The following is a 288358-nucleotide window of genomic DNA, read 5'->3' as shown; positions in this document are numbered from 1 at the left end:
TCCTGTTTTGAAATTCCTTTCCCCTTGAGAATCTACTTCTTCAGGACCATGCTATTACTCCTTGCCCACACCCTTTGCCCACGAACTTCAAGCACCAACGCCGCTTTCCACTCGTTGCACTCATAAAGGCAACACATAGAGGCGGAGCCTTCCCACTTCTCGAGAAATCTGCCACCCCCGCTCAAGAAAGGCAACGAGGGCACTATTTTCCAACTTCTGTCTTGCAGGCAGGAGCTTTGCTCTCCCGCGCAGAGCGGCCACCACGCGAGGGCACGAGGCTCGAGGGCGAGTTCGGCAATAACCGCCCGCTCCCGCGTGCCAGGTCTCTCGCCCGCGAGCAGTGACGTCTGGGTCTCAGATGTCACCCCGACCCCGCCTCCCCTTCCCGGCCTCGGTATGACACCTGTACAATGGGGACAGCAACAGCACCTACCTGCTCGGCGGCGGTGAGGACGAGGCACGGAAAAGTAAGACCAGCGCCGCGACCGTGTCAGCTCCTGGCGGATGGCGACTTTTGTCAGGGTCTCAGGTGACAGTGTGCTTCCCTGCTCTTCGTCGCGGTCCAGGACGACACTCGCAAGAACAGCTTGAAGACTAAGTCATCCCTGCGAAGTCCCAGCGACTACTAACGGTACCCTCCTAGGAATGTCTCAGGCTCATCTCTGGGCGCCACGGGTAAAACGGCCTCCAATCCGCGCAGGCGCACCGGGAGGGAACACTGCGCATGCTCCCTCGCTTCATTGCAGACACTGGGTCCCTGAACCCCACTCTGGTCCTCTGCCCTCTGCGCCTGGGCAGGCTTGCTGACCAGGTGTCTTGGTGGATGGCTTTTACTTTAAGAAAGAAACCGCAATCTTATTTCGGAAATGAACCATCCACATGAAAGTCTCTCTCTTGAGAAGGTCAAGAACCTTCATGCCTCTTTTTTCATAAGGAAATGTTTTATCTTTAACAAGGGGTAATCTCCTATGATATTTGTCTTATCATGACTTTTGGAAAAGCAAAGACGTTTGATAGCCTTCTCTGCTTGTTCTTTTAAGTTAACTATTTGCAAGTTACAGGATGCAGTCTAGAAGAGTTGGCACTCCATCAATATCTTAATATTAAATTGGAAAAACCTATCTTGAATCTATCATTTTTCCCAATTGAGTCATACATTCCTGTGTGTTTCAGTTTATGGCCTGATTTTCTTTGGTTCAAGTAAAATGATTTATTTGATTCGTATAAAATTAATATCTTTGCATTTATCCTTTGCCACTCTTGCCTATCGTTTTGGCCAGGTGATTGTTCAGGAATTTGGATAACTGCTTTTCTGAGAACTCTGTATAAAGTTCTGACATCTTCTACTCTCAGACTGTGAAGTAAATAAATTATGTTTTTAGATTTGGAACACGCCAATTTCCTTATGACAAATTCATATTTTTGTAGAAACCTTATTAGTTGAGCAAATAGGTTTTATCTTTTCTTTCTATTCTGGTAGCAGAGTCAACTGTAGTGTCGGGGTTGACTAAAGACTTGCACCTTTTAAGTGCCTGAGGGGAAAGTAGGACAGAGATTTGGTGTGTTGTATTTTTGTGTTTGTTATGGCTTGAATATGGACTGTCCCCCAAAAGTTCGTGAGATCAAGTAACAATGTTCACAGGTGAAAGGATTACATTGTGAGAGCTGCAGTCTAATCAGTGGATTAACTAACTTGATGGATTAATAATTTGAAAGGACTACTATACTGGGTGTTAAGTGTAGGTAGATGAGGTGTGACTGGAGAAAATAGGTCCCTGGGGATGATGTGCCTTTGGGTTGTATATTTTGTCCCTGTCGTTTTAGCCACTCTCTCTGCTTCCTGGCTGCCATGAACTGAGCAGCAGGCGCTACCTTCACAGTGTCTCACTTGGGCCCACAGTAATGGTTTGGGGAGACCATGAACTGAGATCTTTGAAATTGTGAACCCCAAATAAAGTTTTCCACCTATGAATTGTGCTTGTCAGGGATTATGTAACACCAATGAAAGGCTGATTAACAGGATTATAAAAAGTATCCTTGTTTTGTCATTTGAAAGGATTAATGTTATGTTGCAACTTGCTTTTAAATTGCAGGTATAAAAGCAGGCATTGCTTCAAATCTGCAGGAGAAACACCTGATGAACCTACACCAAGATCACACATGGCAGTCACGCAAGATCATGCACACCTATATGCCGGGTGACTAGGGTGCCTGAAGCAGAATTGAAGTTGGAGGCCAGTCTCAGCACTTTAGTGGGACCCTGTCTCAAAACAAAAACTTTAAAAAGGGAATGGGGATATAGCTTGGTGGCAAAGAAGGGATTCGATCCCCAATGCTGGAAGAAGAAAAGATAAAAAATAGTCCATACTATAAAAATGTTTACCCAAACAGATGGGGGAACCCATCCTAGATAGAGTTCAGGTTCCCTGGAAATGCCACCTCTGACTGATAGAGGGAAAAAACACAGAAACACTCTTCTTGAAGTCCCAATCAATTTGGGGCCATTTGCGAAGGCACCTAAGAGTCAATTCCTACTTATTTATGCCTCTCTAACCAGGATTCTGAGCAGAACTGACCAATGTCATCAACTGGGCAGGAGAGGCTCCTCGCAGGACCAGTTACAAGCCATCTTTCAGGGGTGCTGTCTCTAATGAAAAGAGAGATAAGGGGGTTTGGAGGCAACTAAGATGTGTCAAGCTTAGTTTCACCAAAAGAGGCACTTTTAAACTTCACAGAAATCCTAGGGAAGTAGTTTTTTCCATAAATCAGGGAAAGGAAGCTCATATTAGAGTCCTTGTCCAGGGAGCCGCAAGTGGAGTGACACAAGTCTGATCCCAAAGCTCATACTTTTCTTATTTAGGGTTTCCATAAGTCACTATGATTTCTATTAAAACTATTTCTCTACCTGCTCTTCTGGCCAGAGTGTGAAGCAAACAGAAAACTTGATTCAAGCACTCTGACTGACCTGGACAGGAATGGATTGGTGTCTGTGAGTTTTTATAGTTATCACTTCACACACACGTGGTCTGGGAGTGTAGCTCAGTGGTACAGCACCTGCTTAACATGGGACAAGGCCCTGGGTTCCATCTCCAGCACTATAAAAAAAGAAAGGAAGAAATAAAAAAAGAAAGAGAAAAAGAAAACACACACACACAGAACATCTCAATGAAAAATATTAATTACCTGATAAGAACTTCAAAGAACTGAAAGTAAGAAGTGCGACCCTCTCTCTAAATAAAATACAAAATAAGTCTGGGGATGTGGCTCAGTGGTCAAGTGACCCTGAGTTCAATCCCCAATACCCACCCTCAAAAAAATAGAAGTGAATGTAACTGACACAGTGCTTCATAAGGCTTGTAACAGAAGGCAAGGCTTTTGTTTTTAACACAGGTGGACATGGCCCAGTCTTGCACTCCAGCTCAGACACCCTCCTTATTATCATCCTGGTTCACCATCAAATGGGGGTGACATCTTAGCCAATTTTACTTTTACTTGGGAATAAGGACCTCAGGAGGCTTTGACATGCTGAGGTTCCAGATCTTGTTCTGTGCATGGTGCTCTGCAGTGAGTGACCCCAGCTTGTCTGATTTACATGTGCAAAGACAGGTATGAGCCTCATGCACCCCACCCCACCCCAACCTCAGTCCAGGCTGCAAGTGTTCTGCTGGATCTACTGCCACTGGATTTCCCACCCTTCCTCCACAGAATTATCTGTGGAAAACAGACCACAACCACTAAACCAAGACAAGAATACTGGGAAGGTAGGTAGTCTGCTACACAAAGCAAAACCATGAAGCATGAGGGGAAAATAAAATGAGGGCCATAAAAAAGGTTAAACTCTGCAATTATACTGCCAATTTAGAAAGATGTTATGACCCCCACTAAATAAACATACACCTCATCCAGAGCCCTTCCTTGAGACGTTTTAATGCAGGAAGCAAAAATACTATATTCTCCTTGTGGTAAGGACTGTTAATATTCAATACTTTCATATTGATGGTGAATCTCATAAAAATATATACTTTTGCATAAATGAAAACAATATCACACAAATCAATACAATGGCTAAATCAGGAGGAATTATAGTTTTTTCCACAGAAAGTTTCATAGATTCTCAAGTGAAATGTTGGAAGCCCTATAGTGTTTACTGCCAAATGAAAAACAAATCATCCTAACATGGAATGTTCAGAAGGCTTATTCATAAAAAAGATAATCTATTCAGTTTAATAAAATATTTAGGATGGCAACACGACTCATGATGTAAGAGCTCAGGTGTACTTCCATGCTAGTGCCCGTGCACCTGAGGAACAGTAAGGGCCCTCAGGAATTGCCTGCATGCAGATCCCCTCAAGAGAAGCAGAGACAGGCAGGAACCACTTGCTCCCATTCCCCACAGGAGCCACAGGGCCTGAACTGTGCAGCCCTGGGAGGGACATGTCGTGGGTTTGCTTACTAGGGTGAGCAAGGCTTGGGTGCACGAACCACTTGGCAGGACATTATCATGAGAGGCAAGGGAGGGTTTAGTGGTTTGAGGAGAGATGCATTGGTTGGGTTGTCAACTGGGCAAGCAGCACGGCCTTCTCTGTGGGAAGATCTGAAAGTGATACTGGTCTTGAAAATTAGGATTGGGTCCTTGGGTCCTCGTTCTCCTGGTGTTGCAGATTAAACACCCAAGAAATGCTGAGGCAGAGTAAAGAGTAAATTTTATTTAAGAATGAGAAGAGGGAGGGCTAGAGAGACTCCTCTGGAGGGGAGAGGGTTCGGAGCTGGTGCCTGAGGGAGTGGGGGTGTCTTACCCCTTTATGGATTTTAGGTTTCTCATGTCTACCTGACCAAATGCAGGAGGGGAGTCACAGGTTTTGGTTGAGAAGTGAGATCCTCCCCTTCTCCAGAGGCTGTCAGCAACCTGGTAGTGGGAACTGCTATCTACCCATTTCCTTTGATAATCAGCTACCCGAACAAGCACTGAAGGAGACATGCTCTTAAGATAGGAAAAATCAAACCCCACATAGTGAAGCACATTTTTGCTAGAGAATGCCTGTTTGGTGTTGGGCAAGTCAGGGAGCCTTTCTGCACTTTGCTTTCCTTGTTTGGCTTCAGATACCCACAGTTATAGGTCCTAAATTGTTTATATTTGTCAACCTCTCCAGACTCAGCACCTGTCACTGCACACCTGAATGGGTGGGTCAAACCTTTGATACCATTGCAATACTTCCTTGAGCCAACCGCACTCATCACGTTACAGGTGTGTCAGATGCTGTGGAATAAAAGGTCTTTGTCTCAGAGCTGGAATAGGAATTGACATGGAATGAATCAACTAGGAACAAAGATGGGGTGACAGATCAGGGTGAGGAATGGGAAAGAAAACCAGCTCTGCAATGCAGGTTTCCAGATGTGTGCCCTCGTGGGAGTGGACAGGGCCCAACTTGGGAGGAAACTGCACAGCAGGTGAATTTAGGGCCCCAACAGCAGACCCATGCTTCAGCTCCAGTTGTCCACTTATTGTTGTATGATTGGGGCAAATTTCTGAGTGCAGTTTCTTTATCTAATAAAAGGGGGACTAAGTTTGAAATCAAGTTCCATATCTCTCCCAGAATCCCCTCCTGACAAAGTTGAACAGAGTTAGGATGACAGAGGAGAAAGAGAATTATGAGGACCACCTCCATTATCACAGAGCAAGCAAAGATGTGGAATTTGCATCTGAGAGGCAATAAATTCAAAATGTCTATAGATTTACATCTATTCATCAGCACATCCAGCACTTTATTCCTTATTATATTGGTAATATTCCTTCATATGGATAAAACACATTTTGTTTACACATTCATCCACTAATAGACAATGGTGTGGTTTCCCCTTTGGCTGTGGTGAATCATGCAGCTGTGAACTTGACTGTACAGATCCTTGTTGAAGTACCAGCTTTTAGTTCTTTGGTATATACCACTGAAGTCAAATTGTTGGCTCACAGTGGGGTCTGTTTAGCTGGACAAGGAGCCAGTAAACGGTTTTCCAACATTTTACATTCTCATGAGTGACGTTAACAGACTTCCAGGTTCTCCACATCCTTGCCAACATTTGGCAACATCCCTTTTTTCTTTGCCATCATAGATATGATGTTCTTTCTCAAGGTGATTTTGGTTTGTATCCTGCATCAATTTTGCAGGAGGAGTCCTTGCAAAGAAGTTGTCCACTCTAAGATACCAAATCAATTTATGATTGTTTTTATATTAATTTTGATTAACTTTTCACTTTTCAACATGTAATACATTGTCCAAACAAGTTGGTAAATAGTCCCTTTTATTCACAGGCTTGAACTGTATCTTGTAACATACTGTACACCCCTATGCACAGTTCCATTGGTAAGACATGAATGGACTGGCACTTACATTTATGGTTCTTCATGGCACTTAGTTTGATTTATTTATTTTACCTACAATTGTCACATTGTGTCTATTCATGCCTCTACATTTTGCGTATTCATATTTCAGATGATTTTTTTATACACTTTGACAAATTCCCTCCAAAGGAAGGCACTGATAAGATCATATGCTGCACTCTGTATCTCTTGAACAAAACTAGTAATTGTCTATCTGATCTCACATAGATTCCTAAAACGGATCCAAGTTTCTCAGCTTCTGTTATCCAGCTTCCTAAGCCTGGATTTGAAACTTGATCGGACTTGCCTCATGGGGGAAAAGGACAAATTTTTGTTAGGTTTAAGTAAAAATCAAACACTGGAGAATTAGATTGGTTAGACACTATTATCTCTGCAGAATGCTGTCTCAATGCCATGTAGTCATCTGCTTTTCCTAACTATAGCACCCTTACCACTTTCCAAAGAGGAGCAGCAAATGAAGTCCACCACTCCATCCGTATGCTTTGTAAAGCAGAATCCAAGAGAAATAACGTGTCACTTAGTAGACTAAAAAGTATTTCCAAACATGGGAAAACATCCTGAATGAGAGAGACAGCACACATGCACAGTTACAGACATGAAGTCCTAGGAGCTCACCCCACTAAGAATACAGAGTGAAAGTAGGGCCACTGCTAACATACCTCTTTTCAGCCACTTCTGTTATAAAATACTGTTTTGTGTATTTGCCCATGAGAAGATATATCTGTTAGCCAATCTCAGTAAGGTAGTTTTGGTTGATTCAGAGGCAACACAAAAATTTCAGTAATTCTAAATGTAAAAATTTTTCATTGCTTTCCAGTAAGTGATTAAAATCAGAATGCACTAGGTACTGTGTTCCCTAAGGACCATACATTGAAGAATCTGTCACAAGCTTGTAGTGCTATTAGGAGGTGGGGGAAAATTTAAAAGGTGGGATCTAGCATTAGGAAGTCATTAAGTCAATTAGGGTGTGTCTTGAGGAGATATTGGAATATGGGCCCCTTCCTGTTTCTCTTCTATCTTCTTGACTACTATGAGATGAACGGATCTCCAATGCTATGTGCTCCAATCACCATATTCTGGGCACGCACAGGCCCTAAGCAATAGTTCAAGCAACCATGGACTGTAACCTCTGAGATCATGAGCCAAAATAAGCCTTTCCTCCTTTTAAGTAGCTTATTCAGGTATTTTGTCACAGAAGACTGACCAGTACATTAGATTATGCCATGGAAGCATCTCAGACATATCAGTGTCTTCAAATGAGAAAGGTATTGTCCTTGGGCACAATGTGTGTCCTCAGTGGATATTCAGGCAGCATGTCATTGAGTCCTTGAGGAACATAGGCTGGTAGAATGGCTGCCATCTCCAACCTAGGTGGTTGCTGCACAGAGAAAGAAAAGGGCTTTCTGCATATTTCATGTTTGAAATAATCTGCACTAAAGCTAACAAAGGAGATACTGACTCTACAGCTGGGAAATATAGACTGTTAAAGCACACAGAGGGATGGAGAATACTTGGGTGGAGCATTTGGGGGATTTCCCCTCCTATGCTAGCCCATGACTTTATGTATACAATAAAGTCAGTCCACGGATTCCCCATTACTTTCCCATGGTCTGAAACATTAAGAAAGCCTTGAATTAAACACTCAGCCTTTTGCAGATATCCACATCCATCACCAAGTCATGTAGTATGACACACTGTGTCCTGCCATCTAAATATTACTTACCTAGTAGTAAGTGGTGGTTCATTCCAATGAGTGGGCATGTAACTCATCAGTGTTCCCAGCTCATCTGTGACATTCACCTCATCCATCAAAAATGGGACCATATCTAGCATTGCTACCTGGAAGTGTTTGGGTGGCCAGCAGCATTGTGGCCAGCCTTGCTAAAGTTGAGCATGGCCTGGGTCCAAACCCTTTCTGATGGAGTAAAAGTGACAATGGTGACAGAGAGAGCACATGTGCAACTTCCAGGGGACACCTCTTTGTGTGCTTCTCTACATCAGGTAGAGAACAAAAGCCATGCTTGGATGTGTAGAAGGCAAATAAGGAGTGGAAAGCCAGCATTACATGGGATCAGCTCTCACATCAAATTCAGACCCAGAATGGGAGCCTCTGCATCTCACCTCTCTCAGGTTCTCTGCACTATGACTTCCAGCTACTATGTCTCCTTAGATATCCAACACTGTCTTTTCTACTCAAGAACATATCTAGCTCCCCCATGTCCCAAACCTGAGATAAATGAAAACACACATCTATACAAACACTCTGTGCAAATGTTCATAGTGGCATTATTAGTAATAGTTCAAAAGAAAAACTCAAATGTTCACCAATTGGTGAGTAAGTAAATGGGGTCTGTTCCTTCAATGTAACCTTATTCAGTCATAAGAAGGGACGAAGTACTGAATAACATGCATGAACCTTGAAAACATTATGCTAAGAAGCCAGACCAAAAGGCCACATAGTGCATAAGAACACTTCTGTGATGCCCAGAACAGGCAAATGTAGGTAGTCAGAGTGCAGATGAGGGGATGCCTAGGGCTGGGAGACTGGGAGGGGTGAGGAGTGACTGCTAAGGGGTACAGACAGGATTTCTTTTGGAGGCAATGAAATGTTCTGATGTCAATTTTGGTGATGGTTGCACAACTCTGACATGTACTAAAACCTCTGAGTTGTATACTATAAAAGGGTGGATCACATGGTATGCAAATTACATCTCAATAAGGCTAAAGGAATGGGTGTCATAGAGAAAAGACTGCTCTTTACCATTCGTGCTGACACACATCCTGACTGACAGAGGACCTATAAACAACTTCCAGGAGGACCCTGAGGAGGCTCAAGTAACTGTGAGCCAGACTCCACCTGCACAGCCTAACTTCCCTCTGTGCATGACATTCAAAACCTGAATGCCATTCCACCTGTCCAGGATCAGGGAGGGTCAGAAATGGAATCCAAAGAGGTGCTTTGTAAAACATGATACAAAGAAGTAAAGGGAGTTAATATTTTCCAAAACAAGTAAGGCTGACTCTGGAATATAATTTTAATCAATAAAGATTTACTAAGTCAATGAAAGAGTACAGCTTTCTTCTTTTTCACTTTTCATGCTTCTACCATTGTTCTTATTCTATGCCTGATATATTCCATTTAAATGCATTTGAAGTCATAAGCAAATACAATGCAAACCATCATGACTCAGAAATGCACAAACAGTAAAACAACAAACTACATGTCTGCTGAGTTACTAATAAGAGAATCTGTACAATGTGAATTAACAAGATCAACACTCACTGAATCTGAACCAAGAGTGAAGGAACTGAACAGAGATGGGTGGTGCTCCTGCTCTGCAGAACCGATGTCTGGCCTCACATGTGTCCCTGGACACCACCTCCCCCTCCTGGCCTCGCTTTTATGTCTGCAAAATGGGGACAGCCACAGCACCTACCTGCTCCATGGCGGGGAGGATTATGTGAAAGAATGCAAGGCCAGTGCCGTGATGGCATCAGCACCTGGCAGACTGGAGACTCTTGTCAGGATCTCAGGTGACAGCTCGCCTCTCTTCTCCTTGTCTTGGTGCAGGACAGCACTCTCAGGAACAGCTTGAAGAACCCAGGGAAGACCAGGTCATAGCAGGCCAGAGAGGACCAACTGGAATGCCTCAGACCTTCCTGCATGTCTGGAATCTCATAGACCTCTGGACTCCACAGGAATATAGCCTGAGTTTCTTGACATGTGTACAGGGTGGGGCACTGCCTGTGCTTGCTAAGGCGTGTGGCGGTTAAGATGTGGGGCATATGTGTCTAGACCTGAGGATCATTCTGGCACTGGTGCATGTGACCTGAGAAACCCAGCACCTGGTGTCTGAAGTGTGAGCAGTCTAGTGAGGCCTGTGGGCTCAAATAGTAGCATTTCACCTCAATGCAGGTGATCAGCATCAGAATTGCTTTAACTCAGTGCCTTTCTCTCTCTCTCTCTCTTTCTCTCCCTCTTTTTTGGTAGTTGTTGTTTGTTCATACTGGAGATTGAACCCAGGGGTGCTCTATCACTGAATCATTCCCACTTCTTTATGTTTTTATGTTGAGACACCATCTCACTAAGTTGCTAAGGCTGTCCTTGAACTTATGAGCCTCCTGCCTCAGCCTCCCATGCCACTGTGATAACAGGTATTAGCGATCATGCCCCAAAGCAGTGCCCCTTTTAAAAAAAATTTTTCATCTGTTATTTTAAAAAGTTTGTTTATTATTATTTCTATTGGTACCAGAGATTGAACTCAGGGGTACTTGACCACTGAGCCACACCCCAGCCCTATTTCATTAATTTTATTTAGAAATAGGATCTCACTCAACTGCTTAGCACCTCACTTTTGCTGAGCATGGCTTTGAGCTCATCATCCTCCTGCCTCACCTCCCAGGCTGCTGGCATTACAGGCGTGCAATCTGCATCCAGCAACAGTGCCGAATTTCAGTGGCTTCTCCATTCATAGAACTTTTCCCTCTTCAGTTGTTCCACTCACTCAACCACTATCCCTCTCTTAATGTATTCATCTACTAGTAGGATCATTTCAAATGATGACTCTAGCCACAGAGTGTACTTAAAGAAGCTAAGATGCTTCCTACATCACTAGGCAATACTATTGTGTAGGACCACCATCATATATAGGAATCATTATTGACTGACACATTATCATGTGGCATGTGAGTGTACTAATAATCTGTCCACTACAAGGGAGAGGGTGAACTTTTGCTTTGCTATGGGAGGACCCAAGCCACTCTGATGCTTAAAGCCATCATGAATGGTCACAGAAGAAGCAGAGAATCCAGGCAATTGGCCTTCCCCAGCAATGGTAACTGATTCCTGACAGGAAGGGACAATCCTATCAGGGAGACACTCAGAAGGCAGCCCAGACTGGGAGGGAAATGCCTAGGAATGGAAGGTTGCTGGGTCCTCATTCTAATTTGAACAACCATTGCTGACAAACAAGGTGGACACTCACTCTCAGCAGATAACATGCATCCACCTGTGTTACTTCTCATTGGCATGGGATCATCAGATTCATGTAAGATACTAAAATGCAAAATAAAACCTCAAGCACAGCATGAATAACAAGTGTGCATATTATCAATAAGGTCCAATAGTGGCAAATAAAAAGACCTGGAGCTTAAATGTGGAATCAACCCAATGCCCAAAAAGGAATAAACAAATGTACAAAAAATGTAGACTTCCCTTCTGTTATTCAGTCTTAGAGATAGGAAAATTTTGACCCATCTTCATCATGTAGGATCTTGAGAACAGTGCACAAAGAGGAACAAGGCAGGCACACTGGGACAAATACTATATAAGTTCATGGTCTGTAAAACAGATGAGGTTATTGAGGTTACCAATTTCATAGAGACAGAAAGTAGAATGGTGGTCAGTAGAAGCTCTAGAAGGAGAAGTGAAAGTTAGTGTTTCATGGGAGAAGAGCAACTGTTTATGGTGAGGAAAAAGCGCTGGAGATGGATGATGGAGGTGGTTAAACAAAAGAAATTTATTGTCATGCCCCACATGGTGGCATTATGGCCAGTGATGGAACAATGCCCCACAGACATGAATTTGTTCCACAATACGACCTAGAGACTAGAGCCATCTCAGTCAGTGTGAGAGCACTCTAGGGTGTTTGCCGAAAGATCAATCATCCTATAACACATTTACTGGATATTCTCTCCACTATTAAGTGATACTCACTTCTACACATTATAATAGTTCAACATAATATTTCTATATTTTGAACCACATTGTGTGGACAAAGAGAAAAAACATGGTTTGAAAGCCCAGTTGGAAAGCAGAAGGCTGAGTTTGGAGGTTTAGGAGCAGATCCCCATTTCCACTGGGTGCTGTGTCACATCCCATGCACTCCCATATTCTCAGCAAACACTATATTCTGACTTGAATGGGAAAAATTTCCATATGCTTCTTTTTCTACATGTGATTTTCCATCTAGTACATGGGTCATAGTGAAATATCCAGGTCAAGAGCAATATCTGTACTCCCAAGTATGCTACATAAAATGGAGAGTGATTGGAATTGAGAGGCTATCTCGAGGTGATCCATAGACAACAGAAAGTATAGACAGACACTCTGTGAAGAGTGTGAGCAAGTACAGAATTTTCTATGATTTTATGTCAAGGATGCTTAACTGCAGACTGTGTGTACTCTGGACAGATTTCTGAATACAGGGGCATAGAGGAGAAACGATTTGCTATATTGAGTGTTTTCATATAACTTGTTGAACTGATAACTCAGTGTATTTGGGTTCTTTTGTACATATGTTGCTCCCCCTAGGGACATCAGGCCAATTCTGCTCTCCCTCATCTTCCTCTCCTTCCTCTACTACCATACTAAACTCTGAGATGGGACTGCCCTGAAATAGGGTATCTAACATGTTCTGTGTAGAGAATGGAGACAGAAATTTATGTTTTGGAGAGAAGTGAAAGAGGGTGTCAGAGATAGTTGGCATGGTGGACAGATTTTGGGTCAGTAGAGGGGAGAACAACTCCTCTAGAACCCTAGGACACATGCACAGACCAGTGTGGCAATTACATGTGTTTTCATTCAAACTGGTTGCCAGGTTGGAATGGGCGATGACATCAGAGGCTTCCACCCTTCCTGATTGGAAGGGCCAGACTCTGTGGGTCACTGGCAGTCCAGTGGGCAACAGTTTGTCTTCAGGGTAGTTCTTCACCTGATTTCAGCCTGTTGGGAGGAGAGAGATCCGACTCCTATTCAACCAAATTCTTTTTTTTTTTATTGTAAACAACTGGGATACATGATGTTTCTCTGTACATGGCGTAAAGGCATACCATTTGTGTAATCATAAATTTACATAGGGTAATGTTGTTTGATACATTCTGTTATTTTTTTCCCTTCCCCCCCACCCCTCCCACCCCTCTTTTCCCTCTATACAGTCCTTCCTTCCTTCATTCTTGCCCTCCTCCCTAACCCTAACTCTAACCCTAACACTAACCCCTCCCACCCCCCATTATGTGTCATCATCCACTTATTAGCGATATCATTCGTCCTTTGATTTTTTGAGATTGGCTTATCTCACTTAGCATGATATTCTCCAGTTTCATCCATTTGCCTGCAAATGCCATAATTTTATCATTCTTTATGGCTGAGTAATATTCCATTGTATATATATACCACTCTTTCTTTTATTGAAGGACATCTAGGTTGGTTCCACAATCTGGCTATTGTGAACTGAGCAGCTATGAACATTGATGTGGCTGTAACTCTGTAATATGCTGATTTTAAGTCCTTTGGGTATAGGCCAAGGAGTGGGATAGCTGGGTCAAATGGTGGTTCCATTCCAAGTTTTCCAAGGAGTCTCCACACTGCTTTCCAGAGTGGCTGCACTAATTTGCAGCCCCACCAGCAATGTATGAGTGTACCTTTCTCCCCACATCCTCGCCAACACCTGTTGTTGCTTGTATTCTTGCTAATTGCCATTCTAATTGGGGTGAGATGGAATCTTAGGGTGGTTTTGATTTGCATTTCTCTTATTACTAGAGATGTTGAACATTTTTCCATATGTTTGTTGATTGCTTGTAGATCTTCTTCTGTGAAGTGTCTATTCATTTCCTTGGCCCATTTATCGATTGGATTATTTGCATTCTTGGTGTAGAGTTTTTTGAGTTCTTTATAGATTCTGGAAATTAGCGCTCTATCTGAAGTATGATTGGCAAAGATTTTCTCCCACTCTGTAGGCTCTTTCTTTGCATTGCTGATAGTTTCCTTTGCTCAGAGAAAGCTTTTTAGTTTGAATCTATCCCAGTTATTGATTCTTGCTTTTATTTCTTGTGCTATGGGAGTCCTGTTGAGGAAGTCTGGTCCTAAGCCGACATGTTGAAGCTCTGGACCTACTTTTTCTTCTATAAGATGCAAGGTCTCTGGTCTGATTCCGAGATCCTTAATCCATTTTGAGTTTAGTTTCGTGCATGGTGAGAGATATGGGTTTAGTTTCATTCTGTTGCATATGGATTTCCAATTCTCCCAGCACCATTTGTTGAAGAGGCTATCTTTTCTCCATTGCATATTTTTGGCCCCTTTGTCTAGTATGAGAAAATTGTATTTATTTGGGTTTGTGTCCGTGTCATCTATTCTGTACCATTGATCCACCTTTCTATTTTGGTACCAATACCATGCCGTTTTTGTTACTATTGCTTTGTAGTAGAGTTGAAGATCTGGTATTGCGATACCCCCTGCTTCGTTCTTTCTACTGAGGATTGCTTTAGCTATTCTGGGTTTTTTATTCTTCCAGATGAATTTCATAATTTCTTGTTCTATTTCTGTAAGGTACATCATTGGGATTTTAATTGGAATTGCATTGAATCTGTATAGCACTTTTGATAGTATGGCCATTTTGACAATATTACTTCTGCCTATCCAAGAACATGGGAGATCTTTCCATCTTCTAAGGTTTTCTTTAATTTCTTTCTTTAGTGTTCTGTAGTTCTCATTGTAGAGGTCTTTCACCTCTTTTGTGAGATTGATTCCCAAGTATTTTATTTTTTTCAAAGCTATTGTGAATGGGGTAGTTTTCCTGATTTCTCTTTCTGAAGATTCATCGCTTATGTATAAAAATGCCTTAGATTTATGTGCATTGATCTTATATGCCGCTATTTTACTGAATTCACTTATGAGATCTAAGAGTTTTCTGGTGGAATTTCCTGGTTCCTCTAAGTATACAATCATATCATCAGCAAATAGGGATAGTTTGAGTTCTTCTTTTCCTATTTGTATCCCTTTAATTTCTTTGGTCTGTCTAATTGTTCTGGCTAGAGTTTCAAGGACGATATTGAATAGAAGAGGTGAAAGAGGGCATCCCTGCCTTGTTCAGTTTTTAGAGGGAATGCTTTCAGTTTTTCACCATTTAGAATGATATTAGCCATGGGCTTAGCGTAGATGGCCTTTACAATGTTAAGGAATGTTCCCACTATCCCTATTTTTCTAGTGTTTTGAGCATGAAGGGGTGCTCTATTTTTATCAAATGCTTTTTCTGCATCTATTGAAGTAATCATGTGATTCTTGACTTTAAGTCTGTTGATATGGTGAATGACATTTATTGATTTCCTGATGTTGAACCAACCTTGCATCCCTGGGATGAAACCCACTTGATCATGGTGCACTATCTTTTTAATATGTTTTTGTATGCGATTTGCTAAAATTTTGTTGAGAATTTTTGCGTCAATGTTCATTAAGGATATTGGTCTGAAATTTTCTTTCCTCGATGTGTCTCTGTCTGGTTTAGGTATCAGGGTAATATTGGCTTCATAGAATGAGTTTGGGAGGGTTCCCTCCTCTTCTATTTTATGGAATACTTTGAGAAGTATTGGAATGAGCTCTTCTTTAAAGATTTTGTAGAACTCGGCTGAGAACCCATCTGGTCCTGGACTTTTCTTTGTTGGTAGGCTATTGATGACTTCTTCTATTTCATTACTTGAAATTGGTCTATTTAAATTGTGTATGTCCTCCTGGTTCAGTTTAGGCAATTCATGTGTCTCTAGAAACCTGTTGATGTCTTCGAAATTTTCTATTTTGTTGGAGTATAGATTTTCAAAATAGCTTCTAATTATGTTTTGTATTTCAGTCGTGTCTGTTGTGATATTTCCTTGTTCATTCCGAACTTTAGTGATTTGGGTTTTCTCTCGTCTTCTCTTTGTTAGTGTGGCTAAAGGTTTATCAATTTTGTTTATTTTTTCGAAGAACCAACTATTTATTTTGTCAATTTTTTGTATTGTTTCTTTTGTTTCAATTTTGTTGATTTCAGCTCTGAGTTTAACTATTTCCTGTCTTCTACTACTTTTGGTGTTGGTCTGTTCTTCTTTTTCTAGGACTTTGAGCTGTAGTGTTAGGTCGTTTATTTGTTGAGTTTTACTTCTTTTATTAAATGCGCTCCTCTAAGTACTGCTTTCATAGTGTCCCAGAGATTTTGATATGATGTTTCTTTGTTCTCATTGACCTCTAAGAATTTTTTAATTTCCTTCCTAATATCTTCTGTTATCCATTCATCATATAATAGCATATTGTTTAATCTCCAGGTGTTGGAGTAGTTTCTCTTTTTTACCCTTTCATTTATTTCTAACTTCAATCCATTATGATCTGATAGAATACAAGGTAGTGTCTCTATCTTCTTGTATTTGCTGACATTAGCTTTGTGGCATAATATACGGTCTATTTTAGAGAAGGATCCATGTGCTGCTGAGAAGAAAGTGTATTCGCTCTTGGTTGGATGGTATATTCTATAAATGTCTGTTAAGTCTAAATTATTGATTGTGTTATTGAGATCTATGGTTTCTTTGTTCAATTTTTGTTTGGGAGATCTGTCCAGTGGTGAGAGAGGCGTGTTAAAATCACCTAGTATTATTGTGTTATGGTCTATTTGGTTTCTAAAATTGAGAAGGATTTGTTTAACATACATGGATGAGCCACTGTTTGGGGCATTGATGTTTATGATTGTTATATCTTGCTGATTTATGCTTCCCTTAAGCAGTATGAAATGTCCTTCTTTATCCCTTCTGACTAACATTGGCTTGAAGTCCACATTATTTGAAATGAGGACGGATACTCCAGCTTTTTTGCTGAGTCCATGTGCATGGTATGTTTTTCCCCATCCTTTAACCTTTAGTCTATGGGTATCTCTTTCTATGAGGTGAGTCTCTTGCAGGCAACATATTGTTGGATCTTTCTTTTCAATCCAATCTGCCAGTCTATGTCTTTTGATTGATGAATTCAGGCCATTAACATTCAGGGTTATTATTGAGATATGATTTGTATTCCCAGTCATTTGGCTCATATTTAAAATTTTATTTATTTATTTATTTATTTTTTGACACATCTTGGTTCCTCATTTATTTGACAGTTCCTTTAGGGTAATTCCTCCCTTTGCTGATATGCTTCTTTGTTTTTTATCTATTCCTCATGAAATATTTTGCTGAGAATGTTCTGTAATGCTGGCTTTCTTTTTGTAAATTCTTTTAGCTTTTGTTTATCATGGAATGATTTTGTTTCATCATCAAATTTGAAGGTAAGTTTTGCTGGGTATAAGATTCTTGGTTGGCATCCATTTTCTTTCAGACCTTGAAAAATGTTGTTCCAGGCCCTTCTAGCTTTTAGGGTCTGGATTGAAAAATCTGCTGATATCCGTATTGGTTTCCCCCTGAATGTAATTTGGTTCTTTTCTCTCACAGCCTTTAAAATTCTGTCTTTATTTTGTATGTTAGGTATTTTCATTATAATGTGCCTTGGTGTGGGTCTGTTGTAATTTTGTGTATTTGGAGTACTATAAGCCTCTTGGGCTTGATTTTCCATTTCATTCTTCAGATTTGGGAAATTTTCTGATATTATTTCATTGAATAGATTATTCATTCCTTTGGTTTGTTTCTCTAAGCTTTCCTCAATCCCAATAATTCTCAAATTTGGCCTTTTCATGATATCCCATAGTTCTTGCAGAATCTGTTCATGATTTCTTACCATCTTCTCTGTTTGTTCAACTTTGCTTTCGAGGTTAAATATTTTGTCTTCAATATCTGAAGTTCTGTCTTCCAGGTGTTGTATCCTATTGGTTATGCTTTCTATGGAGTTCTTAATTTGGTTTATTGTTTCCTTCATTTCAAGGATTTCTGTTTGTTTTTTTTCAATATCTCTAACTCTTTATTGAAATGATCTTTTGCTTCCTGAATTTGCTGTGTTAACTGTCGATTGGTGCGATCATTCAATGCCTGCATTTGCTCTTTCATCTCATCGTTTGCTTCCCTGATCATTTTAATTATGTACATTCTGAACTCCCTTTCTGTCATTTCTTCTGCCATGCTGTCATTGGATTTTATTGATGTAACATCTAGATTTGTTTGGGGCATTTTCTTCCCTTGTTTTCTCATATTGTTCAGGAATCAGTGGGTCATTAAGATATTGCAGATTTCCTCTATCGACTTATAATGTTCCTGAAGATTGCTAGTATATCCCCTCTTATCCTTCAGTAGCCTGAAGTCTTGGAGGAAGTTGTTAATGCGGAGCTCCACGAAGAAGCTGCCTCTCTAGGGGTGGTGACCCTCAGGTGGGGTATATTCCCTGCTAGTGGGCAGAGGTGCCTCCACTTGTTGACCAATGGTCATCCAACAGGGAACTAGGCTGCGGGCTGAGGCAAGTCCTGTTTGTGCCTGTGTCTCTGGTTTTACCATCCCTGTGGGAAAACCTCACCCGGCAGGGAAGACTCACTTGGTGGGGACGTCTCGCTGGTCAGTTCCCCTCCTAGAGGTTCCCCTCAATCTACAACTACCGCCTGGGCTGGGCTGTCTTCCTCTGCAACGTTCCCAGGGGCCCGGACCTACCTCCTGGGACTGGGAGCCTCACCCTTCGCAGGCGAGTCTCCTTAGGCTGCCTCTCCCAAAGAATCTGCCCGCAGTCTTGGAAACTTCGCTCCGCCCCTAGGCGTGTCTCTGTGCGGCTCTTCCAGTAAGAAGCCACCTAGCTCCTGGGACCCTGCTCTGCACCTAATCGCCTGGCTATGCGGCCCCTCCTCTGAGCCGCCACCTGGAGCCCCGTACAATAGCTCCAATACCCAGAGATCCGCCACACACCTCCTCCTCCGGACAGTGGCTGGGTTTCCGACGCAGTCACTAGGAGTCCAAGCAATTCACTTCATGTCTCCTCCTCCCGCCAACCGCCCGTAGCCCTAGGCAGTCACTCCAAGTCCAAGTGACCCGCCCTGTTCCTCCTCCTCATCCTCGGGGTAGCCCCCCAGGTGTTCAGGAGTGGTGGCTCTGAGACCAAGTGACCCACCGTGCTCCTCCTCCAGGCAGGCCACCGGTGTTCAGGAGCGGTCGCTTTTAGTCCAATCAACTCACCACTTGCCTCCTCCTCTGGTAACCCCCCTGTGGCTCTGATGCAGTCACTCCTAGACCAAGCGACCCGCCGCACTCCTCCTCTTCCTCCGGGCAACCCCCCGGTGTTCAGAAGCGGTCGTTCTGGGTCTAAACAGCTCGCCACGCAGCTCCTCCTCAGGCAGCCGCCCGGAGCCCCAGTGGTTGCTCTGAGTCCAAGCGCTGTGCTGAGCCGCCGCCTCTACGATGATCCCAGTTGTCCGTGTTTACCGCTCCAGCGGGGGGAGGGGCGTCTCGCCAAATAACTCTACTTCACAAAGTTCCCTGCGTTCTGGGGCTATTGCCCCTTCCGGGACGCCTCCCAAACGGAGAGACTCACCCGGCGGCTTTGAGTTGGTCCCAAGTCTCTCACTATCTCCTCTTTTGAATCCTGCATCCTGGAGCAACGTGAAATGCAGCCGCCCCCTAGTCCGCCATCTTGAAACTCCTCTCAACCAAATTCTTGATGAGTCTTTGCCATAATTAGAAACTAGATTTTTTTAATTAATTAATTTTTTTCTTTTTTTAAATTTATTTTTATTGTAAACAAATGGGATACATGTTGTTTCTGTTTGTACATGGAGCAACCGCATACCATTTGCGCAATCATACATTCACATAGGGTAATGATGTTTGATTCACTCTGTTATTTTTTCCTCCCCCCCACCGCTCCCACCCCTCTTTTCCCTCTATTCAGTCTCCTTCCTCCGTTCTTGCCCCCTCCCACCCCCCATTATGTGTCATCATCCGCTTATCAGTGAGATCATTCGTCTTTCGGATTTTTGAGATTGGCTTATCTCACTTAGCATGATATTCTCCAATTTCATCCATTTGCCTGCAAATGCCATAATTTTATTATTCCTTGTAGCTGAGTAATATTCCATTGTATATATATACCACAGTTTCTTTGTCCATTCATCAATTGAAGGACATCTAGTTTGGTTCCACAATCTGGCTATTGTGAACTGAGCAGCTATGAACATTGATGTGGCTGTATCTCTGTAGTATGCTGATTTTAAGTCCTTTGGGTATAGGCCGAGGAGTGGGATAGCTGGGTCAAATGGTGGTTCCATTCCAAGTTTTCCAAGGAGTCTCCACACTGCTTTCCAGAGTGGCTGCACTAATTCGCAGCCCCACCAGCAATGTATGAGTGTACCTTTTTCCCCACATTCTCTCCAACACCTATTGTTGCTTGTGTTCTTGATAATTGCTATTCTAATTGGGGTGAGATGGAATCTTAGAGTAGTTTTGATTTGCATTTCTCTTATTACTAAAGATGGTGAACATTTTTTCATATGTTTGTTGATTGCTTGTAGATCTTCTTCTGTGAAGTGTCTGTTCATATCCTTAGCCCATTTGTTGATTGAGTTATTTGTATTCTTGGTGTAGAGTTTTTGAGTTCTTTATATGTTCTGGAGATTAGTGCTCTATCTGAAGTATGAGTGGCAAAGATATTCTCCCACTCTGTAGGCTCTCTCCTTACATTGCTGATAGTTTCCTTTGCTGAGAGAAAGCTTTTTAGTTTGAATCTATCCCAGTTGTTGATTCTTGCTTTTATTTCTTGTGCTATGGGAGTCCTGTTAAGGAAGTCTGATCCTAAGCCAACAAGTTGAAGATCTGGACCTACTTTTTCTTCTATATATGCAAGGTCTCTGGTCTGATTCCAAGGTCCTTGATCCATTTTGAGTTGAGTTTTGTGCAGGGTGAGAGATAGGGGTTTAATTTCATTCTGTTGCATGTGGATTTCCAGTTTTCCCAGCACACCATTTGTTGAAGAGGCTATCTTTTCTCCATTGCATATTTTTGGCCCCTTTGTCTAGTATGAGAAAATTGTATTTATTTGGGTTTGTGTCATGTCCTCTATTCTGTACCATTGATCTACCTGTCTCATTTGGTGCCAATACCATGCCATTTTTGTTACTATTGCTTTGTAGTAGAGTTGAAGTTTTGGTATTGCGATACCCCCTGCTTTGTTCTTTCTGCTAAGGATTGCTTTATCTATTATGGTTTCTTATTCTTCCAGACGAATTTCATGATTGCTTGCTCTATTTCTGTAAGGTACATCATTGGGATTTTAATTGGAATTGCATTGAATCCGTATAGCACTTTTGGTAGTATGGTCATTTTGACAATATTAATTCTGCCTATCCAAGAACATGGGAGATCTTTCCATCTTCTAAGGTCTTCCTCAATTTCTTTCTTCAGTGTTTTGTAGTTTTCATTGTAGAGGTCTTTTACCTCTTTGGTTAGATTGATTCCCAAGTATTTTATCTTTTTTGAGGCTATTTCAAATGGAGTTGATTTCCTCATTTCCCTTTCAACTGTTTCATCACTTGTGTATAAAAATGCTTTAGATTTATGCATGTTGATTTTATAGCCTGCTATTTTGCTGAATTCATTGATGAGGTCTAGAAGTTTTCTGGAGGAGGTTCTTGGATCCTCTAAATATACAATCATGTCCTCAGCGAAAAGTGACAGCTTAAGTTCCTCTTTTCCTATTCGTATCCCTTTAATTTCTTTGGTCTGCCTAATTGCTCTGGCTAGAGTTTCGAGGATAATGTTGAATAGAAGTGGTGAAAGAGGACATCGCTGTCTTGTTCCCATTTTTAAAGGGAATGGTTTCACTTTTTCTCCATTAAGAATGATTGGCCATGGGCTTAGCATAAATAGCCTTCACAATGTTCAGGTATGTTCCTACTATCCCTATTTTTTCTAGTGTTTTGAGCATGAAGGGGTGTTGTATTTTGTCGAACGCTTTTTCTGTGTCAATTGAATTAACCATATGATTCTTATCCTTAAGTCTATTGACATGATGGATTATGTTTATAATTTACAGATATTAAGCCATTCTTGCATTCCAGGGATGAACCCCACTTGATCATGGTGCATGATTTTCTTAGTATGTTTTTGGATATGGTTTGCCAATATTTTGTTAAGGATCTTTGCATCTATATTCATCAAGGATATTGGTCTAAAACTTTCTTTCCTTGATGTGTCTGTGCCTGGTTTGGGTATGAGGGTGATATTAGCTTCATAGAATGAGTTTTGTAGGGTACCATCCTTTTCTACTTCCTGGAATACTTTAGAAGTATTGGAATGAGATCTTCTTTGAAGGTCTTGTAGAACTGGCTGAGAATCCATCTGGTCCTGGGCTTTTCTTGGATGGTAGGTTTTTAATGGCTTCTTCTATTTCATTGCTTGATATTGATCTGTTTAAATTGTGTATGTCCTCCTGGTTCAGTTTGGGAGGAGCATATGTCTCTAGGAATTTGTCAACGTCTTCAGTAGTTTCTATTTTGTTGGAATACAGACTTTCAAAGTAGCTTCTCATTATGTTCTGTATCTCAGTGGTGTCTGTCATGATATTTCCTTTTTCATCACAAATTTTAGTAATTTGAGTCTTCTCTCTCCTCTTTGTTAGTGTGGCTAAGGGTTTGTCTATTTTGTTTACTTTCACAAAGAACCAACTTTTAGTTTTGTCAATTTTTTGAATTGTTTCTTTTGTTTCAATTTCATTGATTTCAGCTCTGATTTTAATTATTTCCTGTCTCCTACTATTTTGCTGTTATTCTGTTCTTCTTTTTCTAGGACTTTGAGCTGTAATGTTATGTCATTTAGTTGTTGACTTTTCATCTTTTTGGGAATGCACTCCATGCAATGAATTTTCCTCTTAGTACCGCTTTCATAGTATCCCAGAGATTTTGATATGTTTTATCGTCTTTCTCATTGACCTCTAAGAAATTTTTTTATCTCCTCCCTGGTGTCTTTTGTTATCCATGTTTCATTCAATAGCATATTATTTAGTCTCCAGGTGTTGGAGTAATTTCTCTTTTTTATTTTGTCATTGATTTCTACTCTCAGTCCATTATGATCTGATAGAACACAAGGTGGTATCTCTATTTTTTTGCATTTCCTAAGGGCTGCTTTGTGGCATAACATATGGTCTATTTTCAAGAAGGTTCCATGTGCTGCTGAGAAGAAAGTGAATCTGCTTGTTGATGGATGGAATATTCTATATATGTCTATTAAGTCTAGGTTATTGATTGTGTTATTGAGTTCTATGGTTTCTTTGGTTGGTTTTTGTTTGGAAGATCTATCTAGTGGTGACAGCGGTGCGTTGAAGTCACCCAGAATTATTGTGTTGTGGTCTATGTGATTCCTGAAATTGAGAAGGATTTGTTTGATGTACAGGGATGCACCATTGTTTGGGGCATAAATATTTACTATCATTATATCTTCCTGTTTTATGGTTCCCTTAAGCAGTATGAAATGTCCTTCTTTATCCCTTCTGACTAACTTTGGTTTGAAGTCCACTTTATCTGACATAAGGATGGAAACCCCCGCTTTTTTACTGAGTCCATGTGCATGGTAGGTTTTTTCCCATCCTTTCACCTTTAGTCTGTGAATGTCTTTTTCTATGAGATGAGTCTCTTGCAGGCAGCATATTGTTGGGTCTTTCTTTTTAATCCATTCTGCCAGTCTCTGTCTTTTGATTGATGAGTTTAGTCCATTAACATTCAGGGTTATTATTGAGATATGATTTGTATTCCCAGTCATTTGGCTTATTTTTGGTTTTTAAGTTGGCTTGGTTTCTCTTTTGAGTGGTTTTTCTCTAAGGTAGTTCCTCCCTTTGCTGTCCTCCATTGTTGTTTTTCATTTCCTTCTCATGGAATATTTTGTTGAGAACATTCTGTAGTGCAGGCTTTCTATTTGTAAATTCTTTTAACTTTTGTTTATCATGGAAGAATTTTATTTCATCTTCAAATCTGAAGGTTAGTTTGCTGGGTATAGGATTCTTGGTTGGCAACCATGTTCTTTCAGAGCTTGAAATATGTTGTTCCAGGCCCTTCTAGGTTTTAGAGTCTGGGTTGAGAAGTCAGCTGCTATCTGTATTGGTCTCCCCCTATATGTAATCTGATGCTTTTCTCTCGCAGCCTTCAAAATCCTATCTTTATTTTGAATGTTAGGCATTTTCATTATAATGTGCCTTGGTGTGGATCTGTTGTGATTTTGTGCATTTGGTGTTCTGTAAGCCTGTTGCATTTGATTTTCCATTTCATTCTTCAGGTTTGGGAAATTTTCTGATATTATTTCATTGAATAGGTTGTTCATTCCTTTGGTTTGTATCTCTGTGCCTTCCTCAATCCCAATTATTCTTAAATTTGGTCTTTTCATGATGTCCCATAGTTTTTGGAGATTATGTTCATGATTTCTCACCATCTTCTCTGTTTGGGCAACTTTATTTTCAAGATTAAATATTTTGTCTTCATTGTCTGAGGTTCTGTCTTCCAAGTGGTCTAGTCTTTTGGTGATGCTTTCCATTGAGTTTTTTATTGGGTTTATTGTTTCCTTCATTTCAAGGATTTCCATTTTCTTTTTTTTTTTGAGAATCTCTATCTCTTTGTTGAAATGATCTTTTGCTTCCTGCAGGTGCTCTTTCAGCTTATTGGTATTATCATTCATTGCCTGCATTTGCTCTCTTATCTCATCCTTTGCTTCAAATGCCATCTTAATCATCTTAATCATGTATAATCTGAAGTCCTTTTCTGACATTTCTTCTAACATAGTGTCATTGGATTCTATTAATATAGAATCTAGATTAGTTTGGATCATTTTCTTCCCTTGTTTTTTCACGTTGTTCATGTATCTTCCCCTCTAGCAGTGCAGATCTGGGGTATTGCAGATTTCCCCTTATAGGCTTATAGTGGCCCTATAGGTTTCCAAAACTCTTTCATTAAGGGGAGATCAATATTAGCAGTGCCCAATTCAGACACTATGCAATCCTAGACCAAATAGCCCCTATGAGGACAATAACAAAATTGTCATAATAAACAGAATGAGTTCAAATATTATCTTCAGTAAAACAAACAGATTTGCAATAAGGTCTGCAGTTTCTAATGGAGGACAAAGAGGATGCAGAGGAATCTAGAACGTGGCTGTTAATGGGATAAGAAAAGAATATACAGAAGTTCTAGATAATAGAAAGGGTGAGAGTGTAATCAAAAGAAATTGGATGTTAGCATGCAAAAAAGGGAGAAAAAGACTTTGAGGGAACAGGTAAACAAAAGGAAAAGAGAGCAAGAAAAATAAAGAAATAAAAACTTAATTTTTTTCAATAAGGAGAGAAAAGAAAATCTACAGTATAACAGTCATATAATAATGAAATCTCCCAGTGTTCAGTAGCCTGATGCATGAGAGGTACCTGAAAATGAGCTTCAAGCCTCCAGCAGGCATCTCAGGATGGGTTTTGCCTCTCCTAAAGATTAGAGCTATGGCTTCCAGGATTATCCAGGATGGTCACTCTGGCTTTGAAATGTGTTGGCAAATGGGGAACTGCAGCTCAGGGTGTGGCTGTGGTCAGCAGAAGGTCCTGGGGGCAGGATGCGGTAGGTCAGGCAGGGGTCCTGGAGGTCGGTGTGTTTGGTGTGTTTGTGGGATCCAGGAGGCCAGATGCAATCAGTCTGTCTGGGGTCCCGGTGTTAGGGCACAGTCAGTTGGTCTGGAGGTCCTGGCGGCAGGGAGCAGTCAGTAAATGTGAGGACTCGAGAAGCAGGGAGTAATAGGTCGGGCTGAGTGATCCTGGAGATGGGGCTTAGTCAGTCTGGCCAGGGGTCCTACGGGGCCTGACTGTTGTCTCAAAATGGCGGCAGCCACATGTAATCAAACCTGCAGGTACTGTAACAGTGAAGTTCCAGGCAACAGCAGGCAGCTGGTGCTCCACTGGCGGTTAGCGATCAGTTTGTTGACTCTTGTCAGACGATCGGAAGGTGAATCTCGTGTGTTGGGTGATGGATAGGTGTAAGGCAGGCGATTGACAGGCGAGAGGCAGGCAAATAGCTTTATTTTTATTGTAAACAAAAGGGATACATGTTGTTTCTGTTTGTACATGGATTAAAGGATTACCATTTGTGTGATAATTCATTACATAGGGTAATGATGTTTGATTCATTCTGTTATTTTTTCCTCCCCCACCCCTCCCACTCTTCTTTCCTTCTATACAGTCACTCCATCCTCCTTTCTTGCTCCCGTCCCACCACCTATTATGTGTCATAATCGCTTATCAGGGAGATCATTTGTCCTTTAGTTTTTAAAGATTGGCTTATCTCACATAGTATGGTATTCTCCAATTTCATCCATTTGCCTGCAAATGCCATAATTGTATTAGTCTTTGTGGCTGTATATATATACCACAGTTTCTTTATCCATTCATCAATTGAAGGGACATCTAGGTTGGTTCCACAATCTGGCTATTGTGAATTGAGCAGCTATGAACATTGATGTGGCTGAATCTCTATAGTATGCTGATTTTAAGTCCTTGGGTATAGGCCAAGGAGTGGGATAGCTGGGTCAAATGATGGTTCCATTCCAGGTTTTCTGAGGTATCTCCATACTGCTTTCCAGAGTGGTTGCACTATTTTGCAGCCCCACCAGCAAAATGAGTGTACCTTTCTCCCCACATCCTCGCCAACACCTATTGTTGCTTGTGTTCTTGATAATCGCCATTCTAATTGGGATGTGATAGAATCTTAGGGTAGTTTTGATTTGCATTTCTCTTATTACTAGAGATGTTGAACATTTTTCATATGTTTGTTGATTGCTTGTAGATCTTCTTCTGTGAAGTGTTTGTTCATTTCCTTAGCCCATTTGTTGATTGGTTATTTGTATTTTTGGTGTAGAGTTCTTTGAATTCTTTATATATTCTGGAAATTAGTGCTCTATCTGAAGTATGATTGGCAAAGATATTCTCCCACTCTGTAGGCTCTCTCCTTACATTGCTGATAGTTTCCTTTGCTGAGAGAAAGCTATTTAGTTTGAATCTATCCCAATTATTGATTCTTGCTTTTATTTCTTGTGCTATGGGAGTCCTGTTAAGGAAGTCTGATCCTAAGCCAACAAGTTGAAGATTTGGACCTGCTTTTTCTTCTATAGATGCAGGGTCTCTGGTCTGATTCCAAGGTCCTTGATCCATTTTGAGTTGAGTTTTGTGCAGGGTGAGAGATAGGGGTTTAATTTCATTCTGTTGCATGTGGATTTCCAGTTTTCCCAGCACACCATTTGTTGAAGAGGCTATCTTTTCTCCATTGCATATTTTTGGCCCCTTTGTCTAGTATGAGAAAATTGTATTTATTTGGGTTTGTGTCATGTCCTCTATTCTGCACCATTGATCAACCTGTCAATTTTGGTACCAATACCATGCCATTTTTGTTACTATTGCTTTGCAGTAGAGTTGAAGATCTGGTATTGCGATACCCCCCCCACTTCACCCTACCTGCTAAGGATTGCTTTATCTATTATGGTTTCTTATTCTTCCAGACGAATTTCATAATTGCTTGCTCTATTTTTGTAAGGTACATCATTGGGATTTTAATTGGAATTGCATTGAATCTGTATAGCACTTTTGATAGTATGGCCATTTTGACAATATTACTTCTGCCTATCCAAGAACATGGGAGATCTTTTCATCTTCTAAGGTTTTCTTTAATTTTTTTCTTTAGTGTTCTGTAGTTCTCATTGTAGAGGTCTTTCACCTCTTTTGTGAGATTGATTCCCAAGTATTTTATTTTTTTCGAGACTATTGTGAATAGGGTAGTTTTCCTAACTTCTCTTTCTGAAGATTCATCACTTATGTATAAAAATGCATTAGATTTATGAGCATTGATCTTGTAACCTCCTACTTTATTGAATACACTTATGAGTTCTAAAAGTTTTCTGGTGGAATTTCCAGGTTTCTCTAAATATATAATCATGTCATCAGTGAACAGGGATAGTTTGAGTTCTTTTCCAATTCGTATCCCTTTAATTTCTTTGGTTTGTCTAATTGCTCTGGCTAGAGTCTCAAGGACGATGATGAATAGAAGTGGTAAAAGAGGGCATCCCTGCCTTGTTCCAGTTTTCAGGGGGAATGCTTTCAGTTTTTCACCATTTAGAATGAAACTGGCCATGGACTTAGTGTAGATGGTCTTTACAAAGTTAAGGAATGTTCCCACTATCACTATTTTTTCTAGTGTTTTGAGCATGAAGGGATGCTGTATTTTATCGAATGCTTTCTCTGCATCTATCAAAATAATCATGTGATTCTTAACTTTAAGTCTGTTGATATGGTGAATGACATTTATTGATTTCCAGATGTTGAACCAACCTTGCATCCCTGGGATAAAACCCACTTGATTGTGGTGCACTATCTTTTTAATATATTTTTGAATGCGATTTGCTAAAATTTTGTTGAGAATTTTTGCATTGATGTTCATTAAGGATATTGGTCTGAAATTTTCTTTCCTTGATGTGTGTCTGTCTGGTTTAGGTATTAGGGTGGTATTGACTTCATAGAATGAGTTTGGGAGGGTTCCCTCCTCTTCTATTTCATGGAATACTTTGAGGAGTATTGGAATGAGCTCTTCTTTAAAGGTTTTGTAGAACTCAGCTGAGAACCCATCTGGTCCTGGACTTTTCTTTGTAGGTAGGCTTTTGATGACCTCTTCTATTTCATTGCTTGAAATTGATTTATTTAAGTTGTGTATGTCCTCCTGGTTCAGTTTAGGTAATTCATATGTCTCTAGAAACCTGTTGATGTCTTCGAGGTTTTCTGTTTTGTTGGAGTATAGATTTTCAAAATAGCTTCTAATTATGTTTTGTATTTCACTCGTCTCTGTAGTGATATTTCCTTGTTCATTCCGAATTTTAGTAATTTGAGTTTCTGTCTCTTTCTCTTTGTTAGTATGGCTAAGGGTTTATCAATTTTGTTTATTTTTTCAAAGAACCAACTATTTATTTTGTTAATTTTTTCAATTGCTTCTTTTGTTTCAATTTTGTTGATTTCGGCTCTGATTTTACTATTTCCTGTCTTCTACTACTTTCGGCGTTGGCCCGCCTCTTCTTTTTCTAGGGCTTTGAGCTGTAGTGTTAAGTCGTTTATTTGTTAATTTTTATTCTTTTGTTGTTATTCCATGAGATAAATAATGTTATTCCATGAAATAAATAAATGTTATTCCATGAAATAAATCTTCCTCTAAGTACTGCTTTCATAGTGTCCCAGAGATTTTGATATGATGTGTCTTTGTTCTGGTTTACTTCTAAGAATTTTTTATTTCCCTCCTGATGTCTTTTGTTATGCATTCATCATATAATAGCATATTATTTAATCTCCAGGTATTGGAGAAGTTTCTGTTTTTTATTCTGTCATTTATTTCTAATTTCTATCCATTATGATGTGATAGAATACAAGGTAGTATCTCTATCTTCTTGTATTTGCTAACAGTAGCTTTGTGGCATAAAATATGGTCTATTTTAGAGAAGAATCCATGTTCTGCTGAGAAGAAAGTGCATTTGCTCTTTGTTGGATGGTATATTCCATATATGTCGGTTAAGTCTAAATTGTTGATTGTGTTATTGAGATCTATGGTTTCTTTATTCAATTTTTGTTTGGAAGATCTATCCAGTGGTGAGAGAGGTGTGTTAAAATCGCCTAGTATTATTGTGTTGTGGTCTATTTGATTTCTGGAATTGAGAAGGATTTTTTTGACATACATGGATGAGCCAATGTTCGGGGCATAGATATTTATGATTGTTATGTCTTGCTGATTTATGCTTCCCTTAAGCAGTATGTAATGTCCTTCTTTATCCCTTCTGACTAGTCTTGGCTTGAAGTCCACATTATTTGAAATGAGGATGGATACTGAGCTTTTTTGCTGTGTCCATGTGCGTGGTATGTTTTTTCCCATCCTTTCACCTTTAGTCTGTGAGTATCTCTTTCTATTAGATGAGTCTCTTGCAGGCAGCACATTATTGGATTTTTCTTTTTAATCTAATCTGCCAGTCTATGTCTTTTGATTGATGAGTTCAGAGTTATTATTGTGATATGATTTGTATTCCCAGTCAATTGACTCATTTTTGTTTTTTGACATGATTTGGTTTCTCCTTTATTTGGCTATTCCTTTAGGCTAGTTCCTCCCGTTGCTGATTTGCCTCGTTGTTTTTCATCTCTTCCTCATGGAATATTTTGCTGAGAATGTTCTGTAATGTCGGTTTTCTTTTTGTAAATTCTTTTAGTTTTTGTTTATCATGGAAGGATTTTATTTTGTTGTCAAATCTGAAAGTAAGTTTTGCTGGGTATAAGATTCTTGATTGGCATCCATTTTATTTTAGGACTTGGTAAATGTTGTTCCAGGCCCTTCTAGCTTTTAGGGTCTGGATTGAAAAATCTGCTGATATTCTTATTGGTTTCTCCCTGAATGTAATTTGACTCTTTTCTCTCACAGCCTTTAATATTCTGTCTTTATTTTGTATGTTAGGTATTTTCATAATAATGTGCCTTGGTGTGGGTCTGTTGTAATTTTGTATATTTGGAGTCCTATAAGCCTCTTGTGCCTGGTTTTCCATTTCATTCTTCAGATCTGGGAAATTTTCTGATATTATTTCATTGAAGAGATTGTTCATTCCTTTGGTTTGTTTCTCTAAGCCTTCCTCAATCCCAATAATTCTTAAATTTGGCCTTTTCATAATATCCCATAATTCTTGTAGATTCTTTTCATGATTTATTACCATCTTCTGTGTTTGGTCAACTTTGTTTTCAAGATTAAATATTTTTTCTTCAATGTCTGAGGTTCTGTCTTCCAGGTGTTCTATCCTATTGGTTATGCTTTCTATGGAGTTTTTAACTTGGTTTATTGTTTCCTTCATTTCAAGGATTTCTGTTTTTTTTTTTTTTTCAGTATCTCTCACTCTTTATTGAAATGATCTGTTTCTTCCCATATTTGCTCTTTTAACTGTTGATTGGTGTGATCATTTAATGCCTGCATTTGCTCTTTCATCTCCTCCTTCAAAGCCTGCATTTGCTCTTTCATCTCGTTTGCTTCCCTGATTGTTTTAATTATGTACATTCTGAACTCCCTTTCTGACATTTCTTCTGCTGTGCTGTCATTGGGTTTTATTGATATAGTATCTAGGTTTGGTTGGGACATTTTCTTCCCTTGTTTTCTCATATTGGTCAGATGTCAGTGGGACCCTGAGATATTGCAGGTTTCCTCTATTGGCTTATAGTATCCCTGTAGATTTCCAGCATATCACATCCCAGCCTTCAGTAGTCTGAAGTCTTGGAGGAACTTGATAATGCAGTGCTTCCAAAGAAGCTGCCCCTAGCCCCCTACTGTGTCCAGGGCTGGGGGCTGGTTCTGTGTGGAAATCCTCTCACTGGGTGGTCCTGCTCCTAGAAGCTGGCTATAGACAGGGCCTGCCCATGTCTGAGGAAGCCAGGCTGCTTGGGGAAAGCCTCTCCCCGTCCTGCCTTGGTCCCAGAAGCCCCCTGTGGGACGGGGCCCACCGCTGGGTTCAGGGCTTGGGGTTGGCTCTGTGCGGAAAAGCTCTCACTGTGCGGGCCTGCTCCAAGAAGGTGGCTGTGGACCACGCCTGCTGCTGGAGAGAGCAGGACTGCTTGGGGATGACTCTCGCTGCCCTGCCCTGCTTTATAGTTGGGGTGCCATATGATTAGTTTAGGCAAAAGACACATGAGAGCAAGGAATCTGAGTAATCACAGGAGAGAAACTGAGTGCGTGGGATTAGCTGAGGTGACAGGTGTCCTTGGGTGGCCTGCTGGACTCTCTTGTGTCACTCCCATTGCATCTTTCTGATCTCTAAACGTTTTTCATCATAAAGCTGCTTCCAGTTGTTTTCTTCCTTCCTCTTAAATGATCCAGATCCCTTCATGTTTCCCTCAGTAAAGGCCCGTCGGTTATAGCCACAACTGTGTACGTAGCTGGGATCCTACTTGTCTTCTGATGCCAGTAGCATCATTTTTCATTTTTTCCTCCAACTTGTGGTTGCCTATTATTCTATGCTGTCATTTCAATGTTCTCATCTGATCCACTCTGCATTAGTTATCATCACATCAAACCCTGATTCCTTTGCCCTCCTGCTGTTCTGCTGTAATCACTCTGAACACTTTTGGATTCTCCCCCTTCTCCTTCCCTAAGCAAGCCAGCTGCTCCTCCAGTTGACCTGCAACTACAGCTTCGCTGCTGTCACCCCTCAGCTCTGCTCAGCCTCCACATGCAGCTCTGCATGTTCTTTGGTTCCAGAAGCCTGGATGCTCCCACTCTGCCATATTCTTGTCCCGATTGCTCCTGACGTCCCCTCTTGAGAGTGACAGTGCTTCTGTCATCACAATGCATTTCCTAAGCGACTCCCTTGATTTGTCCCTTCTCAGCTTTCCGTGGCCTCCAGCCCCTCTCACCTTCTCAGCTGGTCCACTCTCCTCATCCTGGGAGTCGTGTGGGCTTCCCCTTCTCAGTGACCTTCCCGCATCTTCAGCTGGATTCACTGCAGGCTTCTCTCTACCTCTGGGCGTATAAACAACCACAGCCTTCTGCTCCGGGATTTCCCACCTGACCTGTGTAGGCTGGCCACCTGACGTTCTTGCCTGATCTGTGACTCATAGATGCTTCACATACACTTTTGGTTTCCTGGGTTACACTTTTTTCATTCAGCTCTTCTCTCGGGTGCTCATATGTCCTCTTCTGCCCGTATCTGCCATTCTGTGAGCACCCAGAGCTCCTTCAGCACCCTTGATTCCTATGTGTCTCAGAAACAGGATCTACTTTCAAGCTGTCCTCATCAGACCATTTATCCTCTTCATTTTCTAGCTATTTCAGTGTCTGCAGAGCCTGCCCTCCATGCTGTTCTTCAGTGATTGCCTTTCTCCTGTTTCTGACGGCTGCCCATCTCCTGGAGCTCTGGCTTAGTCCATGATGTGTTAAAATAAAGTAATACATGAGGTTTGATATTTTATTTAGTATAGCCATTTATGTACTTACTGTTGAAATGCCACAGATTGAATCAGGGCTGCATGACTGCTAGCAAGTTTTGTACTACTGAGGTGCACCCTAGTCTCCATAAAGAAGAACATTGAGCTCATAGTCCTGGAAGTGCAAGAGCACGGAGCTGGAACAGTGGCAGGCCCCCACTCTGCAGATACATCACAGTGTGGTCCAGAGGTAGAAAGGGAGCAGGCCAAGTGTAAAAGGGGCCAAACACATGGGGCAGATTCCCTAAATAACAACCTGTTCTCATAACTCAGTGTGTGAGACCAGCACTAATACCTCTGAGAAAATGTCTCCATGATCTAATTACCTTCCATTTGGTGCCACATATTAAAGGTTCTACCACCTCAGTGCTGCCACACTGGGAACCACTCTTCAGGCACTTGAACCCTTGGGAGGCACATATCCAGCCACAGTAAGCTGTCTTCCTCTGACTGTTCTCCTCCCTGTGACTCCTCCACTTAGCAAAGCCATTAGGCTTTGCTATCTGCATTACCCAGTATTTGAAATCTTCTGTGTGACAGGTGAGTCTATTACTCACAGTGGGTCTGTGGGGCAAACACTGAGTTTATGCTAACAAGGTGCTGCTGGAGACAGTCAGCTACACTAGAAATGTCATCACACATTGGAGGGTGGTGAAACTTTGAGCTATGTATCAGCCAGTGCTCCAGGATGTAGAGGAAGGCTAGAGATGGGATCCACAGCAAGACAACTGAAACAATCATGCTGCCCTGATGAATTCCAATACAATTTCAGGACACTGAAGCCAAGGTGAGCTCCCCTGGTTGGGAAGCACATCTGACACACATCAAAGTTCTAGAAAGATAAAGCATCCTGAGGACACAAATGCTTTCATTTGGCTCCTCCCAGACCTCATGCCATGTCTACTGCTCCCAACTTGTGTCCTAATCTTGGGGTCCTCATGAATAGGGTGCTTCCAAGGAAAGTCCACCCACCTCTTCCCTTTCAGGATCTCCACACCTTGCTGAGTCTGCTCTTCTCAACTTCCTTTGTCTTATGGTGAGTCAAGGTCTCTGGACCTCTAAGAGTTTTTCCCCTCTGTCACCTATGCAACTAGTGAAATGCTTAGGAAACCCAGAATGAGTGTCAGTGGTGGACTTTGTCCAACATGGATTCAAGAGTCCAATTGACTGTCCCAGCTGCAACAAATTTAAAAGGAGAGCCAAATATATGGAATGTCAGTCATTAGGAATTAAGATTCCTGAGACAGAAGCCAATCAAGAGAGAAGCCAGTTCCCTGGCCAGATAGGTAGTGTCCAATTCAAAAAGCAAGAAGGAATATGGGTTCAGTAGTATCCGTGAGCAGAAAAGACAGAGTATCTAAGGAAACATGGCAACTAGATGTCACAGTGCAGAGAACTAGAGAGGCAAGTTTCAGAAGGGAAGGGGCTCAGCAGCACTCCCCACCAGAACTCTCACAGGCCAAGAAGAGATCCGGTAGGGTTGCTGCTTGAGTGTGCTAGTCTAGGGGCTTCAGCAGCACTTGGTCAACACCACTGGGTCAAATTTATGCAAAACAGTTTTGGTAAAGTACTAAAGTTCTTGGTTAAGCCTTGAGACTGAACTTCCATTCAGTCTGCCCTACTTCTATTTTCTCATTGTTGGCCTGCAATCCCAGCTTCCCAGGAGTTTGTAGTTACCAGATCCTGGATATTCAGGTTTTCAGAGCTGAGCACTGTGTGAAAGGGTATGTGTACTGGGCCACGGACAGGCTGCAGTGGGGTCACAGGTTGGCATGTTCTGGCCTTACCTCAGTCCGTGCTGACATGGGAGGTCCTGGAGACCTGTGGTCTGTGTGGGTGCACAGTCTCTGGGACATCTGCCTGCACTTGGCTAGGGGCAGCACTAGGTGGTTGGCAATGTGGCTGGGCCCTGGTGCATTCAAGCCCACCCTGGACACTGCTCTTTTGTTCTGGGACAAGTATGCTGTGGCACCTGTACCTCTGCTAGGTCATGTGGCTTGAGTGACACAGGCAGAGCAGCAGGGAGTGGTAGACCTTGGTACAGAACAGCTGCTGTTGTTAAGATAATTAACAGGGGAGAACCCAGATCGTAGCTAGGTTCTTGTTTTTATGTTTTTTTCTTTCTGAGCCATGACCATGGACTAGATGACGGGTTTGCAGGTGACAGAGAGAAGTGGACAGTTCCCTCCTCATTGGCACCCCTGGCTGCTAGAGCACAGTTTCACCTTCAGCTCTGGGCTTTATGTAAGAAGTGGGTCTTGTGCAGAAATGATCTGGCAGGACAGGACTTAGGTGGAGGCTGAGGGTGGGGTAAGAGGCTTTCCCTAATGACACAGGAAGATGAATGTGGCCAAACAGGGTTCTTGAGAGGAGTCACTGTCTGGTCAGACATCTGTGAACTGATCCTAGAAAGGAAGGCTAATGAAAGATCATCCTGGGCAGTGACTTTTCAAAGATCACTTCCTCTGTGTGCTGGTAAAGTAAGCATCAGTCCATATCACAGATGAGGAATGGAGGCTGGGAGAAGTCATGTGACCTGTCCAGGTGTCATAGCTGGGCACGGGTAGAGGCAGAAATTGAGTGCAGGGTTACCTGGCCTGATGCTGTATTGCAAGACATTGGATTGGATATGGGGTGGCAGGATGTGGGGACCTGCAGCATGGCTGCTGTCTTCCAGGGCTCTTAATTTGTCAGACATTCGGGACACATGGCCATTCGAGGAACACAAGAATGACCTAGCCAGGAAATGAGGAGGATCAGCAGTGGGCTGGCCAGTGTGCTTTCAGCATTCCATGGCAGGTGCCCAGCCTGGCATAAGTGTGCTGGGCTTTGGAGAGGAATGCCAGGCTTCTGTCTGAGACACTGGGCGACCTGCCCTTTCACAAGGCTGGAATTTGGGCAGCAAGGCAGAGGAGGTTTGGGCTTTGACTGGCCTTGTCCCAAGCAGGCTGGTTAGCACCCCTGGGGTCCCCCAGCCCCTCCCAGTTGCCTAGGACCAAAGTACTGCAGACATCACGGGTCCTGCTCCACATCACCTCACACCTGAGGCTCTGCTTCAAATCCTGTGGGGTCAGCCCCTCTTCATTTGTCCTGCACATAGCTTCAGGAGCGCTCCTCCCTGACATGCGGACACGCAGCATCCTACTGGGATGGGCAGGATGTCAGGGGTGGGCCTGTTACCCGCGATTCTCACTCCAAGGTAAGGCTGAGGATGTTGTTCTGGGGAACTTGCAATCACTCCCAGAGCCTCCATCCTTGGTCTGTGTTCATCTATCCTCCTAGGATGCCATCTGCTCATCTCCCATCCTCCATGACCCCTCCCGGCCCGACCATGAACCTCTCCACAGCATGAGCCTACACTACACCCTGGCTGAGCCAGGCTGATTTTTTGCAGCAGAGAAATATACTTGCCACACTTGCCAGTGAAGCTCTCTGAGTTTCACATGTGACAGCAATTCCTGTCCTTTGTTTTTGATTCCTATCTTTCCTTTCCCCACCTTTTTTTTAGGGGGTAGAATTGTACCCAGAGTTGCTCTTCCACTGAGTTACAACCTCAGCATTTTCATTTTTAATTTTGAGACAGGGTCTGATAAGTTGCCCAGGCTGGGCTGGAACTTCTTTTTTTTTTTTTTTTTTTTTTTTTTTTTTTTTTTTTTTGTAGAACTGCATCATTTTTCTTTTTATTATTTTTTCTTTTTATTTTTTTTATTGTAAACAAATGTTTCTCTGTACATGGAGTCAAGGCATACCATTTGTGTAATCATAAATTTACATAGGGGAATGTTGTTTGATTCATTCTGTTATTTTTTTCCCTTCCCCCACCCCTCCCACCCCTCTTTTCCCTCTATACAGTCCTTCCTTCCTCCATTCTTGCTCCCCTCCCTAACCCTAACTCTAACCCTACACTAACCCCTCCTATCCCCCATTATGTGTCATCATCCACTTATTAGCAATATCATTCGTCCTTTGATTTTTTGAGATTGGCTTATCTCACTTAGCATGATATTCTCCAATTTCATCCATTTGCCTGCAAATGCCATAATTTTATCATTCTTTATGGCTGAGTAATATTCCATTGTATATATATACCACAGTTTCTTTGTCCATTCATCAATTGAAGGACATCTAGGTTGGTTCCACAATCTGGCTATTGTGAATTGAGCAGCTATGAACATTGATGTGGCTGTAACTCTGTAATATGCTGATTTTAAGTCCTTTGGGTATAGGCCAAGGAGTGGGATAGCTGGGTCCATTCCAAGTTTTCTAAGGAATCTCCACACTGCTTTCCAGAGTGGCTGCACTAATTTGCAGCCCCACCAGCAATGTATGAGTGTACCTTTCTCCCCACATCCTCGCCAACACCTGTTGTTGCTTGTATTCTTGATAATCACCATTCTAAGTGGGGTGGGATGGAATCTTAGGGTGGTTTTGATTTGCATTTCTCTTACTACTAGAGATGTTGAACATTTTTCCATATGTTTGTTGATTGCTTGTAGATCTTCTTCTGTGAAGTGTCTATTCATTTCTTTAGCCCATTTGTTGATTGGATTATTTGCCTTCTTGGTGTAGAGTTTTTTGAGTTCTTTATAGATTCTGGAGATTAGTGCTCTATCTGAAGTATGATTGGCAAAGGTTTTCTCCCACTCTGTAGGCTCTTTCTTCGCATTGCTGATAGTTTCCTTTGCTGAGAGAAAGCTTTTTAGTTTGAATCTATCCCAGTTATTGATTCTTGCTTTTATTTCTTGTGCTATGGGAGTCCTGTTGAGGAAGTCTGGTCCTAGGCCAACATGTTGAAGATCTGGACCTACTTTTTCTTCTATAATCTACAGGGTCTCTGGTCTGATTCCGAGGTCCTTAATCCATTTTGAGTTTAGTTTCATGCATGGTGAGTGATATGGGTTTAGTTTCATTCTGTTGCATATGGATTTCCAATTCTCCTATGGGCTGGAACTTCTGATCCTCCTTCCTCAGCTTCCCAAGTAGGTGGGATCACAGGAGTGTGCCACCACACCAGCTTAGATCAGTCTTTAAAGTATCTATGCCCTCAGATGATAGTTTTCTGCAGACAGAATTTTCATTTCCCTCTGCCAGGTCCAAATGTGACAAAGATGTGACACTTCTCTGGGCAGTTCTAGGACCCTCAGAGGTGCAGTCTTCATCCTTCCCAGAGTGAGGCACTTCAACCTGACAGCCAGGGTCACTAGATCACACTGGCTCCCCATCTCAGGAACAGCCCAACTCTGTTGTACCAAGTTCCAGTCTCTCCTTGTGCCTGTATCCTCAGTAGGTCTCTGATGAACGTAAAGTTTACTGGGGTACAGTTGAGACAGTGATTAGTGTATCAGCTGAGTCTGCAGGAGTGTGTCTTGCACAGCAATCACTGGTCACAGCAGGATCAGCTGGGCCCCTGCTTGCTCAGTGTCCCTGCAGGTAGCTCCCCCTCTGGATGTCTTGGATAGGGAATTTCATCTCACTCAGCTTCTTTGAATCTGTTAAAGGGTGGGTTGGTTTAACTCCATAGGACAGGAGCAGGGTGCTGTCCCCTGGTGGCAGACTCCTTCCATGTCCTAGTCTTCTTGTTTGGTCACTCTGAGCACCATCCCATTCATCACTCACAGTGAGACCCCTCCTGGTTTTCCTGACCACTCTTTCTCCCTCACTTGGGCTCCACATTGGCTGTGTCCTGGTTCCCTCAGCTCTGTCCATGCCCACACTCTGGGGGAGTGTCAATGTTATCATAGCTGTAATGGGTGACCATACATCTGGTCATATAGTGCTGTGGGACAGGAGTCTCCCCGGGCTGAGGTTGAGGTGTAGGTGGGCTGCAATCTTCCTGCTGCTTGTGCAGAGAATATCTCTCCTGCCTTCTTCAGCTTTTGAGGGACCCTGCATTCATTGATATTGGACCCTTCCTCTCTTCTCCAAGACAGCAATCAGTCCAAGTCTTTCACTCTATCCTCTGGATAATGCAGAATAATCTCCCCAAGTCAACATCTGCAATTGCCCATGCAGAATCTCTTTCCCACATGTGGTGCTACGTTCACAGGACCTTGGAACATTTTGGACCTGTTTCAGTTGCCTATCTTCCTGAGGCTATGATGGCACTTCCCTGACACCCATTGTATTAGCCCAGCAGCATTTTCAGTGACCCTGCTTAACTATGAATAGGTCTCAGTTCTACTGACCATATCAGTTCTGAAGACCCTAGAAGAAACAGAGAGCTGAGAAGTTGTTTTCCCAGTGCTGCACACTACCCTGACTCATCGGCTCAGCCACATCCCTCTGACCATGTCATGTGGCTGTTTTGATTTCTTAGCCTCACACCAGATGTTGCTAGCTCACAACTGGCTTTGGAAAGGGGCTGGTTTCAGGCAGGAGAAGACAGTGTTGGCCTGTCCTCAGTTGGGCCTGGAGATGGATCTCAGCCACATCCTAATCCTCAGCCCTACCTCCCCAGATGGCATTCTGTACTTCTTAAATAACAAGTTGAGTGACACACTGTGTGAGCCCCCTCCACATCAAGAGATACACCAGGTTTCTCCCAGGGCACAGTGATGCAGTAGAGTTCTGGGTGCTTAAATATGATGTATAATATGAACTCTCTCTATTTGGGAAAAACTTCCTTTTACCCACTAATGTAAGTTAAATAAAAATACCATATGATTAAAACAAAATTAAAAACAGAGAAAAAAAATTTAAGATCTAAATAATGCCATGTTAAAGAATGAGAGTCTAAATTCCAAGCATGATCCTCTGTTAGAATAAGTTCCCTAGTCTTATTGTAAAATATTAGGCAATCTGCATCCTCATTTTTGGCTCAAAATGAAGTTTTATACAGTCATTAATTGTAATAGTACTCCCTCTCTCTCTCTCTCTCTGAGGGACAGAAAAATGGTGCAGATCTGTAAAAACATCCCACATAGTCTGTCATCCAAGAGAAACGGGAAGCAGTACCCCCACACTGCCTTCTGGAAAGCCGGGATCCTCAACAAGAACAGATCCTAACACCATCCATCGTAATACTGAAGCAGCTGAGCTTGATACATGCACAGTGACGACTGCTACAGATGCTGGATTACTAAAATACACACATAGGCAAAAAATGAAGTGAAGTGCTTCAGATCAAGGTTCCAGAAAAGTGAGATACTGAAGAAAGTCTCCTTCCCCAGTTCTGCATGCCTGGAAAATCATCTTCATTGACACATTCCCCTTCCTCTGGAGATAAAGAAGCTGGAATGGACGGGGCCCTGCAGTAGGTGCCCTGACTTGAGGACCCCACTCCCAAGGAGCACAGCTGTGGTGCAACGTCCTCACTATCTCCTCCAGTGACCTATGGTCCTGCATCACGCACAGCCACCAACAGCACAGCAACAAAGAGACCTGTGTCACAGAATCATGGAGGCTTCTGTTGACTGCAGCCATCTTCTGTGGTTGGAGATAAGCAGGAGCTCCTGTGGCTCAAAGGCAGAGGAAAATATCCCATCCCCAAATCCAAATGTGGCCAATGGCAGCTCTCAGCTCTCAAGGGCCTTCTCTATCAAAACATGGTAGCAATAAGAGTTGACTATTCCCAGTTAAACCTCATACACAGTGATAACTACAGAATTTCATCTGGGAGGTTCTCAAATCAAAAAAGAGCCAGGCAGAGTGGCACATGCCTGTAATCACAGTGACCTGAGAGTTGAGGCAGAGAACTGCAGGTTCAAGGCCAGCATTAGTATCTTATCCTGAGAACCTCATGCACAGGAACACACACAAGCACTCAAAATAATAAATAAGAAATGACTACAATATTATCAAGAGTGTTCCCAGCAAACACTTGCTTATATATACTTATAACCAATAAAAGCATCAGTCTTTTGAATAGTTGACAGATTTATATTTGTTTCAAATGCATCCTCTACAACTTGTGACACTTTGTTTATAGAGGAATATTAATGCAAAGTTAATTATACTATCTTTAATATCAAATGATGGATGAGTTATTAAGATGTGACCAGTGAAACAAATGGGCAATGGAAGTTGTACATAGTCCAAGAATAAGATTTTCCAGTGTGTTAATTGTTTGAAAAGTAGGCTTGAGATTAAAGTTGTGGAAAAAAACTGTAACTGATTCAGTGCAGGTAATGCAAGTCAAAGTTAAAAAGTGCAAATCAGTCAAGTAGTTAAAAACTCAATTTGAGGACTAAGGTGGAGCTCAGTGGTAGAACATTTGCCTAGCATGAAAAATGCCCTGGGTTCCATCTAAAGTACCACACAACAACGCTGAGGGTAATGATAATAATAAATTAAATTATAGGACATCCTTCCTCCCCTGAACCCCTGGTCCTCAGTTACCTTTGCTAGAAGTAAATGATTTGCTGGGTCTCCTCCCAGGGAGAGTCTGTACACAAGCAATACATATTATATTCTGGGTAAAGAGCAGCAAAATGACATACAATGTCTGTGCCTTAGCGCACAGGAAACCACCCATTTCTGTTCTCAACTTATTTTCTCTCTCTCTCTCTCTCTTTTCCCAACTACTGTGCAACCTGCCTCACGGTCAGCAGACTAAGGCCAGAGGTCAGCAATGGTCCTAGGTCAGTTTTCTCTGGCCTGGGCACTATCAGAGGCCCAGTGGGATAAATCTGCCACAAATCTATATCTAGGATTCCCTTTCTCATGTAAATGTGCACAGTAGGCCATGACCTGGATACAGCACAGTGTACCAAATTAGTGACCTTTGGACACACATAGTTTTCTGATGTTTTATTTCCAGGAACAGCATCATGATGAAGATCCCTACAACTGCTCCTTTGCACAAGTTAAATATATAGGGAAAGAAGGGTATATACAATCCCAAGGGTTCAATTAATTTGCTTTCTCACCATCAAAATGAGGGGCTTGAGGGCTGGGGATGTGTTCATGGCAGAGGGCTTTCCTGCACCCTGAGGCTCTGGGTTCCATCCCTGGCACTGAAAATAAAATTTCAATCCACAGAACCAAAAATAAAATAAAGGGGGTAGCACAGAATTGGTATAACTCTATCCCATTAATAAAAGGATAAATAAACATGTTTATACTTTCAAAGAAGTAGATAGTTCTCTGAATCTGAAATAAAAATGTCCAATGATGTGTGACTGGGGATATAGCTCAATTGGGACAGTGCTTGCCTTACAAGTACAAGACCCTAGGTTCAATCCCATGCACTGCAAAAAAAAAAAAAAAAAAAGGCCAATTAGCACATGAAAGGATGGTCAACACCATTAGCCATCAAAGAAATGCAAATCAAAACCATGAGATACCACTTCTTGCTCACTAAGATGCTTATAATCAGAAAGTCTGAGAATAATGTGTTGGTGAGGAAAAGAAATTAGAACCCTTCTACACTGCTGGTAGGAAAGTGAATGGTGCAGCTGCTCAGAAGTCTGGTGGTTCCTTAAAAGGTTAAATGTACAGTTACCACATGACCCTGCAACTCTACTCCCAGATGCATACCTGGAGAAATGAAAACACATGTCCATAAAAACACTTGTGTGCAAATGTTCATAGTGACATTATTGGTAATAGTTCAAAAGGAAAACTCAAATGTCACCAATTGGTGGGTAAGTGAATGGGGTCTGTTCCTTCAATGTAACCTCATTCAGTCATAAGAAGGGATGAAGTACTGAATAACACAGATGTACCTTGAAAACATTATGCTAAGAAGTCAGGCCAAAAGCCCACATAGTGCATAAGAACACTTCTGTGATGCCCAGAACAGGCAAATCTAGGGAGGCAGAGTGCAGATGAGGGGATGCCTAGGGATGGGTGACTGGGAGGGGTGAGGAGTGACTGCTAATGTGTATAGACAGGGTTTCTTTTGGAGGTGATGAAATTTTTGAAGTCGATTGTAGTTAGTTGCAAAACTATGACATATGACTACAAACCCCTGAATTGTGCACTTGAAATGTGTGAATCACATGGCATGCAAATTATATCGCAATAAGGCTACTAAACTAAAGAGTAAGAAGTGCCAAATAGAAAAGGCTGCTCTTTAACTTTCATGCTCACATACACCAGGACCAACATAGCACCTATACAAAACTGCCAGGAGGACTCTGAGGAGGCTCAAGTAACTGCTGAGTCAGACTCCACCAGTACAGCCTAACTTCCCTCCTTGTATGACATTCAAAATCAGACTACCAGTCCACCTGCGCAGGAACAGGGAGGGTCAGAAATGGAATCCAAGGAGCTGCTTTTTAAAACATGATACAAAGAAGTAAAGGGAGTTAATATTTTCCCTAACAAGTAAGTCTGACTCTGGAATATAATTTTAATCACTAGAAGATCTACTAAATCAATGAAAGAGTATGGCTTTCTCTTTTTTATCTTTTTATGCTTCTACCATTGTTCTTATTGTATGCATGATATATTCCATTTAAATGCATTTCAAGCCATAAGCAAATATAATGCAAACCATCATGACTCAGAAATACGCAACCAGTAAAACAACAAACTATGTGACTGCTAAATTACTAATAAAAGAATTTGTACAATGTGGATTAACAAGATCAACACTCACTGAATCTGAACCAAGAGCAAAGGAACTGAACAGAGATGGGTGGTGCTCCTGCCCTGCAGTGCTGATGTCTGGGCCTCAATATGACCCTGGTCACCACCTCCCCTCTCCTGGACTCACTTTTATGTCTGTAAAATGGGGACAGCAACAGCACCTACCTGCTCCGTGGTTGGGAGGACTAGGTGAAGAAATGCAAGGCCAGTGCTGTGATGGCATCAGCACCTGGCAGACTGGCGACTCTTGTCAGGATCTCAGGTGACAGGTCACCTCTATGCTACTTGTCTCAGTGTAGGACAGCACTCTCAGGAACACCTTGAAGAACCCAGGGAAGACCAGGTCATAGCGAGCTTGTGCTGGCCAAAGAGCACCAACCCCGCATGCCTCAGACTTCACTGCATGTCTGGCAATTCGGAGACCTCTGGACTCCACAGGCAAATGGGCTGGGACTCCTTACAGGTGCACAGGGAGGGCGCTGGGCAAGCTGGCTCAGGCATGTGGAGGTTAAGATCTGGGACATATGTGTCTAGATGTGAGGATCATTCTGGCACTGGTGTGAGTGTCCTGGAAAACCTAGAAGTTGCACCTGGTGTCTGAAGTGTGGGCAGTGTAGTGAGGCCTGTGACCTCAAATGGTAGCTTTTCACCTCAACGTAGGTGATCAGCATTAGAATTGCTTTCACACAGTGCTCCCCCCGCATCCCTCTTTTATGGTAGTTGTTGTTGTTTGTTCATCCTGGAGATTGAACCCAAGGGTGCTCTGTCACTGAACCATATCCCCACTCCTTTATATTTTTATTTTGAGACAGTGTCTCACTAAGTTACAGAGGCTGTCCTTGAACTTATAATCCTCCTGCCTCAGCCTCCCAAGCCACTGGGATAACAGGTGTGAGCCACCATGTCCCAAAGCAGTGCCCCTTTTTAAAAATAATTTTGATATGGTAAAATGTTTTTTATTTTAATTTCTATTGGTACCAGAGATTGAACTCAGGAGTACTTGACCACTCAGACACACCCAACCCAATTTCATTAATTTTATTTAGAGACAGGGTCTCACTGAACTGCTTAGCACCTCACTTTTACTGAGGATAACTTTGAACTCACCAATCTTCCCGCCTCAACTCTCAGGCTGCTGGCATTTCAGGCATGCAATCTGCACCCTGCAACAGTGCCGAATTTCAGTGGCTTCTTCATTCATGGAACTTTTCCCTCTTCAGTTGTTCTGATCACTCAACCACTATCCCTCTTTTAACATATCCATCTATTAGTAGGTTCATTTCAGATGATGACTCTAGCCACAGAGTATACTTAAAGAAGCTAAGATGCTTTCTACATCACTAGGCAATGTTATCATGTAAGACCACCCTGATATATGGGAATAATTATTGACTGACACATTATCATGTGGCATGTGAGTGTACTAATAAGCTGTCCACTACAAGGGAGATGGTGAACTTTTGCTTTGCTATGGGAGGATCAAAGCAGCTCTGATGCTTAAAGCCATCATGAATGGTCAGAGGAGAAGGAGAAAATCCAGGTAATTCATCTTGCACAGCATCAATACCTGATTCCTGACATGAAGGGACTTTCCCATCAGGAAGACACTCAGAAGGCAGCCCAGACTGGGAGGGAAATGCCTAGGAATGGAAGGTTGCTAGGTCCTCATTCCAATCTGAACAACCATTGCTAACAAACCAGGTGGACACTCACTCTCAGCAGATAACATGTATCTACCTGTGTTTACTTCTGATTGGCATACTTCAGATTCATGTAAGATATTAAAATGCAAAATAAAACCTCAAGCACAGAATGAATAACAAGTGTGCATATTATCAATAAGGTCTAATAGTGGCAAATAAAAAGACTTGGAGTTTAAACGTGGAATCAACTCAATGTCCACCAAGGAATAAATAAATGTGCAAAAGATGTAGACTTCCCTTCTGTTATTCAGCCTTAGAGATAGGAAAATTTTGACCCATTTTCCAGCAATGTAGGATCTTGAGAACAGTGCACAAAGTGGAACAAGGCAGACTCACTGGGACAAATAGTATATAAGTTCATAGTCTGCATACAGGTGAGGTATTGAGGTTATCAATTTCATAGAGACAGAGTAGAATGGTGGTCAAAGGAGCTGTAGATGAAGAAGTGGGAGTTAGTGTTTCATCTGAGAAGAACATCTGTTTATGGTGAGGAAAAAGCACTGGAGATGGATGATGGACATGGTTGAACGAAAGAAATTTATATTCATGCCCCATATGATGGCATTATGGCCAATGATGGAACAATGCCCCACAGACATGAATTTGTTCCACAATACAACCTAGCATAGTGAGACTGGAGTCATCTTTGTTGGTATAAGGGCACTCTAGGATGTTTGTCCAGTGATGAATCATCGTGTAACACATTTACTGGATATTCTCTCCACTATTAAGTGATATGTCTATATAACTGACACCACTCACCTCTACACATTACAATGGCTCAATGGTAAGCTTTCTATATATTGAACCACATTTCGTGGACAGAGAGAAAAATCATGGATTGAAAGCCCAGCTGGAAAGCAGAAGGCTGAGTTAGGAGGTTTGGAAGCAGCTTCCCATTTCCACTGGGTGCTGTGTCACATCCCATGCACTCCCATCTTCTCAGCAAACACTATATTCTGGCTTGAATTGGAAATGTTTCCATATGCTTCTTTTTCTACATGTGAGATTTTCCATCTGGTACATGGGTCACAATAAAATGTCCAGGTCAAGAGCAATATCTGTGCTCCTATATATGCTATGTAAAATAGAGTGATTGGAATTGAGAGGTTATCTCTAGATGATCCATAGACTCCCAGAAAGTATAGACAGACACTCTGGGAAGAGTGTGAGCATGCACAGAATTTTCTATGATTTTATGTCAAGGATGCCAACTGCAGACTGTGTATCCTCTGGAGAGATTTCTGAATACAGTGGCACATACTAGAATAGATTTACTACATTGAGTGTTTCCATATATGTATTTCAACTGATAACTCAGAGATTTGTGTTCTTTTGTACATATGTTGCTCACCCATGGGATGTCATGCCATTTCTGCCCTCATCTTCATCTCCTTCCTTTACTACCACACTGAATTCTGAAATGAGACTTCCCAGAGATAGGGTATCTAACATGTTTTGTGTAGAGAATGGAGACAGAAATTCATGTTTTAGAGAGAAGTAAAAGAGGGAGTCAGAGACCTTTGGATTGTTTGGCATGGTGGACAGAGTTTGGGTAAGTAGAAGGAGAGACAAACTCCTCTAGAACTCTAGGGCTAATGCACACACCACTGTGGCAGTTACATGTGTTTTCCTTCAAACTGGTTGCCAGGTTGGAATGGGCAATGACATCACGGCCCTCCAAACTTTCTGATTGGAAGGCCAGACTCTGGTGGGTCACGGGCAACAGTTTGTCCTCAGGACTAATCCTCACCTGATTTCTCCATTTGGCAAAGAGAGAACAGACTCCCATTCAACCAAATTTTCAATGAGCATTTGCCAGAATAAGAAACTAGTTTTTGCAGAAGGGAAGAAAGGGTATTGGAGAAGTTATGAGGGATCATGAAAACTCCCAGTCTGAACAAACTTACCTTCCCTGCCAAGCACCTCAGGCCACCTGCAGGTCATGGTAGATGATGAGGTCTCAGGCCCATCAGGTGAGGAATCTAGAGAAAGAATGGAGTTGATAGGATCACTGGTAAGGAGGAAGGGATAGAGCAGCCAGAAAAGGTGGACCAGGGAGCCCAGTTTGGAAGGAGAGAATAGGTCATGTGAGAAGATGTCCGCATGGATGGAAAATCTGGAGAGAAAAGAACTGAGCTAGAAGATATAATCCAAGTGTACTAAAGGGGGTAGAAGGGATGAAAAAGGGTCACTCCATCCTGGGAGAAAGTGTCCATAATGGACTAGAGCTTTGAGGAAAAGGGAGATGGGACAATGCTGAGGAGAATCAGGGGAAGATGGTTATCAGCAAAGGGGAAACATGGTACAATAGCTCAGAAGGCAGCAAGAGTTGAAGATCTCGCATGTGATAGGGGTACTCGGATCCAGTGATAAAAGGCTGATTTCCAAATACAGGAGCTTCACTCAGTTTTCTATACTCAGCACCATGGGTCGAACCCTGCCTCCCATATCAGGTCTCAATGAAGAGAGAGTGGACCTTCAAATCAGAGGATGATGTGCAAGATGATCTTCCAGGGGTTTTAGGTTCAGTATCCAGTACAGTATCTGGTCTTTTGACTGAGACCACTGGCAAAAAGAGAAAGAGGGAATCCTCCACTGAGTTTGTGAAGGAACTGGAGGAGCTGGATAGTGAGCTGAATCATCCCTGAGACCCTGATTCACTGTGTGACCTTAAAATGAAATTCAAAAGACTGTGAATAAACTTGGTGCAACCAGAACATCATGACATTTTAAAGAAGCTACTAGGTAGGGAGCACCCAGGTAGCACCCTCCAATCCTCTCTCCAAACAAAGATGAGCCTTATAGCCACTGCCCTTTTCCAGAGTGCCTTGTCACCTCTCAGTACCCCATGCCTGGAAGACTCAGGACCCATCTCCCCTCAGAGACTCTTAGATTCTGGATGCTTACCCTACACTAGAAAAAGGTCCCTGCTTAGGATCACAGAGCTTGATTCCAACAGTCCTCTCTGACTGCGGACACTCTGGCTCTAATATACATTCTACTCTCTGGGGTTGGGTAATGGGGTCATGTTCATGCTGATGTGACTGTCAAATGAGAAAATGACCTAGGAACCCTCTAATTCTGACATGGGGCATTCCTGGGTGATGATGGGCCCTCATAGTTTACACAAAGTTCTTGATCATACACATATCTAGCTCTTACCCAAACCCTCACTTGGTTGCTTTTCTGGGGGACTCTCAGGTCAAAGAAATTTGCCCCAAGTATGTTACTGTCCTCTTCCTATCCACCTCTGCTGGGTTCCAATCCCACACCTTCTCCAAGGGAGTTCTTGTTCTCTTCTCTGCTCTCTCTCTTCCATTGAAGCCCCTTCTGGTTCCCAAACTAATACCAGTGCTCTGTTCACAGAGGATCCTGTTGTCAAAAAATTCCTGGCCTGGGACAAGAACCTGAGGGTGTCTGACAAGGTGAGGTTGATCTCTACTGGGCAGGGGTCCTGATCCAGCACAGCCTGGATGGGGAGGGCTTTCTAATGCCATGGTCCTTCTCTCTGCTTCCACGTAGAGCCCCCAAGATGTGCCAGGTCCTGGCCAGTTTGTGACTTTTCAACATCTCTCTCAGGTCTAGCAACTTCTTGCAGAGAGGAGAGGTGGACCTTGTTTCTGCTTTGGGTGCTCTGAGCTCCAAACCCAAGAATGCAGTCTAGCATGGATATCTCCTCATTTCTTGTTGTCACTTGAGGTTTGGGGCTATTCTGCTTTCTACTCTCCCTGGGACCACCTGTTCTCCAGCCTATCAAAGACCCTCCTCACCCAGCTGACTTATATATTCTCTCTCAAAAGGTCCCCTCAGAGCTGGCCCTCCAGTGCACATCTAGGTCTCCTCTCACCTTGACTGTTCCCATTGACCTTGATCCCTCATGTCCTTCCCTAACTACATCATCCACTTCTGTCTGCCTCCCACCCACAGCCACCCTCTGTGGTTGGTGAGACAGCCTGCATCTCCCAGTCAACCTCACAGCCTCCAAATCCCAACCACACAGGTGACCTCCCAGAGATGTGCTGGTGCTCCAAGGCTATTCAGCCAGACCAGAGAGAAAGTTTGTCACACAGGATGAGCTAGAAATCCTTCACCCAGAGCAACTGGGCCCAGTGTCAGCAGTGATGAAAGGTTGCTGCCTATCTAAAGTGAATATCCTTTAGCTACGAATCTCTCTCTCCCCCTGTAAATTGCCTTTTGACCCTCTCCTTTTAATTCATCTGGGGCCATGCATCCCTTAAGGATATGAAGCATGTAGATGATTTATAGAATTGTCATAGTTTTAGTACATATAAAATATTATTTATTTTGAAATATATTTATTTTAAATAGTTTTGAGGTATATGTTGTTTGGAAAATTGCTGTTCCTTACTAGTTTTTGATGAGGATTACAACACTTTGTGTATATATTCCTCTTAGGGTTTTAATCTTTTTATCTATTTTTCCTATTACATTTATACCTCTGTGGTATTATCTCATAGTCTTATAAATACAAATTTTCATTTGATGTTCAATCATTATTGTGAATATCAAACTGCTGTCATTTAACTTGCTTTGGCATGTTTTTCTGTCATTGTAATGTATGTATTGTAAGAGAGCACAGGTACTATGTGGTTTTGAGGAGCATAGCACAGCACATTTGTGGGGAAAGTGAATAAAGTTGAAAATCTTACCTAAATGATGCATATGACCATATCATTGTGGATTGTTTGTTTCCTGTCAAATTATATTGTTATTTAACAAATTGTTGTTACTTGACCAAATTTTTTACCTGTGGCGGGTGCGGGGGGGCACCTCAATTATTTTTCATGTAGGAAAACAACAGAGAATGTTACCAAACTGAAACTAGAGACTAGAAGCAGGAAACACACGAGAGTGAAAGAAAAATTGAGGTGAGCTGTATAACAATCTTAAATCCAAAATCAAGGAGAGGCATCTCAACAGGAGATGCCTCCCTGCTAATTGTCCAAGGATAGGGACACACATGGAATGGCAGACTTTGCTACTTGAGCCACAATGGGAGTCTTTTCCACAACCTCTGATTCATGAAGGGAAATGAAAGTACTAGAGCAGATTGAGAGGAGGATAAGATGACAGGAAGAGCCAAATTTGGTAAACAGACAGTCACAGAGAGGAAAGAGCTAAAAGTATGGGCAGTGAGTGACTGCAGACAAGCATCTTGGAAGAAGGGAGTGGCAGAGCATATGTGAGCACTGTGGAAAGGAGCAGGTGAAGAGAAGCATAGCCAGAAATCAAAGAAAACTAAGTGATGAGGTGTGATGTTGGGTTAGAGAGACAAGTGGAAATGATGCTAATGGCCTGGAGAGGACCAACATGGAATGAGCTTAAGGTTGGGTGGATGTGTTAATATGGATGGATGGTGGTTGGGTGAGTAGAGCAACTGAAGTGGTAAAAGTTCCATGAAGGGAGAACTCATTAAAGATGGGCACTGTGCAATGCAATTCTGATGCTGATCAACTGCATGGAGGTCACAGGCTACAGGTTGCAGCCATAGGCCCCCTCTGCTCTGTCCTATTTTCAGAAATCAACTGTAAGCTCTGGGTTTCCCAGGGCACTCCCACTTCTCACCAGTGGCTGCAAATTCAGGGATTCCCATTATACCACTGTATAGTTCTCTATAACTTCTCACTGAGGTTGGGAGAGCATAAATCCTATAATGAATGTTTTGTCATGTGAAAAAGGACACAGATTGGGACCAGCTAAAAGATGAGGCACATGGTTGGAGCAGATGAAAGCTGTCATGTCCTCAGGATGCAACATCTTTAGAGGATGGATGTACAGGACCAACCAGGGACGCTCACTTGGTGTTAGCGTCCTGAGTTTTACTGGAATTTTACTAAGCATTTGGTTGGTGTGGGATGAGTAGAGCAATAAACCATGCTTGGTTCCTGCTCTCTGGGTCCTGACCTTGAGTGAGGGAGACAGGTGTGTGTCCAGGAAAGAAGACAAGGGAAGGGGTTGTGGACAGAGACAGGGCATCACGTCAAGTACACAGTGTGATGCTGGCACTAGGCAGTGTCATGTCTCCAGACTGGTTCTGTCCTCCTGATCACTGTGTGAGAGGCTCCCTTCAGTAGTCCCTGACCAGCAAAGCCCTCTTGAGGGAAGTCCTGTCCTGGGTAATGCTGGGCAGGTTAGCACCCAACTCCGACTTCCTAAGCCTACCTAAGTGGGCCTTCCTATTCCCATCAGAAGACCTAGTTCCTGGCCACACCAGAAGTCTGAAAGTCCTGGTGCAGAGCTCCCCAGAAACTGTGATCCTGGGCCCTCAGCAAGCCCCAGTGCTGGGACTCTATTTCCCAATAGTCTGTCCACCCCCCGTTAGGGACCGTCTGAAACGTGTCTGCCTCGTCTGACAGCTCAGAGGAGACATGCCGTGAGTATTGGTTGTCTACAGCCCTCCCGTCCTTCATCATGGTTTCTCCTTAGTTCAAGGGAGTTTTTAATGGAATATCCAGAATGCATTTTCTTCACCTGGCCTTTTTCCTGATTGACCATTGATTCAGTGATGCGTACATCAATCTATAGATGTGGTAACATGGTAAAGACCTGTAGACTCCTGGCATAGATGACAATTCCCTAATGTAAATATTATCCTAGAGTCTTGTGGTGCGTCAGCAGAGGTGGATATTGGATGAGCGGTACACTAAACCTGTGTGTGTCATCTTCACAAGTTTCTTTGAATCTGTATTTTGAAATAAAAGCAAAAAAATCCAACCAAGCATTTTTTGTTGACTGAAAAATTTAAAGGTTGGACAGTATCTTTTAATTCTCATTTCATAAAACTTTGGGAAATACTGGTCTAATGTATAGCAGATTGGTGGACTCCTCGAGGTAGGGGTTGGGTTGGTGTTTTTGGAAAAAGCACAGCAATATCTCTGTCATTATTTTGGTGAAAGTTAAATTATCAATTAATTTTCCCCCAAATTATCAAAGCAGTCACATAAAATGAATGCTCTAATTATAAATATTAAAGGTGACAAGTTGACTTTGAAAACAACACAAAAATTATATTTCCTGATTTTGAACGTTTATACAGAGCTTGGCAGGTAGCAGTGGCTGGTAAGCTCTCTCTTATTCATTCCCCCTTCTCCCTTTTGGTTCTACCACACTATTTTATTTTTTCAGCTTTGTAGTTCAGGTGCCATATGTTAGTTTAGGCACAAACTAAGAGCAAAGAATCTGAGTAATCGTAGGAGAGAAACAGGGTGTGGGATTAGCTGAGGTGACAGGTGTCCTTGGGTGGCCTGCTAGACTCTCTTGTGTCACTCCCATTGCATCTTTCTGGATCTCTAAACATTTTGTCATGATAAAGCTGCTTCTACTTGTTTTCACCCTTCCTCTTAAATGATCCCAGACCCCCTTTCCTCCTTCCTGCTTCCCTCAGTAAAGGCCCATCAGTTATAGCCACAACTGTGTACATAGCAGGTTCCTGCTTGTCTTCTGATGCCCTGTAGCATCATTTTTTCCTCATATATAATTATTTTTACATAAACTGTGCTGGTGCTCTGTACACTCTGTGCTATGTGGTCTAGGCCAAGAGATGGATTGGCCTGGGCACAGCACGGTCAGCATCTGTCCTCCCTACACACTCCCTCTCTTTGCCTGAGTTTGTCACTGTTCCTGGGCCTCCACTTCCCCAGCCCTCACTCTTCCCCATGTGTCATGGCCTTGTCTGTGGAATGGCTTAGTTCTAGGGGACCCGGTGTCCTCAAGTGGGCCATGTCCAAAGGTTCTTCCACACCCCATCCTGGGGGTTGCCTGGAGTTACCCTAGAAGGGTGGCCTTTTAGAGGAAGGCCAGGGAGGGACACAGGGACCACCTGGGGAGGTAGGTGTAGTACATATCCAAACACAGCAGCCTCATGCCTTCCCTTCTGGTGGGAATGGAACTGCAGTGGGTCTCAGGCTCTGCACTGGTGGCCTCTGATGTGTTTTCGCCCTTCAGCTGTCTGCCTCTGAGACCAACCTCTGCCCAGGGAAGCAGCACATTAGTTAAATACCAACAACCTCCCCTCCCCATTTATCAATCTGAGCTCATAGCACAGCCCTGGAATCCAGCAAGGCGGCTCCCAGGACTCCAGACTCCACAACCACACTGAGGTTTGGTGTGCCGTTTCTGCTGGTGGGCCCTGGGAGGGGACTGGTGAATTGCTGCCAGAATGCTGCCCAGGCCCCTGTAGGGGGGCTCCCTGGGCCATCCTTGGCAGGAATGGGGACTGATGTGGCCTCAAAACAGACTATAGCTGCCCCACATCCCTCCTCCCCAGTATGGCAGAATGAGTGGATGCTGCTGGCTCCCCAATCTTGCAGTCCCCTCAGAGTTGTGCAACTATCACTATTTTCAATTTCAGAATATTTTCATCACCTCTGGAAGAAATCCTGTCTGTACCCATTAGCCATTCCCCATTTCCCCCCAGTTCACCCAGCCCTAGGCTTCCCCTCATCTGCATTCTGTCCCATAGATCTGCCTATTCTGGGCATCATAGAAGTGTTCCTATCCACCATGTGGCCTTTTGGTCTGGTTCCTCAGCATAATGTTATCAAGATTCATCCATGTGGTACATGCTCAGTGCTTCCTTCCTTCTTATGGCTGAATAAGGTTACAATGAAGGGACGGGCCCCATTTGACTCACTCATCAGTTGGGGAACATTGGGTTATTTCCCTTTTTGAACTGCTACCAATAATGCTGCTATGAACATTTCCATACGGGCTTTTGTATAGACAGGACTTTTTATTTCCCTCAGGTCTGTACCTGAGAGTGGAGTTTGTTGGGTCATGTGGTAACTTGACATTTAACCTTTTGAGTAACTTCTGGACTTCTAAGCAGCTGCACCATTTACTTTCTCACCAGCAATGTAGAAGTGCTCTAATTTTTCATCCTCTCCTACACATTATTTTTGGACATTCTGACTATAGTCATCCTAGTAAGCAGGAAGTGGTATCTCATGGTTTTGATTTGCATTTCTTTGCATTGATCATCCTTTCATCTGATTATTGGCCATTTTTTATGCCAGTATAAACAAATTTTTTGTCCTTTTGTTAATTAGTTATACTTATTCTGCACGACTCCCCCTGTTTCCTTTCTGATGGTGGGGATCAAACCCGGGGCCTTGCACAGGCTAAACACAGTCTATCAGTGAGTTATAACTTCAGTCCCTCCACCTATTCTCAATGATATATTTCTTATATATTAGAGTTTTCTGTGATCTTTCCTTTGAAAATATCTCCGGAAATGTTGGAATCTTCCCCTCTGATTGCTGTGGTTCACGTTGAGCTGAGCATCTGTGGCTAATAAAAAAGTGCATAGGAAAATTTAAAAATTGATTAGGCAGAAGGTCTGTATGACACATCACCCTCCAAAGTGCACTGGGGTTTTATCACTGAGTCAGGATAGAGGAAGATGTTTATCCAATGTGGATGGCAAACTGGAAGTGTAGTGACACAGTGGGTGACAGTGCAGGTCCTAACAGTTTGGGTTGATGGACTGAAACATGATGTCTGCACAATCTCACCTCTGGTCACATTCCAGGAGTCCTCTGCAGGTCAAGCTGGTGTCATGGGTTGCCTGTCCCATGGCCTCCTCCAAGGAGAGCCTGGCTTTGTTTAGTCCCTCCCCACCCCTCACACACCAGGAATGTCAGAGAAGTTGGCATGATCCCAGCTCAGGATGGTCTTCGTGGGTGAGTTCTTGATTCGGCAAGGGATGTGGAACCCAGTGAGGTTCACTGAAAGCTAGCAGTGCTTGCTGGAAGGTTCTGGGGAAGTTCTTCCTTACCTTTGTAGGAGAGCTTAAGGATGGCTGTCCTGGGTATGCTGCTTCATCCACTCACCCACAGAGGAGGCAGTGCTGTGAGAAGCCTGATGGCCACCCACCTCTCACCACAAGTCCTTGTATGGTTCCTTCCTACCTTTAACCCAGGGTGAGTTGGATTTTCTGTTTCTTGTGGCTGAAGTTATCCCACATGAGTTAAAAACAATATTTTGTAAAATATTGTCCATTTAATTACCAATTTGTTACAAATAATTTAGTATCAAATGTCTTGCCAAATTATTATGTAAATTTCCATGAAGAATGCCATAAAAAGGTAAAAAGCAAACAAAAAACAAACAAACCAGAAAAAGCATTTGTAATACCAGAAGTGAAGCAGCAGTCTCCTCAGTATACAAGGGTTTCGTCAGTGACTAGGAAGAGAACCCACAGGCAGACAAGATGAGCAGTAAGAAAGCAAATGTGTGAAATGCTCAGCCTCAATCACAAAATAAAATCTCTTAGGACATTGTGTTGATGAGGGTGGGTAGAAATAGGCAGCCTAAGGTCCTGGGTTCCAGGGTGCCAGAAGAGCACTCTGCCATGAGCCACGTCCCCAGCCCTCAGGCAGCTCATTTTGTTGATGAGGAAGTAAATTAGTTGAATGATTTGGGAGGCAAATATGGCGATAAGAGTGTATGTGCCTGTTTTTTCCTATATATTTGACTTGTGCAAAGGAACCCTTGCAGGGATCTTCATCAGGGTGCTGATCCTAGAAGTAAAACATCAGAAAGCACTGTGTGTGTCCAGAGGTCACTGATTAGGTGGACTGTGCTTCATCCATGTCACGGCTACTGTGCACCTTTACATGAGAAAGTGATTCCTGGATATGGATTGGAGGCAGACCCATCAACCTGGGCCTCTGATAGTGCCCAGGCCAGAGAACACTGGCTCAGAACCCTTGCTGACCTCTGCCCTTAGGCTGCTGGCACTGAAGCAGGTTGCACAGTGGTGGGGAAAAAGAGAGAGAAAATAAGTTGTGAACAGTAAAGGGTGGTTTCCTATGCGATAAGGTGCAGACACTGTATGTCGTTTGCTGATCTTTTCCCTAGAATATAATATGTGTTGTTTATGTGCAGACTCTCCCTGGGAGGAGACAGGACTAGGGGCTGAGGGGTGGGAGGAAGGCTTAAAATTTACTTTTTTAAGTAAAGCAAGACTTTCTAAGAACAGGACAGGTGCCCACTGTCAGGAGGGCTTCCTAACAGAGGTAGAATTAGATTGAGTGATTCATAAAGACTTTGAGACACTGATTTGTAAATGAGAAATAATTCCTCTTTCATTGTGCATTTGTTAATATTTTTTTTCCTACTGGTTCTCATTTTTCTGCATCCCTCTCTTCTAAGAAAGAAGAATAGAGATGAACAAAGCAAAGTCAATTCAGTTTCCTAAGATGAACATATTAAATATACAGCAGACTTAATTTAAATGGCATTGCTAAACCTAAATTAAATGAATTTTTAGGAAGATTTGGGAATGTTTATGTTCAGGAAGTGAGAAACAAGAGTTATCTGTAGTACAGAAACAAAAAGACAAAGAAATTTCTTCTAGAAGAGAAACTGGATAAGATTTTCCATTGGAGCCTGGCAGTAGGGTTTCTGATCTTTCCTCCTCAGATTGACAAATTTCCATTTATTTTGAAAGGAGGCATTTGATCCTTTCACTTTGTTTCACAGTAAATATATAACTGTAAATTAAACTTGCTTCTGGTTTTGGTTAACCTTCTTGCAAAGTCAGCATAACTTTTCCCTGCACCCTTTCCTTTTGACATATTTTTGTTCTTATTTTTTCCTGAGTGTCTTCCTCATCCTGTATTCTACAGAACTACTTCCCTTGTAAGCAAGACAATCTTGCCTGCCTGGAAGCCACCAAGGGGATTGGGGAACATGATTTCATTATTTTAAAAATCCATTTTAAGATGGTGGATGTGGGTGGTTAGTGGTCTCAGTGTTTCTGTTTCTAGTGCTTTGATGAGATCACATTAATCCTGTTCATGGTGTCCTCTAGCAAATATAATCAGGTCTTCGTGGAGGACAATCACACCAAACAGCAGGAGAATTGATGACCATCTTTGAGTTCATCATCAACAACAATCACTTCTTCAATGTCTCTGTAATCCTCTTCCTCAAGAAGATGAAACTCTTGATGGAGAAAGTGATATCCATTAGCATCAAGAAGCACTTCCTGGATTTCAAGGGCAACCTTCACCAACTGGAGGTCATCCAGTGCTACCTGGTCCAGTGTTTTGACCGAAAGATGAAACCACAGCAAGTCACTGTTCCACCACTTCACCACTGCCATAGACTCTGAGAACATTCACTTTATGTCCTATGCCATGAAGGACATGATCCTGCAGGAGAACCTAAAGACATCATGCTGTAGTGACAGAGGAAGCCCCCTCACACCTTTCAGAGGTAGCTTGTGTGGCCATTGGTGCTTGGGCCTGTGTGGTCCTGCTGGGCTTCTCAGACCCATGCCATTAAATACCTGACTCAAGGACACTGGACTCCAGCACCGCCATGAGCTCTAGGCAAGAGGACATAGGAACTCAATGATAACTACCGATTCTGAGGACTGGTGAGACTACTGAAAATCCCAATGCTCACTTTGAAGTTAATCTGAAACACCTAAATAACACAGCCTTCATTTTACGGAAACTGTATTCCTTTCCTGAAGAGTTGTAATTGGAGAAGGTGGTAACTATTTTAAAAGCTAAACAGAAATCATTTACAACTTTTCTGTACACATTGTTGTCATTTTTATCTCCAAAACCTTATGCTTTTGTACTTTTTTTTTTATTATAAAATTGTAAACAAATGGGATACATGTTGTTTCTCTGTCTGTACATGGCGTAAAGGCATACCATTTGTGTAATCATAAATCTACATAGGGTAATGTTGTTTGATTCATTCTGCCATTTTTTTCCCCTTCCCCCCCTCCCCTCCCACCCTTCCCCTCCATCTATACAGTCCTTCCTTCCTCCATTCCTGCCCCCCTCCCTAAACCCAACTCCAACCCCAACACTAACACTTCCCACCCCCCATTATGTGTCATCATCCACTTATTAGCGATATCATTCTTCCTTTGGTTTTTTGAGATTGGCTTATCTCACTTAGCATGATATTCTCCAGTTTCATCCATTTGCCTGCAAATGCCATAATTTTATCGTTCTTTATGGCTGAGTAATATTCCATTGTATATATATACCACATTTTCTTTATCCATTCATCAATTGAAGGACATCTAGGTTGGTTCCACAATCTGGCTATTGTGAACTGAGCAGCTATGAACATTGATGTGGCTGTATCTCTGTAATATGCTGATTTTAAGTCCTTTGGGTATAGGCCGAGGAGTGGGATAGCTGGGTCAAATGGTGTTTCCATTCCAAGTTTTCTAAGGAATCTCCACACTGCTTTCCAGAGTGGCTGCACTAATTTGCAGCCCCACCAGCAATGTAAGAGTGTACCTTTCTCCCCACATCCTCGCCAACACCTGTTGTTGCTTGTATTCTTGATAATTGCCATTCTAATTGGGGTGAGATGGAATCTTAGGGTGGTTTTGATTTGCATTTCTCTTACTACTAGAGATGTTGAACATTTTTCCATATGTTTGTTGATTGCTTGTATATCTTCTTCTGTGAAGTGTCTATTCATTTCGTTAGCCCATTTGTCGATTGGATTATTTACATTCTTGGTGTAGAGTTTTTTGAGTTCTTTATAGATTCTGGAGATTAGCGCTCTATCTGAAGTATGATTGGCAAAGATTTTCTCCCACTCTGTAGGCTCTTTCTTTGCATTGCTGATAGTTTCCTTTGCTGAGAGAAAGCTTTTTAGTTTGAATCTATCCCAGTTATTAATTCTTGCTTTTATTTCTTGTGCTATGGGAGTCCTGTTGAGGAAGTCTGGTCCTAAGCCGACATGTTGAAGCTCTGGACCTACTTTTTCTTCTATAAGATGCAAGGTCTCTGGTCTGATTCCGAGATCCTTAATCCATTTTGAGTTTAGTTTCGTGCATGGTGAGAGATATGGGTTTAGTTTCATTCTGTTGCATATGGATTTCCAATTCTCCCAGCACCATTTGTTGAAGAGGCTATCTTTTCTCCATTGCATATTTTTGGCCCCTTTGTCTAGTATGAGAAAATTGTATTTATTTGGGTTTGTGTCCGTGTCCTCTATTCTGTACCATTGATCCACCTTTCTATTTTGGTACCAATACCATGCCGTTTTTGTTACTATTGCTTTGTAGTAGAGTTGAAGATCTGGTATTGCGATACCCCCTGCTTCACTCTTTCTGCCAAGGATTGCTTTAGCTATTCTGGGTTTTTTATTCTTCCAGATGAATTTCATAATTGCTTGCTCTATTTCTGTAAGGTACATCATTGGGATTTTAATTGGAATTGCATTGAATCTGTATAGCACTTTTGGTAGTATGGCCATTTTGACAATATTAATTCTTCCTATCCAAGAACATGGGGGATCTTTCCATCTTCTAAGGTTTTCTTGAATTTCTTTCTTTAGTGTTCTGTAGTTCTCATTGTAGTGGTCTTTCACCTCTTTTGTGAGATTGATTCCCAAATACTTTTATTTTTTTCGAAGCTATTGTGAATGGGGTAGTTTTCCTAATTTCTCTTTCTGAAGATTCATCGCTTATATATAAAAATGCCTTCGATTTATGTGCATTGATCTTATATCCCGCTACTTTACTGAATTCACTTATGAGATCTAAAAGTTTTCTGGTGGAATTTCCTGGTTCCTCTAAGTATACCATCATATCATCAGCAAATAGGGATAGTTTGAGTTCTTCTTTTCCTATTCGTATCCCTTTAATTTCTTTGGTCTGTCTAATTGCTCTGGCTAGAGTTTCAAGGACGATATTGAATAGAAGTGGTGAAAGAGGGCATCCCTGCCTTGTTCCAGTTTTTAGAGGGAATGCTTTCAGTTTTTCACCATTTAGAATGATATTAGCAATGGGTTTAGCGTAGATGGCCTTTACAATGTTAAGGAATGTTCCCACTATCCCTATTTTTTCTAGTGTTTTGAGCATGAAGGGGTGCTGTATTTTATCAAATGCTTTTTCTGCATCTATCGAAATAATCATGTGATTCTTGACTTTAAGTCTATTGATATGGTGAATGACATTTATTGATTTTCTGATGTTGAACCAACCTTGCATCCCTGGGATGAAACCCACTTGATCATGGTGCACTATCTTTTTAATATGTTTTTGTATGCGATTTGCTAAAATTTTGTTGAGAATTTTTGCGTCGATGTTCATTAAGGATATTGGTCTGAAATTTTCTTTCCTCGATGTGTCTCTGTCTGGTTTAGGAATCAGGGTAATATTGGCTTCATAGAATGAGTTTGGGAGAGTTCCCTTCTCTTCTATTTTCTGGAATACTTTGAGAAGTATTGGAATGAGTTCTTCTTTAAAAGTTTTGTAGAACTCGGCTGAGAACCCATCTGGTCCTGGACTTTTCTTTGTTGGTAGGCTTTTGATGACTTCTTCTATTTCATTACTTGAAATTGGTCTATTTAAATTGTGTATGTCCTCCTCGTTCAGTTTAGGCAATTCATATGTCTCTAGAAACCTGTTGATGTCTTCGAAATTTTCTATTTTGTTGGAGTCTAGGTTTTCAAAATAGCTTCTAATTATGTTTTGTATTTCGGTCGTGTCTGTTTTGATATTTCCTTGTTCATTCCGAATTTTAGTGATTTGGGTTTTCTCTCGTCTTCTCTTTGTTAGTGTGGCTAAAGGTTTATCAATTTTGTTTATTTTTTCGAAGAACCAACTATTTATTTTGTCAATTTTTTGTATTGTTTCTTTCGTTTCAATTTCGTTGATTTCAGCTCTCAGTTTGACTATTTCCTGTCTTCTACTACTTTTGGTGTTGGTCTGTTCTTCTTTTTCTAGGGCTTTGAGCTGTAGTGTTAGGTCATTTATTTTTTGAGTTTTACTTCTTTTATTAAATGCGCTCCATGAAATAAATCTTCCTCTAAGTACCGCTTTCATAGTGTCCCAGAGATTTTGATATGTTGTTTCTTTGTTCTCGTTTACCTCTAAGAATTTTTTAATTTCCTTCCTAATATCTTCTGTTATCCATTCATCATATAGTAGCATATTGTTTAATCTCCAGGTGTTGGAGTAGTTTCTGTTTTTTACTCTTTCATTAATTTGTAACTTCAATCCATTATGATCTGATAGAATACAAGGTAGTGTCTCTATCTTCTTGTATTTGCTGACATTAGCTTTGTGGCATAATATATGGTCTATTTTAGAGAAGGATCCATGTGCTGCTGAGAAGAAAGTGTATTCGCTCTTGGTTGGATGGTATATTCTATAAATGTCTGTTAAGTCTAAATTATTGATTGTGTTATTTAGATCTATGGTTTCTTTGTTCAATTTTTGTTTGGAAGATCTGTCCAGTGGTGAAAGAGGCGTGTTAAAATCACCTAGTATTATTGTGTTATGGTCTATTTGGTTTCTAAAATTGAGAAGGATTTGTTTAACATACATGGATGAGCCACTGTTTGGGGCATAGATGTTTATGATTGTTATATCTTGCTGATTTATGCTTCCCTTAAGCAGTATGAAATGTCCTTCTTTATCCCTTCTAACTAACATTGGCTTGAAGTCCACATTATCTGAAATGAGGATGGATACTCCAGCTTTTTTGCTGAGCCCATGTGCATGGTATGTTTTTCCCCATCCTTTCACCTTTAGTCTATGGGTATCTCTTTCTATGAGGTGAGTCTCTTGCAGGCAACATATTGTTGGATCTTTCTTTTTAATCCAATCTGCCAGTCTATGTCTTTTGATTGATGAATTCAGGCCATTAACATTCAGGGTTATTATTGAGATATGATTTGTATTCCCGGTCATTTGGTTCATATTTAAAATTTTTGACACATCTTGGTTCCTCCTTTATTTGACAGTTCCTTTAGGATAATTCCTCCCTTTGCTGATTTGCTTCTTTGTTTTTTATCTCTTCCTCATGAAATATTTTGCTGAGAATGTTCTGTAATGCTGGCTTTCTTTTTGTAAATTCTTTTAGCTTTTGTTTATCGTGGAATGATCTTATTTCATCGTCAAATTTGAAGGTAAGTTTTGCTGGGTATAAGATTCTTGGTTGGCATCCATTTTCTTTCAGAGCTTGAAAAATGTTGTTCCAGGTCCTTCTAGCTTTTAGGGTCTGGATTGAAAAATCTGCTGATATCTGTATTGGCTTCCCCCTGAATGTAATTTGGTTCTTTTCTCTCACAGCCTTTAAAATTCTGTCTTTATTTTGTATGTTAGGTATTTTCATTATAATGTGCCTTGGTGTGGGTCTGTTGTAATTTTGTGTATTTGGAGTCCTATAAGCCTCTTGGACTTGATTTTCCATTTCATTCTTCAGATTTGGGAAATTTTCTGATATTATTTCTTCAAATAGATTGTTCATTCCTTTGGTTTGTTTCTCTAAACCTTCCTCAATCCCAATAATTCTCAAATTTGGCCTTTTCATGATATCCCATAGTTCTTGGAGATTCTGTTCATGATTTCTTACCATCTTCTCTGTTTGTTCAACTTTGTTTTTGAGGTTAAATATTTTGTCTTCAATATCTGAAGTTCTGTCTTCCAGCTGTTCTATCCTATTGGTTATGCTTTCTATGGAGTTCTTAATTTGGTTTATTGTTTCCTTCATTTCAAGGATTTCTGTTTGGTTTTTTTTCAATATCTCTAACTCTTTATTGAAATGATCTTTTGCTTCCTGAATTTGCTGTGTTAACTGTCGATTGGTGCGATCATTCAATGCCTGCATTTGCTCTTTCATCTCATCGTTTGCTTCCCTAATCATTTTAATTATGTACATTCTGAACTCCCTTTCTGTCATTTCTTCTGCCATGCTGTCGTTGGATTTTATTGATGTAACATCTAGATTTGTTTGGGGCATTTTCTTCCCTTGTTTTCTCATATTGTTCAGGGATCAGTGGGTCATTAAGATATTGCAGATTTCCTCTATCAACTTATAATGTCCCTGAAGATTGCTAGTATATCCCCTCTTATCCTTCAGTAGCCTGAAGTCTTGGAGGAGGTTGATAATGCAGAGCTCCATGAAGAAGCTGCCTCTCTAGGTGTGGTAACCCTCAGGTGGCGTATATTCCCTGCTAGTGGGCGGAGGTGCCTCCACTTGTTGACCAATGGTCATCCAATGGGGAAGTAGACTGTGGGCTGAGGCAAGGCCTGTTTGTGCCTATGTCTCTGGCTTTACCGTCCCTGTGGGAAAACCTCCCCCGGCCGGGAAGAGTCACTCGGTGGGGACGTCTCGCTGGTCAGTTCCCCTCCTAGAGGTTCCCCTCAATCTACAACTACCTCCTGGGCTGGGCTGTCTTCTTCTGCAACGATCCCAGGGGCCCGGACCTACGTCCTGGGCCTGGGAGCCTCACCCTTCGCAGGCGAGTCTCCTTAGGCTGCCTCTCCCAGAGAATCTGCCCGCAGCCCTGGAAACTTCGCTCCGCCCCTAGGCGTGTCTCTGTGCGGCTCTTCCAGCAAGAAGCCACCTAGCTCCTGGGACCCTGCTCTGCACCAATCTCCTGGCTATGCAGCCCCTCCCCTGAGCCACCACCTGGAGCCCCGTACAATAGCTCGGAGACACAGAGACCCGCCACACACCTCCTCCTCCGGACAGCCGCCCAGTTTCCGACGCAGTCACTAGGAATCCAAACAAATCACTTCGGGTCTCCTCCTCCGGCCAACCACCCATAGCCCTAGGCAATCACTCCAAGTCCAAGTGACCCGCCCTGTTCCTCCTCCTCCTCCTTGGGGTAGCCCCCCAGGTGTTCAGGAACGGTGGCTCCGAGACCAGGTGACTCACCACGCTCCTCCTCCAGGCAGGCCACTGGTGTTCAGGAGCAGTTGATTTTAGTCCAATCAGCTCACCACTCGCCTCCTCCTCTGGCAACCGCCTGTGGTTCTGATGCAGTCACTCCCAGGCTAAGCGTCCCACCGCTCTCCTCCTCCAGGCAGGCCACCAGTGTTCTGGAGCAGCTGCTCCGAGTTCAAACAGCTCGTCACGCAGCTCCTCCTTTGGCAACCGCCCGCAGCTCTGATGCAGCCACTCCCAGGTCAAGCAACATGCTGCGCTCCTCCTCCTCCTCCGGGCAACCTCCCGGCACTCAGGAGCGCTCGCTCTGGGTTCAAACAGTTTACCACGCAGCTCCTCTTCTGGCAACCGCCTGTGGTTCTGATGCAGTCACTCCCAGACCAAGCGTCCCGCCGCGCTCCTCCTCTTCCTCCGGGCAGTCCCCCGGCACTCAGGAGCGCCCACTCTGAGTTCAAACAGCTCACCACGCAGCTCCTCCTCTGGCAACCGCCCGTGGCTCTGATGCAGTCACTCCTAGACCCAAGCGACCCGCCGGGCCTCTCCTCCTCCTCCGGGGAATCCCCCGGTGTTCGGAAGCGGTCACTCTGGGTCCAAACAGCTCGCCACGCAGCTCCTCCCCAGGCAGCCACCCGGAGCCCCAGCGGCTGCTCGAGTCCTGCTTTTGTACTTTTTAATTTTAATTTCACCATTACCTTAACTATTGCCTTTTTAAATGAGAAGCAGGAGGTACTGTTGCCTCCTCTATTATTGCAAAAATATAACAATAAACTTCCCCAAAATAAGACATATTCCTCATATTTATGCTATTTACACAAAAAGCACGTGTCAGTTTTTAACTGACATAATATTTTAACTTTTTCATTTGTAGAGAAATTGTTTCAAAGATTTTGAGTCACAGTGAAATGGCAACTTCTTCCTAAGATGCTTCTTTCTATCTTTGTTAATGGCTGCAACCTGCTAGTTTCTACTTCTGTAATTATGCTTGCTTAGCAACTAAGGCAGGAACCAGAGCTGCCTGGAAAAAGGGGGAGACATCAAGTTTACTTTCATGGGAAGATCATAGAACCCACAGGTTTGTACAGTATAAAAGATAGTGAGATCAAAGGACTCGTTATGGTTTAGATGTGGCATCCCCCAAAAGCTCATGTGTGAGACAAGGCAAGAAGGTTCAGAGGAGAAGTGATTGGGTTGTAGCCTTAACCTAATCACTGAATTGATCCCTGATGGGATTAACTCAGTGGTAACTGGAGGCAGGTGGGGTGTGGCTGGAGGAAGTGGCTCAATGGGGGCGTGGCTATGGGGTATATTTTGTACCTGGAGAGTACCTCTCCCTCTCCCCTCCCCCTCCCCCCTTCCTCTCTCCTTCCTGATCATCATGTGAGCTGGTTCCTTCTGCCGTACTCTTTTGCCATGATGGAGCTGGCTGTATATGGAATGAGACCTCTGAAACCATGAGCCCTTAAATAAAGTTTTCCTCCTCTACAATTGTTCTGGTTGGGTCCTTTAGTCACAGCAGTGAAAAAACTGACTAAAAAAGGGCTGTACTCAGCCTTCGGAAAAGAGTCTGCTCTGCCTCCCCTGGCACTGAATAACCCTTGTTCTTCTACATCTCCAGGTGCTGCTTGTCCCTTTCCAGTGCCATAATTTCCCATATTTTGCTGCACTTTCCATAACATATTTTTGGTACATTGGGTGGGAAACCAACAACCAATCGGCCCTTTGTGCCACCGCTGTAGGGGAACTGGAGAAAGCCAGGACTGCTGGCCTGGTGACAAATAGGCACCGCCATGCCACTTGCTGGATCCCTACTCTCACTTGAGCCGTGCTGGCCCCAGCTCTCATTAATTCCCAAATGGACTCAGAAGAAGGAAAGCAGGTTTCAGGACAGGACATCAAACTGGTAAGTCCTTGGTGACATCTGCCCAAGTCAGGTCCTGTCCAATAGCAGAAGGTGAAAGTGATCACTTCCCAAAGACTGGAGTGTCACTCAGGAAGGGTTTGTTTACTCAGGAGGTCTGCCTGTCAATTCTGGGGTGTGTGTATGTATGTGAGTGTGTGTGTGTGTGTGTGAGTGTGTGTGTGTGTGTGTGTGTGTGCGCGCGTGTCTGGAGTAAACGAGAGTCCATGCTTCACTGTCTTTGGACTACGGAACCTGAATGAGCCCTAACTTGTGGTTCCATGGTGACCTCATAAGACTTAAGGCAGTGACAATACCTGGGGGATCTAAAGTCCCTCCCGGGTGGGGATAGAGCTCAGTTGGTAGAGTGCTTGCCTTGCATGCATAAGGCCCTGGGTTCAGCCCCAGCACCACCACCAAAAGTATGTCCCTCCCTCTGGGGTTGGTCCAGATCAGAGGCTTATTCTGATCTGCCATGGCTACTAAGAGGCACCTAAATCCCTGCAAAGAGAGTGGCCAGGTGGACAAAGGTATGCATTGTCCCCTCATTGTGGGACACCTTCTCAGGGTGGGAACTTTCACATAATGGGCAGCTCAATTTCAAAACCCCAAGGGTTTTTCTAAAGAAAGAGGATGCCAACAGGGAAAAAGACACCAAAATTCCCCAGATAGCCCTCTGGGTCTTATGTTAAAATATTTTTTAAAAGTCCTGGAATAAAAGGAGAAAAAGAACACAGTAGATGATAAGATGCTATTGTTTTATTTGGACTCACCAAACTATCTGTAAACCGTCAGTGTTTTAACTCAAACTTTAGACCTCTTCAAGGTCATTATTCTGTAACTTCTGCATCCAGGAATGATGCCACCAATTAAAAAAAAAAAACCTAAGCAAACTACAGTGACTTGCCTCCTCCCCTGGCCCTGTATCCTTCACTATCCAAACTAAGAAGAAATTAGAGTAATGCCAAAAGGATATTCAGATTTTATTTTGGGGGGAAAAAACAAGGAATAATCTAAAGGACAACAATACCAGATTAAAAGCAATTATGGCCATGTCATTTAAAATTCAAAACCCATCTTTTTTAAGCTCATAGTTTCTATGATAAATTCACATTTGGTCCTGCATGCCTAAATTAATATATTTTGTTCCAATTAGTCTTCCTTGTCCAGCTGGGGTTTTTAGTCCTCTGTTTTTTTCTGCTTGTTAGGTCAGAATCTGGGCGACTGTAGGAGGGAGAGCACAGCAACTGAGACAAAGGGCAGCGCGCCAAACGGTGATCAATCAAACGGACAAGAAAACCCCACTGACCCTTAACTCCACCTGCTGACCCTTAACTCCACCTGTCACTCAGCAGGACCCCTGCCCATTCCGGCCTATATAGACCATGGGCAGCCGGGCCATGTGTGATTTTCTTCGGTTCCCTACCTGACCTGTACCCCGGAGGGCTGGGAATTTCGCTTGAGAGCCAAATTCCAATAAAGCTTGCTTCAGTCACTTTCTGTCCAATTTTATTTGGCCGCTAACTGTGCCCCCGAGCTTACACTGCTGTCTTTGTTCAGAGATCAGTTATTCAAGAGAAAGATACAAAATCTTTGTTTCCTGATGTTTTTTATACATTTGTGTACATCTGTGTATTTTATATTGTGTCTACCTATATATCATTTACATGGAGTAAAAATTGACTTAAGGTAAATACTCATAAACTTAATAAATGGATCCAAACGTTTTTAATTCACATAAATATTTTTAAAAGGTCTTTCAACTTAAGTTGGTAAAACAGATAAAAATAAAAATGTATTTAAAATTACTAACCCAGATATTTTTCTAAGTGGTCAATCAATAAAATGTTAGTCTCTATAAAATGTTTAAAATGTAATATCCCCTGCTTCTAGGATTTTTCTTTAGTAAGAACAGATGGCTTGTACTGTTAACTACACTTGTCTGATTATCTAGATTTTTATGGGTAACCTAAAGTTAACAAAATTAAGCAAATTAGATCATACATAAATAGAATTAATTTTCATAAATGTGTTAAAGGAGATTTTGGGTACAATTGGCAGTTGGGAGCTCACTAAAAGTTGATAACATTATGATAATGATAAGGGAGACAGGTCAGGCTCAAAAATATCCTGTGTTCCATTCCCCCGAGTACAATCTGAGAAAAAAAGTTTAAGACACAGTTTTTATATATGCTAGATTGTCTCTTCTCTCTCCTGGGATAAAAATTTGTTGTGTAGATTAAATACCTAGAAAAAATTCATAAGGATTGTTTCAAAATATAAATTTTAGAAAGGGTCTAAAGCTAAAAAAGATCAAGGAAAGTTATAGGTATAAAAATATATTTCTAAAAAATATATTTCTGGCACAAAAACTAGAAGATAAAAAAAGATGATTCTTGATCAAAGGATGTGTTGTCTGGTAAAATAATATTATTGTGCTAAGGTTCAAAATAAAAGAGAGGGAAAAAACTAAAGATGTAAACAAGTTATAAAACATATAAGTAAGTTACACAAAGTTTATGGGGGGTAAATCTGAAAGAGTTTATGTGTGATTAAATTGATTATAATTCACACAGTTAAGGTTATTTAAGGTTTTTTAGGGTCAAATATTAATTTACTAATAGAAACCAAAATTTAATTCTCTATGTGTTAAAGTAACAAGAATTTCTTAAAGCATCGCTCTGCACTTATTTATCAAGATAATTTCTTGTGTCTCTTTGGTTTTATTATTTCGGGAAACTAATCTTAAAAGGATTGTTGTTTGTACAACTCTGATTAAACAAACTACTGTGATTTTAGATTATTACACTAAACTACAGATTCTAATTTTTTTGTAAAAGTTAGTTTTTTTCTTAAAAGTAATTGTGATGCTTTTATTGGCTTCTTTGTACATTAGATATATTCATGTCCTCTAAAGACACAAGTCTTTAAAATATTGCTAAGCTGCTGGTCTCCAAACTAAAGTTTATGTACCAGTTGTCTCCTACAAACATTTATAAAAATAACAAATTTAGTTGTAAATTTCTTATTTAATATTTTGAAATTAGATAAAAACCACCTGTCATGAGTTATAAAATTTCGTGTTACTCTTTACACTGGGATGGGAACTTAAATACATTTTTAAAAAGGTAATAAGGAAAACATGGTTTATTTAAATGCTAACAAAATGGGATGTGAAAACATTTTGTCAGTTTCCCATAAAAGGGGTTAAAAAGATTGTTTGATTCACATTTCAGATGTAATATTGTATTGCGTTAACTAACATTCATATAGACTCATATAGAAAACAGTACATAAAACTTTGTAAAATGATATTTTAAAACAGACAAAGATCAGCTTCAAAAATAAAACATTTTACATAAGATTTATCAAGAAACTTACCTCATGCAAGATGAAACTCTGCCTCTCACTTTACTCCATGTTAGGATAATTTCAAAATAGGCTTATTTAAAGTTATATTCAAAGGATAAATTTTTATTATAAAGATTACTATATTCTCAAAATAGCCAAGGGATAGAAAACAAAACTAAGTAAAGGTTTGGGTAAATTATAAAAGACATACAACATAAAAATTTTTTAAAGTAGAATTTATAAAGGGTCTTGTGTAGTTGATAAATATATGGATCTTTGTGAAGACAAAATAGATACCAAAGATATATTAGTAGTATTATAAAAATTTTCTTTCTTAGTTCAAAGCTATTCTACAAACCAAAGGTTTTGGTTTTATTAATTTCATTTTATATTTTCCTTACAGAACTTTATAACTTTTTCCTGTTAGTGTTTTAAAAAGTATTCCATCTAATAGGACAATCCAGTTTAATTTTAAAATAAGCCATTACCTATGGGACACTCCCACTTTCAGACTGATAAAACTGGCCCACTAAATGTTTAATACCAAAAACATGGAAACTGAAGTCAAGAAAGTAAAAGGGCCAAGGAAAAAAAGCTAATATTTGGCTCTTGCACTCGAAGGTTAACTTGAACCCAGGGAACAATGGTACTTCTCTAAGGGCTTAAAACTCTGGACCACATGACCTCCCAATCAGGGGATCAATGGGACCCTAGAAAACAGGAAGCCAACCAGTGCACATTTCCTACAAAGAGGAGAGTTATTAGAGAAAAAAGTGTCCCTAATGCTTCCAAGGGAAGCCACATATGGTCGACAAGACCCTGACCTATCTGGGTAAATGACTCTAGAGAAGCTAAGAAGCATTTTCCATGTTCCCAAAAAGTGACCCCCTGAGGAATCTCAGTTGACTCTTTTTAAAAATTGTTTGTTCTGTTTAATTATACACATTTAATTATACAGCAGAATGCATTTGATTCATTGTACACAAATGGAGTACAACTTTCTTTTCTCTGGTGTACATGATATAGAGTTGCACCATTCATGTAATCATACATGTACATAGGGCAATGATGTTTGTCTCATTCCACCATCTTTCTTTCCCCTGCGCCCTCCCCTCCCCTCATTTCCTTCTACACAAAGTTCTTGCATTCTTCCCTTACTCTCCCCTGCCCTCCCCCGCATTATGTATCAACATCTGCTTATCAGAGAAAACATTTGACCTTTGGTTGTTTGGGATTAGCTTATCTCACTTAGCATGACAGTCTCCAACTCCATTAATTTACTTGAAAATGTCATAATTTTATTCTTTATGGCTGAGTAATATTCCATTGTGTATATATAACACAGTTTCATCTATTGAAGAGCATCCAGTTTGGTTCCACAATCTAGCTATTGTGAATTAAACTGATATACACATTGATGTGGTTGCATCACTGTAGTATGATATTTTAAGTCCTTTGGTATAGACCAAGGAGTGGGATAGCTGGGTCAAATAGTGGTTCCATTCCAAGTTTTCTGAGGAATCTCCACATTGCTTTCCAGGGTGGTTGCACCAATTTGCAATCCCACCAGCAATGTATGAGTGTACCATTTTCCCCACATCCTTGCCAACACCTATTGTTGCTTGTATTCTTTTTTTTTATTGTATACAAATGGGATACATGTTGTTTCTCTATTTGTACATGGAGTCAAGGCATACCATTTGTGTAATCATACATTTACATAGGGCAATGATGTTTGATTCATTATTTTTTTTCCCTTCCCCCCCACCCCTCCCACCCCTCTTTTCCCTCTATACAGTCCTTCTTTCCTTCATTCTTACCACACTCCTTATCCCTAACCCTAAATCTAACCCTAAAACTAATGCTAACCCCTCCCACCCCCCATTATATGTCCTCATCCGCTTATCAGCGAGATCATTCATCCTTTAGTTTTTTGAGATTGGCTTATCTCACGTAGCATGATAGTCTCCAATTTCATCCATTTGCCTGCAAATGCCATAATTTTGTCATTCTTCATTGCGGAGTAATATTCCATTGTATATATATGCCACAGTTTCTTTATCCATTCATCAATTGAAGGACATCTAGGTTGGTTCCACAATCTGGCTATGGTGAATTGAGCAGCAATGAACATTGATGTGGCTGTATCTCTGTAGTATGCTGATTTTAAGTCCTTTGGGTATAGGCCAAGGAGTGGGATAGCTGGGTCAAATGGTGTTTCCATTCCAAGCTTTCTGAGGAATCTCCACACTGCTTTCCAGAGTGGCTGCACTAATTTGCAACCCCACCAGCAATGTATGAGTGTTCCTTTTTCACCACATCCTCGCCAACACCTATTGTTGCTTGTGTTCTTGATAATCGCCATTCTAATTGGGGTGAGATGAAATCTTAGGGTAGTTTTGATTTGCATTTCCCTTATTACTAGGGATGTTGAACATTTTTTCATATATCTGTTGATTGCTTGTACATCTTCTTCTGTGAAGTGTCTGTTCATTTCCTTGGCCCATTTGTTGATTGGATTATTTGTATTCTTGGTGTAGAGTTTTTTTGAGTTCTTTATAGATTCTGGAAATTAGCGCTCTATCTGAAGTATGAGTGGCAAAGATATTCTCCCACTCTGTAGGCTCTCTCTTCACATTGCTGATAGTTTCCTTTGCTGAGAGAAAGCTTTTTAGTTTGAATCTATCCCAGTTGTTGATTCTTGCTTTTATTTCTTGTGCTATGGGAGTCCTGTTAAGGAAGTCTGATCCTAAGCCAACAAGTTGAAGATTTGGACCTACTTTTTCTTCTATAAAATGCAGGGTCTCTGGTCTGATTCCGAGGTCCTTGATCCATTTTGAGTTGAGTTTTGTGTAGGGTGAGAGAGAGATAGGGGCTTAATTTCATTCTGTTGCATATGGATTTCCAGTTTTCCCAGCACCATTTGTTGAAGAGGTTATCTTTTCTCCATTGCATATTTTTGGCCCCTTTGTCTAGTATGAGAAATTTGTATTTATTTGGGTTTGTGTCCATGTCCTCTATTCTGTACCATTGGCTTATATTCTTTTTATAAAATTTTAAATTTTATTTGTTCTAATTAGTTTCATATGATGATAGTATGCATTATGCATTTTGATAGGCCATATATAAATGAAGTGTAATCTCTCATTTTTCTGGTTATTGTAATAGCCATTCTAATTGGAGTGAGATGAAATCTTAGGATAGTTTTGATTTGCATTTTCTAATCACTAGACATGTTGAGCATTTTTTCATATATTTATTGATCAGGTGTGTATCTTCTGTGAAGTGTCTGTTCAGTTCCTTAGTCCATTTATTGATTGGGATATTTGTATTTTTGGTGTGAAGTTTTTTGAGTTCTTCATATATTCTGGAGATTAGTACTCTACCTGATTGTGTGTGCTAAATACTTTCTCCCACTCTATAGGCTCTCTCTTAATATTATTGGTTGTTTCCTTTGCTGAGAAAAAGTTTTTTAGTTTGAATTCATCCCCTTTATTGATTCTTGTTATAATTTCTTGCACTTTTGGAGTCTTTTTAAGAAAGTCAGGTCCTAAGCTGACATGATGAAGATTTGGACCTACTTTTTTTCTACTAGGTACAGGATCTCTGGTCTAATTCCTAGGTCCTTGATCCACTTTGAATTGGGTTTTGTGCAGGGTGAGAGATAGGGTTTAATTTAATTTTGCTCCTTATGGATTTCCAGTTTTGTCAGCACCATTTTTTGAAGAGGCTATCTTTTCTCCATTGCATATTTTTGGCACCTTTGTCTAGTATGAGAAAACTGTATTTATATGGGTTTGGCTTTGTGTCTTCTGACATTCTTTTTGATAGTTATCAGGCACTTCTAAGAATCCTTTTCTATAGTCTCTAGTTTTACTTACTATTTGTGGGGCTGAAACAAGTGTACATCTTAAGTTTCATTAAAAGAACTATTATTGCTGGGAAAACTGGAAATTCAAACAGATGGAGTTGGAAAATATCATGTTAAGTGAAATAAGCCAATCCCCAAAAACCAAGGTCGAATGTTTTCTCTGATAAGTAGATGATGATACATAATGGGGGGATGGGTAAGGGATGAATGGAGGAACACTGGATTGTGTAGAGGTAAATGAGGGGAGGGGGCAGGAGGAAGTAAATATGGTGGAATGGGACAAACATCATTACCCTACATACATGTATGATTACACAAATGGTGTGACTCTACGTTGTGTAAAACCAGAGAAATGAAAAGCTGTACTCCATTTGTGTACAATGAATTGAAATGCATTCTACTGTCATGTATAACTAGATAGAACAATTTTTAAAAAGTGCAAATTTTTAAAAATTATTTTAAATTATATTAATTTTTTAAAATTATTGTTTTAAATTATTTTTCTTTGGCAGGAATAACTGGCTCAAAATGTTAACTAGACTTCTCTGATATCTTGAGGATGTAATGCTGACTTCTAATACTGAAAGTCAAAACCCATTACTCCCACTTTAAGACTAGTGAAAGTACCTGTTATATGTGTAAAATCAAACTTGGAGACAAAAGTCAAGGGAGTAAAAGGGCTAAGAAAAAAACAGACAGTCAGTATTTTGCCCCTTGCCCTATTGGGTCAACCAAAACTCAGGGAACATTGGGACTTTGCTCAACTTCCTCATCAAGGGGATCATGAGGACCCCAGAGAACAGGAAACTACCCAGTGCACATTATGCATAAAAGAGCGGGAAATGCACATTATGCATTGGAGCGGGAAATGTCCCTGCTGCTCCCAAAGGAAGCCACATATGGTCATCAAGACCTTGACCATTTCTAGCAGAGAGTATGACTGGTAGAGGAAAGCTAAGGGAGCCAAGAGACTTCTCACAATTTCCCAGTGACTCCTGACAAATCTCCAGATGACTCCTAACCCCATGCAGAATGAGATGTACAGGATTTGAGACTTTGCATGGTCAGGTTTCCATGTTTTGTGAGGAACCACCAAAGTTGGAATCACAGAAGTAAAGGCCTCTGTGTAGATCCCCACTTCCTCACTTGGAAGTCCCAAATTCCACTCTGACATTTTTCTTCTGAGCATGGAAGGTCCCATGTGGCTGGGCTTCAGAGGCTGACTGTTGGTAAAGTTTGACATCTCTCTGTGCCCTCCCCACCTGCTTTTCTGATTGAAATGCTGTCCTCCCTTCCCTGAGGTGTAACATTCCAATCCCTTCTCCATCAGCTACCTGGCGGTTTCTGCAGTCCACTTTGCAACACAAAGTTTGGCAGGGGCTGAGGGAACTCATCACTGCACACAAGAGAGTCTCTGTGAGCTTCTGGGGTACATTTCATACCACCTGACTTCCCACTGCCAGGAAATACCTTCTTTCCAGCCCCTTGCCCTGAACTCTCCCCTGGCCTTCGAGCTCCCAGCAGAAGTCAATAGCACCCAGTCACCCTGGCCTAGGACACTACTTGTGGGGAGTGGGCTCTGTACCCCTTCCCTTGCTGAGATGCCCCTTTGGAACCCTGCCAGGACTGTCCAGACCAGGTGCCAGAGTAACTCTGCCTTTAACCCTGCCTTGGCATGCCAGGTTCACAGGGCTTGGGGGCAACAACTCATGCTCCAGCTGGCTGGTTGCACTCTAGTCCCACATTCTTCAGATGCACCCAAGGACAGTGTAGGTAGTTGGAGTGGCTCACCAACACAGAATAGGTTTCTGCTTGACATCAGCACTTGAGACTTTGAACAACAAAGTTAAATGTTCTTATTTTTTATTTTTTGGTACCAGGAATTGAACCCAGGGGTACTATACCACTGAACCACATACCCAGCCCTTTTTGTATTTTATTCAGAGACATGGTCTTGCTGAGTTACTTAGGACCTCCCTAAAATGCTGAGGCTGACTTTGAACTCATGGTGCTCCAGCCTCAGGCTCCTGAGTCATTGGGATTACAAGTGTGTGTGCCACTGCACCCAGCCAAAGGCATAGTCTTTGTTTAAAGAAAAAATTAGTTGTAGATGGACACAATACCTGTATTTTATTTATTTATGTTTATGTGGTGTTGAAGATCCAACCCAGTGCCCCACATGTGCCAGGGAAGCACTCTACCACTGAACTGCACCCGCAGCCCCAAAGGTATAACCTTGAACACACTGTGTGTCTTCAGTGGATATGCAGACTGCCTGTCACAGGGTCCTTGAAAAATACATGTTGACAAAGTGACTTTCTCACTGGTGGCAGCTGTGCCAAAGGAGGGATTTCTCCAATTCTTGTTCTGGAGATACATTACTCTGCCCTAAGATCTAAACTTGTGATTTGCATTACCAATAAAATGGCAGGAATGAGTTGCTTAGCTTCATCCAGCAACAAGAGATTCATGAAATGAAGCCCTTCCCAAGGAAGTGAATTAAACATTTTGGCAAAACTCACCACAAAAAAAAAAAAAAAAAGGATCAACAGGGACCATATCTTCTCTAGGTAGTCTTCTTATGCTTTAAATGCAGTAACCCACTTGCTCCTCATAGAGATTCTTGAAGTAGAACATGAAGTCATCCCATTTTAAAAAAGAAAGAACAAAATCTGAAAACAAAAATTTTGACCAGGAAAACATGAGATGTAAATAGTGAATCTTTCAAAAAAGACCAAGGCATATTTGGCAGCTCAGTGTAATTTCACCTCTCCCTTCTCTGCTCCAGTTTTGTCTCAATCAAACAGACATGTTGAGAACCCCTCTCCTGAAGTAAGCAACATTTTATATTCAAAATCTGGGCAAAGTATCCCATATTCATACATGTGATCTCACTTAACATGGAGTTTTCCTTTCTTGGTCAAATTTCTGCAGAATCTATATATAGATGCACTGGAAAACATTTTTTAATTTCTGAGTTAATAAATATGTCAGTAATCTTTCTATTGAATAAAATACCTTCAGTAATTGACCTAAACAGAGGACAGGTTTTCTGACCTGATGGCACACACCTGTAAATTTGAGACACTACAACTGAGGAGTCTGAGGCAGGAGGTACCCATTTTTGAGGCCAACCTGGGCAACTTAGAGAAAACTTTACAATAATAATAATAATAATAATAATAATAATAATAATAATAATAACAACAACTCAATAAATGGGTTAAGGAACCGAACATACACTTCACAGAAGAATAAATACAATTGATCAACAAATATATGAAAAAAATGTTTAATATCTCTAGAAATCAGATAAATGCAATCAAAACTATCCTAAGATTTCATCTCACTCTAGTCAGAATGGCATTATCAAGAATACAAGCAAAAATTAATATTGGTGAGGATGTGGGGAGAAGGTCCACTCATACATTGCTGGTGGGACTGCAAATTGGTGCAACCACTATGAAAAGGAGTATGGAGATTCCTCTGAAAACTTGGAATGGAATCACCATGTGACCCAGTTAACCCATTCCTCGGTTTATATCCAAAGTTTACTACAGTGACACAGTCATAACAATGTTTAAAGCAGCTCAGTTCACAATAATCAAACTGTGGAAACAACCTAGATGCCCCTCAACAGATGAATGAATAAAGAAAAGGTGGTATATGTACACAATGGAATATTACTCAACCTTAAAGAAGAATGAAATTATGGCATTTGCAGGTAAATGTATGGAGCTGGAGAATATCATGCTAAGTGAAATAAGTCAATGTTTTCTCTGTTGATAAGAGGGGGCTAGGGAAAAAAAGAGGTACTTTGGTTTAGGTAGAGGGGACTGAAGGGAGGGGAGGGGATATGGGGGTAGGAATGTAAGAGAATGAATCAGACATTATTACCCTATATGCATATATGATTACACAACTGGTGTGATTCTACATCATGTACAGCAAGAAGAATGAGAAGTTATACTCATTTATGTATGATGTGCCAAAATGCATTCTACTGTCGTGTGTAACTAATTAGAACAAATTTCAAAGTTGTATCAATGAACCTATTAGATCCCAGTTCTACCCTAGTTTTTGTTATTTCCCTTCTCTGTGTCTATAAACAATGTTTCTCACTCAATAACAAAAAAAAATAAAAATAAAAAATAGCTGGGGATATAGCTCAGTGGTAAAGCATTCCAGGATTCAGTAACAGACATCAAAAAAAAAAAAAAAAAAAAAAAGGACAAGTTGCACAATCGATTTTGGGAATGCTGAGAAGAGTCCAGTGGCCCCGGTATATGAAGGAGCAAAACTTCTTACCTCAAGGCAGCTAGTAAGCAAGAGAGGAAGAGGCAATGAATGTGCCTCAGTGCTACAGTGCTTGACTGCCATGCATGAGGCCCAGGCTTCAGTCCCCGGAACATCAAGGAAAAAAAGAGAAATGAGAGACTGGGATTATAAACCCACTTCTAGATCAATGAACAACTTCCTCCAACTAGCCCCCCTCCTGCCGAGGGCCCATTGCTCTCTTCATTCACTGAAGCACCAGGCTGCCAACCAACCCTTTCAGATTCAAACTATTATCAATGAAGGTCTGAATGTCTCCAGGGCCTTCCAAGGGTAAACATTCTCTTTCTAGAATAATTGATACTTAGCTCCTCCTCTATAATCCATGCTGGGATCCTGAAGGTTACATTTTGTAAATGGTACAGGGTAGACAAGAGTTCAGGGCAGATACATCTCAGAAATGCATATATGAAAACTGACAGTAAGGCCAACTCCCAATCAGAAAAATAAGGGGCCAGAGGCCAATGTATCTGGCTTGCAGTAGCCAATAAATGTATGTGTTTTCTGGGTGCAAAAGATTCTTTGACATTCTCAACACATCCCTTTTGATTACTGTGATAACCCTGGTTGTTAATAAATGGACCAAATTGTGTACAGATTCTCACCAAGTTTCTGCTCCATGGAGTGTGACTTTGGTTGTCAACTTGTTTTTGTCTATACCTGGAAAATGTATTATTATAGTACTCAGAGTTGTAGAGCATGCTTGGGTTCAGAATTTAGGGATTTTCCACCATATGCTATTCCCAGGTCTTATAGGAATGCTACCAGGTTTTCCCATAATTTTTAACAAAGTGTTGGATTAAATGGCCATTTCTTTTCAGGTAACCATTAAACCATGCACTCTGCTACTCTATACCATGCCATCTAAATCCCACTACCTCAATAGTAAGTACTGGCTCATCCCAATGAGTGGGTGCATAACCCATTTTGATATCTTGGCACCCTCAGCTCATATGTGTTATTCAACTCATCCTCTGTCCAGTGCTGCTACCTGGGGCCACATGAGGGACTGGGAAACTCCCAGCCAGCCTTTGTTGTTATTGAGCATGGCCTGGGTCCAAGTCCTTGTTGGGGGAGTAAAAGTGACAATGGTGACAAGGAGACCACATGTCCAAACTCCAGGGACATTTCTCTGTGTGCATTTCTACATCAGGTGGGGACAGAGCCATGCTTGGATGTCTAGGAAGCCACATGTTGAAAAGGGGTAAAGCCTGAGTCTGCCTGAATCCAATTCTTGACTCTCACTGTGCTCCTGTCTCACACAGTCCAAGACTGGAAGCCTCTGAACATTTCTCCTCTCTAGTTAACTTCACTGTGACCTCTACCTGCCATGTCTTCCTATTTATCCTGTCCTTTCTGCTCAGAGACACTGCTGGCTCCATGTCCCCTCCTGCTCTGTGAACTAGAAACTCCCTATCTTGTCTGTGAGCTGAAATCCCTCTGGGCTGTCCTCTCTCTCAGGGATCTAAATTTCTAAAGAATTCCATTCCATGTATTTTGCCCACTTTTTAAATTTCCATCAGTTTGCACAGTAAACTGGACCCTTGAATTCATGTTGGGCAGAAGCAACAAAAGTCCACCTTTGACACTCCTTTTGTTTTTCTCAAGGATTTTACTGGTTCCATGGGTCACAGAGGGGAACTCCTCTTCGAGGTCCACATACCTTAACTCACCAAGGACAGAGGAAGTTGAGAAGAGCAGACTCAGCAAGGTGTGGAGACCTTATTGCGGAAGAGGTGGGGGGAGGTTCCTTGGACTTATTCTATTCACATGGACCCCAAGGTTAGGCTACAAAATTGTAACAGCCAAAAGAAGAGACACATGGCTTGAGGTCTGAGAGGGTCCCAGTGAAAGCTTCCGTGGCCCCAGGATGCATCCTCCTCTCAGGACATTGATGGGTATCACCAACCAGGGAAGCTCAGCTTGATTTCAGTGTTCTGGGATTTTATTAGCATTCATTAGGGAGGCATTACTGTTTAAATTGATGTGCTTGGAACCCAAACCCTCTCTTTCCTGAAGCACTGGCTGATGCATAGCTCAAAGTTATTTCTAGTGTGGCTAGCTGTCCCCCACTGGACTCATCTTATCATAAACTCAGTGTTCACAAGCAATAATAAGTGTTGGCATGAATGTGGGGGGAAAGGCATGCTCATACATTGCTGGTGGAGTTGCAAATTGGTGCAGTCACTCTGGAAAGCAATGTGAAGATTCCTCAGATAACGTGGAATGGACCCACCATTTGACCCAGCTATCCCACTCCTTGGCTTATCCCCAAAGGACTTAAAATCAGCATACTACAGAGATACAGCCACATTAATGTTCATAGCAGCTCAATTCACAATTGTGGAACCAACCTAGATGTCCTTCAATTGATGAATGGATAAGAAAGAAACTGTGGTAATATACACAATGGAATATTACTCAGCCATAAAGAAGAATAAAACTATGGCATTTTCTGGGAAATGGATGAAGTTGGAAAATATCAGGCTAAGTAAAATAGGCCAAGTCCAAAAAACCAAAGGCCAAATGTTTTCTTTGATAAGTGGATGACGACACATAACAAGGGGGAGTAGCAGCGGGGAAGAGAAGAATGAAGGAAACTTTGGATGGTGTAGAGGAAAATTGGGTATGAGGGGGTAGGGAAAGGAAAGATAGTAGAATTAGACAGACAGTATTACCCTATGTATATGTATGATTACATGAATGGTGTGAATTTACATTGTGTACAACCATAGAAATGAAAAGTTGTAACTGAATTGTGTACAATTAATCAAAATGCAGTCTTTAAAAATAAAAAAAAATTAAATAAAAAATAAACTCAGTGTTCATCCCAGAGGACCACTGTGAGGAATACACTTGCCTGTCACACAAAATTTCAAATACTGGGTAATGCAGATAGCAAAGCCATCAAAGCAAGGAGTCACAGGGAGCAGAGCAGTCAAGTGAAGACAGCTTGCTGTGACTGAATATGTGCCTCCAAAGGGTTCTAGTGCTTGAAGCTTGGTCCCCAGCGTGGCAGTGTTGAGATGGCACAACCTTTAATGGAAAGTAATTATAGCATTGAGACACTTACTTCAGAAAGCATTAATGCTGGTCTCACACATTGAATTATGAGAGCAGGTTCTTATTTAGAAAGTCTACCCCATGTATTTGGCCCCTTTTACAATTAGCCTACTCCATTTCTACTTCTGTACCACATTGTGATATAAACAGGGAGTGAGAGGGCTGCCAGTATTCCAGCAGCATGCTCTTGAATTTCCAGAACTATCCGTTCAATAAACTTCTTTTTGGGTACTGAAGTATAGACAGTAGTACAAGACTTGCTACCATGCATGCGGCCCTGGGTTCAATCCCTGGCACTTCAACATTAAGTAAATAAATGGCTTTTCTAAATAAAATTTCAAACCTCATGTAATAACTTTATTTCAACACATAATGTTGTAAGACCAAGCTCCAGGAGATGGGCAGCCATCAGAAGCAGGAGGAAGGTGATCACTGAAGAGCAGCATGGAGGGCAGGCTCTGCAGACACTGAAATAGCTAGAAATTGAAGAGGATAAATGGTCTGATGAGGGCAGCTTGGAAGCAGATCTTCTTTGTGAGACACGTAGGAATCAAGGTACTGACGGAGCTCTAGGTCCACACAGGGTGGCAGAGGTGGGCAGATGAGGACATATGAGCAGCTCAGAGCAGAGCTGAATGAATAAAGAGCAACCCAGGAAGGAAACCTGGTGTATGTGAACCACCTATGAGTCACAGATCAGGCAAGAACGTCAGGTGGCCAGTCTACACAGGTCAGGTGGGAAATCCCGGAGCAGAAGCCTGTGGTTATTTATACGCCCAGAGGTAGAGAGAAGCCTGCAGTGAATCCAGCTGAAGATACAGGATGGTCACTGAGAAAGGGAAGCCCACACGACTCCCAGGATGAGGAGAGTGGACCAGCTGAGAAGGTGAGAGGGGCTGGAGGCCACGGAAAGCTGAGAAGGGACAAATCAAGGGAGTCGCTTAGGAAATGCATTGTGATGACAGAAGCACTGTCACTCTCAAGAGGGGATGTCAGGAGCAATCGGGACAAGAATATGGCTGAGTGGGAGCATCCAGGCTTCTGGAACCAAAGAACATGCAGAGCTGCATGTGGCGGCTGAGCAGAGCTGAGGGGTGACAGCAGCAAAGTTGTAGTTGCAGGTCAGAGGAGCAGCTGGCTTGCTTAGGGAAGGAGAAGCGGGAGAATCCAAAAGTGTTCAGAGTGATTACAGCAGAACAGCAGGAGGGTAAAGGAATCGGAGTTTGATGTGATGATAACTTATGCAGAGTGGATCAGATGGGATAAAGGAAACAGCAGCACAGAATTAGGCGACCACAATTTTATATGAGGAGAAAATGAGGCTACAAGACTTCAGAAGACAAGGAAGACACCAGGTATTTGAGGCTCTAGAGACAGTCGTAACAGAGGAGATGTAGTGAGGGATGGAGAGCTAGCGGAGTTTAAGAGTGAGGAAGAAAACAAGAGGAAGCAGATTTGTGATGAATAAATGTTAAGATATCTAGAGAGTAGAGAGAAGTACTGGGAGGGGCACAAGAGGGTCCAGAGCGACCAAAAGACACCTGTTACTTCAACTAATCCCATACACTCAGTTTCTCTCCTCTGACTACTCAGATCCTGTTTGGTCATGTATTTATTTCATGAACTAATCATATTCCACAGCATAAAGTTGAAAAAATTAAATGAGGCTCGTATTACGAAAAGGGAGGGGGAGAGAAAATAAAAGACAGCTCACCAGTCATCACTATCTTCCAAGTTCTCTATGAATGTTCAAAATTTAAAAATACAGTTTTGTTTTGTTTTAAAAATAAGCTTTCTGGGAATCAATCTAACTAAAGAGGTGAAAGACCTCCACAATGAAAACTACAGAACACTAAAGGAAGAAATTAAAGAAGACTTTAGAAGATGGGAAGATCTCCCTTGTTCTTGGATAGGCAGAATTAATATTGTCAAAATGGCCATCCTAACAAAAGCGTTATATAGAGTCAATGCAATTTCAATTAAAATCCCAATGGTGTACCTCACAGGAATAGAGAAAGCACTCATGAAATTCATTTGGAAAAATAAGAGACCCAGAATAACCATAGGAATCCTTAGCAGGAAGAGTGAAGCAGAAGGCATTACAATACCAGAACTTAAACTATACTACAGAGCAATAGTAACAAAAACAGCATGGTATTAGCACCAAAATAGGCAGGTAGACCAATGGTGCAGAATAGAAGACACAGAGACAAACCCAAATAAATAGTTTTCTCATACTAGACAAAGGTGCCAAAAACATACAATGGAGAAAAGATACTCTCTTCAACAAATGGTGCTGGGAAAACTGGAAATCCATGTGCAGCAAAATGAATTAAACCTCTATCTCTCACCCTGCATGAAACTCAATTCAAAATGGATCAAGTTCCTAAAAATTAGACCAGAGACTCTGCACCAAATAGAAGAAAATGTAGGCCTAAATCTTAATCATGTCAGCTTAGGACCAAATGTCCTTAACCAGACTTCCAAAGCACAAGAAATTAAAACAAGAATCAATAAATCAGATGGATTCAAACTAAGAAGCTGTTTCTCAGCAAAGGATACAATAAATAATGTGAAGAGAGAGCCTACAGAGTGGGGGGAAATCTTTACCACACACATCACATAGAGCACTAATCTCCAGAATACATAAAGAACTCAAAAAGCTTAACACCAAAAATAAAAATAACCCAATCAATAAATGGGCTAAGGAACTGAGAAGACACTTCACAGAAGAAGATATATATTTGATCAACAAATAAATAAAAAATGTTTAACATCTCTAGTAATTAGACAAATGGAAATCAAAACTACCCTAAGATTTCATCTTACTCCAATTAGAATGGCTATGATCAAGAATACAAGCAACAATTAATGCTGATGAGGATGTGAAGGTAGAGATACATTCATACATTGCTGGTGGGATTGCAAATTGGTGCAGCCACTCTGGAAAGCAATATGGAGATTCCTCGGAAAACCTGGAATGGACCCACCATTTGACCCAGCTAAACCACTCCTTGGTTTATACCCAAAGGACTTTAAATCAGCATACTACAGTGATGCAACCACATTAATGTTTATAGCAGCTCAAGTTACAATAGCTAGATTATGGAACCAATTGAGATGCCCTTCAATAGAAGAATGGATAAAGAAACTATGTTATATATACACAATGGAATATTATTTAGTCATAAAGATGAATAAAATTATAGTATTTGCAGGTAAATGGATGAAGCTGGAGAAAACCATGCTAAGTGAGATAAGCGAATCCCAAAAAGAAAAATTGTCAAATGTTTTCCCTGATAAGTGCATGCTGATACATAACAGGCGCAAGCAGGAAAGAAAAGAATGCAAGAATTTTGGATTGTGTAGAGGGAAATGAGGGAAGGGGAGGTGTACTCCATTTGTGTACAATGAATTGAAATGCATTCTGCTGTCATGTATAATGAAATAGAACAATTAAATATTCAACTTGTTTTATTATATGTATATGTGTGTATACATATAATATATATATTTATTATATATATTTATTTATATATATATTTATTATATATATATAATAAAAGCATTCATTTTATGAGGATGTTTGGATAATAATGGGAAGATTTAACTGACCATTTAATTATCACCCAAATAATAACAGAGATATTCTTGTGATTTTTTTCCAATCAGCCCAAAACTTTTTACAAATAGAAAAATGGGTCAGTCTTTCTAAAACATTCATAAAATTAGATGTAGACAATGCTTTCCAGGATCTGGAATTTTCAGTTAACATAAATGCCTGGTTGGATTTATTGCTTTTATATATAAAAATATTTACAAATTCAAGGAAAATTGATGGTACAGGTTCAACGTACCATTCCTCCAACATTCACTGCTGACACACCACAAGACTATACGTTAGTATTTACATTAGGGAATTGCCGTCTATGCCAGGAGTCTGCAGGTCTTTACCATTTTACCACATGTATAGATTTTTGTAACCATCACTGAATCAAGGGACAATCAGGAAAAAGGCCAGGTGAAGGAAATGAATTCTGGACATTAAAGATGGCCTTGAACTAAGGAGAAACCGCTCTGGAGGTGGGAGGGCTGTGGGCAGCCAATGCTCCCAGCATGTCTCCTCTGAGCTGTCAGACGAGGCAGGCACGTTTCAGACGGTCCCTAACGGGGCAAACAGACTCTTGGGAAATAGAGTCCCAGTACTGGGGCCTGCTGAGGCCCGGGATCACGGTTTCTGGGGAGCTCAGCATGTGGACTTCTGGTGCAGCAAGAAACTTGGTCCTGAGGTGGGAATAGGAAGGCCCACCACCCAGGAAGTCGGAGTTGGGTGCCTAGATGCCCAGCATTACCCAGGACAGGCCCTCCCTCAAGAGAGCTTTGCTGGTCAGGGAGTTCTAAAGGGCAGGCACCTCTCACACAGTGGTCAGGAAGACAGAACCAGTCTGGAGACCTGGCACAGCCTGGTGCCACCCCCACGCTGTGTAGTTGACATCGTGATGTCCCGTCCCTGTCCACACCCCCTTCCCTTGTCTTTTTTCTGGACACACTCCTGTATCCTGGGCTCTATGGTAAGTACCCAGAAGGCAGGACCCGAGCCTGGTTTATTGCTCTACTCATCCCACTCCTACCAAATGCTTAGGGAAATCCCAGTAAAACTCAGGACAATGACACCAGGCGAGCTTCCCTGGTTGGTCCTGTACCTCCATGTCCTCTTAAGATCTTGCATCCTGAGGACATGACAGCTTTCATCCGTTCCTCTTAGACCTCCAGCCATGTGCCTCTTCTTTAGCTGCTCCCAATTTGTATCATTTGAGATGATGAAACAGTCATTATAGGATTTATAACTCAATGAGATGTTATAGAGAATTATACAATAGGATCGTGGGAATCCCCAAATTTGCATCCACTGGTGAGAAGTGGGAGTACCCTGGGAAACCCAGAGCTTACAGCTGATTTCTGAAAGTAGGGCAGTGCAGGGGGGCCTGTGGCCTCAACCTGTAGCCTGTGATCTCCATGCAGTTGATCAGCATCAGAATTACATTGCACAGTGCCCCTATTAATGACTTCTCCCTTCTTGGAACTTTTACCTCTTCAGTTGCTTCTCTCACTCAGCCACCATTCCTGTTTTAACACATCCACCCAACCTTAAGCTCATTCCATGTTGGTCCTTTTCGAACCCTTCACATTGTTCTCACTTCTGTAATACCGTTCACATTTCATGGCTGGCTCTGTTGCCACCTCTCTTTAGCTTGTTTTGCTCCTGGCTGATATTTTGCTTCACCCATTTCTTACCGCAGTTGCTCCCATTTTCTCAGATCTTCCATCTTCCAACATGCTTTTCTGCATTCATTCACACTATTAACTCTTTCTTCTTTGTGCCTATTTATCAGCTTGAGTTCCTTCTTTCAGCTCATTCTTCTTAAAACCTGCTCTATTACCTTTATTTCCCTTCACAAATTTTCATTTCATCAAAACCCTTTGGATTTTCTTCTGTTATATAAAACTGAGTTAGAGGTTATAGAAAAGTCTCCCAAAATGACTCAGGTAGCAAAGTCTACCATTCCCTGTGTGTCCCCACCCATGAATCATTACCGTGAAGGCATTTGCTGTTGAGATACCTCTCCCTGATTTTGGATTTAAGATTGTTAAACAGCTTCCCTAGCATTTTCTTTCTTTCTGTCTTACTGTGTTGTCTGTCTCAGTGTCCTCCCTGAGTTTCCTGCTTCCAGTCCCTACTTTTGAATCTGCCACTGTCTCTGTTGTCTTCTTCTTTTTTTTTTTTATTGTAAACAAATGGGATTCATGGTTTTTCTCTGTTTGTACATGGAATCAAGACATACCATATGTGTAATCATAAATTTACATAGGGTAATGTTGTTTGGTTCATTCTGTTATTTTTTTTCCTTCCCCCCACCCCTCCCACCCCTCCTTTCCCTCTATACAGTCCTTCCTTCCTCCATTCTTGCCCCCCTCCTTAACCCTAACCCTAAACCTAACCCGAACCCTAATGCTAACCCCTCCCACCCCCCATCTGTTGTTTTCTTGTATGAAAAGTAATTGAGGTTTCCCCCCACCCCCCACAGTTATAAAATTTGGTCAATTAATGACAACCCCGTTAAACGACACTATCATTTGACAGCAAACAGTCCAGAATTACATGATCGTATGAATCATTAAGATAAGAATATTGTCATCTTTATTGTTTTCCCATAAATGTGTTGTGCTGTGCTATTCAAAACTACACAGCACATGTGCTCTCTTAAAATACACCCATACACACATATTCACAATTATAATAAATAAGCATCAAATGAAAATTTTATATTTACAAAAGGTAGGGGTGATACCACTGAGCTATACATGTATTAGATAAAATAGATAAAAAGACTAAAATCCTCCCTTAAAAAATATTTATGTCCCTAGTCCACCTATAACAGTTATCAGAAAACTAGGAACAAAACAACAACTATCTTGAAATTATTTAAAATAAATAATAATTCTATGGCTGACATGTTCAAAATAAAACAATAACATTTATGATATGTAGTAAAACTCTCTGTGACAATTATATGGTTCTAATTTCAGGTTTAAAAGTAATGCCCTCCCAGTCAGAGCCCCTACATTCAACTTTCAAATGTCCTAGACTGTGGCAACTAAATAGGCAAAACAGAGAACTTTGATCTTCTATCAAAGATTTTAATTAAGTGCTATAAAATTGAAGGGTGACAGAAGGAAAAATGGAACCAGAAACAATCCAGGACTTTCATCATCCCCATTTAGATAGCACATCCACCCGCAGCTTGCAGGAGTACAATGTGCTAACTATGTAGCTCCTTCAAAAAGAATTTGGGTCTTCTGGAGTATGTGTACAAGAGGCTCTTCTCTTCCTTTCTCATGACTTCTTGTGTCCCCAAAGATGTCCTGCAGAAAATGTGTCTCTCTCAGTGAACTGGAAGGAAGTAGAGAGATTGTTAGACTCCACTGACACATTTCTCCAGATGTAAAGATGAGTCAGTCTTCACTAGAGCTGAGACCAACTTAAAAACCCAGACTCAACTGTGATCCTTCGTTCTTGACACCAACCCCAAACCATCATTTTCAAATTTCCTGTCGGGGTCAGGCCCAGAGATATGCTTTATACCAAGGACTCGAGGTGATTCTGCTGATAGCATAGAACACACCTAGAGAATGGGGCCTTGGACTTAACTTCACATCTGAACTAACTTTGTGACAGATGTCACTAACATATCAACAACCTGAATCGGGAGACCAGGTGTCTGATCCCTGCCCTATCCCCTAATTTGTCCCCATTATGCCTGTTCCTAATGTGACTGATTGCACATAGTTTGAACCAAACCTTTGCTTCATCCTCTGCCCAAGTCCATAAATCTAACGTGTGCTGTGTACAAAGATGCCCTGAAGCTACTATTTCTTAACCTGCTATGGTTCTGACAAAATTCCTTGACTGTTGAACTCGAGGGAGAAAAGTGTGATTGAACAAGAAGAGGTCTTCATCCTCAGGTAGTGAGTCAATGGACAAGACTTTCCAAAGTGAGTTCTGGTCATAAACCATTTGAAGAAAAAAAAAGCGATGAAAATTGTTGAATTGTGTAGAGTCGCATGGAATATCCTATTATACACATTCACTTTATTATAAATAGATCTCCATGATCGCTATCCTTAAGGGATGCATGGCCCAAGAAGAATTAAAAGGAGAGGATGAAAAGACAATTTATAAAAGGAGAGATATTCATGGCTATGTGATATTCACGGCTATGTGATATTCACTTTGGGCAGAGAGCAACCATTCACCAAAGCTGATATTTGGGCCCAATTGCTCTAGGTTAAGGATTTCTAGCACATCCATGACAAATTGTTCTCTCTGCAGTCTAGCTGAGCAACCTCATAGCCTCCAGTATATCTGTAGGAAATGATGTGTGTAGTTGTGTTTTTGAGACTGTGAAGTTAACTGGGAGATTCATGCTGTGTGTGCATGGTGGTGCTGTTTCAGGTTATACAGAGGGTGGCTGTGGGTGGGAGGTAGATGAGAGTTAATCCAGTAGTTAGGTCCTTGGGTCTCCTAAATAGACAATAAGTGACCCTGTCATCAGGAATACAGAATTTTGTACCTCCACTCAGGCCATTGACCTCAGGCTTCCATGTTTCAAAGACTTCTAGGGATGAGGGTGCCGATCTTGGCCGCAGACCCAGAGCTCCAGATCATAAACTTGAATCTACAAAGGAAAAGAGCCCCACAAAAGCTGATGGATTTACAGGATATTGAGTGGTTTGGAATAGTGGTTAATTTATTTTCCCATTCCTTAAAGTCACTTCACCTTGATTTGGACTTTCTAGTCACAATGATTCAACTGTCTCCAAAAATTGTAAAAATAAAATGTTGAGAGACTTGATTCTATTAGCTAAGTTCTTTGGCTACAATAGGGGTGACACATCATGGTGTAATTATTAGATTTATTTAGCCTGGTGACAAATGAAGTAACTACATGTAGATGTCACCACAACATTTCACCCGTTATTAACATGGACAACATTTATTCAGAGCAATATATATATTTTTTGTATATATATAAAACATTGAGGACATCATGTCTTCAGCTTTATTTTAAATAAAAGTTGAGTATATTTTCCTATTTTATATCAGGTAACTAAATTATGCTAACTATGTGGAAATTTTTGTAAAGGTGCTTTAGCAGATACAGTCCTTTTGGTGTCCCATCTAATCAAATTTGAAAAGTTGATTTTATCAAGGCACAAACTTCATCATTATCTCTGATTTCAGTAGAATAATGGTTTAAGTTTAGTGATGCTTCTGCTTGGGTACATGAAAAAAGTTACATTTACATGACTAGATGCATCTTTTATCATTATAATTTCTACATAAGTATAAGCCTGGTGAATAGTTTTGTATTAATTTTTTATGAAAACTAAAGAGAATATCTCAGTGTTCTAGACAAATAATTAAACTGCAATTCTAGTTAGGTTCAAAGTAGAAATTAATTATGCAAGTATTCTATGAATGAAAAAGTATTTCAAGCATAAAATTTTCTGCTTTGTGAATAATTTTAGTATAGTATAAAGATTCCTTTCATCTCATTTATCCCATTCCTTTAAAATGAAACATAGTTCACAATTGGTAGATCTATATATATATATATATATATATATATATATATATATATATATATAAAAGAGCAAAGATATATATCTAAAAATGTTACCTGAGTCTGCTCCATTAGACTATAGTCCACTTAATACATAGAAATTCGACTTGGCACTTTTACTCATCCTCAAAATATGACCTTATTTTCTTGAAATTGGAGTTTCTTTTATTACTTAAATCACTTATGTATATCTGGCAAATTAACATGAAATTTTTTGTTAGATTGCATATATAAAATGAGATATACATTTGATAACTCTAACAAAAAAAGCAACAAACTGATGACTCTTCAGAAGAACCTTCCCTACCTGCAACAGCTTCCAGAGCTTTCTCTTTCCCATATACAACTTGCAACATTTCACCTTCCTTTTTCTCTTCAATCAGTCCATCCCTCTTCCTCCACAAACACACTCCTCCCTGGAAACCCGTGTTTCAACCCTTAAAATGGATTAATTTATTTATAGTGCACTTTGTGGAACAAGGGATGCTGTGTATACCTCTTTCCCATAGAGAAAACTAAACATGTCTTCTTTAGGAATGTGGTTGTCCTTTTCCATGTCATTGGCTAGGTACCTGGGGAAAGAAATCAGAGTGCTCCTCAGGGGCACAACCAGGAAGGACTTCCCCTGGGAGTCAGCCACCCAAAAAGGAGGCCAAGCGGACAATCTTCAAGCAGGACGGTACCAGCCCTATTGAGTGTTATGCAAGACTGTCCCTTGGTCTGGAGGCCTCTATCAGACAGACAGTTTCTGAAGGAATCCAGCCTTTGTCTAGAAAGTGATAACCAACAAAATTGAGGAGGCCTAAGTCATGGTTTGACCTGTCTTGGAAGGATTTTCAGGGGGTATGTAGAAAGCCACAGACTTGGGGAAACACCTGTAGGAAGGACAAGCAGGGAATACTTTACACTGGACCTGTACTGTGTAGTGAACTGGGCCTCTATCTTGGAAATATAGAGGCAGAGGACAAAACAATGTTGGTGTGGATACAGGAAGAGAGAGCAATCAGATGCAGCTGCACCTCCAGTCTCTGTGCCAAACTTTCCTCCACTCAAGTGGGCTTTAAATTTTCTTTGGTTTTCTTTAATTTTTTAAAACTGGTCTTTAGGGAACTTGTGTGTTTGGTTTGACTAGGACAAACTTTTTAAAAAACTATACTACAATGCTCGAATTTCTTCTACACAGAACAAACAGGACAAAGAGGTAAAAAGGCAGAGGACAGATTAGTGCCCCTCTACTCCCCTCCTAACCTCCAGGTAGTGAATCCTGATTGATGAAGGAGGCCAAATACTCATAGGGTCAGAAAGAAGCGGATTTGTCGGTATTGCCAGGAGTAGAGGCCAGCCTGGCTCAAATAAGCTATGACCGTAGACAGGAGGTACTGGTGGAGAGAGAGGAAAAATAGAGAGAGATGTCACATCCTGGAAGAGAAAGAAAGAGGGGACAGAGGAATGGGAGTCTGGATTATAGAGTGCCACTAAGAGGAGGTAGCCAAGTAAGGAGACCTGCTTCTTTAGGGGAGGACAAGAGGGACCAAGGTCAGTGGGAGCAGACAAGGGTAGAGGAGGCCTAGATGTGCACTGGAGGGCCAGCTCTGAGGGGACCTTTTGAGGGAGGGCATATAGGTCAGCTGGTTGAGGAGGGTCTTTGGCAAGCTGGAGAATAGAGGGGTCCCAGGGAGAGCAGAAAGGAGAGGATCTCAGAACCTCAGGTGGCAACAAGCAAGGAGGGCATAGCCATGCAAGACTGTGTTCTTGGGCTTGGAGCCCAAAGTACCCCAAGCACAAGCAAGGCCCTCCTGTTCTTTCTGCAAGAGCTTTTAGGCCCTGAATGGAAATGTTGACAAGTCATAATGGGGCCAGGACCTTGGCACATCTCATTGAATCTATATGAAAACACAGAGGGGTTAGAAACCCCTCCCGACTCCGGGCCCAGTGGAGAACAACCTCATCTTGTCAGACATCCTCAGGTTCTTGTCTCAAGGCAGGAAACTTTTGAGAGCAGGATCCTCTGTGACAAGAACACTGGTGTCAGCTTGGGAACCAGAGGAGGCTTCAATGGAGATAGAGATCAGAGAGGAGAGTAAGACCTCCCTTGGAGAAGGTGTGGGGTTGGAGCAGAGCACAGACTGATTAAAATAGGACAGGAACATTCCTCAGGCAAGTGGCTTGGACCTTAGAATCTCCAGAGAAGCAAATTAATAAAGGATTGGATAGCAGTCAGATATCTGTGTGATTAAGAATTTTGAATAAACCATGAGGGCCCATGATTCCCCATGAATGCACAACCCCAGAATCAGAGAGTTGCTCAGGTCATTTTCTCATTTGATAGTCACATCAGAGTGTGAACATGACCCCGTAAATCACCTCTCAAGAAAGAGGATATGTATTAGAGTTAGAGTGTCTGCAATCCGTGTGGATTGTTGGAATCGAACTCTGTGATCCCAAGGAACTTTTTCAAGTCTAACATAAGCATTTGTCATCTAAGAGTCTCTGAGGGGAGATGGATTCTGAGTCCTCCAGGCATGGGGAGCCCAGGGAGAGCAGGGTATTTTTGAAAAGCAAAGTGGCTGGGGGTTTCTTTTTTGTGTAAAGAGCAGGATTGGAGTGCACTACCAGGGATGTCTTCCTACCTAACAGCCTGACAAAGACCTCCTGGTGCTCTGGTCGCACCAATTATATGTGCAAATTTTTCAGTTTCACCTTGAGACCACAAAGTGGCTCCACATCCTGAGGGTGATTAGGCTCAGAATTCAGATCTTCCAGTTTCTCTTCAGAATCAATGGAGGACTCCCTCTTTCCCTGTTGGCCAGAGGTCTTAATCATGAGACCAGATTCTACCCAGGACACTGAATCAAAAACAAACAAACAAAAAAAAAAAAAACCAGCAGATTGTTGTGCTCCTCATATTCTGAGGATCACTTTATTCCTATTCTGCCTGGAGGACTATGGTGGGAGGCTGAGTTCTACCCATGGAACTGAGTAAAGAAATCTGAGTAGGGCTGGGGTTGTGGCTCAGTGGTAGAGCACTTGCTTACTAGCATGTGTAGGTTCAATTCTCAGCACCACATATAAATAAATAAATAAAATAAAGGTCCATCAACAACCAAAAACAAAATTTTAAGTATCCTTTGAAAAAAGAAAGAAAACCCGAGTAAAGCTTCAGACTTTGGAACTCAGCCTTTCATCATCTGACACCAATCCATCTTCCACAACTCAAACCTTCAACTCTTGCCTTCCTGAGCTATTGTTCCATCTCTCCCCTTTGCTGATAACCATCTGCCCCTGATTCTCCTTGCCATTGTCCCATCTCCCTCTTCCTCAAAACTCTTCCTCATTATGGACACTTTCTCCCATGAGCAGGAGACCTTTTTTTACATCCCCTCTACTCCTTCCTAAGCTTGGATCTCATCTTCTAACCCAATTCTTTTCTCTGCAGCTTTTCCATCCATGTGAACTTCCTTGTCCCATGTCCTATTCTCAACTTCAAAAGCAGTCTTCCTGAGTCCATCCATTCTGGCTTCTCTTCCTCTTCCTCCTTACCAGTAATCATGTCAAATCTGTTCTCACTCTGGATCCCTCACCTGATGGTCCTGGGACTTCATCACCCATCACCACCTCCAGGAAGTACTCTGAGATGCTCAGCTGGGAAAGCTGTTATTCAAACAGGGAGGAGGATTGGCAATCCACCATAAGTTCTCCCAAATTCTTTCTTCCCTTATACAAATCCTAGATTCTGATCTGGGCAAAACTTTATTCTGAAAGATGGTCAAATAGGATCATGTCAGCTCTTCTCCAAACAGGGGAGAAATCAGCAGTGAAGAACAGCCCTGAGGACAAACTGTTGCCACTGCACTACCAATCACACATGGAGTCTGGCCCCTCCAATCAGGAAGGGTGGAAGCCTCTAATGTCATCGCCCATTCCAACCTGGCAACCAGTTTGAAGGAAAACATGTGTAACTGCCAGACTGGTGTGTGCACTTGTCCTAGAGTTCTAGAGGATTTGGTCTCTACTGCTACTAATGCAAACTCTGTCCACCATGCCAAACTATCCAACAGGCCTCTGACTGCCTCTACCACTTCTCTCCAGAACATGGGTTCTTCTCTCCATTCTCATCTCTAAACATGTTGGATTCTCCTACTGCTGGTATTCCCATTTCAGAGCTCAGTGTGGTGGAAGAGAAAGGTGAATGGCAAGGAAGATTAGGGAGAGCAGATATGACAAGACCACCAAAGAGTGAGCAAAAAATGTACAAAAGATCCCACATATGGTGAATTATCAGTTGAAAAAGTTAAATGGAAACACTCACTTTAGCAAATCAATTCTGCTAAATGTCACTGGCCTTCACTGTTTTCAGAAATCTGTCCTGGGGACACATCATCTGTCCTTAGGTATCCTTGAGAACTGGAGTCCCTTTGAGGACTTAAAATCCTAGAAAACCCTACAGATGTTCACACTCTTCACAGAGTATCTACACTTTCTGGGAGTTTTTGGATCCCCTCATGTCAACCTCTCAATTCCAGTTAATCTCTCTTCAGATTACATAGCAAAGTTGTGAGCACAGATATTGCTCTTGACCTGGATATTTCATTATCACTCATGCACACTAAGGAAAATGTTGCATGCAGAAAAAGAAATTAATGTAAACATTTCCCATTCAAGCCAGAATATAGTGTTTGCTGAGAAGATTGGAGGTGCATGGGATGTGACACAGGACCCAGTGGAACTGGGAAGCTGCTTCCAAACTAGCTGGGCATCCAATTCATCAATCCATGTTTTTTCCTTTCTGTCCACAAAAATGTGCATATATATATATATATATATATATATATATATATATATATATAACTATTTTATCCATTTTAAAGTGTAGAAGCTAGTGACATCAATTATGCTCCTGTATCATAACATTAATATTAATATTAATAATGGAGATATATTCCTGAAAATGTGTTATAGAATGATTTCATCATTGCAAAAACATTGTACAGTGCTCTTATACCAACTGATATGGCCATACTCTCACTATACTATATCATATTATGAAAAAAATTCAGGTATATGGTGCATGGGTCCTTCATTGGCCACAGTGTCATCATGTGGTGCATGATTGTAACTTTCTCTTGTGCGAAGAACTCCATCATCCATCTCCAGCACTTTTTCATCACCATAGAGAGACTCTTCACCCATGAAACATTAACTTCCACTTCTCCTTTAACAGATCCTACTGATCACAATTCTACTTTCTGTCTCTATGAAATTGATAACCTCAGTACTTCATCTGTGTTGTAGATTGTGAACTCATACAGTATTTGTCACCATATGTCTGGCTTATTTCACTTTGTGCACTGTTCTCAAGAGCCGACATTGTGGATCTGGAGGATCAGAATTTCCCTCTTTCTTAAGGCTAAATAACAGAATGATAGACTACATCATTTGTCTATCTGTTCATTACTCTGTGGGCATTGTGTTGTTTCCACATTTAAGCTCAAAGTCTTTCTTTTGACATTGTTGGACCTTAATGACAAGAAGTGAATTTGTTATTCATGCTGTTCCTAAGGTTTTATTTTGTATTTCAGTGTCTTACATTATTCCGATTATCCCATGCCAATTAGGAGGAAGTGCAGGTCTATTCATGTAATGTGCTGAGAGTGAGTGCCTATCTTGGAGGCAGTCATGGATATTCAGAGTTGAATGAGGACCCAGCAACTTTCCAAGTGACCATAAGTTCCTCAACAAATCCCTCATAGGCCCGGGCTGCCCTCTGAATGTCTCCCTGGTGGGAAAGTCCCTGACTATCAGGAAGCAGGTCCTCTTGCTGTGGAAGAACAATTTCCTGGATGCTGCACTTATCTTGTGTCCATTCATGATGCCTTTAAGCATCTGAGTTGCTTCGGTCTTCCCATAGCAATTCAGAAGTTCATCCTCTCCCTTGTAGTAAAGAGCTTTTTAGTACACTCACATGCCACATGATAATGTTTCAGTCCACATATATAAGGTAGTCCCACATGATGGTATAGCCTAGTGACTTAGGAACCATCTTAGCTTCTGTAAGTACACTCTATGACTTCCCACAATGACAAATTGCCTATTAGCACATATTTCAGTCCTCCTCCTGCTCATTAAATGATACATGATACATATTAGTTTTCCAACTAAACTTCTCTTCCAGACCATGAAAAGTCCCAAATTTTTGGCCCAAATTCAAGTCCTAGTTTGCAAATTCCAATCTATGCTGGCCACCTAGACATGCTTAATGGTCTAGACATGCTTAATACACATGGGTACCTTGTCCAAAAATGGAGTGACAACTCAGATTTTGTCTTATATTTACCTTCACCTCTCCACTTCTCTTCTCCTCCTATGAATGCGTCTCATGCAGCAATGATGACAGTTATACTGGGGAGATAACAGAGTGAAGAGATGTGCTTTGCAAATACCATCCTTTTAGCATAAGGTCACATGTAGGAACACTACAGTGCAGTTTCTTGACTCTTGCCTCATAGATTCTAATTGGAAATGAAAATATTCTAAATCTTTGTTTGGAGAAGGTAGAAGGAATCCTAAAGAAATTAAAATTAGTCAAGGTGTGGGGGCACATGCCTGTAATCCCAGCAGCTCTGGAGGCGTAGGCAGGATGATCTCAAGTTGAAAACCAGCCACAGCAACTTAATTATGGCCTATGCAATTCAGTGAGACCCTGTCTCTAATTAAAATATAAAAAAAGGACTGGGGAGGTGGCTCAGTGGTTGAGTGCATCTGGGTTCAGTCCTGGTACCAAAAAGAGAAGAAGAAAAGAAATTGAAATCACTTTAGAAGTAAATAAAGAGGAAATATTTTTGGAGAAAGGAAGATACAATGAGAGCCTGACAGGACAGGACTGTGCTAGGCCTCAAATCCTCTACTGATGGGAACCCTATGAAGCATCATATACTACTTCTGGTGGAGGTCAGCCTCTCACTGAGTCTTGGAATCCACATGAATAGGAGCCTTTAAAAGGAAGCTCCTTCCATATACTCCAATGCCTAGTCTTTACCTTGCCTTGTCTTTTCCTCTCAACTTCCCTTGTCTTCTATGGAATCAAGGTCTCTGGACCTTGAAGATAAATACCTGCTCTGTGACTGATAGAACCAGTAGAGCTTTGGGAAAACAGAATGACTGCCAAAGGTGGACTTTTTCCACTTCTAACCAACATGAATTCATAGGATCAAGACTTACTGTCCCAGATGAAACAGGTTTAAAAAGAGGGCAAAATATACGGAATATCAGTCTTTAGCAATTTAGATCCCTGAGAAAGGTCAGCCCCACTCACTGCCCAATTGGGGAATTTCAAGACAGAGCCAGAGGGGACGTGGGGGAGCTGGCTATGTCCTTGAGTAGAAAGGACAGAGTTGGATATCTAAGAAGACATAGTAGCTGGAGGTCATAGTGCAGAGAACCTGAGAGAGGTGAGATACAGAGGCTCCCATTCTGGGTCTGGATTTGTTGAGTGCACAGTGTGGGGTGAGAGCTGATGCCCCTGCAAATGCTGGCTTTTCACTCCTTATTTGCCTTCTACACATCCAAGCATGGCTTTGTTCTCTACCTGATGTAGAGAAGCACACAAAGAGGTGTCCCCTGGAAGTTGCACATGTGCTCTCTCTGTCACCATTGTCACTTTTACTCCATCAGAAAGGGTTTGGACCCAGGCCATGCTCAACTTTAGCAAGGCTGGCCACGATGCTGCTGGCCACCCAAACACTTCCAGGTAGCAATGCTAGATATGGTCCCATTTTGATGGATGAGGTGAATGTCACAGATGAGCTGGGAACACTGATGAGTTACATGCCCACTCATTGGAATGAACCACCACTTACTACTAGGTAAGTAATATTTAGATGGCAGGACACAGTGTGTCATACTACATGACTTGATATGGATGTGGATATCTGCAAAAGGCTGAGTGTTAAATTCAAGGCTTTCTTAATGTTTCAGACCATGGGAAAGTCATGGGGAATCCGTGGACTGACTTTATTGTATACATAAAGTCATGGACTAACATAGGAGGGGAAGTCCCCCAAATGCTCCACCCAGTATGCTCCACCCCTCTGTGTGCTTTAACAGTCTATATTTCCCAGCTGTAGAGTCAGTATCTCCTTTGTTAGCTTTAGTGCAGATTATTTCTAACGTGAAATATGCAGAAAGCCCTTTTCTCTCTCTGGTGCAGCAACCACCTAGGTTGGAGATGGCAGCCGTTCTACCAGCCTATGTTCCTCAAGGACTCAATGACACGCTGCCTGAATATCCACTGAGGACACACATTGTGCCCAAGGACATTTTCTCATTTGAAAATGCTGATATGTCCGAGATGATTCCATGGCATAATCTGATGTATTGGTCAGGTTTCTGTGACAAAATACCTGAATAAGCTACTTAAAGGAGGAAAGGCTTATTTTGGCTCATGATCTCAGACATTTCAGTCCATGGTTACTTGTCCTGTTGCTTAGGGTCTGTGGGTGCCCAGATTATCATGGTTGGAGCACGTAGCATAGAAGATCTGTTCATCTAATGACACTTAAGAAGGTAAGAGAGAAACAGGAAGGGGCCTATGTTCCAATATCTCAAGACACACCCTAATTGACTTGATGACTTCCTAATGCTAGATCCCTCCTTTTAAATTTTCCCCCACCTCCTAATAGCACTACAAGCTGGTGACAAATCCTTCAATGTATGGTCCTTAGGGAACACATTACCTAGTGCATTCTGATTTTAATCACTTACTTGGAAAACAATGAAAAATTTTTACATTTAGAATTACTGAAATTTTTGTGTTGCCTGTGAATCAACCAAAACTACCTTACTGAGATGGGCTAAAAGGTATATCTTCTCATGGGCTGTCGGGGTTTCCAGGACCCCCAGCCTTGGGCACGGTCAAGATGGCGCCTGACGCTGAGCCAAAAGCGGCCAGCTATACAGTAAACAACCAGCGAATTCCAATGATTGGCTAGTTAACGATGTGATTAGAGCATGCCCCCCTCGTGTACCTATTCTATGCCTGCAGCTGTCCGCGGTTTACCTCGAGTGCCCCACCCCCGATTGGTTAAAGTGTATATAAGCCTGGTGGGTGGGAGAGTAAGGGGGCTGCGGAAGAAGCAGGGGGCAGAAGAAGCTGAGGGCGGAAGAAGCTGGGAGTGCACAGAAGCTGAGAGAAGAAGCTGAGAGCAGAAGCTGAGAGAAGAAGCTGAGAGAAGAAGCTGAGAGAAGAGAAGCTGGGAGTGCGCGGAAGCTGGGAGTAAGAGAAGTGTAGGAGAGGGACTGTGCATAATAAACTTCCAAAGCTTCAGACGTTTGTCGTGTCTCTCTCTGCAGCCAGAGGGAACGCGATAACTGGTGCCGAAACCCGGGAAGATGAAACCTTATAAAGAAAACAAGGTAAGATATCTAAAAAAATTTTTTTTTATATACAAGTTAAATCGGTTATAAAAAAGTTAAAAGGTATCGGGATACGCCATCAGCGGTCCTGACGCGTGGAACGTGGGTTAAAAGGTATCGGGATACGCCATCAGCGGTCCTGACGCGTGGAACGCGGGTTAAAAGGTATCGGGATACGCCATCAGCGGTCCTGACGCGTGGAACGCGGTCCAATTAAAGTGAAAGTAGAAACACGTTTGAAGCGGTCCAATTAGGGTGTAGGTAGTACGTGAAAAGCCGCTATAAAAATTCTAATGCACACTTGATAGTTTTCCTTCAGTAATCTCATTGCTCCTGGCAGCTAGGCCACTGTTTGTTATTGTAACTGCCATAACTGAAGCTATTCAAATTAGTAACAATGGGGTCTGAAACATCTAAATTCAGAATGCAGCAACCCCTCAGGGAGCTATTAAAAAACCATGGAACGCCATTAAAGGAAAAAACAGCTAAAGTAAGAAAAGCTGCTCAGTGTGCCACAAGGGGGATCTTCATGAACAGGATCTAATAGCAACAGAAAAGAACGCTTAAAGAGAATAAAGTGAGGAAAAATTGAGTGGTGGTGACCTAGAAAATAATTGCTCAAAAAATCTAAGAACAAGGGAAAAAAGGGAACTAAGTCTAACACAAAGAACCCCCAAAAGGAATAACCAAGTGGTAGTGAAAACTTAAGAACAAGGGGAAAAGGTAGGAGAAACCTAAGCCTAATAGAAAGAGCTTCAAAATTTGTAGAACCTGCCCGTATTTGAGGAGCAAATGGAGATAAAGAGGCAGTTAAGACTATTTGGAAACAGGTATGCAGAGCAGTGTTATCTGGAGGACAATGTCTAATTGGAGAACTCAGTGGCAAGAAATAGCTGTTGAAACTGTTTGCAGAAACATAGTGGCAAGGTTTCCCGATAGAAATGTTGAGATGTTAATAGGAGAAGGCCAATATGCTTCAATAGATGCACAAAATCAGCAGCAAGGAGATAATGCCCTAACAAAAGATAAGAGATAACTATAGTAAAATCTGTTACACCTTATGCCCCAGGACTTTGCCCAAGGCGCAGAAGGGAAACACGTTGGGCTTAATGAGTGCAAATTGGTTACTGTTGAGGAAAGCAGCATGCAAGTGATGCTGCTCCTCCTCGCAATGGCGAGTCTGAGCCTTCCTCCAATAACAAAAACTCAGACGGAAAGGCAAACCCGGAACCTATGGGCCATTGTTAGCCTGGCCATATTTTTCATTTCTAACTAACACATTTTTTATCCTTTCTTTCTTGTTTTTCACCAATTCCTCTACAAGCCTGTCAATTCTACTGATGATTTTTCAGGTCGTGCTGTTTTGGTGACAAGGATATCTCTAGTCTTTCTTTGCTTTAACAGGAGGAATTTTTGCACTTTGCCGTTGGAATCATACTACAAATCAGACCCAGAGTAGAGCAACTCGTTCTGCTGACCCTAACTGTAATATTGCTTTTCCTCCCACATCAGCTTGTGTATTTCCTCTCTTTTATGTTTCTACCAACTAACATTTCTAATAACACCTCTTAACTGTTCACTAACCGTGTGCTATCTCTCACAATGCTGGAATGGTTCTTTTGCCACCCGTGCAATTTGCACATTTCTATCTTCCTACCAGTCCTAGTTTCTGTTGCAGATGTAGAATTGCCAGTGCTATTGTCGAGAAGCAGGAGAGGCTTTGACATTGCAACAACCGTGATCATTGTCATCACAGTCCTTGCAGTAGCAGCATTGACACAACCATAACAATGATCATTTGGCCGAGAATGCAGCTGCAGCCTTGCAGACCTTAGAGACTCTATCAGAGAGTGGACTCATTATAAGAACAAGTGGATACCTTGCAAGAACTTTTGGGACTGGGATGCGTTTGTTCCATGAGAGCTGTTTTGTGTTGCCCGTATTGTAACACTACTGGGATGTATATTGTTTCTGTATTTAATATGGCTATATGGTTTTTCTTCTATTTATAGATTTGTCAAACAGCGGGCAGGCTTAGGAGCTATGGTGGTACTCCTCTGCCTTGGCCTCCTTCTCTTCATTCGTTTTGGCATGCATCTACGAGCTAGCCAATAGAGAGATCAATTATTTTTCATCAGGCCATGACCGCCCTAAAGGGCCGACAGCCCCCCATTAGTATGGCTCTTGATGCTGGACCAGTAGTCAAAGATGGGTAATGAAGGAGGTGGCTGTGTACCAACCTAAGACAGGAGCTGCAGCATGCTCTGCAGGCTCTGATGACTGGTAAGGACATATGCTGACCACTCAACCTAAGACAGACACGGTCCCGAGCCTTAGTTTAATAATAAAGAAGGGGGATCTGTCGGGGTTTCCAGGACCCCCAGCCTTGGGCACGGTCAAGATGGCGCCTGACGCTGAGCCAAAAGCGGCCAGCTATACAGTAAACAACCAGCGAATTCCAATGATTGGCTAGTTAACGATGTGATTAGAGCATGCCCCCCCTCGTGTACTAGTTCATATGCCTGCAGCTATCCGCGGTTTACCTCGTGTGCCCCCCCCCGATTGGTTAAAGTGTATATAAGCCTGGTGGATGGGAGAGTAAGAGGGCGGAAGAAGCTGAGGGCGGAAGAAGCTGAGGGCGGAAGAAGCTGGGAGTGCGCAGAAGCTGAGAGAAGAAGCTGAGAGAAGAAGCTGAGAGAAGAGAAGCTGGGAGTGCGCGGAAGCTGGGAGTAAGAGAAGTGTAGGAGAGGGACTGTGCATAATAAACTTCCAAAGCTTCAGACGTTTGTCGTGTCTCTCTCTGCGGCCAGAGGGAACGCGATAATGGGCAAATACACAAAACAGTATTTTATAACAGAAGTGTCCGAAAAGAGGTATGTTAGCAGTGGCCCTACTTTCACTCTGTATTCTTAGTGGGGTGAGCTCCTAGGACTTCATGTCTGTAACTGTGAATGTGTGCTGTCTCTCTCATTCAGGATGTTTTTTCATGTTTGGAAATACTTTTTAGACTACTAAGTGACATGCTATTTCTCTTGGTTTCTGCTTTACAAAGCATACGAATGGAGTGGTGGACTTCATTTGCTGCTCCTCTTTGGGAAAGTGGTAAGGGTGCTATAGTTAGGAAAAGCAGATGACTACATGACATTGATAGAGCATTCTGCAGAGATAATAGTGTCTAACCAATCTAATTCTCCAGTGTTTGATTTTTACTTAAGCCTAACAAAAATTTGTCCTTTTCCCCATGAGGCAAGTCCGATCAAGTTCAAATCCAGGCTTAGGAGACTGGATGACAGAAGCTTAGAACCTGGATCCATTTTAGGAATGTATGTGAGATCAATTGTTACATTTGTCAAGAGATACAGACTACAGCATATGATCTCATCAGTGCATTCTTTTGGAGGGATTTGGCAAAGTATATAAAAAATCATCTAAAATATGAAAACACAAAATGTAGAGGCATCATATCTGACATTTGGCTCTAGACTTCACTCTCCTGCTTAAGAGCCCCAGGTTGCTCTGCTCTGCAGGGGCTGAAGAACTCTAGGGAGAAGGGAGAAGGACTGGCTCCTGAACACCCAGGAATGGTTCAAAAAACTGGAGAGACACTGCCCTGAATTAAAGCAGGGAGCTTTAAGCAGAAAGTTTCCAGAGGAGCTGTTGACATTCAGGGATGTGGTCATTGATTTCACTGAAGAGGAGTGGAAATGCCTTCAGCCAGCTCAACAAAACTTATATAGTATGTGATGTTAGAGAATTACAGAAACTTGTCTTCCTGAGTATGCATAACTTCTCTTCACAATTTTTATTAATTATTATTATTATTTCTTCCCTTGATGAATATCTTCTGGAAACTTCTCTATAAGAATGTTTTTCAGGGACTGTTCCTGGCAGCAGCGGTGTTACAGAACCTGTGCAGGGGCGGGCGCTTTTTGTTTTCAGTGCGGGCCTCGGTCACTAGTGGCTAGGGTGGCGTGCCTAGGGTTTGTCCCCGACAACTTCCCAGGCCTTTTGCAGGCTTGGGTCACCGCGGGTCAGCCCCGCACCTCTCCTGCCCGTCCTAGGTCGTTCCTGCCCAATCAGGTGCCTGCAGCGCTCGGTTCTCCTTGCCCGGCCGCCCCCGACCTGTGGGTACCGGGTGGCTACCGGGAATATTGCGGCGACCCAGGTGGCCAACCCCCTAGGCCCCCGTAGGCGCCAGAGAACCTGGGCCCCAGCAGGAAGCGGCAGGCGGCAATGTTCGGCCCAGGCGATAGGAATGGTGGGCGCTGCTAGAGCTCCAGCCGTATCAGTTCTGGTCGCTGGTGCAAGACAATGAGAAAGAATGTGTTATTGTTTGGGAAAATAAGCCAACAGTTGAAAAGAAAGCAAAAGCAGATTCATTAAAGCTCCCACCTACATTTTTGTGGGAGTCTGCAGTGATACTGATGAGGACAATAGAAATGGGGAAGACTTTCAGTCAGAGCTTCAAAAAGTTCAGGAAGCTCAGAAATCCCAGAGTGAGGAAGTAACTAGCACAACTGACAATGTGTATACAGGTGTGACTGAGCTGATTGCAGCATTTTTCTGTAAATCTGAAGAACCTGATTCTATTACCAAACCTATGAGTTCATCATCTGTTTCCTCTGGAACTGTGGACAAACCTGTAGTTTTGTCTACTAGAAAGGAAACTGATACAGAATCTACAAGCCAAGTAGAGAGTAAAACAGTTTCATTTGGATTTGGAAGTGGTAGAGGAATGTCATTTGCAGATTTGGCTTCAAGTAATTCTGGGGACTTTGCCTTTGGTCATAAAGGTTGAAGTAAAATCTGGAGAAGAGGATGAAGAAATTTTGATTAAAGAGAGAGCCATACTTTATAGGTGGGATAGAGATGTCGGTGGAAAGGAGCACAGTGTTGGAGATGTGAGGATTCTTTGGCATAAATTAAGAATTACTATGGGATCCTAATGAGAAGAGACCAGGTGTGTACAAACCATGTTGTCACAAAAACAATGGGATTAAAACCCCTAAATGTTTCAAATAATGCTTTAGTTTGGAGTGCTTCAGAGTGTGCTGATGGAAAAGCAAAAGTGGAACAACTTGCGGTGAGATTTAAAACAAAAGAAATGGTTGAGTCTTTTAAGAAAAAATTTGAAGAATGTCAACAAAATTCATTGAAACTCCAGAAAGAAGAGGTGTATCTCTGGCAGCAGAGTTATCAAAGGAGACAAATCCTGTGGTATTTTTTGATATTTGTGCAGATGGTGAATGTTTGAATTATTTTCAAATGTTGTTCCTTGAACTGCTGAGAACTTCAGAGCACTGTGTACTGGAAAGAAGGACTTTGGTTTTAAGAACTCCATTTTTCACAGAGTAATTCCAGATTTCATTTGCCAAGGGGGAGATATCACGAAATGATGGAACAGGAGGACAGTCCATTTATGGAGATAAATTTGAAGATGAGAACTTTGATGTGAAACATACTGATCCTGGTTTACTCTCTATGGCCAATCGAGGCCTGAATACTAATAATTCTCAATTTTTTATAACATTGAACAAAGCAGAACATTTGGAGTTTATGCATGTAGCATTTGGGTTTGTTAGGGACGGCATGGATACTGTGAGAAAGAGTGAATCATTTGGTTCTCCCAAAGGATCTGTTATTCAATAATTAGCATCATAGAATGTGGCCAGATACAAAATCATTGTTTTTCATAGTAAATTTTATCTGTATAAGCAGTTGAATTGAATTGAAGCTTAGCTGTTACAGACAATATGACAATTATGTTCAGTTTTTGAAAATGAATGTTTCCAATGTATAAATGTAAAATTGCAGCTTATAGCTGTTGTCACTTTTTAATGTGTTATAATTGACCTTGTATGGTGTGAAATAAAAGTTTAAACACTGGTGTTAAAAAAAAAAAAGAATGTTTTTCAGATTTGTGCTTTCAAGAAAAACAGGGCAATTTTGGTATAAATAAAATGCTAATGACATTCCTTTTAGTTTTTAATCTCTCCCTTTCTTGGTATGTTATATGTCCTTCACTTTAGAAAAAGGATACTGAGAGTAATTCAGTGATATAAAATATTCTGGCCTACACCTATAAGAAGACACAGTTGAGAGGCTCAAAATTCAAGGGAGAAGCCAAACTTCAAAATGTTGATGAAGAAGTTACCTAGCAGAAAAGATTTTTCAGAAACTTAGGTTTATTTCTCCTGTTATTATTGAATATGTACTGCCCTATGTTTATCATGTTTTAAAATTCTTTAAATCTTCTGTGTGTCTACAGTGATGTCCCAGTTCATTTTAAATTAACCACCCAAACTCTCCTTTGCTAGTGAGTGTCAGCATGATCTAAAAGGTTTTCTGTTATTTGTAGGTATCCAGGTGATAATATGCACATTTTTGGAGAATTCTAGGTCAAGCCATTTAATAAATTAATATCCTAAATCAGTTTACTATTATTCATATATTTATTCATTAAAATTCACTTACATGTGTTCTTTATAATAAATACTTATTATGGATTTTCTGTGAAATGAAAGTCAAGATTCACAATAAATGCTCTTTTGTGGTATGTAATGATAGTTGCAAATTGTAGTTATATGAAAGCATTTGTAAATAATATATCTATGGTTGGTTAAATTTTCCTTTCCTTTATTTTTTCATTTTATAGCCTACATTTCATTTTGTAGAAGAGGTTTCCTCACTTCACATAACACTGTTTTATATTTATCTATATTTTATGAATATATGCAATTTCTATTACTTCACAAATTAGGATATTGTTTAAATTAATATATGCATGATTCTTGTTCCTATTGCCAATAAAATTTTATATGCTCTTACTTGTTTTTATAAATAGTATACCTTTTTAAATGAATTTTTTATTTTATCCAGATTGAGTTCTTATCCTGTATATGTACATAGTAATGTATTTTTTTAATATGTTAATGTAATAGGGATAGAATCTAGGGGTACTATAATAATGGGATACATCCCAGCCCCTTTATATTTGTATTTGGAGAGAGGTTCTCACAAAGTTATTGAGGATGGCATTGAAATTATTATCTCCCTGCCTCAGAATTACAATAGTAATTCTAGATTATATGCTAGAATTACATGCTCTCTCTCTATATATATATATTCATTAATTTTTCTTATTTATAGGATAAAGACCATAGCATTTTAAAGGTACCTTTAAAACATTTTACAATCTTTTGAGTTTTATGTGTTGTTTGTAATTTAATTGTGATCAAAACCACAAACCAATATTTGCTCTCCCACCATATCATGAATACTGTTCAGCAATATTAATTCAAATTGTCACATAATATATCTGTAGAATTCTTACATCTCAAAAATTAATAAATATATTTCCATGTAAACAAATGCTCATTTCCATCTTCTCCTATCACTAATGTCATTCTCATTTCTGTTCAGAAAGTTCTTTTTGCATGTTTGTTTGTTTGTTTATTTTTAGTTGTCTTATATAAGTAGAGTTCTCCCATATTTTTCTTTGTGGCAGTGACATATTTCAGTTAACATAATGTACTGAAGATTTATCCTAATTATAGAGCTTGCAAAAATTTATTACTTTTCAACATGAAAAATATTCTGTAGTTTCTATATTCCAAATTGCTCTATCCACTCATTTCAAGTGTTATTTGATTTGCTTCCTCATAGTAGCTCTGTTGATTAATGCTGTTATAAACATTTTTGTTCAAATGTCCTAAAAAAAATGTAGAGGCATGAATAGACACAATGTGACAACTGTAGGTAAAATAAATAAATCAAACTAAGTGTCATGAAGAACCACAAAAGTAAGTGCCAGTCTTCATATCTTACCAAGAGAACTGTGCATAGGGATGAACAGTATATTACAAGATACAGTTCAAGTCTGTGAATAAAAGGGACTATTTACCAACTTGTTTGGACAATGTATTATATGTTAAAAAATGAAAAGTTAATCAAAGTTAATGTAAAAACAATCCTAATGCTAGAATTGATTTGGTGTCTTAGAGTGGACAACTTTTGCAAGGAGGAGACAAAATTGATGCAGGATACAAACCAAAACCACCTTGAGAAAGCCCATCTATGATGGCAAAGAAAAAGGGATGTTGCCAAATGTTGGCAAGGATGTGGAGAACCTGGAAGTCTGTTAACATCACTCATGAGAATGTAAAATGTTGGAAAATCGTTTACTGGCTCCTTGTCCAGCTAACCACAGACCCCACTGTGAGCCAACAATTTCACTTCAGTGATATATACCCAAAGAACTAAAAGTTGGTACTTCAACAAGGATCTGTACACACATGTTCACAGCTGCATGATTCACCACAGCCAAAGAGGGGAAACCACACCATTGTCTATTAATGGATGAATGTGTAAACAAAATGTGTTTTATCTATATGAAGGAATATTATCAGTCTGAAGAAGGAATTAAGTGCTGGATGTGCTGATGAATAGATGTAAATGTATAGCCATTATGAATTTATTGCCTCTCAGATGCAAATTCCACATCTTTGCTTACTCTGTGATAATGGAGGTGGTCCTCATAATTCTCTTTCTCCTCTGTTATCCTAACTCTGTTCAACTTTGTCAGGAGGGGATTCTGGGAGAGATATGGAACTTGATTTCCAACTTAGTCCCCCTTTTATTAGACAAAGAAACTGCACTCGGAAATTTGCCCCAATCACACAACAATAAGTGGACAACTGGAGCTGAAGCATGGGTCTGCTGCTGGGGCCCTAAATTCACCTGCTGTGCAGTTTCCTCCCAAGTTGGGCCCTGTCCACTCCCATGAGGGCACACATCTGGAAACCTGCATTGCAGAGCTGATTTTCTTTCCCATTCCTCACCCTGATCTGTCACCCCATCTTTGTTCCTAGTTGATTCATGTCAGTTCCTATTCCAGCTCTGGGACAAAGACCTGTTATTCCACAGTGTCTGACACACCTGCATCATGTGATGAGTGCAGTTGACTCAAGGACATATTGAGTGGTATCAAAAGTTTGACCCACCCATTCAGGTGTGCAGTGACCCGTGCTGAGTCTGGAGAGGTTGACAAATATCAATAACTTAGGACCTATAACTGTGGGTATCTAAAGTCAAACAAGGAAAGCAAAGTGCATAAAGGCTCCCTGACTTGCCCAACACCAAACAGGCATTCTCTAACAAAAATGTGCTGCACTATGTGGGGTTTTGACTTTTTCCAATCTTAAGAGCATGTCCTTTCAGTGCTTGTTCATATTATTTTACTTTTTAATTTTCTTCTAAAACACCTTCTGGAGTAGAAGAAGTTATTCTATTAATGGTTTTTAATATTTAGGTATTTTTGTGCATGTATGTCCATGTTAAAATACAGAGTGGTATTATCCTATGTGCATTATTATTTACTAGCACATTTACCTGACAATTTTCATGGATGCTGTTAGCTTCATTGTATTGATTTTTAAACATGCTTGGGCTGGAGATGTGCTCAGTGTAGAGTGCTGATCTAACTGGGTTCCATTTGAAGCATGGCACATAGGAAATTTATAAATACGTAATGAGAAGAAAGTTAAGTTTAGCATGTTGCCAAGAGGTGGAGGAGAACTTCTGCCAATTTTGTACAGCATTTCCTTGAGCAAACCAGTGATGGAAGTATTTCTTCAATCCCTGAAAAGGGAAATAAGTATCTTGCTTGCATTCCAGCTGGTAATGTTCTTCTGAAAGCCCTGGGGATCATGTCTCTGAAATGGGTTGTCTCCCTTAAGGTCCTCCCTGTTTCCTGATTCTAGTCTCCAGCTTAAGGTCTGTCACTTTTCTGATATTTTCTACATGAGAAGCAATATAAGAATTGGATTAACTGACCAGAACCCTGTTAAACTCAGTGGCATTATACAACAAAGAAGCAGTGTCCACACTGATATAATCATGTGCATCACAAAGATGAGATGTATATATTTCCCTTGTGCTGCATGCTCTTCAAAAGCAGGTAGTACATGTATTTTCTTAAAATATACACCCACTTTAAAAAGACAAACATGTCGAGGCACATTAAAGAACAGCTCAAAGAATAAAACTAAACATCAAATGAGAATTTCATATCAAGTTTTGGACATTACCACTGAGCTATAAAAGTAATAGTTACATAAGTAAAATAGATAAAACGATAAAAACCTCTCTTAAACTGGAAATATACATGCACATAAATCATAACATAAATCAGTTAAAACACCCATTAGGAACAGCAAGTTTGCAAAACAATAACTATCTCAAAATCATTTAAAATAAATACGGTAATAATTCTATGGCCAAAACATTCAAAGTAAACCAGCAAAATTTATTATATGTAGTAAAATTCTCTATGACAATCCTATGGTTCTAATTTCATATTTGAAAGTAATTCTGTGCGAGATGCCCTACCTACAACCTTCAAATGGCACTACACTGTGGCAACTAAATATATAAAATACAGAACTTCAGTAATTTACCTCAGAGATGATTTTCAATCAACACTCTAAAATTTAGGGGGTTCCGCAACCCCCTAATGAGTTATATCTACACCTCATTGCCAAGAGTACACTGGGGTAAATATAGAGATCCTTCTAGAAGACTTTGGGTTCTTCTGAATTATCTGTACAAGAGTATCCTCTCTCCCTTCCTCAGGACTTCCTGTGTCTCCATAGACATCCTGCTGAAAATGTGCCTCTCCATTGATCTGTAAGAAAGAAGAGAGGTTGTAAGACTTCATGGACACACCTCTTTAGACAAGAAGATGAGTTCTATCCTGAGACAGTCCTCATTAGAGCTAAGACCATGGGGATCCAAGATGGCGGAGTAGAGGGAGGCTGCGTTCCTTGTCGCTCTGTAACTCCGATTTCAAGCAGAGGATATCTGTTTCTTGGTGAGGTAGTTTTTGCTGCTTATCGATCCCCTGGTGTTTATACTGTTGAGAGCAGGGTGGTATCCGTGCTGCTAACTGTCTCAAGGACAAACAGGACTGCTGGGCCCCTGTGCTTACCAAGGTTGTTAAGAGATATTTGTCCGAGGAATGTGCGGTTGCCTGGAGACCTTATCCGTCAAGGACGGGAGCGGGCCTTAGCCCCGACTCATCTCCTGCATAGTTCACCCCTTCCCTCCTCCCTTCTTCCACTAGGACCCAATGAGAATCAAATAGATTGACCGGACCCAACCAGAGGAGGACTAATGTTTAGCTGTTCAAATGTTAACCAATTAAAAGAACACTGTAAAACTGCTTGCCTTTCATTATAAAAACCCTGCTAACGAGGGCTCGGGGCCTCTCTTAGCGTCACTGGTTAAGGACGCAGAGGACCAGGTTCGAACTTGCTAATAAATGACTCTTTGCTGCTTGCATTGATTGTGGTCTCTGGTGGTCCTTGTGGGGTCTCGAGCCTTTGGGCACAACAATCCAATGTGTCTGCTGTGATGACCTGCAGTCTGCCAGCATATCAATGCCTTTTTTGAGTGCAGATCGCTCACTGTCAGGTGTCTATCATCCACTATTTGCCTGCCTCTGGCCAGTCCATAGCCTGCCTTACACCTATCCATCACCCAACACACGAGATTCACCTCCCCAATCGTCCAACAACAGTCAGCAAACTGATCCCCGATCGCCAGTGGAGCACCAGCTGCCTGCTGTTGCCTTGAAATTCTCTGTCACAGTACCTGCAGGTTTGATTGCATGTGGCTGCCGCCATTTTGAGACAACAGCCAGGCCCCGTAGGACCCCTGGCCAAACTGACTGAGCACTGTCTCCAGGATCCCTCAGCCCGACCGATCACTCCCTGCCTCTGGGGCCCTCACATCGACTGACTGCTCCCTGCCGCCAGGACCCCCAGACCAACTGACTGTGCCCTATCACCAGGACCCCAGACCAACTGATTGCACCCAGTCTCCAGGATCCTGCAACCACACCAAACACACCCAACCTCCAGGACCCCTGCCTGACCAACCACATCCCACCTCCAGGACCTCCAGCTGACCACGTCCACACCCTGAGCTGCAGTTCCCATTTGCCAACACATTTCAAAGCCAGAGCGGAAGCCTTAGCTCCGATCTTTAGGTGGGGCAAATCCCATCCTGAGACTCCTGCTGGAGGCTTGAAGCTCATTTTCAGGTACCTCTCATGCAACGGGCTACTGAACACGGGGAGGTTTCATTACTATATGAAAGTTTTTATTTCTTTACTTTTCTTGCTCGCTTTTCCTTTTGTTTATCTGTTCCCTCAGAGTCTCTTTCTCCCTTTTTTGCATGCTAACGTCCAATTTCTTTTGATTACACTCTCACCCTTTCTATTATCTAGAACTTCTGTATATTCTTTTCTTATCCCATTAACAGCCACGTTCTAGATTCCTCTGCATCCTCTTTGTCCTCCATTAGAAACTGCAGACCTTATTGCAAATCTGTTTGTTTTACTGAAGATAATATTTGAACTCATTCTGTTTATTATGACAATTTTGTTATTGTCCTCATAGGGGCCGTTTGGTCTAGGATTGCATAGTGTCTGAATTGGGCACTGCTAATATTGATCTCCCCTTAAAGAAAGGGTTTTGGAAACCTATAGGGCCACTATAAGCCTATAAGGGGAAATCTGCAATACCCCAGATCTGCACTGCTAGAGGGGAAGATACATGAACAATGTGAAAAAACAAGAGAAGAAAATGATCCAAACAAATCTAGATTCTATATTAATAGAATCCAATGACAGTATGTTAGAAGAAATGTCAGAAAAGGACTTCAGATTATACATGATTAAGATGATTCGCGAAGCAAAGGATGAGATAAGAGAGCAATGCAGGCAATAAATGATAATACCAATAAGCTGAAAGAGCACCTGCAGGAAGCAAAAGATCATTTCAACAAAGAGATAGAGATTCTCAAAAAAAAAAAAAAAAAAAAAAACGGAAATCCTTGAAAGGATTGAAGGAAACAATAAACCCAATAAAAAACTCAATGGAAAGCATCACCAAAAGACTAGATCACTTGGAAGACAGAACCTCAGACAATGAAGACAAAATATTTAATATTGAAAATAAAGTTGCCCAAACAGAGAAGATGGTGAGAAATCATGAACAGAATCTCCAAGAACTATGGGACATCATGAAAAGACCAAATTTAAGAATTATTGGGATTGAGGAAGGCACAGAGATACAAACCAAAGGAATGAACAACCTATTCAAGGAAATAATATCCAGAAAATTTCCCAAACCTGAAGAATGAAATGGAAAATCAAATACAAGAGGCTTACAGAACACCAAATGTACAAAATTAGAGCTTAGACCAACTTACAAACCTAGTCTTATCTCTGATCCTTCATTCTTGACACCAACCCTGAACCATCATTTTCGGTTTTGATACTCATACTTTACTAACCCTGATTTCAAAAATCATTTCATATTGCAGGTTTGGGCCTAGAGATCTGCTTAATACCAAAGACTTGAGGTAATTCTGCCAATAGCATAGAGCACACCTGGAGAATGGGAACTTGGACTTAACTCACACCATGGTCCTTGCCAGCTTCACATTTGAACTTTGTGACAAACATCACTAACATATCAACACTATGAACCAGGATATCAGGTATCTGATCCCTTTCCTATTCCCTGATTGGTCCCCACAATGCCTGCTTCTAACATGGCTGCTTCTAACATTCTTTAAACAAAACCTTTGCCTCATCTTCTGAACAAGTCCATAACTCTAATGTGTTCTATGTAAGAAACTGCAATAAAGCTAGTATTTCTTAACCTGTTGTGGTTCTGACAAACTTTTTTGACCGCGGAATTGAGAAGGGAAAGAGTGATTGTACAGGAAGCTTCATCCAGATGTAAGTCAGTGGACAGCAAATAGAAGTGAGTTCTGGCCTTAAGCCATTTGACTGAGAGCAAACTGGGATGAAAATAGAGTTAATGAGAATTATCTGCATTGTGGAATATGTGAACAGTTGGAATATCCCATTGTGACACAGTCACATTGTTATAAATAAATCTCCATATTTGGTGCCCTTAAGGAATGAATGGCCCAAAATAAATTAAAAGGAGAGAGTAAAAATGGCAATTAATTTATAGGGGGAGAGGGAAATTCATGGCTAAGGGATACTTAATTTGGAAAGAGTGTAAGATTTCATTACTGCTGACATTTGGGCCCAATTCCTCTGGCTTAAGGATTTCTAAAACACCCTCTGTTACAAACTGTTCTGTCTTGGGTCTTGCTGAGCAGCCTCATAGCATCCAATACATCTGTAGGAGGTTATCTGTGTGGTTGTGGTTTTGAGGCTGTGAAGCTGACTGGGAGATTCATGCTGTGTGTGCCTGGCTGTGCTGCTGCATGGTGTGCAGAGGGTGGCTGTGGGTGGGAGGTGACAGGAGTGGGTCCAGCTGTTGGGTCCTTTGGATCTCCTAAATAGACAATAAATGATCCCGTCATCAGGCCAGAAACCCAGAATTTTGTACCTTCCCTCAGGCTAATGTCCTCAGGCCTCCATGGTTCCAGGACTTCTAGAACATTCGGTCAGTTCCCCACACCCTTAGCTCTGGATCATAACTTTGAATCTGGATAGAAAGGAGCCACCACAAACAGAGATGGCTGCCCAGGAAGACCCTCCTTCCCTGTGCAGCCTCCAGAGCTTTCTCTTCCCCAGATCCCACCTGAAAACCACCACTTTCTCATGTCTCTCCTATCCAAACCATCCCTCTCACTTCACAAGCAGCCCCGTTCACCTCCTCACACTCTTTTCCGGAAATCCACGTGTTCCAGTCCATGGAACAGATGAATTGGTAGAGCAGTCTGTGGAATATGGGATGCTGGGTGTAACTCTTTTCATAAAGGAAACTAAATATGTCTTGCCTAAAGAGCCTCATTGACCTCTTCCGTGTCATTGGCCAAGTAGCTGGGGAAAGAAATCAGGATGCTCCTCAGGGACAAAACCAGGAAGGACCTCCCCCTGGTGTCAGATTCCCAAAAAAGAGATCAGGCTGACCATCTTTAGACAGGACTATACCATCCCTATTAAGAGTTACTCCTCGATCCAGAGGCCTCTGATGGACAGACATCTGAAGGGTGCCTCTCACACCCTGATGTTAAAGACAAACCCTCTGGAGCACCTGAGGCTGCTTCCCACCACCCTCATCCAGTGAAGTTGATATCAGTTTACCCATCTCCATCCACACCCCTTTCCCTTAAGCTTTTTCATGTGCTCAAACCTGTGTCCCCACCCAGGGTCAGGATCTGACCCCGGTTTATTTCTCTAGTCATCCCTTCCCACATATTTGCTAATACAGGGCTTGGTTCACATTGTATACTAATTCAAGAAGCTATTCTTAGAACTCTTTCCCAAGATTCCTATTCCCTGATACTGAGGATACATTTCATAAGGCTTTGTTGAAGAAATGAATGAATGAATGAATGAGTGAAGCTTTATTTATAGCCCAATGCCATCATGACCACACCATAGACTCAATACTATATCATAAACACTCACAAGATGAAAATAATTCAGCTGAGTTATTATAAGAATGTATGGATGTTTGGATAAGACCCTGCCTTCCTAAGGTGTTCAGTCCATTGGGATTAGGACAGGAGGCAGGCGAGATGAGAAAGTTTAATTCAATATGCCATCTTATTATGGTCCTCAAGCACTGTCAGGATGCAGAGGCTGGCTGACCTAGGAACACAGCACAGACTGTGGTGTTTATTTCATTTTGTTTTACAGACAGGGTTGTGCTCTGCTGCACAACCTGGTATCCTGCTCCTGGGCTCCAGCAATCCTGCTGTCAGAACCTCCTGAGTAGCTGGGAGCACAGGTGTGTGCCTCCCTGCCCAGGTAGGTTTCATATTTTTAGCTGACTTTAAGGATAGGTAATTTTTTTCAGATACAAATGTATGAAAACAGCTTTACAGGAAACACAAGGTAAAGAGGGAAAGGAGGGTATGTGGAAGCAAAAGGGAAAGGAAGACAAATGATTGATGGTAAAGGAATTTAAGGGTGGAAAGATTCCACATGAGGCTCCAGTTTTGGTCTAGAAAGTAATGAGCAAAATAGTTGCTAAGGAGGGCTGAGAGGTGGTTGGAGCCCATTTTGGAAGGATTTTAGGGAACACATAGAGAGCCTCTGGCCTAAGGAGACACTTGGTAAGAAAGACCAGAAGTGGACATGTCTGTGTAAACAGACCTGAATTGGGCATCTCTCTTGGGAATCCAGAGGCAGAAGAAAATACGACACTGGTGTAGGTAGAGGAAGAAAGAGGCAAAGCCGTCAGATGCAGCTGCAGCTCCAGTCTCGTAACTGGTCCTGGCAGGAGCCTCTCCTGTCCAGTTGATGACATTGGTCAGTTCTGCTCAGAATTGAAATTGAAATAGGTCAGTTGTGCTCAGAATCCTGGTTAGAGAGGCATAAATAAGCAGGAAGTGATTCTTAGGTGCCTTCCCAAATGGCCCCTCGGGTTAAATGGTGATTGGATTGGGACTTCAAGAAGAGTGTTTCTGTGTTTTTTCCCTCTATCAGTCAGAGGTGGCATTTCCAGGGAACCTGAACTCTATCTAGGATGGGTTCCCCCATCTGTTTGGGTAAACGTTTTTATAGTATGGACTATTTTTTATCTTTTCTTCTTCCAGCATTGGGGATTGAATCCCTGCTTTGCCACCGAGCTATATCCCCATTCCCTTTTTAAAGTTTTTGTTTTGAGACAGGGTCCCACTAAGGTGCTGAGGCTGACCTCCAACTTGAATTCTGCTTCAGGCACCCTAGTCACCAGGCATATAGGTGTGCATGACCTTGTGTAATCTTGGTGTAGGTTCATCAGGTGTTTCTCCTGCAGGTATGAAGCAATGCCTGCTTTTATACTTGCAATTTAAAAGCAAGTTGTAACATAACATTAATCCTTTCAAATGACAAAACAAGGATACTTTTTATAATCCTGTTAATCAGCCTTTCATTGGTGTTACCCAAATCCCTGAGAAGCACAATTCAGAGGTGGAAAACTTTATTTGGGGTTCACGATTTCAAAGATCTCAGTTCATGGTCTCCCCAAACCATTACTCTGGGCCCAAGTGAGACATTGTGGAGGTAGCGCCTGCTGCTCAGTTCATGGCAGCCAGGAGGCAGAGAGAGTGGCTAAAACGCCAGGGACAAAATATACAACCCAAAGGCACATCATCCCCAGGGACCTATTTTCTCCAGTCACACCTCATCTACCTACACTTAACACCCAGTATAGTAGTCCTTTCAAATTATTAATCCATCAAGTTAGTTAATCCACTGATTAGACCGCAGCTCTCACAATGTAATTCTTTCACCTGTGAACATCGTTACTTGTTCTCACGAACTTTTGGGGGACACTCCATATTCAAACCATAACAAACACAAAAATTGAACACTCCAAATCTCTGTCCTACATTCACCTCAGGCACTTAAAAGGTGCAAGTCTTTAGTCAACTCCAACACTACACTTGATTCTGCTACCAGAATACAAAGAAAAGACAAACCTATTTGCTAAACTAATAAGGTTTCTACAAAAATATGGGTTTGTCATAATGAAATTGGTGTGTTCCAAATCTAAAAAAGTAATTTATTTACTTCACAGTTCGAGAATAGAAGACCTCAGAACTTTCTAACAGTTATCCAAATTCCTGAACAATCACCTGGCCAAAATGATAGGCAAGAGTGGCAAAGGATAAAGGCAAAGATATTAATTTTATGCGAATCAAATAAATCATTTTACTTGAACCAAAGAAAAGCAGGTCGTAAACTGAGACACACAGGAAGGTATGACTCAATTGGGAAAAATGATAGATTCAAGATACGTTTTTCCAAGATATTGATGGAGTGCCAACTCTTTTAGACTGCATCCTGTAACTTGCAAATAGTTAACTTAAAAGAATAAGCGGAGAAGGCTATCAAATGTCTTTGCTTTTCCAAAAGTCATGATAAGACAAATATAGGAGATTACCCCTTGTTAAAAATAAAACATTTCCTTATGAAAAAAGAGGCATAAAGGTTCTTGACCTTTTCAAGAGAGAGACTTTCATGAGCATGGTTCATTTTGGAAATAAGATTTCGGTTTCTTTCTTAAAGTAAAAGCCATCCACCAAGACACCTGGTCAGCAAGCCTGCCCAGGCGCAGAGGGCAGAGGACCAGAGTGGGGTTCAGGGACCCAGTGTCTGCACTGAAGCGAGGGAGCATGCGCAGTGTTCCCTCCCGGTGCGCCTGCGCGGAGTGGAGGCCGTTTTTACCCGTGGTGCCCAGAGACAAGCCTGAGACGCTCCTGGAAGGGTGTCGTTTGGCTACGCTGGGACTTCGCAGGGATGACTTGGTCTTCAAGCTGTTCTTGCGAGTGTCGTCCTGGACCGCGACGAAGAGCAGGGAAGCACACTGTCACCTGAGACCCTGACAAAAGTCGCCATCCGCCGGGAGCTGACGCGGTCGCGGCGCTGGTCTTACTTTTCCTTCCCTCGTCCTCACCGCCGCCGAGCAGGTAGGTGCTGTTGCTGTCCCCATTGTACAGGTGTCATACCGAGGCCGGGAAGGGGAGGCGGGGTCGGGGTGACATCTGAGACCCAGACGTCACTGCTCGCGGGCAGGGGCCGCGCCCGCGGAGCAGCGGAGAGACCTGGCACGCGGGAGCGGGCGGTTATTGCCGAACTCGCCCTCGAGCCTCGTGCCCTCGCGTGGTGGCCGCTCTGCGCGGGAGAGCAAAGCTCCTGCCTGCAAGACTGAAGTTGGAAAATAGTGCCCTCGTTGCCTTTCTTGAGCGGGGGTGGCAGATTTCTCGAGAAGTGGGAAGGCTCCGCCTCTATGTGTTGCCTTTATGAGTGCAACGAGTGGAAAGCGGCGTTGGTGCTTGAAGTCCGTGGGCAAAGGGTGTGGGCAAGGAGTAATAGCATGGTCCTGAAGAAGTAGATTCTCAAGGGGAAAGGAATTTCAAAACAGGAAGCGTTCGCAGCTGCTTTCCAGGAACTTTCTAGTTTTTAGGGCCAGGAGATCTTTTTCCTCTTCTTTTGTGTGTAGACGTGGATATCACGAAACTGATGAAAAACACAAGCCCTCAGCCACTGCACTAAATTCAAGGTCCCCCAGTTCCACTGCTTACAGGTTCTGGGCTTGAATCTTTAATAGGGCAGTCCTGCCAAGTGGTGCACTGCCTTCTGTAAAATACCTCTAGGGATGGGTCAGGGTCATTATCACTTCCTGTTGTTCAGTGCTGTCTTTCATTGTTCTGTTGTGGATTACAGAATTTTAGTTACAAGACCACAGGATTTCTCCTTTGCAGTTTTATCATTGCTCACCATGAACATCATTGCATCTGTGTTCATTTCCTTCCCTCTTGGTTCAAATTCAGTGAGTGTTGATCTTGTTAATCCACATTGTACAAATTCTCTTCTTAGTAACTTAGCAGACATGTAGTTTGTTGTTTTACTGGTTGCATATTTCTGAGTCATGATGGTTCACATTATATTTGCTTATGACTTGAAATGCACATAAACGGAATATAGCAGGCATAGAATAAGAACAATGGTACAAGCATAAAAAGTTAAAAAGAAAGCCATACTCTTTCATTGATTTAGTAGATCTTCTAGTGATTAAAATTATATTCCAGAGTCAGCCTCACTTGTTTGGGAAAATATTAACTCCCTTTACTTCTTTGTATCATGGTGTACAAAGCACCTCTTTGGATTCCATTTCTGACCCTCCCTGTTCTTGGACAGGTGAATTCCCAGTCTGATTTGAATGTCATGCACAGAGGGAAGTTAGGCTGTGCAGTTGGAATCTGGTTGAGTGTCCTCAGGTTCGTCCTGGCAGTTGTTTATAGGTTCTGTGTCAGTCGTGGTGTGTGTCAGCACGAAAGGTAAAGAGTAGCCTTTTCTATTTGACACCTATTCCTTTTTAGTTAAATAACCTTATTGAGATGTAATTTGCATGCCATGTGATCCACCCATTTAAAGTATACAACTAAGGGGTTTTAGTGCATGTCAGAGTTATGTAACTATCACCAAAATCGACATCAGAACAGTTCATCACCTCCAAAAGAAATCCTGTCTGTACTCATTAGCAGTCACTCCTCACCCCTCCCAGTCACCCAGCCCTAAGCATCCCCTTATCTGCACTCTGCCTCCATAGATTTACCTAATCTGGGCATCACAGAGGTGTTCTTATGCACTATGTGGCCTTTTGGTCTGGCTTCTTAGCATAATGTTTCAAGGTTCATCCATGTTACTCTGTACTTATGAATGAATAAGGTTACATTGAAGAAACAGACCCCATTTACTTACTCACCAATTGGTGAATATTTGAGTTTTCCTTTTGAACTATTACTAATAATGCTGCTAAGAACATTTGCATACAAGTGTTTGTATAAATGTGTGTTTTCATTTCTCCAGGTATGCATCTGGGAGTAGAGTTGCAGGGTCATGTGGTAACTGTACATTTAACCTTTTAAGGAACCACCAGACTTCTGAGCAGCTGCACCTTTTACTTTCCTACCAGCCGTGTAGAAGTGTTCTAATTTCCATTGTCACCAGCACATTATTCTCAGACTTTGTGATTATAGGCATCCTAGTGAGCAGGAAGTGGTATCTCATGGTTTTGATTTGTATTTCTTTGATGACTAATGGTGTTGACCATCCTTTCTTGTGCTGATTGCCTATTTTTATATCAGTTTCAGAGAATTGTCTACTTCATTAGAAGTATAAACAAGTTTATTTGTCCTTTTATTAATGAGTTAGAACTATGCCAGTTGTGTGCTACCCCCTTTATTTTCCTTTTTGGTTCTGGAGATTCAACTTTTTTTTCAGTGCCAGGGATGGAAACCAGGTTGCCAGGTAAGTATCTGCCATGAGCACGTTCCCAGCCCTCAAGCAGCTCATTTTGTTGGTGATAAAGTAAATTAATTGAGCCCTTGGAATTATATGTACCCTTTTTTTCCCTGTACATCTAACTTCTGCAAAGGAGCAGTTGTAAGGATCTTTGTGATGGTGCTGTTCCTAGACATGAAACCTCAAAAAACACTATGCGTGTCCAGAGGTCACTGATGAGGTGAACTGTACTTCATTTCATGCCTACTGTTCACCTTTACATGAGAGAGTGATTCCTGGAGTTGATTTGTGGCAGGTTCATCCCCCTGGGCCTCTGATAGTGCCCAGGACAGAGAAAACTGGCCCAGACCCCTTGCCTGACCTCTGCCCTTAGACTGCTGGCTGTGAAGTAGATTGTGCAGTGGTGGGAAAAAAGAGAGAGAGGGAAAATAAGTTGTGAACAGTAAAGGGTGGTTTCCTGTGTGCTGAAGTGCAGGACATTGTATGGCATTTGCTGACCTTTTCCCCAAAATATAATGTGTTGTTTATGTACAGACTCTCCCTGGAAGGAGACACGGCTATGGGTTTACTACTAGCAAAGGTAACTGAGGACTAGGGGTTCAGGGGAGGGAGGAAGTCCTAAAATTTAATTTATTCTTATCATTATCATCGCATTGTTCTGTGGTAATTTAGATGGAACCCAGGGCATTTTTCATGCTAGGCAAGTGTTCTACCACTGAGCTCCACCTCAGCCCTCAAAGTGGGTTTTTACCTACTTGACCTATTTGCACTTTTTAACGTTGACTGGCATTACCTGCACTGAATCAGTGAGGATTTTTCCACAAATTTTAATCCGAGGCCTACTTTTTAAATAATTAACACATTGGTAAGTCTTATTCTTGGACCATGTAAACTTCCATTGCCCATTTATTTCATTGTTCACGTCTAAATAATTCATTCATCATTTGAGAAAAAAGACAGTGTAATTAGCTGGGCACTGATATTCCTCTGTAAACCAGGTGTCAACAAGTCATAGAGGATGTATTTGGAACAAAAATAAATCTGTCAACTGTATTCAAAAGACTGATGCTCTTTTTATTCCTTGTATGTATATGAGCAAGTATTTGTTGGGAACACTCTTGATATTATTGTAGTCATTTCTTTTTTATTATTTTGAGTGCTTATTTTTATTATTTTGAGTGTACCTGTGTGTGGTTCTCAGGATGGAACCCAGGGGCACTCTATCACTGAGTCATATACCTGACCCTTTCATTTTTATTTTGAGACAGATCTCTCTAAGATGCTGAGGCTGACCTTGAAGCTGCAATTCTTCTGCCTCAGCTTCTCATGTCACTGGGATTACAGGCATGTGCCACTCTGCATGGATTTTTTTTGATTTGAGAACCTCCCAGATGAAATTCTGTAGTTGTCACTGTGTGTGAGGTTTAACTGGGGACAGTCCACTCTCATTGCTACCATGTTTAGACGGAGAAGGTCCTTGAGAGCTGAAGGCTGCCATTGGCCATATTTGATGTTAGTGATGAAATGTCTCCTTCTTCTCCTATGTCTTTAGCCTCATGAGCTCTTGCTTATCTCCAGCCACAGAAGATGGCTGCAGTCAACAGAAGCCTCCATGATTCTGTGACACAGGTCTCTTTGTTGCTCTGCTATTGGTGGGTGTGCCTGATGCAGGGCCATAAGTCACTGGAGGAAGACAGTGAGGACGTTGCACCACAGCTGTGCTCCTTGGGAGTGGGGTCATTGTGTCAGGGCACCTACTGCAGGGCCAGGTCCACTCCAGCTTCTTTATCTCCAGAGGAAGAGGAATGTGTCAATGAAGATGCCTTTCCAGGCATGCAGAACTGGGGAAGGAGATTTACTTTAGTATCTCACATCTTTTCTGGAACCTTGAAGGACTGCACTTTATTTTTTGTCTATGTGTGTATTTTATTAATGCAGCATCCATAGCAGTCCTAACTGTGGGTATTTCAAGCCCAGGTGCTTCAGATGGTGTTAGGATGGACGGTGTTAGGATATGTTCTTGTTGAGGGTCCCGGCTTTCCAGGAGGCAGTGTGCGGATATTGGTTCCTGTTTTTTCTTGCAGGACCAGTTATGTGGGATGTTTTCACAGATCTGCACCATTTCTCTGTCCCTCACAGAGAGAGAGAGAGAGAGAGAGAGAGAATATTATGATTAATTACTGTATAAAACTCATTTTTGAGCGAAAAATGAGGCAACAGATTGCCGAATATTTTTACACTGAGACTAGAGAACTAATTCTAACAGGGGATAATTTGGAATTTAAAGGCTATTTCTTTACAGTGTCATTTTTTAGATCTTAGATTTTTTTCTGTGTTTTTGATTTTGTTTTCACCACATGCCATTTTTATTAAACTTACATTAGTAAGTAAAAATAAGATTTTTCCAAATGGAGTTGATAGTATCCATCATATATAAGTACCAGACCTCTACTGTCTCACTGTGCCCTGGTAGGAACCTGGGAAAGTGAATCTTTGGGTTCAAGGGGCATAGGTGAGACAGCATGAGGCCCAGCACACACAGTGTGTCACCCAGCTTATTGTTCAAGAAAGACAGGATGGCTTCTGGGGAGATAGGACTGAGGATCAGGAGGTAGATGGGACCCATCTCCAGCTCCAGCTCAGGGCATGCAAACACTGTCCTCTCCTGCCTGGGACCAGCACACCCCAAAGCCAGTTGTGAGCTTGCAACATCTGGTGTGAGGCTGAGAACTCAAAACAGCCACAGGACATGGTCAGAGGGCTGTGGATGACTCCTGTGTGTCAGGATAGTGTGCACCCCCGGACACTAACTTCTAAGGTCTCTGTTTCTTCTAGGATCATCAGAACTGATATGGTCAGCAGAACTGAGACCTGTCCATAGCTAAGCATGGACACTGACAAGGCTAATATAATGGGTGTTGGGGAAGTGCCATGATAGCCTCAGGATGGGATAGGCAGCTGAAATAGGTCCCAAATGTTCCAGGGTCCTGTGAACATAGGACCTCATGTGGGAAAGAGATTCTGCATGGGCAATTGCAGATGTTGAGATGGGGAGATTATTCTGCATTGTCCAGAGGGTAGAGTGAAGGACTTGAGCTTATTGCTGTCTTGGAGGACAGAGGAAGGGCCCAAAGCCAAAGAATGCAGGTCCCTCCAAAAGCAGGAGAAGGAAGGAGAGAAATTCTCTGCAGAAGCTGCAGGAAGAATGCAGCCCACCTACACGTCAGCCTCAGTCCAGAGAGACACCTGTCCCACAGAACTGTAGGACTAGATGTGTGGTCACCTATTACAGCTGCTGTAACAGGGACCCTCCTCCAGAGTGTGGACATGGACAGAACTGAGGAAACCATGACATAGCCAATGTGGAGCCCATGTGAGGGAGAAAGAGTGGCCAGGAAAGCCAGGAGGGGTCTTACTGTGATGAATGGGACGGTGCTCAAATGCCCAAACAGGAAGACTAGGACATGGAAGGAATCTGCCACCAGGGGACAGCACCCTGCTCCTGACCTAGGAAAGTTAGTCAGTCCTTCCCTTAGCAGATACAAAGAAGCTGAGTGAGATGAAAGTCACTATCCAAGACATTTAGAGGGAGAGCTTCCTGCAGGACCAGTGAGCAAGCAGTGGCCTGGCTGCTCCTGCTGTGACCAGTGATGGCTGTGCCAGACACACTCCCGCAGACTCAGATATTATGATAATGATGAAAGACTCCCTGTGTCAACTCTACCCCAGTAAACTTCACATCCATGTGACCTACTGAGGAAACAGGCACAGGGGAGGCCTGGAGCTGGATGCAGCAGAGCTGTGCTGCTCCTAAGACGGGGAGCCAGTTTGATCTAGTGACCTGGCTGCCACCCTGAAGTGCCACACTTGGAGGAATGAAGACTGCGCCTCCGAGGGTCCTAGAACTGCCCAGAGAAGGGTCAGATCCCTGTCACAGATGGGTTTGGCAAAGCAAAAAGAAATCCCTGTCTACAGAAAACTACCATCTGAGGGCATATATACTTGTAAAGACTGATCTAAGCTGGTGTGGTGGCACACTCCTGTAGTCCACTTGGGAAGCTGAGGAAGGAGGATCAGAAGTTCAAACTCAGCCTGGGCAATTTACCAGACCCTGTTTCAAAATTAAAAATAAAATTGCTGGGGAAGTAGCTCAGTGGTAGAGCACCTCTGGGTACAATCCTCAGTACAAAATAAAAAACAAAATAACAAACAAAAAATGAAACAAAATGAAAGGAAAGAAAAGAAACAAAAACAAAGCACAGGAATCACTGTCACACGTGAAACACAGAGAACAGAGAATTCAGCAGTGACCAGTCATGGCCCACTGGCATGGGTGGCAGGAACAAGCGTGTTTCTCTGCTGCAAAAAGTCAGCCTGGCTGAACTAGGGGTTTAGGCTCATGCTGTGGAGAGGGGCTTGGTAGGGCAGGGAGGGGTCCTGGAAGATGGAAGGTGACCAAATGGCATCCTAAGAGGACAGATGGACACAGACCAACCATGGAGGCTGTGGGGGTGGTTTCCAGTTCCCAAGACCAACAACCTCGGCCTTACCCTGGAGTGTAAGAAACCCAGGTCCCAGGCCCACCCTAGACATCCTGCCCAGCTCAGCAAGATGCTGTGTTTCCACATTTCAGGGAGACGGGCTCCTGAAGCTATAACAGGACAAAGGAAGAGGGGCTGACCCCACAGGATTCTAAGCACAGCCTAGGTATGAGCTTTTCCTAGGTGTGTGCATTCTTGGGCACTTGATTACCTATCATCTGACTAGACAGATGCTCAGCATTTAGGCAAGAAATCAGAATAAGATCCTTGTCATTCTGAATACACATTGCAGAACACCCAGCAGCTGCATCCCACTGTTTGTTAGCCCAAACCTTCAAGACATTTGGCACAGCCCTATGCAAGATGAGATGCACAGGGTGGGGGGCTTTGCACTGCTCTGGTTTCCATGGGTTGGGAGGGAAACTCAGGGCTCAGACCACGGGAGCAAAGGCCTCTCCCCACTTCCTTTGAATCTCTGTTCACCTGTGAGTCCCCAATTCCACTCTGACAGTTTCCTTCTCCAACAGGGAGGGGTTCACATGACTAGGTCTCAGATTATGAATGTTGGTAAAATTTGGCATCTGTATGGGATGGGGTTGCGGCTCAGTGGGGGAGCGCTCACCTAGCATGTGTGAGGCACTGGGTTCGATTCTCAGCAACATATAAAAATAAATAAAATAAAATTCCATTACAACTAAAAAATATTTTTTAAAAATTTGGCATCTGTAGACCACCCCCCACTATTTTCTGATTGAGAGGCTGCCCTCCCTTCCCTGAGGTGTAACATCTAATTTCTTCTCCTTCACTAACCCGGAGACTCTGAAGTTCCCTTTGTAATACAGAACCTGGCTGGGCATAGGACGGAACCCAAGGCGGAGATTCTCTGCTGGCCTCCAGGGAATGTCTCACTCCACCTGACTCATCACAGCCAGGAAATGCCTTTTATTGGGCCCCTGCTCAAAACTCTCCTGCTGCCTATGTGCTCTGGGTGGAAGTCAATAGCACAGAGTCACCCCAGCCCATGACTGTGCTGGTGGGAGTTATGCTATGCCCCTTCCCTTCTGAAACCTTCTTCTCTGGTTCTCTGAACTGTGACATCTAGTTGCCATGTCTCCTTAGATACTCTGTTCTTTCACTCAGGGACACTGACCCCATTTCCCCCCTGTTCTGTGGATTGTACACTCCCTATCAGTCCAGGGAGTTGGCCTCTCTCTGAGTTGGCCTCTGTCTCAGGAATCTAAATTCCTAATGGCTGACATGCCATATAGTTTACCCAGCATTACCCAGGATAGGCCTTCCCTCAAGAGGGCTTTTCTGGTCAGGGAGTTCCAAAGGGGTCTCCTACACAGTGATCAAGAAGACAGAATGAGTTGGAGACCTGAGGCTGCCTGGTGCCACCCTCATGCTATGTAGTTGATGTCATGATGTCCCGTCCTGTACATCCATGTCCTCTGAAGATGTTGGGTCACGAGGACTTGACAGATTTCCTTTGCTGCAGCCATGTCCCTCATCTTTTAGCGGTCCCAATCTATTTGCTTTCTAACATGACCAAATAGTCATTTTTGGATTTATGCTCTCCCAACCTCATTGAGAAGTTATAGAGAATTATGCAGTAGTAGTATGGGAATCTCTGAAAGTGCAGCCACTGGTGAGAAGTGGGAGTGCCCTGGGAAACCCAGAGCTTGCAGCTGATGTCTGAAAATAGGGCAGTGCAGAGGGGGCCCATGGCCTCAGCCCATAACCTGGGACCTCCATGCAGTTGATCAGCATCAGAATTGCATTGCACAGTGCCCGTATTAATGACTTCTCCTTAGTGACTTCTGTCTTCATGAAACTTTGACCTCTTCAGTTTCTCCACTCACCCAACGACCATCCCTCTTCTAAACCTTCCACCCAACCTTAAGCTCATTCCATGCTGGTCCTTTCTAGCACCTTCACCTCCTCTCCACTTGCCTCTCTAACCACATATCGCATCTCATCACTGGCTGTTCCACCTTTCTTAGCTTTGTCTTACATCTGGCTAATAATTTGACTCAACTGCTCCATTCCACTAGTGCCCCCCTATTCGCTGCTGCTCCCTTGTCCCAAGATGCTTGTCTGCAGTCACTCAGTGCCCACACTATTAGCTCCTCCTCTCTGTTCCTGTCTGTTTACCAGCTTCAGCTCTTCCTCTCACCTAATTCTTCTCAGAACCTGCTCTAGTACCTTCATGTCCCTTCATGATTTTCTGTTTCAATGAGACCCTTTGGATTTCCTTCTGTTATGTAAAATTAGAAACAGAGTTGTGGAAAAGACTGCCATTGTGACTCAAGTATCAAAGTCTACCATTCCATGTGTGTCCCCATCCTTGGACCATCACCAGGAAGGCATCTCCTGTTGAGACGCCTCTCCTGGATTTTGAATTTATGGTTGTTAGAAGCTGCCCTGAATTTTCTTTGACTTTTCCTGTGTTATGTCTCTCAATATCCTCCCTGTGTTTCCTGCTTCCAGTCTCTTGTTTCAGTTCTACAACTTTCTCTGTTTTTTCCTACATGAAAAATAATTGAAGTATTTCCCTCCACAGGTAAGAAATTTGGTCAAGTAACAACAAACTGTTAAAGAACACCATGATTTGACAGCAGACAACCCAAAAGGATACAATCATATGCACCATCAAGGTAAGAAGATTTTCAACTTTATTCACTTTCCACACAAATGTGCTGTGCTGTGTTCCTCAAAAGCACACAGCACCAGTGCTCTCTTACAATACATAGTTTACAATGACAGAAAAAAATGGCAAGGCAAGTTAAATTAGAGCCACTCCATATTCACTTTAATGATTGAACATGAAATGAAAATTTTGTACTTATAAGACTATGTGGTACTACCACTGAGGTATAAAAGTAACAGAAAAATACATAAAATTTTAAAAACTTAGGAGAACTATTTATGTACCAAAACTTATTATAACCCTCATCAAAAAACTAACAAGGAAGAGCAATTATCCAAACAAAATATATCTCTAAACTATTTAACATAAATATACTTCAATATAAATAACATTTATTTTTATCTACTAAAAGCGACAATTCTGTAAATAAGTCATCTCCATGCTTGGTATCCTTAAGGGATGCCTGGCCCCAGATGAGTTAAAAGGAGAGGGTCAAAAGACAGTTTCCAGGGGGAGAGAGAGATGCACGGCTCCAGGATATTCACCTCAGATAGACAGCAGCCTTTCATCACTGCTGACACTGGGCCAGTTGCTCTGGGTGAAGGATTTCTAGCTCATCCTGTGTGACAAACTGTTCTCTCTCAGGTCTGGCTGAGCAGCCTTGGAGCACCAGCACATCTCTGGGAGGTCACCTGTGTGGTTGTGGTTTTGAGGCTGTGAGGCTGACTAGGGGATTCAGCCTGTCTCACCATTCACAGAGGGTGGCTGTGGGTGGGAGGCAGACAGGAGTGGATGACGTAGTTAGGTCCTTGGACATCCTAAACGGACAGTAGATGACCCTGTCGTCAGGCACGGGATACAGAATATGGTCCCTCCCCTCAGGCCTCCATGGTTCCAGGACTTCTAGGGAATGAGGGTGCGATCTCGGCCCCACACCCAGAGGTCCGGATCATAAGCTTGAATCTGGAAAGAGAAAGAGCCCCAACAAAAGCTGATGACTTGACAGGATATTGAGGTTTTGAAATAATGTTGAATTTATTTCCCCATTCCTTAAATTACCTCACTTTGATGTGGACATTCTAGTCACCATGATTCAACGGTCTACAAATGCCTTACAAATAAAATGTTGAGAGGCTTGATTCTGTTAACTAAGTTCTGTTGACTACAAAGGAGGTGACATATCAAGGTGTATTTATGAGATTTATTTTGCCTGGTGACAAACGAAGTAGCTATATGTGGATATCACAACATTATTTCACCTATTACTGACATCCATGTTATATAAGGTGTGGGACATTGTAGTTTCAGCTTTCTTTTAAATAGAAATGGAGTCTATTTTCCTATTTTATATCAGATAACTACAGTATGCTAGCTGTGTAGAAAATTTTGTAAAGATGCTTTGACACATACAATCCTTTTGTGTCCCATCTAATCAAGTTTGAGGAGTTGATTTTATCAAGAGTCAAACTTTATCCTTGTCTCTGATTTGAGTAGAATAATGGTTTAGTGTTTGTGATGTTTGTGCTTGGGTACATCAAAAAGCAAGGTTAAAGATATCTGTAATCATTGAAACCCTATTAAAGTTTGTACATAATTATACCCCTGCCAGATGAATAGTTTTTGATATGATTTTTATTTATAACTAATATCTGAGTGCTCTAGACAAATAATTTAACTGTAATTCTAGTTAGGTCTAATGTAGAATTTACCTGTGCAAATATTCTCTGAATGAAAAGCTATTTTCCCATAACGTGTTCTGTGTTGTCAATAATTTTAGTACAATACAAAGGTTCCTTTCATTTCATTTATCTACTTCCTTTAAAATAAACCATTTTTTACAATTGGTAGATCTATACATAAATACAAAAGACCAAATATATATCTCTGAAGAAAATGACTTAAATCTGCTTTATTAAATGTAATTCCATTATAGCATAGAAACTGAGCTTGGCTTTATATTTTTAATGTACTTTTCCTCAAGTTAGGAACTGAAACTTCATTTTCTTGAAATAGAACTTTCTTTTATTACTTGAATCACTTATGTGTACCTGGTAAATTTCCAACAACTTTTTATTAGATTGCATAGAGTACATTGAGATACACATTTGGTTCACTAACAAAAAATCACCAAAAAAAAACCAAACCTGAAGACTGCCAAGGAAGTCCTTCCCTCCATGCAGCCTCCAGGACTTTCTCCTCCCCACATCCCACCTGCAACCACCCACCTTCCTGAGTCTCCAGTCAGCCCCTCCCTCTCCCTCCACAAGACACACAGCACCACCCACCTCCTCACACTCCTCCAAGGAAACCCGAGTGTTCCAGCCCATGGAGCAGATGAATTGATAGCGCAGTTTGTGGAACAAGGGACGCAGGGCATAGCTCTGCCCATAGAGGAAATAAAAGATGTCTTGTTTAGGAGCCTGGTTGTCCTCCTCCATGTCATTGGCCAGGTATCTGGGGAAAGAAACCAGGTTGCTCCTCAGGGACAGAACCTGGAAGGACCTCCCCTTGGGGTCAGCTTCCCAGAAAACAAGCCAGGAGGACAATCATCAGATAGGACTGCACTAGCCCTATTCAGCAATTATGGGGGACCATCCATTGGCCTTCCCAGTCACTTTCAGAAGTACCCCAGCATTTGTCAATAAAGCAAAGAGAAAACACTTGAGATGGAGGCATAAGGGATGTTTGTACCCATGTTGGAAGGATTTTCAGTGACTGTGTAGAAAGCCAGATGAGAGAAGACATCTGTATGAAGGAGCAGAAGGGAGCACCTTATGCTGGACCTATGTGGATGGGAATGGGCATCTGTCCTGGAAATCCAGAGGCAGAAGTGAAAACAGTGTTGGGTAAATACAGGAAGAAATAGAGCAGTTAGATGTGGATGCATATGCAGTCCCTCTGCCAGGGACAGCAAGTGGCCATGCTTTCCTCCACTCTTCTCAGGTGGTCTTTATGTTTCCTTTGGTGTTCCTTAATTTTTTAAAACTGGCCTTACGGGAGATTTTGTCTTGACTTTGACAAGAGAAGTTTGAAAGAAAACCTATACATTAATGTTTTAATATCTTTTACCAAGAGCAAACAGTGCAAACAGGTTAAAAGGCAGAATACAGGTTAGTGCCCTCTCCCCTCCTGATCACCCAGATTGTGAATTCATATTGATGAAGGAGGCCAAATACTCACAGGGCCAGAAAGAAATGGATTCGTTGGTACTGCCAGGAGAAGAAGCCAGCCCGGCTAAAATAAGCTATCACCATAGACAGGAGGTACTGGTGGAGAGAGAGGAAAAATAGAGAGAGGTCACATCCTGGATGAGTAGAAAGGAGGGGACGAGGACTGGGAGTCTGGGGTAGAGAGTGTCACTAAGAGAAGGTAGCCAACTAAGGAGACCTGCTGTTTGGGGGAAGGATATGAGGGATCATGGTCAATGGGAAGAGTCAAGGTGAGAGGAGACGTAGATGTGCATTGGAGGGCAAGGTCTGAGGGGACCTTTGGAGGGAGGGCATATATGTCAACTGGCTGAGGAGGGTCTTTGATAAACTGGAGAACAGTGGCTCAGGGAGAGCAGAGAGGAGAATATCCCGAAACTTCAACTGACAAGAAAAGTGTGTTTATCCATGTCAGAATGCATTCTTGGGTTTGGAGCTCAGAGCACCCAAGCAGAAGCAATGTCTACCTGTCCTCTCTGCAAGAAGCTGCTAGACCTGAGAGAGATGTTTACAAGTCACAAATGGGCCAAGACCTGGCACATATTTGTGGCTCTATGTGGAGGCAGAAAGAAGGACATTAGAAAGCCCTCCCCATCCAGGCTGTGCTGGATCAGGACCCCTGCCCAGTGGAGAGTAACCTCACCTTGTCAGACACCCTCAGGTTCTTGTCCCAGGCCAGGAATTCTTTGACAACAGGATCCTCTGTGAACAGAACACTGGTGTTAGTTTGGAAACAAGAAGGGGCTGCAATGGGAGAGAGAGAGCAGAGAAGAGAACAAGAACTCCCTTGGAGAAGGTGCAGGATTGGAGCCCAGCAGAGGTGGATAGGAAGAGGACAGTAACATACCTTGGAGAAGTTGTATGTACTGAGACTCCCCAGAAAAGCAACCAAGTGAGGGTTTGGGTAAGAGCTAGATACGTGTATGATCAAGAACTTTGTGTAAACTCTGAGGGCCCATCATCACCCAGGAGTGCCCCATGTCAGAATTAGTGGGTTCCTAGGTCATTTTCTCATTTGGCAGTCACATCAGCATGAACATGACCCCATTACCACCCCTCAGAATGTAGGACATCTATTAGAGCCAGAGAGTCTCCGATCAGAGAGGACTGTTGGAATCAAGCTCTGTGGTCCCAAGCAGGGACCTTTTTCAAGTATAGGGTAAGCATCCAGAATCTAAGAGTCTCTGAGGGGAGATGGGTCCTGAGTCTTCCAGGCATGGGGTACTCAGAGGTAACAAGGCACTCTGGAAAAGGGCAGTGGCTATAAGGTTCATCTTTGTATGGAGAGAGGATTGAGGGCATGTCCCGGAGTGTCTCCCTACCTAGTAGCTTCTTAAAAACTTCATGGTGTTCTGGTTGCACCAAGTTTATTCGCAGTCTTTTGAATTTCATTTTAAGGCCATACAGTGAATCAGCATCCCAGGCATGATTTGGCTCACTGTCCAGCTCCTGCAGCTCCTCGACAGCCTCAGAGGAGGATTCCCTCTTTCTCTTTTTGCCAGTGGTCTCAGTCATAAGGCCAGATTCTGCCCTGGGTACTGAATCAGTAACCCCTGGATGATTATCATCTGCATCATCCTGTGATTCGGGGGTCCGCTCTCTCTTCCTTGAGACCCGACATGGGTGGCAGTGTTCTACCCACGGGGCTGAGTAAAGAAAGCTGAGTAAAGCTCCTGTATTTGGTATTCAGCCTTTTATCATCCCATTCTAGTACCCCACTCACATGTGAGACCTTAAGCTCTTGCTGCCTTCTTAGCTATTGTACCATGTTTCCCCTTTGCTGATAACCATCTGCCCCTGATTCTCCTCAGCATTGTCCCATCTCCCTTTTCCTCAAAGCTCTAGTCCATTATGGACAACTTTCTCCCAGGGTCGAGTGACCCTTTTTCATACCTTCTAACCCCTTACTACCCTTGGATCTCGTCTTCTAGCTCAGTTCCTTTCCCTTCATATTTTCCATCCATGTGGACTTCTTGTCCCCTGACCTGTTCTCTCCTTCCAAATTGGGCTCCCTGCTCCACCGTTTCTGGCTTCTCTACCCTTCCTCCTTACCACTCATCATGTCAACTCGGTTCTGTCTTTAGCTCCCTCACCTGATGGACCTGAGACCTCATCATCTACCACCAACTGCATGAGGTGGCATGAGTTGCTCGGCTGGGAAGGCGGTTGCTCAGACTGGGAGATTTTGCGATCCCACAACATAACTTCTGCAATTCTCTTCCTTCCCTTCTATGAAAACTAGTTTCTTTTTATGGCAAAGCCTGGTTGAGAATTTGGTTGAATAGGAGTCTGTTCTCTCTTCGCCAAGGAGGGAGAAATCAGGTGAAGAACAGCCCTGAGGACAAACTGTTGCCCACTGGACTGCCAGTGACCCACAGAGTCTGGCCCTTCCAATCAGGAAGGGTGGAAGCCTCTGATGTCATCGCCCATTCCAACCTGGCAACCAGTTTGAAGGAAAACACATGTAACTGCCACACTGGTCTGTGCATGTGTCCTAGGGTTCTAGAGGAGTTGGTCTCTCCTGCTACTGATCCAAACTCTGTCCACCATGCCAAACTATCAAAAGGTCTCTGACTCCATCTTTCACTTCTCTCCAAAAATGAATTTGTGTCTCCATTCCCTACACAAAACATGTTAGATACCCTATCTCAGAGCAGTCCCATTTCAGTTTAGTATGTTAGTAGAGGAAGGAGAGGAAGAAGAGGGAGAGCAGAATTGGCCTGATGTCCCTAGGGGGAGCAACATATGTACAAAAGAACCCAAATACACTGAGTTATCAGTTCAACAACTTATATGAAAACACTCAATATAGCAAATCGTTTCTCCTCTATGCCCCTGTATTCAGAAATCTGTCCAGAGGACACGCAGTCTGCAGTTAGGCATCCTTGACATAAAATCATAGAAAATTCTGTACTTGCTCACACTCTTCACAGAGTGTCTGTCTATACTCTCTGGGAATCTATGAATCACCTCGAGATAGCCTCTCAATTCCAATCACTGTCTCTATTTTACATAGCATATTTGGGAGCACAGATATTGCTCTTGACCTGGATATTTTATTGTGACCCATGTACCAGATGGAAAATCTCACATGTAGAAAAAGAAGCATATGGAAACATTTCCCAATCAAGCCAGAATATAATGTTTGCTGAGAAGATGGGAGTGCATGGGATGTGACACAGCACCCAGTGGAACTGGGGAGCTGCTTCCAAACCTCCCAACTCAGCCTTCTGCTTTCCAGCTGGACTTTCAATCCATTATTTTTCTCTCTGTCCACAAAATGTGGTTTAATATTTAGAAAGCTTACCATTGAGCCATTGTAATGTGTAGAGGTGAGTGGTGTCAGTTATATTCATATATCAGTTAATAGTGGAGGTAATCTCCTGTAAATGTGTTACAGGTGATTCATCATAGGAGGACCATCCTAGAGTGCTCTTACACCAACTGAGATGGCTCCAGTCTCACTATGCTAGGTCATATTGTGGATAAATTCATGTGTGTGGGGCTTTGTTCCATCACTGGCCCTAATGCCACCATGTGGGGCATAACTGTAAATTTGTGCTACCACCTCCATCATCCATCTCCAGCACTTTTTCTTCACCATAAACAGTTGCTCTTCTCCCATGAAACACTAACTCCATCTTCTCCTACAGGTCCTACTGACCACCATTCTACTTTCTGTCTCAATGAAATTGACAAGCTCAATACCTCATCTGTGTTGCAGACTATGACCTTATGCAGCATTTGTCCCTGTGTGTCTGCCTTGTTCCACTTTGTGAACTTTTCTGGAGATCCTATATTGTTGGAGAATGGGTCAGAATTTCCCTCTATCTAATGAAATGGACGAGTGTATCTTATGTTCATCTTTTATCCTTTGTTGGGCATTGTGTTGATTCCACATGTAAGGTCCAGGCCTTTTTATTTTCCACAATTGGAGCTTATTGACAAGATGCACACTTGTTATTCATGCTGTGCTTGAGGTTTGATCCCATGCCAATGAGATGTAAACACATGTGGATTCAGGTTCTCTGCTGAGAGTGAGTGTCCACCTTGTTTGGCAGCCATGGATGTTCAGATTGGAATGAGGATCCAGAAACCTTCTATTTCTTGGCATTTCCCTCACAGCCTTGACTGACCTCCAAGTGTCTCCCTGATGGGAAAGTCCCTTCCTGTCAGGAATCAGGTACTGATGCTGTGGAAGACTAATTTCCTGGATTCTCTGCTTCTCCTCTGTTGCCTTTAAGCATCAGAGCTGCTTGGGTCCTCCCATGGCAAAGCAGATGTTCACCCTCTCCCTTGTAGTGGACAGCTTATTAGTACACTCACATGCCACATGATAGTGTGTCAGTCAATAATGATTCCTATGTATGATGGTGGTCCTACAGGATAGTATTGCCTAGTGATGAACCATCTTAGGTTCTGTAAGTACACTCTGTGAGTAGAGTCATCACCTGGAATGAGTCTACTTCCAGATGGATACGCGAAGAGAGGGACGTGGTTGAGTGAGTGGGACAACTAAAGAGGGAAAAGTTCCATGAATGGAGAAGCCACCGAAATTCAGCACAGTTGCAGGGTGCAGATTGCATGCCTGTAATGCCAGCAGCCTGGGAGGTGAGGCAGGAGGATGTGAGTTCAAAGCCATGCTCAGCAAAAGTGAGGTGCTAAGCAGTTCAGTGAGACTCTGTCTCTAAATAAAATTAATGAAATAGGGCTGGGGTGTGGCTCAGTGGCCAAGTACCACTGAGTTCAAACTCTGATACCAATAGAAATAATAATAAAAAAACTTTTTAAAATACCAGATGAAAATATTTTTTTAAAAACGGGATACTGTTGTTGGGCATGGTGGCTTATACCTGTTATCACAGTGGCTTGGGAGACTGAGGCAGGAGGATCATAATTTCAAGCATAGCCTCAGCAACTTAGTGAGACCGTGTCTAAAAAATATAAAGAAGTGGGTATGGTCAGTGATAGAGCACCCCTGGGTTCAATATGCAGTATCAACAAACAACAACAACTACCAAGAAAGAGGGAGGGAGAGAGGGAGAGAGAGGGAGAGAGAGAGAGAGAGAAACACACTGTGTAAAGGCAATTATAATGAGGTGAAATGAAATGAAATGCTACCATTTGAGGGCACAGGCCTCACTACACTGCTCACCCTTCAGACACCAGGTGCCACCTCTGGGTTTCCCAGGCCACTCACACCAGTCTCAGAACAATCCTCATGTCTAGACACATATGTTCCAGATCTTAACCTCCACATGCCTGAGCCAGCACATGCAGTGCCACACCCCATGCACCTGTCAGTCAATTTGGCTGTGGAGTCCAGAGGTCTCTGAGTTTCCAGACATGCAGCGAGGTCCGAGACTTACAAGGTTGGTTGTCTTGGCCAGCCAGAGCCCGCTATGACCTGGTCTTCCCTGCTTTCTTCAAGCTGTTCCTGAGAGTGCTGTCCTCCACCGGAACAAGGAGCAGAGAGGCAAGCTGTCACCTGAGATCCTGACAAGAGTCGCCAATCTGCCAGATGCTGATGCCATCACGGCACTGGCCTTGCATTTTCTTACCTCGTCCTCCCCACCACGAGCAGGTAGGTGCTGTGGCTGTCCCCATTTTACAGACATAAAAGCGAGGCCAGGAGAGGGGAGGTGGTGTCCAGGGTCACATCTGAGGCCCAGACATTGGCACTGCAGGGCAGGCACACCACCCATCTCTGTTCAGTTCCTTTGCTCTTGGTTCAGATTCAGTGAGTGTTGATCTTGTTAATCCACATTGTACAAATTCTCTTATTAGTAACTTAGCAGACATGTAGTTTATTTTACTGGTTGCATATTTCTGAGTCACGATGGTTCGCATTATATTTGCTTATGGCTTGAAATGCTTTTAAGTGGAATATAGCAGGTATAGAATAGAGAACACAGTAGAAGCATAAAAAGTGACAAGAAAGAAAGGCATTCTCTTTCACTGACTTAGTAAATCTTTAGTGATTAAAATTATATTCCAGGGTCAGCCTCACTTGTTTTGGAAAATATTAACTCCCTTTACTTCTTTGTATCATGTTTTACAAAGCAGCTCCTTGGTTTCTATTTCTGACCGTCCCTGTTCCTGGACAGGTGGATTGGCATTTGATTTTGAATGTCATGCACAGAGGGAAGTTAGGCTGGGCTATGCAGGTGGAGTCTGGCTCAGCAGTTACTTGAGCGTCTCCAGGGTTATAGGTCCTGTGTCAGTCATGGTGTGTGTCAGCACGAGAGATAAACAGTAGCCTTTTCTATCTGGCACCTATTCCTTTTTAGTTTAATAGCCTTATTGAGATGTAATTTGCTTGCCATGCAATCCACCCATTTCAAGTGCACAATTCAGAGGTTTGTTGTCATATGTCAAAGTTTTGCAACTAACTACAATCGACTTCAGAACAGTTCATCACCTCCAAAAGAAATCCTGTCTGTTCCCATTAGCAGTCACTCCTCACTCCTCCCATTCACCCAGCCCTAAGCATCCCCTCATCTGCACTCTGCCTCCCTAGATTTGCCTATTCTGGGCATCACAGAGGTGTTCTTATGCACTATGTGGCCTTTTGGTCTGGCTTCTTAGCATGTTTCAAGGTTCATCCATGTTACTCAGTTCTTCATCCCTTCTTTTTTTTTTTTTTTTTTTTTTTTTTTTTTTTTTTTGGGTGATGAGGATCAAACCCAGGGCCTTATGCTTACAAGGCAAGACTCTACTGACTGAGCTATCTCCCCAGCCCCTTCATCCCTTCTTATGACTGATTAAGGTTACATTGAAGGAACAGACCACATTTACTTACTCACCAATTGGTGAACATTAGAATTTTTCTTTTGAACTATTACTAATAATGCTGCTATGAACATTTTTACACAGTGTTTGTATAGATGTTGTTTTCATTTTTCTCAGGTATGCATCTGGGAGTGGAGTTGCTGGGTCATGTGGTAACTGTACATTTAAACTCCTAAGTAACCACCAGACTTCTGAGCAGCTGCACCTTTTACTTTCCTTCCAGCAATGTAGAAGTGTTCTAATTTCTCATTGTCACCAACACATTATTCTCACACTTGGTGATTATAGGCATCCTAGTGAGCAGGAAGTGGTATCTCATGGTTTTGATTTGTATTTCTTTGATGACTAATGGTGTTGTCCATCCTTTCTTGTGCTGATTGACTATTTTTATATCAGTTTCAGAGAATTGTCTACTTCATTAGAAGTATAAACAAGTTTATTTGTCCTTTTATTAATGAGTTAGAACTATGCCAGTTGTGTGCTACCCCCTTTATTTTCCTTTTTGGTTCTGGAGATTCAACTTTTTTTTCAGTGCCAGGGATGGAAACCAGGTTGCCAGGAAAGCATCTGCCATGAGCACATTCCCAGCCCTCAAGCAGCTCATTTGTTGGTGAAAAAGTAAATCAATTGAGCCCTTGGAATTATATGTACCCTTTTTTCCCTGTGCATCTTTGTGATGGTGCTGTTCCTAGACATGAAACCTCAGAAAACACTATGCGTGTCCAGAGGTCACTGATGAGGTGAACTGTACTTCATTTCATGCCTACTGTTCACCTTTACATGAGAGAGTGATTCCTGGAGTTGATTTATGGCAGGCTGATCTCCCTGGGCCTCTGATAGTGCCCAGGCCAGAGAAAACTGGCCCAGACCCCTTCCTTACCTCTGCCCTTAGACTGCTGACTGTGAAGTAGATTGTGCAGTGGTGGGAAAAAAGAGAGAAAGGGAAAATAAGTTGTGAGCAATAAAGGGTGGTTTCCTGTGTGCTAAGGTGAGGACATTGTATGGCATTTGCTGATCTTTTCCCCAGAATATAATGTGTTGTTTATGTATAGACTCTCCCTGGAAGGAGACTCAACTACTGGTTTACTTGTACCAAAGGCATGGCGGACTAGAGGGAGGCTGTGTTCCTTGTTACTCCGTAACTCCGGTTTCAAAGCAGAGGATATCTATTTCTTGGTGAGGCAGTTTTTGCTGCTTATCAATCCCCTGCTGATTACCCCATTTGTCTGCTGTGATCACCTGCAGTCTGCCAGCATATTGATGCCTTTATTGAGTGCAGATTGCTCACTGTCAGGCGCCTATCATCCGCCATTTGCCTGCCTCTCGCCTGTCCATTGCTGGCCTTACACCTATCCATCACCCAACGCACGAGGTTCACCTCCCGATCGTCCAACAACACTCAGCAAACTGATCGCCGACCGCCAGTGGAGCACCAGCTGCCTGCTGTTGCCTGGAAATTCACTGTTACAGTACCTGCAGTTTTGATTACACGTGGCTGCTTTGAGACAACAGCCACGCCCCGTAGGACCCCTGGACGGACTGACTGAGCCCCATCTCCAGAATCCCTCAGCCCGACCCTGCCTCTGGTGCCCTCACATTGACTGACTGCTCCCTGCTGCCAGGACCCCCAGACCAACTGACTGCGCCCTATCACCAGGACCCCAGACCGACTGATTGCACTCAGCCTCCAGGATCCAGCAACCACACCAAACACACCGGACTTCCAGGACCCCGGCCTGACCAACCACATCCCGCCTCCAGGACCTCCAGCTGACCACGTCCACACCCTGAGCTGCAGTTCCCATTTGCCAACACATTTCAAAGCCAGAGCGGAAGCCTTAGCTCCGATCTTTAGGTGGGGCAAATCCCATCCTGAGACACCTGCTGGAGGCTTGAAGCTCATTTTCACGTACCTCTCATGCATCAGACTACTGAACACTGGGAGGTTTCATTACTGGGAGGTTATACTGTAGATTTTCTTTTTTCTCCTTTTTGAAAAACTTTAAGTTTTTATTTCTTTACTTTTCTTGCTCTGTTTTCTTTTTGTTTACCTGTTCCCTCAGAGTCTCTTTCTCTCTTTTTTGCATGCTAACGTCCAATTTCTTTTGATTACACTCTCAACCTTTCTATTATCTAGAACTTCTGTATATTCTTTTCTTATCCCATTAACAGCCACGTTCTAGATTCCTCTGCATCCTCTTTGTCCTCCATTAGAAACTGCAGACCTTATTGCAAATCTGTTTGTTTTACTGAAGATAATATTTGAACTCATTCTGTTTATTATGACAATTTTGTTATTGTCCTCATAGGGGCCGTTTGGTCTAGGATTGCATAGTGTCTGAATTGGGCACTGCTAATATTGATCTCCCCTTAAAGAAAGGGTTTTGGAAACCTATAGGGCCACTATAAGCCTATAGGGGGAAATCTGCAATACCCCAGATCTGTACTGCTAGAGGGGAAGATACATGAACAACATGAAAAAACAAGGGAAGAAAATGATCCAAACAAATCTAGATTCTATATTAATAGAATCCAATGACACTATGTTAGAAGAAATGTCAGAAAAGGACTTCAGATTATACATGATTAAGATGATTCACGAAGCAAAGGATGAGATAAGAGAGCAAATGCAGGCAATGAATGATAATACCAATAAGCTAAAAGAGCACCTGCGGGAAGCAAAAGATCATTTCAACAAAGAGATAGAAATTCTAAAAAAAAAACAAACAGAAATCCTTGAAATGAAGGAAACAACAAACCAAATAAACTCAATGGAAAGCATCACCAAAAGACTAGACCACTTGGAAGACAGAACCTCAGACAATGAAGACAAAATATTTAATCTTGAAAATAAAGTTGCCCAAAGAGAGAAGATGGTGAGAAATCATGAACAGAATCTCCAAGAACTATGGGACATCATGAAAAGACCAAATTTAAGAATTATTGGGGGCTGGGGATATAGCTCAGTTGGTAGAGTGCTTGCCTTGCAAGCACGAGGCCCTAGGTTCAATCCCCAGCACTGCAAAAAAAAAAAAAAAAAAAAAAAAAAAGAATTATTGGGATTGAGGAAGGCACAGAGATACTTCTAGCAAAGGTAACTGGGGACTAAGGGTTCAGGGGAGGGAGGAAGTCCTAAAATTTAATTTATTCTTATCATTATCATCAGCGTTGTTTTGTGGTACTTTAGATGGAACCCAGGGCATTTTTCATGCTAAGCAAGTGTTCTACCACTGAGCTCCACCTCAGCCCTCAGAGTGGGTTTTTACCTACTTGACCTATTTGCACTTTTTAACTTTGACTTGCATTACCTGCACTGAATCAGTGATGGTTTTTCCACAGCTTTAATTTCACACCTACTTTTTAAATAATTAACACATTGGTCAATCTTATTCTTGGGCCATGTACAACTTCCATTGCCCATTTGTTTCATTGGACACATCTCAATAATTCATCCTTTGAGATTAAAGACAATGTAATTAACTTTGTATTGATATTCCTCTATAAACAAAGTGTCACAAATTGTAGAGGATGTATTTGGAACAAATATAAATCTGTCAACTGTATTCAAAAGAGTGATACTCTTTTTATTGGTTATAAGTATATATGAGCAAGTGTTTGTTGGGAACACCTTTGATAGTATTATAGTCACTTTTTTTATTATTTTGAGTGCTTGTGTGTGTGCCTGTGCATGAAGCTTTCAGGAAGGAACCCAGGAGTGCTCTATCACTGAGTCATATGCCCAATGATTTTATTTTTATTTTGAGATAGGTCTCTCTTAAGATACTGAGACTGGCCTTGAACCTGCACTTACAGGCAAGTGCCACTTTGCCTGGCTCTTTGTAATTTGAGAACCTCACAGAAGAAATCCTATAGTTGTCACTGTGTGAGAGGTTTAACTGGGGACAGTCCACTCTCATTACTGCCATGTTTTGACAGAGAAGGCCCTTGAGAGCTGAGGTCTGCCACTGGCCATGTTTGGCTTTGGTGATGAGATGACTCCTTCTTCTCCTCTGCCTTTGAGCCTCAGGAGCTCTTGCTTTTCTCCAGCCACAGATGATGGCTGCAATCAGCAGAAGCCTCCATGATTCTGTGACACAGGTCTCTTTGTTGCTGTACTCTTTGTGGCTATGCCTGATGCAGGGCCATAGGTCACTGGAGGAAGACAGTGAGGATGTTGCACCACAGCTGTGCTCCTTGGGAATGGGGTCATTGTGTCAGGGCACCTACTGCAGGGCCAGGTCCACTCCAGCTTCTTTATCTCCAGAGGAAGGGGAATGTGTCAATGAAGATGCCTTTCCAGGCACGCAGAACTGGGGAAGTAGAATTTCTTCAGTATCTCACGTCTTTTCTGGAACCTTGATCTGAAGCAGGCCACTTTTATTTTTTGTCTATGTGTGTATTTTATTAATGCAGCATTCGTAGCAGTCGTCACTGTGGGTGTTTCAAGCCCAGGTGCTTCAGATGGTGTTAGGATGGACGGTGTTAGTACATGTTCTTGTTGAGGGTCCCAGCTTTCCAGGAGGCAGTGTGGGGGTACTGGTTTCTGTTTCTCTTGGAGGACAGGCTATGTGGGTTATTTTTACAGATCTGCACCATTTCTCTGTCCGAGAGAGAGAGAGAGAGAGAGAGAGAGAGAGAGAGAATATCACTACAATTAATTCCTTTTTAATACTCATATTTGAGCCAAAAATGAGGCCACAGATTTCCTAATATTTTACAACGAGAGTCTAGGGAACTACTTCTAACAGAGGATAATGCTTGGAATTTAAAGACTCTCATTCTTTACCATGTCATTCTTTATATCGTAGATTTTTTTCTCTGCTTTTGATTTTGTTTTAATCATATAGCATTTTTATTTAACTTATATTAGTAAGTAAAAAGAAGTTTTTTTCCAAATGGAGAGAGTTGTGTTATCCATCATATTTAAGCACCCAGACCTCATCTGCCTCACTGTGTCTTGGTAGGAACCAGGGAAGGTGAATCTGTGGGTGTCGAGGGGGCACTGGTGAGGCAGCATAAGGCCCAGCACACACAGTGTGTCACTTAACTTGTTCAAGAAGGACAGGATGCCATCTGGGGAGATAGGGCTGAGGATCAGGTGTGGCTGAGACCTATCTGCAGCACCAGCTCAGGGCATGTGAACTCTGCCCTCTCCTGCCATGAACCAGCACACCCCAAAGCCAGTTGTGAGCTAGCAACATCTGGTGTGAGGCTGAGAACTCAAAACAGCCACATGACATGGTCAGAGGGCTGTGACTGAGCCTATGAGTCAGGGTAGTGTGCACCCATGGGACAATAACTTCTCAGTTCTCTCTTTCTACTAGGGTCATCAGAACTTATATGGTCAGCAGAACTGAGACCTGTCCATAGCTAAGCAGGGACACTGAAAAGGCTGCTGGGCTAATAAAATGGGTGTTGGGAAAGTGCCATGATAGCCTCAGGAAGGTAGGCAACTGAAACAGGTCCAAAATGTTCCAAGGTCCTGTGAACATAGCACCTCATGTAGGGAAGAGACTCTGCATGAGCAATTGCAGAAGTTGAGATGAGATTATTCTGCATTATCCAGAGGGTAGAGTGAAAGACTTGAGCTGATTTCCATCTTGGAGAAGAGAGGAAGGATCCACAAGCCAGTGAGTGCAGGGTCCCTCAAAAGATGGAGAAGGCAGGAGAGATATTCTCTGCAGAAGCTGCAGGAAGAACACAGCCAACCCACATCTCAACCTCAGCTCAGGGACACTCCTGTCCCACAGAACTGTCGGATCAGTTGTATGGTCACCCATTACAATTGCAATGACACTGACACTCCCCAAGAGTAGGCAGGGACCGAGCTGAGGAAACCAGGACACAGCCAATGTGGAGCCCAAGTGAGAGAGAAAGAGTGGCCAGGAAAGCCAGGAGGGGTCTCACTGTGACTGATGAATGGGATGGTGCTCAGAGTGACCAAACAAGAAGACTGGGACATGGAAGGCGTCTGCCACCAGGGGACAGCACCCTGCTCCTGACCTAGGGAGTTAAGCCAACCCTCCCCTCAGCAGATACAAAGAAGCTGAGTGAGATGAAAGTGACTATGGGAGACATCCAGAGGGGAGCTGCCTGCAGGGCCACTGAGCAAACCGGGCTGGGCTGCTCCTGCTGTGACCACTGATGACTGTGCCAGACACACTCCTGCAGATTCAGATGATACACTAATGAGGAAGGACTCCCTGTCTCAACTGTACCCCAGTAAACTTTACATCCATGAGACCTACTGAGCAAACAGGCACAGGGGAGGACTAGGGACCCTGAATGTCACCCTAAAGTGCCACACTCGGAGGGATGAAGGCTGCACCTCTGAGGGTCCTAGAACTGCCCAGAGAAGTGTCACATCTGTCACAGAAGGGTTTGGCCAAGGGAAAAGAAATTCCAGTCTGCAGAAAACTATCATTTGAGTGCATAGATACTGTAAAGACTGAGCTAAGCTGGTGTGGTGGCACACTCCTGTAATCCCACCTACTTGGGAAGCTGAGGAAGGAGGATCAGAAGTTCTAGCCCAGCCAGGGCAATTTATCAGACCCTGTCTCAATATTAAAAATGAAAATGCTGAGGATGTAGCTCAGTGGTAGAGCAACTCTGGATACAATTCCCAAAACACACACAAAAAAGGACAGAAATCGCTGTCACATGTGAAACTCAGCAGAGAATTCTGCAGAAAATTCTCCACTGGCAAGGGTGAAGAGCATGTTTCTCTGCTGCAAAAAGTCAGCCTGACTGAGCCAGGGTATAGGCTCATGCTGTGGAGAGGGGCTTGGTAGGGCAGGGAGGGATCCTGGAGGATGGGAGATGACCAGATGGCATCCTAGGAGGACTGATGGACATAGAATAAGGATGGAGGCTGTGGGTGTGGTCGCAAGTTAGCCAAACCAACTGCCTCGGCCTTACCAGGGAGTGTGACAAACGCAGGTCCCAGGCCCACCTAGACGTCCTGTCCAGCAAGATGCTGTGTGTCCACAGGTCAGGGAGGAGCACTCCTGAAGCTATCACAGGATAAATGAAGAGGGGCTGACCCCAGAGGATTCCAATCTGAGCCTCAGGTGTGAGGTGATGTGGAGCAGGATCCGTGATGCCTGCAGTACTTTGGTCCTGAGCAGCAGGGAGGGGCTGTGGGACCGCAGGGGTGCTAACCAGCCTGCTGGTGGGTGGGCCTTGGAATGCTGAAAGCACACTGGCCAGCCCACTGCTGATCCTCCTCATTACCTGGCTAAGTCATTTTTGTGTTCCTCACATGGCCACGTGTCCCTGAATGTCTGGCAAATGAAGAGCCCTGGAGGACAGCAGCCATGCTGGAGGTCCCCACATCCTGCCCACCCCCATATCCAATCCAGTGTCTTGCAGTAGAGCATCAGGGTAGGTAACCCTGCACTCAATTTCTGCCTCTACCAGTGCTCAGGTGTGACACCTGGGCAGTCCAAGTGACTTCTCCCAGCCTCCATTCCTCATCTGTGAATGGATTGATACTAACCTCACCATTCCACAGAGAAAGTGATCTTTGAGAAGCTCACTGCCCAGGAGGACATCATTAGCCTTCCTTTCTAGGATCAGTTCACAGATGACTGACCAGACAGTGAATCCTCTAAGAATGCTGTGTCCACATTCATCTTCCTGTGTCATTAGGGGATTCCTAAAACCCCACCCTCAGCCTCCACCTAAGTCCTTCTATCCTGCCAGATCATTTCTGCACAAGACTCACTTCTTACATAGAGCCCAGAGCTGAAGGTGAAGCTGTGCCCTAGCAGCCAGGGGTGCCAATGAGGAGGGAACTGTCCACTTCTCTCTGCCACCTACAAACCCATCATCTTGGCCATGGTCATGGCTCAGAAAGAAAATACTTCAAAACAGAACCTAGCTATGATCTGGGTTCTCCCCTGTTAATTATCTTAGCAACAGCAGCTGTTCTGTACCAAGGTCTACCACTCCCTGCCGCTCTGCCTGTGTCACTCAAGCCACATGACCTAGCAGAGGTACAGGTGCCACAGCATACTTGTCCCAGAACAAAAGAGCAGTGTCCAGGGTGGGCTTGAATGCACCAGGACCCAGCCACATTGCCAATCATCTAGTGCTGCCCCTAGCCAAGTGCAGGCAGATGTCCCAGAGACTGTGCACCCACACAGACCACAGGTCTCCACGACCTCCCATGTCAGCACAGCCTGAGGCATAGAGAGGCAACACTGAGGCAAGCCAGAACATGCCATCCTGTCACCCACTGCAACCTGGCCCTGGCCCAGTACAGGTACCCTCTCACACAGTGCTGCAGCTCTGAACACCTGAGCATGCAGGATCTGCTAACTTCAACCTCCTGGGAAGCTGGGATTGAGGCCAACATGAGAAAATAGAAGTAGGGCAGACCTGAATGGAAGTTCAATCCCTAGGCTTAACCAATAGCATTAGGATTTTACCAATCCTGATTTGCATAAAATTGACCCCGTGGTGTTGACCAAGAGCTACTGAAGCCCCTAGACTAGCACACTCAAGCAGCAACCCTACCGGATCTCTTCTTGGCCTGTGAGAGTTCTGGTGGGGAGTGCTGCTGAGCCCCTTCCCTTCTGAAACTTGCCTCTCTGGTTCTTTGCACTGTGACATCTAGTTGCCATGTCTCCTTAGATACTCTGTTTTTCTGCTCAGGACACTGCTGATGCCATGTCCCCCCTTGCTGTATAAATTGGACACTCCCTATCTGGCCAGGGAACTGGGTTCTCTCTGGGTTCCTGGCTTCTGTCTCAGGAATCTTAATTCCTAATGACTGACATTCCATATATTTGGCTCTTCTTTTAAATTTGTTGCAGCTGGGACAGTCAATTGGACTCTTGAATCCATGTTGGGCAAAGTCCACCACTGACACTCATTCTGGGTTTCCTAAGCATTTCACTAGTTGCATAGGTGACAGAGGGGAAAAACTCTTAGAGGTCTAGAGACCTTGACTCACCATAAGACAAAGGAAGTTGAGAAGAGCAGACTCAGCAAGGTGTGGAGATCCTGACAGGGAAGAGGTGGGTGGGCTTTCCTTGGAAGCACTCTATTCACGTGGACACCAAGGTTAGGACACAAGTTGGGAGCGGCCCAAAAAAGAGACACATGGCATGAGGTCTGGGAGGGGCTCAATGAAAGCATTTGTGTCCTCAGGATGCTTCATCTTTCCAGGACTTGATGTGCATCAGAACCTCACCAACCAGGGAATCTCACCTTGGCTTCAGTGTCCTGAAATTGTATTGGAATTCATTAGGGAGGCATGATTGTTTCAGTTGTCTTGCTGTGGATCCCATCTCTAGCCTTCCTCTACATCCTGGAGCATTGGCTGATATGTAGCTCAATGTTTCTCACACACACACACACACACACACACACACACACCCGCAATGGGTGGTGACATTTCCAGTGTGGCTGGCTGTCCCAGGCTGTACCTTGTAATGCAGATAGCAAAGCCATCAAAGTCAAGGAGTCACAGGGAGTAGAACAGTCATGTTAGACAACTGGTTGAGACTGGATATGTGCCTCCCAAGGCTTCAAGTACCCAAAGCTTGGTTAGCAGTGTGGCAGCATTGAGGTGGTAGAACCTTTAATATGTGGGACCAAATTGAAGGTAATTAGATCATGGGGACATTTTCCTCAGAGGTATTAGTGTTGGTCTCACACACTGAGTTATGAGAACAGGTTGTTATTTAGGGTATCTGCCCCATGTGTTTGGCCCCTTTTGCACTTGTCCTATTCCCTTAATACCTCTGCACCACAGTGGGATGAATCTGCAGAGTGGCGGGCCTGCCACTGTTCCAACTCCGTGCTCTTGCACTTCAGGACTATGAGCTCAGTGTTCTTCTTTATGGAGACCAGGCTGCACCTCAGTAGTACAAAACTTGCTAGCAGTCATGCAGCCCTGATTCAAACCCTGGCTCTTCAACAGTAAGTAAATAATACTGAATAAAATATCAAACCTCATGTATTTCATTATTACACCACATAATGAACTCAGACAGAGCTCCAGGAAATGGGCAGCCATCAGAAGCAGGATGAAGGTGATCATTGAAAAACAGCATGAAGTATAGGCTCTGCAGACACTGAAATATCTAGAAAATGAAGAGGATAAATGGTCTGATGAGGACAGCTTGGAAGCAGATCTTCTTTCTGAGACACATAGGAGTCAAGGTACTGAAGGAGCTCTGGGTGCTCACAGAATGGCACACATGGGCAGAAGAGGGTATGAGCACCTGAAAAAATAGCCTAGTGAAAAAGTGTAACCCAGGAAACCAATAGTGTAGGTGAAGCATCTATGAGTCACAGATCAGGCAAGAACGTCAGGTGGCCAGCCTACACAGCTCAGGTGGGAAATCCCGGAGCAGAAGCCTATGATTGTTTATATGCCCTGAGGTAGAGAGAAGCCTGCAGTGAATCCAGCTGAAGATATGGGAAGGTCACTGAGAAGGGAAAGCCCACACGACTCCCAGGATGAGGAGAGTGGACCAGCTGAGAAGGTGAGAGGGGCTGGAGGCCACGGAAAGCTGAGAAGGGACAAATCAAGGGAGTCGCTTAGGAAATGCATTGTGATGACAGAAGCACTGTCACTCTCAAGAGGGGACGTCAGGAGCAATCGGGACAAGAATATGGCAGAGTGGGAGCATCCAGGCTTCTGGAACCAAAGAACATGCAGAGCTGCATGTGGAGGCTGAGCAGAGCTGAGGGGTGACAGCAGCGAAGCTGTAGTTGCAGGTCAGAGGAGCAGCTGGCTTGCTTAGGGAAGGAGAAGGGGGAGAATCCAAAAGTTCAGAGTGATTACAGCAGAACAGCAGGAGGGCAAAGGAATCAGGGTTTGATGTGATGATAACTTATGCAGAGTGGATCAGATGAGAAAAAGGAAACAACAGCATAGAATAATAGGTGACCACAAGTTGGAGGAAAAAATGACGCTACAGGACATCAGAAGACAAGTAGGATCCTGCTACGTACACAGTTGTGACTATAACCGACAGGCCTTTATTGAGGGAAGCAGGAAGGAGGAAAGGGGGTCTGGGATCATTTAAGAGGAAGGATGAAAACAAGTAGAAGCAGCTTTATCACAACAAAATGTTTAGAGAGCCAGAAAGATGCAATGGGAGTGACACAAGAGAGTCCAGCAGGCCACCCAAGGACACCTGTCACCTCAGCTAATCCCATACCCTCAGTATCTCTCCTATGATTATTCACATTCTTTCCTTTCATGTAACTTTTGCCTAAACTAGTCATATGGCACCTGAACTACAAAGCTGAAAAAATAAAATAATGTGGTAGAACCAAAAGGGAGAAGAGGGAATGAATAAGAGAGAGCTTACCAGCCACTGCTACCTGCCAAGCTCTGTATAAACATTCAAAATTGGGCTGGGGAGATAGCTCAGTTGGTAGAGTGCTTGCCATGCAAGCCTAAGGCCCTGTGTTTGATCCCCAGCACTGAAAAAAAAAAAAACTTCAAAATCAGGAAATGTAATATTTGTCTTGTTTTCAAATCAACTTGTCACCTTTGATCTTTATAATCATAGCATTCATTTTATGTGAATATTTTGATAATTTGGGGTAAATTTAATGGACCAACATATGCAATGGGAATTAATTATCACCAAAATAATGACAGATATTGCTGTGACTTTTTCCAAAAGGACAAATCTGGCCCCTACCTCTAGGAATCCAACATTCTGCTATAGATTAGACCAGTCTTTCCCAAAGTTTCATGAAATTAGAATTATACAATGCTCTCCAGGCTGTGGAATTTTCAGTCAATGTGAGTGCTTGGTAGGAATTTTTTGTTTTAATTTCCAAATACAGATTCAAAGAAACTTGTGAAGTCGGCACAAAACAAGTTCAATGTACCACTCATCCAATATCCACCTCTGCTGACACACCACAAGACTCTAGGATGATATTTACATTCGGGAAATGTCCTCTGTGCCAGGAGTCTACAGGTCTCTACCATTTTACCACATGTATAGATTTTTGTAACCATGACTGAATCAAGAGGCAATCCGAGAAAAGACCAGGTGAAAGAAATGCATTCTGGACATTCCCTTAAAGACTCCCTTGAACTAAGGAGAAACCGCTCTGGAGGGTGGGAGGGCTGTGGGCAGCCAATGCTCACAGCCTGTCTCCTCTGAGCTGTCAGGGAAGGCAGGCATGTTTCACAGACTCTTGGGAAATGGAGTCCCAGTACTGGGTCCTGCGTGGATTTCCAATGAGCTTTGCATGTGGACTTCCAGACTTCCGGTGTGGCCAGGAATTAGGTCTTGTAATGGGATAGGAAGGCTAACTTCGTAGGCCCAGAAAAACACATCTCCTGTGGGCCCAGCCATCAGAGATCGGTGTCTTTCTGCCCACCATTGCCCAGGGCAGGCCCTCCCTCAAGAGGGCTTTGCTGGTCAGGGAATTCTGAAAGGCACCTTGGCACAGTGATCAGGAAGACAGAACCAGTCCGGAGACCTGACGAAGCCTGGTGCCACCCAACACTGTGTTGTCGACGTCATGATGTCCCAACCCTGTCCAAACCCCCTTTCTTTTTCTTCTTCCCTGGACACACAGCTGTCTCCTGCACTCTATGGTAAGGACCCAGAGGGCAGCACATGAGCCTGCTGTGTTGCTCTACTTATCCCACTCCTACAAATGCTTTGTGAAATTCCAGTAAAACTCAGGAGGCTGACACCAAGGTGAGCTTCCCTGGTTGGTCCTGTACATCCATGTCCTCTGAAGATGTTGCATCCTGACAGCTTTCATTGGGACATTCCTAGACCTTCAGCCATGTTCCTCCTCTTTTAGGCCAAACTTGACAAAACTTTCATTATAGGATTTATGGTCTTCTAACCTCAGTGACAAGTTATAAAGAATTATACAACATGATAATAGGAATCCCCAAATTTGAAGCCACTGGTGAGAAGTGGGAGTGCCCTGGGAAACGTGGAGTTTACAGCTGATGTCTGAAAATAGGGCAGTGCAGAGGGGGCCTGTGGCCTCAACCTGTAACCTGTGGCCTCCATGCAGTTGATCAGCATCAGAAATTGGGTTGCACAGAACCCGAATTAATGACTTCCCCTTAATGACTTCTGCCTTCATGAAACTTTGACCTCTTCAGTTGTTCCGCTCACCCAACCACCATCTCTCTTCTAAACCTTCCACCCAACCTTAAGCTCATTCCATGCTGGTCCTTTTTAGCACCTTCACCTCCTCTCCACTTGCCTCTCTAACCACATATCGCATCTCATCGCTGGCTGTTCCACCTCTCTTAGCTTTGTCTTACATCTGACTAATAATTTGACTCAACTGCTCCATTCCACTAGTGCCCCCCTATTCGCTGCTGCTCCCTTGTCCCAAGATGCTTGTCTGCAGTCACTCAGTGCCCACACTATTAGCTCCTCCTCTCTGTTCCTGTCTGTTTACCAGCTTCAGCTCTTCCTCTTACCTAATCCTTCTCAGAACCTGCTCTAGTACCTTCATGTCCCTTCATGATTTTCTGTTTCAATGAGACCCTTTGGATTTCCTTCTGTTATGTAAAATTAGAAACAGAGTTGTGGAAAAGACTGCCATTGTGACTCAAGTATCAAAGTCTACCATTCCATGTGTGTCCCCATCCTTGGACCATCACCAGGAAGGCATCTCCTATTGAGAAGCCTCTCCTGGATTTTGCATTTACAATTGTTGTACACCTACCCCAAATTTTCTTTCACTCTTCCTGTGTCATGTCTCTCAATATCCTCCCTGTGTTTCCTACTTCCAGTCTGTAGTTTCGGTTCTACAACCTTCTCTGTTGTTTTCTTAAATGAAAAGTAATTGAAGAGTTTTCCCTCCACAGGTAAGAAATTCGGTCAGTTAACAACAGTCTGTTAAACTGCAGCATGATTTGACAGAATACAACCAAAAAGGACATGATCACATGCATCATTAAGGTAAGAAGATTTTCAACTTTATTCACTTTTCCCACAAATGTGCTGTGCTGTGCTCTTCAAAAGCACACAGCACCCGTGCTGTCTTTCAATAAATACTTCAAAGTGACAGAAAATCAAGACAAGGCAAGTTAAATGACAGCTACTCCATATTCGCTTTAATGATTGAACATCAAATAAAAAACTAATAAGGAAGAGCAGTTTACAAAACAACATATATCTCGATTAAACTATTTAACATAAATATAATTCAAAATAAATAGCATTTATTTTTATCTACTAAAACTGACAATTCTATAAATAAATCATCTCCATGCTTGGTATCCTTAAGGGATGCCTGGCCCCAGATGAGTTAAAAGGAGAGGGTCAAAAGACAGTTTCCAGGGGGAGAGAGAGATGCGCGGCTCCAGGATATTAACCTCAGATAGACAGCAGCCTTTCATCACTGCTGACACTGGGCCAGTTGCTCTGGGTGAAGGATTTCTAGCTCATCCTGTGTGACAAACTGTTCTCTCTCAGGTCTGGCTGAGCAGCCTTGGAGCACCAGCACATCTCTGGGAGGTCACCTGTGTGGTTGTGGTTTTGAGGCTGTGAGGCTGACTGGGAGATTCAGGCTGTCTCACCATTCACAGAGGGTGGCTGTGGGTAGGAGGCAGACAGGAGTGTATCAAGTAGTTAGGTCCTTGGACATCCTAAACAGACAGTAGATGACCCTGTCGTCAGGCCAGGGACACAGAACTTGGTACCTCCCCTCAGACCTCCATGGTACCAGGACTTCTAGGGAATGAGGGTGCGATCTCGGCCCCACACCCAGAGCTTCGGATCATAAGCTTGAATCTGGAAAGAGAAAGAGCCCCACAAAAGCTGATGACTTGACAGGATATAGAGGTTTGGAAGTTATGTTGAATTTATTTCCTTATTCCTTAAAATTACCTCACTTTGATCTGGACTTTCTACTTACCATGATACAACAATCTACAAATATCTTACAAGTAAAATGTTGAGAGGCTTGATTCTGTAATCTAAGTTCTCTGTAATCTAAGGAGATGACATATCAAGGTGTTCTTATGAGATTTATTTTACCTGGTGACAAAGGAAGTAGCTATATACGTGTATCACGTGCGTGTATTACTGACATCCATGTTATATAAGGTGTGGGACATTGTAGTTTCAGCTTTCTTTTAAATAAAAATGGAGTCTATTTTCCTATTTTATATCATATACATTATGTCAGCTGTGTGGAAAGTTTTGTAAAGATGCTTTTGACACATACAATCCTTTCGGTGTCCCATCTATTCATATTTGAGGAATTGATTTTATCAAGCGTCAAACTTTATCCTTGTCTCTGATTTGTGTAGAATGATGGATTAGTGTTAGTGATGTTTGTGCTTGGGTACCTCAAAAAACCTTTTTTACATGATTAAAAGCATCTTTAATATTTGAAACCCTATTTTAATTTCTACATAATTATACCCCTGTCAGAGTTTGGTATGATTTTTGTTTAAAACTAATGAGTACATGTCAGTGCTGTAGACAAACAATTCAACTGTAATTCTAATTAGGTCTAATGTAGAAATTCATTGTGCAAATATTCTCTGGTTGAAAAACTAGTTTGCCATAACATGTTCTGCATTGGGAAAATTCTAGTATAAAGATTTATTTCATCCTATTTATCTATTTCCTTTAAAATAAACATAGTTTACAATTGGTAGATCTATACAGAAATACAAAACACCAAAGATATATATCTGAAAAAAAATCACTTAAATCTACTCTTAAATGTAGTTCCATTATTGTATAGAAACTGGGCTTTGGCTTTATATTTCTAATGTACTTTTCCTCAAGATAGGAACTGAAACTTCATTTTCTTGAAATAGAACTTTCTTTTATTACTTGAATCACTTATGTGTACCTGGTAAATTTCCAACAAATTTTTGTTAGATTGCATAGAGTACTTTGAGATACACATTTGGTTCACTCACAGAAAAACACCAAAAAACCCAAACCTGAAGACTGCCCCGGAAGTCCTTCCCTCCATGCAGCCTCCAGGGCTTTCTCCTCCCCACATCCCACCTGCAACCACCCACCTCCCTGAGTCTCCAGTCAGCCCCTCCCTCTCCCTCCACAAGACACACAGCACCACCCACCTCCTCACACTCCTCCAAGGAAACCCAAGTGTTCCAGCCCATGGAGCAGATGAATTGATAGCGCAGTTTGTGGAACAAGGGACGCAGGGCATAGCTCTGCCCATAGAGGAAGTAAAAGATGTCTTGTTTAGGAGCCTGGTTGTCCTCCTCCATGTCATTGGCCAGGTATCTGGGGAAGAAATCAGGTTGCTCCTCAGGGACAGAACCTGGAAGGACCTCCCCTTGGGGTCAGCTTCCCAGAAAACAAGCCAGGAGGACAATCTTCAGACAGGACTGCACTAGCCCTATTCAGCATTGTGGGGAACCATCCCTTGGTCCAGAGGCCTTCCCAGACAGTCTTCAGAAGTACCCCAACCTTTGTCAATAAAGCAAAGAGAAAACACTTGAGATGGAGGCATAAGGGATGTTTGTACCCATGTTGGAAGGATTTTCAGTGACTGTGTAGAAAGCCACAGATGAGAGAAGACATCTGTATGAAGGAGCAGAAGGGAGCACCTTACGCTGGACCTATGTGCGTGGGAATGGGCATCTGTCCTGGAAATCCAGAGGCAGAAGTGAAAACAGTGTTGGGTAAATACAGGAAGAAATAGAGCAGTTAGATGTGGATGCATATGCAGTCCCTCTGCCAGGGACAGCAAGTGCCCATGCTTTCCTCCACTCCTCTCAGGTGGGCTTTATGTTTCCTTTGGTGTTCCTTAATTTTTTAAAATTAACCTTAAGGGAGATTTTGTCCTTGCTTTGACTAAGGACATGTGAAAAAAAACCTATACATTAATGCTTTAATACCTTCAACCCAGAGCAAACAGGACAAAGAGGTTAAAGGTAGAGGACAGATTAGTGCCCTCTGCTCCCCTCCTGGCCTCCCAGGTAGTGAATTCTGATTGATGAAGGAGGCCAAATACTCACAGGGCCAGGAAGAAGTGGATTCGTTGGTACTGCCAGGAGAAGAGGCCAGCCCGGCTAAAATAAGCTATCACCATAGACAGGAGGTACTGGTGGAGAGAGAGGAAAAATACAGAGAGGTCACATCCTAGAAGAGGGGAAAAGAGGGGAAAGAGAGCTCAGAGTCTGGGGTAGAGAGTGAACTAAGAGAAGGTAGCCATGGAGGAGACCTGCCTTTTTGAGGAAGTATATGAGGGATCAAGGTCAATGAGAACAGTCAGAGAGGAGACATAGATGTGCACTGGGGGCCAGCTCTGAGGGGACCTTTGGAGGGAGGGCATATAGGTGTGCTGGGTGAGGAGGGTCTTTTATAAGCTGGAGAAGAGGGGTTCCCAGGGAGAGTAGAGAGGAGAATATCCCAAAACATCAAGGGACAACAAGAAGAGAGTGTGTATATCCATGCCAGAATACGTTCTTGGGCTTGGAGCTTAGAGCACCCAAAGCAGAAGCAAGGTCCATCTGTCCTTCTGCAAGAAGCTGCTAGACGTAGAGAGATGTTTACAAGTCACAAAGGGACCAAGACCTGGCACATATTTGTGGCTCTATGTGGAGGCAGAAAGAAGGACCATGGCATTAGAAAACCCTCAAAATACCTGCCCAGTGGAGAGTAACCTCACCTTGTCAGAAACCCTCAGGTTCTTGTCCCAGGCCAGGAATCTTTTGACAACAGGATCCTCTGTGAACAGAACACTGGTGTTAGACTGGTGTTAGTTTGGGAATCAAGGGGCTTCAATGGGAGAGAAAGAGAGCAGAAAGGTGAACAAGAACTCCCTTGGAGAAGGTGCGGGTTTGGAGCCCAGCAGAGATGGATAGGAAGAGGACAGTAACATACCTTGGGCAAGTTGCTTTGTCCTGAGAGTCCCCAGAAAAGCAACCGAGTGAGTGTTTGGATAAGAGCTAGATACCTCTATGATCAAGAACTTTGTGTAAACTAAGAGGACCCATCATCACCCAGGAATGCACCACCTCAGAATCAGAGAGTCACTATGTCATTTTCTCTTTTGACAGTCACATCAGCATGAACATGGCCCCATTACCCACCCCTCAGAATGTAGGACATCTATTAGAGCCAGAGAGTCTGCAGTCAGAAAGGACTTTTGGAATCAAGCTCTGTGACCCCAAGCAGGGATCCTATTGAAGTGTACTGAAGCATCCAAAATCTAAGAGTCATGAGGGGAGATGAGTCCTGAGTCCTCCCTGCATGGGGAGCTCAGAGGTAGCCTGGCACTTTGGAAAAGGGCAGTGGCTATAAGGTTCATCTTTGTGTGGAGAGAGAATTAGAGGGCGCTACCTGGGGTATCTCCCTACCTAGTAGTCTCTTAAAAACTTCATGGTATTCTGGTAGCACCAAGTCCATTCGCCGTTTTTTGAGTTTCATTTTGAGACCACACAGTGAATTGACATCCCAGGGGTGATTTAGCTCACTATCCAGCTCCTCCAGCTCCTCGTCAGACTCAGTGGAGGATTCCCTCTTTCTCTTTTGGCCAGCAGTGTCAGACATAAGGCCAGATGATGTCCTGGGTACTGAATCAAAAGCCCCTGGAATATCGTCATCCACATCCTCTTCTGATTCAGAGGTCCACTCTCTCTTCCTGGAGACCCAACATGAGAGGCAGGGTTGTACCCACGGGGCTGAGTAAAGAAAGCTGAGTAAAGCTCCTGTATTTGGAATTCAGCCTTTTATCTCCTGATCCCAAGTCCCCATCCCACACCCTAGAACTTCAGCTCTTGCTGCCTTCTGAGGCCTTGCTCCACTTTTCCTCTTTGCTAATAACCATCTGCCCCTGATTCTCCTTACCATTATCCTATCTCCCATTTTCTCCAAGCTCTTGCCCTTTATGGACGCTTTCTCCCATGGGGAGTGTGACCCCTTTGCATCCTTTCTACCCCCTTTCAACGTTTGGATCTCACCTTCTATCACAGTTCCTTTCTCTGCAGACTTTCCGTCCATGTGGAACTTCCTTGTCCCATGACCTATTCTCTCCTTCCAAACTGGGCTCTTGGTCCACCGTTTCTGGCTTCTCTACCCCTTCCTCCTTACCACTTATCATGTCAACTCGGTTCTGTCTCTAGCTCCCTCACCTGATGGACCTGAGACCTCATCATCTACCACCACCTGCAGGTGACCTGAGGTGCTGGGCTGGAAAGGTGGTTGCTCAGACTGGGAGATTTCCTGATCCGACATCACTTCTCCAGTACTCTTTCTTCCCTTCTACAGTGCCTAGATTCTTATTATGGCGAATCCTTCTTCCAGAATTTGGTTGAATAGGAGTGTGTCCGCTCTTCTCCAGCAGGGGATAAATCAGGTGAAGAACAGTCCTGAGGACAAACTGTTGCCCACTGAATTGCCAGTGACCCAGAGTCTGGCCCTTCCAATCAGAAAGGGTGGAAGCCTCTGATGTCATCGCCCATTCCAACCTGGCAACCAGTTTGAAGGAAAACACATGTAACTGCCACACTGGTCTGTGCATGTGTCCTAGGGTTCTAGAGGAGTTGGTCTCTCCTGCTACTGATCCAAACTCTGTCCACCATGCCAAACTATCCAACAGGTCTCTGACTCCATCTTTCACTTCTCTCCAAAACATAGTTTCTTATTTCCATTCTCTAAAAAGATTTTAGATCCCTATCTCTGGGCATTCCCAGTTCAGAGTTCAGTGTGGTAGGAGGAGGAGAATAGGAAGGAAGAACAGGGAGGGCAGCAATGACATAACCTCCCAAGGGGGAGAGACGTATGTCCAAAAGAACCCACATACACTGAATTATCAATTGAAAAATGTATATGGAAACAATGTAACAAATCTATTCTTCTAAGTGCCACTGACCTTCACTGTTTTCAGAAATCTGTCCAGAGGACACACAGTTTGCAGTTAGGCATCCTTGACATAAAATCATAGAAAATTCTGTACATGCTCACACTCTTCACAGAGTGTGTCTACACTTTCTGGGAGCCTATGGATCTCTTGAGTTAGCCTCTCAATTCCAATTACTCTCTCTCCAGTTTATATACCATATTTTTTTATTTAACCCTATTGGACCTAATAGACAAGATGCACACTTGATATTCATGCCGTGCTTGAGGTTGTATTTTGCATTTTAGTGTCTTACATGAATCTGATGATTGCATGCCAATCACAAGTAAACACATGTGGATTCATGTTATCTGTTGAGAGTGAGTGTTCACCTTGTTTGGCAGTCATGGATGTTCAGATTGGAATGGGGACCCAGCAACCTTCCATTCCTTGGCATTTCCCTCCCAGCCTGGGCTGCCCTCTGAGTGTCTCCAGATAGGAAAGTCCCTTCCTGTCAGGATTCAGATACCAACGCTTTGGAGACTAATTGCCTTGAAGCTCTGCTTCTCCTGTGTCCATTCATGATGCCTTTAAGCATCAGAGCTGCCTGGATCCTCCCACAGCAAAGCAGAAGTTCACCCTCTCCTTTATAATAGAGAGCTTTTTAGTACACTGCCATGCCACATGGTAATGTTTCAGTCAGTGATGGTTCACATATATACTGGTTTTCCTACACGATAGTATTGCCTATTGTTGTAGGAGCCATCTTAGCTTCTGTAAGTGCACTCTGTGACTAGAGTCGTCATCTGGAATGAGCCTACTACTAGATGGATACGTTAAGAGAGGGACAGTGGTTGAGTGAGTGGAACAACTGAAGAGGGAAAAGTTCCATGAATGGAGAAGCCACGGAAATCAGGCACGGTTGCAGGGTGCAGATTGCACGCCTGTAATGCCAGCAGCCTGGGAGGTAAGGCAGCAGGATGGTGAGTTCAAAGTCAACCTCAGTAAAAGTGAGGTGCTAAGCAACTCAGTGAGGCCCTATCTCTAAATAAAATACAAAAAAATAAAAATAGGGCTGGGGATGTGGCTCAGTGGTCAAGTACCCCTGAGTTTAATCCCTGTACAAATAGTAATAATAATAATAAATTTGGATGCTGGCACAGGGGAACTGGGCCGTCATTGCTCACAGAAAAGCATGGCCTGAACCCTTTCTTGGGCCAGGTGCACTTGTGTGGTTCCCACTCTGTGCAGGACAGCAAACCTCCTGCCCTACAAGATGAAAGTTGGAAAATAGTGCCCTCGTTGCCATTTTGAGCAAGGGTGGCAGATTTCTCAAGAAGTGGGAAGGCTCCACCTATATGTGTTGCCTTTATGAGTGCAATGAGTGGAAAGCGGCGTTGGTGCATGAAGTCCATTGGCAAAGGGTGTGGGCAAGGAGTAATAGCATGGTCCTGAAGAAGTAGATTCTCAAGGGAAAGGGATTTGAAAACAGGAAGCATTCATAGCTGCTTTCCAGGAACTTTCTAGTTTTCGGGACCAGGTTTTTCAGAGATCAGTTTCCTCTTATTTTGTGTAGACATGGAGACCTAATATCACAAAACTGATGAAAAACACAAGCCCTCAGCCACTGCACTAAATTCAAAGTCCCCCAGTTCCACTGCTTACGGCTTCTGGGCTTGAATCTTTAATAGGGCAGTCCTGCCAAGTGGTGCACTGCCTTCTGTAAAATACATCTGGGGATGGGTCAGGGTCATTATCACTTCCTGTTGTTCAGTGCTGTCTTTCATTGTTCTGCAGTGGGTTACAGAATCTTAGTTAGAAGGCCATAGGACTTCTTTGATTTTTTTCAGTGCTCACCATGAACATCCTTGCATCTCTGTTCAGTTCCTTTACTCTTGTTTCAGATTGTGTGTGTTGATCTTGTTAATCCACATTGTAGAAATTATCTTATTAGTAACTCAGCAGACATGTAGTTTGTTGTTTTACTGGTTGCATATTTCTGAGTCATGATGGTTCACATTATATTTGCTTATGGCTTGAAATGCATTAAACTGCAATATAGCAGGCATAGAATAAGAACAATGATAGAAGCATAAAAAGTGACAAAAAAGAAAGGCATTCTCTTTCACTGACTTAGTAGATCTTTTCATGATTAAAATTATATCCCACCGTCAGTCTTACTTGTTTGGGAAAATATTAACTCCCTTTACTTCTTTGTATCATGTTTTACAAAGCAACTCCTTGGATTCTATTTCTGACCCTCCCTGTTCCTGGACAGGTGGATTTCAGTCTGATTTGAATGCCATGCACAGAGGGAAGTTAGGCTGTGCAGGTGGAGTCTGGTTCACAGTTACTTGAGAGTCTTCAGGGTCCTCCTGGCAGTTGTTTATAGGTCCTGTATCAGTCATGGTGTGTGTCAGCATGAAAGGTAAAGAGCAGCCTTTTCTATTTGGCACCTCTTCCTCCTTAGTTTAATAACCTTATTGAGCTGTAATTTGCATGCCATGCAATCCACCCATTTCAAGTGCACAATTCAGTGGTTTGTTGTCATATGTCATTGTTTTGCAACTAACTACAATCGACTTCACCTCCAAAAGAAGTCCTGTCTGTTCCCATTAGCAGTCACTCCTCACTCCTCCCAGTCACCCAGCCCTAGGCATCCCCTCATCTGCACTCTGCCTCCCTAGATTTGCCTAATCTGGGCATCACAGAAATGTTCTTATGCACTATGGCCTTTTGGTCTGGCTTAGCATAATGTTTCAAGGTCCATCCATGTTATTCAGTACTTCATCCCTTCTTATGACTGAATAAGGTTACATTGAAGGAACAGACCCCATTTATTTTCTCACCTATTGGTGAACATGTGAATTTTTCTGTTGAACTATTACTAATAATGCCGCCTTGAACATTTGCACAGTGTTTGTATAGATGTGTGTTTTCATTTCTCCCAGGTATGCATCTGGGAGTGGAGTTGCTGGGTCATGTGGTAACTGTACATTTAACCTTTTAAGGAACCACCAGACTTCTGAGCAGCTGCACCTTGTGCTTTTTTATCAGCACTGTAGATGGGTTCTAATTTCTCATCATCACCAACACATTATTCTCACACTTTGTGATTATAGGCATCCTGCTTGCAAGGCAAGCACTCTACCAACTGAGCTATACCACCAGCCCCATCATTGGACATTTTCATATCAGTTTCAGAGATCTGTCTACTTCTTTGAAAGTATAAACATGTTTATTTGTCCTTTTATTAATGAGTTATAGTTATACCAGTTGTGTGTTACCCTCTTTATTTTGTTTTTGGTTCTGGGGATTGAACTTGTTTTTCAGTGCCAGGGACGGAACCCAGGGCCTCAGGGTGCCAGGAAAGCCCTCTGCCATGAGCATGCCCCAGCCCTCAAGCAGCTCATTTTGTTGGTGAGAAAGTAAATTAATTGAACCCTTGGGACTGCATGTACCTTTTTTTTCCCCTATATATTTACCTTGTGCAAAGGAGCAGTTGTAGAGGTCTTCATCATTGTTTTGTTCCTAGAAATAAAGCATTAGGAAACTATGTGTGTCTAAAGGTCACTCATTAGGTGAACTGCACCTCATCCATGTCATGGCCTACTGTGCACCTTCACATGAGAAAGTGATTCCTGGATATGGATTGGTGGCAGGCTCATCCCTCTGGGCCTCTGATAGTGCCCAGGACAGAGAAAACTGGCCCAGAATCCATGGAGACCTCTGCCCTTAGGTTGCTGGCCATGAAGCAGGTTGCACAGTGGTGGGGGAAAAGAGAGAGAGAGAAAATAAGTAGTGAACAGTAAAGGGTGGTTTCCTGTGATCTAAGGTACCAACATTGTATGTCATTTGCTGTTCTTCACCCAGAATATAATATGTATTCTTTGTGTACAGACTCTTTCTGGAAGGAGACCCAGCAAATGGTTTACTTCTAGCAAAGGTACCTGAGGACTAGGGGTTCAGGGGAGGGAGGAGGTCCTATAATTTAATTATTCTTATCATTATCATCACCATTTTCGTATAGTACTTTAGATGGAACCCAGGGCATTTTTCATGCTAGGCAAGTGTTCTACCACTGAGCTACCCCTCAGTCCTCAAACAGGTTTTTACCTACTTGACCGATTTGCACTGTTTAACGTTGACTTGCATTACCTGCACTGAATCAGTGAGTGTTTTTTCCACAAATTTTAATCTGAGGCCTACTTTTTAAATAATTAACACATTGGTAAATCTTATTCTTGGACCATGTACGACTTCCATTGCCCATGTGTTTCATTAGTCATGTCTCAATAATTAATTCATTATTTGAGCATAAAGACAATGTGATTAGCTTTGCATTGATATTCCTCTATAAACGAAGTATCAATAATTTGTAGAGGAAGCATTTGGAACAAATATAAATCTGTCAGCTGTATTCAAAAGACTGATGCTCTTGGATTCTAATTTCTCTACATCCCTGGCAGAAAAGAACAGGTTATTTGAGTTTCTGGTTTTTTGTTTTGTTTTGTTTTGTTTTGTTTTTTTGGTGTATGCGAAGGACAGGGGGTATGGTGTTGTACCGCTGAGCTACACTCCCAGACCTTTTTAATTTTCAGACAAGGTCTTCTTATCTTGCTGAGGCTGTCTTCAAACTTGTGATCCTCCTGCCTCAGCCTCCTGAGTAGCTGGAATTACAAGTGTGTGTCACTGTGCACTGTAACATATTGTTTTAATTTGCTTGTTTGTCCCTAAAAATTAATGATGTTGAACATCTTGTGTTCTCCTTGGTCATTTGCATATCTTCTTTGAAGAAATATCTGAAGACCATTGCCTATGTTATAATTGGATCATTTATTTTTTGTCGATGTTGAGTTATAAAAATTCTTTGTATACTTTGCAAAAAAAAAAGACCGATGCTCTTTTTACTGGTTATAAGTATATATGAGCAAGTGTTTGTTGGGAACACTCTTGATATTGTAGTCATTTCTTATTTATTATTTGGAGTGCTTCTGTGTGCGCCTGTGCATGAGGCTCTCAGGATTGAACCCAGGGTCTCTCTAACACTGAGTCATATGTCCAATCCTTTTATTTTCGTTTTGAGATAGGTCTCTCTTAAGATGCTGAGGATGGTCTTGAACCTGCAATTCTTCTGCATCAACTCCCAAGTCACCATGATTACAGGCTTGTGCCACTCTGCCTGTCTCTTTTTTGATTTGAGAACCTCCCAGATGAAATCCTGTAGTTGTCGCTGTTGTGTGAGATTTAACTGGGGACAGTTCACTCTCATTGCTACCATGTTTTGACAGAAGGCCCTTGAGTGCTGAGGGCTGCCATTCACTATGTTTGGCCTTGGTGATGGGATATCTTCTTCTCCTCTGTCTTTGAGCTTCAGGAGCTCTTGCTTATCTCCAGCCACAAATGATGGCTGCAGTCAGCAGAAGCCTCCATGATTCTGTGACAGAGGTCTCTTTGTTGCTCTGGTATCAGTGACTGTGCCTGATGCAGGGGAAGAGGTCACTGGAGGAAGACAGTGAGGACGTTGCACCACAGCTGTGCTCCTTGGGAATGGGGTCGTTGTGTCAGGGCACCTACTGCAGGGCCAGGTCCACTCCAGCTTCTTTATCTCCAGAGGAAGGGGAATGTGTCAATGAAGATGCCTTTCCAGGCACGCAGAACTGGGGAAGGAGACTTTTTCAGTATCTCACGTCTTTTCTGGAACCTTGATCTGAAGCAGGCCACTTTTATTTTTTGTCTCTGTGTGTATTTTATTAATGCAGCATCCGCAGCAGTCGTCACTGTGGGTGTTTCAAGCCCAGGTGCTTCAGATGGTGTTAGGATGGACAGTGTTAGTACATGTTCTTGTTGAGGGTCCCGGCTTTCCAGGAGGCAGTGTGGGGGTACTGATTCCTGTTTCTCTCACAGGACAAGCTATGTGGGATGTTTTTACAGATCTGCACCATTTCTCTGTCCCTAAGAGAGAGAGAGAACTATTATAATTAATTACTTGATAAAACTCATCTTTGAGCCAAAAATGAGGCCACAGATTGCCTAATATTTTTGCAATGAGACTCTAGGGAACTAATTCAAACAGATGATAATGTTTGGAATTTAAAGGCCCTCATTCTTTACAGTGTCACTTTTTATATCTTAGATTGTTTTCTGTTTTTGATTTTACTTTAATCATGTGGCATTTTTATTTAACTTACATTAGTAAGTAAAAACAAGTTTTTTCCAAATAAAGAGAGTTGATATTATCCATCATATTTAAGCAGCCAAACCTCTACTGCCTCACTGTGCCCTGGGAGGGTGAATCTCTGGGTCTCTGGGGGCACAGGTGAGACAGCACGAGGCCCAGCACACACAGTGTGTCTCCCAGCTTGTTGTTCAAGAAGGACAGGATATCTGGGAAGATAGGGCTGAGGATCAAGATCTGGCTGAGACCCATCTGCAGCTCCAGCTCAGGACAGGCAAACACTGTCCACTCCTTCCTGGGACCAGCCCCTTCCCAAAGCCAGTTGTGAGCTAGCAACATCTGGTGTGAGGCTGAGAACTCAAAACAGCCACAGGACATGGTCAGAGGGCTGTGACTGAGCCTATGAGTCTGGGTAGTGTGCACCCCTGGGACAGTAACTTCTCAGTTTTCTGTTTCTTCTAGGGTCATCAGAGCTGATATGGTCAGCAGAACTGAGACCTGTCCATAGCTAAGCAGGGACACTGAAAAGGCTGCTGGGCTAATAAAATGGGTGTTGGGGAAGTGCCATGATAGCCTCAGGAAGGTAGGCAACTGAAACAGGTCCAAAATTTTTCAGGGTCCTATGAACATATCACCTCATGTGGGAAAGAGATTCTGCATGAGCAATTGCAGATGTTGAGATGAGGAGACTATTCTGCATTATCCAGAAATCAGATTGAAAGACTTGAGCTGATAGATGTCTTGGAGGACAGAGGAAGGGTCCAAAAGCAATGAATGCAGGGTCCCCCAAAAGCTGAAGAAGGCAGGAGAGAAATTGTCTGCAGAAGCTACAGGAAGAATGTAGCCCAGCCACAGCTCATCCTCAGCTCAGGGACACTCCTGTCCCACAGAACTGTCGGTTCAGTTGTATGGTCACCCATTACAATTGCAATGACACTGACACTCCGCAAGAGTAGGCAGGGACCGAGCTGAGGAAACCAGGACACAGCCAGTGTGGAGCCCAAGTGAGAGAGAAAGAGTGGCCAGGAAAGCCAGGAGGGGTCTCACTGTGACCTATGAATGGGATGGTGCTCAGAGTGACCAAACAGGAAGACTGGGACATGGAAGGCATCTGCCACCAGGGGACAGCACCCTGCTCCTGACCTAGGGAGTTAAGCCAACCCTCCCCTCAGCAGATACAAAGAAGCTGAGTGAGATGAAAGTGACTATGGGAGACATCCAGAGGGGAGCTGCCTGCAGGGCCACTGAGCAAACCGGGCTGGGCTGCTCCTGCTGTGACCACTGATGACTGTGCCAGACACACTCCTGCAGACTCAGATGATACACTAATGAGGAAGGACTCCCTGTCTCAGCTGTACCCCAGTAACTCGTCCATCAGAGACCTACTGAGGAATCAGCCACAGGGGAGTACGAGCTTGATGGAACAGAGCTGGGCTGCTCCTGAGACGGGGAGCCAGCGTGATCTAGTGACCCTGGATGCCACCTTGAAGTGCCTCACTGTGGGTGGGATGAAGACTGCACCTTCTGAGGGTCCTAGAACTTCCAGAGAAGTGTCAGATCCCTGTCACAGATGGAACTGGCAGAGGGAAAAGAAATTCCTGTCTGCAGAAACCTATCATCCAAAGGCACAGATAATTGTAAAGACTGATCTAAGCTGGTGTGGTGGCACACTCCTGTAATCCCACCTACGTTGGAAGATGAGGAAGGAGGATCAGAAGTTCTAGCCCAGCCTGGGCAACTTACCAGACCCTGTCTCAAAATTAAAAATAAAAATACTGGGGATGTAGCTCAGTGGAAGAGCACCTCTGGGTACAATCCCCAAAACAAAACAACAAAAAAGGAAAGGAAAGAAAAGAAAAGAAACAAAAACAAAGGACAGGAATCGCTGTCACATGTGAAACACAGAGAGCAGAGAATTCTGCAGTGACCAGTCATGGCCCACTGGTATGGGTGGCAGAAACAAGCATGTTTCTCAGCTGCAAAAAGTCAGCCTGGCTGAACCAGGGGTTTAGGCTCATGCTGTGGAGAGGGGCTTGGCAGGGCACAGAGGGGTCCTGGAGGATGGGAGATGACTAGATGGCATCCTAGGAGGACAGATGGACACAGACCAAGGATGGAGGCTCTGGGAGTGGTTGCTAGTTCCCCAGACCAACAGACTCAGCATTACCTTGGAGTGTGAGAAACGCAGGTCCCAGCCCACCCCAGATGTCCTACCCATCTTAGCAAGATGCTGTGTGTCCACATGTCAGGGAGGAGTGCTCCTGAAGCTATGAGCATTACAAATTAGGAGGGGCTGACCCCAGAGGATTCCAAGCAGAGCCTCAGGTGTGAGGTGATGTGGAGCAGGACCCGTGATGTCTGCAGTACTTTGGTCCTAGGCAACTGGGAGGGGCTGGGGGACCCCAGGGGTGCTAACCAGCCTGCTTGGGACAAGGCCAGTCAAAGCCCAAACCTCCTCTGCCTTGCTGCCCAAATTCCAGCCTCGTGAAAAGGCATGGTGCCCAGTGTCTCAGACAGAAGCCTGGCATTCCTCTCCAAAGCCCAGCACACTTATGCCAGGCTGGGCACCTGCCGTGGAATGCTGAAAGCACGCTGGCCAGCCCACTGCTGATCCTCCTCATTACCTGGCTGGGTCATTCTTCTGTCCCTCATATGGCCTTATGTCCCTGAATCTCTGACAAATGAAGTGCCCTGGAGGACAGCAGCCATGCTGGAGGTCCCCACATCCTGCCCCCCCATATCCAATCCAGTGTCTTGCAGTAGAGCATCAGGCTAGGTAACCCTGCACTCAATTTCTGCCTCTACCAGTGCCCAGCTCTGACACCTGGGCAGGCCAAGTGACTTCTCCCAGCCTGTTTCTCTCATATGTGAAGTGGACTGATCCTAACCTCACCACCCCACAAAGTGATCTTGGAGAAGCTAACTGCCCAGGAGGATCCTTCATTAGCCTTCCTTTCTAGGATCAGTTCACAGATGACTGACCAGACAGTGACACCTCTCAAGAAGCCTGTGTGTCCACATTCATCTTCCTGTGTCATTAGGGGACGCCTCTTAGCCCACCCTCAACTGCCACCTAAGTCCTTCTATCCTGCCAGATCATTTCTGCACAAGACTCACTTCTTACATAGAGCCCAGAGCTGAAGGTGAAGCTGTGCCCTTGCAGCCAGGGGTGCCAATGAGGAGGGAACTGTCCACATCTCTCTGCCACCTACAAACCCATCATCTTGGCCATGGTCATGGCTCAGAAAGAAAATACTTCAAAACAGAACCTAGCTATGATCTGGGTTCTCCCCTGTTAATTATCTTAGCAACAGCAGCTGTTCTGTACCAAGGTCTACCACTCCCTGCTGCTCTGCCTGTGTCACTCAAGCCACATGACCTAGCAGAGGTACAGGTGCCACAGCATACTTGTCCCAGAACAATAGAGCAGTGTCCAGGGTGGGCTTGAGTGCACCAGGACCCAGCCACATTGCCAACCATCTAGTGCTGCCCCTAGCCAAGTGCAGGCAGATGTCCCAGAGACTGTGCACCCACACAGACCACAGGTCTCCACGACCTCCCATGTCAGCACAGCCTGAGGCATAGAGAGGCAACACTGAGGCAAGCCAGAACATGCCATCCTGTCACCCACTGCAGCCTGGCCCTGGCCCAGTACAGGTACCCTCTCACACAGTGCTGCAGCTCTGAACACCTGAGCATGCAGGATCTGCTAACTTCAACCTCCTGGGAAGCTGGGATTGAGGCCAACATGAGAAAATAGAAGTAGGGCAGACCTGAATGGAAGTTCAATCCCTAGGCTTAACCAATAGCATTAGGATTTTACCAATCCTGATTTGCATAAAATTGACCCCGTGGTGTTGACCAAGAGCTACTGAAGCCCCTAGACTAGCACACTCAAGCAGCAACCCTACCGGATCTCTTCTTGGCCTGTGAGAGTTCTGGTGGGGAGTGCTGCTGAGCCCCTTCCCTTCTGAAACTTGCCTCTCTGGTTCTTTGCACTGTGACATCTAGTTGCCATATCTCCTTAGATACTCTGTTTTTCTGCTCAGGACACTGCTGATGCCATGTCCCCCCTTGCTGTATAAATTGGACACTCCCTATCTGGCCAGGGAACTGGGTTCTCTCTGGGTTCCTGGCTTCTGTCTCAGGAATCTTAATTCCTAATGACTGACATTCCATATATTTGGCTCTTCTTTTAAATTTGTTGCAGCTGGGACAGTCAATTGGACTCTTGAATCCATGTTGGGCAAAGTCCACCACTGACACTCATTCTGGGTTTCCTAAGCATTTCACTAGTTGCATAGGTGACAGAGGGGAAAAACTCTTAGAGGTCCAGAGTCCTTGACTCACCATAAGACAAAGGAAATTGAGAAGAGCAGACTCAGCAAGGTGTGGAGATCCTGACAGGGAAGAGGTGGGTGGGCTTTCCTTGGAAGCACTCTATTCACGTGGACACCAAGGTTAGGACACAAGTTGGGAGCGGCCCAAAAAAGAGACACATGGCATGAGGTCTGGGAGGGGCTCAGTGAAAGCATTTGTGTCCTCAGGATGCTTCATCTTTCCAGGACTTGATGTGCATCAGAACCTCACCAACCAGGGAATCTCACCTTGGCTTCAGTGTCCTGAAATTGTATTGGAATTCATTAGGGAGGCATGATTGTTTCAGTTGTCTTGCTGTGGATCCCATCTCTAGCCTTCCTCTACATCCTGGAGCACTGACTGATATGTAGCTCAACGTTTCACACCCCCTCCCCCGCAATGGGTGGTGACATTTCCAGTGTACAGTGTCCCCAGCTGTACCTTGTTAGCATAAACTCAGTGTTCGCCCCACAGGCCCACTGTGAGTAACAGACTCACCTGTCACACAGAAGATTTCAAATACTGGCTAATGCAGATAGCAAAGCCAAGGAGTCACAGGGAGCAAAAGAGTCATGTGAAGACAGCTGGTTGAGGCTGGATATGTGCCTTCCAAGGGCTCAACTGCTTAAAGCTTTAATATTTATAATCACAGCATTCATCTTATGTGGATGTTTTGATAATTTGGGGCAAATTTAATGGACCAAAATATGTAATGGGAGTTAATTATCAACACAATAATGATAGGGATATTGCTGTGACTTTTTCCAAAAGGACAAATCTAGCCCCTACCTCTAGGAATCCAACATTCTGCTATAGATTAGACCAGTCTTTCCCAAAGTTTCATGAATTTAGAATTATACAATGCTCTCCAGGCTGTGGAATTTTCAGTCAACATGAGTGCTTGGTAGGAATTTTTTGCTTTTTATTTCCAAATACAGATTCAAAGAAACTTGTGAAGATGGCACACGTGTTCGAAGATGGCACACGCAAGTTCAATGTACCATTCATCCAGCATCCCCCACTGCTGACGCACCACAAGACTCTAAGATAGTATTCATATTAGGGAATTGTCTTCTGTGCCAGGAGTCTACAGGTCTTTACCATTTTACCACTTATATTGATTTTTGTAGCCATCACTGATTCAAGGGGCAACCAGGAAAAAGGCCAGGTGAAAGAAATGCATTCTGGATATTCCCTTAAGGATGACCTTTAACTAAGGAGAAATCACTCTGGAGGAGGGAGGGTTGTGGGCAGCCAATATTGGCTCACAGCGTGTCCCCTCTGAGCTGTCAGACAAGGCAGGCAGGTTTCAGATGATCCCTAACAGGGGTGCACAGACTCTTGGGAAATAGACCCGATTTGGCCCTGGATCACGGATTTCCAATGAGCTTTGCACGTAGACTTCCAGTGCAGTGGGGAATTTGGTCTTGTGGTGGGAATAGGAAGGCCCACTTAGGTGGTCCCAGAAGGACAGATGTCCTGTGGGCCCTAAAAGTTAGACTTGGGTCCTTCCTGCCCAGCACTACTCAAGACAGGCCTTCCCTCAAGAGGGCTTTGCTGGTCAGGGACTTCTGAAGGGCACCTCCCGCACAGTGATCAGGAAGACAAAACGAGTTTGGAGACTTGACGCTGCCTGGTGCCACCCCCAATCTGTGTAGTTGACATCATGATGGCCTGTTTCTGTCCACACCCCATTCCCTTGTCTCCTTTCCCAGACATACACCTGTCTCCCACACTCTGTAGTAAGGACCCAAAGGGCAGGATCCATGCCTGCGGTGTTGCTCTACTCATCTCAATCCTACAAAAGGCTTAGTGAAATTCCAGTGAAATTCAGGAGGCTGACACATAGCTGAGCTTCCCTGGTTGGTCCTGTACATCCATGTCCTCTGAAGATGTTGCATCCTGAGGATGTGACAGCTTTCATCTGCTCCAGCCTTGTGCCTCTTCTTTTAGCCGGTCCCAATCTGTGTCCTTTTTCACATGACAAAACAGTCATTTTAGGATTTATGCTCTCCCAACCTCAGTGAGAAGTTACAGAGAATTATACAGTAGTATCATGAGAATCCCGAATTTGAATCACTGGTGAGAAGTGGGAGTGCCCTGGGAAACGTGGAGTTTACAGCTGATGTCTGAAAATAGGGCAGTGCAGAGGGGGCCTGTGGCCTCAACCTGTAACCTGTGACCTCCATGCAGTTGATCAGCATCAGAATTGCATTGCACAGAGCCCGCATTAATGACTTCTCCCTTCTTGGAACTTTAACCTCTTCAGTTGCTCCACTCACTCAACCACCATCCATTCATTTTAACACATCCACCCAACCTTAAGCTCATTCCATGTTGGTTCTTTCCAGCTTCTTCACATCATCTCCACTTGCCTCTCTAACCTTATATCACACCTCATCCCTGGCTCTGTTGCCACCTCTCTTAGCTTTGTTTTACCTCTGACTGATACTTTGATTCACCTGCTCCTTTCCACAGCTGCTCCATATTCTCTGCTGCTCCCTTGTCCCAAGATGCTTGTCTGCAGTCACTCAGTGCCCACACTAGTAGCTCTTTCCCCTCTGTCTGTTTACCAGCTTCAGCTCTTCCTCTCATCTCATCCTCCTCTCAACCTGCTCTAGTACCTTCATGTCCCTCCACGAGTTTCTATTTCAAGAAGACCCTTTGAATTTTCCTTCTGCTTTGTAAAGGTAGAAACAGAGGTTGTGGAAAAGACTGCCATTGTGACTCAAGTAGCAAAGTCTGACATTCCATGTGTGTCCCCATCCTTGGACCATTACCAGGAAAGCCCAGTACAGGTACCCTCTCCACACAGTGCTGCACCTCTGAACACCTGAACCTCCAGAATCTGCTAACTTCAACCTCCTGGGAAGCGGGGATTGCAGGCCAGCAGTGAGAAAATAGAAGTAGGGCAGACCTGAATGGAAGTTCAGTCTCAAGGCTTAACCAATAGCCTTAGTACGTTACCAAAACTGATTTGCATAAATTGGCCCAGTGGTGTTGACCCAAGTGCTATTTATACCCCTAGACTAGCACACTCAAGCAGCAACCCTACCAGGTCTCTTCTTGCCTGTAGAGTTCTGTTTCTATTCACACCTGAATAAAGTTTGCTCTAGCACTCACTCATCTGTAGATTTCTTTCTTCAAATTCATGAGAAAAGAATACAGAAAGAAGAAATTCTCAGTGAGCTGTGGCATCTGCTGCAACACTGAGGGCATTACCATCCATTAAGAGCTGCCAGTCTTCATATCACTCAGTGGACGCTGAGAAGAAATGGGATTTTTTGGCTTCAGAGGCCTTCATCTCACAAACAACCCCCCTGTCAGTAGAAGCACAGAAACTCTTGTTTCATCACCATATTTCAGCCAGGGAAACTGAGGCACAGAAACATGAAGTGACTTAGTTACCATCACCCAGCTCACAGGCAAAAGGGCCTGATTACAACATCATGCCCCATAATGGAACCGCGAATCCTAGAATATTTATGGAGTTCTTGACAGAGATTCTCTAATGGCAAGCAGAGGATGGGATGTGTCCCCTCTGTGTCCCCTCTGCAGAGCAAAGAATTTTCTGCCATTGTGATATTGATACTGGGAAAGGATATGTGCTTTTCTGAGCTTTTCCTCCACAGGGAGGATCTGCTACTCTGAGCCAGGGCAGCTTAATTGGCCAGGTAACAAGGTCAGGTGGCTCACACTGTGCATTCTTGGACACTCATTCTCCCTCATCTGACTAGACAGATGCCAGCATTTAGGCAAGAAATCAGAGTCAGATCCTTGTCATTCTGAATATGCTTTGCAGAACACCCAGCAGCTGTGTCGCACTGTTCATTAGCCAACACCTTCAAGACACTTGGCACAGCCCCATGCAGAATGAGATGCACAGAGTGGGGGCTTTGCACTACACTGGTTTCCATGGGTTGGGAGGGAAACTCAGGGCTTAGACCACAGGACCAAAGGACTGTGTGCAAGCCCCCTTTGAATCCTTTGAATCTCCGTTCACCTGTGAGTCCCCAATTCCACTCTGACAGTTTCCTTCTCCATCAGGGAAGAGTTCACATGGCTGGGCCTCAGATTATGAATGCTGGTGAAATGTGACATCTGTAGACACCCGCACCCCCTGTTTTATTATTGAGAGACTGCCCTCCCTTTCCTGAGGTGTAACATCTAATTGCTTCTCCATCACAACCTAGAGTCTCTGAAGTCCCTGTGAGACACAGAGTCTGGCAGGGTATGGCAGGAAACCCAGTGCAAAGAGATTCTCTGCTGGCCTCCAGGGAATATGTCACACCACCTGACTCATCACAGCCAGGAAATGCCTTTTATTGGACCCCTGCTCTAGATTCTCACACTGCCTGTGTGCTCTGGGTGAAAGTCAATACAGAGAGTCACCCCAGCCTATGACCGTGCTGGCAGGGAGGGCTGCTGTGCCCCTTCCCTAATGAAACTTGCCTCTCTAGTTCTCTGCACTGTGACATCTAGTTGCCATGTCTCCTTAGATACTCTGTCCTTTCTGCTCAGGGACACTGACCCCATATCCCCTCCTGCTCTGTGAATTGTACACTCCCTATCAGGCCAAAGAATTGGACTCTCTCTGGGTTGGCCTCTGTCTCAGGAATCTAAATTCCTAATGACTCACATGCCATATAGTTTACCCAGCATTACCCAGGATAGGCCTTCCCTCAAGAGGGCTTTGCTGGTCAGGGAGTTCAGAAGGGCACCTCCTGCACAGTGATCAGGAAGACAAATCAGTCTGGGGACTTGACGCAGCCTGTGTAGTTTTGTCCCATCCCTGTCCACACCCACTTCCCTTGTCTCCTTTCCTAGACACACACCTGGCTCCCTCACTCCGTGGGAAAGACCCAGAAGGCAGGACCCGAGCCTGGTTTATTGCTCTACTCATCCACTCCTACCAAAAGCTTATGGAAATCCCAGTAAACTCAGAATGCTGACACCAAGGTGAGCTTCCCTGGCTGGTCCTATACATTCATGTCCTCTGAAGATATTGCATCGTGAGGACGTGACAGCTTTCATCTGCTCCCTCCTAGACCTCCAGCCATGTGCCTCTTTGGGAAGTCATCCTTATTCAACAGAATAAGACTAGGTTGAGCCTAGTCTCTGCTGGGACGCAGAGGCTTGGCTTCTAGGTACTCAGGTAGTATGTGGTATTGCAGGGGAATGGTTTCCTGTCTCCTGGAATTTTCCCAAGAGAATGACTTCATAAACTGCACCCTATCCTGTCCATCACAGAAGAAGCTCCTCACAGTCCTTGCCCCCATTACCTCTATGTTATAAATAAAGGAGAGTTGGGCAACTCCAAGTTGTAAGAGGCCAGAGCTGGTATGGCCAGACTCATCATGCCCTCTCTCATATGAAGAGTATTGGCTCTTGTGTGTTCATTGATTAGATAACTTTCTTTGGTAATAGAAAAACCACCAAAATCCTCCTCTAGCAGTTAACACTTTTCTCCTCCACGTGGGACTTGGCAGAGAGGATCCCCATACCTCTTCCTTTTGCTGATCCCAATTTGTGTCGTCCTTGACATGACAAAACAGTCCTTATAGGATTTCTGCTCTCCTCACCTCAGTGAGGTGTTATGGAGAATTATACAGTAGGATCATGGAAATCCCAAAATTTGCAGCCACTGGTGAGAAGTCGTAGTGGCCTTGGAAACATAGAACAGATAGCTGGTTTCTGAAAATAGGGCAGTGCAGAGGGGGCCTGTGGCTTCAACCTGTAGCATGTGACCTCCATGCAGTTGATCAGCATCAGAATTGCTTAGCACAGTGACTGTCTGTAATGACTTCTCCCTTCATGAAGCTTTTACCTCTTCAGTTGCTTCACTCACCCAACCACCATCCCTTTTCTAACACATCCTCCCAACCTTAAGCTCATTCCATGTTGGACCTTTCCAGCTCCTTAGCATCATATCCACTTGCCTCTCTAACTGCATATTGCACCTCATCCCTGGCTCTGTTGCCACCTCTCTTAGCTTTGTTTTACCTCTGACTGATACTTTGATTCACCTGCTCCTTTCCACAGCTGCTCCATATTCTCTGCTGCTCCCTTGTCCCAAGATGCTTGTCTGCAGTCACTCAGTGCCCACACTAGTAGCTCTTCCTCTCTGTGCCTGTCTGTTTACCAGCTTCAGCTCTTCCTCTCATCTCATCCTCCTCTCAGCCTGCTCTAGTACCTCCACGTCCCTCCATGAGTTTCTATTTCAAGAAAACCCTGTGCACTTTTTTTTCTGCTTTGTAAAGGTAGAAACAGAGGTTGTGGAAAAGACTGCCATTGTGACTCAAGTAGCAAAGTCTGCCATTCCATGTGTGTCCCATCCTTGGACCATTACCAGGAAGGCATCTCCTGTTGACAAGCCTCTCCTGGATTTTGGATTTAAGATTGTTATACAGCTGCCCTGAATTTTCTTTCACTCTTCCTGTGTTGTGTCTCTTGATATCCTCCCTGTTTCCTGTTTCTAGTCTCTAGTTTCAGTTCTGCAACCTTCTCTGTTGTTTTCCTACATGAAAAATAATTGAGGTGCTTTCCTTCACAGGCTAAAACTTTGGTCATTTAACAACAGCCCTCTTAACAACATGATTTGACAGCATACAAACAATCCAGAATGACATGATCACATGCATCATTAAGGTAAGAAGATTTTCAACTTTATTCACTTTCCCCACAAATGCGCTGTGCTGTGCTCTTCAAAAGCACACAGCACCTGTGCTCTCTTACAATACATACTTTACAATGACAGAAAAACAGGCAAGACAAGTTAAATAGCAGAAACTCAACATTCACACTAATGATGATTGAACATCAAATGAAAATTCTCTATTTATAAAACTATGGGTTAATACTACTGAGGTACAGCAGTAATAGGTAAATACATAAAAAATTTAAAACCTAAGAGAAATATTTATGAATACAAACCTGCTATTATCCTCATCAGAAAACTAATCAGGAACAGCAATTTTTAAACACCATATATCTCAAAACTATTTAAAATAAATATATTTCAAAATAAATAACTTTCATTATATGTACTAAACACATATGTACTATGGCAATCCTATAAATAAGTCATCTGCATGCTTTTGATGATTAAGGGATGCCTGGCCCCAGATGAGTTAAAAGGAGAGGGTCAAAAGACAGTTTCCAGGGGGAGAGAGAGATGCGTGGCTCCAGGATATTCACTTCAGATAGACAGTAGCCTTTCATCACTGCTGACACTGGGCCCAGTTGCTCTGGGTGAAGGATTTCTAGCACTTCCTGTGTGACAAACTGTTCTCTCTCAGGTCTGGCTGAGCAGCCTTGGAGCACCAGCACATCTCTGGGAGGTCACCTGTGTGGTTGTGGTTTTGAGGCTGTGAGACTGACTGGCAGATTCAGGCTGTCTCACCATCCACAGAGGGTGGCTGTGGGTGGGAGGCGGACAGGAGTGGATGACGTAGTTAGGTCCTTGGACATCCTAAACGGACAGTAGATGACCCTGTCATCAGGCCACGGATACAGAATGTGGTCCCTCCCCTCAGGCCTCCATGGTTCCAGGACTTCTAGGGAATGAGGGTGCGATCTCGGCCCCACACCCAGAGCTTCGGATCATAAGCTTGAATCTGGAAAGAGAAAGAGGCCCCACAAAAGCTGATGACTTGACAGGATATTGAGGTTTTGAAATTATGATTAATTTATTCTTTAAAATTACTTTACATTGATGTGGACTTTTCTAGTCACCATGATTCAACAGTCTGCAAATATCCTACAAATAAAATGTTGAGAGGCTTGAATCTGTTAACTAAGTTCTGTTGACTGCAAAGGAGGTGACATGTCAAGGTGTAATTATTAGATTTATTTTGCCTGGTGACAAATGAAGTAGCTATATGTGGATATCAAGACAACCTTATTTCACCTATTACTAACATGGACCACACCTGGAGCATATTTTATATAAGATGTGGGACATCATATGTCAGCTTTCTTTTAAATAAAAATGAGTCTATTTTCCAATTGTATATCAGATAACTAAATGATGCTAGTTGTGTGAAAGATTTTAGAAAGGTACTTTCATATATACAATCCTTTTGGTGTCCTATCTAATCAAATCTGAAAACTTGATTTTATCATGAGACAAGCTTTATCATTGTCTCTGACATGAGGATAATAATGGTTTATGTTAGTGATGTTGGATTGGGTTCATCAAAAAAACTTAGTAACATGGTTAAATGCATCTTTAGTTACTGAAACACTATTATACTTTCTACAAAAGTATACAAAAGACAGTTTTGGCAAATGAACACTTTTGATATGATTTTTGTTTAAAACTAATGAGTGTATCTCAGTGCTCCAGATAAGTAATTTAACTGTAAAACTTGTTAGGTCCAGAGTAGAAAATAATTCTGCAAAGATTTTATGAATGAAAAAATATTTCACCATAAAACATTCTACTTTATGAATAATTTTAGTATAGTATAAAGATTTCTTTCATGTCATTTATCCACTTCTATAATATAAACCATAATTTACAATTGTGAGATGTATCTATACATAAACATATACTAAAGACCAAAGATATATATCATTAAAAATACCACTTAAATCTGTTTTATTACACTATAGTTCTCTTTTTGCATAGAAATTGGAGTTGGCTTTACATTTTTAATGTACTTCTCTTTTCCTCAAATTTACAACTTCATTCTCTTCAAATGGAACTTCCTTTAATTACTTGAACCACTTATGACTATCTGGAATTTCCACCAAATTTTTGTTAAATTGTATACAATAAATTGAGATACACATTTGGTTCACTAATAAAAAAAAAACAATACAAAAATAAAACAAACGTGAAGACTGCACAGGAAGTCCTTCCCTCCCTGCAGCCTCCAGGGCTTTCTCCTCCCCACATCCCACCTGCAACCACCCACCTTCCTGAGTCTCCAGTCAGCCCCTCCCTCTCCCTCCACAAGACACACAGCACCACCCACCTCCTCACACTCCTCCATGGAAACCCGAGTGTTCCAGCCCATGGAGCAGATGAATTGATAGCGCAGTTTGTGGAACAAGGGACGCAGAGCATAGCTCTTCCCATAGAGGAAATAAAAGATGTCTTGTTTAGGAGCCTGGTTGTCCTCCTCCATGTCACTGGCCAGGTATCTGGGGAAAGAAATCAGGTTGCTCCTCAGGGACAAAATCAGGAAGGACCTCCCCTTGGGGTCAGTTTCCCAAAAGGAGGCCAGGTGGACAATCTTCAGACAGGACTGCACCAGCCCTATTCAGCATTATGGGGGAACATTCTTGATCCAGAGGCCTCAGACACACAGACACCTCTGAAGGAATCCAGCCTTTGTCTAGAAAGCAAGGAACAAAATACTAGCATTGGAGGCATAAGGGGTGTTTGTATCCATTTTGGAAGGATTTTCAGGGGGTATGTAGAAAGCGACAGATGTGAGAAATCCATATGAAGGACCAGTGAGGAGCATTTTGCACTGGCCTGGGTCAAGTGGGGAATTGAGCATCTGTCTTGCAAATACAGAGGCAGAAGTAAAAACAACGTTGGTGTAGATACAGGAAGAAACAGAGCAGTTAGATCATGGCTGCACATCCAGTCTCTCTGCCAGGGACAGGAAGTGCCCGTGCTTTCCTCCACTCGGCTCAAGTGAGCTTTATGTTTTCTTTAGTTTTTTAAAACTGTCCTTAAGAGAGATTGTGTCTTTGTTTTGACCAGAGAAGTGTGAGAAAAAAATCCTATGCATAAATGCTCTAATTTCTTCTACCCAGAGCAAACAGGACAAAGAAGATGAAAGGCAGAGGACAGGTTAGTGCCCTGTGCTCCCATACTGACCTCCCAGGTAGTGAATTTTGATTGATGAAGGAGGCCAAATACTCACAGGGCCAGAAAGAAGTGGATTCGTTGGTACTGCCAGGAGAAGAGGCCAGCCCGGCTAAAATAAGCTATCACCATAGACAGGAGGTACTGGTGGAGAGAGAGGAAAAATACAGAGAGGTCACATCCCAGAAGAGGAGAAAAGAGGGGAAAGAGGACTGGGAGTCTGGGGTAGAGAGTGCTACTAAGAGAAGGTAGCCAAGAAAGGAGACCTTCTTCTTTGGGGAAGGACAGGAGGGACCAGGGTGAATCAGAGCAATCGGGATGGGGAGGCAAAGATGTGCACTGGAGGGCCAGTTGTAAGGGGACCGTTTGATGGAAGGCTTATAGGTCACCTGGGTGAAGAGGGTGTTAGATCAGCTAGAGAACAGGGGATGGCAGGGAGAGAAGAGAGGAGAGGATCCCAGAACCTCAGGTGGCAACAAGCAAGGAGGGAAGAGCCATGCAAGACTCTTTGGGCTTGGAGCCCAGAGCACCGCAAGCAAAAGCAAGTCCCCCCGTACCCTCTGCAAGAAGCTGCTAGGCCCTGAAGGGAGATGTTGACGAGTCACAAAGGAGCCAGGACTTGGCACATCTTGGTGACTCTTGGTGGAAGCAATGAGAAGGAGGATGGGGTCGGAAAGCCCTCCCCAGTCCAGGCTCTGCTGGAGCAGGAACCCTACGCAGTGGGGAAAACCTCACCTTGTCAGACACCCTCAGGTTCTTGTCCCAGGCCAGGAATCTTTTGATAACAGGATCCTCTGTGAACAGAACACTGGTGTTAGTTTAGGACCTTGGTGCATCCTACCTTCCCCAAATAAGTAGGTCTCCGTACACTTGACAACCTTCTCTTAGTGGCACTCTCTAAGCCAGACTCCCAGTCCTCTGCCCGCTGTTGTCAATGGGAGATTGAGAGCAAATGGAACAGACCCTCCCTTGGAGAAGGCTTGGCACTGGAATTGGAGTCTGAAAGAGGTAGATAGGAAGAGGACAGGAAGATACCCTGGGCAAGTTGATATGTCCTGAGAGTCCCCAGAAAAGCAACTGAGTGAGGGTTTGGATAAGAGCTGATATCTGTATGATCAAGAACTTTGTGTAACCTATGAGGACCCATCGTCACCCAGGAATGCACCACCTCAGAATCAGAGAGTCACTATGTCATTTTCTCATTTGACAGTCACATCAGCATGAACATGGCCCCATTACCCACCCCTCAGAATGTAGGACATCTATTAGAGCCAGAGTGTCTGCAGTCAGAGAGGACTGTTGGAATCAAGCTCTGTGACCCCAAGCAGGGATCCTGTTGAAGTGTACTGAAGCATCCAAAATCTTAGAGTCATGAGGGGAGATGAGTCCTGAGTCCTCCAGACATGGGGAGCTCAGAGGTAGCCTGGCACTTTGGAAAAATGGCAGTGGCTATAAGGTTCATCTTTGTGTGGAGAGAGGATTAGAGGGCGCTACCTGGGGTGTCTCCCTACCTAGTAGTCTCTTAAAAACTTCATGGTGTTCTGGTAGCACCAAGTCCATTCGCCGTTTTTTGAGTTTCATTTTGAGGCCACACAGTGAATCGACATCCCAGGGGTGATTTAGCTCACTATCCAGCTCCTCCAGCTCCTCGTCAGACTCAGTGGAGGATTCCCTCTTTCTCTTTTGGCCAGCGGTCTCAGTCATGAGGCCAGATGATGTCCTGGGTACTGAATCAAAAGCCCCTGGAAGATCATCATCCACATCCTCCTCTGATTCGGAGGTCCACTCTCTCTTCCTGGAGACCCGACATGGGAGGCAGGGTTCTACCCATGGGGCTGAGTAAAGAAAGCTGAGTAAAGCTCCTGTGTTTGGAACTCTGCCTTTTATCATCTAATCCCAGTCCCCCTCCTCACCAGAGAACTTCATGTCTTGCCACCATCTGAGCTATTGTTCCCTCTTTCCCCTTTGCTGAGAACCACCTGGCTCTGATTCTCCTTACCATTGTCCTATCTCCATTTTCATCAAAACACTTACTCATTATGGACACTTTCTCCCATAGTGTGAGTGACCCGTTTTACATCCCCTCTACCCCTTCCTACACTTGGATCTCATCTTCTAGCAGAGTTCCTTCCCCTCCAGATTTTCCATCCATGTGGACTTCCTTGTCCCATGGCCTGCTCTGTCCTTCCAAACTGAGCTCACTGAGTCTACCTTTTCTGATGACTCCATCCCATCTCCTTACCAGTCATCATGTCAACTGGGTTCTGTCTCTAGCTCCCTCACCTGATGGGCCTGCGACCTCATCATCTACCATCACCTGCAGGTGGCCTGAGGTGCTGGGCTGGGAAGGCGGTTGCTCAGACGGGGAGATTTCCTGATCCGACATCACTTCTGCAGTACTCTTTCTTCCCTTCTACAGTGCCTAGATTCTTATTATGGCAAATCCTTCTTCCAGAATTTGGTTGAATAGGAGTGTGTCCGCTCTTCTCCAGCAAGGGAGAAATCTGGTGAAGAACAGCCCTGAGGACAAACTGTTGCCCACTGGACTGCCAGTGACCCAGAGTCTGGCCCTTCCAATCAGGAAGGGTGGAAGCCTCTGATGTCATCGCCCATTCCATCCTGGCAACCAATTTGAAGGAAAACACATGTAACTGCCACACTGGTCTGTGCATGTGTCCTAGGGTTCTAGAGGAGTTGGTCTCTCCTGCTGTTGATCCAAACTCTGTCCACCATGCTGAACTATCCAACAGGTCTCTGACTCCATCTTTCACTTCTCTCCAAAACATAGTTTTTTATTTTCATTCTCACAAAAGATTTTAGATCCCTGTCTCTGGGCATTCCCGGTTCAGAGTTCAGTGTGGTAGGAGAAGAAGGAGAATAGCAAGGAAGACCAGGGAGGGCAGCAATGATACAACCTCCCAAGGGGGAGAGACATATGTCCAAAAGAACCATATACACTGAATTATCAGTTGAAAAATGTATATGGAAACAAGCAAATCTATTCTGCTAGGTCCACAGCTCTTCCCTGTTTTCAGAAATCTGTCCAAGGGCACACACTGTGCAGTTAAGTATTCTTGACATAAAATCATAGAAAATTCTGTGCATACTCATACTCTTCACATAGTGTCTCCACTTTCTGGGAGTCTGTAGATCACCTCGAGAAAGCCTCTCAATTCCAATCACTCTCTCTCTCTCCTGTTTACATAGCATATTTGGGAGCACCGATACTGCTCTCCACCTGGATGTTTCATTGTCACCTTTGTACCCTATGGGAAATCTCACATGTAGGAAAAGAAGCAAATGGAAACATTATCCATTAAAATCAGGATATAGTGTTTGCTGAGAAGATGGGAGTGCATGGGATGTGACACAGCACTCAGTGGAAATGGGGAGCAGCTTCCAAACCTCCTAACTCAGCCTTCTGCTTTCCAGCTGGAGTTTCAATCCATGTTTTCTCTCTCTATCCACAAAATGTGGCTCAATGTATAGAAAGCTTATCAAATCAGCCATTGTAATGTATGTCTTAATAATGGAGAAAATTTCCTGTAAATGAGTTACAGGATGATTCATCATTGGGCAAATACCCTAGAGTGCTCTCACACCGACTGAGATGGCTCCAGTCTCACTATGCTAGGTCATATTGTGGAACAAATTCATGTCTGTGGGGCATTGTTCCATCACTGGCCATAATGCCACCATGTGGGGAATGAATATAAATTTCTTTTGTGCAAACACCTCCATCATCCATCTCCAGCGCTTTTTCTTCACCGTGAACAGTTGCTCTTCTCCCATGAAACACTAACTCCCACTTCTCCTTCTATAGCTCCTACTGACCACCATTGTACTTTCTGTCTCTGTGTAACTGACAACCTCAGTACTTCATCTGTGTTGCAGTCTGTGAACTCATATAGCATTTGTCCCAGTGTGTCTGCCTTGTTCCACTTCGTGCACTGTCCTCATGATCCTGCATTGCTGGAGCTTGAGTCAGAATTTCCCTCTTTCTTAAGGCTGAATCACAGAGGAGAGGGCTACGTCTTTGATCCATCTGTTTATCCCTCAGTGGGCCTTGGGTTGATTCCACATTCAAGCTCCACGTCTTTTTATTTGCCACTATTGGAGTTTATTGACACAATGCACACTTGTTATTCATGCTGTGGTTGAACTTTTATTTTGCATTTTAGTTTCTTCCATGAATCCGATGATCCCTTGCCAATCAGAAGGAAATGCAGCTAGATTCATGTTACCTGCTGAGAGCGACTTTCCACCTTGTTTGGCACCATGGATGTTCAGAGTTGAATGAGGACTCAGCAACCTTCCAAGTGACCGTGAGTTCCTTGCCATTTTTCTCACAGTTCAGGCTGCCCTCTGAGTGTCTCCCTGATGGGAATGTCCCTTCCTGTCAGGAATCAGGTCCTGTTGCTGTGAAGACCAATTGCCTGGATGCTCTCCTTATCCTGTTTCCATTCATGATGCCTTTAAGCATCAGAGCTGTTTGGGTTCTCCCATAGCAAATCAGAAGTTCACCCTCTCCCTTGTATGGACAGCTTTTTAGTACTCTCACATGCCACATGATAATGTGTCTGTCAATAATGGTCCACATATATGATGGTTGTCCTACATGATATTAATGCCTAATGATATAGGAGCCATCTTAGCTCCTGTAAGCACACTATGTGCCTTCCCACAAGGACACATTGCCCATTGGCACAGTTTTCAGTCCTCACCCTGCTCATTAAATGATGCATGACCGTGTGAGAAGATTCTCTTCCAACTAAAATTCTCTTCCACACCTTTAAAATTCTAATAATTCTGGCCCAAATGTAAGTCCTAATTTGCAAATTTCTGTGTCTGCTGTCCCCCTTGTCTAGACATGCTGCAATTAGTCAGAGTCCTTTTTTAAAAATATTTTTTGTTCTAATTAGTTACACCTGAAAGTAGAATTCATTTTGATACATCTTACGTCAGCGGTGTATAACTTCTCATTCGTCTGGTTGTACATGATGTAGACTTGCACAGGTCGTGTGATCATATATGCACATAGGGTAATAATATCTGAGTCATTCTACTACCTTTCCTACCCCATTCCCCTCCCCTCCTTCACTTCTCTCTGTCTATTTCAAAACACCTCCATTCTCCCCCTACCCTCATGTGTGAATTAGCATCTGCATATCAGAGAAAACATTCAGCCCTTGGTTCTTTGGGATTGGTTTATTTCACTTGCCATAATATTCTCTACTTCCATCCATTTACCAGCAAATGCCATAATTCCATTCTTCCTTAATGATGAGTAATATTCCATTGTATCTATGCACCACAGTTTCTTTATCCATTCATCTGTTGAAGGGCACCTAGGTTGTTTCCATAGTTTAGCTGTTGTGAACTGAGCTGCTGTAGACATTGATGTGGCTACATCACTGCAGTATTTTAGTTCCTTTGGGTACAAACCTAGGAGTGAGTTTTTTGGATCAAATGGTTGTTCCAGTCCAAGTTTTCTTAGGATTCTCCATACTGCTTTCCATAATGCTTGCACCAATTTGCAGTCCCACTGGCTATGTGTGAGCCTACCTTTTTCCCTCCATCCTCACCAACATTTATTGTTGTGTGTATTCTTGATGATAGGCAGAGTCCAACTTAATATATGTGATTACCCTGTTTTAAATTGGAGTAACTAGGGCAGCGGAAATATCTCAGTTGATAGAGCGCTTGCCTTGCATGCACAAGACCTTGAGTTCAATCCCCAGCACCACCAAAAAAAAAAAAAATGGAGTAACTAGCCCAGGTTTTGTGTGATATGTACCCTCACCTCTTCACATCTTCTCCTCTTATGGATGCTGTCTGATGAAGCAATGATGATCATTATACTGAGGAGACAACAGAGTGAATAGATGTGCTTTGCAAATACGAGCCTTTTAGCATGAGGTCACATGTAGGAACACTACAGTACAGTTTTTGGCCCATGCCTCACAGATTCTACTTGAATTGGAATGACAGTGTTTCAACCACAGTACTTTAAAATTTCAAGTATCTCTCTATTTCTATTTCCTAAAGAAAGAGAAATCAGGAGCAGTGCTCTAGCACATGCCTATAATCTCAGCAGCTCAGGAAACTAAGGCAAGAGTGTCATGATTTCAGAGTCAGCCAGAGCAGCTGGTTGAGAACCCCTGGGTTCAGTCCCTGGTGCCAAAAGTAAGAAAAGAAATTGACATCAGTATAGAAGGAAATAAAGAGCAACATTTTTGTGGGAAGGTGAGGTATGATAATGGCCTGACAGGCAGGGCTGTGCTCGGTCTCAAGTCCTTCATTGATGGGACATCCTGAAGCACCTGATGTCCTCCTGCTTGGTGACATGAACTCACTATGCTTTGGAGCCTACAAGAATAGGAGTCATCCAAGAAGCTAGGTGTTGTAGCACATGCCTGGAATACCAGTGGCTAGGGAGGTTGAGGCAAGAAGATTGAGAGTTCAAAGCCAGCCTCAGCAACAGTGAGGTGCTAAGCAACTCAGTGAGACCCTGTCCCTAAATAAAATACAAAAAAGGACTGAAAATGTGGCTCAGTGGTTGAGTGCCCCTGAGTTCAATTCCTGGTACCAAAAAAAAGGAGTCATCCAAGGAAGCTCCATCTACCTCCTCCCCAGTAGGTTACTATACCATGCTGATCCTGCTCCTCTCACTTTCCCTTGTCCCCAGGGAAGTCAAGGTCTTTGGACCTTGAAAAGAAATGCCTGTTCTGTGACCCAGAGAACCAGGGAAAGACAGGAAAAAGAGAATGAGTGCTAAAGATGGACTTCTGCCACAATTGCCAAACATGGATCTCAGACTGAATATGTCCTGTCCAAGATCAGTCAGGTTTAAAAGAGGGCAAAATATATGGAATGCAAGTCTTTAACAATTTAGATCCATGAAAAAAGGTCAGCCAAGATCACTGTCCAGGTGGAAAATTTTTGGACATAGAATCAGAGGGGACACAAGGGAGCCAGCAGTTTCCTTGAGTGGAAAGACAGAGTTGGGTGTCTAAGGAGACATGGTGGCTGGAGGTCATGGTGCAGAGAACCTGAGAGAGGTGAGATGCAGAGGATCCAATCTGTGTCTGAAGTTGGTGAGTTCACAGTTGAAGGTGAGAACTGAAAGCCAGGCAAATTCTGACTCTGCCCTGCTTCACTTGCTTCTTAGACATCCAAGCATGACTTTTTTTCACTCCCTGATGCAAGAGGAGTACACAGAGAGGTGTCCCCTGAAGGTGGACATGTGGTCTCTCTCTCACCATTGTCATCTTCACTCCCTCAGCAAGGGTTTGAACCCAGGCCATGCTCAATTTAGCAAGGGCTGGTAACATCGTGGCCAGCCACTCCCAGGTAGTAGTGCCAGAAGACATGGTTCCATTTTTGCTAAATGAGTTGACTGTCCCAGATGAGCTGGGGAAACTGGGAAATCAGGATGGGTTCTGTGTCCACTCACTGGGATGTACCAGTACTTCCTACTACATAAGTAAGATTTAGACGACAGGGCACAGTGACATACTACTTGGCCTAATGATGGATGATTATCTGAAAAAGTCTGACTGTTTAATTCAAGGCTGTGTTAATGTTTTCGATCATGGGAAAGTCATGGGGAATTCAAGGACTGACATGATTCCATATAAAGGCATGGGCTAGCATATGGGGGGAGCCCCAAACTCTCCACCCAAGTGTGCTCCACATGTTTGTGTGCTCTAGCTGTCTATATTTCCCAACCGTAGAGTCAATATCACCTTCATTAGCTCAAGTGGAGTTAATTTCTAATATAAAACATGCAGAAAGCCCTCTTCTCTCTCTGGTGTAGCCACCCCTAGGTTGGAATGGCAGCCATTTCACCAGCCTGTGTTCCTCTAGGATCCAATGCTAGACTGCCTGCACATCCACTGAGGACATAGTGTGCACAAGGACACCTTTTTCATTTCAAACCACTAAGATGTCTGAGATATTTCCATGGGACAATATAATGCATTGGTCAGTTTTCTGTGACAGAATACCTGAATAACCCACTTGAAAAGCAGAAAGGTTTATTGTGGCTCATGATGTGAGAGATTTCAGTCCATGGTTGCTTGTCCTACTGCTTAGGGCCCAGAATATCATAGTTGGAGCGATGAAGCATGGGAGGTCTGTTGACCTCATGGCAGTCAAGAAGGAAAGAGACAAACAGGAAGGGGCCTGTGTCCCAATCCCTCCTCCAGGACACACCTTCATTGATTTGACTACCTCCTAATATTACACCCCACATTCTAAAGTTTCCACCACCTTCTAAGTGCACTACCACCTGGCAACCAATCCTTCAATGCATGGGCCTTAGGGGACACTGCAGACACAAACCACTGCCCCTCGCCCATCCTGATTTTAAATCATTGATGGTAATCAGTGAAAGATTTGGGGATTTAGATTTACTGTATTTTTCAACTGTTACCCGTCAGTCAGCCCAAATGTTTTACTGAGATTGGCTAGGAGATGTCGTTGTTATGTTCAAATGCATGCACAAAAGCATTTTACCATGCTAGTGGCCAAAATGAGGTATGTTAGAAATGGCCCTGTGTTCGCCTTGTATTCTTAGTGGAGCTTGTATTCTTAGTGTGACTCTGCATATATGCTGTCCTTCGTGTCCAGGATGAGTTTTTCCAGGTGTGGAAATACCACTAAGCCTAATAAGTGACGTGTCGTTTATTCTTGATTTCTGCTTTACAAAGCACACTTAGGGAGTGGTGCACTTCATCTGCTGCTGCTCTTTGGATAGTGGTAAGGATGCTATAGATAGGAAAAGCAGAGATAACAGATTCTAACAAATCTAATTCACCAGTGTTTGATTTCTACTTAAACCTAAGGAAAATCTGTCCTATTCCCACGAGTCAAGTCCAATCAGATTTAGAATTCAGGTTTAGGAGGCTGGATAACAGAAGTTCAGAAGCTTAGATCCATTTTACACATCTGTGAATGCAGTTGGACAAATGTTAGTTTTGATCAAGAGATACAGACTACAGCTTTATCATCTTATCAGTGGGTTCTTTTGGAGTGAATTTGGCAAAGTATATGAAAAATCAGCTGAAATATAAATCCTAACCCCAAAATGTAGATACATGAATGGAAACAATGTGACAACTATAGGTAAGAAATAAATAAAACCAAGTGCTATAAAATACCATAAAAGTAAGTGCCAGTCCATTCATATCTTTTTAACTAATTTTTATTTGTTCTAATTACTTATACATGACAGTAGAATGCATTTATACATTTTGACAGATCATACATAAATGCAGTGTAATTTCTCATATCTTAACAACAGAACTGTGCATAGGCATGTATGGTATGTTACAAGATTGGGTTCAAGCCTGTGACTTTAAAAGGGACTATTTACCAACTTGTTTGGAAAATCAATTATATCTCAGAAAAATGAAAAAGTTCATCAGAGTTAACGTACAAACAATCATGAATTAATTTGGTATGTCAGAGTGGACAATCTCTTTGCAAAGAGGAGACAAAATTGATGCAGGATGCAAACCAAAACCACCTTGAGAAAGCACATCACAACAGTGATGGTGGAGACAAAAGAGATGGAGGATACCAAATGTTCGCAAGGATGTGGAGAAGCTGCAACTCCCTTCACCTGACTGGTGGGAATGTAAAATGGTGGAAAACAGTTTGTTGGCTCCTTGTCCAGCTAAACACATACTCTATGATCCAGCAATTCCACTTCAGTGTATATATTCACAGAACTGAAAGTGGGGACTCCAGCAAGGATCTGTACACACATTCACAGCTGCATGATTCACCATAGCCAAAGAGGGGAAAACACACCAATGTCCATCAGTAAATGAATTTGTAAACAAAATGAATTTTATCCATGTGAAGGAATATCATCAGTCTAATAAAAGAATGAAGTGCTGAATATTTTGATGTATAGATGTAAATGTATAACCATTATGCATTTATTGCCTCTCAGTTGCAAATTCGCCCTTTTTGTTTGCTCTGTGATCAAGGAGCTGGTCCTTGTGAATCTCTCTCCTTTGTCATCCAAACTCTGTTAAAACTTGTCAGGAGGGGATTCTGGGAGAGATAGGGAGCCCAATTTCAAACTTAGTCCCCCTTTTGTTAGACAAGGAAACTGTACTCAGAAATTTGCTCCAGTAACACAGCAATAAGTGACAACTAAGCAATAAGTGACAACTGTAGCTAAAGCATGGTCTGCTACTGGGGCCCTCAATTCACCTGCTGTACAGCTTCCTCCCAAGTCAGGCCCTCTCTACTCCCTCCCAGATGAGAGCACACATCTGGAAAACTAAACATTTCATACTGCTTTAGGGAATCATACATCAACAAGATGTAACAATCAAATATTTATGCCCCAAATAATGGAGCATCTACATACATCAAACAAACCCTTCACAATTTCATGAATGAAGTAGACCACAACACAGTAATACTGAGTGACTAACACACCTCTCTTACCACTGGATAGATCTTCCAAACAAAAATTAAAGAAACTACAGAACTCAATAATATAATCAATAATTTAGACTTAATGGACATATATAGAGTATTTCATCCATCAAGAAGCAAATACACAGGCTGGAGATATAGCTCAGTTGGTAGAGTGCTTGCCTCACATGCACAAGGCCCTGGGTTCAATCCCCAACACACCACACACACACACACACAGCAGGATCCTTCTCTAAAGCAGACCATATGTTATGCCACAAAGCAACTCTTAGTAAATACAAAATAAAAACAGAAATATTACCATGCATTCTATCAGCTCATAATGGAATGAAATTAGAAATCAACAGGAAAATAAAAAATACAAGCAACTCCAACACCTGGAGACTAAATAACATGCTATTGGATGATGAATGGATAGCAGAGGAAATTTAAAAATACTTAGAGGTAAATGAGAACACTGATACAACATATCAGTCTCTGGGACACTATGAAAGCAGTGCTGAAAGTTCATTACATTGAGCTCATCATTACAAGAAAAAAAGTCAACAAATAAATGATCTAACATCGTATCTCAAAGCCCTAGAAAAAGAACAAATCAGCACCAAAATCAGTGTAAGACAGAAAACAATTAAAATCAGAGTTGAAATCAGTGAAATCGAAACAATTGAAAAAATTAATGAAATAAAAAGTTGGTTCTTTGAAGAAAAAAATAAAATTGATAAACCCTTAGCTATGCTAACAAAGAAAAGAAAACTCAAATTACTAAAATTTATGATGAAAAGGAAATATCATGATGGTCACTACTGAAATACAGAAGATAATTAGAAACTATTTTGAAAATTTGTGCTCCAATAAAATAGAAAATCTGAAAGACATCAACACATTTCTAGAGACACATGATATCCTCAAACTGAATCAGGAGGACATAGACAACTTGAACACATGAATTTCAAGCAGTGAAATAGAAGACACCATCAAAAGCCTACCAACCAAGAAAGCCCAAGACCAGACAGATTCTGAGCAGAGTTCTACAAGACCTTCAAAGATGAAGTAACACCAATACTCCTCAAATTATTCCATGAAATAGAAAATGAGGGAATCCTTCCAAACTCATTAATGAAGCTATATCAACCTGATACCAAAACCAAGCAAAGGCACATCAAGGAAAGAAAACTTAAGACAATATCCCTGATGAACATAGATGCAAAAATTCTCAATAAAATTTTGGCAAATAGCGTACAAAAATATATTAAAAAGATAGTGCACCATGACCAAATGGGGTTTATCCCAGGGATGCAAGGTTGGTTCAACATCCAGAAATCAATAAATGTAATTCACCACATCAATATACTTAAAGACAAGTATCAAATTATCATCAAGATGCAGAAGAAGCACTTGACAAAATACAGCATCCCTTCATGTTTAAAACACTAGAAAAACTAGGGATAGTAGGAACATACCTCAATATTGTAAAAGCTAACTATGCTAAGCCCAAAGCCAACATTATTCTTAATGGAGAAAAACTGAAAGCATTCCCTCTAAAAACTGGAACAAGACACTTACATTCACTACTTCTATTCAACATAGTCCCTGAAATTAGAAAGATGAAAGAATTAAAGGGACATGAATAGGAAAAGAAGAACTCAAAATACCACTGTTTGTCAATGACATGATTCTATATTTAGAAGATCCAAAAAATTCCACCAGAAAATTTCTAGAACTCGTAAATGAATTCAACAAAGTAGCAGAATATAAAATCAGTATACATCTTTTACTTTAAAAAAGAAATCAAGGGCTGGGGTTGTGGCTCAGTGGTAGAGCGCTTGCCTCACATGTATGAGGCACTGGGTTCAGTTCTCAGCACCACGTACAGATAAAGTTTCATCAACAACTAATAAAAATATTTTTAAAAAAAGAAATCGAAATCTTATTTCCAAAATGAACCATCCAGATAAAAATATGGATCTAGAGAAGGTGAATCACCCTTTATTCATGAGGAAAATGTTTTCTATATAGAGAAGTTGCCTGATACCTAAGGACACAGTAGGCATCTTTAACAAGGGATAATGTCCTATGATATTTGTCTCATCATGACTTTTGGAAAAATAAAGATCTTTGATGTCCTTCTCTCCTTGTTCTTTTAGGTTAACTTCACTATTTGCAAGTTACAGGAAGCAGTCTGAGACACTTGGTACTCTATCATATCTTCATATTACCTGGGAAAAACTTATCTTGATTCGTGCATTTTTTCAAGTTGACTCATACCATCCTCTGTTTCTCAGTTTAGGACTTGATTTTCTTTGTTTCCAGTAAAATGATTTATTTGAGTCAGATAAAATGAATATCTTCGCTTTTAGCATTTGCCACTCTTGTCTATCATTTTGGCCAGGTGATTGTTCAGGAATTTGGATAATTGTCTGAGAATTCTTTAAAGTCCTGAGATCTTCAGGTCTCAGACCATGAAGTAAATAAATCACATTGTTAGTTTTAGGACACAACAATTTCCTTAGGACAAACCCATATTGTCATAGAAACCTTATGAGTAAATAGGTTTTATCTTTTCATGCTATTCTGGCAGCAGGGTCAAGTGTGCTGTTGGGGTTGACTAAAGACTTGCACCTCTTAAGCGCCCAAGGTGAAAATAGAACAGAGATTTGGAGTGTTGTATTTTAATGTTTGTTATGGCTTGAATATGAGCTGTCCCTAAGATCTCATGAGATCAAGTAACATTGTTCACAGGTGAAATGATTAGATTGTGAGAGTTAGAAATTACAGTTTGAAAGTACTGTACTGGATGTTAAGGATAGGCAGATGAGGGATGGTAGAGAAAACAGTCCCTGGGGGTGACATGCCTTTGTGTTTTCTATTTTGTCCCTGGTGCCTTAGCTACTCTCTTTGCTTCCTTGACTGCCATGTACTGAACACCAGGCCCTACCTCCATGATGTCTCACTTGGGTCCCAGAATAATAGGTTTGGGAAATCGTGGACTGAGACCTATGAAATTGTGACCCCTAAATAACGTTTTCCACCTCTAAATTGTGCTTGTCGGGGATTTGTATAACAGGAATGAAAGGCTGATTAACAGTGTTATAAAAAAAATCCTTGTTTGGTCATTTTAAAGGATTAATGCTATGTTGCACCTTGGTTTTAAATTGCAGGTATAAAAGCAGGCATTACTTCAAACCCTGAAGGAGAAACACCTAACAAACCTACACCAAGATTGCACACGGTAGCTGGGCAAGGCGGCCCCACCTATAATCCCAGTGATTAGGAAAAAGAAAAAATATAGTCCATACTATAAAAGGGTTACCTCAGGCAGGTGGGGAACCCATCCTAGATAGAGGTCAGGTCCCTGGGAAATTCCACCTCTGACTGCTAGAGGGAAGTCATATAGAAACTCTTCTTGAAGCCCCAATTCAATCACCATTTAACCTGAAAGTCCATTTGGGAGGGCACCCAAGATCAATTCCTACTCACTCACTCCTCTCTAACCAGGATTCTGAGCTCAACTGACCTATTTCAATTTGAATTCTGAGCAGAACTGACCAATGTCATCCACTGGACAGGAGAGGCTCCTGCCAGGACCAGTTACATGCTAGCACCACATTTCTGGGGTGCTATCTCTAACAACAGTAGAGAAAACGGGCTTTGGAGGTGACTAAAGTGTGCCAAGCTTGGTTTTGTAAGCTTCAGCAACAAGGGTCCTTTTGAACCTCACAGAAATCCTAGGGCAGTAGTTTTTCCATAAATCAGGGGAACAAAGCTCACATGAGAGTCCTTGTCCAGGGAGCAGCAAGTGCAGTGACACAAGTGTGATCCCAAAGCTCATGCTTTTCTTATTTAGGGTTCCCATAAGTCACTATGATTTCTATCAAAACTATTTCTCTACCTACTCTCTTGGCCAGAGTGTGAGGCAGCAGGAAACTTGATTCAAGCACTCTGACTGACCTGGACAGGAATGGATTAGTGTCTGTGAGGTTTGGGTTTTTTAAAATATTTTTAAAATATTTTTTAAATATTTAAATGTTGTAATTGGACACAATACTTTTATTTTATTGATTTATTTTTATGTGGTGCTGAGGATCAAACCCAGGTTCTCACATGTACTACACAAGCGTTCTACCACTGAGCTACAACCCATCTGTGAGTTTTTGTAGTTATCACTTCACATACACATGGGCTGGGAGTGTAGCTCAGTGGTACAGCACTTGCTTGGCATGGGCCAAGGCCCTGAGTTCCATGGAAGGAAGAAAGGAAGGGAAGAAGAGAGGGAGGGTGGGAGGGAGGAAACACACACATTCACACACCCCAACATCTCAATGTAAAACATTACCTGATAATCTTTCTTCAGGAAGTGAAAGTAAATGAAACAGTGCTTCATAAGGCGTGTCACACAAGGCAAGGTCTCTGTTTCTGACAGCTGAGCATGTGGCCCAGTCCTGCATTCTAGCTCAGGCACCCTCCTTTAATGAGATGTCATCCTGGTTCAGCATGAAATGGTGGTGCCAACTTAGCCAATTTTATTTTTACTTGCAAATAAGGATTACAGGAGCCTTTGACGTGCTGAGGTTCCAGATCTTGTTCTGTGCATGGTGCTCTGCAGTGAGTGACCCCAGCTTGTCTGATTTACATGTGCAAAGACAGGAATGAGCCCCACACCCCACCCCACCCCACTGTGGGCAGCAAGTCTGCTGGACCTATTGCCACTGGACTTCCCACCTTTCCTTCACACTTGGAATCATCCTAGGGAGGAGGAAAACAGACCACAGCCACTAAACCACGACGAGGGTGCTGGGAAGATAGGTAGACTGCTCCACCAAGCAAAACCATGAAGCAAGAGGGAAGATAAAATGAGGGTTAAACTCTGCAATTACACTGCCAATTTAGAAGTATGTTATGACCCCACTAAATAAACACACACCTCATCCAGCACTCTTCCTTGAGATTTTAATGCAGGAAGCAAAACTACTATAACCTCCTCATGGTAAGCACTGTTAGTATTCAACACTTTCATATTGATGGTGCACCTCATAAAAATAAACTCACAGACTTTTGCATTATATACGTTTCTGGGGGAGTCCTGGGTACTGAACACAGGGGCACTCAACCACTGAGTCACATCCCCAGCCCTCTTTTTAAAATTTTATTTAGAGACAGGGTCTCACTAAGTTGTTTGGAGCCTCCCTGTTGTGAAGGCTGGCTTTGAAGTTGAGATCCTCCTGAGCCACAGGGAGTCACATACTTTTGCATAAATCAAAACTATCACAAATCCATACATGGCAAAATTGGAAAGAATTTTAATTTTCCACAAAATACAGAAAGTTTTCCAGAGTAAGTGAAATGTTTGCAGCCCCTATAGACCTTTTGCTGCCAAATGAAAAACAAACCCCAACATGGGATGTTCAAAAGGCTAATTTATAAAAGAGACAATTTATTCTGTATTTAATAAAATGTTTATGTAGGATGGTAACACTTGTCATGTAAGAGCTAAGTTAAAAAAGAAAGGAAATCATGGAGAGAATATAAGGAATGGAGTCCAGACTAAGGTGGCGGCTCCCTGGGCAGCCTGTCCTGTACTATTCAGGATGCTGAGTCCTGAGCTGGAGGATCTGGGACCTGGAGGGAGGCTCCATCTGGACCCTTCAGAGAACATCCGCTTGGTGAGGGGAGGTCTGAGGCCTGGGAGCCCAGTAGCCTCAGGAAGTGACCCCACCCCCTTGAGAACAATAACGGCCCCAGGAACTGCTGGTCCCAGTTCTCCTCTGGACCAGTAATGGCCCTCAGGAATCCACTGCACCCAGATGCGACCTGCGGAAACCATCGCTCATGTCCCCGTCAGGAGCCGCAGGACCGGAGCTGCGCAGCCCCAGGAGGGGCAGTTAGTGGGTTTGCTTACTGGGGTGAGACAGGTTTGGGTGCAGGAACCACGTGGGAGGCATTATCGTGAGAGGCAGGGGAGGGTTTAGTGGCTTCTAGAGAGGGAAGACTGTCGGGTTGCCTGCAGGGTGAGCTGCACTGCCTTAGGTGCTCTGCGGGTAGATCTGGAAAGGAAACCATGTGCTGGGGAGGAGGAGACACTGGCCTCCTGGCCTCCCTGCGACTTCAGCCTGCACTCCTTCCTCCATGCTCCTTCTCCCTTCTTCATCCTCTCTGAGCTCCTGTCTCCTGCCGTCAGTCTCCATCAGCACCTCAGTTTTGTTGACTCCCGCTGAGGCCTGTCCTTGCAGAATCCCGCAGTTTAGTGAAGTAAAAGTCTCCTTCTGCCTCGTTTGATGCAGGAAGACATTGGACCTGACATGGGCAGTGGTTCACCAAGAGCTCTGGGTTTGTTTGTAGGCACTTCCAGGACAGCGTGCCTTCCACTCAATTACTTTTCAGTCACAGTAAGCTTAATAAAATATCCTTTTGACCAGAGCCACCCAAGATACTGCAGTTAAAATTTGACCATGCTGTTGGCATTCCTTTATCAGAGAATCCTATGGATATTGTGATCTTAAGTAGTTAACAGAGTTGGAAAACACAAGAGTGCTGGACAGCAGAATTCCTTTTTTAGCTGACATTTAAATGATGGCAGATGTTGTCATTTGGATTTGAAGTTCATTCACCATGAGACTCACACCCACTCATTCACCACTACAAACATGTAGGTGGGGACAGCCTAATGGGACAATCTCCATGAGTGTCCTGGAACTTTCGGGGTAGGTTTTTATGCACAAGACCCCTGCTGTGGCAGGCCAGATCACTCATAACAATAGCACTTGGCATTTTCCATCCTCAGATCTGCATCTGCTTCGACAATCTTCCATGTTTTCCAAGAGCTGCAGGAAATGAGTGAATCCCTGGTGAGTTTTTCTAATCATGTGTTTATTCAGCACTTTTCCATACACACTACTCCTTAGGAGGCAAATAGTCTAAAATATGGTCAAAACAGTGTAGTGATCAGCACCCAATTATTTTGTCATGGTCATATGTGTAGAGGACATGATCCTTAAAGCATTCTTAAGACCAGAGTACATGCATGTCTCCTATTCTTGGCATTCATAGCAAATAATAATTAATGTCCTACTTTCCTTGACTTACATTGAACATAAGTGGGGATGTTCCTTTTCTTGTAGATGCTAAAGATTTCTTTGATGTGATTGGGAATAGCCTTCCCAAATAATAACCAATAAGCCTCTGTCACTGATACATTATTTGTCCTCTGAACAGACAGCTTTTGTCCAAGACGGACTCAGCACACATGATCTTTATGGTGACTAAAACATTATTTTTATTGCTCCATCCAGGGATAAGGCCTGGATCAGCTGAAGGAATGCCTCACCCTTGAGTCTTAATTATTTCTCCGCTAGTTGATCTGGGTTTACAGCAGGCAGTGCAGTAGGAATCCCTGGTGAAAGTGTCCTTATTTCCCATTCCCATTTTATCCCGCCTCCCACAGTCTCCATTCTGTCCCTGCCACTTCCCTGATCCTGTTCTGGTAAAGGTTTCCAGTGGCCTTATGTACACTTGGGTGTTTCTAACATACACACCCAGTGGCTAATTGCCATCTTTGTCTTACACCACTCCACAATCTCCTCTGTCATTTTCTGTCCCATTTCTCTTGTCCTCTTCCTGAATCTGAGGAGTTCTCCTGCCTTCTTCATATGTTGTTCATGTGCATTTAGCTCATGACTGTCCTGTCTGATCTCACCTGTGCTGTGACCATGAGTCCATGTTGGTTTCCCAAAGGGGATCAGTTGCCACCGTTCACCTCTCCATGGGGTGCATCCAGAGGACACCTGAAACTAATAGATGCAAAAGATCCCAATCATTTTTGTTGGCCTTCGCCTATGCCTTCTGCTCTTGTCCCTATTTATTCATTGATGCATTGTGCAGCCTCTGACCCTGTTCAGAAAATGGGATCCCAATAAACTCCCTCATTCACTGTTGTCACAGGCAGTTGTTCAAGTTTGCTAGTGTTATATTCAAAGTTATTTTTATCCTTTCCCCTTCCTCTCTCCTTGTTACCATTATCACAGTTTTTGGGTTTGTTCTCGTTTTTGTTTCTGTGAACTCTTGCAGAAATTCCCTTTCCCTGCTGTTGCTTTCCATCACTGGCTCAAGTGTTTTTTCTGCCTTGAGTATTTATCCTGAAACTATACTTCGATCATACTGTCCCCATGTGGAAAGCTCTTTGGAGGCTCCCTGAATGACCAGGAAAATTAGGTTACCATTAAATTGGGAGTGGGGAGATGGTGGGAAAATCAGATTTAAGAAAATGCCAGAATTGGGTTTCTGCCATTTTGAATTGGCTCTGTTAGCATGAGGTAAAGCAGATATAGCAAGAGGGCAGGGCTTGTGTTGGGACTTCAGTGGACAGCTGCCCTGGAAGTCAGCATGGAAAGCTGTGTTGGGAGGTAGGCAAGGGGGTGACGTCAGGACTCTCCCATGTGCAAAGTCTGCTACAGAAGGAGGAACTGGGTGGGGCTGGTGGTAAGGCAGGAGCGAGAACCAGGGGCATGAAGTGGAGCCAAGGAAATGGAAAGTTTTGGGGGTTGGAGGAGGAACTATATCAAATGCTGTTCATAGTCAAGCCCAAGGACAGAACTGGTCATGGGATTCAGTCCCGGAGAAGTCCTGTGACTCCTCGAAGATTCGTTTAGCTGGATCTGGAGGGGTTTGAGAGAGAGTGGTAGGACTGGATTTGATCTATTCATAATGTTAAAATGAATGTTGACCCAATGGGAAAAGAGGATTTGGTCAGTAGCTGCAGAAGGAGTTGAGGTCAAGAGAGGATTGTTTGGTTTGGTTTTTGATGGGAGGAATAAGATTGAACCAGCCAAGAAGGAAAATCTTTGACTTGTGTTTTATTTGCTGTCCTAATTTGGAAAGTGATAAGCCAGGAGTAGACATCATCGATAGGGGTGGGATCCACAAAGCTAAGTGCTTTCTGTAACACCCCTGCTTCCTGCTGATGGTACAGTATGTGATGGGAACCATCATCCTAGTGTACAGGTGATGATACTAAAGGAAGCAGTTATAGTGCTGCTGTGAGTTTTTGTGAATTCGGAAGATGCACATTTTCCAGGTAAGCTATCCATCCCTTCTCAGGAAGGTGTTTCTCCTCTCCTGGAATGTGTTAATGTGGAAAAAGGAATTTCAGAGTTCCCAGCTGGGAACTGGGAACAACCAAGTCAGGCTATTGCTGACACCTCTTGTGCTGTGTGCTTTCCTGTAATGAAATATATAAGTAGAACATACATTGCCTGGCTTGCTTATTGCTTTGGTGATTGTGGCCAGTACTGCAAAGTGGTTCCATTAGGCTAAAGGAGGAATAGCAATCAAATTTCAGGCATGTTGAGTTTAAGATCAGGGACATGTGAGTCTGGACTCAAGGATGGTTTTGGGCCTGGGGTGAGTGGTGTGGGAAGCACAGAGCTTGCAGCTTGTATCTGAAGTGTGGGCAGTATAGTGAGGCCTGTGCCTCAGCCTGTAGCATTTCACCTCCGTGCAGTTGACCAGGATCAGAATTGCTTTGCGCAGTGCCCATCTGGTTTTCTTGTTATTACTGTTGTTTTTGGTATTGGAGATTGAACGCTGGGGTGCTCTACCACTGAGCAGCATCCCTAGCCTTTTTTATTTTTTATTTTGAGACAGGGTCTCAGTAGGTTGCTGACACTATCCTTGAACTCACAACCCTCCTGCCTCAGCCCCCAAGCCACTGGGATTACAGGCTTGCACCACCATGCTGCACGACAGTGCTGATTTTTAGTGGCTCCTCCCTTCATGGATCCTCTTCAGTTGCTCCACCCACTCAACCACCATCCCTCTCTCAACGTATCCATCTGGTTTTAGGCACATTCCAGATGTCACCCTTTCCTGCCCCTCAGCACGGTCCCCACTGTCTCTGACCCATTCACATCTCACCGCTGGTACTGTTGCCACCTCTCTTTAGCTTTGTTCTACTTCCGGCTGATGTTTTGCTTCATCGGTTTCTTTCCCCAGCTTCTCCCCTACTCTCTGCTGCTCCCATCTCCCAAGATGCTTTTCTGCAGTTGTTGAAGGACTGCGCTAGTAGCTTGTTCCTTTCTGTGCCCATCTGTTTAGAGAACTTTCATTTCCCTTCATGTGTTTCTAGTTCATCACAACCATCTGGATCGTCCTTCTGTTATGTGAAACTGCAATTAGAGGTTGTGGAAAAGACTCCAAATAATGACTTAGCTAGCAAACTCCACCTACCCCTGAGTGTCCCCATCCTTGGACCATTACCAGGAAAGCGTCTCCTGTGAGACACTTCTCCTTGATTTCAGATTTAGGATTTTTATACAGGTTCCCATAGAATTTTCTTTCTTCTTTGTACTCCTCCTAGGTTGCCTTCCTCGGTGTGCTCCTGTGTTTCCTGCTTCCAGTTGCTAGCTTCTGCTACCTTCTCTGTTGTTTTCCAACATGAAAAGCAATTGGAGATTTTTTCCCACAGGTAAGATATTTGGTCAATTACCTGGAATCCTGTAATACAACAGTGTTATTGACAGCAAAGAAGCAGTCCAGACTGATATGGTCACATGCATCATGAAGGTGCAAAGATGTTCATCTTTATTAAAGTTTCCTCAAGAAACGTGCTGTGTTCTGTCAAAACTTCATCTTGAGCTCACAGTGTCTCCATGACCCAGAGGTGCTTAGGCTCGAGGCCTGCATCCTCCAGCTCCTCCTCAAATTCTGATGACCACTCCCTCTTCTTCTGGCCAGAGCATTGAAGTGGAAGCCCAAGTTCTACCCTCTGTGTGGAGTCAGAAAACTTGGACAGACCCACTTCCAGCTTCTCCGAATCTCATGACTGCTTCTCTTTCTGCTTCAGGACAGAGGACTGGGTCTGAAGACTGGGATCTACCTTCTCAGTCAAGTCAGAAAACTGACAAGTCCACTTCCACCTCCTTCTCAGAATCACATAACTACTCCTCTTTTCTTTTTGGTACAGAGGACAGTGTGAAGGCTGGGTGTTCTACCTTCTGGGTCAAGTCAGAAAACGCTGATGAATTCCACCTCCACATCTGAATCTGAAAACTGCACCTCTTTTCTGGACAGAAGACTTATTCTGAATCCTGGGTTCTATACTCCGGGTCAAGTCAGAAAACTTGCAGATCCACATTCATCTTCTTTGAATCCAGTGATCCTCTTCTGCCTGGATGACTGGGGCGGGAGGCTGGGGCTGAGTAAAGAAACCAGAGAAAAGGTGCTTTGTTCAGTATTCAGCCTTTCACCATCTAAGTCCAGTCCACCACCAGAAAACCCGGACCACTTCAGCTCTTGCTTTTTCCTCAGCCATTGTTCCATCTTTTGCCTTTGCTGATATTCATCTGCCCCAGATTCTCCTTTCCATAGTCCCATCTCCCTGTTTTTAAAAGCTAATCCTCATTATGCAAAATTTCTCCTTTGGGGAGAGTGACCCTGCTTACATCCCCTCTGTTCCTTTCCTCTGTTTGGATCATATCTGCAAACCCAGTTCCTCTCTCAACAGACTGTCCTTCTGTGTGGACTTCCTTGTCCTACATCCTGTCTTCTCCTTCTCCCAAACTGGGCTTCCTTAGTCCACCTTTCCTGGCTTCTCCACCCCTTGTTCCATGCCATCTACTGTCTCATATCTCTTCCCACTCCAGCTCCCTCATCTTGTGGTCCTGGGACTTTGTCATTGGCCACTATCTCCAGGTAGTACTCTGAGGTGCTAGGCTGGGAATCCTGGTCCTCAGAATGGATGCACAGTTGATAAGTGGTCATGAGTTCTCCCAAACTTGCTTCTCTTCCACAAAACCTAGGCTCGGATCTTGCAAACCCTCTGGAATCTGGTTGAACCCGACCGAGCCCTTTTGCACCTCTCCACACAGAGGAGAAATCTGCAGTGATCAGCCCTGAGGAGAAACTTGCCCACTGTGCTGCCACAGGCCCCTGGAGTCTGCCCTTTCCTCTCTGCACGTTCCCACTTCAGAGCTCAGTCTGGCACAAGAGGGAGAAAGATGCCAAGGAAATTTAGGAAGAGCAGAGATGATAAGTCCTCTCAAGAGGAAGATAATAAGTACACACGAAAGACGAGGCACGCTGAATTGTCAACTGAAAAACTTAAATGAAAACCCTTGGTTTTCAAAGCTGTTCTGCTAAACATCACTGGCCTTTACTGTCTTCAGGAATCTGTCCTGAGGACACATCCTAAGGCATCCTTGAGTCTGGGAGACAGTTTGATGACCTAAAATACAAAACTGCATGTGCTCACACACTCTTCACCTGGTGTCTACAATTTTGGGAGTTTATAGATTAAAAGTCTGCCTCTCAATTCTAATTAATCTCACTTACTTGGCAAATTTTGGATTCCCAGTATGGCTCTTGACCTATCTATATATTTCACTACCACTTATGTACCTTAAAGAAAAATTTCACATGTAGGGAAAAAAAAAAAAAAAGGAATATGCTACAATCCCAGACATTGTTTTCTCCTGAGAAGGGGGAAGTACATTGGCTACAATGTGGTACCTGATGGAATTGGGGAGTTGCTCACAAATCTTCTTAGGCCTCTGTTTCCACCTTTGTAACTGAGTCATGCTTTGTCTCTGTCACCAAACGTTGTGAATAAATATATATTCAGAACAAAACGTGACCATTGTGAAGTATAGAGTTCTGTGTGGCATTTAGTTCAGCCGTGTCACTTGTGAGGGAGGTTTGTTGCCAGATTCGTGTTATTGGTTTCATCATTGTGCAGTCATGGCACCAACTGAGATGGCTGTGACATCACTGTGGGACATCATGTTATGGAGCCCTTTCTTGTATGTGCTGCATTGGTCCATCACTGGCTAAAATTTTATCATGTGAAGCATGACTGTAGGTTTTCCTTGTGCAATCACGATCACATTCCCATCTTCAGAGCTTTTTCATCATCCCACCAGGTTTTGCACCCATGAAAAACAAACTCCCTGCTTCTCCTCCCATAGTTCCCGCTGACCACCATTGTACTTTTTCTGTCTCTATGAATGTAACAACTCTCAGTGCCATGTATGTGTTGCATACTGTGGACTCACAGTATTTGTCCCAGTATCTGGCTTATTTCATTTGTGCACTGTCTTTAAGCTCCTATATCAGTGGAAGATGTCAGAATTTCCTTTTTAAGGTTAACAGGTGAATTTGTGGATGGACCGCACCTTTTGTCCATCCATCCATTCATCCATCCATCCACAGGCACCGGATTGCTTCCACATTAGGGCTCTTAAGTCTTTTTTTTTTTTTAAATACACTGTTAGAACTTATTGACAGGTACATCTATTTGGGTTGCATTTTGATTCTAATCTACCCATACCAAATATAAATAAAGTGAACTTAGCTGATCCAACGTGCTGGCAGTGAGTGTCTACCATGTCACTGGCTCTTTGCGGTACCAAATCCGTGGATATTTGTCACCACCTGCAGCAACAATTTGCACGGGTCTTTATGGGTGGTGGACTGGAAACGAACTACTTTTACTATCTTTCTTTCGTGGGCTGCTTTCTCACTTATTCGCTTGTTGCCTGGGCTATAGAGGAAGAAAGGCTTTTCTTAGGGAGAGAGAGAGAGAGACTTTGCATAAGAAAGAATCTTTGAGGGGAGAGAGACTGAGAGAAAGATAGAGAAAGAAAGGCTTCTATGTTTATCAGAGATCTATTTCTTCTTAGGCTTCTGCAGCTTCTTCTTAAAGGTGCATCCTGTGAACTAAAGGCGCGTGCTAGGGATATGTGCTAAAGGTGCGCTGCTTCTCTCTGCTTGCCGCTGCCCCTACTCACTGCTTCTCTTTCTGCTTGCCACTTTTCTCTGCTTGCTGCTGCTCCTTACTGTCACACCCCGCCTACTGCCCGCTTCTATTCCCTCCAGGAGGCAGAGGGTGGGGCCACGCCAGTTGCGATCAGGCGAGGAGCCAGCTGTCCTATCACGGCAAGGGTTAAAACAAGCAGGCCCAAGCAGGCAGCTCGGGAACACCTGTGCACGCGTTGTGCACGTGGACTTAACTGAATACGGCAAGTGATAAATCACCTGAGTATGCTTATGTTAATTAACCTCCTCACTGCCGATGTGATCAGGCGCCATTCTGGCACCGTCTGCATGGCACAGCCCCCAACAATACCATATTAGGCAATTGTAATGTTCACACTTGGATGAGGCCCCAGAGGCCTTCCAAGACACCTGGGTGTTCCGTGGCATCTTCCTCTTAAGCTGGTAGCCCTGTGAGTCTCTCCCTGATGGGAAAGGAACTGTGGGTCAGGAAGCAGATCCTATCGCTGTAGAAGACTATTGCCAGGAAGCTCTGCTTATCCAGTTTCCATTCATGATAACTGCAACCAACAGAACTGTGAGTCCACCCAGAACAAATCAGTTCACTCACTCTTCTAGTGGGCAGCTTTCCAATGCACTCACGTGCCACATCATGTTCCAGTCAGTGACAGGCCAGACTTGCATTTGGGTCCCATAAGATTAGATTGCCCAGAACATCAAAGCCATCTTAGCTTCTGTAAGGATACTCCGTGATTTCACACAATGACATTTGCTAATGACTTTTATCAGACCTCATCTAGTACTGAAGTGATGCATGACTATGTAAAATATCAGTGTTCTGTTCCAACTAAAGTTTTTGTTCTGAACCATGAAAAGCCCTGATTATTCTGGCTACATGCCATCTATGTTAGTATCTTGCCCAAAAATAGAGTAAACTCACAGGTTTTGTGTGGTATCAACTCCACTTCTCTTTTCCTCCTATGGATGCTGTCTGATACAACGACAGTTATACTAGAGAGATGGCAGAGTGACCTTTCAGCATGAGGTCACATGGAGGAACACTACAGCACAGGTGCCTGGGCCTAGCCTCGTAAATTCTAATGGAATGGAAATGAGGATGTTTTCACGTGGCACTTTCAGTTTTGGAAATTTCTGGTGGGATAAGGCAACAGGGATTCCAAAGATATCAAAATCACTACAGTAGGAAATAAAGTGGAAACATTTTTGTGGGAGGTGAGGTACGCTCAGGACCTGACAGGGCTGGGCTGTGGCAGGCCTGGAGTCCTCCAGTGAAGGGGACTCTCTGAACCAACCTGCAGTCCTGCTGTGTGGCAGCCCCTCACTCAGCATTGGGGTTCACGAGAAGGAGACTTCCAAGGAAGCTCTGCCCACCTCCTCCCTGGCAGGCTCACCACACCTGAGTCTTCCCCTTTCACCTTCAGTTGTGCTCTGGTGAGTCAAGGTCCCTGTACCTTGATAAGTTCTCCATTGTGATCCACACAACAGTGAAACCCTTGAAGAAAAGAATGAGTGCCAAAGTGGATTTTTGCCACTTCTGCCCAACATGGATTCACAGGGTCCAGAATTACTGTCCACCTCTGAAGCAAAAATAAGAAATATCTATCTTTAGAAATTTAGATCCCTTATAGAGGCCAGACCAGAGAGAGTACAGCTCACTGGCCAGATGGGGAGTCTCCAAGCCACAGAGCCAGAGGACAGCTAGGCAAGGCAGTAGTGTCATTGATCAGAAAAGACAGATTTGGTACCTAAAGAGACATGGCAGCTAGAGGTGACAGTGCAAACAACCAGACTGAAGCAAGGTGCACAGGCTCCCAGGTTTGGGCTGTGGGAGGGGGGAGGTAGGAACTGGGTGGGGTCGAGGCAGCTTCCAGCTCTGCCCCTCTTTACCCCATGGCTTCCTGGACATCCAAATATGGTTTCTATCCCCTACCAGATAAATGTCCCCTGGAGGGCTGGTCTGTCACAATTGACACTTTTACTCCCTCAACAAGGATTCACTACTTGAGAGGGTGGGAGTGGAGCCCTGACTTCTAACTTCTTTGTCCTGAATGCACCTGGTAGAAGAAATGATAGCATTATAATGTTGTTTTCTTGCATTTCAGTAAAAACAAAAATTCCAACTACCTTAACGTCAGTTAGAAGGAGTCATAGGAATCACAGGACACATATAGCCTACCTGAGAGGAGAAAGCACGGGCACATCGCATCCCTCAGAGAGACTGGCGCTGCAGCTGTATCTGACGGCTTTGCCTCTTTCTTCCTCTACCTACACCAATATCTTATGGTCTTCTGCCTCTGGATTCCCAAGAGAGATGCTCAATTCAGGTCTGTCTACACAGACAGGTCCACTATAAAGTGCTCCCTGCTGGTCCTTCTTACAAGAGTCTCCTGTACACCAGTGGCTTTCTATGCATTCCCTAAAGTCCTTCCAAATGGGCTCCAAACACCATTTATGCCTCCTCATCAATCCTGTTGCTCATCACTTTGTAGTACAAAACTGGAGTCTTCCTGTGGATTTAACCCCTCTCTACAACCTCTCCACCATCAAATTCCTTTAACACTTATCATTTGTCTTCCTTTCACTGTTCTTTCCAAGTGTTCTCCCTTCCCTCTATCTTGTTTCCTGTGGAACTGGCTTCATACATTTCTATCTGAAATAAATTACCTATCCTTAAAGTGGCCCCCAAATACCTGAAACCTACCTGGGCAGCATGGCACACATTTTTACTCCCAGCTTCTCAGGAGGTTCTGGTGGGAGGATCTCTGGAGCTTAGGAGTGGGACACCATGCTGTGCAACAGCACAACCCTGTCTAAAACAAAACGAAACACCACAGCCTGTGCTGTGTTCCCAGGTCAGTCAGCCTCTGCATCCTGGCAGCGCTGGAGGACCATAAAAGATGGCATACTGGATCAAACTTTCTCATCTCGCCTGTCCCTTGCCCTAATCCCATTGGAATGAACACCGAGAGAAGGCAAGGTGTTATTAAAGTACCTGTACATGCCTATAATACTCAGCTGAATTCTTTTCATCTTGCAAGTGTTTGTTACAGCACTGAGTCTATGAGGTGGTCATTATGGCACTGGGCTGTAGATCAAGTTTCATTTGTGCATTCATTCCTTTATTCAACAAAATATTATAAAGTGCCTTCTCACTGTCAGCGAATAGGAACCTTGGGAAAGAGATCAAAGAATGGCTTGTTGAAGTAATGCTCAATGTGAACCAAGCCCTCTATTAGCTGGTGGGAGAGGGATGGATAGAAAAATAAACCAGGGTCTAGTACTGACCCCCCGTGGGGACTCAGGTGTGAGCACATAGAAAAAGCCGAAGGGAAGGGAATGAGGATGGAGATGGAGAAAGTGAGTCAACTACACTGGTGAGGGGGGCGAGGAGCAGCCTCAGGTGCTCCAGAGGGTTTGTCTTTAGCATCAGGGTCTGAGAGGTGGCCTTCAGAAGGTGTCTATCCAGCAGAGTCCTCTGGACCAAGGAATAATTCTGAATAGCACACTTTTCCCTCCCAAGTTTATGGGCAAGTAAGTTTGTCTGAACCATAGCAGTTAAAAAATACTACCTTCAGGCGGGCGGGCTGTCGTGGGCGCTGCTGCTGACCTGTGGGTGCCTGGGCCAAGGCCACATGTAATGTTCAAGCCCAGAAATGCCTTATGTGGATCGTCAGAATCGCATCTGTGGTTTTCGAGGCATTAAAGAAAATGAAAACAGTGGGAAATTTCTTCAAAGGCACTTCATACTGGATACCAGAGAAGATAGTTTTGTATGGTACATGGATAATCGACAGAACTCTCCACTGGATTATTATGTGTTGGAGTCATTAAACTTACCTACATTTCAAAGGTTAGCGATGTAACTAAGCTAAGGCCAAAGACTGAGTTCTGTTATGAATGCAGGAACGAGGAAAATACTTCCTACAAGCCAGTGATCAGCAAGATCTAGTAGAATGGGTAAATGTGTTGAACAAAGCTATAAAAATCACAGTACCAAAGCAATCAGACTCACAGCCTAATTCAGATAATCCAAATCGCCAGGGTTACTGTGGGCAGAAGCAAGTGTCTTACAGAACTGATATTGTTGGTGGTGTACCCATCATCACTCCAACTCACAAAGAATAAGTAAATGAATGTGGCAAGAGTGTTGGCAGAAATAATTTGAAACAATCACAAAACCATCTTGCTTGCTTTACTCCAAAACCACCTCCTGACAGTGCAGTTATCAAAGCTGGATATTGGGCTGGGGATACAGCTCAGTTGGTAGAGTGCTTGCCTCACATGTACAAGGCCCTGGGTTCAATCCCCAGCACCAAGAAATAAATAAATAAATAATAAAATAAATTTAAAAGGACTGAGGATGAGGCTCAGTGGTTAAGTAACTCTGAGTTCAATCCCAGCACCAAAAAAAAAAAAAAGCTGGATATTGTGTAAAACAAGGAGCAGTGATGAAAAACTGGAAGAGAAGATATTTTCAGTTGGATGAAAACACAACAGGTTACCTTAAATCTGAACTAGAAAAGGAACCTCTCCAAGTAAAACCACTTAAAGAGGTTCATAAAGTTCAAGAGTGTAAGCAAAATGATATAATGATGAGGGACAACCTATTTGGAATTGTAACAACGTCTCGAACTTTCTATGTGCAGGCTGATAGCCCGGAAGAGAGGCACAGCTGGATTGAAGCAGTGTCTGGCGCCCCTGTAGCACAGCGGGGACCTGGCAGATCAGCATCTCCTGAGCATTCCCACTGTCCTTCAGAGTCCAGACACCATCCGTCCCGCCGGTGCCACAACAGCAGCCGCCTCACCTTCCACAGCCTCTCCCAGTAACTCTGGTCTCAAGATTTATCATAGAGAAGTGAGGATTTTACAAACCTCTTGCCAAGGTCAGGCCAAGGAATTTCAAGGTCCAGACTGTCTCTACAAGAGAACCAGCTTCCAAAGTGACAGAACAAACTCTGCTAAAACCTCAAAGTAAAAACGGCCCTCAGGAGAAAGATGGTGACTCCATGGACTTGGATGATGCAAGCCTTCCAGTCAGCGATGTGTAAGATGGAAGCATGCAGGGCCTGCCACCATCCACCCTCAGTGTCCCTCATGAGGCTTCTAGCCAAAGATGATAAAGGGGGAGGTGGGTTTTAATGTGTGTATTTACTGCCTCTTAGATGTACTCTTTGAAAGCTGGTAAACCAAGAATCTAGGGAGCAGCCAAACAAAATGTCATTTTTTTCAGAAAGAAAAAAACTTGATTGTCTTTGTATCAACTATCTGAAGCTTTGTGTATTTTCATTTAGGTGGTAAAAATGTGTGTGTGTACACATAATGGGGGTGGGAGGGGACAAGAATGGAGGAAGGAGGGACTGTATAGAGGGAAAAGAGGGGTGGGAGGGGTGGAGGGGAAGGAAAAAAACAACAGAATGAATCAAACACCATTACCCTGTGTAAATATATGATTACACAAATGGTATGCCTCTACTTCATGTACAGAGAAACAAGATGTATCCCATTTGTTTACAATAAAAGTCAATTTTAAAAAATGTGTGTGTGTTTTTTCCTAGTGGCTCTTGACAGTTTAAATGTTAAACAACTTAAAAACATTAAAAATGCTTATTAATGATTTTGGTCATTTAAAAAATGCTACTATGACTTCCTATTAAATATTAAACATCAAAAAAAAATACTACCTTCAGTAGACCACTGGTACAGGATAGAAGAGACATACCACATTGTACTAGACAAAGATGCCAAAAGCATACAATGGAGAAAAGACAGCCTCTTCAATAAATCATCCTGGGAAAACTGGAAATCCATATGCAGTAAAATGAAATTAAACCCCTATCTCTCACCCTGTACAAAACTCAACTCAAAATGGATCAAGGATCTAGGAATTAGACCTGAGACCCTTCACCAAATAGAAGAAAAAGTAGGCCTGAATCTCCATCACATTGGCTTAGGACCAGACTTCCTTAACAAGACCCTGATAGCGCAAGAAATAAAAGTAAGAATCAATAAATGAGAAAGATTCAAACTAAAAAGCTTTTTCTCAGCACAGAAAACAATCAATAATATGAAAAGAGAGCCTACAGAGTGGGAGAAATATCTTTTCCACACACACATCAGACAGAGCACTCATCTCCAAAGTTTATAAAGAACTTAAAAAACTTTACACCCGGGCTGGAGAGATAGCTCAGTCAGTAGAGTGCTTGCCTTGTAAGCATAAGGCCCTGGGTTTGATCCCCAGCACACAAAACAAAACAAAACAAAACAAAACAAAAAAAAGTTACACCCAAAATACAAAGAACCCAATCAATAAATGGGTGAAATGGGCAGACACTTCACAGAAGATATACAGGTGATCCAACAATCATATGAAAAAGTGCTCATCATCCCTGGTAATTAGAAAAATGCAAATTAAAACCACCCTAAGATTTCATCTAACTCCAATTAGAATGGCTATTATCAAGAACATAAGGAATAATAAGTGTTGGTATGGATGTGGGGAAAAAGGCACATTCATACATTGCTGGTGGAGTTGCAAATTGGTGCAGCCACTCTGGAAAGCAGTATGGAGATTCCTCAAAAAACTTGGAATGGACCCACCATTTGACCCAGCTATCCCACTCCTTGGCCTATACCCAAAGGACTTAAAATCAGCATACTACAGTAATGCAGCCACATCAATGTTCATAGGTGCTCAATTTACAATTGCTAGATTGTGGAACCAACCTAGATGCCCTTCAGTTGATGAATGGATAAGAAACTGGTATATATACACACACACACACACACACACACAATGGAATATTATTCAGCCATAAAGAAGAATAAAATTATGGCATTTGCTGGTAAATGGATGAAGTTGGAGAATATCATGCTAAGTGAAATAGGCTGAGTCCTAAAAACCAAGGGCAAATGATTTTTCTGATAAGTACATGATGATACATAACAAGGGTGGTGGCGGGGGCGGGGGGAGAAGAATGAAGGAACTTTGGATGGTGTAGAGGAAAATGGCGTGGGAGGGGGTGGGGGATGGAAAGATAGTAGAATGAGACAGGAAGTATTACCTTATGTGTATGTATGATTACATGAATGGTGTGAATCTACATTGTGTACAACCATAGAAATTAAAAGTTGTACCCCATTTGTGTACAATGAATCAAAATGCAGTCTGTAAAAATAAAAATTTAGATTAAAAAAAAAAAAACTACCTTCAGGGCAGCTTCTTACACAGCATACAGTTGAGTTACAGACTTGAACAGAGGATGAAGCAAAGATTTTATTTAAACCATATGGAAGCAGGCAATTTAGGAGCAGGCATTTTGGGGACAAATTAGGGGACAGGCCAGGGATCAGACACCTGGTCTGGTTCATGATGTTGGTATATTAGTGATGTTTGTCACACAGTTAGCTCAGATGTAGAGCAATTCGCAAGAAGCACAGTGTGAGTTAAGTTCAAGGCCCCATTCTCCAGGTGTGCTCCACTGGATCAGCATTATCACCTCAAGTCCTTGCTATAAAGCGGATCTCTGGGCCTCACTCTGGACATATGAAATGGTTTTTGAAGTCAGGGTTAGTGAAGTCTGAGGATCAAAACTGAAAATGACAGTTCGGTGCTGATGTCAAGAATGAAGGATCAAGCTGAGCGTGGTGGCACATGCCTAAAATCCCAGCAACTCGGGAGGCTGAGAGGAGGATCATGAGTTCAAAGCTAGCCTCAGCAACTTAGTGAGGCAACTCAGTGAGACCCTGTCTCTAAATAAAATACGTGGCTCAGTGGTTGAGCACCCCTGGATTCAATCCCCACTACCAAAACAAACAAAAAAGAAAAAAAGAATGAAAGGTCAGAGATAAGGCTGGGTTTGTATGTTGGTCTAATCTCTTCTTAGGACTGATTCAGGGTGGAACTCATCTTCACATCTAGTGTGTCCATGAAGTCTAATAACACCCCTTCTTCCTTCCAGACCACTGGATGAGACTTATTTTCAGCAAAAGTTGAAGGAGACACTGGGAGTCTGGAGGAAGGGAGAGAAAAGCCTCCTTTACAGATAATCCAGAAGAACCCAGAATCTTCTAGAAGGATCTGCATAGTTACCATGTTATACTTGTGGCACCTAGGGCTAGATATACTATTCATTTAGGGAAAATGAGGAACCAGGGTTCTTTCTGGTTCCATTTTTCCCTAGTCACCACCTAAATTTTAGAGTTTTGAATAAAAATTATCTCAGAGGTAAATGATCATGGTTCTTTGTTTTATACATTTAGTTTTCATAGTCTAGGACTTTTTGAATGGATCTGTAGGGATCTGGGATGGAATTACTTTTAAATATGATAGTCATAGAGAGTTTTACTACATATCATAAATTTTGTTGGTTTATTTTGAACATGGTGGCCTAATAATTATTAATATATTCATTTGAAATATTCTGAGATACTTATTATTTTGAAATCTTGCTGTTCCTAATTAGTTTTCTCATGGGTGTTATAACTAATACATGTACATAAATATTTTCCCTTATAAGAGAGATTTATTATTTTTATCTATTTTACGTATATATCTATTACTTTCAGAGCTCAGTGGTAGTACTCCCAAATCTTCATATGGAATTTTCATTTGATGTTTAGTATTCATTATTGAGATGTTGACATTGAGCTTCTGTTCTTTAATGTGCCTGACCTGTTGTCATGTTCAACTGGATGTGTATTTTAACAAAGTACATGTGCCACATGCTCTTGAAGAGCACAGCACAGTGCACCTGTGGAGAAACTTTTTAATAAACATCCTCTCAACTTCATGATGCATGTGATCATGTCAGTCTGGACTGCTTCTTTGCTGTCAAATGCCACTGATTTTTTTATCAGAGTTCTGATTATTTGACCCAATTCTTTCCTTGAAAAAGAATCCTCAATTTGTTTTTGATATAGGAAAACAGAACAGGGGGCAGACCTTAAGCAAGAAACTGGAAGCAGGAAACAGGGAGGACCGTGAGGGACAAAAACCATTTCAGAGACATGACCCTCAAAGCTCTCAGAAGCACGTTACAGGATGGAATGCAAACAGAAAGCTTATTCCCCTTTTTAGGGATCAAAGAAATACTTCCATTACCAGTTTGCTCAAGGAAATGCTGTACAGAAGGAAAGTTCTCCACTCCTGGTAACATGCTAAATTCAACCTTCTTTTCACTATGTATTATTAACTTCCTATTTGCAGTGCTTCACATGGAACCCAGCTAGACCAGCTACTCTTCCACTGAGCACAACTGCAGCCCCATCATTTTTAAAAACCTGTACAATGAAGCTAACAGTGTCCATGAACACTGTCAAGTAAATGTGCTAGTAAACGATAATGCACGTAGGATAGTACCACTCCATACTGTAACATAAAACTACACTCTCACAAAAACACCTAAATAATGAAACCATTTATAGAAAGGGTGCTTCTACTTCAGAACAGTGTTTAGAAGAAAATTAAAATGTAAAATAATATGAACAAGCACACTGACAGGGACATGCTCTTAAGATAGGACAAAAACCAAACCCCACAGAGTGCAGCGGGTTTTCGTTAGAGAATATCTGTATGGTTGGGCAAGTCAGGGAGCTTTTCTGTCATTTGCTTTCCTTCTTAGACCTTAAGAGACCCACAGTTGTAGGTCCTAAGTCACTGATGATTGTTGTCAGTGTCTCCAAACTCAGCACCTGGATGGGTGGGTCAAATCTCTGACCCCCTCCAGTACTTCCTTGAACCAACAGCACACCTACACTCAGCGCCTGATGCGGGTGTGTCAGATACTGTAAAAACATCTGTCTTTGTCCAAAAGCTGGAATAGGGATCAACATGGAATGAGCTGGCTGGGATCCAAGATGGGGTGACAGATCAGGGTGAGGAATGGGCATGAAAACCAAGATCTAGAAGGATGGTTTCTGGATGTGTGCTCTCATCTGGGAGGGAAGACTGAGGGGCCACCTAAGGAGTAAGTTAGAGAGCAGGTGAATTTGGGGGCACCGGAGCAGACTCATGCTTTAGCTCCAGTTCTCCCTTGTTGCTGTGTGACTGGGGCAGCTTTGTAAACCGTTTTATTTTCAAACAAAAGAGGACTAACTTTGAAATCAAGTTCCATCTCTCTCCCAGCTTCCCTCCAAACAAGGTTTAACAGAGGATGACACAGGAGAGAGATTTACAAAGACCACCTCCATGACTACAGAGCAAGCAAAGAGGGTGAATTTGCAACTGAGGGATGATGAATGCATAATAGCTGTATATTTACATCCATACATCAGCACATCCAGAACTTCATTCTTTCTTTGATAATATCCCTTCACATGGATAAAACACATTTACACACATTCACCCACCAATAGACACTGGTGTGTTTTCCCCTCTTTGACTGGTGAATCATGCAGCTGTGAACATGTGTGTATAGATCTTTGTTGGTGGACCTGCTTTCTGTTCTTTGGGTATATACACTGAAGTAGATTGCTGGAACACAGAGGGAGTCTGTGTTTAGCTGGGAAAAGAGCCAATAAACTGTCTTGCACCATTTTACATTCCCACCAGTCAGGTGAAGGGAGTTGCAGCTTCTCCACATCCTTGTAAACATCTGGTATCTTCCATCTCCTTTGCCTTCGCCATCCATCATAGTTGTGATGTGCTTTCTCAAGGTGGTTTTGGTTTGCATCCTGCATCAATTTTGTCTCCTCTTTGCAAAGAGATTGTCCACTCTGACATACCAAATCAATTCATGATTGTACATTAACTTTGATGAACTTCTTCATTTTTCTGAGATATAATTCATTTTCCAAACAAGTTGGTAAATAGTCCCTTTTAGTCACAGGCTTGAACCCAATCTTGTAACATATTGTACACCCCTCTGCACAGTTCTGTTGTTAAGATATGAATGGACTGGCACTTACTTTTGTGGTATTTTGTAGCACTTAAGTTTTATTTATTTCTCTTACCTACAATTGTCACACTGTTTCCATTCATGTCTCTACATTTGGCTGTTAGTATTTATATTTCATATGATTTTTCATACATTGCCAAATTCACTCCAAAAGAACTCAATGGTTAGACCAAAATACTGTAGTTTGTAAATCTTGAACAAAACTAATATTTGCCCAACTGATCTCAAATAGATGTACAAAATGTATCTAAGTTTCCAAACTTCTGTTATCCAGAAGATTCTAAATTTGGATTCTAAATTTGACAGGACTTGACTCACGTGGGAAAAGGACAGATTTTCCTTAGGTTTAAGTAAAAATCAAACACTGGGGAATTAGATTGGTATACTCTATTACATCTGCATAATGTTGTCTTATTGCCGTCTAGTCATCGGTTTTCCTAACTAAAGCACACTTACCACTTTGAGCCATATGCTTTGTGAAGCAGAAACCAAGAGAAATAACATGTCACTTTTTAGCCTAAAAGGTATTTCCACACTTGAAAAACTCATCCTGAACAAGAGAGCACACATGCACAGTCACAGACGTGAAGTCCCAGAAGCTCACCTCACTAAGAAGACAAGGTGAAAAAAGAACATTTCTAACATACCACATTTTGGCCACTTGCATCATTAAATACTGGTTTGCAAATATCTACCCATAGGAACAGACATCTTCAATTCAATCTGGGTAGGATAGTTTGTTCTGATTTATAGGTAATACTTCAAAAAATCCAAGAACTCTAAATCTAAAAATCTTCCGTTGATTTCCAGTAATGATTTTAAATCAGGATGTGCTAGGTACAGTGGTTTGAGTCTGCAGTGTTCCTAAGGCCTATGCATACAAGGCTCAGTCGCCACCTTGCTGGAAGGGGTTGGGTGGCCGGCAACACCATGGCCAACCCTTGCTAAAGTTGAGCATGGCCTGGGTCCAAACCCTTGCTGAAGGAGTGACAGTGACAATGGTGAGAGAGAGACCACATGTCCAACCTTCAGGGAACACCTCTCTGTGCTGCTCTGCATCAGGTAGTGAACAGAAGCCATGCTTCAATGTCTAGGAAGCAAGCAAAGAGGGGCAGAGCCACAATTTGCCTGGGCCTCACTTCTCACCTCCCACTGTGCACTCAACAAGTTCAGACCCAGAATAGGAGCCTCTGCATCTCACCTCTCTCACGTTCTCTGCACCACAACCTCCAGCCACCATGTCTCCTTAGACACCCAACTCTGCCCTTTCCACTCAGTGACACTGCTGGCTCTTGAAATCCCCCATCTGGACAGTGAGGTCAGCTGGGCTTTCTCTCAGGGATCTAAATTATTTAAGACTAATATTCTATATATTTTGCCTTCTTTTACATGATTCATCTGGGAGAGGAAATCTCAATCCCAGGCATCCATGTTTGGCAGTTGAGGCAAAACTATAACTTTAGCACTCATTCTCTTTTCCCCAGGCTTTCCCTGGTTCTTGGGTCACAGAACAGGGATTTCTCTTCAAGGTTCAGAGACCCTGACTTCCCTGAGGACAAGGGAAAGTGAGAGGAGCAGCATCGGCAAAGTGTAGAGAAACTGCTGCGGAGGAGGTAGATGGAGCTTCCTTGGATGACTCCTATTCTGGAGGACTCCAAGGCTCAGTGAGGGGCTGTCACTAAGCAGGAGGACAGCAGGGTGCTTAACAGTGTCCCACCAATGAAGAACTTGAGGCCAGCACAGCCCTGCCCTGTCAGGCCATCATCACACCTCACCTTCCCACGAAAGGTCCTCTTTATTTCCTACCATACTGATTCCAATTTCTTTTCTATCTTTTAGTAATAGGGATTAAACCCAGGGATGCTCAACCACTGGTCACATCTCCAGCCCTTTTTATGGTTTATTTAGAGACATGGGATTGTTGAGTTGCTTAAGGCCTCATTAATTTGCTGAGGCTGACTCTGAAATCACAGTCCTTTTGCCACAGTCTCCCGAGCTGCTGAGATTACAGGCATGTGCCACAGCACCCCGCCCTGTTTCTATTTCTCCACACTGACATTTTCAAATCTGAAAGACTACAGTGAAAACATTGCCATTCCCAATTAGAATCTGTGAGGCGAGGACCAAGAAACTGTACTGTAGTGTTCCTACATGTGACCTCATGCTAAAAGTCTGGTATTTGCAAAGCACGTCTATTCACTCTGTTATCACCTAATATTAATATCAGACACCATCCATTGAAGGAGAAGTTATATAGCAAACAAAAGTTGAGCTTGTTACTCCATTTTTAAACAAGGTATTCATGTATATTAACTTGGACTCGGCCTAATTGCAGCATGTCTAGACAAGGTGGTCAGCAGAAACAGGAATTTGCAAACTACGACTTGAATTTGGACCAAAATTATTGGGATTTTAAAAGTGTGGAAGAGGATTTTAGTTGGAAGAGAATCTTCTCACACAGTCATGCATCATTTAATGAGCAGGGTGAGGAATGAAAACTGTGCCAATGGGCAATTTGTCCTTGTGGGAAGGCACATAGTGTACTTACAGAGGCTAAAATGGCTCCTACATTACTAGGCATTAGTATCATGAAGGACAACCATCATATATGTGGACCATTATTGACTGACACATTATCATGTGGCATGTGAGTTTACTAAAAAGCTGTCCATACAAGGGAGAGGGTGAACTTCTGATTTGCTATGGGAGAACCCAAACAGCTCTGATGCTTAAAGGCATCATGAATGGAAACAGGATAAGCAGAGCATCCAGGCAATTGGTCTTCACAACAACAGGACCTGATTACTCACAGGAAGGGACATTCCCATCAGGAAGACACTCAGAGGGCAACCTGGACTATGAGAGAAATGGCAAGGAACTCACTGTTACTTGGAAGGCTGCTGGGTCCTCATTCAACTCTGAACATCACATGGCTGCCAAACAAGTTGGACACTCACTCTCAGCAGATAACATGAATCTACCTGCATTTATTCCTCATTGGCAAGGGATCATGGGATTCATGGAAGAAACTAAAATGCAAAATAAAATTTCAACCACAGCATGAATAACAAGTGTTATTCATGTGCATCTTGTCAATAAGGTCCAATAGAGGCAAATAAAAAGAATTGGAACTTGAATGTGGAATCAACCCAAGGCCCACTGAGGGATAAACAGATGGATCAAAGATGTAGCCTTCCCTTCTGTGATTCAGTCTTAAGAAAGAGGAAAATTCTGACCCAAGCTCCAGCAATGCAGGATCATGAGGACAGTGCACAAAGTGGAACAAGGCAGACACACTGGGACAAACAATGTATGAGCTCATAGTCTGCAACACAGATGAGGTACCAATGGTTGTCAATTTCACAGAGACAGAGGGTAGAATGCTGGTCAGTAAGAGCTGAAGGAAGAGAAGGAGGAGTTAGTGTTTCTTGGGAGAAGAGTGTCTGTTGATGGTGAAGAAAAAACACTGAAGATCTATGATGGAGGTGGTTGCACAAAAGAAATTCATATTCATGCCCCACATGGTGGCATTATGGCCAATGATGGAACGATGCCCCACAGACATGAATTTCTTCCACAATATGACCTAGAATAGTGAGACTGGAGCCATCTCAGTTGGGGTAAGAGCACTCTAGGATGTCTGCTCACATTGACAGGAAATTATCTCCATTATCAAGTGATACATTACAATGGTCAAAATGATAAGCTTTCTATATACTGAACCACATTTTGGGGACAAAGATAGAAAACATGGATTGAAACTCCAGCTGGAAAGCAGAAGGCTGAGTTAGGAGGTTTGGAAGCAGCTCCCCAATTCCACTGGGTGCTGTGTCACATCCCACGCACTCCCATCTTCTCAGCAAACACTATATCCTGGCCTGAATGGGAAATGTTTCCATTTGCGTCTTTTCCTACATGTGAGATTTCCCATAGGGTACAAAGGTGACGATGAGATAGCGAGGTCAAGAGCAATATCCATGCTCCCAAATATGCTATGTAAACAGGAGAGAGTGATTGGAACTAAGAGGCTATCTTGAGGTGATCATACACTCCCAGAAAGTGGAGACACTGTGTGAAGAGTGTGAAAATGCACAGAAGTTTCTATGATTTTATGTCAAGAGTGCTTAACTGCCCAGTGTGTGTTCTCTGGACAGATTTCTGAAAACAGTGAAGACCAGTGAGACTTAGCAGAAGACATTTGCTACACTGAGTGCTTCCATATACATTATTCAACTGATAATTCACTGTGTGTGGGTTCTTTTGCACATATGTTGCTCCCACTTGGGAGGTCAGGCAATTTCTGCCTTCCCTGACATTCCTTGCTATTCTCCTTCCTCTCCTGCCACACTGAATGCTGGAGAGACCCAGCGATAGGGTATCTAACATCTTTTGTGTTGAGAATGGAGACAAGAATCCATGTTTTGGAGAGAAGTGAAAGAGGGAGTAGGAGACCAGGAGAATAGTTTGGCATGGTGGACAGAGTTTGCATAAATAGCAGGAGAGACCAACTCCTCTAGAACCCTGGGACACATGCACAGACCAGTGTGGCAGTTACATGTGTTTTCCTTCAAACTGGTTGCCAGGTTGGAATGGGCGATGACATCAGAGGCTTCCACCCTTCCTGACTGAGGGCCAGACTCTGGGTCACTGGCAGTCCAGTGGGCAGCAGTTTGTCCTCAGGGCTGTTCTTCACCTGATTTCTCCCTGTTTGACAAAGAGAGAACAGACTCTTATTCAACCAAATTCTGGAAGAAGGATTTGCCATAATAAGAAACTAGGCACTGTAGAGGGAAGAAAGAGCACTGGAGAAGTGATGTCGGATCAAGAAATCTCCCAGTCTGAGCAACCGCCTTCCCAGCCCAGCACCTTAGGCCACCTACAGGTGGTGGTAGATGATGAGGTCGCAGGCCCATCAGGTGAGGGAGCTAGAGACAACCCAGTTGACATGATGATGGGTAAGGAGGAAGGGGTAGAGAAGCCAGAAAAGATGGACTCATGGAGCCCAGTTTGGAAGGACAGAACAGGTCATGGGACAAGGAAGTCCACATGGATGGAAAATCTGCAAAGAGGGAGCTGCGCTACAAGATGAGAGCCAAACGTAGAAAGGGGGTAGGAGGGATGAAAAGGGGTCACACTCTCCATGGGAGAAAGTGTCCATAATGAGCAAAACTTTTGAGGAACACAAAGATACCACAATGGTAAGGAGATCAGAGGCAGATGGTTATCAGCAAAGGGGAAAGAAGGAACAATAGCTCAGATGGTGGCAAGACATGAAGTTCTCTGGTGAGGAGGGGGACTGGGATTAGATGATAAAAGGCAGAGTTCCAAATACAGGAGCTTTACTCAGCTTTCCTTACTCAGCCCCGTGGGTAGAACCCTGCCTTCCATGTCGGGTCTCCAGGAAGAGAGAGTGAACCTCCGAATCAGAGGATGATATGGATGATGATCTTCCAGGGGCTTTTGATTCAGTGCCCTGGGTCGAATCTGGCCTCATGTCTGAGACTGCTGACCAAAAGAGAAAGAGGGAATCCTCAACTGAGTCTGACGAGGAGCTGGAGGAGCTGGATAGTGAGCTAAATCACCCCTGGGATGTCGATTCACTGTGTGGCCTCAAAATGAAACTCAAAAAACGGCGAATGGACTTGGTGCTACCAGAACACCATGAAGTTTTTAAGAGGCTACTAGGTAGGGAGACACCCCAGGGAGTGCCCTCCAATCCTCTCTCCACACAAAGATGAACCTTATAGCCACATCGGCTACCTCTGACATCCCCATGCGGGGAGGACTCAGGACCCATCTCCCCTCAGAGACTCTTAGGTGATGGATGCTTACATTACACTTATAAAAGGTCCCTGCTTGGAATCACAGAGCTTGATTCCAACAGTCCTCTCTGACTGCACACACTCAGGCTCTAACAGATGTCCTACACTCCTGAGGGTGGGTAATGGGGCTGATGTGACTGTCAAATGAGAAAATGACCTAGGAACTCCCTGATTCTGAGGAGGTGCATTCCTGGGTGATGATGGGCCCTCACAGTTTACCTAAGTTTTTGATCACACAGGTATCTAGCTCTTACCAAACCTCACTCACTTGCTTTTCTGGGGACTCTCAGGTCAAAGCAACTTGTCCAAGGAATGTTCCTGTCCTCTTCCTGTCCACCTCTGCTGGCCTCCAATCCCACACCTTCTCCAAAGGAGGTCGTCTTCTGCTTCTACTCTCAATCTCCCATTGAAGACAGGGGACAAAGGACTGGGAGTTGGGCTAAGAGAGTGCCACTAAGATAAAGTATCTAAGCAAGGGGACCTGCTTATTGGGGAAGGTGTGGAGGGACCAAGGTCCTCAAAGGACACTGGAATTTTGTTCACAGAGGATCCTGTTGTCAAAAGATTCCTGGCCTGGGACAAGAACCTGAGGGTGTCTGACAAGGTGAGGTTTTCTCCACTACGTAGGGTTCCTGCTCCAGCAGAGCCTGGACTGGGGAGGGCTTTCCGACCCCATCCTCCTTCTCATTGCTTCCACCAAGAGTCACCAAGATGTGCCAAGTCCTGGCTCCTTTGTGACTCGTCAACATCTCCCTTCAGGGTCTAGCAGCTTCTTGCAGAGGGGACAGGTGGACTTGCTTTTGCTTGCGGTGCTCTGCGCTCCAAGCCCAAGAAGAATCTTGCATGGCTCTTCCCTCCTTGCTTGTTGCCACCTGAGGTTCTGGGATCCTCTCCTCTCTTCTCTCCCTGCCATCCCCTGTTCTCTAGCTGAGCTAACACCCTCTTCACCCAGGTGACCTATAAGCCTTCCCTCAAACGGTCTCCTCACAACTGGCCCTCCAGTGCACATCTTTGCCTCCTCTCCCTGATTGCTCTCTGATTCACCCTGGTCCCTCCTGTGCTTCCCAAGAAGAAGGTCTCCTTTCTTGGTCACCCTCTCTTAGTAGCACTTTCAACCCCACATCCCCACTCCTCTGTCCCCTTTTTCCTTCTCTTCTGGGATGTGACCGCTGTATTTTTCCTCTCTCTCCACCAGTACCTCCTGTCTATGGTGATAGCTTACTTTAGCCGGGCTGGCCTCTTCTCCTGGCAGTACCAACGAATCCACTTCTTTCTGGCCCTGTGAGTATTTGGCTTCCCTCATCAATCAGGATTCACTACCTGGGATTTAGGAGGGTAGGAGAGGGCACTACCCTTTCTTTGACTTTTAACGTCTCTGTCCTTTTTTGTTCTGGGTAGAAGAAATTATAAAATTGTAATATATTTTTTTTCCTCACATTCCTACTCAAAAAAAAATACACAAGCTCACTTAGACCAGTTTTTGGTTTGTTTAATTTTTTGTTCTTAGTTATAGATAGACACACTGCCTTTTTTTCATTTATTTTATGTGATGCTGAGGATCAAATCCAGTGCTTCACTCATGCAAGACAAGAGCTGTACCACTGAGCTACAACTGCAGCCCCACTTTTAAAAAACAAAAGAAAACATAAAGCTCACTTGGGAGGACTGGAGGAAAGCATGGGCACTTCCTGTCCCTGACACAGAGAGTGAAGATGCAGCCACATCTGTCTACTCTCTTTCTCTTTCTCTTTCTACACCAATATCGTTTTTTCTTCTGCCTCTGGATTTCCAGGACACATGCCCAATTCCCAGCTCAGCACAGGACCAGTACGAAGTGCTCCTCACTGGTCCTTCATACAGGTGTCTTCTCACATCTGTGACTTTCTACATACTCCTTGAAAATCCTTCCACAATAGGTACAAACACCCCTTGTGCCTCCACCTTAAGTGTTTTACTCCTTGCTTTCTAGACAAAGGCTGGATTCCATCAGAGGTGTCTGTCTGGCAGAGGCCTCTGGACCTATGGATGGTCCTCCATAATCCTGAATAGGGCTGGTGCAGTCCTGTCTGAAGATTGTCCACCTGGCCTCCTTTTGGGAAACTGACCCCAAGGGGAGGTCCTTCCTGGTTGTGTTCCTGAGAAGCAACCTGATTTCTTTCCTCAGCTACCTGGCCAGTGACATGGAGGAGGACAACCAGGCTCCTAAACAAGACATCTTTTACTTCCTCTATGGGAAGAGCTATGCCCTGCGTCCCTTGTTCCACAAACTGCACTATCAATTCATCTGCTCCATGGGCTGGAACACTTGGGTTTCCTTGGAGGAGTGTGAGGAGGTGGGTGGTGCTGTGTGTCTTGTGGAGGGCGAGGGAGGGGCTGACTGGAGACTCAGGAAGGTGGGTGGTTGCAGGTGGGATCTGCCAAGGACAAAGCCCTGGAGACTGTGCATAGAGGGAAGCACCTCCTGTGCAGTCTCCAGATGTGTTTTTTGTTGTTGTTAGTGAACCAAATGTGGATCTCAATTTACTGTATGCAATCTAACAAAACTTTGGTTGAAATTTACCAGATACACATAAGTGGCTCATGTAATAAAACAAAGTTCCATTTCAAGAAAATGAAGTTCATACTGTGAGGAAAAGTAAAGCACATTACAAATATAAAAACAAGTCCAATTTCTATTCAATAAGGGAATTACAGTTTAATAAAGCAGATTTAAGTGATTTTTTTAAGATATATATGTTTGGTCTTTAATATATATATATATGTATAGATACATCTAACAATTGTAAACTATGGTTTATGTTACAGGAGGTGTATAAATGACATGAAAGGAATCTTTATACTATACCAAAATTATTCAGAAAGTAGAATATTTTATGGTGAAATACTTTTTCATTCATAGAATCTTTGCACAACTATTTTCTACTTTGGACTTAAGAAGATTTACAGTTAAATTACTTATCTAGAGCACTGAGATGTACTCTTTCATTTTAAACAAAAATCATACCAAAACTATTCATCTGACAGGGTTATACTTACATACAAAGTATAATAGGGTTTCAGAAATTAAAAATACATTTAATCATGTAACTAAGTTTTTTTGATGCACCCAAACACAAACATCACTAACACTAAACCATTATTCTACTCAAATCAGAGGCATAAAGCTGCTCTCTTGATAAAATCAACTTCTCAAATTTGATTAGATGGAACACCAAAAGGATTATATGTATCAAATCATCTTTACAAAATTGTCCACACAACTAGCATAATACTTATCTGTTATAAAATAGGAAAATATTCTCAATTTTAGAAAAGAAAGCTGACAATATGATGTCCAACAGCTTATATATAAATCTAGTATGGTCCATGTCAGTAATAGATGAAATAAGGTTGTCTTGATATCTGCATACAGTTCTTTCATTTGTCACCAGGCTAAACAAATCTCAAAATTACATCTTCATATGTCACCTCCTTTGTAGCCAACAGAACTTAGTTAATAGAATCAAGCCTCTCAACACTTTGTTAGGTATTTGTAGACTACTGAATCATAGTGACTAGAAAGTCCACATCAAAGTGAGGTAATTTTAAGGAGTGGGAAAATAAATTCAACATTATTTCAAGAACTCAATGTCCTGTCAAGTCATCAGCTTTTGTAGGGCCTCTTTCTCTTTGCAGATTCAAGCTTATGATCTGCAGTTCTGGGTGTGGGGCTGAGATCGCACCCTCCTTCCCTAGGAGTCCTGGAACCATGGAGGCCTGAGGGGAGGGACCACATTCTGTGTCCCTGGCCTGACGACAGAGTCATCTACTGTCTATTTAGGATGTCCAAGGACCTAACTACTTGATCCACTCCTGTCCGCCTCCCACCCACAGCCACCCTCTGTGACTGGTGAGACACCCTGAATCCCCCAGTCAGCCCCACAGACTCAAAACCACAACCACACAGGTGACCTCCCAGAGATGTGCTGGTGCTCCAAGGCTGCTCAGCCAGACCTGAGAGAGAACAGTTTGTCACACAGGAAGTACTAGAAATCCTTCACTCAGAGCAGCTGGGCCCAGTGTCAGCAGTGATGAAAGGCTGCTGTCTATCTAAAGTGAATATCCTGGAGCCACGCATCTCTCTCTCCCCCTGGAAACTGTCTTTTGACCCTCTCCTTTTAATTCATCTGGGGCCAGGCATCCCTGAAGGATACCAAGCGTGGAGATGACTTATTTATACAAGTCACTTTCAGTAGATAAAAACAAATGTTATTTATATTGAAGTATATTTATGTTAAAGAGTTTAGAGATATATGTTGTTTGGAAAATTGCTGTCTCTTATAAGTTTTTAGATGAGGGTTATATCAGGTTTGGGTACATAAATATTTCTCTTAGGTTTTTAATCTTTTATCTTTTTTACCTATTTTATACCTCAGTAGTACTACCACATAGTCTTATAAATACAAAATTTTCATTTGATGTTCAATCATTAATGTGAATATGGAGTTGCTATTATTTAACTTGTCTTGCCATGTTTTTCTGTCATTGTAAAGTATGTACTGTAAGAGAGCACAGGTGCTCTGTGCTTTTGAGGAGCACAGCACAGCCCATTTGTGGGGAAAGTGAATAAAGTTGAAAATCTTCTTACCTTGATGCATATGATCATGTCATTCTGGATTGTTTGTATGCTGTCATACCATGCTGCTGTGTAACAGGGCTGTTGTTAACTGACCAAAATTTGTGCCTGTAAAGGAAAAACACCTCAATTATTTTTCATGTAGGAAAACAACAGAGAAAGTTGCAGAACTGAAACTAGAGACTAGAAACAGGAAACACAGGGAGGATATCGAGAGACACACCACAGGAAGATGAACGAAAATTCAGGACAACTGTATAACAATCTTAAATCTAAAATCAATGAAAGGCATCTCAACAGGAGATGGTTTCCTGGTAATGGTTCAAGGATGGGGACACACATGGAATGGCAGACATTGCTACTTGAGTCTCAATGGGAGTCTTTTCTACAACCTCTGTTTCTAGTTTTACAAAACAGAATATGCAAAGGGTATTCTTGAAATAGAAACTCATGGAGGGACATGGAGGTACTACAGCAGTTTGAGGAGGATGAGATGAGAGGAAGAGCTGAAGCTGGTAAACAGGCACAGAGAGAAGGAGCTAATAGTGTGGGCACTGAGTGACTGTAGACAAGCATCTTGGGACAAGGGAGCAGAGGAGAATATGGAGCGGGTGTGGAAAGGAACAGAGGAATTAAAGTATCAGCCAGAAGTAAAACAAAAGTAAGAGAGGTGGTAACACAGTCAGTGATGGGGTGCAATAAGTGGTTAGAGAGGCAAGTGGAGATGTGGGAAGGGCCTGGAAAGGTCCAACATGGAATTAGCTTAAGGTTGGGTGGATGTGTTAGAAGAGGGATGACGGTTGGGTGAGTGGAGCAACTGAAGAGGTAAAAGTTCCAAGGAGGGAGAGACCATTAAAGTCGGGCACAGTGCAATGTAATTCTGATGCTGATCAACTGCTTGGAGGTCTCAGGCTACAGGTTGAGACCACAGGGTCCCTCTGCACTGCATCAGCTTTACGCTCCAGGTTTCCCAGGTCATTCTCAGTTCTCACCTGTGGCAGCAAATTCGGGGATTCCCATGATTCTATTGTATAATTCTAGAACCATAACATCTCACTGAGGTTAGGAAAGCTTAAATCCTATCATGTCAAAAAGAACACAAATTATGACCAGCTAATAGAAAAAGGCACATTGCTGAAGATCTAGGAATGACCGAATGAACACTGTCACGTCCTCAGGATGCAACATCTTCAGAGGACATGGATGTACAGGACCAACCAGGGAAGCTCACCTTGGTGTCAGCATCCTGAGTTTTATTGGAATTTCACTAAGCATTTGTAGGAGTGGATGAGTAGAGCAACACAGCAGGCTCAGATCCTGCCTTCTGGGTCCTTACCACAGAGTGCAGGAGCCAGGTGTGTGTCCAGGGAAGAAGACAAGGGAAGTGGGTGTGGAGAGGGACGGGGCATCATGACGTCCACAACACATCATGGGGGTGGCACCAGGCTGCGTCATGTCTCCAGACTGGTTCTGTCTCCCTGATCACTGTGCGGGAGGCGCCCTTCCCAAGTCCCTGACCAGCGAAGTCCTCTCGAGGGAAGGCCCATCCCAGGCAATTCTGGGCGGGCAGGCAACCAACTCCGACTTCTCGGTCAACCGAGGTTGGCCTTCCTATTCCCACTGCCAGGTCGACTTCCTGGCCACACCGGAAGTCCGGAAGTCGGAAACCGTGATCCCGGGCCCTCAGCAGGCCCCAGTACTGGGACTCTATTTCCCAAGAGTCTGTGCGCCCCCGCTAGGGACCGTCTGAAACGTGCCTGCCTCGTGTGACAGCTCAGAGGAGACAGGCTGGGAGCACTGGCTGCCCACAGCCCTCCCACCCTCCAGCGAGGGTTCTCCTTAGGTCAAGGGAGTCTTTAAGGGAATGTCAGAATGCATTTCCTTCACCTGGCCTTTTTCCTGATTGTCCCTTGATTCAGTGATGGTTACAAAAATCTATACAAGTGGTAAAATGGTAAAGACCTGCAGACTCCTGGCATAATTCCCTAATGTAAATATTATCCTAGAGTCTTGTGGTGTTGACGCTGCGGGGGATACTGGACGAGTGGTACATTGAACTTCTGTGTACTGTCTTCACAAGTTTCTTTGAATCTATAAGTATCTAAAATAAAAAAGCAAAAATTCCACACATTTATGTTGACTGAATATTACTGAGCTGGGAAAGCACTGTCTATTTCCCATTTTATGAATCTTTAGGAAAGACTGGTCTAATCTACAGATGGACTCACAGGGGTGGATGCTGGGCTGAGCTTTGGGAAAATGTCACAAGAAATATCTGTATCATTAGTTTGGTGATAAACAAATGGTCAATGAAATTTTCCCCACATTATCAAAACATGCACATAAAATAAATGCTCTTGTTACATATATTAAATATAATAAGTTGATTTTGAAAACAACTCAAAAATTGTATTTTCTGATTTTGGACAATTATATGGCACACGGAAGGTAGCCTTGACTGCCGAGCTGTCTTTTACTCATTCCCCCTCCCCCTTTCACTAATACCACACCTATTTTATTTTTTCAACTTTCCAGCTGGTGTGACATATGATTAGTTCAGGCTATGTTATATGAAATCAAAACTCTGAGTAATCACAGGACACAAAATGAGTGTGGGGCTGGCTTCTATGACAGGAGTCCTGGGCGGCCTGCTGGACTCTCTTGTGTCACTCAGTTGTTTCTTTCCAGTTCTCTCAGTATTTTGCCATCATAACGCTACTTCCCTATGTTTCCTTCCTTACTCGTAAGCCATCCCAGACCCCCATCTCACTGCAGCCCATTCCAGTCCAGTCACAATGGCCTGGGCGTGCTACTTGTCTTCTGAAGTCCAGTAGCCCCCTCTTCTCTTCATAAGTAATTATTTTTGCCTAATTAATTCTATGCTGTCATTTCAATGTTCTCATCTGATCCACTCTGTGTAAGTTATCGTCACATCAAACCCTGATTCCTTTGCCCTCCTGCTGTTCTGCTGTAATCACTCTGAACACTTTTGGATTCTCCCCCTTCTTCCCTAAGCAAGTCAGCTGCTCCTCTGACCTGCAACTACAGCTTTGCTGCTGTCACCCCTCAGCTCTGCTCAGCCTCCACATGCAGCTCTGCATGTTCTTTGGTTCCAGAAGCCTGGATGCTCCCACTCTGCCATATTCTTGTCCTGATTGCTCCTGACGTCCCCTCTTGAGAGTGACAGTCATCACAATGCATTTCCTAAGCGACTCCCTTGATTTGTCCCTTCTCAGCTTTCCGTGGCCTCCAGCCCCTCTCACCTTCTCAGCTGGTCCACTCTCCTCATCCTGGGAGTCGTGTGGGCTTCCCCTTCTCAGTGACCTTCCTGCATCTTCTGCTGGATTCACTGCAGGCTTCTCTCTACCTCAGAATTATACCACAGCACTGTTCTCCAGCCTTTCCAAATGCTCCCCCTTGACCTCTGTAGCCTGGCCGTGTGTTTTCTCGCCTGATCTGTGACTGACAGGTTGCTCACGTGCATCATGGGTTTCCTGGACAACCCTTTTGTCATTCAGGTCTACTCTCATCTCAGCTGCTCATAGGTCCTCTTCTGCCCACATCTGCCATCCTGTGTGGGCCCAGAGCTACTTGAGTACCATTGATTCCTTTGTGTCTCAGAAACAGGATCTGCTTCCAAGCTGCCCTCATCAGACCAGTAGTCTGCTCAATCTTTAAAATTTCCTATGCACTTTTTAAATGTTTTTCTGTTGACAGTAAAATGCATTTTGACACATTTTACACGAATAGAGCATAACTTCTCATTTCTCTATTCATGGTGCTGAGTCATACCAGTAGTATAGTCATACATGCATATAGGATAATATACATGTATGTCTCAATCATCCGCTCTGCCCCATCCCTTCCTTCACTCCCCTCCACATAATCCAATGTTCCTTTATTCTTCCCTACCCACCCTGCACTATGCATCAGCATTTGCTTATCAGAGAAAGCACTCAGCCTTTGGTATTTTGGGGATTGGCTTAACATGATATTCTCTAGTTCCATCCATTTACCTGAAAATGCCATAATTTCATTCCTCTTTAAGGCTGAGTAATATTCCATTGTGTATATGTATCACATTTTATTTAACCATTTATCTTCAGGGCATCTAGGTTGGTTCCACTGATGAGGCTGCGTCACTAGTATGCTGATTTTAAGTCCTTTGGGTATAAACCAAGGAGTGGGAAACTGGGTCAAATGGTGATTCCATTCCAAGTTTTCTGAGGAATCTCCATACTGCTTTCCATAGTGGTTGCTCCAATCTGCAGTCCCAGCAGGAATGTTGAGTGTACCTTTATCTTCACATCCTCGCCAACATTTATTGCTTGTATTCTTGAAAACTGCCATTCTGATTGGAGTAAGATGAAATCTTAAGATTAGTTTTGATTTGCATTTTCTCTAATTGCAAGAGATGATGAACATTTTTTCATATGTTTGTTGGTTATTTTTTCCTCATTTGTGAAGTGTCTGTTCAGTTCCTTAGCCCATTTTTTGACCGGATTATTTGTTTTCTTGGTATTAAGTTTTTTGAGTTCTTACATACCATGGAGATTAGTGCTCTATCTGAGGTACGTGTGCTAAAGGTTTTCTCCCAGTCTGTAGGCTCTTTCTTCCCATTTTTGATTGCTCCCTTTGCTGTGAAGAAGTTTTTGAGTTTGAATTCACCCCATTTATTGATTTTTAATTTTACTTCTTTTGCTTTAGGAGTCTTGTTAAGGAAGTCAGGTCCTAAGATGACAAGATGAAGATTTAGGCCTACTTTTTCTTCTATTAGGCACAGGGTCTCTGTTCTAGTGCCTAGTGTTTGATCCACTTTTAGTTGATTTTTGTGCAGAGTGAGAGATAGAGGTTTAACTTCATTTCACTGCATTTGTTTTCCCAGCACCATTTGTTGAATAGGCTATCTTCTCTCCAATGTATGTTTTTGGAATCTTTGTCTAGTATGAGATAACTATTTATATGGGTTTGTCTCTGTATCTTCTATTCTGTACCATGGTCTACCTGCCTATTTTGGTGCCAATAAAATCCCATTTTGTTACTACTACTCTGTGGTATAGTTTAAGGTCTGGTATTGTGATGCCTCCTGCTTCACTCTTCTTGCTAAGGAGTGCCTTAGCTATTCTTCGTCTCTTAATTTTCAAATGAATTTCATGATTTCTTTTTCTTGTTCTGTGAAAAATGTTGGGATTTTAATAGGAATTGTATTGAATCTGTATAACACTTTTGGTAGGATGGCCATTTTGACAATACTAATTCTGCCTATCCAAGAACAAGGGAGATCTTTCCATCTTCTAAGGTCTTCTTTAATTTCTTTCTTTAGTGTTCTATAGTTTCATTGTAGAGGTCTTTCACCTCTTTGTTAGATTGATTCCCAAGTTTGTTTGTTTGTTTTTTAGGCTGCTGTGAATGGGGTTGTTTTCCTAATTTCTCTTGCAGTGAATTCATCCCTATGCGCTTTTTTTACAAGTCACAGAATGTTCAGCTCACTCAGTGAACCACAGCAATCAAAGCAGGGAAGACTCAAACATTTCCAGAGATATTTTCTAAGAAAACATTGCAGAAATCTCTAATATATAGGAAAAAATTATCATTTAAATGGAGGGCCAGGCACGGTGGCAAATACCTATAATTCCAGAGGTTCCGGAGGCAGGGTCAAGAGGATTGCAAGTTCAAAACCAGCTTCAGAAACAGCAAGATACTAATCGACTCAGTGAGACCCTGTCTCTAAATAAAATACAAAATAGGGCTGCACAAAATACAAGATGTGGCTCAATGGTTTAGTGTCCCTGAGTTCAATCACTGGTACAAAAAAAAAAAAGAATTGAGGGAGGGGGTGGGGTATGGGTCATTGGTAGACTGTGTTTAGCCTGTACAGAGTCCAGAGTTCAATCCCCAACACCAAAAGGAAGAAAGAGGACAGAAGAAGTATACATCTAACTCATTATTAAAATGATAAACATGGCTGGGGAGGTAGCTCAGTCGGTAGAGTGCTTGCCTTGCAAGCATGAGACCCTGGGTTTGATCCCCAGCACCGCAAAAAAAAAAAAAAAAAAGATAAACAATCTTGTTAATACTTTTAGAAAAGGAGATAATTCTCCAAAACTGATATAAAAGTGGTCAATAAGCACATGAAAGGATGGGCAACACCAGCAGTCATCAAAGAAAATCAAAACCATGAGATACCATTTTCTACTCACTCGGATGCCTATAATCAGAAAGTCTAATAATAATGTCTAGGTAAGGATGATGAGTAATTAGAACCCTTATACACTGCTGGTTGCAAGGTAAAATAATGAACTGCTCAGAAGTCTGGCAGTTCCTCAAAGGTTAAATGTAGATTTACCACATAATCCAGCAACTCCACAGCCAGGTACATACTGAGACAAATGAAAACACATGTCTATTCAGAAACTTTATGCAAATGTCCAAAGCAGCATCATTTGTATTTCCTCAAATTGAAACAACCCAAATATTCACCAACTGATGAGTGAGTCAAATGGGGCCTGTCCCTTCAATGTGACCTTATTCAGCCATAAGAAGGAAGCACTGAGCATGTCCAACATGGATGAATCTTGAAAATATGCTAAGAAGCCAGACCAAAAGGCCACATAGTGGATAAGAACACTTCCATAATGCCCAGTATATGCAAATCTATGGGACAGAATGCAGATGAAGGGAAGCCTAGGGCTGGGTGAACTGCGGGGAAACGAGGAGGGACTGCTAATGGATACAGACAGATTTCTTCTTGAGGTGATGAAAATGTTCTGAAATTGATTCTGGTGATAGTTGCACAATTCTGACATACACTAAAAACCCCTGACTTTAAACGGGTGAGTCGCATGGTATGGAAATTACATCTCAATGAGGCTATGACAATAAAAAAGAATAGGTGCTAAATAGAAATGGCCATTCTTTAACTTTCATGCTGACACACACCATGCTGACAAGTATAACAACTGCCAGGAGGACCAAGTAACTGCTGAGCAGGACTCCACCAGCACATCTAGTCTCCCTCTGTGTATGACATACAGAATTACAATGCCAATTCACCTGTCCAGAAACAGGAAGGGTCAGAAATGGAATCCAAGGGGCTGCTTTGTAAAATTACAAAGAAGTAAAGGGAATTAATGTTTTCCAAAACAAGTTAAACCTGATTGTGGGATATAATTTTCATCAATGAAAGAACACTAAGTTAACTAAAGAGTATGGCTTTCTTTCCTTCCCCCGCTCCACTTCCCAAGCTTACATCATTGTTCTTAGTCAATGCCTGCTATAATCCATTTAAATCCACTTCATTCCATAAGCAAGCAAATAAAATTTCAGCTGCTGGAAAACTGCCCATCCTGACTCAGAAATATGCAACCGGGAAGCCAACAAACTCTATGTTTGCTAAAATTACTAATAAGAGAATTTGTACATCTGTGGATTAACAAAATCAACACACACTGAATGTGAACCAAGAGGAAGGAACTAAACAGAGATGCAATGGTGTTCATGGTGAGCAATGATGGAGTCCTGTGGCCTTGTAACTAAGATTCTGTAACCCACTGCAGAACAATGAAAGACATCACTGAACAACAGGAAATAATAATGACCCTGACCCATCCCTAGAGGTATTTTAGCAGAAGGCAGTGCACCACTTGGCAAGACTGCCCTATTAAGGATTCGAGCCCAGAACCTTTAAGAAGTGAAACTGGGCAACTGGGAATTTAGCTCAGTGGCAGAGGGCTTGTGTTTTTCATCAGTTTTGTGATATCAGGTTTCTATGTCTACACATAATAATAGGGAAATGATCTCAGAAAAACCTGGCCCTGAAAACTACAGAGCTCCTAGAAAGCTTCTTGTTTCCAAATTCCTTTCCCTTGAGAATCTATAGTTTTTCAGAACAATGATATTATTCCTTGCCTACACTCTTTGCCAACAGACTTCGTGCATCAATTCTGCTTCCCACTGGATGCACACTCCGAAAGAAAAGGCATGCGAAGCCTTTCTGCTTCTTTAGACATTCTGCCCCCGCCCCGCGCCCCGCTCAAAATGGAACGAAGGGCATTATTTTCCAACTTTCGCCTGCGTGGCAGGAGCTTTGCTCTCCCGCGCAGAGTGGAAACCATGAAGAGTTCGAGACCATGGTTTTTGGTCGGCAATGACGGCACCGCTCCCCTGTGCCAGATCTCAGCTCTGCACCCCCAGTGGTGCTCCTGCCCTGCAGCGCTGACTTCTGGTCCCATGATGTGACCCCGGACACCGCCTCCCCTTTCCGGCCTCTGTCTGACATCTGTACAATGGGAACAGCAATAGCACCTACCTGCTCCGTGGTGGTGAGGACCAGTCAAGGGAATGCAAGGCCAGCGCCGCGACCGCGTCAGCACCCGAAGACTGGCGATTCTTATCACGGTCTCAGGTGACACGCGCCTCCCTGCTCCTCGGCGCGATCCAACAGCCCTCGCAGGAACCGCTTGAAGAACGCAGGGAAGACCAAGTCATCGCTGACAAAGTCCCAGCGCCGGCCGAAGGGGACCATCCCAGGAACGCCTCAGGGCTCTCAGCGCGCCACGCTTCTCGGAAACCTCACCACTCCACAGGCAAACGCTCTCGCACTCCGCGCGGGCGCACAGGGCGGGACACCGCGCAGGCTCGCGCAGGGCCCAGGCGCGCCCACGCGCACTGGCGCCCCACGGCTCTCTGCGCCTGCGCTGGCTCTCTAACTCTGTGGTTTGGTTGTTGGGTTTTATTTCCTTAAAAAAGAAATCGAAATCCTATTTCCAAAATGAGCCATCCAGATCAAAGCATAGCTCATGAGAAGACAAAGCACACTTGTGCCTCTTTTTTCATGAAGAAAATGTTTCGTATGTAGAGAAGTTGCCTGACACCTAATGACTCACCGGGACTCTTTAACAAGGGATAAAATCCTATAATTAATTGTACCATCATAACTTTTGGAAAAGTAAGATCCTTGATATCCTTCTCTGCTTGTTCTTTTAGGTTAACTTCGCTATTTGCAAGTTACAAGAAGCAGTCTAAAAGACTTGGTATTTCATCATATCTTCATATTCACAGGGTCAAACTTATCTTTAATCTTTAATTTTTCCAAATTGATTCACACCTTCCTCTATTTCTCCGTTTAGTACTTGACTTTCTTTGATTAGATCCAATCCTGATTCGGATAAAATTAATATCTTTGCATTTAGCTTTTGCCACTCTTGCCTACAGAATTTGGATTAGTTGATTATGCTAAGAATTCTGTAATGTCCTGAGATCTTCAGTTCTCAGACCCTGAAGTTAAATAACTTTTTTACTTTCAGGACACACCAATGTCTTTATGGGAGACCCACTCATATCACAGTAACCTTATTAGGTGAGTAGTTTTTATCTTTTCATTTTATTCTGGCGGCAGAGTCAAATGTGGTGTTGGGTTAACTAAAGACTAGTACCTTTTAAATGCTGGAGGCAAAAGTAGGACAGAGATTTGGAGTGCTATTTTAGTATTTGTTATGGCTTGAATATGAGGCGTCCCCCAAAAGCTCATGAAATCAAGTAACAATGTTCACAGATGAAAAGATTAGACTGTGAGAGCTGTAATATAATCAGTGGTTCAATTAACTTGATGGGTTAATAATTTAAAACGACTACTGTCCTGGGTGTTAAGTGTAGGCACATGAGGTGTGGCTGGAGGAAATAGGTTGAGCGGGAGTGACCAGCCTTTGGGTTTTATATTTGTCCTTGGCACCTTGCCCACTCTGCTTCCTGCCTGCCATGAAGTAACACCACACCTTACCACCATTGATGTGCTGCCTCACCTGGAGCCAAGAGTAATGGAGTTGGGAGATCATGGACTAAGTAAAACCTCTCAAACCATAAACCCAAAGTAAAATTTTCTACCTCTATAAATTGTTGTTTGTCAGACATTTTGGTTAGATGAAAAGCTAACAGGATTATTTTTAAAAGGATCCTTACTTTATCATTTAATAGGATTAGTACTGTGTTGCAACTTGCTTTTAAATAGCAGTTATAAAAGCAGCCATTACTTCAAACTTGGAGAAATACTCAAAGAACCTACACCAAGATTGCACACTGTACCTGGGCACAGTAGGGCACACCTGTATTCCCAGTGACTTGGGAGGCTAATTCAGGATCTCAAGTTTGAGGCCAGCCTCAGCAACTCAGGGCAACTTAGACCCTCAAATAAAATCTTTAAAAAGGGAATTTGGGGGCTGGAGTTGTGGCTCAGTGATAGAGCGAGCACTTGCCTGGCATGTGTAAGGCCCTGGGTTTGATACTCAGCACCATATATAAATAAAAATTTAATAAGATCCACTGACAACTGAAAAAATATTTTAAAAAGTGGGGGAGGGATGGGGATGGAGCTCAGTGGTAAAGCAGTGGCTTGATACCCAATTCTGGAAATAGAAAAAAGGAGTCCATACTATAAAAAGGTTAACCCAGACAGGTGGGGAAACCCATCCTAGTGGAGTTCAGGTTCCCTGGAAATTCCACCTATGACTGTTAGAGGAGAAAAACAGCAAACTTCTTGAAGCCTTAATCCAGTCACCATTTAACCTGAGGGGCCATTTGGGAAGGCACCTAAGAGTCAATTGCTCTTCATTTACTCTTCCCTAACAAGACTTCTGAACAGAACTGACCAATGTCATTAGCTGGACAGGAAAGGCTCTTCCAGTACCAGTTATCAGCCAGCTTTCTGGCATGCTATCTCTAAAGAACAGGAGAGGGAAAAGGGCCTGAAGGTGATCAATGTGTACCAAGCACGGCTTTGTGAGCTCCGCCAGTAGGGGCTTTTTGTTGTTTAAATTTGTTCTTCTTAGATATACATGTCAGTAAAGCTGACGTAGTATATATACGTGGAGTATAACTTATTAGGGTCCCATGCTTGTGGTTATACATGATGTGGCGTTACACTGGTGGTATATTCATATATGAAATAGGAAAGTTGTCTGATTCACTCTACTCTTTCCTATTCCCATCTCCCCTCCCTTTCCCTTCATTCCCCTTTGTCTAATCCAATGAACTTCTATTCTTCCCTCCCCGCCCCCAAGGGCTCTTTTCAGCCTCAATAGAAAGCCTGTGGCAGTATTTTCCATGTAACAGGGGAACAAGGCTCATGAGATTCCATGCCCAGGGAGCTGCAAGTGCATTAACACAAGTCTGATCCCAAAGCTCGTGCTTTTATTTATAGTTCCCATAAAGCACTATGACTTCTACCAAAACTATTTCTCTACCTACTCTCTTGGCCAGAGCATGAGGCAGCAAAAAACCTGATTCAAACACTCTGACTGAACTGGACAGGAACAAGTTGGTGTTTTTGAGTTTTTATAGTGATGTTATCACTCACACAAGGACTGGGAGTGTAGTTCAGTGGTACAGCACTTGCTTACACGCATCAAGGCCCTGGGTTCCATCTCTAACACTACAAAAAGAAAGAAAATACACACACACACACATACACACAAACACCTCAATGAAAAATACTAATTACCTGATAATCTTTATTCAAGAAGTAAAAGAAACTGCTTCATAAGGCGTGTCATACAAGGCAAGCCTTTTGTTTCCAACATGTGAGGACTTGGCCCAGTCTTGCACTCCAGCTCAGGCACCCTCCTTAATACCATCCTGTTCACCATAAAATGGGGGTGGACAATTTAGCCAGTTTTACTTTTACTTGGAAATAAGGACCTCAGGAGGCTTTGACATGCTGAGGTTCCAGATATTTGCTCTGTGCATGGTGCTCTGCAGTGAGTGACCCCAGCTTATCTGATCTACATGTGCAAAGACAGGAATTAGCCCCACCCACCCCACCCACCCCAAGTCTTGGGCAGCAAGCCCTCTGCTTGATCTACTGCCACTGGATTTACCAACTGTCCTCCACACTCTCAGAATCCTCCCAAGAAGGATGAAAGCAGACCATGGCCACTAAACCAAGACTAGGATGCTGGAAAAAAAGACTGCTACACAAAGCAAAACCATGAAGCAAGAGGGGAAAATAAAATGAGGGTTAAGCTATGCAATTATACTGCCAATTTAGAAAGATGTTACAACTCACACTAAATATAAACATACACCTCATCTGGCCCCCTTCCTCCACAAGACACTTTAATGCAGGAAGCAAAAATACTACATCCTCCTTGTGGTAAGCACCATTAGTACTCAACACTTTCATACTGATGGTACATCGTATAAAAACAAAGTCATATACTTCTGTGTAAATCAACAAAAAGTCACAAATCAATATAATGGCAAAATCAGAAAGAAAAATTCTAGTTTCTCCACAAAATACAGAAAGTTTTAAGATTGTTAAGGGAAATGTTTGCTGCCAAATGAAAAACAAATCATCCCAACATAGGATGTTCAAAAGTCTAATTCATAAAAAAGACAATTTATTCTGTATTTAATAAAATGTTTATTTAGGATAACATAAGTCATGCAAGAGCTCAGTTTAAAAAAAAAAAAAAGAATATAAGGAATGGTAATTGGTGCTGTCAATTTTTTAAAAAATTGTAAATCACTTTACCAACCCAATCGTGATAGGAAAAACCATTCGAATCTGAGCATGGACATGGTTGTGCCAATCTTTAGGGAACTGCAAATTAAAATTAGAGATAACAAATTGTGTTCTGTTCCTCAGAGTAGTCTCATATCCAAAGTAATCATTACAGTTCCTCCCATCACACACTTGGATGGCAAGCAGTCCAGAGCCCCTGCCCATGAATTCTTCGGCACTCTTGGGATAGTCTCAAACTGAGACTCTCAGTTTCAGGGGAGGAGAGCAGGCACCTTTGGTGACTCTTGGTTGACACCCCCATCTACATTCAGAACCCTACAATTTTGGTTCTGAAAGACTTGCAAGTCACCATCACTAACCCTAAATGTAGTGTTGTGATGTCCATGGAAGGATTTCCACGGCTAGCAGGAAAAAATTTGGACAGATATACAAAATTCAACATAGTGTCTCAGATTTCAAACAAATATAACTCATCTTTTTGCAAAAAATAAATATAGTGGAATGCAAGTTTGATAGATGTTAGAATAGATAATCTACCAACTGCCAAGGAGTACAATTTCATTGCAGACAAAATCAACAATTTCCAAGAATTTTTTAAAATAAAAAAGTTTGCACTTATTCCTCACAAAAATCATCACTTTGGAACTATCCCAATTAAACTACACACTGAATTTATTAATACAGCATTAAGTTTCTTTGTGTAAAAAAATCTTTGTACATAGTAATAAAAAAAGATAAGGCAAGATGCATTAAACAGAAACCTTCTGGTTCTTTTCCTCTGCATTCTTACAGAGCCACTGATGACTGTCTGCAACAAAAGAGTTAAGTTTCTGATTTTCCGCATCGAGCATCTCATGCCTTTGCTGTGGTAAGAATTCTGTCCACGCACCCTGAAGGACAGAGGCTGCTGATGGTCTTTGGCACTTACGCTGGCAAACTGAGCTTCTTTCCCTTGAGTACTAGAATTGTAAAGAGAGGAAGAAAAACAAAAGATTACTGATGTTTACAAGTTCAGTTTCCTTTTTCTGATTCCTAAAAGCCTATCGACAAGATTCTACCCAGTAAATACAAAGATATGAGCAATTACATTAAAAAATATAAATTCAACTAAAAGCACCACCAAATTCACATCTGCTCTTTGTTATGATTCCCCCCCTATTCAACATATGTTAAATATGACCTGTGGAAGAGGTCTTGAAATTTCGGATATTAAAAGCCAGGTGTGGTGGCACATGCCTATAAACCCAGTGAATTTGGGAGGCCAAGAAAGGAAGATGTCAAGTTTGAGGCATTGTAGCAAGAACCTGAGCAACTTAGTGAGACTCTATCTCAAAATAGAAAAGGCTGAGGATGTAGCTTAGTGGTGAAGTGCCCATGGGTTCAATCCGCCGTATCCCCCAATACACATACACATACATACATACACATACACACACACACACACACACACACACACACACACACACACACAGATTACATATGCCATTTATGGAGCAAGTCTACCATTAGGAATGTTACTATAGAACAGGGATTCTTAGGTTGGAATCTGTAGTTAAAGCTTTAGGGACTCTTGAAATCCCCACAACTAGACACATGAATTTTTATGCATATATATAAATATGTACTTTTTATGAGCAAGGATCATAGTTTTCATCAGATATTTGCAAAGTTCACATATTCTATATACATGTATATAAGGATATTGATTTAAGCACAGAATTTTAATAGCTGCAAGTTTAAAAAAAAAGGTAAGCCTAAACACCGAGGAACAGGGTGTAAATGATAGTATATACAACACATAATGAAAGGCTATATGGATAATTTCTATTTATTGCATGAAAAAATGAGAGTGGAGGAAAAAATAGATCACAGAATAGTAAGTATGGTTTAAATCATGTGTCTACATACAGTCAGAAATATCTGGAATTATGTTTACTGAAATATTAATCAAAGGTCTCAAGTTTTTGATTCTGCAAATATTTCAATGAAATTGACACAGGTGCATTAAAATGAATTGGAATAATAATCTGGAGCTTATATATTAATATCACATATTACAGTTATATTATTATTGCTATATCATTTTATTATGTCTTATGTAATTATTATATGTTTACATTTGTATCTGAGTCAATGGGACAAAATGAGTTTTTATCTCATTTTGTGATTCAAATGAGTGATTATCTCTGAGTGTAGGATCTTGATGATTATCTTTCAAATTAATTCCAATTAAATCTTTTACAATGAAAATGTGCCGTTTATGGAAAACAATAAGGCTATAGCCAAAGGAAAAAAGGTCCTATAAATCAGACCGAAAGTCCTGATCTTGAATTTTATTTGACAATCATTAAAATGAACTTTCCTGAAGCCAGTTCTATATTGTGAGTCATAGTGTGCAATGAGCAGAGTTGGACAAGGGAACTGGTAAGCAAACTCCCAACAGAGCATGAGCCTACAGAAACCATGCAGGCCAGACCCAACCTACCTTTTGTGATGTACAAGTAGAAGAAGTCACAGTATAGAATGGTCTGGACTACACCAGCCACCACAGCAATAAGGTCAAAGAAGCCCTCGAAATAGAAGCGCCAGATCCAGTTGACAAGATATAAAGCACGGTAGAGGCCCAGGAAGAACAGGTAGTGGGTAGTGATGGTCTCAGCCTCCCCAGTCTTGCTGATCATAAAAAGCTGTGGAAGAATGGCCACTGATTCAAGGTAGATGGAGAAGGTCCACAAAATCTGGAAGAGAAAGGGAAAACTTCAGTCAGGATTCAGTGCTCACCATGTGTTCAGGGGAAATACTCTTGCTTTACTATAGAGTAGCTTAACAAGAATGGGAAGTCGGGTATGGACATCTTGGCCTTAAACAGCAGCTTGGTGACTACATACATCACTGACAATTAAGCAGCATTTTAGAAGCAGAGCACTGCCCGAGACAAGCTGGGTAACTTGGACACCTTTGCCTCTAAATTTTCACTACCTTGTCTAACACCTTATTCTTCCCTGCACTACTTTCTATGAATCTACATGTATGATGTTCCTCCTGGACAAGCATGTTTTCTCCAAACCTAGAATCTTAAATCATCCCTGCTTTCTGGCAGGGTTAATAATACCAGTAGCTCACTGGGCACAGTGGCTCACACCTGGAACCTTAGTAATTCAGGAGGCTGAAACAAGAGGATAACAAGTTCAAAGCCAGCCTCAGCAACTTAGTGTGATGCTGTCTCAAACAAGAAATAAAATGGGCTGGAGATGTAGCTCAGGGGTAAAGTGCCCCTGGGTTCAATCCCCAGTATTTAAAAAAAAAAAAAAAAAAAAAAAAAACTGGGAACTGTGTTCATTCTACTTCATCACTGCTGTTTTTCCTTACCAATTGATTTTTTCCCAGACTCCTATATTTTTCACTTACAGATGGCCTCTGACTTACAATTTTGACTTCACCACTGTGTGAAAGCAATACACACTAAATAGAAACTTTGAATTTTGATCTAGTCCTAGACTACTGATATGTACTGACACTCTGCTTTGATGCTGGGCAGCAGCAGCAGCCTCACCAGTCAGCCACACCATTCCAAGGGGACACAATCAACATTCTGAAATGTACCATATGTTGCTAAGCTGGTGTTTGGTAGGTTAGATGTTATTTTTTTTTTCTTTTTTTTTTTTATTGTAAACAAATGGGATACATGATGTTTCTCTGTTTGTACATGGCGTAAAGGCATACCATACCATTTGTGTAATCATAAATTTACATAGGGTAATGTTGTTTGATTCATTCTGTTATTTTTTTCCCTTCCCCCACCCCTCCCACCCCTCTTTTCCCTCTATACAGTCCTTCCTTCCTCCATTCTTGCCCCCCTCCCCAACCCTAACTCTAACCCTAACACTAACCCCTCCCACCCCCCATTATGTGTCATCATCCACTTATTAGCGATATCATTCGTCCATTGGTTTTTTGAGATTGGCTTATCTGGTTAGATGTTATTATAAATGCTTTTTCAACCTATAATAATTTCAACTTACAAGGGGTTTATCAGGATACAACCCCATTGTAAGTCAAGGATTGTCTATATTTTTATTACCCTTTAGGCTTTCTGGTGTGGTTAAATCAAAGGGCTCAAAAATTGGAGTTGTAATTATGAAAACTATCCAATGTGGGGCTTTACTCATGTTGACAACAGAAGGACTTGCAAGCAGTCTAGGTACTCCCAGCACCGGACTGACAACCAAGAACAGTGCAGTAACTTAACCCTGGTGTTTAGGTGCTAAACAGCAGCTCTTCACTGGGAAAGAGGCACTTAGGAACAATTCACCCCAGTGCGTGGTGTCAGGGGCACCATAAACCACTGTCCTCAAGGGCAAGAAGTTTAGCAGTGCTGCTTAGAAGCACAGACACAAAATCAGTGTGCAACATCCATATGTGGAAAGGAAACAAAAACTGGTCAGAATAGGAAGAAGACCATGTATCTTCAAACAAGGACAGATAGGGTTCTGTATTTGGTACCACAGAAGTTAAGATAATGAAACATATTTTTGAGTTTATATTCTCAAGGACAATCAACAATCAACAGACACCCAAATACTTGGGTGCTTTAATTCCTATCTACAATTTATTTACACCAAATAGTTCATGTTGCACCAGAAGTTTGCCTGAAAAACAAAAACGAAACCCCACAAAATTTCACATTATCTGCAAATAGGTCCATTTCCCTAGAAAACCAGACATGACCACTAAATAACACCTTAACTAACCTCTAAAGGAGAGAAATCGTGATTGACCAGAAATGAGAGTCCTCCCACAGGGACCACCAGAAACTCCACTCGGAAGGTATCATGATTTCCATCATAAGTTGCCTTAAATTTCATGTAGATCAGGTACACCGTGGCATAAGAGCAGGCAATATAGATAACCTAAAAACAAAAGAAAAAAAAAAAAAAAAAAAAACCAGGTTGTCAATACATTGCAATTCTTTCAACTCCCTCAGCTTTCTATATCACCAGTTGTTTTATTTGTTTGTTTTTGCTTGATTTTAATTTAAACATAGTAAAATTCACTTTGGGGGGATGTATAGCTCTGAGTCAAATAAAGAGGAACAAACTGTTCTATCAAGCCCAAAATCCCATCATCCTATGTCTTTGTAGTCAAGTCTCTCCAGGATTCACCTCTGATCATTGCTGATATGTTCTCTGTTCCGTTTTGCCTTTTCTAGAATGCCACATAAATGAAGTCAGACAGCATGCTGCCTTTTGCATGTGGCTTATTTCAGTTAGTATAATGCATCTGAAAGCTAACAAACTAGTTGCTTCCCATCCCCCCAAGTCTGGGGACTGACTTGGAAGTTCTACCACTGAGCTACAACCCCAGCCCTTTTTATTTATTTATTTTGAGGCAGAATCTGGCCAAGTTCCTCAAGCTGGTTTTGAATTTGCCATTCTCCTGCCTCAGCCTCCTGAGTAGCTGAGATTACAGGCACGGTCACTGTGCCCAGCTATGTTGCATATATTAATAATCCATTTTATTGCTGAGTACTGGCCCACTGTGAGGGAACATCATAACTTGTCTATTCACTCACCAGTTAGAGGACAGCTAGATGGTTTCCAGTGTGGGAGGGTGGTGAATAACGCTGCTATCAACATTTGTTACAGGCTTTTGTGGGAATATAACTTTTCATTTCTCTTTGGTTTATACCTAGGAGTGAGTTTGCTGGGTCAAATGTTAAATGTTTGTAAGTTTCAGTTTGTAAGAAACTGCCAAAGAAATAAATTTTAATCTCATCTTAGTACTACACAGCAGATTAAGGGGGGGAAAAAAAAAAGTTCAATGCAGTTCAAAACCAATGAACTTCCTTCTAGCATAACATTACTTCTTGGCTAGCATTTTTGTAAAGATAAGATAAACACTGCAATTCAAGTTAAACTCTGCCATGATGATTTACTTAAGTTATGTTACTTTTAACAGTGAACATTTGGATAATTGTTATGAAATCCTGTCTGGTAACATAACAAAAGCAAAACCTAAAGTTAGTGGAAAACACTACTGCCTCCAAGGGAATGATTTGTGCACATGGCAGTATAACTGCTACAGGGTTTACAATTAAGTTATGTGTTCTTTCATCTTCAAAAGGTCAACATCAGCCAGTCAACTGACCAAGTAAAAGTCTGATATACTGAAATTGCATCAATTTTCAAATTGCAGAAATTTAGGTCCAAGATTCAAACAGCAGATTTAGCTCAGGAGACAACTGGGATAGGGACCACCCTGCTTGGAACTACTTCTCCTTATGAAATACAACTTGACAAATTTAATTAGGAAAACATTTGAGCAAACTACTTAACAGGGAGCAATCATCAAGCCCTCATATGCCTAAAAAAAAATAAATAAAAAACCCACAAAGACATTAAAGAGTCCCTGGCATATTATGCAGTTATAGTTGAAAGTAAACAGTCAAAACTATTCAAATTGTCAGTCATAATCATACACATGCATAAACAAAGTACATATATTGTACATCTACACTGTGCCTACTTTTGGCACACACCCAAAGGAGGCTCCTGGCAGTCAGGGGCCCTCGCAGGTCAAGTGGTAGCCAGGGAGATACAGTCCATCAAGGCCTTCGCAGGCACTGGAAAACAACCGCTGCTGTCTCCTCTCACCAGTGCTTAAAGTTCAAATAAAACATGAGCATATACAATGTGGGTCTCATACTACCAGCTTTCAGGACATGATGCTTAGAAACTACAACCAAGCAAGCAAGAAGGATTCCTCTGAGAGCTGGTACTCCTAAAGAGAGGTGGAGGATTCTGGCTCACACACCTCTACTGCCTGCAGTTTTAGTTTGCCCAGACACCAAGCAGGGACAGTCATTTTTAAGACAGCTAATTATTTACTGATTATTAGGCTTCCATTGCTTAGTAAAGAACAGAATGATTACAAGTGACTCAAATTCAATTTCTGTTGTTTTTTAAATGTTATTGTATATTTTTATACCTTTATTTACTTTTACATGGTGCTGAGGATCGAACCCAGTGCCTTACACATGCTAGGCAAGTGCTCTACCACTGAGCTACAACCACGGCCCCTTTTTTTGAGGTACTGGTAGACTGATACTGTATACTGCCACTGTGTTAAACTCACTCACTAGTTCTAGTAGTTTTTTACAGGTTCTGTAGGATTTTTTATATAGGTGATCACATCATTTGCAGATAAAGAGTTTTACTACTTCTTTTCCAATCTGTATGTCTTTTTGTTTTATTATTTTATTGTATCAACTAGACCCTCCACTACTTTGATTAGAAGTGATGAGATGGAGCATCTTTGTATTTATTATCTTTGCTACATCCCCAGACCTTTTTACATTTTATTTTGATTCAGGAGCTTGCTAAGTTGCTCAGGCTGGCCTCAAACTTGCAATCCTCCTGTTTCAATCTCCCAAGAGCTAGAATTATAGGCCACTGCACCCAGCTCAAATTTGCTTTTTAAGTAAAGAACACAGGTTCAAATATTGCTCTGTTTAATAGTGCTTAAAAAATGCTTGTGAACCCAATGTGCTGGGGGACAGTGACTAAAACTCCACACCAAAAGGCTCTGACTTAAATATTACTTCCTTGGGTATAGCTTTAACCAAAAACTAGAACAATGCTTAACCTCCAGGTGCTCAAATTTTGTAGAATGAATGAATGAAAGAATCAGACTCCTATTACACATCTTGAGAACCTCTCTACTTTTCCTTCATTGTGTCCATCACAAATTGCAGTCATTTATTTAGTTCTGTGATGATCTGCATCTTCTCCCCCAGCAGACTATAAGACTTTTGCTTGTTTTTTACCAAATGCACCATGCCTACCTCTGTAGGTATTTATGCACAAACTCAATGACTGTGGGAAAGAACTAAGGCAGTGCTTCCCCAAGTGTGGAACATGACTGCCAGTGGTATACAAATGTTAGGGGTATGCAAGTATTTTATATTTCAGTAGTTACTCATTTGCTTTACTGTGAATTGGGAGAAATATAAGGAGGACATCAAAGGTGTCATGGATATGAATACTTAGGACAAGTTAAAAGGTTTAAAACGTATATATATATATATTTTTTTAACCTTTTTTTTTTTTTTTTTCATTTTTATGTGGTCCTGAGAGTCAAACCCAGTGCCTCATACATACGAGGGCAAGTGCTCTACCACTAAGCTACAACCCCAGCCCTAAAACATATATTAGTAAGTAAATTGTGGTGCAGACATTATTTAAGCATGACAAACAATGACAGTACAAACACAGATGTTTAGGAAAAACTAAGTGGAAAAAAAGAAAAGTAGAAGCCTACACACAGCAGCAAAACAAGACTCTGCAATCAGAAGTCCCAGCTTTAATTCCTCATTATGTACTGACTTGCTAGGTTTCTCTGGGAAGTCTATAATTTCCAAGGGCTTGAAAATGTAATAGGCATCCCTCTTTCTTATGGGGTTATCAAGAACTTTAGGAGCTCTATCATATTTAAGGAACTTAAATTTTAAAATCTCTCAGTTCAAAGTACTTTAGATTGTTTTGAAACAGAAAAGTATGCTCAATGATAGCTATTTCAAGTTATACACACAAGGTGGTCTAAAAGTTTTTAAGAATACATCAGTCTATCTAGATAGTATTCTTGGAGATTTTCAATTAAAAACACACAAGCTCCCAGCTACTCAGGAGGCTGAGGCAGGAGGACCACAAGTTCAAGGTTAGTCTGGGCAACTCAGACCTTATTTCAAAATAAAAAACAAAAAGAACCAGGGAAGCAGGTATGGTGGCCTATGCCTGTAATCTCAGCAGCTTGGGAGGCTGAGGCAGGAGGATCACAAGTTCAAGCCCAACCTCAGCAACTTAGTGAGATCCTGTCCTAAAAATAAAAAGGACTGAGGATGTAGCTCAGTGGTAGAGCACCCCAGGCTCAATCCCTAGTATCAAAAAATAAAACAAAAACTAAACAAAAAACACGACTGACATAAATTAACAGTTGCCATAGGTCCGTACATTACAGATAAAATACAGTCTACTGGATGCTATACCATACCTTCATAGATGTATTATATAATGAAATAAATGAAGTAAAAAGATCCAGGTAACGAGTTGTAAAGACCAGTGCAAACAGAAGCTGGCTTTTCCCAGAAATACCTAAAGAAACAAAAGGAAAGTGTTAGAAAAGACCTGGAGAGTTTTACAACTCCTGAGATCACACCACATGAAGTGCAGATAGGGAAAGTGAACACATGGGGTCAAAGGCCCAGGTTTGGGGATGAGTAAACAAGAGCAGTTTCAGTTCTTTCCTTTAACAACTCTTGAACACACTCTTTTTGGGAGGCTCTATCAACTTTGTCTCACTATGACTAGTAACTTAGGAAAATGACTTTGTTACACCATTTCCAACATACCTGGACATATTCTTCAAATGAACATTAACATTATATTTCTCAAATATGTCACCTTTAGGTAGGAATAAATATTTTCCAATAATTGAGCTGTTAGTATTGTAACTTGTCTTTACCTTCAGACCTTTCTTTCCCTTTTAAAACTGTATATCCATGGTGATAAATCTTGAGTATGGAATTGGAATTTACTGATTAAGAGATTGAGGATTCAACTGAGGAAAACTGCTTTAGGTGAGCCTGAGCAATAATTCTGCATGCCCTGGAATAATGACATGACCTCCCAAGGTGACTACTTTGCTGAAAGCAGCATTTACTTGGATATATTATGATTTTTTAGAAACTCCCATCATTTAAGATCCATCACACAACCAATCTTGTATTTGTTTAAACATGTTCCTGGATGCTATGGTAACACAAGAATAGGAACCTACAACTACAGCCAGTCTTCAAATGTCTAACCTTGGCATAACGTAAAACTGTTTTTGTTTCCAACCACCAACCCACCTCCAAAGCAGTACATCCACACTCAGATGAGGGAGAATAGAAGTTCACATGGCTTTTCTGACATCTACATTTGGTCAAATGCTTATATGACAAATGGTGTGAACTATGGAGACTGAGCAAATTCTTTATAAAGGAAACTGAAAGCTGACTGAATTCTGATATCAGAATCTACCCACCCTCATCTACGATGCAAAGCAATAGACATTAAGAAAACATTGACTCATTCCTTCCAAATTGATCAACAGAAACCAATTTCAAGGGTCAAAGGAGGAGATTCAGGTAAAAAAGTGCTTTGTTTAGCCTTTTCCTCAGTAATAGAGGCCCTTTTTTTTCTGAGATCAATGTTTCAAAGAAGAAATGAAGTTGGTATTAAAAACTGGAAAGAGAATACAAGATGCAGAAAGCACAGGGAGTAGACAGCCCACATTTGATATCTGTTGAAGATTTGAGAGGGAAATTTCCAGTTCACTTGCTATGTGGCTCATTCTAATATTTTTAAAAACATATAGGATAGGGATGGGCAAATTTTGATGTATAGGGTTTATTCTAACAAAGCTCCGGAAGCCAAGTAGACTTAAGTTCTCTTTTCAGCATTCCTAAACGAAAAACCTAGAACCATCATATAGCTCTGATTCCTCCCCTTTGAAGCCCAAATTACCTTTCATCTCCCCTGGGAGGTCATCTCTGAGATGATCTCCTTCAATGCTGGGCATTCATTCAGCAGGCATACAATGGGAACTACTTCATGCCAACTGCTGCCCTAGCTCCTGTTAGAGATCTATAAAGATACATTGTGATGACCTGGTTCTTGTCTTCCCTCTCTCCCCAAAGCCCAACCTGACAGAGATGTCTAAAGATGGGAGGTCGTACCTTATTCCATTTTGTATTTCCTGAACTGGACACTGGGCCTGACCCACAGCAGGGTCCAGAAATTATTTGCTGAATGAATGAGAACATGAACAAAAGAAAATAGAATTCATTTTATCTTCTACGTCATGTGGTAAATTCTTGTGTGGTATTTTGGGATAACATTTCTGAAGAATTTTCAAGTCCCACTGTGTCTCTACGACTGTAAATAGACAATGTACTCTGAGCTCTGCCCTAATTTACTAAAAGTTAGAGGATGGGAAAGTTCCCTGGGTGAGCATGGGATTGAGGAGAGGACAGGCACTGTGCCTGTGGTATAGAATCCATGCAGGAACGGGCATGCTGGAATTGAAGGATGCTTACATAGTTCTACGCAGTTCTCCCTGGTCTGAGTCTTGATTAACAAGTAGCAGCTTTGCCCTTTAAAATTGCAAAACTGTCCTGCCTTCCCAGAAAGGCAGGGATACCAGGTAAAGACAGAAGGGGGTGTGGCAGAAATCACCTGGTCACCTGAAATAACTGCTAAGTCAAAATGGCTATCTCCCTGTTTTAATTAATTTATTTTTGTGGGGCTAAGATGGAACCTAGGGCCTCATACCTGCGAGACAAGCACTCTAACACCGACCTCTACCTCCAGCCAGTATCTCCTTGCTAAGACTGTATCACGTAACCTGACTCAAAGAATACTCAACTGTAAAGGTTTCAGAAACTGGGGTCCCGATACAAAATGCACCAAGTTATAAATTAAGGAGAATAACTTGCCAAATGGAAATAATTCAGTAAATTTAACATCATTCTGGTCTTTTCCCACAGGGTCAAGTAAAGTTTTCAAAAGCCTACAACTATAAACCTCCGTGTATGTTATAATACCGCAAGTGAAAAGTGTCATTTTTTACATTTCTATTGGTTCATAGAATAGATTCCTCAACCAAAAAATAAAGTCCAAGAAATTATTCTGGTAACAGCAGGGATACAACCAAGCACTGCAGATCAGACCACAGGAAAGCCCTCAGGGCAGCACTCAGCAACTATACCCCTAACTGCTCTCAAAGGATCTGGAGGTTCCCTGAAATTCTCCAATTGACAGTTAAGAACTACCTGCTAACAAGGCTCTTTTCCCTTACTGTAGAATGTGACTTAAGAAAAAATGAGGCTTTGGAGCTAGAGCATCTAGGTTCAATCTCAGTCACTTGGGGTACAGGGTCCATTATATATCACCCTGACCTTACTTTCAGTATCTGTCAAATGGGGGCAAATTATACTAACTGTGGGACTCAAAAGAGAAGTTAAAGTGCTTTATAATATACCTGCCATTGTGAATGCCTGAGAAATGATAGCTTATTACATACTGTTATATCATTTTTTTCTTATTTTCAAAGAAATTCATGTAAATTATTTTATTAAAAATTTCAAGTGGGCTTAAATGTGTAGGACAAAAAGTGAAAAAAGCCTCTTAAACAACCCTCCCATCTCCATTTTAAGTGTAACTTTTTAAGCTTTTTTTCTAGGTGTCTGCATGCTTATCCTTAAAGTGGGGGCCAATTTTGAGTCTTACAACTTGTTTTTTAAACTGAGTATCTCAGATTCATCCTTTCCTATTAATAAGTTTAGCTCTAGCTTGTTGGTTTTAATGGCTGCATAGTGTTCCTTTTTGTGGCTATACCACAATTTGTGCAACCACTCCATTAATGGACAATTAGGTTGTTTATAATTATTGTTGTTATAAATCCTGCACAAACATCTTTGTATCTGTAGACAGTGTTTTTTATTTATTTAGATACAACAGACATTTTGTACCTGAATGTCGATTGTTCACACATATCATAATTTCCATAGTTCAGATTCCCTAGAATTGCTGGAGTAAAAGACATGAACATTTCAAATTTTAGTAAATAATGTCAAATTTCTCCTAGAAAGTCTGTGCCAATTCGCATATCCATTAATGCCAGATGGGAGGGCCCTTTTCTTCATACCCTTGCCTACATGAGACCTTTTAAACCTCTTTTACCTTTTTCTACCCAGCAGGCACATAAACAGTATTCGCTACCATTTTAATATCCAACCTCCAAACTCCTAGTGGCTGGGCATTCTTTTATGTTTAACTGGTCTTCTACTAATCTGTAAACTGCCAACTTTTTTCATTTTCTATCAGGTTGTTTTTATCTGCAGGAGTACTTTAATATGGATATTAACTTTCTTTCACTTACATATACTACAGATTATTTCTCTCAGTTGTCTTTAACATTCTGACTTAATAAGTTAATTTGGAGGGATGTGTCATCTTGCTTCTTCATCAGTCTAGCTGGTCCTATCCAGGACCATGATAAGAATATATATTCAGATCATCTGTACCCATCAGCAAAGTTTTATTCTTTTCTTCAGAGGTCTTGTACAGTTCTTGGTTGAAAAGTCAGAGGAGGCATCTCTGGGACCTTGCTTGCTGCTTCACAACCATAGGATATACTGCCCATACAACCACAGTTTTTATCTTTTCATACATGTTTTACTATCTCAACTGAACTGTGGCTTGCTTTCTTTCCCCATTTTTTTTTTTTTTTGCGGGGGGAGAGTGGGGGTTGCCAGGGATTGAACACAGGGGCACTTGACCACTGAGCCACATCCCCAGCCCTATTATTTAGAGACAGGGTCCCACTGATTGCTTAACACCTCGCTTTTGCTGAGGCTGGCTTTGAACTCTTGATCCTCCTGCCTCAGCCTCCTGAGACACTGAGATTACAGGCGTGTGCCACTGCACTCAGCCCACTGCAGCTTTCTTGTTTGGTTTTTTTTTTTTTTTTTTTTTTTTTTTGCGGTGCTGAGGATCGAACCCAGGGCCTTATGCTTACAAAGCAAGCACTCTACCAACTGAGCTATCTCCCCAGCCCCTGCAGCTTTCTTAAGAGCAAAAATTTTGCTGCCAGCTGCAGCTCTGAATTGTGTCTCAGAGCCTTGCACATAGTGGGTAGTCAACAACTGCTGGAGAACAATGATTGCTTAAGAGACTAGAACTCAAATGGACAGAAGTGACAGCTCCAAGAAGAGTTGAAAATGCCAAAGTTTCTTGAAGTATTCAATGCCAACAATAAAAGATGAGGTGTTTTCCATTTATATCCAATTATGTAAAATGCAAGGACATCATTCTGGTCTGTCATATTTGATAGGTTGAAAAGTTTACAACCTTCATAACTGCTAAGAAGGAAGGAGGGAAACCTGGGAGGAAGGCTGGGGGTCATAGATCTCAGAAGGACTCCAATGTCATTTATACTCAGTAGATGCAGCACTGTTAACTATCATTATTAGTACATAAGAAAATTTAGATAGGAAGCTCTTCATCTAAAAACCACAGCTTGCTCTCTCCCAAGGTTATTCAGGTCAGGGTTTAGGACACACACACACACACACACACACACACAGAGCGACAACTTGAGTACACTATGGATCAAGTTGCAATGGTAGTTCAGGAATAGGAGACATACTTCATTTTGGCATCCCTCTGTAGTGACAATGGCAGATGCAGACACAAAAAAGAATAGATTCAAAGATCAACTCACTGCCTCCACTTTAATATAGGTCCTTAAAGGCAACATTCTGGAATTAGAAATGACAGAAAAACAGAATCTCCAGCTTCCTTGTAAGTCTGTCTCACCCCTCCCTTTAGAGAAAAAAGTCCTACCATCCTAAAGCTGCAGGCATTTTCAAAATAGGTGCTGAAACCCTAAAATGAGCCTCAATACCAGTATTTTCAAAGTGAGAAACACAATCTGGATGTACATGTCTCCTATTCCAGTTATTTGAGAAACTCTTATCAAATGTCTCTATACAACTTTTATGATTCATTATGGAAAAACAAAGTAGTTAATTAAATTTAGCATTTAAATTGAAATAAATGATCTTAGGGAATTTTTGATTTTTTTTTTTTTTTTTTTTTTTTTTGGGGGGTGCTGGGGATCGAACCCAGGCCTTATGCTTGGAAGGCAAGCACTCTAACGACTGAGCTATCTCCCCAGCCCCGGAATTTTTTATTTTTAAAGTAAAATCTGCACACAAGAATAGCTTAATATCTGAGGAATAACTGGGAACCACATACAAACATCTATTTTTCTTTCTTTCTTAGCATTTTAGCTGAAGTACTTTATATTTTTGTTAATGCTCTAAATCTCCCAAATGTAAATAGTGAATATTAAAAAATTCCCAAAACAGCTAACCTTTCACTTTCTCATTGTTACTGAAGGTTCCTTTAAGAATTCTATTTCTGGAGTTGCACTAAATTCAATCAAACATCTTAGTTCAGATACAAGTTTAGGAGATAGCACATTTACAACACCTAACTATCTGCCAGAAGAGGGGATTCTGAGAAACATGAGACAGAAAATGAAGAGACACATACAAAGACACTGAAGAAAAATTAAAGATTAAAAGTGATATCTGAGTGCAACAACAAAAAAAGGACTTACACTACTGACATCACATATTTAAACTAAAATTGTTTATCCCAAAGCAGACAAGATATTTATTCAAAACTCTTAATTGTGAATTAATGATTGTGTTGCATTCCTGGCTCTATCACTACTTTGCTCACCTCCCCAAGATTCAGTTCCTCTGTCCTCAGAATGGGGATAATAGCACCTACCTCATAAGATCAAGGACCACCTGGATAAGCCATATAAAAGCACTTAGCTGACTACTTAGTACATAGCTAGTGCTTAAATGTTAGCTATCATAATCACTGCAATAAATCTGCTACCATTGGAAATCATGCAGTTGAGCCTTTCAGAACTATGTAAAAATTGAGAGATCACCTCCAAGTCAGACACACTGGTTTCAGTACATGGACTTTGTGACATCCATTCTGACTGCTCAAAGGTCTTTTTGGTTTTGCTTACTTCCTGGATCTCAGCTATGTTCCAGGGAGACAGGTGAGGCCTGCAGACAGCAGAGTCAAAAACATGGTGTTACTTTAAACGTGGAAATTTTTATAAATAAACCAGGTAAAGGGAATCTGCCACCTGCTTCCTTTAGGACTCCCATCTTTCACTGCCTCTGAAAAAATTAAGTTCATGAGTTCATCAAAAGCTATTTCACTGAGGCCATAGCATCAAAAATAATGCATTTTGAGAAATTATGTAAAAATTCACTATTTTTAAGCTTTTATGGTTAATGAAACATAAAAGTCCATGGCTATTATCTAAGAAAAGTCTGTCTGTTTCACTACCTCCCAGCAATGCTTGTATGAAATGTGTGTGTACTCATGGGGAGGGACTGGGTCAACTCACTGGTGACGTGGAGTCAGGAACTGCATGAGACCACATGAGAAACATCAGCGGTACCCGGCGCCACGGTTTTAAGAGAACCACTTATTAGATGGAGGCACTCGGAGTTTCACAAACTAGCTTGCTTCTCAAAGCAGCATGAACTGCGCCAAGAAATTCACTTAAAAGACCTCTCTCCCACCGCCCCTCCCTGGGCAGGCACGATCCTGGACCCCAGGGCTTGAGTGAAGCCCACGCAATTTTAACCCCAGGTTTGACTCGATACCTTACAGATCTAATCAGAAGCTCAGTCTTAAAAGGGGTAGGGTGGAGAGCGAAATGACCTCTCGCCCCAACCCCCGGCGGCCCCACCTCCCGGGTGGCCTGGCTGCCACGTCAGGCGGAGCCCGCCGCGGTCCTGCCCATCCTCCTCCCGCCAGTCCCATTGATTCGTGGGCCTCTCACTCGGAACCCAGCCTGAAGAAGCGCCCCAGGAAAGGCCGGGGCGGGAGACACTTCTGCTGACCCCCACTCCCATCACAAACTTTTCAGGCGGAACAAGGGCCCTGCGCAATTCGGCCAGCGCCCCTCCGCCCCAACCGCTCAAGTTCGCGAGCGGACCAAGCGCTCAGCGGGGCCCGGCGCTGCGACACCTCGTCTCCGCCCAGGCACCAACCAGAGGTTCAAGCCAGGCCCCAGCGCCCTGCGGGTCAGTCAAGGGGGCGTGTCGGGTCAGCGCCGGCCGGACCCGCCTCTGGGCAGCCGAAGCCGACGGGTCCTCGGGGCGACCCGGTCCCGCGTCCCAGCTTTTCGGGGCCTTGCCCGGTCGCTCACCGGCGCAAGAGCGCGTCTTCCAGATCTTAAGCAGCAGGATGACGATGGCCGCCAGGTGGGACAGGTCCCCGGTCAGCCGGAAGATATTCATGGCGGCGGCGGTCTGCGCAGCGTGGCAGCCCTGGGGATCGGCAGCTCAGGCGGCAGCGGCGGCCCCTGAGAGGAAGCGGCGAAGATGGCGAGAGCGGGCGCGACGTGGCCAGGGACGTGGCCGAACTGCCGTCGCGCGCGCGGGGCAGTCTGGGAGCGCCGGCCGCCGCCGGCCCCGCCCCGGCCCCGCCCTTTAAAGGGGAAGTCGCGGAGTCTCAGCGGGTCGGGCGGCTGAGGACCCCAAGTTCTCTCTCACTTCCTCCTACCCGGCTTCCGGCCTCTTCTCGGGTGCCAGCGATTTCCTTTAATTTTTGAAATGACACTTCCTTATAAGGGTGGTTCCCCCCCCATCCCCCTACCACTAGTCATAAAAGCTCTAACAAGTTTATTGTATGAAAAAGAGGAAAATAATCCGTTATTGCATCTCTCAAGGTCGGCATTCGGGATGTCGTGGAGGATACGGCTCATATGGGAGACCAAAGATTCCACCATTCAGGAGCTGTCTTTAAGAAACAGAATCCAGGTCGTGTGCGGTGGTGTACTCCTGAAATCCCAGTTATTCAGGAGGCTGGGGCAGGAGGATCACAGGTTCGAGGCCAGCCTTAGTAATTTAACGAGACCTTGTCTCAAGATAAAAAATGAAAAGGTTTAGGAATATAACTCAGTGGTAAATCAATCCCCAGTCCCCAATAAAAAAGAGAGGGAGAGAGAGAGAGAATCTAAATATTTAGCAGTAGAGCACTTTTAAACACCTGGGTTCTATTCCCAGAACTGGGAATTGGAGGGTTAGAATAAAGAGAATGCTAAATTAGGTAGAAAAGTGAACATTTCTCTAGGATGAGAAAATAGATCATAAGAAAATACAAACGGAACCCAACTGGCAGACAGGCTCTGCTAGTGTAATGTACAGAACCTGTTCAAAATGAAAACACAGGGTTAATAAAAGACAAAAGGAAAAATACTGTTAAAGGTTTAACCAAAATACAAAGCTTTTTCTTCTGCAGTCTCTCAATTTGTAGTGTTTCTTTTATGCTATTTAAGAAGAAATTAAATTTTTAAATTATGATCTGACTTTTCTTGTCTAGATTTTGAACAAAATCAGCTTTGAATGCAAATATTAGAGCATTTTTTAACTAGGATGAGGAGTCACCAAAAACATACAATTCCTATTTCTTGGCTTGTTTGTGGAGGGTGCCTGGAGTTACCAGAAGGGACAATACAGCTGGCCCCAAGAAGGCTGAAAGAAAGAAGAGGGGGCCCACCAGGCACAGAGAAGACCAAGGGGACACACCTTTGGGTAAAGGGTGCTAGATGAGCCAGTGTAGACAATAATGTGGACCAGGGGAGCTTGTAGTAAGTTTTACACTCAATGTGGGTCAGGAGAGCTTTAAGGGAGTTTGATGGCTTGAGCCATGTGTCATCTGTTTCCATGTAGCACTCTAATCCTAGGCAAAGGGCAATCTTCAAAGGATTTTCACCCTGCTGCCAGGTACCTGAATCAGGGCTCGGGGAGAGGCCTGCCCCTGCTGAGTTGTCCAAATGCACCCTGGCATGATGGATAACAACTAGTGTGCCTTGCCCAGAGAGGCTGCAGGGCACAGACTGTCACCTAACCCAACCTTCCCTGCACTGTGCACTCAGGTCCCTGCAGAACAAAGGGTGGCAGATAAGAGCAGAGAACCAGAGCCCCCATATCATGGAGTAAATGGCCAATAACCCATCTTGGAAAAGCAAAAGGACAGCAAGAGGTGAAAACACAAGTGCCCAGAGTCCGAGTCTCTGTTTCACGTGCCATTGTCTCATTGGGCTTTACTGCAAAACATAAAGTAAAAGATAAAATTATTAAAAATTTCAAGGCAGCAGCGGCAGAGCACTAAACCTTGAATGTGGGCCCTTCTAAGCACTGAGCCCTGAGAAATGGCATTGGCCTCTTACCCAAGAAACCAGCCTTGCTCACAGATTCTACCACCAAAACCACAAAATTCAGAAAATGATACAAGACTTTACTAATTACTACCTCACACGCTTCTTCTTTATTTTTTTTTAGTTGTAGATGGACACAATACCTTTATTTTATTAATTTATTTTATGTGGGGCTGAGGATCAAACCCAGTGCCTCACAGGTGCTAGGCAAGTGCTCTACCACTGAGCCACAACCCAGTCTCTCACACACTTTTCTAATACATTTTTCCCAACATTGCTGTCACAGTACATTCTGCTTAGCTTTTCCTATGACTGAGTTTGACATATTTTCTATAGCGAGAATATAAAAATGCTCTTTCTCTGGTGTTTTAGTCAGCTTTACATCACTGTGATCAAAATGCCCAACAAGAACAACTTAGAGGAGGAAAAGTTCACTGGGGCTCACAGACTCAGAGGTCTCAGTTCATAGATGACCAACCCCATTGCTCTGGGCCCCCAGTGAAGCAGAGTGTCATAGTGCAAGGGCAGGGCAGAGGAAATCAGCTCACCTCAAGACAGCCAGGAGACAGAGTAAGGGAGGATGGAAGGAGGGGAAGGGTTTCAGGAATGAAGTCAGGCTTGCCCCCCAGTGACCCACCTTCTTAAGCCACACCCTACCTGCCTGCAGTTATTCAAACTAGGATGGAGTGATGAGGTCACAGATCTCAAAATCCAGTTGTTTCACCACCAGGCATACCTGTATTTACAGAGGATCTTTGCGGGGACACCTCATTTCCAAACCTTAAAGTCTAGGATGGCTGATTTTTAAATATTTTTGATTGTTTGAAATATTTCTTTCATGGAAATTTTTAGGACCAATGTCACATTTGGGAAAACCTCAGTCATGCTTCTTTTATATAAAAGTTGCAAGATTGCAGGGCATTTCTAGTTGTCTTGCACAGGGACTAATGGGTGATACTTTCTGAATTGGCAACACTAGTTAACCATCTTGTTTGTGTTCCTTATAGTTCAGGGTTTTGACATTTGTCCACAGATTACTTGATACTTCCCTTAAAAGGGGCAGCTTAATTCCCATTCCCTTAAATATGAACTGGACTTAGCAACTGACTTCTAACCAGTAGAATGTGGCAGGGATTGGGGATGTCACTCAGTGATAGAGCATGTACTTAGTATGCATGAGCCCTCAGTTCAATCTCCAACACCAAAAAAAAAAAAAAAAAAGGAAAGAAAAGAAAAGAAAAAAGGATTTTGTAGAGATGATGGCTTGTCACTCCATGCTAGGTCATAAGAGGTACTGTGACTTGCTTCTTCCACTCCACTTTCTCATCACTCACTCTGGAGGAAGCTAGCTCTCTAGTCACAAGGACATGGAAGCAGCTATATGGAGAGATCCATGTGTTAAGAAGTAGTCTTCTCATGGAAAGCCAGCAGATGACCTGCTAACAGCCACATGAGCGAACTATCTCAGAAGCAGTACTCCAGCCCCAGTCGAGCCTTTGGATGAATGCAACCTTGTTTTATGTCTTTATTAACTGTTGGGAAAATATCGTTTAAAATAAAATCTGGGGCTAGAGTTGTAACTCAGTGGTAGAGCGCTTGCCTACCATGTGTGAGGCACTGGGTTTGATCCTCAGCACCATGCAAAAATAAATAAATAAAACAAAGGTATTGTGTCCATCAACAATTCATAAACAATTTTTTTTTAATTCTACCATTTCCAGGTTTGGGCACCAAAAACAAAAATAAACAAACAAATTATATCTCCTGCCAACCCAGTAAAACCTCTGCCGAACATGCAGAATAGAGCCAGGTGCAGTGGCGCACACCTGTAATCCCAGCAACTCTGGAGGCTGAGACAGGAGGATTACAAGTTCAAAGCCAGCCTCAGCAACATAGCAAGGCCCTAAGCAACTTAGCAAGACCCTGTCTCAAAATAAAAAAAAATAAAAAGGGCTGGGGATGTGGCTCAGCGGTTAAGCACCCTTGAGTTCAATCCCCAGTAAGTTAAAAAAGATGCAGAAAAGACTGAAAACCTTTTATTACTGTGTAGTCATCAAAACAACTGTGATGGCCCTCACAGGCAGTTTGCTACAATCCACTAAAGAGATCCTAGACAAAACGAAATTTCAGTCTTCTGTAGAGCTGAGCAGATACAATCCATTGAACTGTAAATTGTCTTTGTCCCAAAGGAAAAAATACATTACTTCATTTTTTTTTTTAATTTACAGTATTGGGAATCAAAGCCAGCATCACAGGTATGCTCAGTGTTCTATCACTGAGTAATATCCCGGTCCCTGTATCTTCTTGACAAGCAGGAGGACGTTGTAACTTGGAGCCAGGTATCTAGGCTAAACTCCCACAACCCAGGGAAACTCTACCACTGAATTACATCCCCAGCCCTTTTATTTTTTGAGCATGGTCTTGCTAAATTGCTGAGACTAGCCTTGAACTTGCAATTTCTCTGTCTCAATCTCCAGAGTCACCGAGATCATGGGTATGCACAACTGTGCCTGGTGAAAATGTATTGTTTCAAGGTGCTAAATTTTAGAGTAATCTGTTATCCAGTCACAGATACTAATACAGGGATGATGCCAAAAAAAAAAAAAATGCAACTTTATCCAAAGACATGCAGGATAAATTATGCTAGGGTTTGTACTTCTATGTAAGAAAACACTGTCATTCCATTTTACTGAATTCCCATAAAGAGAAAAATAGACTAGGCATGGTGGCACACTCCCAGCGGCCTGGGAGGCTGAGGCAGGAGGATGTGAGTTCAAAGCCAGCGTCAGCAAAAGTGAGGTGCTAAGCAACTTGGTGAGACCCTGTCTCTAAATCAAATACAGAAAGAGGACTGGGGATATGGCTCAGTGATGGAGTGCCCTTGAGTTCAATCCCCAGTACCCATCCCCCTGCAAAAAGGGCTATATGAAAGGGATAGAAGACACTGCGCTGGTGCATGCCTGTAATCCCAGTGACTCAGGAGGCTGAGGCAGGAGTATCAGGAGTTCAAAGCCAGCCTCAGCAAAAGCGAGGTGCTAAGCAACTCAGTGAGATCCTGTCTCTAAATAAAATACAAAATAGGGCTGGAGATGTGACTCAGTAGTCGAATGCCCCTGAGTTCAATCCCTGGTACCTCCCCCCAGCAGAAAAATACCCTTTATCAGAAAATGAAAAGAATCTACATACTCAGCAAACTTCTGAACCAAAGACACTAGCTGATACAGAGGTTCCTCCAGGGTTACAAAACACATTAAATAGAACTATTCTTGGTTAGGGATTTAACTATCAAAGAAGACAGATTTATATTACCACATAGGAAAACCATCACAAGCTTCATTTTGGTTAACAGGTGGTGCTTTCAAAACTGTCCCCACTGCTCTTTACTATGTGTGTGTACACACACACACACACACACACACACACACATATGCACAATTCATGCCCCTGATGGATCCAAAAATTCTAGAACTTAACCACAGGATTATAAACTAATCACAGGAAAATGCAAAGCAATTTGTAAACATTTATTTGGTTTAGAAGATGGTGGGCTTTGAAGAAGAAAATGGATTTCAGTCAAATACCCAAACCATGATGATAGATTTGGAATTAGGTGCCATCAAGGCTTCCACAAGTGAATTTCAAGATGTAACCGACAGGGTTTGCTTTTTTTCCATTCAGTCCCATGAATTTGGCAGAAAATTCCATCCGTGGATTGACAGTGCACAGGGCAACAATGAAGACTTCAATTTAAAATTTAGTAGTTTGAATTGGTGTTCCTTCCAGCCGATGAAATTCCAGGAATTTTTAATGAATTTAAGCTGCATTGGTCAAAAGTAGCCAGTGAAGTTGCTAAGTGGTTCAAAAAACAATTATGAACATGGTAGGATGTATTACCCCTAAATGAAAGGGGGACAGTAAAACACCATGTCCCTGACTACTGTTTCCAAAAACCTAGTCAAGTTAAGGTGACGCCATCCAGCGGAGTCAATTTGGCGCGGGGGACAAAAGAGGCTCTTGAATTCGGAATGGTTTATTGATGAATCAGGAAACCCGGGAACTGGAACCTCGAACCTCGAACCCCGGCGCTCGAGAAGAGCCGGCTTATATCCCCTCCAGGAGGTGAAGGGTAGGGCTGACGCCAATTATGCAAAGAATAGGCGAAGAGCTAGCTGCCCAATCATGATAAAGGTCAAAAGGAGCAGGCACATCTGGAGGACTCGGGAACACTGGTGCACGTGTTGTGTGCGTGGACTTAATTGGATAAGGCCAATGACAGATCACCTGGGTGTGCTTATGTTAATCAACCTCCTCACACCGAGGTGATCAAAGCAACCTCTGGCTGGCTGCCAGGCGCCATCCCGGCGCAGTCCGCACAGCATAGCCCCCAACATTAAGGGAACAGTGAGATACAGCCTGGGCCAGATGTTCAAATACATATTATTTTCAAGACCTCTTATACACACCAAGAGCTGGGGCAAGTGGTGTTACCTGTAGAAAGCTACTTTCTTGCATGGTATAGCAGAAAAGTTGCTCCTTGGGATGCTGGTCATACAAGCAAACTAAGCAGCTGATGCTGGTGATGTCACTGCTTCTGCAGCCTAACATAAGCCTGTCTCAGTGGGACTGGTATAGCACTAAGGGCATACATGTCACTTGTTCAGCCAGTCACCCCTGGAGTAAAAAAACGCAGTGAGGGAGGAGGCACTGCTTGGTACTTTGAGGGACGGAGGTTGTGTCTGTTCTGCCTGTCACTACTGACCTCTTCCTAGAGCAGTCACTGATCTCTTGTAAGCTTTGCCTAATAAATCATGTCTTGCGTGCTGTATCCGGGCACTTTCTTTGACTTTTCTGCAACCTACCCACTGCCCTGGTACAACTGGGCTGTGGATGTGACCTAGGATAAGAAGGTCCTTATGCAGCAGTGTTGCTATTCCATCATCAGTTTGGTTTCTGCCAGATCTGTGGTCTGTGCATGCAGAATGGATTTTCCACACACCAAAAACAACATAGAAACATGTCACTGAAGATGGGAAAACTGGAGGAGGGCAATACTGGGATTGAACCCAGAGGTGCTCTGCTACTGAGATACACCCAGCCCTTCTTTGCTTTTGTTTCAAAACAGGGTCTCACTAAATTCCCGAGGCTGGCCTTGAACCTGCAATCCTCCTGCCTAAATCTGAGTTGCTGGGATTTACACTATCCCTGGTTTCAGAAGATAGAAATGTGTCACTATCCCTGGTTTCAGAAGATAGAAAATTTCAACAAGGTGCGCTCCCATCAGTGTATATTCAATCAGAAAAATTCAAGAACGGTGTCCCATACGAAAAGAATATGAACATATTCTCCAATGAGAACGACACCCTAAAAGAAAAAAGGATCTGTTTATCACAATGCAAGACTTCAAAATACAGTTAGTGGGCTGGGGATATAGCTCAGTTAGTAGAGTGCTTGCCTTGCAAGCACAAGGCCCTGAGTTCAATCCCCAGCACCACAAAAAAAAAAAAAATATATATATATATATATATATATATAGTTAATGATCTTGAAAGTTGGCTAGCTCTAAGGGACCACATCCATGCAATTTTCCATAATTTATAACTGTAATACACTTTTTTTGTATGTTAAATTTTCTTAGTTTTCTTTAATATTTTTAAATTTGTGGGCTTGCGGTTGTGGCCCAGTGGTAGGGCACTTGCCTAGCATGTGTGAGGCACTGGGTTGGATCTCAGCACCACATAAAAATAAATAAATAAAATAAAGGTATTAGGTCCACCTACAACTAAGAAATACTTTAAAAAATATTTTTAATTTGTTCTTGTTCAGTTGGTTGATTTTTGGTTTTGAGACAGGGTCTTCCTATGTTGCCCAGGCTGGCCTTGAACTTTTGATCCTCCTGCCCAGCCTCCAACAAAGCTGGGATTATAGGTGTGTACCAATACACTTAGATTATTACCTTTCAAGTTTTTTTCCTCAGTATTTTAAGTTGTCAGCATTATGTCTTACAAGTCACTAATGCTATATAATTCCAACGATCCTGGAGATTGAGAAAGGAGGATCAGAAGTTCAAGGCCAGCCTGAGCAATTTAGAGACACTGTCTGAAAATGAAAAATAAAAAGTCCTGTGTGTAGCACAGTGTTAAAGTGGTTGCCTCGTATGTGTGAAGCCCTGGGTTTAATCCCCAGTACTGAAAAAGAGAAAAGAAAACAATTATTTACATAATGTGTACTTGTAGTATTAGAGAAATGAAGATGAAATACATAGCATTACATTAGTGACTGGTGAGTTACATAAAGAATTCTAATCCATGTAATGCATTTTTTATTTGATTCTGTGGAAGCGTACTATCACAATGTTGACTTTGCACATAAGCATTGTTCAGATACATGAAAATGTTGAAACTTCCTCAATAAGTGAAGAGATATCCTTCCTGTACATGTGCATTTGTGAAAGATAGAATTGAGATCTCAGCTCTTTGGGTGACTGCATACATGGTGGTGGCCCATTGCAGTTTTTAATCAATCCATCAAAAGACTTTGTCATGGTATTTCCAATGATTGCAGATGTAAAGCTGGGTGTATGTGATTAGTAACCACAGTGATATGTGTTTATACATTTGCTCTTTGACCTTTTTTTTAATGAATACCTTTTGTCTCTTCGTAACCATTATATACCTGTGTGATTGTTATGATGAACCTAAGTGTTCATGCTTACAAAAATGTGTATGTTATTCATGTCTATTGGAGTGGTCTATAAAGTGTTCTGCTTATTCTTCAAATAAATCCATTTAAAATATAAATTAGTATCTTTAAAATATTTTTTTCTTTTGGTACTGAGGATTGAACCCAGGGACACTTTACCACTAAGCTACATCCCCAGTCCTTTTTATATTTTTATTTTGAGACAGTGTCTTGCTAAATAACTGAAGGTCTCACTAAGTTGCCCAGTCGGCCTCAAACTTGTGATTCTCCTGCCTCAGCCCCCCAAGTCACTGGGATTACAGGCATGTGCTACTGTACCCAGCATTAAAAAAATCTTTAAAAAATATTTTTTTCATGGCTGGAGATATAGCTCAATGAGTGCTTGCCTAAGACTCTGGGTTAAAACCCAGTACCACCACACAAAAATATTTTTTCCATAATTAAACTTTTTGGATTTTTGATATTTTTGCACTATCTGGGATTATGGAATTTGGAGTTGTGTCTTTTCAGCTGATGTAAAAACATTGAGCATGCTACCTAGTAACATCAACTGATGCTACTATTTGGAAAGACAGTGCATAATTAGGTTTTGTTGTTTTATTATGTTATTTTATTCAGAGATAACTTTCTGGGGCATTGTTTGTTTGTATCCACACCTTGTCATTTGGTGAGGAATTGTGGGGAAGGGACATATACTGACTCTCATATAGGACTATGCACTGACTCTGGGGTAAAACCACCATAAAATATAGGAAACTAAACTCAAGAGAGGCTGACCTAAGATATCTGCTGCACCCAGCGTTTTTCCTAGCACAAGTCAAAAAGTATTGGCAGCTGGTTGCAGTGGTGCACACCTATAATCCCCGTGACTTGGGAGGCTGAGGCAGGAAGATTCCAAGTTCAAGGCCAACCTCAGAAATTTAGTGAGGCCCTAAACAACTCAGTGAAACCCTGTCTCAAAATAAAAAAATAAAAAGGACTGAGGATATGGCTCAGTGGTAAAGGTTCAATCCCCTGAGTTCAATCCCTAGTACCAAAAAAAAAAAAAAAAAAAGAAATTAGCAAATGCATTTACGAATGAAGAGTGCTCAGTGGGCATATTAAAAAAACCATACTCTAGAAATATCTGTTGATAGGTAGGTTAATCAACCCTCTTCAGATTGCAAGTGACTGAAGCCCATTCAAAACAGCCTAAACCAAGAAATTAGAATAAAATGTGAACATTTAAAAATGGAGGGGGAGTTAATAACTTGGAAACTGACAAGTCCAGAAATCTACTTCAGGCACATTGGGATCCAGGGACAGAGAAATGTAATGATGATCTTCTCTCCTCTTTAGGCTTTACACCCAGATGGCTCTCTCCAGGTTTCCACCCTCCGAACACCCAGTGATTCCAGAAGAAAGGAAGCCTCCCTTTTCAAATAATTCCAACTCCAGTCTTGGATTGACTCTGAGATGCCCAACCAGACGCAAGACTATCAATTTGCAATCAGCAGAACTCCAGGCCTAGGACTAGGGAAGGGATCATTTCCCAAAGGAAAAACAGAGCTATTCTTAGCAGAAGGGTGAGATTGTTTGCTGGTAGGCACAGCCCACTGCTGCCTACTGGACTGAATATCTGCAGAGGAGTCAGGACCAGGTGAGATGGCTTCTGCATGCCATCTGGAGACACTTGGGATGGGTAACCAAGCAGTGCTGGGTCCAGGCAGGATCAGGACCACCTAGAGCTTTAAAGAGGGTGGGATATGTACTCGAGTGTCCAGCCAAGAGGTCATGCAATAGATTGATGGCAAAAATGGTCCTGATTCTCCACCTGAATCCACACCCTATATAATGTGGTTTTTGCAACATCTCCCATTTGGAGTAGAATCTGGGCTGGAGATGTAGCTCAGCAGGAGAGTGCTGAGCTGCACAAAGTCCCAGGTTCCATCCCCAGCTCCGGAATATAAATTGGAGCCCATTTCCTAAAATTTCTGCTGCCCTTGTCACTGGTATTGACAACAGAATGTTACGTTAGATCTGAGCCTAAGCCTCAAGAGACCCTTGTGCCTTTGCTTCTTTGTTCTCTTGTTCCCCTGCCTCCCTCTTGTATATGATCCTGGCTATTTGGGAGCACATGAAAGACCTCATGAAATTGTCCCAAGTTTCTCAGCCAAAACCCCAGACACCAGAGACAGCCCTGCATGATCAGCAAAGTTGCTTAACTGACTCACACTGACTGCAGGTGCATGAGAGCATCCTCAGAGCCCAGCTCAGATGAGAACTTCTGGTGACCCATAGGCTCTTGAGCAGTAAGTGGTTGTCATTTTAAACCACAGAGTTTGTGAACAGTTCATTACACAGCATTATTGTGGCAAATAGGTAATAGATACAAGGTATGTTAGGGAAAACCTAGCTAGTGCTTGGCATGCCAAACCATGCAATCCAGGGGCTGGATCCTCTGGAGCAAGCACCTGCTTCTAACTTTCAGGAATCTATTATAAAAGCTAGTTTGGCCGGGGGATCCGGTCTATAATCTGTATACATCACACACAGGGATTTTAACTGACCAGACATGTTTCCCAGAGACACAAACACAGGAAATTTGTGGAAACTTGAGCTCCTGGGGAGAAGTGTACCCCACGAGTCAGATTCCTGCTTGAAGTACACATTTTGGTTTAGACATTTTTATATGATGGTTGTGGGTGGGAACAAAGAAAGAAGGTAAATTGGCCTTGAAGAGGAAAGTTGTGGAAGAACCAAATGGATCCCAAATTCTGCCCGTGAGCAGCATTAACCATTTGTTGTAGTGTAAGAAAAAAAAATCCAAGACATAGGTTGAAAGCCCATTTCAGACTTCTCTGGAAGAACCAGTCATAGAAGAGGGAAGAGGCAAAGCTGCCTGTCGCTGGGATCTACCAGCCACCATGGAAAACTAGTTAATCTCCCTCCCTGCCCACAGCTCCACCTGCTCCAGACATCCAGGTAACTCCCTTCTCTATCCCCAGACATGTATAAAGTGACCTCTTGGGTCCCACACATGTCCCAGATTGTGTCATCGGCTCCCAAACCTGCCCTGGTCACATGATCTGTTCCAGGGAACATCACCACCACCCATCCCAGTGAGAAACGTGGCAATCAGCCACAAAATCCTGCTCACCCACCACTTCAACATCTCCCTGTTTTCCCTGCCCTGATTCTGAAGATTCCCAGCCCTCTCCCAACTTCCCCGCTAGGAATCTGGCCACCTCTGCAGTGGACTTGAGTTTATCCACTGGTTTAAAACCTTAATTCTGCAGTCTAACATAGCAGGTCTTCCTGTTCCAGGTCTTCCTTATCTCCCTGGCTTCTCTTCTCTGGACATCTCCTTCCAACTTCCAAGACCTGGCCTTGCCCCATTGTCTCTAGGGCCTCAGTGCTTTGGGTTCTGCATCCTGTCTGCTGCCTGCCTTCCTCCAAAGGGCACTTGCAGCCCAGAATAAGCTGCCTTCTGATGCTGGCATGGTGGATGTGCTCCAGGTCACCTGTCTCCTCACCAGGACCCATTCAAGCAGACTCAGAGAGGAGGTTCAGTCTTCTGCCCAACCGGTGCATCCCTCAACAGCCTGACATTGCCCCCGGCTAGTGGCCACTTAGCAATCCACCTGCAGGCTGACGTCCCAGGGGCTCACAGAAGCATTTTATTCTATTCAACAGGCCAGGGGGGGATGTGGGTGGCAGGGATGACCACAAGAAGCCCATGGAGCACGGGACAAGGCCAGGCCACCCTGCCTGTCCCCCTGCCCAGGGAGTCCCAGCCGGCCCGCAGCGGGACAGAGCAGGCAGGGAGGCCTGGGCTGGTCTGCGGTCTGCAGCTGAGGTAGCTGGAGACACGGGCACACCCAGGCCCCTCCCTCAGGCAATCACGCTGAACATTCGGCAGCCTGAACCTCTGTAGCATGCAGGCTGCCCTCTGGGGTGAAGCCTCTGGTGTCCCTCTCAATGCTCAGGCCGCAGAGAACAAGGAGTGGCTGCCATCACCAGGCCAGGGGTGAAGTCATCCCAGAGCTGCGTGGGCCCTCCCCGGACTGCAGGTCGCTGAGTGCTCGCTGGGAGACAGGAGAACAAGGGGTGAGGGTGGTCAGCGGTCCCCAACCCTTCCTCTTCCTCTCACCAACCCACACCACCCGCGCCAAAGTTGCAGCTTGCTCTGGTCCAGGACGGGGGGTGTATCACTCACTGGAACCCTTTCCAGTAAGGCTTCCAGGAGGACACCCCAGATGACCTCTGGCCCCAACCTCTCCTAAGGGGCCCTCAGCCACCTTGGCTCACCTCGAACTTGCTCATGAATTCCGCAAAAATGCCGAAGAAGGCCTCGGAGGTGGTGGCTTTGGAATCCTCCCCAAAGAAGGCCAGGGCCTTGCCCAGTTCCTCCATGGCCTCTCGCTGCAGCCCATCCAGTGCCCGAAGTGCAGGCTGGGCGGTCTCCAGGAAGGACTAAGGGGCCTTCATTAAGGAAACAGCCAGCCCTCTGGGTGCCCTCTCATTCACCTTGCTGGGCAGTGACCCCCATCATTCTAGCTGCCCACTCCCTCTCTGCCTGAGACCTTCAGAGGGACAGGCCCTGTGTTAGCAGGAAATATGCCCTGTTCTGGTCACTGACCACTAAGCTCATTTTGGAAACTGCCACAACCCCTCAGCCTTAGGCCTTCCTCTTGCAGTTCTCTGCACAGGGGGCCCCTCCTTCCGGGAGCTCTGCCTCGAGGCCACAGCACCCAACCATCCATTTACAGTGGCCCCCTCTGTCACCGTGTAAACCTTACACTTTTTCTATAGTATTTGGCACTATGTGAAATTGTTCACAAGTTCCTTGTCTGCCCTGTAAATACAGCCCTGTGCCCTACCTATACCTCAAGTGCTTAGCATCTGTGTTCTCAAAAAAGATTCAGCAGCTCAATTGCTACCATTTTCCAGCACTGAAGCTGTGCCCAGCTTTGTCCTAAGCCCTCTGGACATTTGTGTTTAATCATCCTAACACCTTTTTGAAGTACATTATTACTATTTTATACATGAAGAAATTAAAGTACAGAGAACTTTAGAAACTAACCCAAGATCACACAATAAGCCCTATGGCTGAACCAGAGATTAGCTAAGTTCAGAGCCAGGGTTGAAACCCATCTGCACCATAACCAGATAATGATCACAATGGTCCACTTATTACCTCTCTCCTCAGTAAGTAGTAAACTAGGCCCAGAGAGGTAAGTGGCTTGTCTAAAGTCACACAATGAGCAACTGAGTCAGGATTTGAGCCTAAGCCTGTCTAATGCCTAGGACTCAAGTGCCTCGGTAGAGGGTGCCCTTAAATGACCACCTACTCTCTCTCTCTCTCTGGATACCTCAAATCCACGGAAGCAGAGAGGGCACCCCTAGATTGAGTGATATGAATTGGACTGATCCTTACCTGAATACCTTGGTTTCCATATATGCAAAAATCTGGGTGTTACATGGGTGAAAGGGAATGGGGATGAGAAGCATCTTACACAAACCACAGTATTTGCCTGAGAGGAAAGAGGGGACCTGGTATCAAATTCCTCCCTTTGGCCGGGGATGAAGCTTAATGGTAGATGCTCACCTAGCATGTGTGAAGCTCTGGGTTTGATTTCCAGCACTAGAAAAAAGTCCTACCTGGCCAGGCATGGTAGTGCATGCCTGTGGTCCCAGTGGCTCAGGAGGCTGAGGCAGGAGGATCTTGCGTTCAATGCTAGCCTCAGAAACTTAGCGAGGCCCTGAGTAACTCAGTGAGACCCTGTCTCTAAATAAAATACAAAAAGGGGCTGGGGATGTGGCTCAGTGGTTGAGTGCCCCTGGATTCACTCCCCAGTACCAAAAAAAAAAAAAAAAATTCCTACCTGGACACACCCCAGCAGGCTATGTGCTGGAGTCAGATACAAGGCCAATGCTCTCCAGGTGGAGTGCCAACTGCCCTGGCCATAGGCACAGCCCCCAGAACCCTCCTACTTGTCCAGCTCTAGCCTCAGCAGAGAAAACCTCTAAAGGGTGTTGTGGTCACAGAGGGGTACAGGGAAAAGAGCCACATGCCCTTCCCTCCTGTCCTCCCTGCTGGCCAGGCTCTGTTGGAGGGTTTAGTGAGAATGTTCCCCTTTCCTGACAAGCCTCTCCTTGTATCTTGTGACTTAAATCTGTATTCCACTACCTACAAAGACAGAAAGGGGAAGGCAATGGCTTTGGGACAGCCTAAAGAGTTCTGGACTCGGTTACTCAGATTTGGCATAAGTACTTGGATTCTCAATGACCCACGATGGAACCTCTTCCATGATGAACCCCTGGATGTACAATGCCCTGTGCCCAGAATTTCTGCTGGGGTCTGCAGTGGCCCCTGGAGCCACTGCTGGCTCTACCCAACCACCCCATGGCCCAGCATGGTACTAGAACAGGCTGCTCAGAGGATACCGCCATGACCACAGCAAACCTGTCCTCACTGGAGGGGGACATGGTCTGGCAGGCAGCCTGAATCTCACTGATGGTGCCATGGAGGTCAGCCAGGTCGCCAGTCAGGGCCCGTTGGTTCACTGCAGGAATGGACAGAAGCCTAATGGGTCCCAATTACAGCCCAGGGCTGCATGTGTCTGACTTCCCACCTATATACCCAGCCTACCTTTGGCAGCCAGGGGCACAGTGGGCAGGTCCTGAGCAAAGCCCAGGAGTTCAGGGAAGTGCTGGCTCAGTGATTTGGCAAGGATGTGCAGGAAGGTGGACTTCCCATCCACTGTCTTGGTGGAGTTCAGCTGCAAGTGATTCCCAACAGACATCTTCCTCAAAGACCACGCCACCTTTCTGGTCACATGGCCCCAGCTTCGCCTGGGCTGTGGCACCAATTCTTGGCCTTTGATACTCCCTTTCTGACGCACCTCACCCACTCCTCTTTTCCAGTTTCTGAGTCTTGGTACCTCCCCCCGACAGCACCCTCACCCTCTGCTGCAGTCACATTCTGGCTTCTATGCAGCCAACTCTTTTCCCTTGCGGGGGCTGGGGGTGGCTCTCCTGGGTCATGCTGTTTTCTCCTCCCCTTTGTCACAACTTGTGTTAAGTGTGGCCAGGGAGGCTGGAGGGTAGAGAGAGCTAGTCAGTTATTGCTACCTGGCTCTCACCTCTGTCAGAAAGTTGATCTTGAAGCCTGTGGTCTTGTTGGTTTTGGGCTGTCCATCGTTGAGATAGTTGCCCATGGCCAACACAAACTGCGGGGAGGAGGACGGGTAGATTGTGGAGCTCCCCTCACCGCCCACCCGCCCCCAGGCCCAGGTATCAGGATGAGTCTCCAAGGATGGCATCCACAGGGAACAGAGGAGCAGATTGGGGAATGATGCACCCTGACCTCCAGGATCTTGGCGAGCTTCCGGCTGTTTTTGAGCTCGAGGGAAGCCTGTCGCAAGCATTCGAGGCTGCCTCGGATCTCCTCTGTCTTCTCCTGCAGGGTGGCCTGGAAGTGGAGGCTGCGCAGGCGGGTCTTGTATTCCGGAACCGACAGCATCTGCCATAAATGCAGGGAGGGATTCATCCTTGGTTTTCCAGAGGACTCAATGTCCCACCTTAGCTTGGGGAGGGGGCTGGTTACCTGGGCCAGGTATGACCTTAAAAGGTTCCTTAGGGACATTCTTATCCCATCAACTTCGGCTCCGGGTGGGAATTGGCCATTAAAGGTGTTAAACTGGGACTCAGAGGTCTAAGCACCGCGGTGGTACCCAAGGGGCGCTGGGCAAAAACGGCCCCTGGTCACAGAGGGAGCCTGACCCAGAAGGCCTTGGCCGCAGGGATGGAGGTCGCGGTCAAGTCACCTGCAGAACGAACTGATCCGGCTCGCTGAGGCGACCGGGCGCCTCGCGGAAGGCCTGGTAGCGCTGCTCCTCGTCGGCATCTGGCGCGAACAGCAGCAGCTGCGCCAGATGCGCGGGCTCCAAGCGCCGGGGCTCCATGCTCATGAGCACCTGCCGCAGTTCCGCGGGGCTCAGCTTCAAGTGCGCCAGGAGAATGGCTGTGGGCAGGACCCCAGGGGTGAGTCAGGGGCGGGGCGGGGTTTCAAGATTGGCCACAGCTACCGGGGGCTGGGGCGGGGGACCTACAAGAGGTGCCGAAGGGGTTATGCGGGGGCGGTCCCAGAGGCCGTGAGGATTAAAGGGTGAGGACCCGGCTCTCAGGAGATAGACCAGGACCCCAGGTGGGGCCGGGAGCTAGGGAGGGGTCTGTAAGGGGCGGAGTAGAGGATGTGGCTGGAGGCGGGGCCAGAACAGCCATTGCAGAGGGTGGGGCCAATAGAGGATGAAGTCAAGGTTGGCACCTGCGCCCAGGTGAAAGTCCCACGCCCCCACCCCCAGATATAGGGCCTGGGAGGGGGCCTTCAGTCGGCCTGGCGACAGATTTTCCGGTTCCCACAGCCTAATTCCTGCTATCCCTCCAGGTCGGTCCAAGTCTCTATGACCCAGACAGAGGGCCACCAACAGCCCCAAGAATCCTTGGGGTCCTCTGGTCTCTCACAGGTGTTGTAGGCCTTCTTGTGGGACAGGATCTCCACCACCTCCTTCTTTCGGAAGGGCTCGGGCCCAGGCACTGGCTCTGGAAGAGAAATTGGACAGTTTAATGGAGGAGAGGAGGTGTGGGGCGAGTGGGATGGGGTCCTAGACTGGGGCTGCAGTTGCAGGGCCTGGGAGAGGGGCAGTCACAGCCAACTGCCCGGGGCCTCCCTCCTCCCAAGCACCACCTTGACTGGATCAGTTCCAGATGTCCATAATCCCCTCATGCCTCAGCCTCCCATTGCTGGCCTAGCCCAGTGCCTTTATTGTGTAAGGTGTGTTCATCCCCCACTGTCATCACCCCAAATACCCTTTCTTCCCTGAGCCATCTGGATCCAGCTAGCAGAGCAATGAAAACCAAGCACCTCTGGACCTTTCAGATGATTCCTGAATGCACAAGTCAGTCTTTCTCCTCTGTCCTGTGACCACACACCAGGCTTCTTGAGTCCCACCCAAACACAATAAAGTGATACCCAGAAAGGGGTTGAGGGGAGAGGGAGACAGGAAGAGGTATTTGTAATTGCTTTCTGTCTACCCTATTCTGGCTGTGTGACTTTGAGCAAATTACCTAGCCTCTCTGTGCTTCCTCATTTGGAGGTGGAGGCGATCCTAGTATCTACCTTTTAGAGTTGTCAAGGGATTAATGTAGAAGTGAGATCATCGGACATTTGGTCAGCACACAATAAGTGCCAGCTTTTATTATTATCTCCACTTTGAGATAGGAAACACTAATCTGGGGATTGAAGATTTGAAGATGTATTAGCCAAACAGCAGTTAAGTGCAGGCTTTGGGGACTCTGAACCTGAGGAAGCCACAGAAGGTAGGAGGTTGGGATGGCTTCTGGACTTCCCCCCAGGACCAGCAGGTCACTCACTAGTAGGTTTCTGGGTGCCAAAGTGGAGTTCCAGGTCGAGGTATTTCACCATGTCACTCAGTTTATCGTAGTCAGAGTCCTCCCCGAGCTGTGAGGGAGTGAGGGGAGGTTCAGAGGAGAGACAGCAACAGCTGGACTGCCCTCCCCAGCTGTCCACACTCTGAGGGCTGTCCTGGGGTTGAGGAAGGAAGACAAAAGCAGGCAGAGACTACAGAAAAAGCTAGATCATCCAAACTATCAGGTGAGGAGCATTTCCCCTTGCAGTCGATAATGCATCCATTCTTGGGACTCCATCCATGCTGAAGCTGGGCTGGAGCAGATTATAAAGGACCTCCGATGGAGCTGGAGACAAAAAACGGGGGCCAAAGAAGATAGCCGAAGGGCCTGGCCCTGCTCTGAGGTCTCCTTTGCAGGGAGTGAGCTCACCTCAGAGCTGCCCTGGGCAGATAGAGCTGCAGCTGAGGGAACTGAAGCAGGAAAAGGTCAGGAGCGGGAAACTGGACAGGTGGCTGAGATGATTAAGAAGGAGGGGACCATCCTAGGCTTGGACAGGGAGTGAGGGTGGAGTGGTTGCCAATGGAGAGATCCCAAAGGGAGGGCAGTCTCAGAACATGGCCACATGTCAGGGACACCGAGCATGGATCTGGACTTGGTCAGATGTGTGTCACACAGGATTTTCTAGCTTTGGAAACCAGTAGAAAGATGACACTGTGGAGCAAAGCTCAAGGACGCATCTAAGGCTTGTGGGACTAGGTTTCCAGGGGACCCAGTAGATTTCTGTCCATGGCCTTGACCTGCTGAAAATCTTTATTAGCAACATGGAAAGGTTCCTTGGAGATATGGGCTGATATCATCCAGGCTGAGCGAGCAGGAAATATAACAGACCCAGGAGATGGCCACGAGGAAGAATGACAAGCACACCCCTGCACAGTGTGGCTACATGTGAAGGCATGTTGTTGGTCCCAAGAAGAGACTGATGTTGAGGATGAGGTTAGGCAAAAGCACTGTGATGGAGCAGCCTCAGAAGCAGGAGGGACCCCAGGCCATATTTAAAGAAGAATGGTATCCAAGTCAAAGGAGGTGTGTTCTCTCCTCTGATCAAGTCCTACTGGGAGTTTGGAGCCTGCTCTGTGACAAGGACATAATCACTGGACTATGGAGCTAGATAACACATTTTAGAGGAATGACCTAAAGAATAGGTGTAAGTGAATCTTGTTCATCTTACAGGTTAGCCAGTTTGTGAATAAGAGGATATACTTGCTCTGCCTGATTTCAAGGGCCAGACAGAAAACAGGCAAGGGAATCTTGGGGAGATAGGATTTCAGAGGAACACAAAGAAAGATGGTTAAAATTATTCAGTTTGAAGACCTCAACAGACAGTGAGTTCCCCGTTGGTGAAGGTATTCAAGTGTGTGTGTGTGTGTGTGTGTGTGTGTGTGTGTGTGTGTATACGGAGAATGTTCAAGTATCAAAGTGGAAAGGTGAGGCTAATATGCAGTTTGGACCAGATGTTCTTTTAGGCTCCTAAAAGTCCAGCCTCAAGAGTAAGCCTCAAGAGTGACAGGTTTCAAAGGTGGGCTCAGGGTATTTCCAGGTGTCCCAGTGTGTCTTCAGTTTAGAGACACAGACTAGCTTCACGGTCTGCACTGATCAACAAGGGTAGGTGTGTCCTTAGAGTGGGTCTTCACTCCTCCTCTGCTTGAGGTGGGGAGGACCAGAGAATGTTCCAACCAATATTGGAAGGGGCCTCAAGGATGATGGGTTCTGTCTTCAATGCTGCTGTCTAGGCCACCCACCCCTGGTTTGGACATTGGTGGGTCCCAGTTAACCTACCTGCCCCCAAATGGTGCCTTCCGAGTTCTCCACTTGCTCCCACCGCAAGCGCTTGACACTCATGTGGCTGGTCTCACTGCGCCGGTGGCCCAGGCCCCGGGATAACATGGGGGGTGCACAGGGCACAGGTGGGGGCAGGGGTGGTGGAGGTGGGGGTGGGACTGGGTGACCAAGCTGGGTGAGGGGCTTGGTCAGGGCCTGAGTGGAGCCCCGGGTACCATCAGAGGTACGGGAGCTGGGCTTGGGGTCATGGAAAGGCAGGGGTGGTGGTGGAGGGGGACTGAGCGGGGGTGGGGGAATGTGGTCAGAGATGGAAGAGTAGGTCAGGGAACTGCCCTCCTCACTGCTGCTGAGACACTCGCTGGCACTGCTCCGCTCATTGGTCACAAAGCTGCCCTGGTCATCATGGAAGCTCATCTGGTGGGGGAGGAAATAAGTGAGGAGAGGGAGAGGTTGGGCCCAGAGAGACCAGAGCATGTGGGCGAAGCATGGGACGAGAGGCAGGAGAGCCTGGATGAGGACAGGATAGTCTCATGGGCTAGCCGGAAGACGGGATGGCTTGGGAGTGCGTAGACAGCCTGAGATGAGGAAGGGGCTAACCTGAGAGAGGTGTGTGGGGTAGCCTCAGGCAAAGGATGGGACAGTCTGGGAAAGGGACGGAAAAACCTGGTGGTTTAACCTGAGTCTGTGAGGGGGTTAGCCCGGGATGAGGACTGGAGTACCCTGAGGGTATACAGGATACCTTTGAACAAGGGATGGGGTAGCTCCAACCAGGGTGTGGGGTAGCCCAAGACAGATCCCCAGGGCAGGAAGCCTCTTGCGGGGACCAGGGGACACAGTTTCCCTCACCAAGTTCCACACCCATCTCCTCCCTTGCATACCCACCTCCTCATAATCATTCTCAGGTGTCAGGAAATCATCCACGATGACCCTGGGGCCCAGCTGCTCGCTCAGCACATCCAGAAAGTGGTCCGTGTCCCGGCTCCGAACAGGGCGGGAGAAGGTGAAGAGCTTCCTGCGGCTGGGCGGGCGGGCAGGGTCCGGGCTGGGGGGGCTGTCAGGGTGGATGGGCCCGGGGCCTGGCTGAGGGGAGGGCGCCCTGCTGCTGTCCAGGCTGGCGTAGGGGTGGGACTCGGAGCTGCTGGGGGAGGCCAGGCCCCCTGAGCACAGCGGGTCGTAGCAGGGGGAGGGCAGGAGCCGCTCACTGGGCCAGGAGACGCTGGATAGGGTCCTGGGCCCTGGGTGGGGGATGGAGTATGAGGTTCAAGGTTCCAGGCACAGGCTGGAAGCCTGGGGTAGCTTGGCTCTGTGTCCAGGACACTCCCCTTTCCCTCTCTGAGCACAGTACTGGAAGCCCCTGGGTAACCCTGCCTCGCAGGATCTTTTCTAAGTCTGTGGAAACCAGATTGGGTACTGAAAGCACTGCTTGGACCCAGATCAGCCAGACTCCAGCTTATCTGGGAAACCATCTTCCCAGATGGATCATTCGCAGAGTAATGCATTAACTTAATAGTTTGTCCAAGAGCTGAGTGCTAACCCAGCGACTTCTTTGGGGGCATTCCTCTGTTTTTGCAGCTCCATAGCTGTGGTGAGGACCATGGGACAAAAAAGGGACTGAGGCAAGCTGGACCTTGATGGCTCCTACCCATGCACAGAAGCCTTTGGGATTCCCCACGATCTAGCTGCACACACTTTAGGGGTGTGCCTGGAAATGGGAATGACACCTGGAAAGCCAGCCAGAAGGACAGAGGCCAGTGCACCCTCAGGACCAGAGGCTGGCTGAGCCCCTACCTGCCATGCCTGCCAGACTGGGGCCTGGTGGGGAGGACCGGGATTTGGACGCAGTCCCCATTTTCCCTTTGAAGCTGCTGTTCAGTCGAGATTCAAGCTCTGCATAGACAGCCGACATCTGGGGGGTGGCAGGGATGAGGTTAGGTTGTTCCCATTGCTCCCATGTAGCCCCAACTGGGCTTCAGAGGCCAGGCCTGAGTAATGTGCCCTAGCCTGAAGTAGTCACACGGATGTCTTGAGATAAGATCTCCTGGGCCCCACCCCACAGGCCACCCATTTTCCACCCCTCATTGACTCCACCTGGAAGGAAGAGAGGAGGTCTCACCATCTTGGGGTTGGGGGTCTCAGGGAGGGACGTGCCATCCCCAGCCTGGCGTTCGCCTGGGATCAGAGGAAGAGGCATCTCAGGGCAGTCACTGGGACCTGCTGGGAGGGCACCATGGGATCTTGTGACCGTGTCTGAGTTCCAAGACTCAGTCCACAGCCCAGACCCTGCAGGCCCACCCTACCAATCAGGAGTGCTACGCCAGACCCCAGTCTCTGCCACTTCTCCTCTCCCCAAGCACATTTTGCAGGAGGGAAAGTGGAATTCTTCCCTTTCCATCTGGGGCCTTACCACAGCTGAGGCTGGTCTCCAGGCCCTGGGACCGAAGGCTCCGGCGGCACATGGAAGAGGCCCTCAGGGAACTCCGAGGCTGGGGCTCTGGTGTGGGCTCTGGTGTGGGCTCCGGTGTGGGCTCCAGGTCCAGCGAGGACTCAGGCTCTGCTGTGGGTCACACAGGGGAGAAAGGGCACCTTGACCTCTTGGCCTCCACAAACACCCTTATGTGGGCCACTCTAAGCCAGGGGCTCTTCACCTATATGGGACTCCAGGCCATGGACCTCCCCTGTTTTTGGTTTCCAAGACAACTGTCAGGAGAAGCCCTGGGTCCAGAAACCAGGCAACTGGACAAAAGAAGCACCTGGCAGTAGCCAGCCTGAGGACAGAACCTGAGTCAGGGCCCCAACCTTCACCAACTGGGTTCTCTTTTCAGGACCCCACCTTCCAGGGTCTCAACACTGAGGTTGAACCAAGCTGGTCACTGCTGGACAAAGAGGTTTGCAGGGTGAAACAAAAGCTTGCAGGCCTAGGCAGACACGTGCTGCCCAGCATGGACCCAGAGCTTCTTGCTAAAGCCCTTCTCAGCAAACTGTGGGTGCCCAGGACCAGGGATAATGGCCATGCAAGGACTAACAAATAGCACATCTGTAGGGACTGCCATTGTGGTACAGAGTGCCTGTAGCAGATAAAGCCACAGGGTCTGACATTCTTTCCATTTTAGTCTCAAACTGAAATACATGGTTTTGTGGGCAGACTATCAGGTAGGTAGTGGTGGGGAAATGTGATTGCATGTACCCTGGCAGGCCTACATGTGTGTGTCTGTGCACTGGAGCCTCCAGCCAGGACAACCCAACCAGGAGAGACATGCTGGTATATTTGCAAACAGCGACCATGTGAAAGTCTTGATCTGTGATATACTTTCCAGGGTATACAGCACAGGTGCTAAGATTACTCTCATGTTGTGGATGAGAAACCTGAGACCCCAGGTGGTCAAGTGGAGCCTCTCAAGTCCCAGATCATGCTGTACATGCAGCATGAAGGTCAAGATGGGCAGGCACATGCTCAGGACAAAGCATAGACCAAACCCGAGTGTGCCATGCATTTGCCTAGAACGTGAGCACATCTAGGTGTGAGAGGGGCCAAGTTAGCCACAAGATCTCACAAGTGTGAACAGGTGTCTGGCTATTCACCTGGTGGGCTGGGTAACTTGCAGCATGGGCAGGAGAAGGAGCATGCGGGGATGCTAACCTGTCATGGCCGTGTAGCCCAGGAAGCATGCAATTTTCTCCTGACAGAGTTCCTGTTCCTCATATGTCAGCAGCTGGTAGATGAACTGCCAAAGGACCTGCTTGGCAGGTGTGTCCAGCACAGGGTAGACATCCACGATGAGGGTATCAATGTTCCTGAAGAGGATACAGGAGCAAGGGAGTCATTACTCAGAGGATCCCCCAGGGGTGGATGGGCAAAGGTGGCACTCTAGGCCACAGAATTCAGTTTCATGCTCTGCCCCACCAGTGGACAGGAAGGCAGGATCTGGGCACAGCCTGCTCAGATTCAAATCCCAGTTCCTCCACTTGCCAGCTAAGAGATCTTTCTCAAGTTACTTAACTTCTCTGGTTTCAGTTTCCTCATCTGTAAAATGAAGATAAAAACAGCACCTACAGCATAGAGCTGTTGTGAAAATTAACCTATGAAATTCTATCATGCTATTTATGGAATATGTAAAAAACTAACATTAATCAGCAAATACCTCACTTTAGGGTAATTTTGCAATAAATGTTTATGTTTTTAGAGTACATTCTTTTGAGAAAAATAAAAGATGATTTGTGATAAAACACATTAATATTAATTATATCATTAACATTATTCTTTTTTTTTTTTTTTTTTTTTTGGCAGTGCTGGGGATTGAACCCAGGGCCTTGTGCTTGCAGGGCAAGCACTCTACCAACTGAGCTATCTCCCCAGCCCCATTAACATTATTAATGATAATTAATGACATAATAAGCTCTAGATTAGAATTGCCAAACTATTTTAATGCGCCTGTGTCAATTTAAATACACACAGAATTGAAAACTTAATGGATTAAAACATATAGAGTGTATTGAGAAACAGACTCACTGTATCAAGGACCAACAGATGATGGTCTATGAGCTAAAATCTGACCCATCGCCTGTGTTTATAAAGAAAGTTTTATTGGAACAAAGCTACAGCCAATTATTTATATTTGGTCTATGGCTGTTTCCAAGCTACTATGTAGAGTTGGGAAAGGGGACACATGGACTGAAAAGTCTGAAATTTTTATTATTTACTAGTCAGTTTGCTGATACCTACATTATATAGGAAAGAAAAACTGGATCCTTACATAATACCATGCAGAAAGGTGAACTCCATTTGGATAAAAGACCAAAGTGAGAAATGAAAAATTATTAAATTAGGAGGATATCTTTTGACTAGAAGCAGAAAAGAACTTAAAATTTCAAAATCCAAAACTATAAGACCAAAAAATATGATACATTAGACAAAATCAAGTATATCTGCTCAAAGAAGCACAACTTAGACATAATAATATTAGATATAACACAAAACAAATGGGAGAAAATATTTCAAAGTCCAAAATCAACAAGGAATCAGTATCTAAAATGTACAAGAAACTTGAGCAAATCAACAAGAGTAAGAGCCAAAAATGAATAGAAACAGGTAATTTACAGTGAGGACATAGAAAAACTGCACAGGCTTATTTAAAGACCACTTAAAATGATTAGTAATAAAAGAGAGAAAAATTAAAATAACAAGATTAAAAAATAAAATAATGAGATCATCTTATGACTAAAACAACAAAAATAAAAAACAGGATCATGCTGTGAACCATGGGGTTCACATGGCCCATGTGACTGCAGTTATAACCAATATAGTAAATATGCACAGAGCTAAATATGGACAGACATAAACACAGTAGTCAGTAACAAAGATGATATATAACACGATAATGGTGTAAAAGAAAAATACATCTGTGGTGCATTCCTGTAATCTGAGCGGCTCAGGAGACTGAGGCAGGAGGATTTTGAGTTCAAAGCCAGCCTCAGCAACTTAGGGAGACTCTAGCAACTCAGCAAGACCCTATCTCTGAATAAAATACAAAAAAAGGGCTGGGGATGTGGCTCAGTGGTAAAGCGTCCCCAAGTTTAATCCCTGGTACCAAAAAAAAAAAAAAAAAAAAATCATGGTAGATAGCAATGCACACTTTTCAAGAACACCGTCCAAAAAAAAAAAAGTCCAATAAACTTATCAGACTGGTGATCACAGCAGGGATATTTGAAATGGGACAGAAAGGGAAGCTCAAAAGGAATAAAGGTTAAAAACAATACACATATCTATCAATGGACAAATGGATGAAAAAACTTGGTGCATCCATACAACAGAATACATAAAGGAAGGAAGTAAAAGCTATAACTTGAATGAACTATGCTATGTTAATTAGAAGAAATCAGACAAAAAGTTAACGTTATATGATTCCTGTTCACATGTTATATGATTCCTGTTCACATGTAGGTTCAGAATAGGAAAATCTATAGAGACAGAAAGTAGATTAGTGGTTGCTGAAGGTCAGGGGGTAGAGATAAATAAGTATGTGTAGGGGTGTCATAGTGAAAGGGCTCAGGGTTTCTTTTTGATGGTGAAGTTCTAAAATTGACTGTGATGATGGTTGCATTTATTTGTGAATATAACAAAACCCACTGAATCATACACTTAAATAGGTTAATTGTACTGTATATGAATTATGTTTTTCTTTTCTTTTTTGGTGGTACTGGAGATTGAACCCAGGGCTTCTTGCATGGTAGGTAAGCACTATACCACTGAGCTATGTCCCCCAGTCCTTTAAAATTTTGAGTGGGTTTCACTAAATTACCCAAATCAGCCTCAAACTTGCAATCATCCTGCCTCAGTCTCCGGAGTTGGGATTACAGGCATGCACCACCATACCTGGACATTAATCATATCATAACATAACTGTTTAAACAAAAAAAAAAAGTGAATGATCAAGTGAGTGGCTTGGCACAGATCAGAATAAAGACCCCACGGGCCAAGAAGGCTGATCAATGCAGCCTGCTGCAGCTGAGGTGCAGAAAGAAACATCCTGGGGTTCTTTTAGACCCCAAAGGCCTGGCTCATGACCAGTGCCCACAGGTGAGGCTCTCATGAGGGTCCTGCCAACTTGCCCAAGGTGATGAGGCTAGGAGGTGTCAGAGCCAGAGTTTGTTCTAGGACAGACCAACACTCCAACCCCTGATCCCCCTGGTGCCAGCCACTGCCTTCATGAACCCAGTCCCACCGAAAGAAGGGGCTGAACTGAAGAGGCTCAGGCTGGGAGAATAGGATGCTGAGTCTGGGCAGGACTTGGGGCCCACACAGGACAGGTTCCCATCACCTCTCTGCCCGCCCACCTGTGCTGGAAGAAGCTTTCAAGAGCCCGGCAGACCCCATAGCGCTCAGGAGGTGTGAGCAGGTGCTCCAGCTGCTGGCTGAAGGTCCTCCCCTGGACCCGGATGCTGGAAGGCAGAATCTCGGCCACCCACTGCAGGGAGGTGAGCGCTGATGACGGGTTGGGAGAATCCATAGAATCGGAGTCTGCTGGGACCACAGACAGAGTCAACAGTGACCCAGAGTTACCAGGTCAGGTGTAGTTTTCCTTTGGCAGCTGAGGTCAATGACTCCTGAGCTGGGAGTGCCATGCATTGGGAAGTGCACTGCTGCCTTCAGCGGGGCACAGGGATGGAGGGAAAGCCCTGAGCGGCTTCGGAATGCTGTGCATTGGGGATCCATAGCGCCACCTTAGGGCATCCCTGGGAAGGGAAGCTGCAGGTCTGTGGGAAGAGCCCAGTCCACCACTGGGCCAAGGAAGCCAAGAGGCATGCAGGTCTCACCGCTAGCAAATGGAACAAGCCCTTCTTCCACCACCAGCGTGGGCATTGCACCACTGCCCTGCAGCATGGATACCACCTTGTCATGGGAGCAGTTCCTGCCAAGCAGACATGACCCAGAAGGGCCAGATAGGTGAGTCCTGTCCACAGCCACCATCTAGACCTCGCTGTTGTGTCTGTAGAAGTCACACAGCCAGACCACAGCTGGACTAGCCAAGGCCCTGTCTCTCCTGTTCATCAATCTTCTGTGCAGAAGCCCCAGGCCTCAGCCATCTTGATTTGCTATTGCCCTGAGCCTGACCTTCCTGGACATCAGGAAGGAGCTATGCCTATGTCACTCTCCAGGCAAGCCTCCCCCTCCAGAGCAAGAAACATTTAAGTGTCCCCAGTATGGAGCTGGAGCATTTTCTGGTTGGAAGTGGTAACTAGATGCAGGGATAGATTCAAGAGTCCGCAGAGGAAGAGGGACAGACCCTTAGGGCAAATGGATCAGAGGGGATCAGGACTATGACCTGGGTATCTCAAGAGGCAGGACACTAGGGGGCTGTCCATCACCAAACTCTGGTGTCCCCAATAGTCTCTGACCTCATGTCCAGTCCATTGAGAAAGAGGATCCGGTCACCCGACTTGAGGGCTGCATTATCAGCTGGGCTGCCTGAAAGCAAGAAGAGTGGGCATGTTGGTCAGCTGAGCAGGGTCCCTCCCTGGTCCTGTGTGGGACCCATCCCACTCCAGCCAGATGCTAGTCTCCTGGTTTACAGGAGAGAAAGAGACTCAGAGCCAAATTAGGGCTGGAAAAGGACTCACTTCTAAGCATGCAAACCAACCAATCCAGAGCCCACACCCAACCACCTCCTCTAGGGAGCTGTCTCACCCTGGGCCACTATCCACCCACCCCTATCACCCCAGGGCCAGACACCCACTTAGTCGGTTTAGCCTGCCTCCCCGCTTCCTTCCTGTGAAAACCCACAATAAAGACTCTAGTTCACATGCTCTCCTTGCTCTGTCAGCCTCCTCCCAGCCCCAGCTCTTCTCCTCATGCCCCCATGGATGGCATCCTGTGCCTCCCCCTCTTGGGATCTGTCTTGGCCAACTATATTCCAATGGCAACTATCTCCTGACCCATCAATCTCATCACACCTGAGTCAATAAAACCTGCCTTTTAAGACACGTGGGAGCAGCTAACTAACTCCTGCTGTTTGCCTTGGTAGCCCTGAAGGTCACCTGCCACCTGGAAGGGAAGCTGGAAAGTCAGCTCCTGTGGATACAGATTTGCTTGTTCTGCCGCCTTTGTCATCATGCTAAGTTTGACTTGGAAATAAGTAGGGAAAGTGATAAGTGCCTATATAAAATATACCAGACTGTGAGCAATTCTCTTTTGAAGCTTGGAGGTTCTCTGGAGAGGAAAGAGACAATCCAGGAAGACTTCCTGGAGAGATGGGATGGGGGAAGACTGTTTCCAGGGATCGGAAAGGAGGAGAGGGTGACACTGATGACTAAACCAATTCGACCTGTCAGAAAAGGGGTGGGAGGGGCAGGGGGTTGTCCCAGGGAACCAAAGATCACACCAGGCCTGGAGCCAGGAGACCCCCATGTTCTGGTCCTTGATTTGCCTGTGTCTCTTTAGGCCTCTGTTTCCCCATCTGTAAAAGTTCCCATGAAATAATTCATTCAGTTTCCTATGATAAGAAAAGCATGAGGTTACCAGCCTAGAAGTTGAGTTGGGGAGAATAGCACACCTGGATTTTAACAAGGCCCTAAGTTGAGTATCTTCACACACACGGAAAGGCAGGGAAGTGGGTCTTAGGGTGGGGGCACAGTTGGAAAAGCTACAAACAGCAGCAGTTAATCATTTCTAGAGGAAGCTCTCTAGGGAGCAGCCTTGGGTCCTTTTCCTACACTACTGTGTCAACAACTGAGGGATGCCCAAATCCAAAAAGAACTGCAGCATGATGGTTCTCAGGATAAGAAAGGTCTCAGAATGATCCAGAAGACTGGAACGATGATGCAAAGGCACTGAGGCACTTTCACATTTCACAAATCTATATGCTAAAGATGTGGGCTACAGAAGTGTAGAAAGGGGATTAGCAGGGATACTGATGGGGAGGTGTCAATAGGAGCATCATGCTCAGGTTCTGGGAAAGGGGGGATGCACATTCAGGTCCTTGATTTCCCTGGATCTCTTTAGGCCTCCATTTTCCCATCTGTAAGCCGTAAGCATACATGTAAGAATTCATTCGGCTTCCTATGATGGGAAGAGCATGAGGTTACCAGCCTCATTTAAACAGTAGTAGTTAATCTTTTCTAAAGGAACCCTCCAGAGAGCAGGTGGCCCAGTCCTGTGGAGTGGTTACAAGAGGGGGGGAGTTCAATTCAGTGCGGAAGTTTCTGCCTCACTGACACCTTCCACAGTGGATGAATAACCCCCACATCTGCCCCACTGATGGGACAGGAAAGGATTCCTTCACTGCCAAAGCTCTGCCTTCTTCAAGATGCCATAATTTCAGGAGCAAGATGGGGAGGCTGGTGGAAGGAAAAAGGGATTCCACTTCAGTAGCTGAATAGCAGGCAAGGCCCTGAGAGCTCTCTGAGTACTGCTTGAGTGGGCTTTCTAAGCAGAGAATATTGTTTGGGACTCAGTCTGGCAGGTACCAGCTCTGCCCTGGCTGCCCCAGTGTCCAAAAAAGTGCCCACAACCCTCTCTCTGGACACACGAAAGGTCTGGATCAAGAATTTGGCTCTCTTGGCTTAGAGTGATGGTGAACTTGGAGGGGAGATGCCTAAACCCAGGCCTCCCGGGCTCAAGTATCTTAAATAGGTGACTGGGTGATGTGGATGTACTGGCACTCTGGGACACTCAGAGGACACAGGTTACATGAGGTGGAAGGTATTGCTAAGCAGCAGTCTAGAGGGGTAGAATTACCCGGGAGAAGGGGCTATAACAGAGTTTTTCACCCAATCCTGAGCTTTAGGGACTGTAAGGACAATCTGCTCCCCTCACCAGGAAGGACGGACTCAATCCAGACCGGCCCGTGGCCACGCAGCGTGAAGCCAAAACTCTTGTTGCCCTTGTAGACTCTGACGGTCCTAGGAAGAAGGAAAGGCCGAGATGGGAGACTTGCAGCCTCCCCTGCTACCCCAGGGTAGGGGCGCAGTGGATGGAGAGGACTCATGTCCCGCTCCTCTTCCCTGTCCCCCCAGATGCCCACCTCCCGTTCTCTCTGCCCACGTCTCCATCCCAAGGGCACAACGGGGAAGGGTCCGCGGCCGGTGCCCGCGCGCCACAGGTACCTGCGCGCTCCCCCAGGGCCTGAGCGGCCGCCCACCAACGAGGCAGCCTTGCGCGGGGGCGGCTCGTCCGGGCGGCGCGGCGGGGCGCTGGCGCGTGTGGACACCAGGAGGCGCTCGGGCCGCTCTTCGCTGCGGCTGCGACGCAGCCGCTGCGCGCCCTGCGCCCTCCGGGCGCGGCACAACTTGCCCAGTAGGCCCTGTGACACCACCTCGTCGAAGCGCGCCCGATGCTTCTTGGGGATGAAGATCCTGCGGACGAGGAATGCAGAGTTGGGGTGCGCCCCCTACCGCGTCCCGATCGCGGTCCAAAGGCGTTTTCCGGTGGGTGCCACCCTCAGCGATCCTGCCCTTCCCTGCGGGTGGAGGTGGAATCTCCATTTCCCCCCTCAGTGCCTGAATTTAGGCTCCAAATCGTCCTGGGCCACACCGGGCCCGTGGCGTCCTGCTCGCTCCACCTAGGGAAAGGCATGTTCCCTGTCCCCCATTACTCTGAACTCTGCGGAACCGTGTTTTTTCCATCTCTGGCGTCTCCCCAACTCCCTCATCTCATGCCGGGGAACCCTCCAGGCCACGCCCCTGACAGATATCCCAACCTCTCCACTTCTTGTTTCTCTGTGACTCTGCTGGCAAAAGAGCAGCGGCCACTTCCCCGCAAACCTTCATCACAACTCCAGTCTTCCTTCTTGCTTCTGTGACCAGCCGGGCTTTACAGTTGCCAACTCAGATTTCGCCAGGCCCACAATATCTGCCACCTTTTTAATCCCACCTCCAAGCTTTTGGCCGAACTGTTGCCATTACCTGGTCCACTCTCTTTGCTCCCTTAGCTAAACTGGGCTCACCCTTCCACACCCAACACTGGCCTCCCTTCAATTTAATCCTACATGTATTTAGTGAGCCCCTGCCATCTGTGCCCTCCAGGCACTGAGGCTAAAAGGTGGAAGGACTTGGGCTCCTGCTCTCCAAGGAGTCACCCTGGAAGTGTGGAGTGAAGGAGGCATGACCCCCATGCAGGGTCCACACCCTGGATGAGTCCATGCCTTCCACCCCCCACCCACCCATGGTCTTCCTCTGTGAGGCTGGGAGTTCTCTTAGGGCTGGGTCTGTAGATCAGCCATGAGCCACAGTGACTGATAAAGAGCTCAACATTTAGGAGGAACTCAGGACCCAAGGGGTCTGCAATCATTTCATCACATCTCCAAGTCACAGCAGGAGCTAACATCCTGGTGGACTTTGCAACTGGTGGCAGAGGATTCTGAGGCCCAGAGAGGATCCATGACTTCCCAGGGTTACACAGCTGGAATCAGTCCAGCCTTCTAAGCCTCAGCACTGTGGCAGGGCTTCTGACACCAGAGAAGCCTCTCTGGCTGCATCCCAAGGCTCCCTTCCCTGTTCTCTGTACCAGGAGCTGGTGCCAAGGGAATGATGGGGAGCTGGGAGAGAGGGGAATGGTGGCCTTGCAGCTAGCTGAAAACCCCTCTGATTGCTCTGTGGCCTCACAGTTCTCCTGGCCTCTGTGGGCAGGACTAATAAGGCCAGTCAGGCAGAACAGGATGCCTAGTGGGAGGGAAGAGGGGTAAATCCTTTGGGAGGGGGTGTGCTGATCGTGTCCTGCAGTGAGCTCTGCTCCCGTCTGGATGTTCCAGCTGATCAGGAGGCCAGGATGAATGACCTGCTCAACTCTGTTGGGAGCCCTTTCTGCCCCCACCAGCAGTGATTCCTACAAATCTGGAGCCCCAGCCTCATTCCTCAGATGGTCACTCAAGGTCTCCGGAGCCTGACACCTCCATCTACCTGGACTGCATATGCCCCACTCCTTCCCAGTCCTCATGCCTCATGCCCAGGCAAAGGAGGGATGACAAGCCTGAGATTGTCCAGTCCCAGCCCCAGGTTCTGCAAGGCATCAGCCCTATACAACCAACCCCTGAGTCCAGCATGGGCAGGGGCCAGGTGATGAGCCCAGCTCCACCCTCCAGCAGCAAGTAGAAAAGATTCTCCCCCATACTGTGGGAACCAGACTGAATCACCCACTGCACAGGTGAAAGAAGGGTGAGTGGCGCATTCCCGAATTGATGTCCTTGGGGCTGAGCCAGAGGCCAAGGCTGCCTGGTGAGCCAAAAACCCTTTCTGGCTCCTGTGGGCCCTCCAGGCTGTTGTCTGGCCATGCAACCCCTGGGTCTGCTGTGAATTGACCAATGGTATAGCTACATGCAGTGGAGTCGAATTGATTATTCTGACCCCTCTGACTGCGACAGCCTGGCAATAGGTGTCCAGGAGTCCCATGTCCCTGCTATGCCAAAAAGTCCTTTCTGAGGTCCCTAGATTCTTCCTAGGAGTCACACAATGACCTTGTACTCCAGGTCAGTTCTGCCACCAGGGGGCTTCCCTGGGGATCCTCTCTCTCCACTACATTCCCTGGTCGGTCCCAACTTTCTCCACCTTGCCCTTGATCAACAGCCAGCGAATTGGTGTGGTGGGCACTGGGGTGAGGATGTCCTGGTTCACCCGGATAGCTAGAGCCTGGGGTGCGCCTGTTCCAAACTCGGGACAGGACACGCTGAATTCTCACCCACTCAGCCTCTGCTCCCTGTCCTGTTCCTTCAACCAGTGTAGGAAGAAGGAAAGAGCGCTTTCCAATCCCAGCTCTTCTATCCCACCCCAACTCCTAGGGCTGCGTACCGCGTTCTTGGTAACCAACACGCAAACCTTCCCGCTGTAGTACCCGCCCAGTTTATTTACACCCTCTCCAGCCCCCAACTCCGCCCGGGCTGGTGGATGCCCACCCAGGGCAAGGAAGCCCCTCAATGCCCCAGCCCCACCCACTTTCAGGCTAGCCCCAGGCGAATCCGCCGCGCCCAGGGCGCACAGTTCCGGGGGGCCCGGGGCGCAATGGGAAGCTACCTAAAGTGCCGAGAGAAGCCCTGGTCCTTCCCCATCTGGAGCCCGGATGGCGGAGCAGCAGGTGCCGAAAGGCAGGGAGTGGCGAAGCCCGCGAACCAAGCTAAGGCGCCCAACTACACGCGCCTCTGCCGGGCGAGCGAGCACAGCCCCTCCCCAGCGATCGGGGCCCGCGGCCCCGCTCCCGCCTCCTCTTGGTGGCCCCGCCCCGCCCCGCCCCGCCCCTCTCCTCCCCTCCTGGGGACTCATCAGTTAACTGGAGGATGGGTGCGAGAGCTGGGGGCGGTTCGAGACTGCCATACTCTCTCTCCTTGGCTCCCTCCTTTACTCCCTTCCCAGGAGCTTCGCCTGCGACCTTTCCGGGCGCGGCACCCTGGTCCCCTGCACAGTGGCAAGTCCTCAATACCCAGCTGCAGTGGAGACTGCACCCGACAGCTCAGAGGAAGCCTCGCCTGCCTTTTGTAGAGCATTGCGCTGGGCCTCCGGGGGGGTCCACAGGAGTTGGCCAGCGAAAAGAAGCCCTTCCCTCCGACCCAGAGGTCAGCTCCGGTGGAGAAGAGGCTGGAAAGGGAGGCCTTGAATATCACGGTCAGCAACTGAGACAGCGCCCCAGAACCATGGGGCGGGGGGCATGTGGGAGCTTAGGGATTCAAGGGGAGGTGAGGAACGCCAGAAGTTTTAGTACATTAGAGGGATGATGCTGGGAGGCAACCCAGGGGAAGATGTTGGATGGGACAAGTGAGGAGTCTAAAACACAGAGGAGGTAAAGATTTCGAGGCTTGCTGAGTGAGTGGAAGTGAGCACGGGGCTGCCAGGCTAGGATAGCTCCCAGGGAAGCTGAGATGGACAGTTCCCTGCTGGGAGAAGACTGAAGAACAGCTAAGGAGAGAAAGGTGACAGAAGGGTCTGGATTCTTCCCCTGGCTCTAGGCCTGCCACTCCCTGGAAGTCAGAACAGTAGCAGACGCCAGGGACACGCTCTGCAGCTCTGCATGGTCATTCCCCACTGATCCCTACTGCTGGAGAGGCCAGGATCTGGGATCTGAGATCTGGGGTAAAAACGGTAGATTTTGGGGAGCCAGTTCAAGGCATCCCAGAGGGGGCTTCTCAGAGGCAACCTCAATGGGGGACATGGCCTCAGCAAGAGACAGACACCACCCAGATAGGCTCAAACTGCAGAGTAGGAAAACTCACAACCTATCCTCTGTGTTCCTCAAAGGAACACCTCACCAGGAACTGATCTGCAGTTGCCACAGGAAAGAACCTGCAGAGGGAGCTGACCAGGCCATACTGCCCACCACGTCTCATCCCCCATTTCCTGGTCCCAGTGAGACCAACACCCTTCTATGACATCTCAGGGCTGCATTTCTCCCTGGCAGCAGCAGGAAACCAGAGCCAAAGTCCTTCAAGCCATGATCTCCCCACACCTTGTCCTCAGCCCAGCCCAGGAGAGAAATGTTTAATAACCCTCTCAGCCCCATTTGCTGATATCGGCTGGGCTACAGCCACTTCCCCAGGCAGGCATCATGACAGAGCCGTTTCTGGTGGTTTTGTGCCAGCTGCAATGGTCCAGAACCAGACTCACCCAAAGGCTATGAAAACTGTCCTCTGTGCCAAGGGCAGAAGAGATGTAAGCATGGAGCAAATGCGTGTGCTGGATTCCAGACCCGTTGCCTTAGGGCCAGGTCCATATGGGCAAAGTGACAGTCCCTGATGGGTCAGGAGCTGGTTCTTTTAATGATCCAAGGCAGCATGAGTGAGTCAGGGGACAGGTATCAATAGCTGGGCTTCTCTGAAGTAGCTGCCTCCGCAAGAGAGTGCTCCCAAAGACCAGTCTAGGGCAGTAGTTCTCAAATGGGCAACGTTGCCCCTCCCCCAGGAGCCATTTGACTCTGTCTGGGAACATTTTGGATTTTCACAAAGTGACAGCTAGGGGGCTGCTGCTGGCATCCTCTGGGTAGATGCTGCTGCTAAACTTCCGATACACACAGGGCAACTGCCAACAACAGAGAAATAGTGGGCCCAAAATGGCAATAGTGTCACACTTGAAAAATCTGCATATTAAAAAAAAAAAAGAGACCCCTCCAAAAGAAGTCAATATTAATTGAGCACATACTATGTGCCTGGCACTTTACCTACACTGGCTCATAGAATTCTTCCAATAACTCCATATTGTGGAGTCCCCAGCACTTGTCACTGAAGAAGAGGCGGAGGGGGTGCAGATGGTCCCTCTCACACCTCCAGATTGTCAGCTAATCTCTTTTCTGCCTACAATTGGCAGGGTTCATTTATATGGTTTCCTACCAAGAACCCTGCTGAAAACACACGGGTTAACCAGACCTATTTTACAAACTGTAAAGGTCAATGAACCTGTTTAAGGTTACACAGTCAGTGAAGGGATCTGGGGTTCCGAGTGTGTCTCAATTTCAAATTTCAGCTCCTTCCACTCTCTCAGCTGCTTCCCTCTCCACCCCACTGTCTCACCCCCTCCCCTCCCTCACATGTTCCCTGAAACACCTGCAGACCACCTAACTGACTGCCTTCCTGTTCCCTCCTGGCCACATCACACTTTCCAAACTGCCTGGCCTGTCCTAATTAGAAAGTCATTTTATCACTTCATCAGACTAGGATCCCTCTGGGGACAGACCCAAATTAGGCTCTGAGTCACAGCATTAACTG

At 43.6% G+C, this 288358-nt stretch overlaps 5 protein-coding genes and 3 pseudogenes across 10 annotated transcripts; 3 read left to right on the top strand and 5 right to left on the bottom strand.

Moving 5' to 3' along the window:
- The first annotated feature begins 56979 nt into the window (after positions 1-56979).
- Positions 56980-117835, top strand: LOC124970663 (guanine nucleotide-binding protein subunit alpha-12-like; annotated as a pseudogene).
- Positions 117322-205854, top strand: LOC124970023 (pleckstrin homology domain-containing family A member 1-like; annotated as a pseudogene).
- Positions 128013-132448, bottom strand: LOC124970662 (speedy protein E4-like). The gene is made up of 7 exons (XM_047534161.1): positions 132409-132448; positions 131930-131961; positions 131638-131821; positions 130959-131017; positions 130290-130375; positions 129395-129563; positions 128013-128072 (listed from the first exon to the last, which is right to left on the bottom strand). Exons 1-7 carry the CDS (start codon positions 132446-132448, stop codon positions 128013-128015), a joined length of 630 nt encoding a protein of 209 aa, XP_047390117.1.
- LOC124970661 (speedy protein E4-like) lies at positions 151807-156303 on the bottom strand. The gene is made up of 6 exons (XM_047534160.1): positions 156201-156303; positions 155427-155642; positions 154736-154794; positions 154083-154168; positions 153177-153345; positions 151807-151866 (listed from the first exon to the last, which is right to left on the bottom strand). The coding sequence occupies exons 1-6, from the start codon at positions 156301-156303 to the stop codon at positions 151807-151809; spliced, it is 693 nt and encodes a 230-aa protein (XP_047390116.1).
- LOC124970024 (speedy protein E4-like) lies at positions 174615-231465 on the bottom strand. Of its 4 annotated transcripts, XM_047533050.1 has the most exons (6): positions 231156-231465; positions 222860-222955; positions 178006-178064; positions 177329-177414; positions 176426-176594; positions 174615-175060 (listed from the first exon to the last, which is right to left on the bottom strand). In XM_047533050.1, the coding sequence occupies exons 2-6, from the start codon at positions 222867-222869 to the stop codon at positions 175001-175003; spliced, it is 384 nt and encodes a 127-aa protein (XP_047389006.1). In that variant the 5' UTR covers positions 222870-222955; positions 231156-231465; the 3' UTR covers positions 174615-175000. The 4 variants fall into 4 exon arrangements, 1 of the variants encoding a protein (XP_047389006.1); XR_007106062.1 differs by lacking the exons at positions 174615-175060; positions 176426-176594; positions 177329-177414; positions 178006-178064 and adding exons at positions 193068-195515; positions 197638-198916; XR_007106061.1 differs by lacking the exons at positions 174615-175060; positions 176426-176594; positions 177329-177414; positions 178006-178064 and adding an exon at positions 193068-198916.
- Positions 217224-221967, top strand: LOC124970616 (speedy protein E4-like; annotated as a pseudogene).
- Positions 231466-235245: 3780 nt separating the features above from the next.
- Kdelr2 (KDEL endoplasmic reticulum protein retention receptor 2) lies at positions 235246-252453 on the bottom strand. Of its 2 annotated transcripts, XM_047533941.1 has the most exons (5): positions 252222-252447; positions 244413-244513; positions 240116-240274; positions 237850-238102; positions 235246-236323 (listed from the first exon to the last, which is right to left on the bottom strand). In XM_047533941.1, the coding sequence occupies exons 1-5, from the start codon at positions 252310-252312 to the stop codon at positions 236289-236291; spliced, it is 639 nt and encodes a 212-aa protein (XP_047389897.1). In that variant the 5' UTR covers positions 252313-252447; the 3' UTR covers positions 235246-236288. The 2 variants fall into 2 exon arrangements, with proteins under 2 accessions (XP_047389897.1, XP_047389898.1); XM_047533942.1 differs by lacking the exon at positions 237850-238102 and having other exon boundaries at positions 252222-252453.
- Positions 252454-264110: 11657 nt separating this feature from the next.
- Grid2ip (Grid2 interacting protein) lies at positions 264111-285814 on the bottom strand. Of its 2 annotated transcripts, none has more exons than XM_047533621.1 (21): positions 285684-285814; positions 282786-283034; positions 282496-282581; positions 280080-280149; positions 279498-279592; positions 279018-279201; positions 275824-275978; positions 274591-274740; positions 274300-274400; positions 273975-274092; positions 273069-273421; positions 272184-272600; positions 270351-270438; positions 269442-269519; positions 268745-268941; positions 268285-268440; positions 268061-268147; positions 267568-267697; positions 267363-267481; positions 265224-265388; positions 264111-265000 (listed from the first exon to the last, which is right to left on the bottom strand). In XM_047533621.1, exons 1-21 carry the CDS (start codon positions 285716-285718, stop codon positions 264929-264931), a joined length of 3105 nt encoding a protein of 1034 aa, XP_047389577.1. In that variant the 5' UTR covers positions 285719-285814; the 3' UTR covers positions 264111-264928. The 2 variants fall into 2 exon arrangements, with proteins under 2 accessions (XP_047389577.1, XP_047389578.1); XM_047533622.1 differs by having other exon boundaries at positions 274300-274397.
- Positions 285815-288358: the final 2544 nt, after the last annotated feature.

Source organism: Sciurus carolinensis, chromosome 18 (genome assembly GCF_902686445.1).
Source record: "Sciurus carolinensis chromosome 18, mSciCar1.2, whole genome shotgun sequence".
NCBI classification, from domain to species: Eukaryota; Metazoa; Chordata; class Mammalia; order Rodentia; family Sciuridae; genus Sciurus; species Sciurus carolinensis.
The sequence above is the reverse complement of the archived record's forward strand: the minus strand, read 5'-3'. Positions and strand labels throughout refer to the sequence as shown.

Coding starts and splice junctions, on each gene's coding strand:
- LOC124970662 (XM_047534161.1), bottom strand. CDS start 132,448: ATGCAGTTGGTGGTAGATGATGAGGTCTCAGGTCCATCAG. Junction 131,822..131,929: donor AACACTGCCACCCATGTCGG/GTCTCAAGGAAG, acceptor CTTATGACTGAG/ACCACTGGCAAAAAGAGAAA. Junction 131,018..131,637: donor AGTTTTTAAGAAGCTACTAG/GTAGGGAGACAC, acceptor TTCTGTTCACAG/AGGATCCTGTTGTCAAAGAA.
- LOC124970661 (XM_047534160.1), bottom strand. CDS start 156,303: ATGTCGGATCAGGAAATCTCCCAGTCTGAGCAACCACCTTTCCAGCCC. Junction 155,643..156,200: donor TGAGGTCTCAGGTCCATCAG/GTGAGGGAGCTA, acceptor CTTTTGATTCAG/TACCCAGGACATCATCTGGC. Junction 153,346..154,082: donor ATCCACTTCTTCCTGGCCCT/GTGAGTATTTGG, acceptor TTTCTTCCCCAG/ATACCTGGCCAATGACATGG.
- LOC124970024 (XM_047533050.1), bottom strand. Junction 176,595..177,328: donor ATCCACTTCTTTCTGGCCCT/GTGAGTATTTGG, acceptor TTCTTTCCCCAG/ATACCTGGCCAGTGACATGG. Junction 175,061..176,425: donor CCATGGAGGAGTGTGAGGAG/GTGGGTGGTGCT, acceptor TTCTCTTTCCAG/ATTCAAGCTTATGATCCGAA.
- Kdelr2 (XM_047533941.1), bottom strand. CDS start 252,312: ATGAATATCTTCCGGCTGACCGGGGACCTGTCCCACCTGGCGGCCATC. Junction 244,514..252,221: donor GAAGACGCGCTCTTGCGCCG/GTGAGCGACCGG, acceptor TTGTTTCTTTAG/GTATTTCTGGGAAAAGCCAG. Junction 238,103..240,115: donor ACGATTTCTCTCCTTTAGAG/GTTAGTTAAGGT, acceptor TTTCTCTTCCAG/ATTTTGTGGACCTTCTCCAT.
- Grid2ip (XM_047533621.1), bottom strand. CDS start 285,718: ATGGGGAAGGACCAGGGCTTCTCTCGGCACTTTAG. Junction 279,593..280,079: donor CTCAATGGACTGGACATGAG/GTCAGAGACTAT, acceptor TCTGCTTGGCAG/GAACTGCTCCCATGACAAGG. Junction 269,520..270,350: donor TGGCACCCAGAAACCTACTA/GTGAGTGACCTG, acceptor TTTCTCTTCCAG/AGCCAGTGCCTGGGCCCGAG.